This window comes from Eubalaena glacialis, chromosome 4 (assembly GCF_028564815.1).
Source record: "Eubalaena glacialis isolate mEubGla1 chromosome 4, mEubGla1.1.hap2.+ XY, whole genome shotgun sequence".
Lineage (NCBI taxonomy): Eukaryota > Metazoa > Chordata > Mammalia > Artiodactyla > Balaenidae > Eubalaena > Eubalaena glacialis.
This window is the reverse complement of record NC_083719.1, coordinates 41951008-42239365: the sequence shown is the minus strand read 5'-3', so window position 1 is coordinate 42239365 and position 288358 is coordinate 41951008. Positions and strand designations below refer to the sequence as shown.

The 288358-nt window shown below is 41.8% G+C and overlaps 2 protein-coding genes and 2 pseudogenes across 3 annotated transcripts; all 4 read right to left on the bottom strand.

The window, feature by feature from the left end:
• Nucleotides 1-88441: 88441 nt before the first annotated feature.
• Nucleotides 88442-231308, bottom strand: SNX18 (sorting nexin 18). Of its 2 annotated transcripts, none has more exons than XM_061189252.1 (2): nucleotides 229498-231202; nucleotides 88442-88521 (listed from the first exon to the last, which is right to left on the bottom strand). In XM_061189252.1, exons 1-2 carry the CDS (start codon nucleotides 231119-231121, stop codon nucleotides 88457-88459), a joined length of 1689 nt encoding a protein of 562 aa, XP_061045235.1. In that variant the 5' UTR covers nucleotides 231122-231202; the 3' UTR covers nucleotides 88442-88456. The 2 variants fall into 2 exon arrangements, with proteins under 2 accessions (XP_061045235.1, XP_061045236.1); XM_061189253.1 differs by lacking the exon at nucleotides 88442-88521 and adding an exon at nucleotides 204361-206609 and having other exon boundaries at nucleotides 229498-231308.
• Nucleotides 156714-158138, bottom strand: LOC133089687 (elongation factor 1-alpha 1-like; annotated as a pseudogene).
• Nucleotides 231309-275190: 43882 nt separating the features above from the next.
• LOC133090509 (AP-2 complex subunit mu-like) lies at nucleotides 275191-276592 on the bottom strand (annotated as a pseudogene).
• Nucleotides 276593-286854: 10262 nt separating this feature from the next.
• HSPB3 (heat shock protein family B (small) member 3) lies at nucleotides 286855-287304 on the bottom strand. Its single transcript, XM_061187783.1, has one exon. The coding sequence runs from the start codon at nucleotides 287302-287304 to the stop codon at nucleotides 286855-286857; it is 450 nt and encodes a 149-aa protein (XP_061043766.1).
• Between the last annotated feature and the right edge of the window lie 1054 nt (nucleotides 287305-288358).

Here is a 288358-nt window from a genome sequence, read left to right as displayed (position 1 = left end):
TAAAATAGTGGAAATAATTACTGCAGAGCAGAATAAAGAAAAAAGAAAGAAAAGAATTGAGGACAGTCTTAGAGACTTCTGGGACAATATTAAACACCCCAACATTAGAATTATAGGGGTCCCAAAAGAAGAAGAGAAAAATAAAGGGACTGAGAAAATATTTGAAGAGATTATAGTTGAAAACTTCCCTAATATGGGATAGGAAATAGTCAATCAAGTCCAGGAAGTGCAGAGAGTCCCATACAGGATAAATCCAAGGAGAAACATGCCAAGACACATATTAATCAAACTATCAAAAATTAAATACAAAGAAAAAATATTAAAAGCAGCAAGGGAAAAGCAACAAATAACATACAATGGAATCCCCATAATGTTAACAGCTGATCTTTCAGCAGAAACTCTGCAAGCCAGAAGGGAGTGGCAAGACATATTTAAAGTGATGAAAGGGAAAAACCTACAACCAAGATTACTCTACCCAGCAAGGATCTCATTCAGACTTGACGGAGAAATTAAAACCTTTACAGACAAGCAAAAGCTAAGAGAATTCAGCACCACCAAACCAGCTTTACAACAAATGCTAAAAGAACTTCTCTAGGCAGGAAACACAAGAGAAGAAAAGACCTACAATAACAAACCCAAAACAATTAGGGAAAATGGTAATAAGAACATACATATGGATAACCACCTTAAATGTAAATGGATTAAATGCTCCAACCAAAAGACATAGACTGGCTGAATGGATACAAAAACAAGACCCGTATATATGCTGTCTACAAGAGACCCACTTCAGACTTAGGGACACATACAGACTGAAAGTGAGGGATGGAAAAAGATATTCCATGCAAATGGAAATCAAAAGAAAGCTGAGGTAGCAATTCTCACATCAGATAAAATAGACTTTAAAATAAAGACTATTACAAGAGACAAAGAAGGACACTACATAATGATCAAAGGATCGATCCAAGAAGATATAACAATTGTAAATATTTATGTATCCAACAATTGTAAATATTTATGCACCCAACATAGGAGCACCTCAATACACAAGGCAAATGCTAACAGCCATAAAAGGGGAAATCGACAGTAACACAATCATAGTAGGGTACTTTAACAACCCACTTTCACCAATGGACGATCATGCAAAATCAAAATAAATAAGGAAACACAAGCTTTAAATGATACATTAAACAAGATGGACTTAATTGATAGGAGATTCCATCCCAAAACTACAGAATACACTTTCTTCTCAAGTGCTCATGGAACATTCTCCAGGATAGATCATATCTTGGGTCACAACTCAAGCCTTGGTAAATTTAAGAAAATTGAAATCATATCAAGTATCTTTTCCGACCACAGGGCTATGAGACTAGGTATCAATTACAGGAAAAAATCTGTAAAAAATACAAACACATGGAGACTAAACAATACACTACTTAATAACCAAGAGATCACTGAAGAAATCAAAGAGGAAATCAAAAAATACCTAGAAACAAATGACAATGAAAACACGATGACCCAAAACCTATGGGATGCAGCAAAAGCAGTTCTAAGGGGAAGTTTATAGCAATACAATCCTACTTCAAGAAACAAGAAACATCTCAAATAAACAACCTAACCTTAAACCTAAAGCAATTAGAGAAAGGAGAACAAAAAAACCCCAAAGTCAGCTGAAGGAAAGAAATCATAAATTTCAGATCAGAAAAAAATGAAAAAGAAATGAAGGAAACAATAGCAAAGATCAATAAAACTAAAAGCTGGTTCTTTGAGAAGATAAACAAAATTGATAAACCATTAGCCAGACTCATCAAGAAAAAAAGCGAGAAGACTCACATCAATAAAGTTAGAAATGAAAAAGGAGAAGTAACAACTGACACTGCAGAAATACAAAGGATCATGAGAGACTACTACAAGCAACTATATGCCAATAAAATTGACAACCTGGAAGAAACGGACAAATTCTTAGAAAAGCACAACCTTCCAAGACTGAAACAGGAAGAAATAGAAAATATAAACAGACCAATCACAAGTACTGAAATTGAGACTGTGATTAAAAATCTTCCAACAAACAAAAGCCCAGGACCAGATGGCTTCACAGGTGAATTCTATCAAACATTTAGAGAAGAGCTAACACCTATCCTTCTCAAACTCTTCCAAAATATAAAAGAGGGAGGAGCACTCCTAAACTCATTCTACGAGGCCACCATCACCCTGATGCCAACAACAGACAATGATGTTACAAAAAATGAAAACTACAGGCCAATATCACTGATGAACATAGATGCAAAAATCCTCGACAAAATACTAGTAAACGCAATCCAGCAGCACATTAAAAGGATCATACACCATGATCAAGTGGGGTTTATCCCAGGAATGCAAGGATTCTTCAATATATGCAGATCAATCAATATGATACACCATATTAAGAAACTGAAGGATAAAAACCATATGATAATCTCAATAGATGCAGAAAAATCTTCTGACAAAATTCAACACTGATTTATGATAAAAACCCTCCAGAAAGCAGGCATAGAGGGAATTTACCTCAACATAATAAAGGCCATATATGACAAACCCACAGCCAACATCATTCTCAATGGTGAAAAACTGAAACTATTTCCTCCGAGATCAGGAACAAGACAAGGTTGTCCACTCTCACCACTGTTATTCAACATAGCTTTGGAAGTTTTAGCCACAGCAGTCAGAGAAGAAAAAGAAACAAAAGGAATCCAAATCACAAGAGAAGAAGTAAAGCTGTCACTGTTTTCAGATGACATGATACTATACATAGAGAATCCTAAAGATGCTACCAGAAAACTACTAGAGCTAATCAATGAATTTGGTAAAGTAGCAGGATACAAAATTAATGCACAGAAATCTCTTGCATGCCTATACACTAATGATGAAAAATCTGAAAGAGAAATTAAGGAAACCCTCCCATTTACCATTGCAACAAAAAGGATAAAATACCTAGGAATAAACCTACCTACGGAGACAGAAAACCTGTATGCAGGAAACTATAAGACACTGATGAAAGAAATTAAAGATGATACAAACAGATGGAGAGATATACCATGTTCTTGGATTGGAAGAATAAACATTGTGAAAATGACTCTACTACCCAAAGCAATCTACAGATTCAGTGCAATCCCTATCAAATTACCAATGGCATTTTTCACAGAACTAGAACAAACAATTTTACAATTTGTATGGAAACACAAAAGACCCTGAATAGCCAAAGCAATCTTGAGAAAGAAAAGCGGAGCTGGAAGAATCAGGCTACTGGACTTCAGACTATACTACAAAGCTATAGTAATCAAGACAGTATGGAACTGGCACAAAAACAGAAATATAGATCAATGGAACAGTATAGAAAGCCCAGAGATAAGCCCACTCACATATGGTCACCTTATTTTTGATAAAGGAGACAAGAATATTCAATGGAGAAAAGACAGCTTCTTCAATAAGTGGTGCTGGGAAAACTGGACAGCTACATGTAAAAGAATGAAGTTAGAACACTCCCTTACACCATACACAAAAATAAACTCAAAATGGATTAAAGACCTAAATGTAAGGCCAGACACTATAAAACTCTTAGAGGAAAACATAGGAAGAACACTCTATGACATAAATCACAGCAAGATCCTTTTTGACCCACCTCCTAGTGAAATGGAAATAAAAACAAATATAAACAAATGGGACCTAATGAGACTTAAAAGCAGCAAAGGAATCCATAAACAAGATGAAAAGACAACCCTCAGAATGGGAGAAAGTATTTGCAAATGAAGCAACTGACAAAGGATTAATCTCCAAATTTTACAAGCAGCTCATGCAGCTCAGTATTAAAAAAACAAGCAACCCAATCCAAAAATGGGCAGAAGACCTAAATAGACATTTCTCCAAAGAAGATATACAGATTGCCAACAAACACATGAAAGGATGCTCAACATCACTAATCATTAGAGAAATGCAAATCAAAATTACAATGAGGTATCACCTCACACTGATCAGAATGGCCATCATAAAAAATCTACAAACAATAAATGCTGGAGAGGGTGTGGAGAAAAGGGAATCCTCTTGCACTGTTGGTGGGAATGTACATTGGTACAGCCACTATGGAGAACAGTATGGAAGTTCCTTAAAAAACTAAAAATAGAACTACCATACGACCCAGCAATCCCACTACTGGGCATATACCCTGAGAAAACCATAATTCAAAAAGACACATGTACCACAATGTTCATTGCAGCTCTATTTACAATAGCCAGGACATGGAAGCAACCTAATTGTCCATCGACAGATGAATGGATAAAGAAGATGTGGCACATATATACAATAGAATATTACTTGGCCATAAAAAGAAACGAAATTGAGTTATTTGTAGTGAGGTGGATGGACCTAGAGTCTGTCATACAGAGTGAAGTAAGTCAGAAAGAGAAAAACAAATACCGTATGCTAACACATATATATGGAATCTAAAACAAAAAAAAGGTTATGAAGAACCTAGGGGCAGGACAGGAATAAAGACGCAGACATAGAGAATGGACTTGAGGACACGGTGAGGGGGAAGGGTAAGCTGGGACGAAGTGAGAGAGTGGCATGGACTTATATAGACTACCAAATGTAAAATAGATAGCTAGTGGGAAGCAGCCACATAGCACAGGGAGATCAGCTCAGTGCTTTGTGACCACCTAGAGGGGTGGGATAGGGAGGGTGGCAGGGAGACGCAAGAGGGAGGAGTTATGGGGATATATGTATATGTATTGCTGATTCACTTTGTTATAAAGCAGAAACTAACACACCATTGTAAAGCAATTATACCCTAATAAAGATGTTAAAAAAAAAATCTTGTCAGAATAAGGAAACTGCTGTCCATATCTGGTTTCAAAAATGTGTATATTTATGTATACGTGTGTGTGTATTTTATCAGAAATAGATGTTGAATTTCATTGACTGTCCTTTGACATCTACCCAGATAATTATATAGTTTTTTCATTCAATATACTAATATAATAAATTCTATTAATTGATTTTCCAAAATATATTAAATGAATAGATGAATGAATCAAATCATCCTTGAATTCCTGGAACAAACTTGTTGATTATGATGTATTTTAAAAATATATTATTATATTCTATTTTCTTATGTAATATTTAGGATATTTGCCTGTATATTCTTAAGTGAGACATCTATACTTTTCTTTACTGTGTGCCATTTTTGTCAGGTTTTACATAAGTGTTATGCCGGTTTCACAGATAGCTTCCCCAATCATTTTTTCTTTTTAAAATGTTAAATTTAAAATATTACTCTGGGTCACATCCCAGAAACAAAGTGAGAATCCTTTTTACTGAGCATGTAGCCCCTCTGTATTTATTGCTATATAACAAATTACCCCCAAACTTAGTGGCTTAAAACAACAAACATTTATTACTTCACAATTGCTATGAGTCCCGAATTCAGGAGTGGCTTAGCTCGATGGTTCTGGCTCATGATCCCTCGTGACATTATAATTAAGATGCTGACTTGACTGGAGCTGAAGAGTACGGCTGTTGGCTGGAGGCTCAGTTCCTTACCACAAAAGTTTCTGCCTAGAAGCTGCTTGAGTGTCCTCATGACATGGCACTTGGCTTCTCCCAGGGTAAGAGATGCAAGAGACAGTGAAACAATAATGTCTTTTATGACCTAGCTTCAGAAATTACATACTATCATTTCTGACGTATCCTATTGGTCACATAGACAAATCCTGATAAAGTGTGGGAGGTGACTACACAAGGATGTAAATACAAAAAGGCAGGGACCATTGGGGACTATTTTGGAGGCTAGCCACCATACCCCATCTCTCTTCTCTATATTTTGGGCTCCTTTCTCTGAGACACCATTCTTGTCAACCAGTAGAACATTATCAGTGGATACTAATTGTAACTAAAACTTGGTAAGTAAGATAATGCTCAGGCTTCATTTTAAGTAACTGGGGTAATTTTGTGTATGTACATGCATGTGTTCAATCCTGGTGACTAGAGACAACTTTCTACTTGATGAATATGGATTGCTGTTTGTGAATATTACAATTCCAGTACTTTTTAATGACGCTTATCTTCTGTCTAGAAGTTATTTGGAAATATTGTTTAGAAAGGGTGATGTGTCTGGTGAGCAAGAATTTTCCCCCAGATTCTTCTCTACTACCATGTTCCTTCTTTAAAAGGAACATAGAATTAAATATGAAAATGGGAACTTCTTGGGATGGTATTAGCTAAGGTTTGGTATGTATGATGCTTCCCCATTTTGGAAAAACTGCCTGGTGCACATCCTCATTCAGAACACAGATAGAAAGAAGAGAAGCATTAAAAGACATTGTTGTTTCACTCTCTCTTGGATCACTGGAGAAGTCAACTGCTATACCATGAATGAGTGTGTGTGTGTGTGTGTGTGTGTGTGTGTGTGTGAGAGAAAGAGAGAGAGGATCTTTCTTCAGGGTGAAGGGAAAATGTCATGTTATTTTACTTGAACTTGGCATTTAGTCCCATCTTCTTTCCTCTATCCACTGAAAATATCACAGTATTAAAAAACATTTTTTTAATGAGACAATAAAAGTTGAGTGAGTCCCTCCTTCTCCCTATTTTCCTTATATCTATTCTACTTGCAAACAACCTCTCTTAAGTCTGTGTCTACATAGATCCCTATATTAGCTTATTTGCCTGAACTGACTTAAAAGGTAGTTTTAAAACTAAGTTTTTATTCATTTATTTTTAATGGTGCAGAGAAACTTTACCTTCTTCAAATTCTTTGATCAGATACTTTATTCCTCCATCCATCCTATTATACCAATAATTCAGGACCTTTCCCACTTCATCTACATTCTGAAAAGTGTCTCTGGATTATTCTTCCAGTTGTGGAAAGTAGCCTGTTTTATCTTTTTTAAATCTCATCTGGAAATGTCTTTTTCTTGTTTCATTTCCCTACCTTATCAACTTTGTTTTCACATATACCTTTTCAACCTTTTTTAACACTATATTTGAACATTAATCAGGAATGGAAGAAAGGAGAAAATTTGTGAAAGGGAGGCTTCAAAGAAGAGTTATTGGGTGAGAAGAATTGAGATACAGGTGAAATTTTCCTATTTTACTAAAATGTCTCCAGTCATTACAAAGGTCCTTTCCAGCTCAATTACTTTGATTCTATAATCTTTGCTTGTTTGCCTTTGGTGCAAAACAATTTCTTCATGTGAAATCTTGTAAGTAGAGCAGATTAAGAAAAAATATGTCACTTTAATTGACAAACAATATGGAGTTCAGATTCTCACATACTGGGGCTGTTCTGACCCGAACTCCCCACTCCTTTTCACTGTGACCCCTGAGGTTGGAAGAGGGTACTACCCCCTACTACTCCCAACAATCTGCAGAATATAGTTTAAAAAATCACTGGACTAGACAGGCTCTGAGCTCTCTCCTTGCTCTGAAATGCTGTGTGTCCTTACCTGTGCTACCTTTCTTCGCCTCCAATCTAAATCATACTCACCTTTTCAAGCCCCCTTCTCTAGTTCACATCCCTGACCTCACCTGAATATATTTGTATCATCTTCCTTTGTGCTCTTGCCCATTCTGTTCCCTCTATGTCAACTTCCCTTCCCACCTCTTTTGGTCCTGAAGAAGTGTAGAATTTTTAGGTAGTAGACTGTATTCTAGTTTGACTAGAGCATTGGACTATTGAAGGAAAATAGTAAGAAAACTGGGTCCAGATCATAGAAATAGTAACTGTCTGAGGTAGCCACTTAGGTTTGGAGGAAGAGAATTAGCAACAAACACAAATATCAACCCACTTATACATAAAATGATTTCACAATTCCTTTCCCATCTAGCATTCCTGACTTCTGTGATCAGAGTTGTTTCTGGTCTGGCAGCAGGGGATGGAGTGAACTGGAGCAGGCAGGGCCAGAGACACGGACAGAATGTGCTCTTCCTTGGTCTGTTAGCTCCATAAAGTAAAAGCCATAAAAAAGCAAGATCCACCCAAGCATCTTTCCTTTGCTTCCCTGTGACATGTCTAAGTGGCTCTTCCATTTCTCCGCAGGGTTGGGGAATCTGAAATCACCTTGAGTAAACACCTGGCAGATGGCGCTTTTGAACTCTTGGCTTCCCTTGGAATTTTCCTCACAGTCTCCATTTCTCTATTCCTGAATTTGTTTAAACATTCATGCAGCATTTTGAACTTTTAAAAAGCACCTCCACATCCACAATTTCACTTTATATCAACTTAGTAATGGGAGAATTTATCTTCATTTTGCAAACGAGGAAACTGAATGCCTGGCAGTTTAAATGACTTGCTAAGATTACATACAGTAACTAATATTAGTGGCAGAGTCATAACAGAAAAGCAATGAACTGGGAGCTAAGAGACCAGTATGACACGTGTATGCTCATATTGTTAATACCATTCTGTGGAAACAGCCCCTCCCTGCCACCGTGCCCACTGCCATGTTAGACCTACATTGTCCCTGTGATGTCGTGAACATCATCGACAATCTAGTCGACGTGAAAATCTCCACACAAAAGAAAATGTTTTGGACTAATCATCTTTGCTTCTCAACATGTGGATTTGTGGGACACTGGACATTTTGGATGGCTTAGGAGTTGGCACAATTAGGACAAAGTAGGTTTTCAAAGTTGGTTGGAGGCAAATAAGCCAATGGAATATGGCAACCAGATTCTGCACATCTAAAATACATTCCTATTTAGGAAAGAGAAACTTTCTAAATCAGCTCAAAGCAGTACAAGATGGAAATAAAGGTCTTATGCCAAAACTCCAGCCACCACAAAATCTGTTCAGTTCCCTCAAAGTCAGCTCGGCAATGTGACAGAGCGTGCCTCTGATCCCTGCCCAAACGCTGGACCCCACCATTTCATAGGCAGAATTCTGGCACTTTTCAGAAGTTCCATGTTTGGAGGGGAGAAGCCAAGGTGGGATGGAGGGCTCTGTGAGTATTGGGAGAGGGTGTGGGACCTGGTTTCTATACTCAGAGCCACCGCTGACGTCAAACCCTCACCTCCCTCCCACTCAGACTGGAGCAAGCACACAGAAAACTCCCTTTTGCAGCTGTGCAAACTGTTCTTGCCGAGCTGCAACACGCCCACTGCTCCCTACAGCTATTCCAAATCCACAGTCTCATTGGCCATATTCAGAGGGAAATTAAAAAACCTGTCTGTTTCCCAGTTGGCCCTTTTTCAATCAGATTAAATTAAAATGAAGCCTGAAGTTTAAATGAAATGCTCTTCCAGTTTATGCTCTGGAGTTTCCATGCTCCTTTCTCCTCAGCCTGATTAGGGCAGGCTGGCCAGTTGAGGACTTTTCTTCCAGTGTCTCCTAAGGAACATTCTGGAAAGTTGGCTATAGGGCTGCATTTCTGTCTAATATGCATCTGCTTCAGTCTTCAGATGTGCCTGCTTACCCTCCCTGGTGGAAAGTGGGACATTAGGAATCGATTCTAAAAGCTGGCCCTGTAGAGGGAAGGGGAGGGGACAAAGTTAATCAGATTTGTCCCAGGTCTTATGAGAGCCCATTGTCCCCATTGGTCCTGCAATACACAGACTGCCCAGCTCCATCTCTAGGGGACTCCAACTCAGTCTGTGGGGGAGAAGAAGACCATTTTTCTTGGCGGGAATAAATGGTGGAATCTGCCCCTTTCAATGCAAGCTCAGGTGGGAAGGGGTGAAACAACTCTTCCAAGTCCCTCTAAACTGTGCTCCTAAGAGTTTGACATCAAGAGTGCTGTTAGAATTAAGAGGTACAAACTACTATGTATAAAATAAATAAGCTACGAGGATATATTGTACAGCACAGGGAACATAGCTAATATTTTATAATAACTATAAATATAACTATAAATATAATAACTATAAATGGTATATAACCTTTAAAAAATATGAATCACTATGTTATACACCCGAAACTTATATAATGTTGTACATCAATTATACTTCAATAAACAAACAAATAAACTCAAGAAAGAGATCAGATTTGTATTATCAGAGCAGGTGGGGTTGGATAATTGGATGAAGGTGGTCAAAAAGTACAAACTTCCAGATATAAGATAAATAAGTACTAAGGATGTAATGCACAACATGATAAATACAGTTAACACTGCTACATGTTATATATTGAAAGTTATTATGACAGTAAATCCTAAGAATTCTCATCACGAGAAAGAAAATTTTCTTTCTGTTTATTTAATTTTGTATCTGTATGAGATGATGGATGTTCATTAATCTTACTGTGGTCGTCATTTCATGATGCATGTAAGTCAGATCATTACTCTGTACACCTCAGACTTACACAGTGCTGTGAGTCAGTTATATCTTAATAAAACCAGAAGCAAAAAGTGAAAATAAAATAAAATACTACTAAATGAAGGTAAATAAATAAATAAACAGATGTTCGAATTTTTTTTTTTTTTTAAGTGGTGTTAGAGGTTTGGGGGCAGAGGGAACATGGAGCTCTTGTGTAATTTCTAGTCCCAAGTGCCCTGCAAATCCCAGTAGTTCTTGGGTATGTATTGGAGTCATCTACGGAGCTTTCTAGAAATATAATTGCCATGCTCCGAGCCCAGATATTCTAATTCAGTAGAAAGGGCACTGTAGGACCTTAGCATTTGTGTAGTTTGTAAAGTTCTACAGTGATTCTCCTGCAGGTGGTTTTGTGTATTTGCCAGTTTTCTCATCTGGGATGTGTATCAAAACCACCCCCAGGGTGGAATTCTAAAATCACTGGAAAAAAATTCTTTTAAGTGGAAATCTGCAGTACAAAGGTAAGGAGATAGCCTGTCTGAAAAGACTGGAGGATATAAAACCAGGAAGAGTTACAGTAGACAGGAACAAATGCCTCAGGTATAGACAAATGGAGTAGGGCTGTTTATTCTAGGAAAACTACCTTAGCCCACAGAGATAGTCACTGAATAAAATTAATTGTGTTCTAGCTGCAGAGATAGTGCTCAGCTCGGGGTGGAGAGAATAAAAATCTCATCCCTGGAGGTTGGGTAAATGGGTAATATTAGACCCATCCATCCTCAAGGAGAATGGATATATTTAGACAAACACAACATGCCTCAGGGAAGGAACATGGGTCAGTTAGCTCCAATATTTTGAGCTCTCATTTCTAGTGGTATTAGACACCTTCTAATATGTTCTGATTGTTAAGACTTTCATTTTTTTAACAAGTGATGTTAAGTTTTTAATTTTATTTTATTGAAGTATAGTTGATTTACAATGTTGTGTTAGTTTCAGGTGTTCAGCAAAGTGATTTACATCACTTTGAATGAATACATATATTCATTCTTTTTCAGATTCTTTTCCCATATAGGTTATTACAGAATATGGAGCAGAGTTCCCTGTGCTGTACAGTGGGTCCTTGTTGGTTATCTATTTTCTATATAGTAGAGTGTGTATGTTAATCCCAAGATCCTAATTTATCCCTCCCCCCACGTTTCCCCTTTGGTAACCATAAGTTTGTTTTCAAAAATCTGTGAGTCTGTTTCTATTTTGTAAATAAGTTCATTTATATATTTTGAGATTTGATTCCACATATGAGTGATATCATATGATATTTGTCTTTCTCTGACTTACTTCACTTAGTATGATAATCTCTAGGTCCATCCATGTTGCTGCAAATGGCATTATTTCATTCTTTTTTATGGTTGAGTAATATTCCATTGTTAAGACTTTCATTTATTCCTTCACTAAATATTATTGACCACCTGCTATATGCCAGTCACTCAATGCTAGATTCTGGAGGGACAGTGACAGTGCCACCAGAACTCTTCTTCTCTGATCATTTCTCTTCTTGCCTTATTTTTACTTGGCCTTAGTTTTTCATTTAGACTCTTTCCACATGGTAGAGAAGTTGCCTTCTGCTGCCCCTGATTTACACCCTTCAGCTTAGAAACTCCAAGAAAAAAGGAAGCTTCTTTCTTTCAGCATCTATCAACCATTCTGAGGGAAATATTTGGAATGGCTCTGCTTGAGTCATATGCCCTACAATGGCAGATGATATTTTCATTGGTGTGATGATGGTCACGCCAAAATATTCACTCTTCATTCCACATGTTCATCTTACAATGTGACTGACATTCCTTCCACCAAGCAGGGGAGGGGGGCGGGGGTTGGGAGGTCCTATGTTCCCTCCCCTTCTATCTGGGTGGGGGCTGTGATGGCTCCAACCAACAAAGTACTGTAGAAACGGCGACATGGAACTCTTGAAGCCAGGACATCAAAAGGAAATAGTTTATGCCTGGCATATACTCTCTCTCTCAGGATACTCATCTTTAGATCCCAGTCTCCACATTGTGAGGAAGCCCAGGCCACACGGAGAGGCAACACATGGGTGCTCTAGCCAGCTGTCAGCATCAACATGCAGACACGTGAGTGAGTGAGTCTTCACCTGACTTCAGCCCTAGCCTTCAGGTCTTCCAGCTGTGACCCCAGACACTGTGTTACAGAGACAAGCCATCCTGCTCTGCCCTGTCTGCATTCCTGACCCACAGCACCCATGAGCCATTATATAACATTATTTATGTTTTAAGTCACAAAGTTTTGAGTTATTTGTTGTGCAGCAATAGATAAATAATTGTCCATTGGGCCAGTTGCCTGGCAATTGGAGTATTGTGATTAGGGGAGCAAATGTGTTACTGAAAAAGAAGAGATGTGAAAGGTTGCTGGGTAGACAAGATGAATAGATACCACAGCCCACTACAATCATCCTAGGATAAGTTAATTTCCCATGAGTGTATAAATATACATGTATATGAACAATTGAAACCAGAGTCATTATTATAAATAGCAAATGGAAAAGGATCTTAATTTTACTAATTCCATTTGCTACATAATGAGCAGTCTAGTATAATCCGGAAAACATATGTCTGTTTTCTCTGATTAATTGCTTGGGCAATGATTCTCAATTCAGCAAAACCTAAAAACCAAAATTTCAGAAGTGTTACAAAGAGGTTTTGGGCACAAGTAGAAGTTTAGCTATGTAACTTAGGAGGCTGAGCTTGAAAGCTGGTTTAAGAAACAGGTTCTGCAGTGGTGTTTAATAGGAAACCACACACAGGGGTGGCAGGGAGGATCACTTTCAAGAAAGAACACGTCTTTCACAGCGCAACTTCCCTCTACTTGCTCTCCTCTGAGCAATTCAGGAGCGTGTTCATTTGTCTCCTGCAGGTCACGATTCATTTGCATAACTGAACACGGAACACTAATTCCTCATTAGCAAAAGAAATTATACTCTCTGGAAGTTAGAAGAGTGTTTTTTCAGTTTTACTTTTATCCATTTTGAAAGCTTGAAACACAGGAGGGGGAAACCATGAATTAAGCAGTATCTGAAATGTGCTCTTTCTCACAGGAGAAAAGAAGTTTACTCTGCAGTCAATTTAAATGACAGCCTCCAGAGAGGTCAGAGACTGGGCTTCAGGATTAGGCACTGAGATATGAAATTAAAATACCTGCATCAAGGCTCATCTATAAAGAAAAAAACAAAAACAGTAGACATTTCTCTGTTGTGTCTCTGAGAAAGGCAGGCTTTGGGGAAGAGGAAAAAGGTGAAGTTCGCTGACCCGCAGCTCTCTAGTTGGACAGGGGTCACAGAAATGAATGCACCCTCAGGTTCCACTTCCTTTCAGAAGTGATTGCCAGTGAAAGAGAACACATTTTGCCCTGTCCCTCCCTGAAGTTAAATTTCTCATCTAAATCCACATGGAAACAGAAGAGACTCAGTCCATTTCATAATTCAACAGGATTGGATCATGCTTTCTGAACTTATAACGAGAGTGTCGAATTATGTGAATCTTGGAGCGGTTTTTCGTTTAAGTTCTAGATTTTAAAAAATTGTGGTAACATTTACATAACATAAAATCTACCATTTTAAGTCTACATTTCAGTGGCATTAATGCTGAACATTCACACTGTTGCGTAACCATCACTACCATCCATCTCTATAAGTTTCTCTTCTTTTCAAACTGAAATTCTGTACTCATTAAATAAAAACTGCCCATCCCCCTTCCCCCCCAGTCCCTGGCAAGCACCAGTCTACTTTCTGTCTCTATGAATTTGACTACTCTAGGCATCTCATATAAGTGGAATCAGACAATATTTGTCTTTTTGTGACTGGCTTATTTCACTTAGCATATCCAAGTTAAAGCATATGTCAGAATTTCCTTCTTTTTAAAGGCTGAATAATATCCAGAGGATGTATATACCACATTTGGTGAGTTTTTTTAAGGGGAGGAGTATCTTCTCCACTGATAATCTTCAGGATAGCCTTCCTAGTCCGCATCACCTTTTTAACATTAAACATTTGTTTAAAGATGATTTTTTTCTTCTATATTTTATCATCATATCTGGTGTAGGGGAGCAAAATTCGCCGCCCCAAAATATGTCTGATTTTCATGAGAATTAATTTAGGCCGATTATTTTTCTGGCTCAAAAGCCTCAGGAAAAATCCTTGACTTTCCCCCTTCTTGCCTAAAAGAATGTAGATGGAGGCCCTGTTCCAGGAAGGGAACTATCACCATAGGTAACTATAGTATGAACTAGGTGTGTAGACAGGGAGGGACCTAGCAAATTCTGTTTGTTAAAAACTCCTTTCTGTATCCCATTTTCTTTGCCTGGCTCAGCAAACATTCGTTTCCTAAACATTTGCTTTTCCATCTCCATGTAAATTGCTTTCCTCCCCTTTGAAGTCCTGAACACCTACCCCCAACATTCTCTTTTGCCTTTAGCTGAAGACGGTGTTTAAGGCGAGAGCTTCAGCCATTTTGGCAAATGACTCAGTTTTCCTGGGTTTCTGCCATGTCTGTATGTTATTAAATTTCTGTTTGATTTTCTCCTTTTGATCTGTCTCATGTCAATTTAATTCTTTGGCTAGTCAGAAAAACCTAGAAGGATGGAGGAAAATTTCTTCCTCCCCCATACTGGTTTTCTTTTCCTCCCTACCTCCCTTTTTTCCTTTGTCCCTTCCTGTGTCCCTCCCTCCCTCCCTTTCTTTCTTTCTTCCTTCCTTCCTCCCTCCCTCCCTTCCTTCCTTCCCTCTCTCTCTCTCTCTCTCTCTCCTTTGCAATAGCAGGTGATACATATTGCTTGTATCATAACACTTACATAAGGCGTTATGTAAATACTTACCTCTCCTAACAAATTGTCAGTTTCTTGGAGCAGGAACCAAATCCTACCTTATAGGAGGCCTGGAATAAACGCTCAGTAGAGGAAAGTTGAGTTTAACTGAGTGAAATGATACTCAAAGTAGACAGCTACATAATGATCTCATCTACAGATTTCTTAAAATCAGCTAAGCAAAACACTGACCCATATGTCTATCCATGTTTTCATTTTCTATGGCTTCCGTAACAAATTTCCACTGACTTAGTGGCTTAAAACAACAGGAATTTTTTATCACATAGTTCTATACTTCAGAACTTCAGCATGGGTTCTAAAATCAAGTATGGGACTAAAATCAGTATGGGTCTAAAATCAAGGTGTCAGCAGGCTGCATTCCTTTCTGGAGGGTCTAGGAGAGTATGTTTCCTTGCTCATTCAGGTTTTGGGAGAATTCAGTTCCATGTGGTTGTAGGACTGAGGGCTCAGTGTCTCTGCTGGCTCAGCTGGGGGCTGACCTTAGCTCCAAGAGGCTTCTCTCCGGCCTTTGCACATGTATCTCACAGCCCTGTATCTCAGAACCAGCAATGGAGCATGAAATCCTTCTCAGGTTGTCATCTCTCCTAGCCTTCTTCTATTGTTGTGTCTTTCTCACTGCAGTCTGGAAAGATTCTACACTTTTAAGGACTTGTGCCATTAGATTGGGCCCAGCTGGATAACCCTCATCACATCTGCAAAGTCACTTTTGCCATGTAAGGTAACATACTCACATGTTCCAGGGATCATGGCATGGACGTCTTTGGGAGCCATTATTCTGCCTACCACAATCTGCAACTATTTACTCCAGATCTCCTTGTTCCTGATCTTCTAATCTTTCTCTTTCTAAGGTCTTTCCTAGTCGACCAAGTCATTCTTCACTCTCCATGGGTTCATGTATACTCTAATCCCAAATTACTTTTTCTTCTACACAATATGAATAACCAGTTGAATTGCCCAAAGCTCTGTGCATTGGGATGATTTTTCCTTCCCACTCTTTTTCAAGGCTTCCCTCAGATGGGGCTGTAGCGCAGCCATGATTCATTTTCAGTGTGCACACACATACTGGGCTGAACCACTGTCATCCAAGCTCAGTCTTTTTCTTCCTCCACCAGCTGGTCATAAAGGATCCCACATGTGGCCACAGGTGTGAGCTGAAGAAGCAGTGCTGGTATGAGAGTAATGGATGACATGGGAATCTGGCTATCTGCCTACATAGCTTGCTTGTATTCTATGGTCCTACCTGTGGTCAAAACTAGATGTAGCGCTTCTGTTTTATAACAGATTGCTGCTGGCCCTGCCTTACTTTGTGACTTTGTGGGCTGGATGATATGATCCAAGAACTGCAGCTGGACTTACTACAGAGTCCTTTCCTACTCTGGAGCCTACTCAGAGCTGGCAGCCTTTCATGTCACACACTCTGCTGGTTGGAACAGTATTCCTGGGCAGGGAATATTCTGCCTCCAGATTCTGAAGTTGCCTATAAAGTGTTATATTTCCCTCTTCATGGTTGGAAGTGCAGTAAGCAATAGTTTTTCCTTTACTTTGGAGAGTATGTCCCAGCTTGCTTCAGACTACTGGGAACCTAAAGATTTTACTGATGTGGCCCCCCCTAGAATCTTCAAAGAATTTATCTCACATTCTCTGGAGTGTGTGTGTCTCACCAAGGCCTCCAATGAACTAACTAGCCACTGTGCTCCTCTGGTCTGATTAATATAATGCCATCAACAGAGTAGACCAACATGAGTTTCTATGGGACATCCAGGTCTTTTCAGACTATACTTTGTGAGAGAGTGAGAGGGTTCACATAGACCTGGGGAAAGACAGTGAACACATACTATTGTATATTCCAAATAAATGTGAAGCATCTAACCTTCTTTTCTGATCATAAAGAATGTCTGACCCCATACAATGAACCTGAGACCATGCTAATCTGCTCTAGCTGTCACAGCAGCTGCAGTTGGGACTACCTCTTAGTTGACTTTGCACTAGTCCACTGTCATCCTTCAGTATCTGTCTGATTTCTGGGGGAAATCTGGTAAATTAAATGGAGATATGATGACCATCACGTCTGCAAGGGGTAAAATATAAATGTGGATGAGAGAGAGTTTATTGATTGGGGAGCCCTCTTCCAGAATACACCCTAAATAACCTAGAGAAGGCCCCAGGAAATTGTTCAAGGATGCTGATAGGATGACTCCTAGAAGGATGGTAAAAGAGATGGCCCAACCAAATGATGTAAAAAGGTCAGAGATTGCTGTGGCATGCAGAGGAAGGGGAAGAAAAAGGCTCAGAGAAGGGACCTTGTGGATATACTATGGAAAGCCCATTTATGTTATGACTTAATCCTATTTATTGGTCTGGTGGCAGGAAGGGAGTAGAGGTAGATTTGGGGGTAAGGGAGTTACATGTTGTCTTATGAGAGAAAGACCTCTGCGTCTTCTTCAAGTAAGCAAGCATATTATCCCTCATTATGCAGGAATGGAGGCACTTTTGCAGGCTCAGAAGGTTAAGAGAAATCTGGAGAGTCAATATTTTGGGTGGCATCAACCAAGATGTCCCTATTCCTCATTTCTAAATCTCATTCTTTCCCAGCGAGGGTCACGACCTTGGCACCATGTAATATCTTAGTTGGAAGTTTAAATTTCCTTGGAGTCAACTACAATGTCAAATAATTCCTGAGGCTGCTTCTCAGCTTTCTCAGCTCTCCTGCTATAAGAGATGATACCTCTTTATATGCTACCAAGGAGGATCTCTCTGGCATTCACTCTTAGCTTATAATTGTCAGTCAATCACTCTCGGCTTTTGAAAATTTTTCCTAGAACATCAATTGAGTTTACCAATAGCCATCCAGTTCCATTGTTCTTATTGTTTCCCTCCATATTTCTCAAATACCTGATATACAACACCATCTAATGAATTCCTATCCACCAGTATATCATCCCAGTTCATCACTCGTTGAAAGTTTTAACAAGTGCTTTGTTACCTAGTACCAGGGGCTAGCTGTTGCTCACTATCACCAGCAATGGGGTCCTCTTTGCCAAGTAGGTGTGGGTGATTCAATTCCAAAATCTCAACTCAGTGTTTGATACCGAAGGCTTCTGCCTTTAGCACTCCCGGTGGCTGGGAACAGCACTTCATTCCTAAAGACTAGGTGGTGTATCACAGTGTCTATCAACTAATTTTAAATGCTTAATTCAAAACAGAACACCTTGATCTAACTTCAGAAAGAGATTATTTCAGGAAAAAACCTTCCCCTGGAAGGCTCATGTGAAATAAATGTAGATCATTGACCTTCATCTCATTGGAGAAGCAGAACACTTTGGTAGGCAAGTCATCAGCGAATGATGTTTGTTAGATGCTTACCATGTTCTCAGTCATTCCATTCAGCATAAAGAGAGGGAAAAAAATCTTACATGTTTCTAAATATGTCTTCAAAGAAACACAAGTGATTTTTGGTCACAGTTGCCAATATTTAGATTGAGGTTTTTTTTTTTTTACATCTTTATTGGAGTATAATTGCTTTACAATGTTGTGTTAGTTGCTGCTGTATAACAAACTGAATCAGCTATACGTATACATATTTCCTCATATCCCCTCCCTCTTGCGTCTCCCTCCCACCCTCCTTATCCCATCCCTCCAGGTGGTCACAAAGCATGAGCTGATCTCCCTGTGCTATGTGGCTGCTTCCCACTAGCTATCGATTTTACATTTGGTAGTGTATATATGTCAATGCCACTCTCTCACTTCATCTCAGCTTACCCTTCCATCTCCCCATGTCCTCAAGTCCATTCTCTATGTCTGCTTCTTTATTCCTGTCCTACCCCTAGGTTCTTCAGAACCATTTTTTTTTAGATTCCATATATACATGTTAGCATATGGTATTTGTTTTTCTCTTTCTGACATACTTCACTCTGTATGACAGACTCTAGGCCCATCCACCTCACTACAAATAACTCAATTTCATTTCTTTTTATGGCTGAGTAATATTCCGTTGTATATATGTGCCACATCTTCTTTATCCATTCATTTGTCGATGAACACTTAGTTTGCTTCCGTGCCCTGGCTATTGTAAATAGAGCTGCAATGAACATTGTGGTACATGACTCTTTTTGAATTATGGTTTTCTCAGGGTATATGCTCAGTAGTGAGATTGCTGGGTCATATGGTAGTTCTATTTTTAGTTTTTTAAGGAAACTCCATACTGTTCTCCATAGTGGCTGTATCAATTTACATTCCCACCAACAGTGCAAGAGGGTTCCCTTTCCTCCACACTCTCTCCGGCATTTATTGTTTGTAGATTTTTTGATGATGGCCATTCTGATCGGTGTGAGGTGATACCACATTGTAGTTTTGATTTGCATTTCTCTAATGATTAGTGATGTTGAGCATCCTTTCATGTATTTGTTGACAATCTGTATATTTTCTTTGGAGAAATGTCTATTTAGGTCTTCTGCCCATTTTTGGATTGGGTTGTTCGTTTTTTTGTTATTGAGCTGCATGAGCTGCCTGTAAATCTTGGAGATTAACCCTTTGTCAGTTGCTTCATTTGCAAATATTTTCTCCCATTCTGAGGGTTGTCTTTTGGTCTTGTTTATGGTTTCCTTTGCTGTGCAAAAGCTTTTAAGTTTCATTAGGTCCCATTTGTTTATTTGTGTTTTTATTTCCATTTCTCTAGGAGCTGGTCAAAAAGGATCTTGCTGTGATTTATGTCATAGAGTGTTCTGCCTATGTTTTCCTCTAAGAGTTTGATAGTGTCTGGCCTTACACTTAGGTCTTTAATCCATTTTGAGTTTATTTTTGTGTATGGTGTCAGGGAGTGTTCTAATTTCATTCTTTTATATGTAGCTGTCCAGTTTTCCCAGCACCACTTATTGAAGAGGCTGTCTTTTCTCCATTGTATATTCTTACCTCCTTTATCAAAAATAAGGTGACCATATGTGCGTGGGTTTACCTCTGGGCTTTCTATCCTGTTACACTGATTTATATTTCTGTTTTTGTGCCAGTTCCATACTGTCTTCATTACTGTAGCATTGTTGTATAGTCTGAAGTCCAGGAGCCTGATTCCTCCAGCTCCATTTTTCTTTCTCAAGATTGCTTTGGCTATTCGAGGTCTTTTGTGTTTCCATACAAATTGTGAAATTTTTTGTTCTAGTTCTGTGAAAAATGCCTTTGGTAGTTTGATAGGGATTGCATTGAATCCGTAGATTGCTTTGGGTAGTAGAGTCATTTTCACAATGTTGATTCTTCCAATCCAAGAACATGGTATATCTCTCCATCTGTTTGTATCATCTTTAATTTCTTTCATCAGTGTCTTATAGTTTCCTGCATACAGGTTTTCTGTCTCCGTAGGTAGGTTTATTCCTAGGTATTTTATTCTTTTTGTTGCAATGGTAAATGGGAGGGTTTCCTTAATTTCTCTTTCAGATTTTTCATCATTAGTGTATAGGCATGCAAGAGATTTCTGTGCATTAATTTTGTATCCTGCTACTTTACCAAATTCATTGATTAGCTCTAGTAGTTTTCTGGTAGCATCTTTAGGATTCTCTATGTAGAGTATCATGTCATCTGCAAACAGTGACAGGTTTACTTCTTCTTTTCTGATTTGGATTCCTTTTATTTCTTTTTCTTCTCTGATTGCTGTGGCTAAAACTTCCAAAACTATGTTGAATAATAGTGGTGAGAGTGGACAACCTGGTCTTGTTCCTGATCTTAGTGGAAATGGTTTCAGTTTTTCACCATTGAGAATGATGTTGGCTGTGGGTTTGTCATATATGGCCTTTATTATGTTGAGGTAAGTTCCCTCTATGCCTACTTTCTGGAGGGTTTTTATCATAAATAGGTGTTGAATTTTGTCAAAAGGTTTTTCTGCATCTATTGAGATGATCATATGGTTATTATTCTTCAGTTTCTTAATATGGTGTATCATATTGATTGATCTGCATATATTGAAGAATCCTTGCATTCCTGGGATAAACCCCACTTGATCATGGTGTATGATCCTTTTAATGTGCTGCTGGATTGCGTTTACTAGTATTTTGTCGAGGATTTTCGCATCTATGTTCATCAGTGATATTGGCCTGTAGTTTTCTTTTTTTGTAACATCTTTGTCTGGTTTTGGCATCAGGGTGATGGTGGCCTTGTAGAATGAGTTTGGGAGTGTTCCTCCCTGTGCTATATTTTGGAAGAGTTTGAGAATGATAGGTATTAGCTCTTCTCTAAATATCTGGTAGAATTCGCCTGTGGAATCATCTAGTCCTGGGCTTTTGTTTGTTGGAAGATTTTTAATCACAGTCTCAATTTCAGTGCTTGTGATTGGTGTGTTTATGTTTTCTATTTCTTCCTGGTTCTGTCTCGGAAGGTTGTTCTTTTCTAAGAATTTGTCCATTTCTTCCAGGTTGCCCATTTTATTGGCATATAGTTGCTTGTAGTACTCTCTCATGATCCTTTGTATTTCTGCAGTGTCAGTTGTTAATTCTCCTTTTTCATTTCTAATTCTGTTGATTTGAGTCTTCTCCCATTTTTCCCTGATGAGTCTGGCTAATGGTTTATCAATTTTGTTCATCTTCTCAAAGAACCACCTTCTAGTTTTATTAATCTTTGCTATTGTTTCCTTCATTCCTTTTTCATTTATTTCTGATCTGATCTTTATGATTTCTTTCCTTCTGCTAACTTTGGGATTTTTTTGTTCTTCTTTCTCTAATTGCTTTAGGTGTAAGTTTAGGTTGTTTATTTGAAATGTTCCTTGTTTCTTGAGGTAGGATTGTATTGCTATAAACTTCCCTCTTAGCACTGCTTTTGCTGCATCTCACAGGTTTTGGGTTGTCATGTTTTCATTGTCATTTGTTTCTCGGTATTTTTTGATTTCCTCTTTGATTTCTTCACTGATCTCTTGGTTATTTAGTAGCATATTGTTTAGCCTCCATATGTTTGTATTTTTTACAGATTTTTTCCTCTAATTGATACCTAGTCTCATAGCGCTGTGGTCGGAAAAGATACTTGATATGATTTCAATTTTCTTAAATTTACCAAGGCTTGAGTTGTGACCCAAGATATGATCTATCCTGGAGAATGTTCCATGAGCACTTGTGAAGAAAGTGTATTCTGCTATTTTTGGATGGAATGTCCTATAAATATCAATTAAGTCTAGTTTGTTTAATGTATCATTTAAAGCTTGTGTTTCCTTATTTATTTTCATTTTGGTTGATCTGTGCATTGGTGAAAGCATGGTGCTAAAGTCCCCTACTATGATTGTGTTACTGTCGATTTCCCCTTTTATGGCTGTTAGCATTTGCCTTGTGTATTGAGGTGCTCCTATGTTGGGTGCATAAATACTTACAATTGTTATATCTTCTCCTTGGATTGATCCCTTGATCATTATGTAGTGTCATTCTTAGTCTCTTGTTATAGTCTTTATTTCAAAGTGTATTTTGTCTGATATGAGAATTGCTACTCCAGCTTCCTTTTGATTTCCATTTCCATGGAATATCTTTTTCCATCCCCTCACTTTCAGTCTGTATGTGTCCCTAAGTCTGAAGTGGCTCTCTTGTAGACAGCATATATACGTGTCTTGTTTTTGTATGTCTTTTGGTTGGTGCAGTTAATCTTAGATTGAGTTTTGAAGTAGTAATCCCACTGCTATTATTAAGGTTAAAGAATTTGTTTGGTTCATAAAGGGCACTGCTTAGCCATGGCAAAATTTTCAAATAACTTGAGGTTTATACTAGTAGGTACTCTTGGGCAAGCCAGAGATGTCAATAAAATGTACACTGGCCAGCAGTGGGCCTTGGGAGAACATCTGGAACACCAGTCTCAATTCCTCCAGCTTCTTAGAAAACTAGAGGCTGTGTGTATGATTGAACTGCTTCCTAGGGACTTTCAAGGAGCCAGCTGTCAAGGCCAGGAACTCCTTCCTCTCTTTCCACTTATTTTATTGTTCTCTATTGCATCCTGTTGTCACACCACCCCTCACACTGAGGCACAGTGGCTTGCCTGACAACCTGGGATGGGAAAGGAGACAACATCCTCCAGGAATGCCTGCTGGTACCATGGCCACCCCAGGAGACAGTGGCCACCCGAGGAGGCTTGGGATTGCCTCTCTGTCCTAAGTATATTACAGTTTTCTACCAGGTGGATCTGCTCCAACTGGGAAAGGAGTTCTGGAGTCAGGAATATTCATTATCTACAAAATTGTCATTTGACATATTGTTGTGTTAACTTGCCTGCTTTTGACCAAATGAATTTTGACCTATTGCTTTTAACTGAATACATTTCTCCTAAATAAGTTGGACCCATTTCCCCTTGGCTTTCCTATTGTCTAATTATAAGAAAACATAGTAATATAACTATTCAAGTCATCAAAAAATAACTAAAAGTCATCAAAAAATATTGAATAAGCCAAAGATCTCTCTTTCCCACCCCCACTCTCACCCACTTCGTTTCCAGTACTATTACTCAGAACATTCTTGATGCCTAGTAGATCAAGAAAATACAAAAATATCCAAATTCTAGCCTTAAAGTTATCACAGGTGGAGGAATTGAGAAGAGAATGAAGAAAAAAATGACATCTGCTCTTTGATTATTTGTAATAACCTTTGAATAAAATGAGTTAATACATGTAAATGCACTTAAATAGCATTTATTGAATGCCTACTACATACTAGAAAGTGTACTACTTATTATTATTTTACATATTGCAGCTATGGTAACTGGCATGTTATCATTACCACTATAAGCATATTAAAATGTACCAAGTAATGGGCGGTGCTTGTTATTCAGTTAATTATAACATAATTGATTTAACTTACTTGGATGAAAATTTTATACTTCAGGTTGTTGCCGCCTAAATAGAATGACACTAAATTGTGTAAAAAATATGCCTAGAAAATTGCTGATGACTTACATGTGCTTAGAAAGTATGTCAATGCCTAGCTACAACACCCATTTCTTAGGATTTTATAATTTTGTGAAAGGAATGCATTACTCTCTGCCCCAGAGGTATTTGGGACTTGAGGCTAACACCCATCTTCCAGAGGCTCTAAATTATAAGAAAAAGCCACTTTTGTCAGAACAGCTGTGTGGGAGGGTCTGAAGGTGGAACCAAGAAACTGCATAGACCCGTCTGAGATCTATCACCTATAAACCATGGGATCATGGTCATCTTACTTGAACTCTGAGTGAGCCTTAGTTTATTCATTTATGAAAGGGAGATAGAAATACTTACCTCAGTGTTATTATGAAGACAGAGTATGAAAACTGTATGTAAAGCACACAGTAAATGGCAGATATCTTTACTGTTATTGATGTTATTATTAGCTGGGATTCCCTGAAGTGCCTGCAGGAATAAATTCTCTTTTAGTAAACTAGTCCCTCTCTGCATCTCCGATTCCTCATCCATAAACTGTGAATAATAATGGTATCTACTCCAATGGCTCTTGTGAGGATTAAGTGAATTAATACATGTAAACCCTTTAGAATAGTGCTTGGCACATGGTAAGCCCATTATTCAAGTTCATGTGCTTTCAATTTATACTAAATTTCTTTGACCAGATCTAAAGATATAAACTACTTTTCCTCCAAAGGAATATTTGATTTAGTCAAAAGTATTATATCGTTTTTTCCTCCTCGTTGACCACAGACTTCACCCTTTAAAAGGCCCTTTCTTATTAACTGGAAGAGACAAAGTAAGCTGGTTTTGTGAAAAAGTGCCAGGCTTGGCTAGTAAGTAGTTGAGGGTGGATCAAATGTGGCCTTGGAGAAGTCACGCTCTGAGCTTCAGTTTGTTTCTTCTGACAGATGGGAATAACATCCCTGTTCAAACCACCCGAACATCTCCTTGGGTGATTTAAAGATCATATGGGATGAGGGAGACTCTTGCCTCCTATGATATTATTAGGGTTCACGAATAACGCTTGGCTTCTCCCAGTCCACATAATTGACTCTCAGGCTTCTTCCCTGACTACTGATTGGATGTAAATGAGGTGGCTATTTGGGGGTGCTCCTGGGGTCCACTAAGGTGATAACTCTGAAGGACAGTGTTCAAGCCATTGAAACTTAACATACAAAATACTTCAGAAGATACCATTGAAGGATGACTTAACTACTTAATATAGAAACACTGGACATTGAAGCTTAATGATGTGAAAAATTTTAGAAATAGTGTCTGTTATGGGCAGAATTATGTCCCCCTAAATTCATATGTTGATATGTTAACCCCTAATACTTCAGAATGAGGTCATTAGGGTGGGCTCTAATCCAATATGTCCTTGTAAGAAGAGGAAATTTGAGCACAGACATGTGCAGAGGGAAAGCAACGTGAAGACTCAGGGAGAAGATGGCCATTTACAAGCCAAAGAGTGCCAAGGATTGCTGGTAACACCAGAAGCTAGGAAGAGGCAAGGAAGGAGCTTCCCTTTAGGGTCTTCAGAGAGAGCATGACCCTGTTGACACCTTGATTTTGGACTTGTAGTATCCAGAACAGTGAGATTACATTTATGTTGTTTAAGCCACCCAGCTGTGGTGCTTTGCTATGGTAGCCTTAGGTAGACTATCACAGTGTCCCAGTAGCCTTCTAAGAAGCTCTAAGTCTGTGAAGCCTGAAGGTGGGAGTGGTGATTAAGGAGGAGACAGGGTCCACTCTCCTCTTCTTCAGCCATTGCAACTCTGTCTATCAATATTAGATATTGAACTTCCAAGAAGAGTTTTGTTTCTACTAAAGAATTTTAGTAAAAAAGAAGTTTGGAAAGTACTGCTCTAGTGTAACAGACCCTGTCAATACTCCAGCCCAAGGATTATTCACTGTTTTCCTCTCCCAGGTTTTCTGGGCAATTTCACTCCCAACAACCTGAACCTGGATCTTTGGTTGAGGGCAGCCCTCAAACTGATTCCAGAGCTTTCTTTACCTGCACATAGAGTATTGGAACAGGGGAAGTATGCAGTCAGCAACTGACCTATGGGGGGGTATAAATACTCCAGCTCCCTCACCCCTGATCAGGACAGCTCTGAGGTGGGACCTGCACTGTCTTCAGAGCTTCCCTGTGGGACTTGGCTTGACACCTCACCCTTCTTGGCCTTCTATCTTTTCTCTGCTTCTTTTCCTTCTTCCCTACAGGTTTTCCTTGGGAAAACTTCCTAATAAATATAGGGTCTCTCAACCTTGGCACTATTAACATTTTGAACTAGATAATTCTTTTATGGGCAGCTGTCTTGTGTACTGTAGGATGTTTAGCAGCATCCTGGGCTTTATCCACTAGATGCCAGAAGCATATCTCCCCTTCCTCCCTCCTCCCTTCACGGTCATGACAATTTCAAAAATGTCTTAAAGCCAATGCCAAATGTTTCCTGGGAGATGAAATCACCCATTCAAGAACCGCTGTTTAAATATTATAAATGTGGATCCCCAAGTTCTGAGAGTTTGCTAAAGTAGAAGAGCTGGGATTAGAAGCTAAACTCCCTGATTCCCAAGCCACTGGCTATCTCTTTCTACTATACTTATGTTTCTCAAACTTGTCTGATCATAAAAATCACTGGTGTGTGTGTTTGAGGATGGGGGCAAGACAATTGGTTTTAAATTCAGATTCCCAGGTTCCTCTCCTGAAGAATCCGATTCAGAAGACCTAGAGAGGGGCACCTGGGTTTGTGGGCATCAGTGATTCTTTTGATCAAGAATGACTGGGAAACTGAAATACTGATTCTCAGATTGTAATGTGGAAAGGAATCTCCGTGTATATGGTATATGTGGGGGGGGGGGTGCATGTACAAAATATAAATATATACACAAAATATAAATTCCTGGGCTTCATACACTGAGATTTTGATGGTTTTAATAAACTTCCTAAATTTTTCTGATATAGGTGGTCTGAAGCAATTGTTACAATACTTTCTATTAAATTGTTCGATTGTTAACACACACACAGAGTGTCTTTAGATCTATCTCGAATGACCTCCCTCAGTTGACATCAAGATTCCCAGCAAATGCACTTATAATATACTACTTCCCTTTAGTACTTATCAATAATTTGTGTAATATAGCCTTCTTCTCTAAAGTGCAAAGTCCATGAACCCAGGGCCCCCCTTTACTTTCTATTTAGTTATATTCCTCAAGTAGGCAACATACCTCACCCTGAGTGGGTGCCCAGTAAATATCTGTTGAGTGAACGACATTAGATGGTGGGGTAAGCAGAATATTTTTGGAGTCATTATTGTCCAAAAATATCCACATTCTAATCCCCAAGAATTTGAATATGTTCAATATGAATATGAAAGTGTTATGTTACCTGGCAAGGAAGAACTAGGTTTGCAGATGGAATTAAGATTGCTAATAAACTGACCTTAAAATAAGGGAATTATACTGGATTATTCAGGTGGACTTAATGTAATCCCAGAGGTCCTGTAACGTGCAAGAGGGAGGCAGATCCTATGATAAACCATAATGGAAAAGAATATATATATGTATAAAAAGAATGTATATATATATGTATAACTGAATCACTTTGCTGTACAGAATTAATTAAAACTACATTGTAAATCAACTATATTTCAATTAAAAAAAAAAAGAGGGAGGCAGAAGAGGTCAGGGTCAGAGAGAAATTTGAAGATGCTACATTGCTTGCTTTGAAGATGGAGGAAGGGACCACAAGCTGAAGAAAGCAAGCAGCCTCTAGAAGGAAGAAAAGGCAAGAAATGGATTCTCCCCTAGAGCCTCCAGGAAGGATGCAGCCCTACAGATACCTAGATTTTAGCCCAGTGAAACCTATTTTGGACTTCCGACCTCTACAACTCTGAGAATACATTTGTGTTAAGCCACCAAATTTGTGGTAACTTCTTAATAGTAGCAACAGGAAACTAACATAGACGGTAATGGGAATGCTAAGTGCTGGTAGCATTTATTGAGCCTTTACCTTCCAAGTACTTTATTTCTATACTTCCTTGTCATTATGAAAATGTATAATCCCATTTTGCAGATGAGACACCAGAGGATCAGAATGGTCAAGTAATGCCAAAGGGTTTCTATTAGCACACAGTGGGGTGGGGCTGCAGACCTCTCAAATCCACACTCTGATGTACCAGTGCTGTTCAAAGTGGTGCCCAGACATTGTTACTGATCCATATTGAAAGAGTACAGATATTGAGACTGCATGTATAGAACATTTTATAGTAACTTTTTTGTATAATATTGAAATGTAATTTTGTGTTTGTTGAATCTAGTAATAAAAATGGGGACTCATTTTAATTGTCTTTTTAATTTCATTTTTCAGCAATTTATTCTTACCGTATTTTTTTTTTTAATTGACTCACTCTGGATTGGAGGAAAAAAAAAAAAAAACTGGTTCCAAATCCTAGATGCTTTGATAAGCACTTCACTGCCCACAATGCTAAGATTTGCTGTTGTTATGGGTCCTTGCCTCTAGCTTTACTAGTCTCCCCCAAAGCGGTGAGAGTGGGGAGTCTGGCCCACAGCTGCTCAGGGCCTTCCTGGGGAGGGGTTGGGGTGTAGGGACAGCGTGGTCCTCAGAAGCATCATCTTCCCTGAGGGCAAATCTTTCCCAGTTCTTCTTCCAGCCATGCCGCAAAGCCTTACCATTTCCACCTTCTCTCTTTCCTTTCAGTAAAGGATTTTCAAAGTTTATTTTAACTTTTTCTTCTCTTTCTTTGGTCAATTTTTTATGAGAGTGCATGCTCCCCACATATTTCACATGGCCTGCATTTTTATGAATCCAAGAATAAATGCGTTTTTGGCTAACAACTAAGGAGTATTTTTAGACTCATGGGGCTGTATTTTCATCTTTTGCAGAGCAAAATTTGAAGCAGATGCAGTTGCGTGCAGAGCTCTTTAATTCTCCACCCCGTTTCAGAGGTCCTGCCGACAGTCCACAACCCTTGAGAAATACGTTAACACTTTAATGAAAACTGATCTGATATGAAGTATCTCAGTTTAGAGGGATGAGTCATCCAAAGAACAAGGAGCTGGGGTTTTGCTGTTCCTTCAAACTGCTTTGGGTCAGTTGCCTTTTGACCTTTGCTTTGCTAAGGAGAGGGGCTTCTGCTGTGGAGATGTTTAGCAGGCAAGTAGAAGAGACGATGGAGGGTGGTCAGAGTAGGGCCAAGGTTCAAAGCCCAATGAGACCACTGGGGGCAGATGAGAACTTGCCCAAACTAATCACTGCTGTTTCCCACTCCCCCATCCCTCCACCCCACCACCACCCCAAGTTCCATGATAGAGCAAGACCAAGTCGAGGGGAGTTTGTGTGATAGAAAGAGAAAAAACCAGACTTCCCCGGTGGCGCAGTGGTTAAGAATCCGCCTGCCAATGCAGGGGACACGGGTTTGATTCCTGGTCCGGGAAGATGCCACATGCCGCGGAGCAACTAAGTCCGTGCGCCACAACTACTGAAGCCCACGCGCCTAGAGCCCATGCTCCACAACAAGAGAAGCCACCGCAATGTGAAGCCCACGCACCACAATGAAGAGTAGCCCCTGCTCGCCGCAACTAGAGAAAGCCCACGCGGAGCAACAAAGACCCAACGCAGCCAAAAATAATAAATTAAAAAAAAAAAAGAAAGAGAAAAAACCTACCAACCTATCCCACTCATGGAATCTTCCACTTTCAACAAATCTGGAAGCAACCACTGCCATCGTCTAGTTCAATTTTCTTATTCTACAGCTGTGCTCAAAGGCTACACTTGGTTCTAACTTTGCTTTGTACAGTTATCGCCTAAACAGATGTCAAAAAGTTCCTTGAACAAGTGAATGAATGAGTGGAATTGATACCAGCAAAGATAAACATCTTGTCCATGATGACAGATTTCAGAATTAGACTTATTTCCATACAGTCCAGCAGGCTTGCTGTCAATACCAATACAGAGCTAGAATGCTCCTGGTGTGAATTCAGAGTTGGCACTGGTTTTCTCCCAGCTAGCTGAGGGTTAAAAATATATCGCAGCTGGGTTTAACTGGCTCTAGAAGCAGGAATTCTATACATTTTAAATCAAGAGGTCCTGGATCCCAACAGATGAAAAGTTTCTATGGTTGGAAGGGCTAAGCCTGGGTGAACATTGTGTATTACCTTATTTCACCTTAGAAAGTAGAAGCTAGGTTGTGGAGGGTTGGCCATGGTTAGAATGCTCCAAGGCAGAGGGTTCTTTCAACTCTGCTCTGATTGGAGCTAAGCAGGCATATTTACCATTTTCCCAATAAAATAAAGAGTAAAGTTCAGCCCCACCCCCAAATCTTCCAAATGTTGCAGATATAAGTCACTATTAGGATCAAAATTAAGGAAATGTCAACAGCTTTCAATAGCCAAAAACCCATCTTCCTTTTTCTGAAAAATCATTCAGAGTTTAGGAATAACTCCAGAGAGAATAAATGAAATGTAACTGGGATGTTGGCTTGTCAATATCTGACTGGGAAAAAGACTAGCCTGGAAAAGTGACCATGAGCTTTGCCTCACAGATGGGCAGCATGAACAATGAACAAAAGCTGTGATGCAGCACAACAGGCCCTGCTGCTGTCAGAAGACTTGATGGGGCAGGTGACGTGCCTTCTCAGAGCTTTGTTTTCTTCATATGAAAATGATCATGACAATACTTCCCTCACAGAACTGTTGTGACAAGGTTTATTAGGAGAATAGATGTATATTAATAATAAAGGCTAAAATTTTTCTAGCACTTACTATGTGCTAAGGCACTTTCTTGTTTGTTTTTTTTTAGTCTAGCTTATCTCAGAATCATCTTTAGGAAAATTATTTATCCTTTATCCTCTTAGCTTTTATTCTTTATTGAGAATGACCTCTGGAAATTAGTAATTTTACCTACCTCATAGAGTTGTTGCATAGATTAAATAAGTCAATCTGTGAACATGCTTACTAAAGTATATGACCCATGGTAAGTCCTCAATGAGTGTTAGGTATTCAGATCCATTATATTATTCTGCCTAGTGGTAATTAACAATATAATATTGAGTTCCTATGAATATTACCTGAGTGAGGAAGGAGAAGAAGAGGACGATGGGACTTGTGGTGACTGAGCAAAGAGGGAGGGAGGAAGGAAAGGAGGGAGGGAAGGGAAGAAGAGTGAGGTCAAGACATTCATTCCCATCTTCTTCCCTGTGGGGTTCCTGTGAGCCACCTGGCTGCAATCCTTGCTATGACCCTCTTCAGACAGCTTTCTCTCTAGGGCTCTGGTTAGGGCTTCCTCCCCTGGCCCATTCAGGCTTAAGGATGGTAAAAACTTCCCTCTGTAGCTAGCTGAGGGCACTGCACTATCACTTACAGTTTCCCTATATTCTGTCCACACTTTGGAAAATAGTCCCTTTATTACATTCTCCTTGAATTACCCAAACAAGGCCTATACAGCCTTCCTGGGTACTGTCTCTCGTGTTCACTCCATTCCTGTGCCAACACTCAATAGAGGTAGCAAATACTACTTCAGAGGAATAAATTCTATAATTCCCAAATTGGTCAACTTGATATGTTTCTTTTACACATCTGTATTCCTTCTACTCTGTTCCCATCTCATCTCACATGGGAGGATTGTGACTTTGTTCAGATTTTTCTACACAGGGACAGTGGAAGGACAAGGGTTAGAGGGCTTTGGAGCATGGGTAAGAGGGTCTTGGATGAATTTAGGTTAGATAGTTTAAGAATGAGGCCAGGACGGTGCTAATAGAGTGGAAGAAAATCAAATAGAACAAAGGATTTGTGATCTATATGAGGCTGAACATCAAGCACTGGGGGAATGAAGAGAAAAGACAGCTGAAAATATAAGAAGTTCCGTTTAAGGAAGAGATTGTAGGTTAAGATTTCAGAGCTAGAGCAGTTCCAAGATATGACAAGAGCCACAGTGTGGTGGGACCAGGTGGGTTAAGTGGAACAAAGGTGACAGCCACTGTATTTGAGGAGGTCCAGGAAATGGAGGGCAAGGTGAAGGATGAGTTGCCCATGTGGTCACTGATATCACCGTGGATGAAGGCATAAGTTTGACCACGTACCTAAATTTCAGCCCTTTTTATGTATTTGATGCTGTTGATGAACAAAGTTTACTGTTCAGGTTGCTATCGGTTCCACAGAATTCCCCTTGATGGATAGGAGCACAGAGATTAGCATCTTTCTCTGCACACATCAGTTGTATCACATGGGAGCATTGCCTAACCTCTTGCTACCATCTGTAAAATGAGAATAATATATCCACCTCATGGGGTGATTCTGAGGACTGAAAAAAAAAATAATGATAATAAAAGACAGTATTTAATCGAGCACTTTCCATGTGCCAGGATCTGGGTACACATATTAGGTACCAGACATTTAATAAATGCTAACACAAGTCTCCCAGCATCCTACCCACACTGTGAAAACTGTGATGCCCTGGACTGCCCAGTGCCACCCACATGAGTCAACAGGCATCTTAGCCCTAGGGCTCTTCTCCATAGGACACGGGTCTGAGTTTGCAGGACTTTAGTCTCGTGAGACAACCTGAGTGAAAACAACTCTTCTGTGTTCAAAATACTTCCTTTCCTACCCTTGACCCTCATATATTGTAGTAAAGCCAAATAATGTGAGTCACCCCCAAGTGTCCTTGTCTCTCATGCAAAGGAAAGAGGGAAGAAAATATACCAGATATTCTCTGCAGTTTTGTCCAAGTCCTCTGAACACGTCTGGGCATGTCTGAATCCCAGGATGAACAGTGTCCAGTTGAAACCTACTCACCCTCTCCCCCCCAACCCTTGCAGCAACAACTGTGCACATCACTTTCCAAAATTGGAGGGTTGGGCTCCTAATATCTCTTCACATTTTACTGTGGTACAGTTGTCACCTTCTGGGGACAAAAGGGTCTCTGAACCCAGGAGCTCCTTTCTCCCCATGTGGGCAGGAATCAAAGAAAAATATTAGAGAACCACATCAAAAGACTAAGAGCTGCTGCCTTCTGCAATGTGGGCCCAGGTCATTTAACTCTGTGGGTCAGACCCGATTTCATTATTGAGGAGCTGATAAAACGAGGTGGATGTGTCAGTAATCATTACACGAGGGTTCATACTGCCGAAGAGCAGGTGACTTACATTCTGATCTCTTGGCATTGACCGGAGGCAATTCAGATCTTGGGGATAAGTTTGTCTCCACAAGACACCCCAAGCCTGGGGACCCTAATACCAAGCCCTGGCCCAGTGGCCCACAAAACCCAAAGCAGGGGGAGGGGTGCAGCTCCGCTGCTGGCCTTTTCCTGCATCGCTACCACGGAGGGCGGCCGGCGGGACTGTGTGAATTGGAGCCGGCCCTGGCCTCTAGTCTGTCGGGGAACACCAGCCAAGGCGAGGTTTACTAAAGGAAGCCTGGGGTGCATGGCAGCCCACGTGGTCACTTGCGGTGGTCAGGAGAAAGGGCTAAAGAGAGACTTAATAATTTTGTGAGGAAGGAAATGAAGCTGCTATTAGAGGACATTCCTTGGTCAATCTTTTTAGCTCTTTGCCAGTTTAAAAAACGTGTGTGTATGGTGTATGGTGTGAGTGTATATATGTGCACGTGTATGTGTGTGTGCCGTAGAGTGTGTGTGTATGTATGTGTGTGAATATATGTGTGTGTGAGCATGTATACAGAACAGTACATATCCACCCCCCACCCCTGGGGCAGTGGAGTGACAACTTCTATAAAACTAACACTGCAGGGACCTTTTGCCATGGATTTCCTGAGACAATCTCTATTTCAAATATTTTGGGTCAAAACATATTTTCTGAATTGGTTAACAGGATATGCGGTCTCAGTGTTTAATGTTATGTGTCATTAAGATGTTTCATTATCTACCCAGTTTTTTTGTTTTTTGTTTTTTGAATTTATTTATTTGGCTGCGCCGGGTCTTAGTTGCGGCACGCGGGATCTAGTTCCCAGACCAGGGATCGAACCCGGGCCCCCTGCATTGGGACCCTGGAGTCTTAGCCACTGGACCACCAGGAAAGTCCCCATCTACAGAGTTTTCTCTAAAATATTCATCAGTGCTCCACCCCCATCCTCCATAATCACTCATTTAAAGTTAATCAAAAAACATATTTTTACCCTCCTCAAAACCTTTTTATTAAAGTTTTCTCATGCATTCAGCTTTGGTTCTGAAAACACTGTCATTTTTTTTCTTTTTGCCACAGATATCATGACATGATTTTTTTTTTTTAAAGGTGTAATTAGGGTTGGGGAGGATGAGACACCAAGGAAGAATGGAGAGGAGGACTGGTCTTCAAATATATATAAGCATTTCTACTTTGAGACTCTTAGATATGGAGTTCAACTAAAAAACCATCTCTAGTTTTGCAGGGCTGGTCAGCATAAGGCAATTAGGTGGTTGTCCTCACCAGATAATTTGTAACCATAAGATAACAGCCTTAGAATTGTCCCCATTCCTTTGTTACTCAAAGTGTAGTTCATGGCCTGGCAGCCTTAGCAACAATTGGGAGCTTGTTAGGAATGCAGAATCCCAGACTCTGACCCTTCCCCACTAAAAAGGATCTACATTTCAACAGGATTCCCAGGTGGTCTAATGCACGACAACATTTGAGAAGCACTGGTCTAGAGATCATCCCACCTCATAGGCGTGGAAACTTAGGGCCCAGAAACAGTGAGGAATGTGACCTAGATGTCTTCCTCTGCGGTAAATCTGCAAAGATGACTTTATTCCCCTGTAACTGAACCCGGATTTTGAGCCCAGCCTTCTGTTCTATAGAAGAAATCTTATTCTTGCCCAGTCACGGTAGTTCTGGACTTTTTTCAGTCTTGTTTGGGTAAACAGTTAACTAAGGATTGTCCTTCACTCTTTTCTCCTGCCCTTCTGTGCAGGGGTGATCTTCAGTTCTGGAATTAGAGGGGCAGAGCTGCCAGGGACAATTGTGCCATTTGCCCATCACGAACTACCTGGAACCAGAGGCAAGTGAGGCTGAAATTCCTTCCTCTGCTTGCTCTCCATGTTAGAGCCCTTCGTGGGGCAGTTTCTGCGTGGAAGAAGAGGCATCTTTTACTAATTCACACGAAGCCTCCTGATCAGGACAGCTCAGCAGAGGCCCTGGGTCGGGGCTGCTTGGTCCAGGGTGGTCCCCAGTAGAGATCAGCATGTACAGAGAGAAACCTTATCTCACTGTGTCAGCTGAACGGCCCTGCAAGGACTGACTGACTAATCGGAGAAGCCGTGAGGGCTGTGCATTTTTATAATCTCAGGGCCTGGAGAACTTATAGATATGAAAGAATGCAAGTTCCTCTTTGGATTTGACATTTCTTTACTCCTTAAGATACATAAATGTCTTTTTCAAGGGACCTTAACCAGTGTGTCTCAATCTCTTTGAGCAGACTGAAGAATTAGGAAATTTATAACTTGACCTTAGAGGGTAGAGATCATCTTCTTAAAGTTATGATGTCTACTACGTAGCAACTACCAGTAGGATAAGATACATCCCACCAGGGTCTCATGCCCCTGGACAGGTCATCTGAGCCCTGGTTTGGTCTAATTCAATCACAAGCAAGGTGAGAAAGCCCTAAATATTGTGTGTGGTGGTATAGTAGTTTCCTTAGTGAAACTGGGAAGATTTGGAATTACATATAAAAATGTTTAAGGAACTCAAGCAATAATATTGATATTTTATATTAAGGTATACGAAAATATTTTATATTCCATGTGCTTATAATGTTTAGGAGAACTGGGCCTATTAGAATAAAAGGTCAGCCTTATAACTCCAATTTGAAATTTATAATTGAGTAATTGATTTTAACATTTTTTAAGTTGAAATCTTACTGTTCTGTTTTCTCTTGGGAAGTTAGAAAATTGAATTGGAAATAAAGTGGAAAGCCCCCTAAGTAGAAATAAACATATTAAAATATAAACGTCACTTGAAATATTCGAATGTGTTTACCTTCATAAATAGAAGCAAATATTAAGCAAAGATCTCCCAGAAAGCAATTGCTTGAATAATATTTGCAAGACAAGCAAACTTTATTCACAAACTGCACTTAAAAGCTAAAGATAGAACCAGGTTTTTAAATTTGAAACCTTAATAAATCAGTTGTTAATTTAAAAACAACAAAGCAAACCTCAGAATAGTGTTGCCTCTGCAAAACCACAGTTAGGGGCATGAAAAACAGAATTATCAATGAGCTGTCTTTCATTGCTAAGGTCCTTGGTTCTACTGGGGGTTGGGTCATGCACCCTGACCCCAGGAGACAATTCCCAAGAGAGTTCTCAGTGCTCTCCATGGTCAGGGTGGGGCAAGGAGGTGGAGTGAGATTTCCTACAGCTGCGCATTGCCCACATCCCCAGACACTTCATTCAGCCTTTCTTATTCTACCACTCAGGCATCATGGTGGTCAGGAGCTTCTCTATGGAGCCGCATCTTCTTTGTGGACCAGCATCTCCTAAACTACATCTGGACAGCAAGGCCCAGGTCCCCTCTGCCCTGGTACCCTCCTGTCTTGGGTTTCTTTCCCTCACCTTCACTGCCAGGGTTTTAACTCAGGAGAGGGGAAGGTTCTCACCACCTTTCTCATGGAGCCACACACAGAGCTCACTCATTACCTCTCCTCCCCTCATTGGGAAACTTCTCCCCCAAAAAGGCAGAAATCTAGCTCTTCATCTAGTCTCTTTCAGTCTATTGTTTTGTGCTTTATACCCTCTTCTTCAGGTTCTGGGTAGTGACGGATCCAGAATGGCCACAACAACATGTTCATTTCACATGCTCGTCCCCATGTGATCTTCCCAGTCTCTCATCAAGAGGTGGAGTCTAGGTGAGTTAGTGATGTGCTCTGATAATAGAGTCCAATGACAGTGACACTGGATAACTTTCAAACTAAGTCATAAAAGGTGATGCAAATTCTGCCTTGTTCATTGGAATATACATGTGCTTGGAATCCCAAGCTACTCTGAGGCCAGAAGCCAAGCCACGTGGAAAGTCCACATGTAGGTGCTCTGATCTTCAGTTCTTCCCAACTGTATTAGTTTTCCAGGGCTACTGTAACAAAGTACCACAGACTGGGTGGCTTAAGCAACAAAAATTTATTTTCTCACAGTTCTTTAGGCTAGAATTCCAAGATCAAGGTGTCAGCAGGGTTGGTTTCTTCTGAGGGCTATGAGGGAATGATGTATCCTAGGCCTCTCTCCTTGGCTTGTAGATGGCTGTCTTCTCCCTCAGTCTTCACTCTGTACATGTCTGTGTTAAAATTTCCTATTCTCTCAAGGATAACAGCCCTATTGGATTAGGGCCCACCCTAGTGACCTTATTTTAACTTAATTACTTCTGTAAAGACTCTATCTCTAAATATAGCCATATCCTGAGGTACTGAGGGTTAGAACTTCAACATATGAATTTTGTGTGTGTGTGTGTGTGTGTGTGTGTCTCTATTTCTGGGCAGGCAGATTCTTAACCACTGTGCCACCAGGGAAGCCCACTGCTTCTTTTTCTTTTTCTTTTTTTTTCCAGATTTTATTTTATTTTATTTTGATTACCAAAGCAAAGACATTGATAAAGCAAATACAACCTAACAATAATAAATACATCTGCGATAGATGCTAAATATCATTAAATTATTATATAATTTAGACAGTAAATATGGTCTATTTTTGCTTCTTTCCAATAGAATACATTTGATCACATTTTTTTTTATACAGCAGGTTCTTATTAGTCATCCATTTCATACACATCAGTGTATACATGTCAATCCTAATCTCCCAATTCATCACACCACCCCCACCCCCACCCACCCCCGCTTTCCCCCCTTGGTGTCCATACGTTTGTTCTCTACATCTGTGTCTCAATTTCTGCCCTGCAAACAGGTTCGTCTGTACCATTTTTCTAGGTTCCACATATATACGTTAATATACGATATTTGTTTTTCTCTTTCTGACTTACTTCACTCTGTATGACAGTCTCTAGATCCATCCACGTCTCAACAAATGACCCAATTTCGTTCCTTTTTATGGCTGAGTAATACAACATATGAATTTTGAGGACATAATTCAGTTCCTATTATAATTCATAGCAGGATCCATGAGCATAATAAAATAGTTATTTTATGCCATTAAGTTTAGGATGATTTATTATTCAGCAATAACAACCAGAACATGGGCCTTGGCATTCAAGGTAAGTTTTGAGGTTTTAAATTAAAAAAAGTTTGTCTTTTCAAGTACCCTTTCAACACTTGTTTGTTATAAGTTTAAAACATTAACTGAGAAACCCTGCTAACTCTTTTGTTCTAAGCTGCATCCATTCTCATTGAGTCAATGGAGCAATAGGGAAAAAAACATTAAAGAAAAATTTAGTTATTATCCCAAGAGAACATCTGGCAACACATTCACACATCAATTTCATGGAGCTACTACTGTCAGCCAGATACTGCTAAGTGGTCATCAAAACATAAGTGGTCCCTGCTCCAGGAAGCTTACTGTCCAGTGGAAAAGACAGACATTATTTAATTGCTAAATAAGTATCAAAGTACTGAGGAGTGGCATATGGTGTTATGAGAGTAAATAATAGGGATCTGACCTAGTCCAGAGGTCAGGAAAGACTGACACTGTGGTGGGAGAGAGCATGGCCCAAATGCAGCAGGAAAACAAGGAACTTGATAACCATCCAAAGCAGTCATCCACTGAAGGTTATTTAGAGTGCAGGAGAGAAGCGAGAGGGTGAGGGTGACATGATAAAGGTGCATTCCATGTATTTGAAGTTACTTTCGTAGAATATGGAGAATAGTTTGGAGAAGGGGAAAGTGGAATGGGCAAATCAGTTAAGTGGCTTTACTCACGATGAGAGATAAAATCGTCAAGTTGAGAGAATGATGTATTTTCCTCTGGGGTGGTGGTAGTGATGGGGAAAAAATGGACAGATTAAAAAATATATTTCTAGGGGGCAAAATCCATAGGACTTGGTGATGGATTGGGTATTGCTGGTACAGCAAAGAGAGCTAGTCAAAAATGACTCCTGCCTTTCTGCTTTCTTATCTGGGTGAATTGTGGTGCCATTCCTGAAGGTGGAGGCCTCTGGACCAGGTTTGCGGAGGAGAATCATCAGTTCAGTCTAGGACTACACTGCCCCACATGGTAGCCACTAGCCACAAATTTAATTTAATTTAAACAGAATTAAAATGTTAGCTCCTCCATTGTGCTTGCCACATCTCAAGGGATCAACAGTCACATGTGGCTAGTGGCTATCATATTGTACAATGCAAATATAGAATACTTCCATCATCATAGAAAGTTCTAGTGGACAGTACTGGTTTAGAGACATTGAGTTTGAGATGTCTTTGAGACATCTAGAAGGAGCTGTAAAGTCAGCAGTTGATTATATTGTTCTGGAGCTCAGAGGAGGGTTCTAGCTGTAAACCTAAATTCCAACCACACATTTTACCAAATATTCATTGAGACCTTAATATGTTTTTTTCACTGCTGTGCCTCTGATACCTAGACTAGTATCTGCCAAAAAGTCTCACAGAGCTTACTCTCTCATAGGGATGAATAGATAATAAACAAATATAGACTTTTTTTCAGATGGTAACGTGCTAAGAAAAATATTAAAGTAAGCAGGATAGGAGGTGAGAAGGGGTATGGGGCTATTTTAGTTCTGGTGGTCAGGGGTCTTATAAGGAAACATTTTAACTAGACCTGGAAGAAGTGAGATACACTCAGGGCAGAAGGAGGGAGTGTGCCCGTTGTGGGTATTTGAAGCCTTGGGCATGAGTGAGGTGTCCTAGGAGAGAGCATGGAGGGAGAGGTGAGCCCCTGCACTTACCTGTTGGGGTAAGAAAGGCCAACCCTGCAGAGGAGACAGAGAAGAAGCAGGAGGAAAATCAGGAGAAGGTTGGGTCATGGAAGCTGAGGAAGGAGAATGTGCTGAGAGGTGAGGTGTGGCAGCACCTCTGATGCTCTGAGGCCTTTGGTACTGCTGCTTTGTTGGAGGTATGAGTGAGTGAGTGAGTGTGTGTGTGTGTGTGTGTGTGTGTGTATGAGCAGATTGGAGTAGGTTGAGGAGCCTGTAGTGGGTGAGGAAAGCAAGGCCCAATCCAGACAATTCTGGAAGAAACAGAGATATGAAAGTAGGGAAGGGATCTGCTGGGGATCTGGACAGAGTCCCGATCAGATACCAGCTCTGCCCTTCACCTTCTGTCACTCCAACACAGCATCTATTCAAGTTGGAACACCAGCCAATAGGACTCAGGGGAGAGAAGGTTCTGGGTCCCTCTAGGTCACTCCTCTGAGTTAGAAAACAAAAGCAGTAAAGGCAAATGTGGAAATGTTGCCCAGAGGGGAGAGGAAGCAAGGACTAGGGGTCAGCTGAGATGCTGGATGTTTATCGATTCATTCAGTTATTTATTCAACAAACCACTGGTAGACAGTATTGAACTGCATCCTTGGAACACACAATAGTAATATTAGTACTTACTGGGCACTGCCATGTGCTAGGCTCTGTTCTGAACACTGTACACATATACTCATTAAAACTTCATAACAACCCTGTGAAGTGGATGTCGTCATTAACCCATTTTACAGATGAAAAGACTTAGGTGCAGAGCAATTAAGCAAGGTCCCACACCAAGTGATGAAGCTGGGATTCAAACCCCACCAAGAACAGGGTCCTGTAAGGAGGCATCAAAGGACAAGTACTATCCACTCACTTGCTCAGCAAGCACTTACGGAGCACCTACTGCTGGTAAGTGCTGGGGGGACAAGGGTGAACTGAACCCAGTCCCTGCCCTCCTGAGGCTTACAGTATGGTGGGGGAAACTGATGCTTAAATAGGCACTAAAATACAGTGCGATAAATTGTGGGAATTCCAAACCCAGCTCTTGGAGATCAGGCAAGGCTTTTCCAGAGAAGAGGTGGAGAATAAATGGAATTCTGAAGGAGGCATGCAGTTGGCTTACCAGGTAGGCATAAAGGGAGAGGAATAAAAGCCACATCCACAGGCTGACAGAGCAGCACAGCTGCGGCTGGAGAGGGAAGGAAGGTGGGGAAAGTCCAGAACCCAGATGTTCTTTAAGGAGATTAGACACTTGAAGTTCCAACCCTGCCAGTAGCTAGAAGACCACTGAGGGTGACAGGAGGCCTGATTTATAGGTGGGGAAGTAGTGGCACCAGAGGAGGTAGTGAAGCACTAAAGACAGAACTTGGCGGGCTTCACAGTGACCAAGATTCTCTCCTTGACCAGCTCTAGGCAGGCTCCTCCAAGCCCTCTTCTCAACTAGGTCTCTGCCTTGGCCTAAAAGACTTGAACACACACTAATGTAACTTCTAACAGCTCAAGGCCACACCTGCAGGATGACCCTCGCTGCCCTTAACGTGCCTGCCTGAGAAAACTCAAGAATTTACTCTTTGTTCCAGCCAGCACCTGAGACTGGCCCCTGACCACCCTTTCTTAGAGCATTTACTGGAAAGGGACTGCAATTGTGAACCCTTCCTCTGTCCCTTTGAGGTATACACGTATCTTCTACAACTCAGGAGTGTCTTTCTCAAGGACCTGAAAGCCATTCCTTGCGATGTTATCATCAGGAAGGATAGGGCCTCTGTCTCCCAGTCTTTGTGGGAGGACAGAATTCTAACTTTGATAACTGTCCGCTAACAGACACTGCTGGTCTAATCACATTTACATCAAGCAAGCATCTGTGATCTTCCACTTCCCTGATTCTATTGAGCCCCCGCTTATCTCCCCTCCCCACCCCCTCATTCTCCCTTTAAAATGCCCAGTCACTTCTGTACAAATTGAAGTTAAGTTCAGTTCACTCCGGACTCTTTTCCCTATTATGATAGTATATTACTGATTAAAATCTGTCCTTTTCACTTTAATTAGTGTCTGGCTTTGGTTATCTTTAACAACAGTTCAGCTCAAAACCAGATGAGAAAACACCAAACTCACTGGGCAGAATTATTTCAGCTTGTGTCCGGCCACGTACAGTGTAAGTACCTGTTCACACAATCCCTGAGGCCTGATGCACAGAGGGCCGAGCACACTGGGCCATTCAATCTCGTCTGACCTCCTGGGCCTGACATGGCCAGTTATACTTCCACGCAGAGCAAGACACCGCTGACTCACTGAAAACAGAGCGCATTTATAAACAGGAAGCTGAGTGTGTGACCACAGACATTCAGCATCTGATAGCAATTGCTGAATGTGGCAAAAAAAAAAAAAAAAGTTTGAATTAAAAAAAAAAATCTGTGCCACTAAATTAGAACTCTCTAGTTCATGGAAATACAATCCTACTATTGATCATTTATTAAATACTTAAATACAGGGAGTTCTTATTTGGTCAGACCAAGCCGGTGAGTCAGGCAGCCTGCAAATATTGATTGAATCCCTTGGAGCGTGTGGTTTTCCCTTTTCTCATTCTCCTCTCTCCCCAAGCACAGCAAAAAGGCTCCTTGATGAGGCTCTCGTGGTCCATACAGAAGGGATTTGTTTTCCCTTTGACTCTGACAGGCTGCACTCCAGGCTGGGGCTCTGTGATATTGTAAGCACAGTCTCCACCAGGAGGGCCCCCAGAAGGGATGCACAAATACTGGCGCTTAAAACCTGCTGGGCAGTGACACCTACAAAGCATTGAGTGGCAGGTGCTGAAGCTGAAATGGAGACGTGCTGGAAGCCACCATAGGAGAGTGTGTCAGAGGACTTGTGCTTTCCCTACTTTCAGCAGCAGGGGTTCCCTCTCGTTCATGGTAGGGGTTGGTTTCGAGCAAACTGACCCAAGAAGGTTGAATTCAGTGGCCAGGGAAAGAACCAGGTGATTATCCCAAAAAGGTCTTCCGGGAATTGGCACCATTGCCACATTTGTCCTCAGGGCAAAGGTACCTGAGTGATGTTTGGAATCTCCCCACTTCCTGTCTGTGATATCATGCTCTGGATAATAACAGCACAGTACCTGGTACATGTGAAGTTATAGGGGGTAGCTAAGTGCTTTATGTGCACAGTTTTATTTAAGCCTACAATAACCTTGTGCCTGGTTTCAGAGTACAGCCATGTGTCTAACTTTACTGCTAAAGTTATTGTGAAATTAATATGTCCTTGGAAACGAAAACATGAGGGCTCTTTGGAGAAATGACTGAAACCAAATCTAGGACAGAAAATCTACAAGATGAGTCTGCAACAACTTTTCATACCAGAAAGCAAGCAAAGGCCTCTGGGGCCACGACAAAGGAATCCAGGAGCACCTTGAAGGTTTCCCACTAACAAGAGAGGGAATAATTTGAGCATCGATAAGAATATCTGAAACATATTAAAACACATCAAATATGTCTAAATTAATGGGTTCGTAATGAAAACCCCACATTTGTCACCTTTGTAGGTGCTAATAATAATAAGGGAAGCAACTCATTATTCTGAAAAGTGTAAAGCAAAAAAAATCAAGCATTTACTTTGCCTTTCCTTTATTAATTGTTCCTCAGGTGACCAAATAATTGATAAAGGAAGATTTCTCTTTATAGAATTATTTCAGCTAACAAACAAGAGTGATAGAATATCACCATCTTGCAAACCTCTAATTAAATGATGAATCTGGGTTGTGCTCCTCAACAGCCTCTAACACCATAAAGAGACAGGGAACCACATGTTATGTGTCTCCTGGTGGAAGCACACCACGTTTGAACCTAAATCTGGTTAAGACTCTGGACTTAGCCACCAGCCTCAGGGAGAGACAATATCATGACAAAATAAGAGACTTTAGATGGAACCCTGAGGAACTTTTCCATCAAACGCATGGGTAAAAGAAGGGAAAATCCAAAAGGCACTAACAGAAAAAACCCAAAAAACAAACAAAAAAGACAAAAACAGAGAAGTAGGAGAAAAATTCAGGAGAGCAATGCCATGAAAACCAGGAGAAGATAGCGTTTTAGGAAGAAAGAAGAGATAAACAATGTAAAAGATTGCAGAGAGATTGGGAAAGAGCTGAAGAATGTCTAGTTGGAATTAGCAACAAGAAGGTCATTGGTGGTTTTGATGAGAAAGCTGTAGCAGAATAGAGGGCATAGAAGTCAGTTAAATCACCAGTGAGCTGTTGAGTGCAATGGAGGTGAGGCAATGGAGAGAGACAGGTGAATGAATATATATATATATATATATATATATATTTTTTTTTTTTTTGGCTGCATTGGGTCTTCTTTGCTGCACGCATGCTTTCTCTAGTTGCGGTGAGCGGGAGCTGCTCTTCATTGCAGTGCACGGGCTTCTCATTGCGGTGGCTTCTTTTGTTGTGGAGCATGGGCTCTAGGTGCGCGGGCTTCAGCAGTTGTGGTACATGATCTCGGTAGTTGAGGTGCACAGGCTGTAGGGCGTGCAGGCTTCAGTAGTTGTGGTACGCGGGCTCAGTAGTTGTGGCTTGCAGGCTCTAGAGCGCAGGCTCAGTAGTTGTGGCGCATGGGCTTAGTTGCTCTGTGGCATGTGGGATCTTCCCGGACCAGGGATCAAACCCATGTCACCTGCACTGGCAGGCAGATTCTTAACCACTGCGCCACCAAGGAAGTCCCAAACTTCCTCTTTTTATGAAGGTAATAGTCATACTGGATTAGGGCCTACCCTATCGAATTCATTTCAACTTGATTACCTCCGTAAAGACCCTATCTCCCAATAAGATCATGTTCTGAGGTACTAGGGGTTAGGATTCAAACATATCTTTTTTGGGGGGCGGGGAGGCGGGTGGACACAATTCAACCCATAACAGAGACTATAATTTTTTGGTTATAAATGTAATATACATTCACTGTAAATTTTTAAATAATACTATGTCTAGAATAACAATAATAAGATTTTAATACTAGGTTAAAAGAAAGAAGTGGGCTGTGAAGGATGAGAAAAAGAGTAGTAGCTATAGAGGAGGTGGGTCTATGAAGGTCTTGGTTTAGTTCAGGATGGAAGAGCTTTGAGCATGTGGGAATACAGAGGGAAGGAGCAAGTAGAAAGGAAGAAGTTGAAGACTGGAGATACAGTGTGGTGCGGTGTGGGGTGTGTGTGTGTGGGGGGGTGTGTGTGTGTGTGTATGTTTTGTACAGAGGGCAGGGATCTTGGCTGAACCTAAAGAGAAATCTAGATCTGTCAGGTTGTGTGGGGTTGGCTGTACCAGAAGCGTATTTGCACGAGTTTATTTGCATGGAGAATGGGGCTGCCAGGAGGAAGTCGCATGCAGGTATGCTGAGAGTGGCCTGGGAGTGGAAGAGAGAACAGTGGACAATGAATAGGACAGTGTGAGAGCTGCTGGCTGCTCCCTAGCCTGGCCCTATTGAGAGAGGGGCTGGAAAGATAAGCTAAACAGGCCAGTTTTAAGAGGCTTTGTCTTTTTAAGGAAACTCCATACCGTGCTCCATAGTGGCTGTATCAATTTACATTCCCACCAACAGTGCAAGAGGGTTCCCTTTTCTCCACACCCTCTCCAGCATTTATTGTTTGTAGATTTTCTGATGATGTCCATTCTAACCAGTGTGAGGTGATACCTCACTGTAGTTTTGATTTGCATTTCTCTAATAATTAGTGATGTTGAGCATCTTTTCATGTGCCTCTTGGCCATCTGTATGTCTTCTTTGGAGAAATGTCTATTTAGGTCTTCTGCCCATTTTTTGATTGGGTTGTTTGTTTTTTTGATATTGAGCTGCATGAGCTGTTCGTATATTTTGGAGATAATCCTTTGTCCATTGATTCATTGGCAAATATTTTCTCCCATTCTGAGGGTTGCCTTTCTGTCTTGTTTATGGTTTCCTTTGCTGTGCAAAAGATTTTAAGTTTCATTAGGTCCCGTTTGTTTATTTTTGTTTTTATTTCCATTACTGTAGTAGATATGGAGGGTCCTTAAAAAACTAAAAATAGAACTACCATATGACCCAGCAATCCCACTACTGGGCATATACCCGGAGAAAACTATAATTCAAAAAGACACATGCACCCCAATGTTCATTGCAGCACTCTTTACAATAGCCAGGTCATGGAAGCAACCTGAATGTCCACTGACAGACAAATGGATAAAGAAGATGTGGTACATATATATAATGGAATATTACTCAGCCATAAAAAGGAACAAAGTTGGGTCATTTGTAGAGACGTGGATGGACCTAGAGACTGTCATACAGAGTGAAGTAAGTCAGAAAGAAAAACAAATGTCGTATATTAACGCATATTTGTGGAATCTAGAAAAATGGTACAGATGAACTGGTTTGCAAAGCAGAAATAGATACAGATGTAGAGAACAAATGTATGTATGGACAGCAAGGGGAAAGGGGGCAGTGGGATGAATTGGGAGATTGGGATGAACATATATACACTAATATGTATAAAATAGATAACTAATGAGAACCTGCTGTATAGCACAAGAAACTGTACTTCACTTTGCTGTACAGTAGAATCTAATATAACATTGTGAAACAACTATACTCCAATTAAAAAAAAAAGAGGCTTTGTCATACTTTCTGAGGTTTAGGCATGACTAGTGCAGTACCCAAGCCTAGGTGATGCAGAGTTGAGAAGGGGAACATTTCCCCATTTCTCCATGGAACCCAGCACAGCTTGGTCACAGTGAGGACTGAGGGGTTGGTCCCTCTCCAGTGTCAAAGTTTAGAGAACAGTAGATCTAAGAAACAAGACTCTAGACAGAAACATTACTTCCATGGGGGTCAGGGTCCCCTGAGACAAGGGTGAGACAATAGCTCACGTGCTTTGAGGGGAGCAGAAACGAGGAGCAGGACAGGCAATACACCCCAGGAACTCATGGTGGAGATAACTGTACGAGACTCAGTGGGGGAGTGCAGACCCCCGCCCGCCTCCACACATACACATATACAAACCAGTCACAAGTCCAGGTTGTCACCTGTGCTCATGACCAACCAGTTATAGACTGGAGGTTCCCATAACCCCTTCCTGGGGTTTGATTAATTTGCTAGAGTGGCCCACAGAACCCAGAGGAAAATTTTACTTACTAGGTAACTAGTTTATTATTACAGGATATAACTCAGGAACAGCCAGATGGAAGAGATGCATAGGGCAAGTATGGGGAAAGGGCTCTGAGCACAGAAAAAAGATTTTCAATTAATTACATTGTTTTAAATTCAGAGTGTGTAAATACCACAGATGTTACAATACTAATTTTACTATCATTTAGCTTATCATGTATCTCTTTCTATGTAGAGCTCTAATTATAACAATTCTCAGTACAGTCTGCTAAGATTCTTTTCCATAAATAGCTGCAAATGCCTTATTTAACTGTAGACTTTGTATTTTCCTTAAGCGGGATCACTGGGCTTCTATTTTTCTAAGTTACAGCTATAGCAGCTGACAAGGCCAATTGACTCCGTTTCCTTGTTTCAGTAAATGGAGCAGGGCCAGGCCCTGGTTTGCTTGCGGGGAATCACAGTCACATGTCTGAACAGTCACAAGCAACCATCCTGGAGACAGTGCAACCACAGGCTGCAGGCCATCAAGGAGGCCCCTGGTCTTTCTACAGTTTTCTAAACAAGGGAGCAAGGCTGGGAACAGCCCCAAAAATGCTGCCTGCATTCCTAATTTTATCTCCAGTTTTGAAAGAACTTTATTGTTTGACTTAAGAGCAGGGGTAAGAGGTGATGGATTATGAGACTGGCCTGCAAGTTACAGGAGATGAAGCTCTTTGTCCACCTTGCTACGTGTGCTTGTATAATCTCAATTGTGGTGTAAGGCCTAAAATTAATATTATGTGCCGCCTTGCCACCTAAAACTGAGAGGGCCTCGACTGGCCTAACTGCATCCCTCCATCCACTCTGCTCCCTCAGATAGGGTCTCCTAGCCAAACAACCCTCCTTATCCCGGGGACGAGGCACAGTACCTGCTTACCCCTGAGTAGCAGGCTTCAGTTCCCTGCCAGTCTGCAGAGTTATTCAAACAATGCACTCACATACTCATGTAGAAACCAGGAGTCGCTTCACCCTCTTGTTACTTCAAAGCCTCCTCCCTGCCCCAACCCAGCCTCTGCTTGTTCACTCTGTTCCCAGGTACAACTCCTGTCGAGCTCTGGTGGTGTGGTATCTTCCTTCCCTGGACAATAAACTGCCATCAGTCTCATCTGACCAGTGTTGGGCGTCATGTGTTCTGCCATCCTCATAACTCTAGGGTAGAATCCCTCCCTCACCAACAGGTGAAGAGGAAGCGATTGAAATATTGATGGCTTTCACTTTTTTCCTCTTTAGACCAAACAGATTTTTTGCATTTATTTCCAACCAATTTACTCTGGTCAGGAGGACGGGAGAGGAAAAAGGTGTATGCAAAATGTGTTTCATGATCTATTTGTAGTTGAAAATTAAGACGTTTCTGCTTTGAACTCTCTAGTCACAGGGAAAGTGAGGGCAGAGGGTGGCCTGACAAAGGATAAAAAGTCTCAGACAGAAGACAGGATTTCCTGAAGACCCCAGAATGTTCAGAAGCTGAATAATGATTACACAAAAAAGGTTTTATCACATGATATAGAGTTAGACAGTAGCAACTCAATACTGTATAGTCAGCCCAACATATAAATGATGAAGAATTATTATGTCATGAACAATATCACATCATAACATCACTGCCATGGTGTCACTGATTGTCTGCCCTTTGGTACATATTTGGTCACAGGGACGTCACTGAACATCATACCACAGGCCACACAATATGGCACATCATCCCTCAAGTTATTATCCTTGTACGATTTTTTTACAATCATAAAACAACGAGTTAGAATGTTAATGTTGTTCGGATGTTTTGGAGTTAGAATCCTTGATATATATTTCTTTTGAGTTCCTTTAGTGATTTCTTTTGTGGCCTTGGGCAATTGTACTTTATGCTTCAAAAGTGCTTTCATGTTTATTTAATTTATTCTCACATCATAGATAAGTCTGGACTGAGATTTATTCACCAAAAAAAAAAAAAAAAAATAGAGGTAGTAATGAAACCTGGAGAGGTTAAGTGATTTTTTTCCCTTGAGGTTACACAGATATATAGATTCTTGACTTAAAAAGATTTTCTGATTCTTAAATCCAGTGTTCTTTCTACTACCAAGATTCTCTTAAGCTTTACCTCTTCACATTTCAGTTCCTCATAAGTTGATTAGACTAACAAATGTCTGAGAAAAATAGAATGTTGGAGCTTAAAGAGGCTTTAGAGATTAGTTCAAGAATCAACATACACAAAAGAAGAAAGATATCAGTTTCCTTGGATGGGGACTGTAATTTTACTGAGGACTATTTGTAAAAGCACATTGTCGATTTCTTAATGTTCTACCTCGTCCACTCCTGTATGATTAATAACATTCTGAAATTGCACTTTGTTCCCCCTAATTTGCTTAAAATAGCTTATACACTGAAGCTCTAATTTGCAAAGTGTTTATTAAATAAGAACTAGAGAATGAAAAGAAGCCTTTGTGGTTAAGAAAAGTTGGTAGACATTGTCCCTGCATTTAAGATAGGAAAACTAAAATAGGATGGAGTTTTAGAAGCTGTTTAGTCTGATTCAACTGGCCAATGGGGCGTCATCCTTCTCCATGAAGTGCTGGAGACAGTATCTCTGGAACATATTCCCATCTAAGACTTTTCCCCATATGTACTTCTTGGGGCACAAAGGGATACAAGATGTCCCTGGGTATCCTTCCAAGATTAGAATGATAATACTTAGCAACACTATACAACGCTAATTCAGAGCTTTTAGGAAATTATAATATCAGCCTTTCATTCGGACTTGTTGATGGCCCTCAGCTGCTCAGGAGGACAAGCTTAGAGGATGAGAAGGAGGATTAACTTCCTTTGCCTCTGTTCTATCTTCTAATTCCGTCACAAGATTTGGCACCATGACTATTTGTATTAAAGTGATTATAATCTGTTCTACAAGGACTTATATTTCTGATCAATACAGAATAATAGCAACTGGATTTACCCTCCCACTGAGATAGTTGAAAAAATCTGAACAAAATATATAAAGCAATAGTGCTCAAGACATTGGAGGGGGCTTCCCTGGTGGCGCAATGGTTGAGAATCTGCCTGCCAATGCAGGGGACACGGGTTCGAGCCCTGGTCTGGGAAGATCCCACGTGCCGCGGAGCAACTAGGCCCGTGAGCCACAACTACTGAGCCTGCGCGTCTGGAGCCTGTGCTCCGCAACGGGAGAGGCCGCGATAGTGAGAGGCCTGCGCACCGCAATGAAGAGTGGCCCTCGCTTGCCGCAACTAGAGAAAGCCCTCACACAGAAACGAAAACCCAACACAGCCAAAAATAAATACAAAAAATAAATTAAAAAAAAAAAAAAAGACATTGGACATCGGGCAGTGAAGGACAATGATCACTGGGAGATGGGAAATAAACAATATGAACTTAATGATTGCCCACAAACTTTTTCTACTGCATGGAAAATTTCCAGGCTGCAGCACAGGGAGAGAAAACATAGGCAGAACCCAACTGTTTTGCTGAATTGAGGAGACAGAGCTCAGGATCCAGGGAAACCAAGAAAAAAAGAGAGTTGCACAGAGACTTAACTCCAAATTGCTGAAAAGGGCCTCCTTTGAGTATTCAGTTGAGTATCAGTCAGTGCATGTATGTGAAGAAACTACCCAAGACCAGGAAAAGAGCCACCTGAAAGGATTAGAAGGAATAGTCCTCAGACTTCACACAGGCCTGAGAAAAGTAGCTTCTTCCAACAGCCCTAGTGGAAAACCTCGTAATTCAGGTAGAACTTAGAGAATTATGAAGAATTTTGCCTAGTAGCAGGGAAAAATTGATCCTAGTCGAAAGGCAGCTCTAGTTGAGCCCAGCAAAACTTAAAAGTAAGACCTGAAGGATCAAATTATTTCCAAGTAACTTAATTGCATCCAGAACAAAGTTCAATAACATTTACAGGAATAAAAAATATCCAGGAGTCAATGTGGTAAAATTCACAACATCTGATATTCAATCAAAAATTATTAGACATGCAAAGAAACAGGAAAATACAACCCATAATAAGGAGAAAAATCAATCATTCAAAACTGACCCAGAAATGACACATGATAAATCCAATCAATGAGGACATTAAAACAATTATGATTATGATTTGTATGTTCAAGAAGCTGGAAAAAATATTAAACATGTTAAGTAGAGACTGAAGATATTTAAAAAGACCTAAATTATAGAAAATCTAGTGATGAAAATTATAACACCTTATACAAAAAAATATACTAGATGGGATTACTAGCAGAATTGACATCGCAGAAGATTAACAGACTTGAAGACATAGGAAAAAAAAAAGAAACAAACAAGCAAACAGATAGGAAATACGACTGAGCAAAATAAACAGAGAATTGTTGAACTGTAGGACAAATTCAAGCAACCATACATGTGTCATTAAAGTCCCCACATGAGTGCTGGTAAGACTGAAAAACTATTTGAAGAAATAATGGTTAATACTTTTCCAAATGTGATGAAAACTATAAACTATATATTTAGAAATCTCAAGCAGATGAAAAATGAAGAAGTCTATACCTAGGCACAACATAATCAAATTGTTTAAATCCACTGATAGAGAGAAAACCATAAAGGCAGCTAGAGAAAAAGACAAGCTACACAGGAACAAAGATAAGGATAACATCAGTTTTCTCTTTGGAAATGATGTGAACTAGAAGACAATGGAAAAACATCTCTTTTTTTCATTTTTAAAAATTGAGATAAAGTTGATTTACAATATTATATAAGTTTCAGGTGTATCACATAATGATTCATGATTTTTAAAGATCATAGTCCATTTATAGTTATTATAAAATATTGGCTATATTCCCTGTGCTGAACCATATATCCTTGTAGCTTATTTATTTTATACACAGTAGTTTGTACCTCTTAATCCCCTACCACTATCTTGCTCATCCCCCTTTCCCTCTCCCCACTGGTAACCACTAGTGAGTTTTCGATATCTATGACTCTGTTTCTTTTTTGTTATATTCACTAGTTTGTTTTATTTTTTAGATTCCACATGTGACAACATACAGTATTTACCTTTCTCTGTCTGACTTATTTCACTAAGCATAATACCCTCCAAGTCCATCCATGCTGTTGCACATGGAAAAATTTCATTCTTTTTTATGGCTGAGTAGTATTACATTGTATAGATATACCACATCTTCTTTATCCATTCATCTTTTGATGGACACTTAGGTTGCTTCCATATCTTGGCTATTATAAATAATGCTACTGTGAACATTGTGGTGCATGTATCTTTTTGAGTTAGTGTTTTCATTTTCGTTGGATATATACCCAGGAGTGGAATTGCTGGGTCATACGGTAGTTCTATTTTTAGTTTTTTGAGGAGCCTCCATACTGTTTGGAACAACATCTTTAAAGCACTGGGTGGGTGGGTGGGGGAAATGCTATCAGCCTATGATTTATTTTTAGCCAGTGAAGATATCTCTCACAAATGAAGGCAAAAAAAAGACTTTACAGATATACAAAAGCTGAAAGAATTCATCACCAGCAGACCAATACTACAAGAAATTTGAAACAGTCTTCATGATACCAGATAGAAACCAAGATCTACATAAAGGAATGAAGAGCATCAGAAGTGATTGCTACATGTATAAATATAAAAACTATTTTATTATTTAGATTTCTTTATAAGATAACCTGCTTTTTAAAGCAAAGATAATACTGTGCTCTGGAGACTTATTTTTGCTTTAAATAATAACAATGTATTGTGAGGTTTATAACATGTATGGAAATAAAATGCATAACAATCGTAGCACAAGGGCTAGAAGGAGAGAAACAAAAGTATAGTTTTGTTAGGTTCTTATTAAATGTGAATGAGTATGATATCACTTGAAGTGATCATTTTAAACTATAATCAGTAAAATAAAAGCCTTAGAGTAACTATAGCAAAGAATTATATCTAATAAGCCAACAAATGAGATAGGATTAAATTATTAAAAATATTCAATTCAAAAAAGGTAGAAAAAGAGGAAAAAAGGAACAAGGAATAGATGGGACAAAGAGAAAACAAATAGCATGATGGTAGATTTAAACACAACTATATCGATAATTACATTAATTGTAAATGGTCTAAACACTCCATTTAGAAGGTAGAGATTGCCAGGTTGGATTAACAAGCAAGATCCATTGTATGCTGCCCACAAAAATCCAACTTAAAATATAAAGATATAAATTGGTTAAAAGTGAAAGTATTGAAAAAGATATACCATGCTAACACAGATCCACAGAAAGTTGTAAAGACTGACTATATCAAAGTAGTAAAGAACATTACCAGGGATAAAGAGAGCCAGTGATAAAGGGGTCAATTTATCCAGAGGACATAACAACCCTAAACATTAATTGCCTCAAATAGTAGAGCTTCAAAATTCATGCAGCCAATCTAGTCTACTCAAGGAGAATCTAGGCAAGAAATTTGAGAGCCAGCTGAAAGTCCTGAGCAAATCGTTGGCCAGATGTTCATGCCAAATAACTAGTTTCTGAATCCCATATTAAGCTTCCAGTGTGATATTTCCATAGTATCTAATACTTTACTATAACATTTATTATATTGTACCCTAATTAGTTGTTTAGCATTGTTTATGGATTTGTCTTTGCCACCAGATGGTGATCTTCTTATTGGTAGGGTCCCTTGTCTTACTTAACTTTGCAATTCTTGAATATAGCAGGATGCAAGACATACGGAACCAAATAAATGTTTGCGACATTAGTACGACAATAACATTCACTTATTCAGGCAAACTTTTCCAATAACACCTCATTTAAGGCTCATACCAGTTCTCCACAATAGAAAAGGTATGTGTTATCCCCATTTTACAGATGTGGAAGCTGAGACAGAATAAATAACTGCCCAAATTTTATTTAAATTTTGGGCTGCTGAGTTATTCATTCCTTTTTCTGCACTCTATTTTAATCATAATTTGGAGATGATTCAGTTTCCAAACATTAAGTTACTTGATGCAGCAGATGGTGCTTCTTATGTATAACTCCTTTCTTCCATATTTAGGTGTGTGAAGTCTGAATATGTCTCTAGGTAATGGAACTGTTGATTTTAGAATCACAAAATAAGGAGGCACACCATTAGTATAAATTCTTGGTTCTAAAGACTATAGATATTTAAAATTTTTTCTCACTATTCCATGTGACCAAGCTTGAATCTCATGTTCTCTATGTTATAGGCTTAGTGCTTGTATCCCCCTAAAATTCATATGTTGGAACCCTAATCCCTAATGGGATGGTATTTGGGGATGGGACCTTTGGGAAGTAGTTAGGTTTAGATGAGGTCATGAGGGTAGGGTTCTGGTCTGGTGGAACTAGTGCTCTTCAGGGAACTTGCTCTCTCTGCCATGTGAGGACACAGTGAGAAGGTGACCATCTGCAAGACAAGAAGAGAGCTCTCACCAGCACTTGATTATGCTGGCACCTTGATCTCAGAATTTCAGCCTCCATAACTGTGAGAAAATAAATTTCTTTTTTTTAAGCACCCAGTTTATGCTATTTTGTTATAGAGCCCAAGCTGACCAATACCCTTTAAATAATAGATTTTTTTGAATCCCTAAACTAGGAATGATTCTATGTCCCTACTATCAAATATAATGATTAGAGAATTATAATAGCATCTATAAAAGTTTAATCTACCTTATTGGGCCTAAACACTGTAAACAAAATATAAATTCTTTCCTCCCAAATGACCATGTATATTGTCCTACTCAAAGATTCCATTCTGAGAGACAATAACTCCATTCTCTACACCTGATTCCTAATGTGGAGTTTAATCACTGAGGTTCTCTTATGGCCAGGAGTTAGGAAAACCATGTTCTTAATCTTTGATCCCATAATCTGCTTTGAAAGCAAGAATAATACCAGTGTGACTTCTGAATTCCAACTTGTGACTGTTTTCTCGATTTACTTAGATTCTCAAATTGCTGTGATGGTGATGAAAGACATGCCCCGGGAAGTGCTGCTCTGGCATCAGTGGCAGTAGGGATATCTGTTGTGCTCTGAGTTTTAACTCCTGAAGCCTCCTCAAGTAAAAAGATGCTGAGTTGCTGCAAAGGAAAGATTTTTCATCTTCACCCAGTAAGAGGCAGGTCTTGTGGCTTTTTTATCAAACACTTTTCAGAAGAAAAGTAGAGTTTCTTCATCATTACGGTAATATTCTCATAAGTCATACAGATGTGTCAAGTACAGGGGTTGTGGACATTTTGCTTTTTGGCTCTCAATAGAGAAAACTAATAATGAGAACAAAGACTGGAGACAGGAACTAGGCTAAAAGTAGAAAGAACTGCAAAGCAGCTCCCCCTCCCTCTGTAGTACCCCTTCCTGTTCCCCAAGCAAGCCCTCCTGCTCAACCCCCAGTACCCCCAGACCCATATGGTAACTGACAACTAACGATCCATGGTCCTGACCACCCTGCCTCTACAATACCAATTAGTTTTGGGTCCCACCCCTGTAGAAAGCTGATCTCTATCTTCATAATTATCTGATTGTCCTCATAGTAAACACATAAACCAGGGATTGCAAAAGGGAAGACAGAGAGATGTTTGAGACCAACTGACATGTTTGGTTTGACAATTGTATTATGACTAAGCCTATTTATATTTTCTTTTAAAACATCTTTGCCCCTATTGTCCTATGCTCAGCCTGCTTTGGGCATTAACTGCCAGGCTTCTGTAGCAAATGGGAATTGTGATTGCTGAAGCTAATCACTGCTAATGTGTAAAGTGATACATAAGCTTCACTGAAATGTTTAAACCTTTTGCTAAAGGCTTCTAAAGAGCCATGCTAATTGGAAATTGTCTGTGGAGTAATGCTAAGACATTTCAGTGAGAGAGAGACTCTCAGACCTGATGCAGGAGCGTGGAAGAAATAGCTCTGGTCGGATAATGTTCAAGTTTATTCATGCACTTTCACATATGGCCAGTTGAATTTAGGTGGCTTTATTTGATCAATTCGAGAGTTAAATTGTTTCACATAATGAAGACATGAGCTAGCAGTTATGTTTTAATTTAATAAAGAAGTGAATTATTGCTTAGATTACACACACCAGAGGGACTAACGGAGAAAGTACAATAAGAAGAAACTGAGAGGGTGGGAGTAGGGCAGTCTGCCCTGGCTCAGCAAAAAAGTGAGCAGGAGAGGCCAGGCTCAGAGTGTGAAGAGTCTTTCATTCTACAAAGGTTTTCAGAGTACTTAAAGACAGAAATACATCTCTTCCTCTTCCTTCCTCTTTCTCTTCTTCTTTTTTAAAATTGGTCTGTGGTTTTGGACAGATTACATTGTAAACACTGTTACAAACTATTATGTAGAAAAAGAAACAGAACCCAGACAGATTGGTTCATGTAAAAATGAGTTTTCTGCTATATTTTGTTGCTTCTGTATTGTTCCTGGCTTGGCAGAGCCGTGGAACTCCGAGGGAAGAAAGCTCTCATGTTCCCGTTCTGTTGTGCTCTTGCAAAAATCTCGGAAAGACAAGACTTGTCTGCTCTGCACACAAATAAGACAGGTGACCCATTTGAAGTTTGTGGCGAATGCCTCCCAACTATGCCCCTGGTATTAAGTTATTATCAAAAACGGAACAAAACAAGAAGACTCTAATTCAACTTTTTCTTTCATTAGGCTGAAACTCTGATCATCACAAAGCAGATGGCTTAAAGTAATAGAGTAGGAGTAGGATTATTTTATAGCCTAATTTAAATTACTAATAAGCCAATTCCTACATCATGGAAGTCTCCATAGCATCACCATCCATTTTTGAGGGCTCTGGCCAATTAACCTGCCACAATGGTCTTAAAGAGAAAAAAAGAGATGCCAGATGTTGGAAATCAGAAGGAATAATGTTCAGACATGAGGACTGATGGTGTGTATAGTGAGTGAAATTAAATAGACCCAAGAGGCAGAGGACTTGGGCTCAAGTCCTGGCTTCATTTACTACTTGCTTCCTCTGTGTGGACCTTGATTAATCCATTTAACTTCTCCAAGCCTCAGTTTCTTCACCTGCGAAAGCTAAATAATAAGTGTGACTACCTCATTAGGTTATTGTGAAGATTCCACATTATATACTTCAGTTTTTAAAAAAAATTAAGCTCTTTTGTTGTTGTGATGTCAGGATGAATAATACACACTAGTATCTTTATTAGACTTTAGTCTCTCTATCGTTCTTTAAGATGTCTACTTTAGATTGTCAGACATGAATAATTATGTTTAACATAATCTCCTTTTTGAAAAGAGAAAAGTAAACAAGTCACGTGATTATTCAAGTTGTCTTTAGTTTAATGAGCTCCTAGATGATTTGGGAGAAATAACTATCTGCTTCTTGTCTGTGCTCTGCATTCATTATTTCCAGGGCATCCCTTGTCCAAACTTGGGAAGAAGTCAGAGCCAATGGGGATTCTTCGTAAAGATAATTGCATTCTCTATAGTTTAAGAGAGACAGCGTGTTATTAAGCAAGACACCTATGTCAACACCACAGCTGATAAAGATGCTGGTGGTAGATGAAATCTTGGTTCTCTCACCCTCTATGTATTTGATTTTTACAGGTCAACATGTCAGGTTGTTCTAAGCCCCAAATGGAGTCGGAATAAGATATAATTTTAACAGAAGTTTATTTTTTATATTTCTAGTGTGTGATTCTCTTGTCAGCCCAAGTTATTTGTGTCCTAGAGAATGATTTGATTATTTCTGGGGTGGGGGGGACTTATTATAAAAATAATGTGGGAAGCATGAACATGACATACATTACATCTTTTAAGAGACTTACTTCCTTGAGTTTCATCAACATTTGCAAATGTGTTAGCATCTGACACTGAAAATGAGAATTTTCTAAAAAGACTTGAGGGTCAGATTTATGACAGAGAAAAGATTTCTCAAATCCTTTATCTCCCATTTCACATAGCAAGAACCACACCTGGAGCACACAGCTCTACACTAAGGAATAAATAAGCTCTGGGAACAGACAAGTTTTCTGACGTGATGGCCAGCTCATGACGCTTGTTCACTGGGTAGAAGGAGGATTTGGTGTGCAGGAAGGAGAAAAAGTCTAGCCCAGGTGACTATAGAAAGAAGGGAGGAAAGGAAAGGCAGGAGAGGAAAACCGGCAGACATGCTCATCCTGAATTCCTTTTTCTGGGCTTTTGTATCATTTTCCAATATGAACCTGCAAGAGGTTTCTGTGAAATGGACCCCATGCAACAAGGGACAGTGCAGCTGGGTTAACATGTCAGCATTTGGATGGAGGATCTACATTGCACTCCTGGATCCCCCCTGATTCCTGTATGGCATGAACATCAAAGAGAAGGCCAGGGGGTGGAGATCTCAGAGTATAGGAGGGAGAATGACAATCTGGGTCAGGTTTCCAGGACATGAAGAGACTCAGAGAAATATACCCTGCAAAAAATGAAGGGAGTCGAGTCAAGAAGAAGTGGACACAGGACTCTGACTAAACTGAGAAAGGATTCAGCAGCAGCAGCATACCACGTATCAGATCCTCCACAGCTGAGGCCACCTAGGATAGGGAGGACATCAGGTAGGTCTGAGACCCTTTTACTCAAGTGTTTTTCCTCTTATACAATAGATGCCATCTTGGAGAAGGTCAAGTGAGAATAAATAAGAGCAATTATCTCCAAAGTCTAAACATTACCCAATGAGGCTATTTAAGCATGGCAGTAGACAAAGGTTTCATGGGATTGGACATTTAGTTATCTTTTTCCGTATACCCTAACCACCAAGCAGGGCAACCATCATGAGAAAGAGCACATCTAGAAATACATCTCTCTGTACATCTAAGTTGCCATGTGAGCAAATTTGTAAGCCCCTTGTATAATGATTCCTAAGGAATACCACTTATTTGAAATATATCTATTGAAAGCTTCCTATATGTCAAGCACTGTGTGAGGGACAATAGATTCAATGAGGAATCAGGTGTAGTGTAATCCTTGCCTTTAAGAAGCTCATGGTTTAGTGGATGAGTTGCCTCAGGGTATTATAATGTTCTGTTTACTTGTTACACTTCAAAAGTTTAGTAGCTTAAAGAAAAGAATCTTATTTCTTTCTCATATAATAGTCATGGTATATGTTCTGATCAGGAGAGCCTGATATCCTCCATAATCATTCAGGGCCCAGGGCCCAGGCTGCTGGCTTCTCTGCCATCTTCAACACGTGGATTCCAAAGTCACCTTGAGTGTCAAATGGGCCCAGAAGTGGAGCAAATCATGGTGACTCATGTTTGTTGGAGAGAACTTAGTCCTAGGGCCACACATGACCACAAAGGGGGCTGGGAATTTAGTCAAGTCACACATCTAGGTAGAGGGGGAGACTGGATTTTGGAGGATAACTAGATACCTTCTTCACAGTGCAAGCTTCATTGACAATGTAACAGATGCAGCAGAATGCCTTGATGAAGATTAAACTTACAGTTTTTGTTTTGAACTGTAGAAAGTGAGGTTCGGAGGATCTTCAAGCAGCATTGAGAGAATGACTCAAGGTATTTCTTCTTGCATCTCTAGCCACAAAGATCAGGTTGTAAACAGATCTATTGTATTTGCAGGTGAGAACCCCCTTGAAGGTAATCACATGCTATTGTCCAAAAAGAATGAAAGAATGACCTTTTAGAGTTCAGAAATAGAAATGTCCAGGTTTGTATTGGGGTCATCGCACCCCCAGCAACAACCTGATTTTTTGTATTTTGCCCCAGCAGTGAGGCAATCAAATCAAACTCTTGTCCTTCAAAGCATTTAGGATGAGGGATTTGTGTTTTAGATCATAACAGAGGTGGGATCAGGGCTCTGAGGAAGGAGAAGGAACAGGAATTTTGCTGTTTACTGTGAGACGTGGTCTTGTGATCCTTCAGTGGCTCTAGGGGGGCCAGATCCTGTGGACTGAGGAAAGGGCTCAGTGAGCAGGCATCACATGGTTTCTGTGAAGTGACTGGACCAGACTGTGTTTCAGGAGGTCTCGCCCAACAGGCTGCTGATCTATATTTGAATGGAGCCTTTCTCATTTCTGAAGTTCAGAGATCCTGTCCATTAGTGTCTTTGGAGATAGCATCCATGAATTTCTCAGCCATTGTGAAACAGAGCTCCTCAGCAAGACCCCTATACACCCATAATCCTAGGCTGTGTTTTGAGGTGTGGGGAAGAGATACTCTTTCAGAATGGCTGTATTTCCTACTCCATGGGTGAAGAGCTGAGTGAATGATTCCATGTGCATCTAGTTGCCCAAGTGGAAAAGCTAATAGCAAATCTTGACTACACATTCTTCTTCATCCCCTACATCCATTCTCTCACCAAATTCTGACAATTTTACATCCTAAGTATTTCTCGACTCCCCTCACTTCTTTCCAACTTTGCTGCCACCACCTAAGCTTAAATCACCATCATCCCTCTCACCTACACTACCTTCCCTGGGCTCCCTGAACTGACTATTCCCTGCTCTTCCCTAACAACCTGTTCTCCACTGTATGCGGAGAGTAAGGTTTTGAATGGAACTTTTTTCTGCTTAAATGCTTTACTGTCATCCCATAACTCTCTGAATTGAGCTAAAAACCCTTAGTGTTCCTCATGAAACTTGGCCTAACCATTTTTTCCTTCAGCCTCATCACAGACCACATCCCTCCTTGTTCCCAGCCTCCTCCCCTTCTCCCACCCAATCACACTGACCTTCTTCCAGTTCTTGGAACAACTAACCCTACTGCTTCCACCTCGAGGAGTGTTGTGCCTGGGGTGCTCCTCACCATCTGCTTTGGCACAGTTAACTCCCACTTATCCTCCAGTTCTCAGAGGTATCAGGTGACTCCAACTCCTCCCAAGGCTGGATCAGGTGCTGCCCCCCTACAATGTGGCAAGATAAACCTTTTCTTCACAGCACCGAGCCCAGTGGTAATTTTATACCTAGTCACATACCTATTCAAATGACACCCATATTCTGCTCTAGACTATAAGACCTATGAGGCTAGGAACTATGTAATTTTCCTTTTTTTTTTTTTTTTGGTTCTCACCATTTGCATTCTGTAACATTATATTTTGTTCACATTTTGTCTCCCATGCCTGACACATAGTAGGTGCTCAATAAATTCTTGTTCAATGAAGGCACGAGCAAACACACTGTAATAACAGCAATGACAGCCACCACAGCACATGCTTCAAAGTTTTCAAAGCCTTTTCACACACATTATCTCCCTTGACAAGCAAGCGGGACAGGAAGAGAGGGAGTTAGGTTCCATTCTCAGGACGCTGCTCCAATGGCCTTAAATAGAATCTGCTATCAGAAGGACAATACTTAAACAAGAATTTGGGGCTAGGTTACAGTGTGGAATTTGATGAATGGGGCCTGTGAGATGTTTCCTGTGACGCTTGCCCTTGGGAATGGGTTTTATAAATATGTAATACATATACATTCTTATGAACTCTGCACAAAATAGGAGTTAAGATGGAAAATGGCTGGAAAAGTGCCAAAGGGGACATACGTGGGAAGTTTGTAAAGAGGCAATAGTCAGAAAAGAATAAAATAAAGCTGAAGTAAGCTAATGGGTGGATAGGGAGGAAATAGTATTCATCAGTAAAAGAGATAACATAATGGCTAGAGAGAAAACAGGAAAGATACTATTGAAGAAAAATTGCCAAGAAAAAGTGTAAACTGCAGAAGGTCAGAGAGTCATTTTAAAGAAGGGGGCTAAGAGATCAAGGACAATGACCATACCTTCTACATCACCATTCCTCTGAGTAGAGGTTGATTCGTGGATGTACTTAGGTATCTAGTTGAAAAGCAAAAACACAGTATTCGGATACATTCCCTTGTCTTATTTCATCTTGGTATCTATCATTATCATTAAGGAAGCATGAACATGGAAAATCACTTAGGGAAAGTAAAGGGAGAGATTCTAAGGTGGAAAGGAATTAGGTTATAGGATCCCTCAACCTTCCTTTCTCAGGTCTCTGAGTAAAAGCTGGTCACTGGCAATGTTAACCTTCTCTTCACTCTCTACTCAACTTTGTGCCCTGGATTCTACAACCTCTGTATCTCTGGAGCCCATTGAGAGAGATAGAGATAGAGGAGAGATAAAGACAGAAACAGAGAGCTTGACTGACTATTTGAACGGTACACCTGAGTTCCATACTCCCCATTTGGAAAAAAATAATTCTTTCTTTGTCCCTGCTATTCATTTCATTTCCTCACTTTCTTAACTCTATATTCCTACATTCACTATCTGCTCCATCTCACTTCTCATTCACTCTTGAACCTTTTCATTCCACCAAAATTGTTCTTCATCACTCCAAATACTTTGCTTGGAGTCTTCTAATGCATCTTGAGCTTTTGGCATGCATTATCATTATTTGTGCATAGACTTTATCTATTGTGTATATAATAGATTAAGGTATCCCAAGGCACAGAGTCTTATATATGGGGATTTATTATGTTCATTTCTAACTCTCCAAGGCACTGCTCAATGCTATGTATATAGTAGGGTGTCAAATATTTATTGACCTGAATTGCTAAAATTACATTACCTTTAACTATTTAGAGGCATTTGCCTGCCTGTTTTTTCTTCCTCCTCAAATATGTCACAAGAAGGAAAAACTTCCTTTATTTGATATAATCTCCCAAGGATTTTATAAAAATTCAAAACACATTCAGTGTCCAATCCATGAACTCATCAACTTAGCATGAGTCCAAGTACTTGGAGAAGACTGGAAAAAGGAAACAAGCCAAAATAGAATATACTTGTTTTTCTGTTTGATTTTTTAAAATTTGATTTTCATGGAATATTTCTAAGTAATATATATATACACACACACACGTATTTAAGATTTTTAATTAATTTTTAGTGAATGAGGTATACTTCATTGAAAAACCTTAGGCAAGGACAGCTTTTGAAAGTGACAATGTGACTCTCTAATACCAAGACCTAATCCCTATTGTCTGTAATGGAGATGGAGAAGATAAACTCCTTCAGTTTTGAAATCATGATGCCATAGCTTTGGGTCTCGCTGTCGGCCCTTGATAGATTCCACCAGATGCTGTTAGCTGACTAGAGAGGTACACATTGGCAAGGTGCATACATCTGTACAATCCAGAACCCGACTTGGGCTCCTATCCCCTCATTACTGGAACCCAGAAAGGTACATTTGAGATCTAGCCTTGTCTTGGATCAGTTAGGCCCTTAGCTCTTGGCAGTTCATCTCATCTGCAAGGAGAAAATAGAGGAGGCTGTGGAGGCCACCAGGGCTCAGCTTGTAGGTGCTATCACTCATCAGTCAGTCAATCAGCAAGCCAACAAATCTCTATTAAGCATCTACTGTGTGTGCTGCATGTATGGTGCTACTGTAGGCAGTGGAGATACAGGGGTGAGCCCAACAGCCCAGGTCTCCTCAGACACCCCTAGGCTCAACCCTGGCTTCTGAGCAGGGGTCTCCCTCCTCCCTCCCTCCCACCTCATCCCAGGTCACAGAGAGTGCCTGGCACTTTCCCTCCCCCTTCCCTCCCACTCACCCCAGGCCAGGTGTGTTGTATCAGCCTGGAGTACAGCTTCGTTTTAAAGCTGAAGTAATGATGACCCTAGGATTATCAAATGTACAAAAATATGCACTGTTGGGACCTAGGAGCTTGCCAAAATGTGGGTGTTTTTTAGATTTTGGAATGAAGAAAGGAGGAAGAGAGATGGGAGGATGATTTACCATTTGTTTTGACAAAGAGAAAATTAAAATGAAGAAGTTCACCCAGGTCCACTGTTTTTTCCATTTCTTGGGTGAAAGCGTATAAAAGTTTGATGGATAGAAAGAACCCAGATTGGTTTGTGCTCACTCATTCCTTCAGCACATTTTTATGTGTCCAGCCCCCTGCCAGGCCATAGAGATACAACTGCCAACAAGACAGTCTGTTAAGACACCAAAATTCTGACCTACTTCTTGGCAAATGAATCTCGTGGTCCTGAGAAGACATTTCACCTTTCTTGGTCTCTTGTCCACATCTCTAAAATGAGACTGAGACCAGAGGGTGGCCACCATTCTCTACCTTTCTTCTAGTTCTGTCATCCAGGACTTCTAAGAGCAGGGACAAACTCTCATCATGGGAACTGAGGTCCTGGTGCCCACTACCACTCAAGGAAGTGCTGGGAGGCTGCCCCTGGGGCCATTTTCCTCCAGATAAGACTCTTGAGGATCAAGGGGAGAGGCAATGGTCTTTGAACAGGAGCTCCACATTCAGCTCACTCCTCTGGCTGCCTCTGCTGAGTCTGGCCTCCTGCCCCTCAGCACGTGGGTGCTTTGTGCTGACTCTCACATGGCTGTCAACACGGAGATTGCATTCTGCTGCGCTGTGCATGCTTCAGGCTTGGCAGCCAGTTAAAACCCAGTTCTGAAACTAGAGGGAAAGGGGAGGGCAGTGTTTGATGCAAACCATGGGCAGGAGGAGCTCCTGGTGCTAGAGGAGTCCAGGCTTGTTGCAGAAGCTTCTCCTCCCTCAGCCGATTATGGCTCCATCAGGCCAGCCTGGCCGACCATGTACATCCCGTGTCCTTCTGGTAGACAGCTGGCCGGGCACCTGGAAGATCCTGCCATTTGGCCATGCCGAACTTACTTGTGCCTGTAAGAAGTGTTTTTAGTTCCCCTGCACATCAGTAGGGAGAAACCAAACTCCCAAATCCAGGATCTTTAAACATTTTTGTGCTCTTGGCTGTCTGGTGAAGCCTACTGACCCCTTCTCAGAAGAATATTTTTAAATGCAAAAAATTAAAATACACACATAAAAGACACCAATTATACTGAAATTCAATTATCAAAATATTAACTTGTGATAAAGTAATAAACGTGCTTCTTTATTAATATATAAAAAAGTTCTGCTATAACTTCGAAGTAATGATGATATATTGACTCTCTCTGCAATAACTATGATATGATATAAAAGTAACTGTGATCTCTATTGATGACAAAATTCCAGGCACTGCTAACACTACTGTTTGCTGACTACTGTTTTAGTTATCTGTTGCTGCATAATACAACTCAGCAATTTACGAATACCAAATATCATTGCACTCCGTTTCTGAGGGTCAGGAATCCAAGAGGAGATTCTGGATGTTTCTACTCAGAGTCTCCCATGAGGTTGCAGTCAAGCTGTGGGCTTGGGCTGTATCATCTGAAGGCTGGAAAATCCACCTCCAAGCTCACTTGTATGGCCGATGGCCAGTGTCAGTTCCTCAATGGCTCTTGGCTGGGTGCCTTATTTCCTTGTCACCTGTTCTCAAGTCATGGCAGCCGGTTTCCCTCAGAGTGAGTGATGGAGAAAGAGCAAGAGCCCGAGATAAAGATGCTCTTATAACCTAATCTCAGAAGTAGCATGCTATCACTTCTGCATCCTATTGGTCACACAGACCAACCCTGACACATGTGGGAGGGAACTGCACAAGCGTGTGGACACTGGGAGTGAGGTCCTGGGGGCCATCTGAAAGGCTGGTTACCACAGTGATGCTCATAATGGAAGGACAAGCTAGATCTAAGTCAAAGCTTAGTAAAAATAGAGATGTAAATTTTTCTCATCCAAGTTCCTACACCCTGAATTCCATGCACAGACTTCAGGTTAACAACTCCTGAGAAATTGAGAGCATCTTTGTTTCCAGACAATTTCTGAGTTTAAAGGAAAGTGCTGTGGGAGAATCAAAATCGCAGACCACTCTCTTAAAAACAAAGCTCTAAGGTCTACACGCAGGCCTGATAAGCTTTCCTTTGATTTGTGGTTTGTTGAGCTCAGGGTGGCTGGCACGCATGGCCTTGCACAGAGCCCAACATATGGGAGACGGTATATGTTCACTGGATAGAGAGATCTTATTGATTAGTGCATTTGGGATCAAAATACGTTAAATTCAGGAAGAACCTTGGAGACCATCCAGTTGATGATTTTTACATAAAGAAATACACCAGCCTTGCTCCTGCCTGAAGAACTTTGCATGTTTTGTTCTCTCTGCCTGGAATGCTCTTCCTCCAGGTAGGTTATTCCTCCTCTTCCTCTCTCACTTGCTATGTGTCTATATTCAAATGTCCCCTCAGTGAGGCTTCCACTGGCCACCCTATCTGTGGTGGGCAGCTTCTCAGATGGCCCCCAGTGAGGCTCATCCCCTGATCTTCATGCTCTTGTATAATCCCCTGCCCTTGAGTGTGGGCTTGGCCTAGTGACTCACTTCTGAGAAACAGAATACAGGATGGATAGTGCCACTACTGAGATTAGGTCACAAATTGTCTGGGCTTCCTTGCTCGGCCTCTCTTGCTGTCTCACTTTTCACTCTGCTGGAAGCCAGCTGCCATGTTGTGAGCTGCTCTATGGAGAGGATGAAGTGGCAAGGATCTGAGGGAGGCCTCTAGCCATGAGGCAATAAGGAGCTAAGGCCTTTAGTCCAACAGCTTGCAAGAAACCAAAACTTTGCCAAAACAACCACATGAGTGATCTTGGAACTGGTTCCTCCCTGACGCAAGCCTTGAATGACTGTAGCCCCTAGCAACGCCTCCATGACAGCCTTGAGAGCCTGAGCCAGAGGACACAGCTAAGCTATGCCTGGATTCCTGAGCTTTGGAAACTGTGAGATAATAAGTGTTTTAAGCCACTAATGTTTGGAGTAATTTGTTATTCAGCAAAAGATAACTAACACACTATCAGAAATTGTAACATTGTCACTCCCACCTTGACACTTCCTATCTTTCACACCCACCACACATTTTTTTCTCTTTACCACTTTTCACTATAAAATGTGTGTATGTGCATTATACATATATATGTGTGTTTGTGTATACATATATTTACTTATATATATTGTTGTCTGTCTCTCCCCTCTTAGAATGTGGGTTTTATGAGGGCAGGTATTTTTGGCTAGAATAGTGCCTAGAACAGTGCTTAGTACAAACTTGGTGCTTAATAGATACTTGTTGAATGAATGAACAGGAGAGAGAGAGGGGCACTGGGATGGGGTATACCTGTTAGGGTGGTATCTGAGAAAACAACCCCTGGCTATACTAACTATACCCATACTACTTATGCTTCTCCACTATATACTGATATTTCTCTCAATATCCCATCCACACCTCCAGTACAGCCCTTGACTTGGGCAAGCAAGGCCCCTGTCCCAGCCCTCACACTTCAGGGGGCATCTTGTCCTGGAGTATCTTTCTTCTCAAATCTGTTAAGTCCCCTTCTGATACCTGGGACTGGCCTAGGCCAATAGTGCTTCTGGCAGGTTGTCCCAAGCCCAGCCTGCGTCCTAGGTAGCCCCAGTCTCAGTTCTCCCCTACTCCTGAAGAGAGCACCCTGCATAATCTAAGGGTGGTCCTATCCTTCCCCATTTAGAATCATTATTAGAGTGAAGCACTGTCAGTGATGAGAATGTGTATGTCAGGCAAATAATAATACTTATAAAGCATGGTATAGATTAAAGGAGACCTACTGGACTTCCCTGGTGGTCCAGTGGGTAAGACTCTGAGCTCCCAGTGCAGGAGGCCTGGGTTCGATCCCTGGTTGGGGAACTAGATCTCACATGCATGCCACAACTAAGAGTCTGCATGTCGCAACTAAGAAGTCCACATGCCTCAACTAAAGATCCCAAAGCCACAACTAAAAGACTCTCCATGCTGCAACAAAGATCCCGCATGCCACAACTAAGACCGGGTGCAGCCAAAATAAATAAATAAATAAATTTTTAAAAATAAAATAAAATAAATAATAAAGGAGACCTACTAACATGAACTTTGGTTGAATACTGGTTTTAAATAAATAGCTATAAGGACATTTCAGGGACAATGGGGAAAATTTGAATATGGATTGGATATTAGATAATCTTAAGGGAATTATTAATTTCCATAGGTATGATGATGATACTATGGTTATGTTGGGTTATGTCCTTGTCTTAGGAGATGAATGCTAAAGTATTTAGGGGTGAAATGTCATGGTATTTGTAACTCACTTTTTAAAAAAAAAAAATTTTTTTTTGGCTGCACCAAACGGCATGTGGGATCTTAGTTTCCCCGCGACCAGGGATCAAACCCGTGCCCCCTGCAGTGGAAGTTCGGAGTCCTAACCACTAGACAACCAGGGAATTCCCAGCAAAAACAATTTTTAAAATTAAATATATGTATATACACATACACACAAACACACACATGTGTATATACATATATAAACAAGTACAGAAAAAATGTTAACAACTATTAAATATAGTTTGTGAGTGTATGAATGCTTATCGTACTATCCTTTCTATTGCTACGTCTTTAAAGACTTTCATAATAACAATTTTAAAAATGTTTAAACATATATTCATTTCAAATAGAAAACTGGGCTTCAGAGAAGTGAAAGGGAGCTGCTTGCTCATAGCCCAGCTAGTCAGTGGCAGGTTGAGAACCTAGAGGACCGGACTCCCAGGCCAGTTTTCTTTCCATCACACCCAGAACATCCTTCCTTAGTTTTTTCCCAGCTCTGAAACAAAGGCTTCACCAAATTGATGAGTCAGGAAAGCTACAAAGGACATATCCCTCTGTCTACAATTCAATGGGGTCAGGAATTTTTATCAATTTCAAACAGACCCACAGTTGATCAGTTTTCCTGGAGCCCATATGCTTGTCATCATGAAAGGGCTCTATGTGATTTAAGCAACTTACTAGCAACGAAAGGATGTTTTTTCTGTTCTTGTTATCTAAGTCTTTAAAAATAATAGAGATAAGCCTTCAACAGGAATGCAGTTCACATACTTAAGGCCTCTGCCAAAAGGTGACTTTTCCCTCTGCTGCTTGTTAACCTCTTTTTTTTTTCCCCCTGATTTGTTCTTAACTTCCGGTCATCCAAGTCTTGATGTAGCATAGGCTCTGGTTCTAAACAGCCTGGGTTCAAAACTCAGCTCTAACACATATTAGTTGTGCAAACTTAACATAGAGTTTAATGGCTCTGTGCCTCAGTTTTCATCATTTGTAAAATGGACACAGTGATAGTGTGGCAGACAGAATAATGGCCCCCAAAGTCATCCACACCCTAATCCCCAGAACATGTGAATATGCTACATTACCTGGAAAATGGACTTTGTGTGATTAAGGTTATAGACCTCTTGGTGAATGAGTACCCTAGATTATCTGTGCAGCCCCTATCAAATTACCTGAGTCTCTAAAATCAGAGAACATATCCTAGGTGTGGTCAAAGAGAAAGATGCTACTATAGATGAAGAACTTGCTGGGTAATTGTGGAAAAGGACCTAAATATCCCTGAAAATTGGCTTCCCTGATTAGAAGAGATATGTGTCACCAAAAGTGCTAGATACCACCAAAAAGTGCTGAAGAAGAATGTCATGACCCTGAGAATTTTCTGGTAGCCACTTTCTTTTAAAGTAAAAAGAAGAATATAAACATAATTTTAAAAATGTATTTTATTTATCCAATGTATTCAAAATATTATTATTTTAGCATATTATCAGTATAAAAGTTCTTAATGAGATATTTTACATTGTTTGGTACTAGGTCTTTGAAATTGATAAGTATTTTACACTCACCTCAATTTGGACTACCCACATTTCACGGGCTCAATAGCCATATGTGACTAGTGGCTACTGTATGGAACAGTGCAGCTTACAGAGCATAAAACAAAGGGCCTCTGGGCTGAGGGACACTAAGCATAATTGAAAGCAAAGAAACTATACTGAAAAATGGGGGTTAAGTAGAAGCTTAAATCCTAAATGTTGAAACATTCTTTCCTATTGCACTATCCCCCACACCCTTCTTTCTTCCACTTGGCTTTCAAAACTCCGGGAGCTAATCTTACACCATTAAGGCAGTTCTTAAATACAAGCATGTAGCCAGGGATCACCAGACATTTGAAGCAAGTGTTTAATATGAAAGATAGAGAACAAACAATGTTGGGAGATAATTCTCTATGAGTCGCTCACATTTTTGCATGTTTTTCAAGCAGAGGCACTGTGCTTTTGCTCCAGGCTATCTTTTAAGAAACGTTTATATAGCAAGTAGCCTTGAAAGATAAAGATGTTGTCTCCCTGTGAGGCAAAGGGCAGACTTGTTTGCTGCCCAGTACATTATCTTTTGCTGGAGCAAAAGTCAGAAAGACTTACTGTGCATTATAAAAGATTAGGGTTCCCCAAGCTTGAGATTCCTCTCCTATAACACAACCTACTGTGTGCAGGTTTCACCCAGGCTTCTTTATGTTGCCCTGTGGGAAATTATGCTCAGGAAACTGGTGCAAATGCTCACATTGTTGTTGCAGTATTTCTACGAGTAAGAAAGTCCATTGTCTCTGACCCAGGAGTCTCATGAATTCTGCTAGCAACCATGCAACTGTGCCAGGCTGACTTGTTGGCCTGCAAGTGGGGTATAAAGTCTTAGACTCTTCACAGTTCTTGACAAAAAACAAATAGGAAAAGACAAAGGCAACTTGGAAAAAATGGAAACTATGAAAAGATATGAAGATTTTTTTAAAATTAATATCTTCTGAGAGATTAAAAAAAATGTTACATCCATAAAACAAGAAGGGGATACTATAGAAATGGGATAATTATAGAATAAGAAAGAGTTTCTGGAAGTTAAAACTGTGATGGTAGAAATGTAAAATTCATTAGAGAAGTTGAAAATAAAGTTGAGGAAAACGGGAAAGAAAGATAAGAAAATTAGAGAATCCATCCAGGAGCTCTAATGTCACAATAATACAGAGTTATGAAAGAGAATGGAAGAAAAATTGAGGGAAAGAAATAAAGAGAATAAGTAAATTTGGACATGAGTTTATAAATTGAAAGCCCTCCCCTTCACCCCCGAATACAAAGTTCAATGTATGAAAGTAGATCCACATACCAAGGCACATCATCATTAAATTTCAGAACACTGGGGAAAAAGCAAAAAAAAAAAAAAGCTCACCAATTTCCAGAGGAATAAAACAGTTCTCATGTAAAGCATCAACTATTATAATTGCTTTCATTCTCTAAAGATCCTCAGTGGAAATTAAAAGACAATAGAAAATTCCCTTGAAAATGGTGAGAGATCTCTTATTCAACCAAACTATCAATTTAGTGTGAGGGTAGAATAAAAATATTTTCAAACACGTAAGGTCTCAAAAACGAGAAGCAAAACAAAAGAGAGAAACAAAAGGAATTCATGGGATTATGGTGAAGAGATATCCTCAAGGTGACAATTAGGTACTAGGGATAGAGAGAAACCAGGCCAGCATAGAACATGTTAGAATGTTCTATCTGGGGAAGGAACACTCCCAAACTCATTCTACGAGGCCACAATTACCCTGATACCAAAACCAGACAAAGATACTACAAAAAAAAAAAAATTACAGACCAATATCACTGATGAATATAGATGCAAAAATCCTCAACAAAATACTAGCAAACAGAATCCAACAACACATTAAAGGATTGTACACCATGATCAAGTGGGATTTACCCCAGAGATACAAGGATTCTTCAATATATGCAAATCAATCAATATGATACACCATATTAACAAATTAAAGAATAAAAACCATATGATCATCTCAATAGATACAGAAAAAGCTTTTGACAAAATTCAACACCAATTTATGAAAAAAATTCTCCAGAAAGTGGGCATAGAGGGAACTTACCTCAACATAATAAAGGCCATATATGACAAACCCACAGCAAACATCATTCTCAATGGTGAAAAACTGAAAGCATTTCCTCTAAGATCAGGAACAAGACAAGGATGTCCACTCTCGCCACTATCATTCAACATAGTTCTGGAAGTCCTAACCACGGCAATCAGAGAAGAAAAAGAAATAAAAGGAATACAAATTGGAAAAGAAGAAGTAAAACTGTCACTGTTTACAGATGACATGATACTATACATAGATAATCCTAAAGATGTCCCAGAAAACTGCTAGAGCTAATCAATAAATCTGGTAAAGTTGCAGGATACAAAATTAACGCACAGAAATCTCTTGCATTCCTATACACCAACAATAAAAGATCAGAAAAAGAAATTAAGGAAACAATCCCATTCACCATTGCAACAAAAAGAATAAAACACCTAGGAATAAACCTACCTAAGGAGGTAAAAGACCTGTACTCAGAAAACTATAAGACACTGATGAAAGAAATCAAAGATGACACAAACAGAGATATACCATGTTCTTGGATTGGAAGAATCAACATTGTGAAAATGACTATACTACCCAAAGCAATCTACAGATTCAATGCAATCCCTATCAAATTACTAATGGCATTTTATACAGAACTAGAACAAAAAATATTAAAATTTGTATGGAGACACAAAAGACCCCGTATAGCCAAAGCAGTCTTGAGGGGGAAAAACGGAGCTGGAGGAATCTGACTCCCTGACTTCAGACTATACTACAAAGCTACAGTAATCAAGACAATATCGTACTGGCACAAAACCAGAAATATAGATCAATGGAACAGGATAGAAAGCCCAGAGATAAACCCACACTCATATGGTCAACTAATCTATGACAAAGGAGGCAAGGATATACAATGGAGAACAGACAGCCTCTTCAATAAGTGGTGCTGGGAAACTGGACAGCTACATGTAAAAGAATGAAATTAGAACACTCCCTAACACCATACACAAAAATAAACTCAAAATGAATTAAAGACGTAAATGTAAGACCAGACACTATAAAACTCTTAGAGGAAAACACAGGAAGAACACTCTTTGACATAAATCACAGCAAGATCTTTTTTGACCCACCTCCTAGAGTAATGGAAATAAAAACAAATAAACAAATGGGACCTAATGAAACTTAAAAGCATTTGCACAGCAAAGGAAACCATAAACAAGATGAAAAGACAACCCTCAGAATGGGAGAAAATATTTGCAAACGAATCAACGGACAAAGGATTAATCTCCAAAATATATAAACAGCTCATGCAGCTTAATATTATAAAAACAAACAACCCAATCAAAAAATGGGCAGAAGACCTAAATAGACATTTCTCCAAAGAAGACATACAGATGGCCAAGAGGCACTTGAAAAGCTGCTCAACATCACTAATTATTAGAGAAATGCAAATCAAAACTACAATGAGGTATCACCTCACACCAGTTAGAATGGGCATGATCAGAAAATCTACAAACAATAAATGCTGGAGAGGGTGTGGAGAAAAGGGAACCCTCTTGCACTGTTGGTGGGAATGTAAATTGATACAGCCACTATGGAGAACAGTATGGAGGTTCCTTAAAAAACTAAAAATAAAATTACCATATGACCCAGCAATCCCACTATTGGGCATATACCCAGAAAAAAACATAATTCAAAAAGACACATGCACCCCAATGTTCAGTGCAGCACTATTTACAATAGCCAGGTCATGGAAGCAACCTAAATGCCCATCGACAGACGAATAGATAAAGAAGATGTGGTACATATATACAATGGAATATTACTCAGCCATGAAAAGGAACAAAATTGGGTCATTTGTAGAGGCGTGGATGGACCTAGAGACTGTCATACAGGGTGAAGTAAGTCAGAAAGGGAAAAACAAATGTCGTATATTAATGCATATATGTGGAACCTAGAAAAATGGTACAGATGAACCAGTTTGCTGGGCAGAAATAGAGACACAGATGTAGAGAACAAACGTATGGACACCAAGGGGGGAAAGCAGGGTAGTGGTGGTGGTGGGATAAATTGGGAGATTGGGATTGATATATATACACTAATATGTATAAAATAGATACCTAATTAAGAACCTGCTGGATAAAAAAAAATGAAATAAAATTTTAAAAAAGAATGTTCTATCTGAGAAATACGTCTTCAAAGAAGTTGAAATTGATAGAATATCTGACATATTTGAAAATATTGAGAACATTTAAAGTATTGGTGGAATATTTGGAGCTGAATTAATGATAACTACATAGAAAACTAAGCAAATGATAAAACAAGACAATCACTAACTTCTAGGAAAACAAAAAATAAATGTGCAAGACAGGAAAATTAAGTGTCTACATCCTGGTTCAGTGATGAACAACTGTGTTTACATAGCTGTAATCATGTAAACACTGATTATTGATATGCTCAACATTAGATATAACTATTTTAAGAGAATATGAGATAGGAAGTGGGCTTGTGAAGGGGGTTGATACTGTGAAAAATAGTTAAATCTTGATTTAAAAATTTTTTTTAGTTTAGTCATTATGGAGAATGGAGAAGTAACAATATAAGCATGTTACTCATTGATATGAAGGCAAATACCAAAAGAAAGAGTTAAAATTGTTGCATGTGGTTGTTACAGGGGAGCTATAATGGGCTGGGCATGGAGAATGTCTCTTGGTTTTGGTAATTGGTCTTGTGGACTATTTAACTAATATTATATGCATGTACAACTTCCATAAAATAAATACTAAACAACAACAAAAACAAAAAGAAGATGCAATGTGACCTTGCATTGTGTTTTGGCCTCTCTCTGCTGCCATGGCTGGTAGGCTGGTGGCATTGTGTTTTGGCCTCTCTCTGCTGCCGTGGCTGGTAGGCTGGTGGCATCAAAGGGGTGGTCACCTACAGGGGGGCTAAGGGATCCTACTGAAGCTTCTCCAGCAACCTCAGGGCAGCAGCCACCTGCTGTGCTCCTTGTTCCTCTGAGAAGCCTCCTCAAAGAGGCATCGTGGCCATGAATAAAGCATTCAGGACATTCACCTTCCAGGGGGTCCCACAAGGAAGGGGGCAGGAGGAAGAACACAAAGAAGAACTTTGTCTGAGTAGAGGGAACAGGTCACTGGCAGAAATTGCCCTGAGATTGACTCCCTATTACCCTACATCCCAAGATCCTGGGAAATAAAAGGTCAATCTATTTTTTTTTCCTTAACTGTTAAAAGCCAGGGTGCTACACTCTGAATGTTTGTGTCCCCCTAAATTCACATGTTGAAACTTAAACCCCAAGGTGATGGTATTAGGGGGTGGAGCCACTGGGAGGGATTAGGTCCTGAGGGCAGAACCCTCATAAATGGAATTAGTGCCCTATGAAAGAAGCCCAATAGCTCCTTTGCCTCTTCTGCCATGTAGGAGGTTACAGAAAAAAAAAACAAAAACAAAACCCCAGCTATCTAGGAAGCCAGCTCTCACCAGACACGAGATCCACCAGCACACTGATCTTGGATTTCTTAGCTTCTAGAATTGTGAGTAATAAATGTTTGTTTAAAAGCCACCTAGTTTATGGTACTTTTTGTTATAGCCGTCTGAATGGACTAAGACACAGGGTGCTTATAATCAGGAATGAAAGCAAAGTTATATTGGTTTCACAATCTGTGTCATGGGATCTTGGCTTTCTCCCGGAATGTAAGCTGCTCATCGTGGTTCCACCAACCAGAGGGCTAGGGGAAGTTCTACTAGATGCTCAGCAAACAGGATGCCTTGTCCTAGATCCAGATGTGGCTCCTGCCCGCTGTCAGTTTACAATGAGTAGGGCAGGTAGGATGGGGACAAAGAATTATAAAGCAGATTAGCTAAATGGTCCTAGTAACATGTACTAAAGGAACTGAGGAGCAAAAGATCTCATTCTCCCCTACATATTCAGAGAAGACCTCATGGCTGATGTGGACTCAGAGGCAAATGCAAGATTTCCATAGGCAAAAATGGTGAGAAAAGAACATTCCATCCAGAAAGAATAGCTTGAATAAAGATGGCGGAATTTAGAAAGACAAAATTCAACTTGAGTGCCAACTATGTGCCATTGTCAATATCATCCTCATTATGTCCAGTTTCCCCCTTCTATAAATATACCCAGGGTCACAGGTCAGTCTATGGCAGGGCCACAATTCAAACCCAGGTCTGTCTGATGCCAAAATCTCTGCTTTCCCCACCATTCTGTGCTACGTCTTATGCAGACATAAGAAAGGGCAAGGCTATTCAGGAAATAACTTCGGGTTCGCTCCAAGCCAGACTAGATAAAACTCAAGTGCAGGTAGTTTATTTTGAAGTTAATCCCAGGAAATTTTGGTAAGGAGTTGGGGAAATAAGACAGGGTAGAAAAGAGAACTAATAAAGGGTTTATTATTAAACAAGTTGCCCCTGTAGGTAACTAGAATTGAATCCTGCCAGGGAATTCTGGGATTCAGTGTAAAACCTGCACCTCAGAGTTATCTCCCCACAAGGGGTAAGGGAGAAGAGTAATTAGGTTTTCCATCCATTGACTGAAAAATGCTGGAAGATGGGGGGCATTAATTCCTCAACACTTGCAACCTGCCATATAGATGACAAAGTAAGCTCTGTAGGCCACAGAAAACTCCCAGGCAAAGAAATGCAGGTGCTGGAAATTGGACAGATGCATGCTTAAGTGGTCATGGTGAGGGAACATGGGGAGGGAACCAATGGTGGCGGCTACAGAAGCACAGATTACAAGAAAGCTCCATGGAGGCAGGGATGATGTCTCTTCTATTTACTACTGTTTGTACACTGCCTGGCGCATAAGAGATGCTCAGTAAATGTCTGTGGAAGAAAGGAAGAGAGGGAGAAAGGAAGAACAGAGGAGAAACAGAAGCAGGATATGACATTGCACATCTTCAGGAGCCTAGAGAAGAGGCCAAAAGGAAGAGCATAAAAGTCTTGAAGGACTTTATTCAGTATGCAGTGGAAAGCTTTAGAAAGTTTTAGAGCAGGAAAATGACATGATCAAAGCAGAATTTAAGGAAGATGAATCTGGCACTCTTCAGTTCAGAAAATGCTTATTAATCTCTCTGAGTCAAGAAGTGCTTCATTTCTAGTAAGGATGGGGCAAAGGGGCTTCCCTGGTGGTGCAGTGGTTAGAATCCGCCTGCCAATGCAGGGGACACGGGTTCGAGCCCTGGCCCGGGAAGATCCCACATGCCGCAGAGCAACTAAGCCCATGCACCACAACTACTGAGCCTGCGCTCTAGAGCCCGCGAGCCACAACTACTGAGCCCACATGCCACAACTACTGAAGCCCGCGTGCCTAGAGCCCGTGCTCCGCAACAAGAGAAGCCACCGCAGTGAGAAGCCCGCACACCACAACGAGGAGTAGCCCCCACTCGCCGCAACCAGAGAAAGCCTGTGCACAGCAACGAAGACCCAACGCAGCCAAATATAAAAATAAATAAAATAAACTTATTTAAAAAAAAAAAAAAGATGGGCAAAAAGTAAAAGATTTACATCTCTGCAGAACATTTTTAAGTTACCTCATCGCTCATGAAGAGAAACAGTTGCTGAATATCACCAGCTTTCTAGGAGTATTTCTTATTCCTGGTCTCAGGGTGCAAAGAGGAGCATTTATCAAGAGACAGCGATTGGCAGGGACCCTCTGGTGAAAGCCAGCCTCCCCTAACTGCCAAGACCGTGGAGGAAGCTACAAAGGGCAGGCCCTACATCACATAAGGGTTTTCTCTGCTGCATCTCACAATCACACATTTCCCCTGAGTTGCAAAACTGGAAGAGGAGAACACTGGAGATGACACTTTTGCAAATATTGGGGATAGAATAATGAGTGGACTCCAAGGGGGACGTGGAGAGTACTGACCTTATTATATCATCTCCTAACAGACAATAAGCTCAGGGCTCCTGATGAACTATATTCCCAAATCCGTTTTCCACAATTCAGAAATCCCAAAACTCTAAAAACTGATTTACTCTGATAAATTTGTGACAAAATCATTTGGCATCAAAACGTGACCTTGCTGTCAATTCATTCATAGTCTTTTTTTTAAATCCCACTTTGGGTGAATATTTATTCATTTTCCTCTAGAAAAATTTGCTACTCTGAATTCCAAAATACATTTGACTCCCAAGGATATCAAATAAGGGATTGTGGACCTGTAATTAAAAAGTGATTCCTTGTCTCTTAAGTTGAACTCTCACCCATACCTCCCTCAAAGAGAGCAGTTCCGCCTGTGGGCATGCGTGTAGGGGTCAGAGATGATCGGACACAAAATACTCAACAGGAGCTGGAAAGCGGTACACTTTCTGAGTCCCATGATTAAGGATGTTTATGCCTGTAGTGGCTCAGGTTATCTCCGAAGGGGAGAGTAGGCTGCTGTCAGCCAGGTAACCCTCACCACCTGGTCTGGGCACAAACTCCAATTTTCTGAACATTAGAGACTGACTGATGGACTTACCATTAGAAAGCACTTCTGTTTGTTAGAAATGCACTTTCCTTCCCAGAATAACACAAGATGGATCCAGAAACTCCTCTATTAAATTAATTCTTAACCAATATTTTTTCCATCCCAAACCAACCCAAGCAAATTAAAAGGTAATAAACTGGGGGTAATGTTGGCAACAGGATTAATCTGGTGAACTAATGATACTCGGGAATTGGATGACCTGAGATTAGATCCCAGATCTGCCACTTTCTAGCTGTGTGACCATAGACAAGTAATTTTACCTCTCTAAGCCTTTGTTTTCACATTCACAAAACACATAATAATAATATTTACCTCATAGGTTTGCTGTGAGGATTCAAAGCAAAAACATTGTAAAGCTCCTAAAAGAGTATATTAGCACATAAATGCTTACATAACATTAGCCTTTATTATTATTAAAAGAATTATTATAAATCATAAGAAAAATATGAATACTCTAATAGAAGAAAACAAGCAAAGGATAGTGTACGCAATTTAGGAAAGAAGAATAGACAATGGCCAAAATATCTGTGAAAAGAAGCTCAGCCTCACTAGTATTCAAAGATATGCAAAATGAAACAACTTGCCCATTTTTCCCTTATCAGATTGGCCCAGATTAAAAGTAAAACCCCCTTGTAATACCATAAGTGGGCCCCCCAAAACTAATTGTGTAAAAGGCAAAGGTCACATGATTATGAGGGTAATGAAATGACTTCCGGGAGCCTGCTGTAGAGAACCACCCCCAAATTGTCATGACTACAGGATCCCAATGACCCTGCTATCGGGGAAGAGGCAGCTTCATGCCTGCTGATGACATGAACAGACATATGTTTCCTGAGGGTAAATTGGCATTGTGTGTCAACGGCCTTCTTAACTCAGGACCAGTGATTCTACATCTAGCAGTTTATTATAAAGGAGATCAAAGATCACAACAAGATTCATGATTAAGGATTTTAACCCCAGCATTATTTAATAGCTGAAAATTCAAGTTAACCTAAATGTCTGAAAGTAGGACCTCACTTAGATGAATAACAACATATTTATTAAATTGAATTCTATGAGATTGTTTAAAATGTATGTTTTTAATGAGTATTTAGTGGCACAAGTAAATGTCATTAACAAAATTAGGATACCATATATACATATATATGTGTATATTAATATAAAAATATAGTCCCAATTTGTGTTTATGTGTGTGTTTGTGGGTGGAAGTGGTTAGCTTTAAGAGTGGGATTATTGAGATTTTTGTATTCTCCCTTACACTCTTTTCTTATTTTCCAAGTTTTCTCTAATAAATTATATTACTTTGATAATCTGAAATAATTAAAATTGCTATGGAAAAATCTTGAGAATAACAACTAAACAGAAATATTTGTTCAGTGGCAGATGCAACTCAGTGAAGATGCTATCCCTTCACTAGGAAGAAACCAGAAGCCCCGTCAAGAGGAGCTCATTTCTTTCTTCCAATAAATAACAGTAGTGTTCTAGCAAGGTTTCTCTTTTCCACTCCAGAGGGGCAGACTACTATATAGGGGAGACTTCTATATCCCCTATGCCTAGCTCCATCACTTCCTACCTAGGGGACTTTGGGGGAGTTACTGAACTTCTGAGCCACATTTCCTATCTGTGAACTGGTAGTTATGAGGCTCACCCAGGAAAATAGAGAACACACTTGGCAGACTGTCTGGCCCACAGTAGATGTTTAATAAGTACCCGTTTCTTCTCTAATTGTACACTTCATAGTAGTCTCTTGGGAGATTAAACATGTATAATAACGATCTGTGGTTGCACAGGACATTTTGAAACTTCTTTCTTGAACTTCCTGCAGTTTGTTTACTGGCGGTGGTGACTTGGAGGATTAGCACCTGACAGCCGTTCCACCTCCTTCTGGAGAAGAATTTTTCAAACCTTGTTGACCACGCGGCATGACAAGAAATATGTTTGGTCTTGTGATCCAGTTTATATCTATATCTACCTAACTAAAACAAAAGTTTTATGAAATAGCACTTTACCCTTACTAATGCAATACATTCAGATACCGTCTATTTTATTATACTTTATTTCTTTTTTAAAAAATGCTAATCACTGCCCACTAAACTGATTTCGCCATCCATTAGCAGCTGATAAACTACACTTTGAAACTCTTGGTGACAAATGTAAAAACCACCTGAGAAGTGTGCCTAGAATGCAGAGGGCCTTAACCTCAGAGGGCTGGCATGGGCACAGGGAATCTGCATTTTAACAAATTCTCCAAGAGATTCTGATGCAGGATGTTGGAGGACCACACCCTGAGGAGCTCTGTTCTAGAAGCTTGGTGTACTGCAGGCTCTATAATCTAGAAAGGACGTTTCTGTTCTCCCATTCCAGATGTGGTTTAGGCTCAGCCTTAGGTGCACACACACAAGATGTGATGGCAGGAGTCTGGTGGAGGCCTCACTCCTTCCCTTCCTGTCGGCAAGCTGGGTCATGAAGGTATTTGGCTTTTCTACCTCTGCAAAAGGCAGAGATGGTATTTTGGTGTCAAAGGCATAGTCATGTTGCCGGTATTGATGACAGCAGGTGTGGCAGAATCCCAGCACCTGCAGCTGTAGGGGAAGCTTCCTGATCAGGGAACACAAGGGCATTAAGGGCAGCAGTGGTGGTGTGGTTTTGGAGCCAGCATCTTCCCAATCTTAACAAAGGTAGATAGACGCTCCCTTGGAAGCTTTGTTCTAGGGCATGACTTAGAGAGTCACTCTTGAAAAAACAACCTGAAGTTTGTTTTCCAACTTCCATTTTACACCCTGTACTGAATTACTGCTTGCTTGAATTAGCTAGAGTGGATTCTGTCCTCTGCAGCTGAGCCTGAAATGATATCCCAGCCACATAGCAAAACCAATACAATTATGTTATAAATCAGCTCTTTTTTTATTATTATTATTTCAACACTGTAGTGCTGTCTTATTTTTTTTATATTTATTTGTTTATTTGGTTGCACCGAGTCTTATTTGCAGCAGGCGTGCTCCTTAGTTGTGGCTCCAGGGCTCCTTAGTTGTGGCTCGCCGGCTCCTTAGTTGTGGCATGCAGGTTCCTTAGTTGTGGCATGAGAACACTTAGTTGCAGCATGTGGGATCTAGTTTCCTGAGCAGGGATCAAACCCAGGCCCCCAGCATTGGGAGTGTGGAGTCTTATCCACTGCCCCACTAGGGAAGTCCCTGCAACTCTTTTTTGACTCAAAATGGTCTCAGCTGCATGACTTCTTCCAAGGCTTGGTAGCCATCAAGGAAAATAATAAACCTAAAAACCTATCCTCAAAAGACAAATATTTCCTACTATCAAGACTGCCCAATAAAGGTTGCCACAGACAAAGATTTTTCAGCAATGACAATATTGTTGGAACCATTACATTGCCTCCAAAGGTAATCCTGTTTAAAAGAAAACACTCATTGGGATATAGGATTTTGGACCAGTTTGTTAGGAAGTCAGCATATGTTCATTTGGTAACTGTAGGAGACAATAGAAGTAAAACAGAGATAATACAGAGTATCTGTTTTCGAGTAGCTCCCAGTCAGACACGCCGACCAAGCAACACGCCAACTGTGATAAGTGCTCTAGTGGGTTATACACACTATACACAAATATAGTGTACACACTATACACAATATACACAAAGTATATCATACACAAAGTAAGAGTTACTTAGCCTTGCTCTCCACAGAGCATCCAGGTGTTTCATTGCTCGACGGCCTGAAACCACAGCCTCACTCCTACAAACTGACATTTAATGGGAACACAATTTCCATGGGGTGTCCTCAACCGAATAATGTCATCATAATCCCAAGGGCAAAGGGCTTTTAGGGAGCTGGCAAGTCAAGATCAGTAGGTTTATACCAGGGACATGTGTTTAATGGGGAGTCTGAGTATATGAAAACAATATTAAATCAACTTTATCTCTAAAAATAAGAGAGAAATCAAATAAGTGAGGCCTTTCAGTTAAAATCGTCCTGATTAACATAATTTTTAGTGTGTGGATTTATGAGGTTGATGGTGGCAAACATGCCCACTCTCTTTTTATCTTGAGAATTAAATTCTGGAAAAAGCGGGAATCTCAGTCCAAAGGCAAGTTGGTACTCTGGTACTGACAGCACTGAAAAGAAGAAAAATGCCTTGATTGGCAAAAGTTTTGATAAGATAGGCCAACAGAAACCAAGAGCCTTGGCTATTATATATTATAACTATTTGTTTTCTGAGCTCAGTAGTAAGTGACACTGTTCTGGATCGCCTTCATTTTCCCCTCCAGAGTCACTTCCCAGCCTTCTCCATGCTGACCGGTGTAGGCGTGCACAGCTCATAAGCTGAGAGCCAGGGAGGAGCACATGAAGCGAGACGTGCCCAGATCCACTGTCCACCCTGCTCTGTTGATGGACATTTATGGACCATATCAATAAGTTCCTTTTATGATCTGGCTTCTGCTTAGAGAGCCAATGAGATGCCCTGGCAGAGATTAGAGGACGAGAAGAAAGGGAAGTTGGGGCATGTATTCGTCTGGCTCGCTCTCTGTAGAGAGACTGTGCTCCTCCATCTGGGTCCAAACTCCTGTGGGGCAGACAGCCCTCCTGCCTAGCTATAGTTCTCTCTTCCAGGTCCTGTAACTGTCCCCTCCTCTGACCTAGCATGGTAAGTGCTTTCTGCTATTGCTAACTGTGGGGCACTTCACCATTCCTTGCTGTTTTCTTTTAACCCAAAACATCTTTGTAAATCACCCCTTCAGTAAACTCTCCTCAATTTTCCCCATTTGACTGCTTCCCTTGCTTCCTGTGGAGATCCTACCTGGAAGGTTGTTCGGAGAAAGTTTTCTCAGTGTTTGAACAGAGCCAATGAGAAGTTAATTCACCTGCTCTTCAAACATCTTGGTTAGCTCAGCTTCTGTCTGGAAAGGATCCTAGCAGAGATGGACACCTCCCCAGTGTGATTATTAAGGGTTGGAGCCAGTTAGTGTGACATTAACTTTAGATAAGAAAATGGAGTAGACATTGTCCAGCCTGACAATTTACCTGAGGATCAAAGGGTAACGTGGTCTCTTACTAACCTCTGAGAGCCTGGGGCTTCATGAATTAGGCAGCTACCAGACTTCACATCTGCTACCAAGCACAAGATATGAAAAGGGCTTTTCTTCTTTAGATTCTGCCTTTTCACTAAAGCCTCATCCCTATCCAGTTAATTGGAGCAATGTTACTCAAAAAGTAGTACAGGACCACTGCTGGTATGCAAGCTGATGAGGAGCTTGCAGCAAAATAAATCAGCTATGCTCAGCTGACTGACTTTTTTTTTTCCCGTAGCAAGACTTTCCTGATGAAGGAAGCATGTGTTGATTTATGTTCTCTCATAAACTCTTTTTCTCATCACAGATAGGGAACAAACATTTCTCAGACTGGTATTTGGGTACTCGGAGTAGCACCGACTTAGAGTACTGTGAGATTGGTCTGGGCAATAAACTAGCTCAGTGCTCCCCAAGTTGTACTCCATGGAATCCTAATCCTGTAAGATACCCTGTCCATTTACATTGGGAGATGCTCAGAGATTCACAAAGCACATGACCATGTTAACAGCTCTGGTAAGTCCTACAATAAAAGAATTTGCTTACTTTTGTTTAGCATAGAATTTCCCATTCTTGTTTGAAATGATTTTGTCATGTCATGGCTATTACCATTTGTGAAAAAAAATCCTGTTCTCTGAAACACCCTTCAGGAAATGCTCAGCCCGCTGGTCTCGAGTCTCTTGGGAAGATATTTATCTTCTTTAACTATCATTAATGTCTAATACCTGAATAGTTTAATACTTAATGTATTTTCATATGCATTTCCCCAATGAGTCTCATGGTTATGCTATGAGAAACAGGGCAGGAATTATAAATCCCATTCTACACAGGAATAACTGGGCAGGGGTCGGGGTGTCAGCAGATTACATGATTTGCTCAAAGTCAACTTTGTGAAAAGTGAAGCTAGAATTTGACACTCAGATCATCAAACTCCAAACTCTATACTCCCTACAAAAACACTGATCTTTGAGCTAAAAGGAATCTTAGAGAATAATACATCTAATAAAGAAAATAATACTCTAGCAAAGGAACAATTCAGTGCTAACCCAGTGGTGATACACTTAACTTTTAGATGAGAGGAGTGATATTTAAAGCTGTTCCTTTATACCATTTTGACACTTGTCTCTTGTTATGGTCAAATAGGGTTTTCCAATGTCCTGTTTTCTCCAAATTCCAGGGAATGGGTCACATTCTCCTTCTATTTTCAATTTTTATTTTTTTTTCGGCCACGCCCTGTGACATGCAGGATCTTAGTTCCCCGACTAGGGATCGAACTCATGCCCCCTGCATTGGGAGCACGGAGTCTTTACCACTGGACCACCAGGGAAGTCCCACATTCTCCTTCTAAAGTAGAGCAGAAGATCAGGGACGGAATGTCACAGACACTGGACTTCTCAGTTTGTTCACAAAACAACATATATGGCATTGGGGGGAGAGTCAGGACACTTGACATTTATACCCTATATGCCTGAGGCAAGTAAAAGGGGTGTGGGATTTAATGGTACTTGGTTAAACTGATCATGTCATACATAGTTTGTCTATCCTTTCATGGTAAACTAAAAGAAGAAAAGAAGAAAGAAAAAAAAAAAACAGAAAGCCTGAAAAATAATCTGATCATGATGAGCTCCATTCTCTGTGTGTATATTTCTAACCAGATTTTCATCTAACAACTCATCCCTTCATTCATTTGTTCATTCATTCAGTAAACTTTTCTTGAGTTTCTATTCTGGGCCAGGCAATGTGCTAGGAGCTGAGGCAACATAATTAATAAGATACATTTCTCGCCCAAGTCAAAATATGAATTATCATTACCATCAACAAACATGTATTGAGCATCTTGTGTAGAAGGTGCTGGGACTGGGCACTTCAGGGACTTATAACAAGGCCTGGTGTGGCAGGGCCCTTGCCCTTCAAGGGTTCGGTCTCCTTGAGGAGATAGCCATGCACATAAAAGGCTAAGTAACATTTAGCAAAGCTAAGTGCCATTTGAGTGGTATGAAGAGGAAGTGCAACCAGCATTCCAGAGACAGGGACATCACTCTTGGTCCGGGCAGGTGGGGAGGCTGTCCCAGTGACGTAACTGTGGTCAAAGCTAATAATAACTCTATTATAAGCCACAGCATTGCAGGGGAGATGGAATAATTCCTTTGAGAGAATGAATCTTTTTGGTTTATATCGACCTCATGGAAATAAATCTAGCACTTAAAGAGTTTCAGGTTTCATTTATGTCATAAGGGTTCATTTGTGGGTAACTAGTTCCTGAAATAAGGAACTTGTGTCTCTAGGTTGGAGTCATCTTGAATGGGGGAGATGAAAGTTCATTATTCTTTTGAAAGTTATTCAACATTAATTGTGTTTGGCACTTTTTAAATAAGGAAAATTAGCCTAAACTGGACGGCTTAGATTGCATCGTTATCTATGAGAGGCTTTTCTCATGTAATTACTATGTGCTAGCTCTATAATTATAAGGAAGACCTGAATTTTCTTCCTATCACTGAAAATAACTGCCTCTCCTGCACTGAAAAAAATACTTGACTTCTCCTTTTTAATTTTCTCATCCTCAAATAACCTACCAAAAGTTAATCCCACCTCCAGTAAATTCTAAATAACTTAAAAATGAAAATGTCATTGATGATGCATGTATTTCTATAGCTTTATTTTTTAAAGTTTGGGTATCACATTCTGTTAGTTTTAGAGAAATTATGATAATTTAATATAACATCTTATATTTATGTGGTTACATTTGAGATGGAAAATCAGATCCATGTTTAATGAGAATTTTCAATTTTTATTTATTTTAAGTCCTTAGAACTATGCAGTGCTAATATATGACTCTATCTGACTCAACTTCAACCAACAAAATAAGCTTGAAAGTTTGAGATACTGAATAAGATGCCTCCTGATCTCCCCTGAATTCTCATAGAGAATGCCACAGGTTTTGGCCATAGACAAGAAGCACCAGCGGTTTCCTCCCTTCCAATAGGAACAACTAAAAAAAATCCCAAAAAAAACAAATAAATGAAAAATTGGGTGAAATTAATTTTTTTTTTAACTTATAAAATCTAAAAGCTAACAAGATAGTGAGGACTTAATATGCAAAAATCTAGAAGGCAAATCCAGGGAGGTAAACTGAGCACACGAAGCTACTTTGACCCAACAGCAACCATCAAACATGAAGACACATGCAAAGCTGAGGTGCTGTTTTGGTGGCCTCAAAAAGCAAAAGGAAGAAGTAAAAGCCTGGGGCCCACCAAAACTGGGGAGTCTCACTTCTTCCCCAAATATATTAAACTGGGATCCAAAGGCCTGTACCCTCAGGCAAATGAAAAGCCAAAAGTACACCAGCCCTTGTGTGAATTTGCCACCCAGATTTGGGTCATCCAGATAGTCCAAGGAACCACAGCCTTGAACAAACATTCCTAAATTATTTTTCAAGTACAATGACCAGCACATGGTCAAATATGATCAGTCACATAAACCAGACAACAGGAGTGAGAATAAGCAGAAATAACAGACAATAGAACCAGACCACAGAGACTTCAAAATTAGAATTATAAAATACATACTATAAAATATCTGTGGTTTCTTATGTTTAGAAAAAATAAACATAGATCTCCAAGGAATAAAAAGCTACAAAGTGGCCAAGAGCACTACCAAATTTTTGTAAAAACAAATGGACAGGGGCTTCCCTGGTGGCACAGTGGTTAAGAATCCGCCTGCCAATGCAAGGGACACGGGTTCAAGCCCTGGTCCGGGAGGATCCCACATGCCGTGGAGCAATTAAGCCCGTGTGCCACAACTACTGAGCCTGCGCTCTAGAGCCCGTGTGCCACAACTACTGAAGCCCGCGCACCTAGAGACTGTGCTCCGAAACAAGAGAAGCCACCGCAGTTAGAAGCCCGCGCACCATAACAAAGACCCAACACAGCCAAAAATAAAATAAATTAATAAATAAATTTAAAGAAAAAACAAATGGACAAACAAAATGCATTCAAACACCTCCAACATATTCATGTACATACACACAGATTGAGAAATTTGCACAAATTGCTCCACTTATGAGCCTGGATTAGCTCAAGTAAAAGTGGCCAGACACTATCTGAAAGATGAATGTCTCCCTGCCTCGCTTTGGGTCCTAAGGCTGTCCTCTAGGAATAGGTTATCTATCCCCCACCCCCTGCCTTTTTGTTTTAGGTATCTAGATTTGGATAAGAATATTTATACCCTTTTGATCACAGTTCAGATAAGCCAAGAATATCCACTAGCAGTGCTAAATAAGCAACAGAGTGTTCTTTGTGAAGGAATACCTTACCTGACTCTGAGTGCATTCTTCCTTTTGTATTTCCCTCAAAGGCAAGAAACAATCCTACCAGCTTTCATAGCACAATCCTTTTACCATAACTCCTTCACTTCCACATCATTCAGCGTGGTAGACACTGTGGTGCTCCACTTAGCTCTCCCTTCAAGACGGAAAGAATTATTCCTACAGGGAGTGCTGCAGACAAACTGCTTTTGGCTGGCCATCCCCACAGGGGATGCACACACACACACACACACACACACACAGCCTTACCTTTTTCCTGGGCAGCCCATATCCAGTGACTAATCAAAAAGAGGTATAAAGTATTTTCTCTCTTCTCCCCAACGTGGGGCCCCTCTGAATATGACTCCATCTTCAGAACTCCCTGCAGGGTTGACTGTGTCTTCCATTGAGATATCCAGCATTGAAGTTCAACTTCTCCTGGTGCTCAATCCTGATTTCTTCTCTTTTCTTCTGCAGGTGTCAAGCACACTTTCAGAAGCATCCTGCACACTGCTCTCTGTGTTCAAGTTTGCTACCCAGGGGACCCAGCCTGTGACACTCACGTCTTCACTGATTTGAACCTCTGGGCCTTATTGGGGTACAGACATTTCTTCTTCAGAGGTGCTCTAATTGTAAGAACTTGATCTAAGTAACAAGCAATCTCCTTTGTTCTTTCTGCTAATCTGGACAACCTTTCAGGAAATTTCTTGGAAATCACTCTGCAAGGCGCATCAAGATTTAGTACTTGTCCTACCAAACTTTTCTTCCAGGTCTTCTCATATCTGACAACGACTTCAGGGAAAGAGCAAAGTCCTGATTCTTAGAGGTGGAAACAAGTGCCCATCCCTAATCACAGCTGAGAACACTCAACGGATCCAAAGTATTTGCATTTTTAATTTTCTTAAGAATCCAGGTTTTCCCTCTTCATGAGAGTGGGCCACTCAAATGCCGGTAGTGTCTATAACTGGACGGGAATTGTAGAAATAGTTCTAAAATAAGGACACGGGAGATAAGCTATCAGTCATCTTGTAGAGAGGCTTGGCTCTGGTGCCCCCCGGGAGAAAACCACTGTCTGATCAGGTTGCTTTAATTAAAATCACAAGTGAGTAAGTGACTTTTTTTGTTTGACTTTTCAAAATTAACGGTCTCATTTATAATAAAGGATACATATTACCATTTTTATCAGTCCAGTTTGAATAACACACTCTGAAAAGATCAATAAGTTTGACAATAAACTTTGTCGAGAGGGTATGAGGAAACAGAAGGGGGTGGTAGAGGGAAAGTGTCACTGGCAAAGCCCACTAGGGACCCCAGGGAAAGTAAGATGGAATATAGATTAAGATAAGGTCTAACCTCTTCTTTTGTGCTTAGTCTAGTTTCACTTGCCTATAGGGGGCCGTGTGCAGAGGCCTTGCACCTAACATGTCAGATTAGTTTCCAGCACCTAACCGCCAGCCTGACACCTCAGCTCCATGGCTGCGTGGAGAAGAGCTGCCCATGTCACCTCAATTCAAGATGGCGATGGCACGCGGTGCACAGAGATGCCGCTGTGAGCAACGCGCCTGCGCAGGAGCGCTCTGCCCCTCCCCCACACTGAGAAGAGCCCTATGAAACAGCCCAACAATAGCTGGCTTGTGGGAAGAGTTGTACTCTAGAACTCGAGCTGGCACCTCTCCACTCTTTGATCAAAGAATAAAACTTTCCTTTGCTTCTGAACTAAACTCAGTCTCGTTCTATTGGCTCGAAGGACACCCTGCAGAAGGACCTTTGTTGGGTACCAACTGGAAAAGGTCAGTAACAAGTTTCATTCCTTCCTCCACCCACTCTACACCCCAAATCATTGAGAAGAGAATCTGATTAAATTATTCTATATTTGAAGACAAGTACACATTCATACCCTTCTTTTCCAGCTTTATTGAGGTATAATTGACAAATATGATATTTAAGTGAACATTGTGATGATTTCGCACACATTTACATTGGGAAAGGATTCCCTCCCTTTGAGTTATAATGGACACCTCCATCACCTCACACATTTAACTTTTTTTTTTTTTTTTTTGTAAGAACATTTAAGTTCTACTCTCTTAGCAAATTTCAATTATACAATACAGTTTTGTCAACTCTGGTCACCATGTTATACATTACATCCTTAGACTTTATTCATCTTGTACCCTTTTATCACAACCATAGCATTTTGAGGTTAATATCATCAAGCTGTGGCAGCTCAATGCTGAATCTGTTTGCACTCGTCCCATTCAGATCGATGGAAATGCAATTTCTTAAGTCCTTTGTTGGTTTTGCAAATGAGTTTTATTTTTGTAGTACATACTAGATCCAGGAACATCTATTTTTAACAAGTAAAAGAGATACATTAAAAACAAACAGAGCTGGGATATTTTTCGGTTTTGGGGGTGGCAGTCAAAGAGCGTTGGGAAAGTTTAACTGGCTTGTTTTACTGGCTTCAATAAAATGGAGGTGTTTAGGGTTATGAGCTCCCTTGATGGGTTTATTTACCTTCAGATGCTTGTATTGGTCTGGGGAGGGATGGGGTTAAAGGAGAACGGGGTACTAGGAAATTAAGGGTTTGTGGTGAAGACAATCAGCAGGCAAATGCAGGCAGCCCCACATTAACATTCCATAGGATTCTGCAAGTTCCGCTGCAAATTGTTGACTGGGAACCCAGAGTTCTGGGGAGAGACTTGCCTCAGGCTGCCAATCAAAGAAAGAAGTAATCCCATCCCAGAAAGGGTATCACTTCCCTGCAATTGATGTGAAGGAAAAAGTCAATTAAGATTTTAAATTATCAAAGTGCTTAAGGCACTCGCTTGACATACTCCAAAATAGTGACACCATATCCTCAAATTCAGGCGCAGAGGCGGTGTGGTTGGTAGTCCTGCAGTGTGAGATCATGGCCGTCTTGTCCCCACGCTGCCCGCTCTCTGGGGCCCTGTCCTCACGGCCACCTCCTGCGCGGAGAGACCACCCTTCGCTCTCCGCCTGCTCACATCAGCGGGTCTGCTCCACTGCCAGCAGGGGCAGGAGACCGAGGGTGGGCTGAGGGTGAGAGGCAGCCGCAGAGCTGGAGAGATGCGCCCCTGGCTCCGTGGCCTAGGTCACCTTGTGGTTGGGTTTGTCCTTCTGGAGAGGGAAGGAAAATGAGAGAAGAAGCGATGGGAGATGAAAAGGAACTTCTCCTGCCCTGGGAGCATGTGTCTGAGGGAACATTCTGATCTGGATGTTTGTAAGTTGAGGAGGGTTTTCCCCAATATTCACACTGTGTGTTAGAGAACCAGGCCGAGGAGCTGAAAATTCGTTTCTATTTTGACTTTGCCTCCGAGTAGCAAAACATTCACTTTCTCTTGATGTAGGACAGGGTTGAGAAGACTTTCTATTAGGCAGTATTTATAAATTGCTTGAAAGCCTTATGTTATGAGATGAAAGAAAATTTTATTATCTTGATAGCTGTTGTTTGGAAATGTTTTGGGGACCCTGAGGGCCTGGGTATTTTTTGGCCATAGAACTTCAAAGAATAAAGTAAAACTGGCCTGCACTGGACATGGAGAGAAATTTGCTTTTGCTTTGGAGATGAAGGGGGAAGACAAGGGAAGGAATGGAAGGAGGAAGGAGAAAGCACAAAGTGCAGGGAGGTGAGGACCAGGTCAAACAGCCCAGTCGTGAGGCCTCACAGGCTGTTGAAGAGGTGCTGGGGGCTGCCCTTCAGATGAAGTTCCTTGCCTTGCTGTGTCATGAGACTCCATTTCTGCTCCAAAATCATCAGTAAAGACTTCTCTGTTCATATTTCTTTTTGGTGGAACTCAGAAACGGACTGTCCTCTTATACTGGCTATGTCGCCTGCATCTCTACTTGCAGAAATCTCTGAGTGGTGTCATCTCAGGCCCTTGGGTGAAAAGATTTGCTGCAGAACCTGTGAGCTTCCTCCAGTGTTTGGCAAGTTTTATGTGATGAATGGTGTCATTGGTCTTTCTGGGTTTGGTGCTGGAGCCCCTGGTATTTATGAGACAAGAGATGACAGGCTTCCTGGCTCTTCCCCAGCTGGCAGGCAGCAGTAACCTCTTCTCACACCTAATTGGAGCCTGTAACTGCATAGAGTGGCTCTCCAAGACCAGGCACTGCCACCCGCTGCCAAGTGATGAAAAACCCTCTGACCTGCCTCCTGATTGTTTTCAAATTAAAAGGTACTTTGGGGACAACGGAAATTCCCCCAAGGGCTTGTCTGAATGATTTTGGCAGCTTCTCCCAAAGTGTTCTGGCCCCGAGCACACCACCCAGCCTCAGACTTTCCACCCAGCGCAGGCCACGCCCTGCCCGTTTCCTGAGCACGTGCTCTAGGCACTGAGCCAGCTCCTTGCCTCCTAAGGGCTCTCTCCTTGCCTGCTGAGCAGGCACCTTTGCTCCAGGTCGACCTGTGGAAAGAGAAGCTGGTGAAGGGCCCTAGAATCTGCTCTGAGTTTTGAGGAGAACACCTCCCAAAGACCCCCGTCAGGTAGCACGCCTGTGAGCACCGAGAATGAAACGCTTCAGGGGTCTTTGCTAGACCTGTTCACCAGGGGGCACCCTTGCTGATCAAGGGATGCTGCTTTCACAGAACCCTTAGGGGTTTCCCTCTCTGCCCTTCAGGATCAGAGCCACAGACAGTCAGATATGAAAGCAGCACTAGGGAGCACCCAATCCAACCCCAAAGGAGGCCTATGGACATGGGCAAGTGGCCCTGTGTTTAGCAATGTGGTCATGGCAGAACTGGGACTTCGGTCTGGGCCTCCTGTGGCCCCAGCTGTGCTCTGTCACCACCCTTGTCTTCCGTGCCTCACTCTGCCACTGGACGGCTGTTCTCCTCTCCTTCTTCCCCCTAGAAAGACAGTTTGATGGGCTATAATTCGAAGATGGAGAAAGTTATGGGAGGCTCCAGAATCTAATGGGTCCACGTAAAGATCTAATTGAAAGAGGATAATATAAGAATCTATTTCTGTTTTTAAATGACTGTAATTATCAGACATAATCCAGATCTTATTCCCTACAAAGCTGTTTTGGGGTCAGGATGTACTGAGTTGACCTTTTCTGTTCTTTCCTGACTATCCGTGTTATTATCATTTCATCATCGTCCCACGGCTCTCTTCTTTCTTTCCTTTCAGTGGGCCCTTTCAGAAAATTCAGTCATCTCCAAAGCTATAACTTTGTTTTTTCCTCCTTGTCTTCCCCTTTCCCACTTACACGCTTCCATTTGGCGTTATTGGTTCGGCATGTTACACTCTTGACCATCTTCTTGAAACTCTCTGCTCCCTCGGCTTTAGTAAGACCACACTCTCGTGTCCCTCCTACCAATCTGGCTGCTTATTCTCAGTCACTTTGTGAGCATTTCTTCTTCTGGAAGTTCTTCCCTAAATGTCAGTACTTTAGTTGGGTATATCTTTGGCTTTGTCCATCTCCTCTCCTCACTACATCCTCTTCTAAAGTAAGCACTCCTGTGGTTTTCCTACTACATCTGCATGCATGACTGTAGTAGACTACTCATTTGGACTTTGTAGTAGATTTTCAAGGCCTAGCAAGTTTCCTAATTTCCTGCCTCTGGTAACAAACCCTCTTCCCCCGGCCTGTGACCCATAGTCTAGGCTGAGCTAGTCATAGCACAGCATCCTCCCGCTGACAGGGATTAAGTTATGTTCTCACTCTTGGGCCAAACATGGCTATCCTGGCTATTCTCCATTGGTATCCCATCACATCCACCAAGGATCGATTCTCCATCCTTCTCTGTCTTGCTCTGAGCCCTAGAAGGCTGATTCTTACAGGCTGCATCAACCAAGTTCCCTTGCCCTCTGGCTTCTGGTGGGTTTGGCAGTGGGAGCTATCAGCAAGAAATCAGAGGTTGGAAAGAAAAAGAGCAGTCAGAGTATATGACATCAGAATGGAGAGTCAAACCAGTAATCCTCCAAAGAAGATGGAGTTGATATGACAATTAAACCATCAGAGAAGGAAGAGTGTCAGCTTGAAGAAATTCCTGAGTCATGTGTATGGGTAGATACATAAGTGCCTGGGCACATGTAAGATACAGGGCTGAAACCTAATTGACACCCTTTCCAGGGCTAGGCCTACATTTCTACTGGACGGCTGTGCTTGAGTGACATATGGATCTCTCAAACCCAACCTGTCAATTCTGCCAACCCCAGCCTATCTTCCTCCTGTATTCCCAACTGTATCAGCCAACTTGCCTTTCAACTTGTGAATCTCTTAGCTCGTCTTTGATTCTTTCTTTTTTCTAATTTCCCACATATAATGAATCTCCAAGCTCTGTTGATTCTACCTTTGAAATGTCTTCCCCTCCATACCCACTCCTTTGCCGTAATCTGGGCCCTTCACAATTACTCACCTTATTGCCACTGCTTCTTAACCAGGTTAATTGGTCTCCTTATCCCCAGACTTACTCCTCCAAAATAATCTACACATTGTCACTGGAGATATTTCTTTCTCTTTTATTACTATGAAATACTTCAAACTATAGAGAAATACAGAGAATAACATTACTCCTATGTATCCACCATATAGATTGCTTCAGAACATTTTTTTAAAGATTTAATAAAATATGGCAAAACATTAAGAAAAAAAAAGCATTTCGGATATAGTTGAAGCCTCCTGTGTATCTCTTCCAATCCCATTTCCCTCCTTTGCTCCTCATAGAAGCCAACACTATCTTCAATTTTGTATTTATTTTTCCCAAGAAATGTCTTTACCACATGTATATGTATCTATTAACAGTATTTACTATGGTTTTGCATGTTTAAAATCTTTATAGAAATGATATCAACAGTATGCTATCCATCTGCAACTTGCTTTTCTCATCAATAATGTCTTTGAGATTTATACCTGTAGATATATACATGTAGCTTTATTTCGTTAATTTTAGCTGCTATAGAAGCTTCCAATGTGTGAATATACCACAATTTACTGATACACTCTTCTGTTGATGGATATTTATGTTATTTCCAGTTTTTCACAATGATGAACATGCCACAAATGAAACTTTCTCACCTGTGTATCCTTGTATATGTGTGAAAATCTCTGAGAAGTAGACACATAGAATAAAATTGATGAGTCTAATTGTAGACACATCTTTATATGTTATCAAATTATTCTCCACATTGGTTGTACCAATTCACATCCCTGCCAGCATTACATAAGAGTTACCATTTCATACTCATCAGACTGACAAAAAAGGAAAAGTCTGACACCCCCAAGTATTAGAGATATTCTGGAGAATTGAGATCTCACAGTTGTTTAATTGAATTTTCTTGATTTCTAGTTAGACGGAGCATTGCTCATATTTATCTCTTATTCTGGTTCCTCTTATGTGTGTTGCTGGGTTATGTCCTTAGCCTATTTTTCTATTGGATATTTTAGCGCTTTTTTCCTATTGATGTAGGAATTCTTCTTATGGGCTGGATATTTTTCCTTTGGTGATTATGAGGGTCAGTTATCTTCTCCCAGTCAGTAGCTGGTGTTTACTCTTTGATAAATTTGACTACATTAAAAATTTTAAATTTATATCCAAAAAATCCCACCATAAATAATATTTTCTTTTGCAGTTGATTCCTCCGTGTCTTACTGAAGAAATCCTTTTCTACCTTGAGATTGTAAAAATATTCTCGTGCTTTTTCTTATGCAATTGTAGTCTGATCAAGGCTGGAAAACTATAACTGTTCAAATAACAGGAGGTAGTCAACAGGTCATTAAAAAACAAACAAACAAATTAAGAAATGTGCATCAGGAAGCCCCACCATTTTCTTTTGAGCTGTGCGATCCTGAGAAGGTCACTGAACCTCTCCTGTGTTTGTCCCTGGCTGGTTGGGAAGCCCTGAACAAACGTTAAGGAGGGCTGCTGTTCACATGACCCGCCCTCGGTTACTCCCTTTGTCCTTTCCTCTGGCATTTTCTGGATTTGTGAAATCTCCAGCTGCAGTTAAAATGCCATCTTCCACATCCTGGACTAGGAAAACCTTGTGCTGACCTGGATGACTCAGCTGGAACATGGCGAAAAACACTCAGAACTTTTAATCTGAGCTGCCTTCATCTGTTCAAGTAAGTGGGGTTACAGAGCCCCTGCCAGGAAGACAGTACAAGAGTGAGGAGTTAAAAAGGGTCCAAATGAAGCCCTGGATTTCTTGGAGGGAGAGGTGGGGAGAATTGGGATATTGGTTCTCACTCCCTCCCTCATCCACATTCCTGGTGTTTAGAGGTTCTGGATAATCAGTCAGGAGTTAGTCTAGGAAAATTGGAACTGCAAAAGAAATGAAGTTTGTTTTGAACTGAACTTCAGCTTTGGCCATTCTGCAACTCTTAACTCCTTTTTTGGTGCCCTTTCTTTTTCTCTCATGTCATGTCCTTAGCACCCCTCACTCTCCCATCACACCATCTCTCCTTATTCTACCTACCAAAACCTGCACTCTGAACAGCACCTGGCACCTGGTAGGCCTCAATATATGTGGCCAGTATTAGCAAGGAATAAAGGAATAGCATCTTTTGCTACGTACTTTACATTTCAGTCCTATTATCATCATGCCCATTTTACAGTTGAGGAAACTGAAGCAAAAGAAGTTAAATAACCAGCCTAAGTTCATGGAAGTATTGACTAAAGGAGCCTAGACACACAAAAATGGAGCCCATTCTCTGAACAACTCTGGCTTCCCAGGCCATGTTCCAGACTGAAAGGCAGCAGAGGGGAGGTTGAGTGCCTAAAGGGAAAGACAGACACATGGACGCCTACACCTCACTCAGTCATGGCTGAGTAATCCTTACCGTAGAGCTCCCTCAGTGTATATGTGTGTGCTGCACCATAGCAGTGGGGATGAAGGGAAATCAGTGGGCAGTTGAGACACAGAGTTCTAGAATGTGGGCTCTGAAAAGCAAAGAGAAAAAAGACTGAAAAAAAAAAGAACAGGATATCCAAGAACCATGGAACAACTACAAAAGGTGTAACATAGGCATAATGTGAATACCAGAAGGACAAGAAAGAAAAAAAGAGAAGAAATATTTGAAGCAATAATAACTGAGAAATTACCTCCAAATTAATATTAGACACCATCCCACATACCCAGGATGTTCAGAGAACACAACTCAGGATAAATACTAAATACTAAATAAATACTAAAATATACTAAATACTAAAGAATAAATACAAAAAAAAAAAAAAAAAACCAACAAAAAAACCCTATGCCCAGGCACATCATATTCAAACATCAAAAAATCAAAGACAGGGACTTCCCTGGTGCTTCAGTGGGTAAGACTCTGCACTCCCAATGCAGGGGCCCAGGTTTGATTCCTGGTCAGGGAACAAGATCCCACATGCATGCCACAACTAAGAGTCTGAATGCCGCAACTAAGACCCAGCACAGCCAAAATAAATAAATACAATTAAATTTTAAAAAATCAAAGACAAAAAAAAAAATATGGGAAAAAACCAGAGGAAACTAACAGCTTATCTATAGGAAAGCAAAAATAAGAATTACGTCTGACTTATCAGAAGCCATATGTGCAAGAGAGTGGAGTGAAATATTTAAAGTGTTGCAAGAAAAACACCACCAACATAGAATTCTGTTCCCTACAAAATTCTCCTTCAAAAGTGAAGGAGAAATAAAGATTTTCTCAAATAAAAATTGAAGGAATGTTTTGCCAGTAGAGCCGACTTGCAAGAAATGTTAGAAGAAGTTCTTTATAGAGAGAAAAGGGATAATAAGTCAGAAACTCAGATCTGCATAACGAAAGGAAGATCATATTCCTTCAGTAAGGGAGTAACCAAATGTACCACTGTGGTGCAGGATATGGATGGTGAGGATGTTGTGCATGTGTGGAGATGGGGTACATGGGAACTCTGTACTTTCTGCTCAATTTTGCTGTGCACCTAAAACTGCTCTAAAAAATACAGTGTATTAATTATTTAATGAGACTTTAATTTGCTTTATAAAACACAAACTATGGGTGATTGGCATGTGGGCTTTTATTTATACTCACTCTGACTGGGTGAAAGGAATGCTAACTTTTTAAATAATTTGTCCTTAGGAAGAGGGAAGGAGGAGCTCTAGGAGAATAGGACTTGGCTAGTGCCTTCTTTTCCCTCTTTCTCCTCCAGAAATCACTAAGAGCCAGCAAGCCAGCAATTCCATAGCCCATTGGTGGATGGAACCTTCCATAAAGATTTGGCTTACACTCTGTCCTGAAGCCAAGTTGAGCTTTCATCCTGTCTGTCCTCAAAGCAAACTAGGGCTTAAATTGATTCCAAGCTCTGATGCTTCCTGATTATAGAACAGTTTAAAGGAATTCCTTGATTGTTCAAAATTTAGAAGACGCTCTTCCACATGGAGATTGCTTTTTTTAAATTAAAACAAACAAGCAAGCAAGCAAACAAACAAAAAACCCTTCAGTTGTACCCCACCTGGTTTCAGAAAAAATTTAAACAAATAAAAATCAGAGTGACAGGGAAATCAGTGTGTGTTTGAGTTCAATTCGGGACAATGTGATCAATGCCAAATTCTTACATTCTTCAAAAATCCTAAGAATCAACATTGTGAGCCAGTTAGGGGGAAAAAAATTTAAAAACAGAGGGGTAAAAGTCAGTTGATCCAAAATAAAAAGTAATGAATTGGAAAAGAAGAAACTAGAATAGTTCAGTTAATGTCCTCCCAAACTATTCTCAACTAAATACAGATGATACCAAAAAATGAGGAGTTAAAAAGAAAATTAAAACCATTCGGCAGGAAGTAGTTCCCTAAGCAACAAATATATGCAGCATTTCCAAAGTAAAAATGCTAGAGTTGTTCAAGAATGAGCAACTTTGGGAGGGGAGAGATCAGAAGGCGGATCACTCTTCCAAAAGGAATGTATCTCACTCTGACATGTCCAGTGGCCACAAACCCATTGCTCACTAGGGTTACGTTCCTACCATCTCTGCAACTTTCCATATCAGGCAGATTTCAGGCAGGCCAATCTGTGTCAAGATAACCAAATTCATGTTGATTCTAGCAATGTTTTTATCCTTGAAATCCAGAACTGAATGCAAAATTCAGTTCTCTCCAATTGCACTTGATCTGGCAACTCATTGTTGAAACTAAAAACAAAATTCTAACAAAGGTTGGTATGGTAGACACTGGTGCTTTTCACCAATATTTCCAACTCTCCTTCTCTGGGCATGAGTAGAATTACTCTTCCCTACTCTCCTGATGTTAGATGTAGCCATATTGTTTGCTTTGGCCAATGACATATAAATGGAAGTGATATGTATGTTTTTCAAGTGGAAGTCTTTAAGAAGTTTACCATTGATTATTCCCCATGTCATTGTCATCAGCAATGTGCCAGTTAATGGAGAGCCCACCAGCCTAGCTCCCTGAGTACACATGTGGAGCAGAGGCCCCTGCTGAAAGTTGATGAACATAACAGCTGAATGAGAAATGAACACTGTTTTAAACTACTGAGAGTTTAAGGTTATTTCCTGTTACAGCATAACCCAGCCTATGCTGTTTAGAATAGCAGATAATTAGGGCAGCAGTAACTGAGGCCCCAAAATACCTCATACTTCTTTATTGTCAGAGAAACTTCTTTTAGAAGAAATGGACAGTTTCCAATCTACTGAGGACCCTGAAAAGTCAACCATCCTTGAAATGTGACTCACTTACTGAAAATGTTGTCAGAGTAGATGTTCATAACACCAGTTAGATTTGTGAGATATCACATGCATGATTAAATATCACATGCCTACTTTATCCTGAATCTTATATGCAATTTTAAGTCATTTTATTTTTGAAGTGTTTTTCTGATCTTTTGTCATTGGTATTAAAGCTGCCTTAATATAAGAGTAATTACTTCAATGCGTGAGTATGAAGATATAAAAATGGTTATATATTTCTATTTAAAATGGTTCAAACTAAAATAAACCAAATCCCTTTAGAAAGATAATTATTGTAGATAGTTTACTGTAAAGATATTAAAAAGATGAATGGAATTGTGGGACTACACATAGATTAAGGCCACCCACATTAAATTCCAGGTTTGTTTACTTAGGTTCAATTTAGAGTTATATTTCATACTTGTTAAAAGTTGTTTTCAACATTCAGTCAAGAATAAGCTCAAATATTGGGTTTGTTATGATATCAAAGTGACCTTAATTTTAGACAAATATTTGGCAAGCAAGAGTCAGAGCAAAAACATTCATTGCTTATGTTTTTAAGCAATGAATTAGAGACAATCTGTGTTTTAAAACATGCTTTTGAGACTAACGCTAACTTTTACAAGCTCTGATTCAGTTCCATCCTTCTGGGAGATACTCCAACAGGCACTTTTAAGTACAATTTAAGTTTCAGGTAGCAAATGTTGCCTTGAACTCATTTATAGCTTATGTCTTCTGGAAACCAATGCAATGTAGCATGAAATAAATAATTCTTAAAGATATGGAATTCATATAAAATATCTTTTGCTACCCAGAGATTTTTTTAAGAGAAAGATGATTTAAATAGGCATCTATGATTTCACTTTGGACCAGGCCTTACTATCTTGTCATTTGTGAGAACTTTCCAGAAAGCAGCAGAGCCAGACGACAAAATCAGTTCCTGTGGGGCTGGGCTGACTCAGGACATCTCCATATGGATGTCCCACAGCAATTTATACTCAACATGTCCCCAAATGAACTCATCATCTTCCCTTTAAAACTATAGTTTTAGAGTCCCCTTCAACTCTTTTCTTGCTTATCATATCCAACAATTCACTGATTCTAGTATTTAGCCCTTGCCTCTTGTCCTACCATTGCCCTGTCCTGGCCCTCACCTCCCTAAGAGTCTTCCTGTCTCCAATATCTCCCCACTCCTATCTTTGTTTCCACTGCACCAAATTAATCTCTGTAAAGCACAAGTTGGATTTTGCTACTCTCACCTCAAAAATGGTTAGTGATTCTTGTGCTACTGTCTTCTGTTTGCCTCTGCATACCCACTCTTACCCTTCTCCCCCATTTTGTGTCCTGAAGACCAACCTGTGGGGAAAACATCAGTGAATTCCCCTGCCCTTTGGCTAATTGTTCTGTTTGGACAAGTGGATCCCTGCAGGAGGAGAGTGAGGCCAAGTGTCAGGATATACATTTCCCGGCTCCCTCCTTGTGCCATTGGCATAAGTCGGCCTCATCCCTCAACTGAAGGCATGGTTCCTGTCTAGAAGCCTTCCCCATACCCTAGTTTGAGTGTGCCATATACTCTGTATTTCTTTGCATCCCTGCTTTTTTTGTTATTTTTTTTTTCTTCCCCTGTCAGTTTGAAATTCTCCTTGTTATTTCTACTGAATTCTTTTTCATCTAATCCTGCATTATCCTTTGTATCAGGCACATCAGTTAGGAAAATAGTGGAATTATGAGAGAGAAGGAACCAAGAGCTTTGAATTACTGTTTGGAAATAGGACCACTCACTAATCAGGAATGCCCCTTACAGACTTCACATGAGTGCGAAATATATGCTACTGGGTTAAACCACTGAGATGTGGGGATTTATCTGCTTCAATTACTAGCATTACCTTAGTTAATTGAGTAGGATTCTTTTAGAATATAAAAATTTCTGTTTCTCAATGAGGTTCCCAAGCAGGTGATTAAGGTGAGTTATAAACACATAGGTGAAAGAGTTGTGATCACTAGGAACCTGCAGGAGTCCACAGAGAACACATTTTCTACTGTGATATTTTCCTGGATAGATAGAGAAAGAAAACACAGCAGCCTTGGTGTTTCTGGACTTGTCCAAGTCATTTGACAAAATTTTCATGATATTATTTTGTTCAAGAGGGAAAATTATTCACAAGATAAAAATGAAATTAAGTGGATTATTTACAGGTTGGATGAATTTACTCAAAGGATGCTGGTTAATAATAGACTGGAATCAACCTAAAGGAAGTTTCCTAGTGGTAGCAGGGCTTGGTTCTCTACCATAAACATGCAAACATTTTTATTAGTTATTTAGATAAAGCTGTAGAGGGTTAGGCAATGCAGAAGTATTTCTGTTCTAGGCAGCATATTTTTAAGAGCAGGAAAGTGAAGACTCTTAGTGGGAGAAGGTCCAGGATAATTTTGGATCTGAAAACCCTATCCTATGGAAAGGTTTGAAAGACTAGGAGACAGGGAACATGGAGAAAAGAAGAATCAGAGAACTTGGACTCTGCCTTCCAATATTCAAAGGATTGCCGATGGGGAGAGGAGTTAGAATAATTCTGTGCTGCCTCCCAGTGCCCCACCCCTGCTGGATTTCTTGGAGCAATAGAGAGAAGCTGTGGGCTGATTAATTTCAGCTCAATATCAAGAAGAGTTTTCTAGCAGAGTTGTCCGAAGACAGAGAGGCTGGACATGTCCAAACACACTCGCAGCACTTGGGAGGGATCTTCCTGGGCAACTGACTTCGGGTCATTTTTAAAGGCCCGGTCCAGGTCTGAGAGCCTTTGATTCTCGCTCACTGTGCAGAACTCAGGTAACTCAGGAAATCAAGCCAGCGGATAGGCGCTAGACATCATTTGTACAGTGACTTTGTTAGTATTGCCAAGAGACAGCTCAGGAGGCAAATAAATACTCCTCCTAGAGATCAGAGTTCATGTTTGTAGAATGAGTGAAAAAAACTATGAACCCAACATTTATTGAACAACTTCTTTGAGCCAGGCATCGTGCCTGAGCATCCTCTACCTCCCTCCTATCTGCCCCCTTCCTCCCACAAAGTGCAGGATTTCTGTTATTTCCTTTGACAAATGATCATTCTAGTCAAGGAAAAATATTGTTTTTGTTTTCTGTTTCTCTTCAAGAGGTTTGGCTGAACTAAAAACTCATCAGTCAGTTTTCATGCTTTATTATGATTGCTGTTGATAACAATAATAGATTTTTTCCACTCTCCAGAGGAGAGCTTAAAGAGAATTAAAATGGGGAGGGATGCTAGGAAAAGGTTTTCTTTGGGTCTGGAATTAGGTAGTGGGTGAAGAACAGCAGAAAACAGAACATCAGAAGAAGAGTGATCACATCTTTAGTGGGAGCTTGGATGGAATATTGCTAAGAAACTTCCAAGAGAGAATGGTGGTCTGGACACAAACATATATCAAAAATGAATAAGTACCAAGAACGATGGCTTTGGATAGAACATGTACATTGTGAAAAAGTAGACTAGTGGTTTTCTATTTGTCCAAAATAGATCAACGTAGAATCAACCTGGCTTAATGGAGTCTCGAAAGCACCTCTGGGGAAACCCTAGGGATCTTTGGACACAGTTTGAAAACCAGGAAGATAAATAAGTCCAGGTGAATATACAGCAGATTCCACCCAATGGATGGCAATTCCGGGGCTCATTTATTACCTTGCAGAGTTCTCTTCCAGCTCTCCTGGTGCAGCATAGGCTCATCTGAGAGACAGTCTGGCTTCCAGTTCTTTACTCTCTGTTTTCATGGACGGCACTCTGGTCCTTGTCTTCATTATTGCCAGTACCCCCTGCTTCCTCTCCCTGCCTCTGGTTTCTGTCACCTCTGATGCATGCTGAATATACGAAACAGACTAATTGTTTTCCTAAAGCATTTTTATCATGCCACTCTCTTGCTGAAGAATCTACAGACGTGCCTTATTACTACCACAGGATTCAAGCTTCCCAGCAATCTACACCCCCATCCTCATGCAATCTCTGTTGTAATCCACTGTGTCTGGTCTCACCTTCAGGCCTTCATACAGGCCGTTCCTGCCTGGAACACTCCCTGTAGACCCTCCCCCATCCCTTCTTCCTCTGCTAACTCCTGCTGATCGTCCTTATATATCATTTTCTTCGGAAAGTCTAGGGACATAGTTGCCCCTCATGTGCACTGACATAGCACTCCATGGCTTCTCTGTCAAAAGCAATTTCATTATAATGTTTTTAGGGCTACTTATCAACAAGTATCTCCCACTAAACTAAACAACAAGAACGGAATGTCCACACCTTTTTTACTCTTGAACCCCCAAATTTGGCAGTGTAATACATGTTGAGTGAGTGAATGAATTCAACATAAATATTTGTTGAACGAGTGAATGAATGAATGGTTGTTGATAGAATGGTGGATGGATAATACTCCTTTTCAGGTGTATGGTTCTTTGTGACACCCCTTCAGGTGGTCTTTCAGTTGTGAGTCTCACAATTTGGACATCTGCTTTAGTCCATTTGGGCAGCTATAATAAAATACCACTGACTGGGTAGTTTATAAACAACAGAAATGAATTTCTGACAGTCCTTGAGGATGGCAGTCCTGGGATCAGGGCACCAGCCTGAGGGCCCTCTTCTGGGTCGCAGACATATCTTCACATGGTGGAAGGGTTTAGGGCTTTCTCTGGAGCCTCTTTTATGAGGCACCAATCCCACTCATGAAAGCTCCACCCTCATGACCTAAGCACTTCCCAAAGGCCCCCACCTCCTAGTACCTTCATCTTTGGAGGTTAGGATTTCAACATATGAACTTGGGGGGAATACAAACATTCAGACCATAGCACATACCAAGTGATTATTCCTTTTATCTATTCCTAGATGAGACAGCATGGCAGGAAGCATGAGCCTTTTGGAAATGAGACTCTGAGTAAGGACGAGGAGGCTGTTGGACATCTGTGGGGATGAGACAAGGGATTCAGGAGACAAGCTCCCTGGCAGCTACTGGTGTTGGTGGGACAAACCCTGGAGGAACTGGAAAAAATAGCTTTCGTCCTTTTTCTTGTAGCCAGCAGGATGTATTGAGATGGTAGCAGCCATTTTGCCTTATTTTGTTATCCAGAACCTCCCTGTGTTGCTATTGAAGAAATCAAGGTCCAGAGAAGCATGAGGACTTGCCAAGAGTTTCAAAAATGGTGGCAGAGCCCGGTCTAGAATCTGATTCTTGAGCAACACTTTCTGTCACCCATTATTTCCTCGTCACTGCTGTCTGAAAGCCCTTAATTCCGATTTGCTAGCTCAAAGTTATGCATGCAATGTTTCCTCCCCAGTGCTTACTGCCCCTGACCTTTGATGCTGTGAAAGCAAAGGCCAAAACCAGGGCATTTCCTCCTGACCAACATTTCCCACAGAGCAAAGCTGTTCCTCTGTGTGTGTTGCAGGGAGGGGAGTGTGAAAGGTGAAAGGGAGGTGTGAAGGGGAGGGGGCTTTGAGGTGTGAAAGGGGGAGTGGGCAAAAGCCAGGGCAAGCAAAACCAGGGGAAACATCAAGAAATCTATCCCTGCACATGTTCTTTTTCTCCTGGGGCTTCAGTGACAACCTCACTTTTTTATTTTGAGACTCTTGACCGACACTGCTGCCTTGAATGGGTGTATGGGGTGGGGTGCACATAAATGCACATAAAAGCATCAGCGATTCATTAGAGCCACAAAGTAAAGAACAAAGGACCCACATCTACTGAAACTACCGTCACCACTTTCATCCCTGTGATTTTATTTGTGGAGCAGGAGGCTGTTGAAGCCACCAAATACCAATCCCTCTGAGTTTGGAGTCAATTGGCAACATCCCTGCAGAGAGGCTCTCACAGGCATCCATGTCCCAAGTGCTTTGTTGCCAAGACCCTGATACAAAAATAGGTGAGTCAAAGCTTCTTCTGTTTATTGTGTGATAAGAGATGCAAGTTTATCCTGAGGATTCTCTTTGAGTTATTCCTTGCTTTGCAAAGATTTAATGATATCTGGTGGAGCTGGGCTCCTTACCACCAAGACAAACATGTTTCTAACCATGGATATCAGTACTGAAGATTCTTGAGGAATTGGTAAATGTCCATGAATCGGGAAGAGAAACAAACAGCTAGTGAAACGGAAATGGCCTTAAGCCCTCAACACACATGAGCAAATGGCCTCTCTTTCCTCATTTCTTTTGCCCATTCATCCATTCAACCAATTTTCTCTCAGGGGTCAAGAAGCCCACAGTCTAGTGAGAGAACATTAAAAACTTGACTCATCATTGCACAATGTATATTTAAGATGCTTGTATTGCAAACAACAGAAAATCTGGCTCAATCAGGCCCAAACAAGGAAGGAAATCTATTGGTTCACATGATTGGAAACCCCAGGGGAGCACTTGCTTCAGACAAGCTCCTTCTCAGCAGCTCAGTCACTGTGCTTCTTTTCCATTTCTCCACCGTCTTCTGGGGTATTGACTGTATTCTAAGACTGGGTCCCCTCACAGTCCCAAGAGAGCCATAAGCAACTCTTATTGCTACACGATTCCTTGTTCAGATCTAGCCAAAAAAAAAGAGATAGTATTTTTGCCCCAGCAGTCTTGTAAAGAGTCCTGGGACTCAATCTAGTTCAAGGGTGGCACTCCTGGCCTAAGCTGAGTTAATCAGTCACATGATCAGAAGATGGTTATATACTCCTCCCCAGAGGCAAGTGTGAGCTGCACAGGAATTCCTAAATGGAACTGGGAGTGGGGAAAGGGAAGAGAGAGATACCAAGAAATGTGGATTTCAAGGAAAGGACTTTGGCAGGGGTGCTAACATGACATGTGGGAGAGGGGTCCTTCTCAGCCTGAATAGGCCCAGGGTTTTCTATAAGAATGAACCATGCGAAAGGAAGGAATTTGAATTGATCAATCCTAGAATATACTCCTAGTATACTAGATCTGGAAGCTGTCTTCAATTAGAAAATGATGATGGCATGAAATTGATGTCCAAAGGCAAGAGGGCCAGGAACAGACTTTATACCAAGACTCAAGAGGCTGTGTGTTTGGGAGTGCATATCTGTCTCTTAAATTCTCAGAGAAGGAGATGAAATTATTTGAATGTGTCTAAAGAGAGCCGTTCATGGAAGATTCTGGTTCCAAGGACTGTATGATACTGAACTGTTTTCATCAAGACAAGGCTAGGCTTGTTTCCCACGAATCTGGGATTGAGTTATAGCTCTACCACTCACTCACCGTTGCCGTGGGCAAGTCACTTAACCTCACTACTTAACCTCTTCATCTTTATTTATTTATTTTGATGTGAAAAATCTTTTATTATTTATTTTTCTTCCAGTTTATTGAGATGTCATTGACATACAGCACTGTATAAGTTTAAGGTGTACAGCATAATGATTTGACTTATGTACATCACGAAAGGATTACCACAGTAAGTTTAGTGAACATCCATCCTCTCATACAGATACAAAATTAAGGAAATAGAAAAAAAATTTCCTTATGATAAGAACTCAGGATTTACTCCCGTAACAACTTTCATATATAACACACAGCAGTATTAATTCTTTTTATCATGTTGTATGTTACATCCCTGGTACTTATTTATCTTATAACTGGAAGTTTGTACTTTTTGAACACCTTCATCCAATTCCCCCTCACCCAAGCCCCCACCACTTGTAACCAAAAATCTGATCTTTTTCTATGAGTTTGTTTGTTTGGTTGGTTGGTTGGTTGATTTTAAAGTGTAATTGATGTACAACATTATGGTAGTTCCTGTTACACAACACAGAGATTTGGTATTTCTACACATTTGAAAATGATCATCACCATAAGTCTAGTTACCATCTGTCACCATACAAAGATATTATATAATTATTGACTATATTCCCTACACTGTACATTTCATGCCTATAACTCATTTATTTTGTAACTGGAAGTTTGTACCTCTTAATCTCCCTCACATATTTCTCTCCTCCCCCTACTCCCCTCCCCTCTGGAAACCACCTGTTTGTTCTCTATCTATGACTCTATTTCTGTTTTGTTTGTTCATTTGTTTTATTTTTCAGATTCTACATTATAAGTGAAATCATACAGTATTTATCTTTCTCTTTCTGACTTATTTCACTTAGCATAATACCCTCTAGTTTCATCCATGTTGTCACAAATGGCAAGGTTTCATTCTTTTTCATGGCTGAGTAATATTCCATTCTGCATGTGCGTGTGTGTGTGTGTGTGTGTATCACATCTTCTTTATCCATTCATTTATTGATGGGCACTTAAGTTCCTTCCATATCTTGACTATTGTAAATAACACTGCAATGAACATAGGGGTGCACATACCTTTTCTATTTAGTGTTTTGGTTTTCTTCAGATAAATACCAAGGAGTGCAATTGCAAAGAACTCATACAACTCCACATCAAAGAAAAATCACTCAATTAAAAAATGGGCAGAGGATCTGAATAGATATTTTTCCAAAGAAGACACACAGATGGCAAAGAGACACATTAAAATATGCTTAACATCACTAGTCATCAGAAAAATGCAAATCAAAACCACGAGCTATCACCTCACACTTGTCAGAATGATTATTATTAAAAGACAACAAATAACAAGTGTTGGCCAGTATGTGGAGAAGAGGGAACCCTTGTGCACTGTTGGTGAGAATGTAAATTGGTGTAGCCACTGTGGAAAACAGTATGGAGATTCCTCAAAAAATTAAAAATAGAGCTACCATATGATTCAGCAATAACCTCTTCATTGTTCAGATTTGGATAACAGCACTTCCCTTGCCGAGTGATTGTGAAAAGCAGAAATAGGGCCTCAAAGTGCCCAGTGTGAAGCAGGCATTAAGCAACTGTGACTACAGTTATTTAAATGGAGGTGCCACTCTGGGATGATGCAAGGTCAGAAGAAGAATGTGCACTTTCTGGAAGAGCCTGGCTTTCGACAAGATCTAAGCAGCAGACAAACATTTGGGAGGAATGGTATTAGGGACATGCTGTTACTGCTGGAGTCTCCGCTCAAGTTCAAACTATGTTCCCCCTGGATTCACATGTACCTGGCATTCCTGGCAGATGATCCCCCCTCCTGGGAAAGGCTTTTTCTAGGGAAAGCGTATCTGGTACACAACTTGGTTCAGAGAGGAAAATGATAAGCCCCACACTTTGCTCTGAATCAGAACATTTCTGGTCTTGCCCCCAGGGACTAGATCCCGAAGGAGAGGAGACAGTAAATATGTAAGAAGGTGACCATATTGGGAGCCCCAGTGGCAGCTGTTCAATGGCCCAGAGGAGAGCACGAGAGGGAGTTATGGTGCCTCTGACTGGGGTTGGGATTGAAATGGGTTGGAACCCAGAATGGATAGAGTTTGTGCTCAGACCACCTCAGCCCAATCTGGGAAGACAAATGGGAGGGAAACAACTCATTCAGTAGGCACAAGAGAGAGAGATCAGTAATCCATAATAAGTGCTTTGAAGCACGGCTATCACAGCTCAGTAACACTGGTATCTTCAGTGGAAATGCATACATCACGCCCAAACACAAACACCACCACAGGGAGCCATAGAGGAGGAAAGCTGGGTGCAGGAGTCACGTGGTAGGTGAGAGGGCCATACAGGAGAGCACACACGGCCATTCCAGGGGATGCCCATGGACACCTGGGGGGATTCTGCAGTGTCAGCTGGGAGGATTCAGACAAACCATGCTGCGCTGCTCTACTTTTGCCCCAGAGTGGTATGGCCAAGGCACCTGGGTTACACAAACCCATCGCTTCCCCTGGACACTACAGAATCACTTCAATGCCAAGTTAAATCATCAAGAACACATATATTACACTGTGCCTTCAAGAAACCATGATTTAACGTTGTTATGGCTTTGCCTTTTGCCAGAGATAATTTATACACTATAAAACTGGCTATAATGACAGTTTTTATTATAATGTTTAAAAACCTTATATAAACAATCCCCCTGATTAATTTCTTTTAATATGCTGGGTATGTTTGTCCCTCGTGTTGGACCAGCACACTTCCTCCCTTCATTTTCTTTCTTTCTTTTTTCTTAAAGGAGAGCTAAATAATTTATTAAATTTCTCTTTCACCTTGACCACTAGGGCAGTAAGAGTGAAATGTGGTGCACAGCTGGAGTAAATTTGGTGTAGATAGACTTTATGGTAAACCCACCTCTCACTCCTCATCTTCAACATGGCTCTTGTTTTGGGTGTTTTGGTTATGGTTGTTATTTTTATCATTAGTCTATGTTGACGTGTCTTTCTGGTAAGTCACCTAAATTACTTGTTAGAAATAGTTGGAACTTAATAAATGAGCTTGCTGAGAGAGTAGGTAAAAATTTAATCTTTCTCAGGACAGAGAACTCTTTATTTTAAACCTCATATTCTTTTTCTCTGAGGCACTCAGAGTTGAGAATAATGCTGCCCTTTTTTTCTGACATGTTTTCATTTGAGACAATTTTTTGTTCTGTCAAATAGATTTATTTTCTTTAGCAGACAGAAATGTGGGCGAAAAAAAAAAAATCTCATTGCCTATGATTCCTGACACAGTACCGGGGCTCTAGACTGCAGTGAAAGTTGATTTCACAAATGACTTAGGAAACCTTCCTGGTTTTGAACACCTGTTCAAAGAAAGCCTGTTTGAGATCATTCACTGCTTTTAGCTCCTCAGTGGCAATACAGACATGCTCTAATCCTGATCTTTACGTTAGTGTTGAAAAGCAAAGGGCTGGTGTTTGGGTTCCTGCCCCAGCTTTTATTTTTAAAAAGGAAAAAGCTGTATTAAATGATAACACTTACTTATTGATGTCAGTAAGTCTTTATTTACAGAAACAAACATAAACTAGTGTCCAGCTCAAAGAGCTTTCATATGTGAACACACCCACAGAACGATGACCAAGATCAAGAAACAAAAATTTACCAGCCTCAATTAGTTGCCCTCATGCCCCACCCAGACCATATATCCCTCCAAAAGGAAAACATAACTCTGCTTTTTGACACCATTGATTACTGCTTTGCCTATTTTTAAAGTCTGTATAAATGTAGTAATTCTGTGTATACTTTTCTGCGTATTTTTTATGAGATTCAAGCTTGTTGCTGCATGTAGCGATTATTCATTTTTATTGCTCTGTACTAGTATTTCATTATATAAATATACCACAAGTCATATATCCATTCTACTATTGATTTCCACTTGGGCTGTTTTAAATTGTTGGCTCTTAAAGAGAATGCTGCTATGAATATTCTTGAGCGAAATATATATGTCTTTAAGCGAACATATGCATGCATTTCTTTTGTGGATATTCCTAGCTGTTCTGGGTCATGGGTTCTGTGTGTGATCAACTTTATTAGACACTAGAAAGCAGTTTTCCAAAGTGATTGTACCAATCTCCACACTCCCTAGCAGTATATAAGAGTTCCAGTTGCTCTACATCCTTACCAACCCTTGTAATTGTCAGTATGTAATGACAACTATGAAATTATCATTGCATAACTTTGTCATGTTAGTCATTCTGACAATAACTGATGAGGCTGAACCCTTCTCTTACATTTATGGACCATTTGGGAAGTGCTGTTCAAATCTTTTTTCCGTACTTTTGCTCTACACCAACATCATGAAGATACTCTCTGATGTTTTCTTTAGAAGTTTTATTTTTTGTTTTGTTTTACATGTAGCTCAACTGTCCATATGGAATTGTGTATAGGGTACAGGTTAGTATTTATTTTTTCCATAAAGTTATACAACTGATCCAGCATGATTTATTACAAAGACTATCCTTTTTCCATTGCTCTGCAGTGTTACTTTTGTCATAAAATGAATGGTTCATATGTGTGTGGATCTGTTTCTGGACTTTTAAATTTAACATATTATTTACCAACTAATATGATTTTGAGTTGGAACATTGGTCTGTAATATCTGATACTCTGGAGTGCTTGACTGCTGTTGCCCTGTAGCCTAGCATAAAGGTCTGAGAAAGTGAAACCAGTTAATGCAGAAAATCCACTCAGAATATAACAACCAGAAAGAAAAGTAGAGATTTTTTTCATCTTATTTCCTTGTTTTTAAAATGAGAAAACAAGGACTTCCCTTTTGGTGCAGTGGTTAAGAATCCGCCTGCCAGTGCAGGAGACACAGGTTTGAGCCCTGGTCCGGGAAGATCCCACATGCCGCAGAGCAACAAAGCCCGTGCGCCACAACTACTGGACCTGTGCTCTAGGGCCCGCGAGCCACAATTACTGAGCCCTTGTGCCACAACTACTGAAGCCCACGCGCCTAGAGCCCGTGCTCCGCAACAAGAGAAGCCACCGCAATGAGAAGCCCGTGCACCGCAATGAAGAGTAGCCCCCGCTCACCGCAACTAGAGAAAAACTGTGCGCAGCAAAGAAGACCCAATGCAGCCAAAAATAAATAAATAAATTCCAAATATTATTTTTAAAATAAATAAATAAATAAATAAATAAAATGAGAAAACAAGTCTACCCAAGTGTGCTGAATATCTTCTGTTTACCCAGACAAATCCTCTCTCCATCCTTCTCCTCCTGCTGTGCCCTTGGAGTCCCCACATCAATGGGCTCCCTTGCCCTAAAATTTCCAGTTGGTTCAGTTTATGGGGAACATTGACTTGAGGATGGAGGAAAGTGAGGTCAGATATTTAATCCCTTAGCTATCTCCCTGCAGACTGACTGATGCTCTCTCTGATATGGCTCTTGATGAATGGCCCTCTCCACACAACCCTCTTCTTCAAGATGCCAATGACCATTCATTTCTTTTGTCCCAGGCTTGGGGTGTCAATAGTGTCCTACCATTACTAGCCCCAGGATACCGCATTGGGATTTTGACACTGCACGACTAGAGACATCCGTGTTCCAGACAGGAGAATGGGAGACAGGATGCAAAGAAGAGTCAAAGGGCAAATGTCATCCTTCTCTTGATGAAAGTTCCTAGAAGCTGCCGCATGACACTTCTGCTCACATTTTATCAGCCAGAACTTGGTCATTTGGCCACAACTAGCTGTAAAGCTGAGAAATGTTTTAGATAGCTAAGTGCCAAACTAAAAATCTTACAAGCTAAGAATAATAGTTTCCCATACCATTTAGCTCAAGTCTAGTCATTAAACATGTATTCAGTGCACTCTGGGCCACTCATTTTTCCGAAACACAGAGATGAACGGTGAATGGCCCTGGTCCAGTCTAATACGGGACAGAGATTCCTTCCTCCAGCAAATGACCGTGTCAGTCCCTGTGCTAGGCATTAGGGATTCCAGAGTGCACTAGACAGTGTTCCTGCACAAGACAGCAACAATGCCTACGTACCTCTGTTACAGCTGTTAGTCAATGCAGGTTACCCAGGATAGATGTGCCAGGGAACAGAAGAGGAGATCTGTCTCTGAAGGGAGACCCCGAGTTTGCTGTGTGGACAAGGAGACAGACCTTCCAGGCTCAGACACAGCATGAGGAAGACATGTGGCATGAAAGGACAGTATTTCCAGGGAGCAGCAAGGATTCTAGGGAGCCTAAGAACATAACCTACGTGGAGAAGACTGGGTAAAGATGAGGCTGGACAAGTCCACAGTGGCCAAGGAAGGCAAGACCCTCTGGGCCAAGTGCAGGCATTTGTCAAATGCCTCACTCACCCCACCCGCCAACTTCTTCTGCCATACATGCCCACGGAGGGCTTCCAATAAGTCACAAATGAATGATAGTATCATATCAGGAAGTACATCAAGCTCAGGCCCAAGTTATATCCTTCAGGAAATTTACCAGAGATCTGACTCTTGGAATTTCAGCCTCTTCTTGGCTTGAACAATCTGATGGAATTCTGGAATAACTTGCTTGGCCTGACTCATTCCCAAGCTTGGGAAGAAAGGCAAGCAGGAGAGAGGAGGGGATCGGGAGGGCTCTCACTCCCACACAGAATTTAGAAATGACTCAAAATGGTTTGTTTGGCAATAAACACAAACATTTAAAATGAAAAACTATTTTTTTCTTTTCCCACAGGTATATTCTAGAAAAGAAGAGGACGAGGAAGAAAGACTGTACAGGGAGGAGCATTACGCATTTTCATAAGCACCTATAACGTGCTAGATGTTATTCGAGGTGATGGGGCTACAGTGGCAAGCAAGTGCTGTCCCTAAGGCGTTCATACGCTAATAGAAGGAAAAAGTGTTTTTAATGCACTTATTGTCTAAAATATTTTCAGGTACTGATAAATACTATGGAGAGGCTAAACAAGGATAATGTGGTAGAGAGTGACTAGTTAGTTAGGGTATGAAGAAGTTCCCTCTAAGAGGTGACATTTGAGTTAAGACCTTGTATTAGTTTCCCATTGTTGCTGTAATAAATTACCAGAAACTTAATGACTTAAAACAACAACGTAAATTTATTATCTCATGATTCTGGAGGTCAGAAATCCAACACAGGTCTCACTGGGCTAAAACCAAGTTGTCAGCAGGGCAGCATTCCTTCTGAAGACTCCAGTTTCCTTGCCTTTCTCAGCTTTTAGAAGGTGCCTGCATTCCTTAACTTTGGCTTCATCCTGCAGCTGCAAAGCCAGCAGACAGCAGAGTAGCATCTTCAAATCTCTGATTTTGACACTCACTCTCCTGTCTCCTTCTTACACTTAAAGAACCCTTGTGATTACCTTGGATCCACCGAAACAATCCAGGATAATCTTCTTATCTCAAGATCCTTAATCACATCTGCAAAGTCCCTTATGCCATGTAAGGTCCTGAGGATTAGGATGTGGGTATCACTAGGGATGATTATTCTACCTATCACAGACCTACATGGTGAAACAAAGGCAGCTACCTGCAGATCTTAGGAAAAAGCATTCCAAGCAGAAGGAAGAGTAAGTGTAAAGGCCCTGGGGTAGGAATAAACATAGCATTCTTAAGGGATAGAAATATAGAAATGAGGCCACATCTCCAGAGTCCAGTTTTCTCTATTGTAGTTTGGAAAGGAAGCTTGTCCTCTGGACCTGTCACATCTGAGAAATCAGAGCAGAGCAAAGCATCCCAACTAGGAGATACACAGTTAAGAGATATTTGCTTGAAGATATATCTACTTTGCAGCCTGTCCCTGACTCTTTGCCAATTTTTTCAAAATCTTATACTTTACTTTTTAAAACATAAAATCAAGTGTTATTTTTAGTACGTTTGAAATCTTTCACTGGAAATACCCATCTTTTGATTTGATGTTGGAACCCATCAACATTGATTTTTTAAAATATACCACCATTTATTATTCTCAACCAGTATATAAAATCTACAGCTGGAGGGAGGTGGAATATCAAGGATGAAGTGGCATTTATAAGAAAGTTTAGAGTGTCTTGAAAACAGATGTTTCTTTTCCCACATGAATATGCAGTTTTTTTAAAAAATAAAAGCATACAGTTCAAACAGTGAAGTAAAATAAATCAAACAGCATTCTACAAGTCTCCTAGAATACATGTTTTCACTATTCCAGATCAGCAGGATGGTGGGTTCAGGAGAAGGTCAAAACTTAACTTTTCCAAAATCTGCTTTTTGTTTGTTGGTTATCACAACACTGCAATATTCTTTCTTTTGAATCAAAAATTGTTCTTATCTGTGATTTTTTTCAGTTTTAGTGAACTTAAATATCTACTGAAATGTTATGATGCACATTCTAACAATAGCCACCAGCATCATCCTTAGTCTTTTATATGTGCTGTTATTACTATGTCAGAAACGTAGACAGATATGGAAGGGGTGCAGTGTGCTGTCATCTCCTGGTGGCTCAGTGGATGATACAAAGGGTCAATAGGGATCAACCAGCACACGACGACGTTCAGACAGAGAGCAGTCAACTAATTGCTGGTGCGTCAGCAAGTGATGTGCTCTGGGGTCCACTTCCAAGGGACAAACCCAGCACCCCTGCCCAGCCTGCTATTCTTTCTGAAGTGGAAACTCTCTATTTTTGTTTTATTTTTATTTTACTTGTTAATTTTAATATTCCTAATATCTTTACCACAAAATCTTTTTAACTATAATATGTAAAAGATACCATCATTCCCAATTTATTCTTTCCAAAGACAACAACTATTAAATGCTTCTTTGGGGTCTTTTCAGAATTGCCTTTCTATGTTTATAATGAAGTATTGTATCAAATCATAATATACCATATCATATCTGTTTTCCCATTGTGAATGGTCTACACTGTACACATTGTTGGACAATTTACATTTTTCACTTTGCTCTGTACCCTGGGCGACCTTCCGTGGCAGCAAGTCAGCATTTTGAAAGTGCCCCTTGCAGAATCGCAGACCTCATGGTTTCTCTGTGGTTCACTGCTTGTGTCTAAAGAAGAAAGTTACTGAAACGTGTCCAGACCACCGTTTTCAAGAGAAAAGAATCCATTGTATATGTAACAACTGACTTCATCCCAAAGTATGATTTTGCTTTGGCAGTTAGCATATTATTTTCCTTATCACATCATCTGAGATAATTAAAGGACTTTGAAATATCGCCTTCGTTCCTCTTAAGGCTTGTGAACAAAACTCTCACAAGGCTTTCAAATTTGTCATTTCGACAAGTATCCATTTTGAAGGCCCACATCAAGTAATTTCTCTAAGAGAATATGTAATAAAATGAGATACAACTTGAATCCATTACCATAAATTATGAAACAAAGGGGTCACCATGCTTGTCAATTTACAAAAGACTTAGAAAAAAATCGGTATGAATATTTTTTCATAAGTCTTATAAGGTGATAATTTATCTGCTTTTAGTGGCATATGAAAACAGAGTGAGTTCTCCTAGTATATTCTATGATTCCCTCTTCAAAGAAGTACCAGTGACTTCAACTAAGGGATTAAATTAAGATTTCATCAAAATTGCATAAAGCATGGTTTCAAAAAGTGATGGATCTAAATAACGTCCAACAAGATAGTGAATTTTCCCATTTCCCCTTTAAGCAAAGCAGGCTCTGGTCTGACCTTTGTGCTCTGAGGAGATAATATGACCCTCCATGGAAGACACATCACCCAGAATACAGGAAGGCAGAACTGACATCACTTTGTTTCAGACCCTGGCCTTGGAACTTTTTATAACTAAATTGATAATATACGTACACCCTCCTAAACAAGAAAAATGTAAACGAGCACAATCCACTTTCTTGCTACCAGCAACAGCCCCAGCTAAGCAAGATATTTCCTATGATACATGGTATGTAGGCTTTATTATCAAGCAGACTTCTTTCATTTTATTTTATTTCGTAACAGCTTTATTGAGATAAAATTCACATACCATACAATTCCCCCACACTTAGTTTTTAGTTCAAGTTTCTCAACTTCACTAGGACTTCGTCTTTTTATCTGTAATATGGGAATAATAATAGTAAGACCCACTGATTTGCGGTACAAATTAATGTGTTCAGGCTATTCCATGGCACATAGTAAGTGCTAAATAGTGAAATCATAATAGAATAAGAAGATTCATTTTTGCACACTCAACTTTGTCATTGAATTTTATAATCAATCATGTCTCTGATTCTGATTTCCTACTTTGACAGGGAAACCTTAATCCTGTGCATTTATAGTAACTTCAGGTACTGAATTTAGCTCAATTCAGTACCTTAATTGCCTCTTCTGACTAGAAATGCAGTCAATGAAAGACTCTTCTCCCATGTTTTGGGATAGAGCGAGGTTCACCAGGGGCCCTTGTGACATCGTGGCTGGTCTGCACCCACTGGTACTGCTGCCGTGGAGACGCGCCTCTCTTCTCTTGGGATGGCAATGCAAGGAGATGGATGGCTGCAAGGGACCTTGATGGTCTCCTCTGCCATCCTGGGCCCAGAAGCCACTTGCTGCTACTTCTGATGCCCTCCAAGTGTCTGGTGGAGCTGGGGCATCTGCAGGGCTTCAGATCTCAGGAGACCAAGAGAGGAAGTGGGGCAAAGACTCACTGCCACCATTCAACTCCAAACTGCGAGCCCCTTACTGCACCCCGTGGAGGTAGGAGGGGAAATCGGGGCGCTGCGCCTGACTTTCTTCCTCTTTCCAAACTCTCTCTACTGTCCAATCCTGTTCAGGTTCACTGGACAGAGAAGAAACTGGGCTCTTCATTCTGCTTGTTTCCACTGCCATCCTATATCAAGCCCCGCTCCAACCCTGGGCAACTGGAGGTCTGAAGGGATGGTGAGCCTGAGAAAGAAAATAGGACCATCCATGCAGGTCGGTGTGTCCAATGAGTCATGAGGTATTCCGTATTATAGGCATGAGGTATTCCGTATTAATCTATATCCCTCCCAGTCTAACCTTACCTCATCACCACCAAAACATCCTCCACTTCCTTCTCTGGGTGCAGGTTTGTTACTTACTTTTCTCTCTTGAAAGATGAAATCTGAAGGGTTTCATAATTCTAGGTTTACTTCTCTATGTCCTTGCTTCTTGCTTCCATTCTTTGGTCTCTGATACCTTGTACATGAAATGCTGCCCTAAGTGAAATGTTATAGGTTAAATAATTTTCCCTCCTCCCCAAAGTTTACATGTGGAAGTCCTAGCCCCCAGTACCTCAGAATGAGACCTTACTTGAGAAAAGGGGCATTGCAGATGGAATTAGTTAAGATGAAATCATTCCATTAGGGTGGCCCTTAATCCAGTATGACTGATGTCCTTATTAAAAGGGGAAATTTGGACACAGAACACACAGAGAAATAAAGGCAAGATTAAGGTGATACTGGTACAAGCCAAGGAATGCCAAAGACTGTCAGCAAACTACCTGAAATTGGAGAGAGGCCTGGAACAGATTCTCTCTCATAGCCCTTAGAAAAAACCAACTCTGGGGAATTCCCTGGCGGTCCAGTGTTTAGGACTCAGCGCTTTCACTGCCAGGGCCCAGGTTCAATCCCTGGTCAGAGAACTAAGATCCCACAAGCCCCTTGGCTTGGCCAAAATTAAAAAAAAAAACAACTCTGTTGACACCATGATCTCGGACTTTTAGCCTCCAGAACTGCAAGACAATAAACTTTTCATGTTTAAGCCTCCAAGTCTGTGGTGCTTTGTTGCAGCAGCTCTAGGAACCTGATACATGGGACATGTTGTATTGCGTTGTCTTTCCAGCCTGCCGTTGTTCTGGGAAATCTCCCTCCCTCCCCACCTACCACAGAGCAGCCATGTTGAACAATATGATCCCAATCCTGCCTGGAATTCACTGGGAACTTGCATTTGAGACCAGGGAACAAGTATCCAGTGACTGAAGCTGAAAAATATAAAACTTGGCAATGGCCAAAAACTGTGTTTTCCACAACAAAGAGAAAGCCAGTCTGCCACAGGACAAAGCTGGCACCCAGAGAAGCAGAGATGGGGCTGGGAGAACTGGAGGCTCCAGCTCTCTCGGGACCTGGCTGTGACTTGAATTCCAGGAGAATGCAGTGACTGTCTGGTAAACTCCTCTTTTTGCTCAAGCTGATTTATATAAGGTTTGTGGCACTTGTTACTCAGACTTCTAGTTAATATATCCTCCAAAACTCATGCACTCTTATTTTTAATAATAAGTGGAAGATTACTGCTCTAAGTAAGAAACTATGTTCTTACCAGACATGGGCACACAATTCAGAAAAGAGCCTTAATTAAAAATAAACTCAGTGAAAAAAGTATAGAGTAAGTTTTGTTGGAACATTCTTTGTTCAATGAAACTTTAAGCCATTATAAACAGCAAGAAATTAGATTAATTTATTTACCTTTTAGATTAAAACAAAAATTATTTCAGTAACAGGCAACTCTTATCTTTCATTATCATATTGGAGTGTTTGTTAACCGATAGACACAGCATAGGTCCTTCGTTAATTAAAAGTCATTTTGCAGAGCTGACTGGGATGGCTGTGAAAGAGTCATTTTAACTATTTATTATGTTTTCATTAGCTTTATTTTCCAAAGAATATATTAGCCCTGTGATAAGTTTCAAGTGCCTGGCATTTTGCCTGAGAAAATATTTGCTACTTAGTGTATTAACAATAAGCTCTTTTCCTGTCTACCCATTACTACATTTTATAAAATCTCAGAAAAAAATTACTTAGTTTTAATCCTGATTTACACACTTAATGGCTTCTGTGTTCTAGAGATATAATCTCAAAGGCTACCAGCTTTATGTGAGAAAAGGATAAGAAAATGAAATTTGATGTTGGAAATTAAGAAATAAATTCAGTAATTCTTATGCTATTTTGCATACTGATTGGGGAATATATTAGTTTTCTGTTGCTGCATAACAGTTTACTCCAGAACTTAGTGACTTAAAATGGCATTAAATATTTATTATCTCACACAGTTTCTGTGGGTTAGGCATTTGAGAGTGGCTTAAATGGGTAGTTCTGGCTCAAAGTTTTGCATGAGGTTTCAGTCAAGATGTCAGCCAGGGTTACAGTCATCTGAAGGCTTGACTGGGGCTGGGACATTCACTTTCCCAGGGGGGACTACTCATATGGCTGGCAAATTGATGCTGGCTGTAGTCAAGAGGCCTCAGTCCTCAACACCTGATCTCCTCACAGTTCTGGTTACATGTCCTCATGACATAACAGCTGGCTTCCCCCAGAGTGCGTCATCCAAGAGAGAGCAAGGTAGAAGCTGCAATTTTTTTATGCTCTAACCCTGGGTTACACACTGTTATTTCCACAATATCCTGTTACATGGGCCAACCCTATTCAATGTGGGAGGGTAAAAGTACTGGGAGGTAAAAATCACTTGGGCCCTCCAATCATCTTAGAGAACTTCCTATTTTACTACAAGTATTAATGAGGAAAATAAAATCTTTGTAAAAAAAAAGTACAGAAAATTCTTTTCAAAATGAGCCTATTTAAGAAAATATTTTAAATATTTATAATATATAATAATTTATAATAGAGCCACAGAATTTTAGAATCAGAAAGAAACTTGGATATCAACCACTCTAACTTGGTCATGGAGACTGAGACCCAGAAAGGCAATGATGCTTTTCTAACTTCACATAGCAAATAAGTGACTGAATCAGGGTTAGATCCAGGTCTCTTTACTGTTAGGGCTTATGATGAATAACCTGGCCTGGAAATCAACATCCATTCCAACCTCCTTGCAATATGTCTTCCTACTGCAGAAACTGGAAAACCTAAACACTAACCCAAACTCCCTTGCAGCTAGAGTTCTGGATATGGTTTGATTCAGGCAATCAGATTGCTGACTTGAGATCTGGAAATTGGAAGTGATAGAGAGAATGGGCTGTTTGCAACTTGTGCTGCTTCTGTTGGCAAAGGTGGCTGCAGAAGATTTGCATTGTCCCATGGCCGAGGTAGCAGAGGTACCCATGCTCTGGTCACCAGCATGGTAAGAGCCAAGAGGCAGGGCTCAAATGAGTTAGAATGCACCGAGCAGATGTGACATGGTTTCAAAGCTGAGAGTTGCAGCAATGGCTTCCTGATCTCTGAAGAGTACATAAGCTAACATATTCTTGGAGTGAACAACATCAGTGGCGATTGCTACAAACAGGAAGGTGGGGAATTAAGTGGTTAGCAGCTCCCCTGGAGAACCAGTTCAGTGAGGTGATTCTTGAAGTTGTTCCTGGATTCTAAGCCCAGAACCATTACTTCAGTTCATCCAGCAATTTTGTAAGCACCCGGTTCCCTGTATTAATTCTCATTCTCTTAAAATGGATCGGTGCCTGTCATCTGCACCTACATTCTATTATAGAGCATGTTAATACCTAAGAATGAAACAAGCAGCCTGACATATGGAAACTGGGCTGACGCTTACAGCTACATTTCACGGTTGTTAGGAACTGACCTGGCATTTACAGGTAAGCCATGTGTTCTCCTATTGAATGTAAACAATTTCTCAGAACATCAGCTTCAGACAAGGTCCCTCTGTTGACTTTGATGGATCAACACAAAGACCACTCGGTGTCATGTCTGAACGTGGACAAATTATGAACGTTGTCCGTATCGCAAAGATGACCAAACACGCCCCTATTCTTGCTCATCCGAGTGACTGCTGCTCTTTACCAATTATAACCTTAGCACTTCCTCTTCCTGGATAGGATTTATTAAGATACCCAATCATAGATTTGCTCCTCTTCCTGACAGCTTTCAATCTAAACACAAGCCCTGTTTCTTTTGCCTTCCCCGTGTCAGCTAACACAAGCCCAAGTCCTCCAACTCCTTTCGAACCCCCTCTTACTGCTGCATGGTCTGCTTCCTGCAACAAGTAATAAACCCAACAGATGTGTTCCTGCTGATCTTGAGCTGAAAGGCATTGACATGCATAATTTGGTTTGAACACCTCATGCTGTTCTAGTGGTATGGACTATTTATACTGGTTACTTGCTGTGAATAAGTACTTTCTATGAATAAATGAATGATTTGATGTAGAATTAGTATTTCTTTTCTGCTTTTTCCTCACCTGTGCCTCCTTATGAAAGCCCAAAATGCCATGGTAACAGTTTTATGTCACCAAAAGCCCAGAAATTATATGTATCAAATGATAAAAAGAAAATCATGAAAGAAAGAATAGACAGTAAGCGTACAAGGCAATTGAACATTAGAGATAAGCAATTATACAGTGAATTGGATGATAATACAATTTCTTGAATGCCCATAACATGCCAGACACTTGTGACAGTAATTTACTATCATTGACATCACAACTATACTGCAAAGTAGGAATTTTAATTCCCATTCTATAAGGGAGGAAAACTAAGGCCCTGGAGCCTAATGACCTACTTGGCACAGTGCTCCCACCTACCAAGTAGTGCTGGTATCCAAACTTGGGCTGCTAAAGATCGTGTGTTTCCACAACAGAAACAGAGATAATATGGACGTTCCTGAATGAAAACAAAAGACCATTCTTTTCTAAGTATTAGGTCTTTGGCTTTGGTGTTATTTGTCAGAATAGAAAACACCTATTAAACTATTTGAATATGTTTTAAGAATCCCTGATTGAGTGCCCATTTCCTATCTATGGCTGAAAGCCTCACCATAGAGTTAATGATTTTTCACCTTCATCTTGGGAAAAATACAAAATCTATAAAATGAGAAAATAAACAAGTTACACAAAAAATTGCGTGCATCTTTCCTAAAAGATAAATTCCACATGAAGTGGAAGATAATGTACCCACTAAAGAAAAGAGAGTGATTTACTAGATGGAGGAAATTCCATTAATACATATAATGTTGAGTCCATGATTGAATGTTGTTACTACCAATCATTTCTGCCTTAGGAGAGGTTATAAAAAGAGGTTAGGTACTTCTGACTCTTTGACATAGTCACCCGGTTGTGAGTAAAAGCCTCTGTAACCAACCCGTCAAATCTGAAAGAAGAGGAGAATATCCAGGTCAGCTCAGATATTTGGGAAAAAAAGATAGATTTTTACAGGCAGAACAAGGAAACCAGCACAGTTAATATTTGAACTTTGCTTATTTTTATGTTGAGAAAGAAGCATGATTATCTTTTGACTGACTCTTGTTATCCTGAGGCAACAGGACTTGTTCAAGGAGCTACCGGCAATTCAGTGTGACTGGAGGGAAAAGAGAATGTAGGGAATTGTGATGTATTACTTTGGTTGTAAGTGACAGAAATCCACTTGCTCTGGCTTAGGCCAAAAAGGGGGTTTCATTGGTGATAAAATCAATAAAAGGGTAGCAACAACTAAGTTACCAAGAAAGCAGGGATGCTAATGTACTTCAGGAACAACTGAACTAGCACCTGGAACATAGTAACATTCAGTAAATATTTACTGAATGAAAGAATAAACTAGAAATTGGAATAATGCTAAGACTCTGCCTGACATCTCCTAGCCTGGGAGAAAATATGGCCATGGACAGATAACGAGGCTTCCATCTTATGGTTTCTGCTATCAGAGAGGACTAATATCAAGCTCTCTTGGTTTCATGTGGAAAAATTCCAGAAAAGCGTTCTGATTGGGCTGATTGGGTCAGATGCCTGCTTCCAGACTGATTAGCTGTGGTCAGCATGGCAAGGTCACATAAGAATATCAAAGTTCCCACAATAGTCATGTGAATTCAGGTGGAAGGTAGGAAAGGAGGAGTTGTGTACCTTAGGGTGATGTAATCTGCCTGCAAAGAGGAATGCCATTAGAGAGATCTCTTAGGAAACTCATAACTGTGTCTCTGTATTGTTTTGGTAAGGTTGCCATGACAAAGTGCTGCAGACTGGGTGGCTTACACATGAGAAATTTATTTCCTCGCATTTCCGGAGGCCAGAAGTCCAACGCCAGGGTGTCGGCAGGGTTGGTTTCTTCTGAGGCCTCTCTCCTTGGCTGCTTCTTGTCTTCACGTGTTTTTGCCTCTGAGCATATGTCCCAATCTCCTCTTCCTATAAGGACACCAGTTATACTGAATTAGGCTCCACCCTAATGGTCTCATTTTAACTTAGTTACTTTTTAAAAGACCCTGTCTCCAAATACAGTCACATTTTGAGACACTTGGAGGTTAGGACTTCAACATATAAATTTAAGGGGCACACAACTCAGCCCATAATAATTTCTAATAAGAATATTTTTGAGGATGTTCATTACATAGTATTTTCCTTCTGATCTGGGTATCAGAAAAATTGTGTGGCTTATGTTTAGATTATTACCATTTGGTTTACCAAATGGTCATGTTTTCTCTTTCTTCATGGCTTTTCTGATGCTTGTTGACTGATAAGTGACCCATTTGGAGGACTTCACGGTATCAATTTCTTTTTAATCCTAATTTCCACAAAGCATATGTTTTATGTTAACTTGTGTTTCCTTTTCTCTTTCTCATCTATTTATAATTTGTGTTATCTTGTTATATGATGTGAGTCTCTGTATACTCTAAATGTATCCATAATGGTATTCCATACGTTTGATAGATAAATAAGCTCTTACTTCATCAGCTGTATTTATATAAGTAGAACATCATCAAGGAAAAGCAGAGGAAGCTTACATGCTAATAATAAATGTCCTTTGTAATAAATCATCTCAAATCCTCAAATCTTTTTTTGGAAAGAAGCAGAGCCTATAAAAGAATATATAAATTGGGTAAAAACAAGATGTGTCACAAAACATTTCTTTTAATCCAACAGTAATTAGGCAAATCAATGCTTAAATTAGCACAAACTCGTGAAAATAAGCATCCTGAAACTGATTTTTCCATTTATTTGCCCGGAGGCAGACACAATATAGGAGGAGTTGGGTTGTTGCCAGACCTAAAGCATTTTTCTGAGCTCTGTCAACTTCTATTAATGGGCAGTGACGCCATTCTGGCCCTGAGCCAGCCAGCTCACGCACTTAGATTTGTTCAACAGGCTGGCTGGAGGCAAGCATTGCATCAGAAACGTGGACCACACACACCACTGATTCAAAACAAACACCTCCAAAGAGAACTGACTTCCTGTGACGCCAGCAGAGAGCAAATGGCCTGTGCCCAGGTACCCTAGTGCTGAGGAGGGGTGAAGAGCCAGCAGCCCCTCCCCAGGTCCCCACAGGGCCTCTGAGTCACAGAACTCCCTATGCTGTGAACAGCCAACATGGACATTGACCCAAACAGCCTGGGTGACTTTAGTTCCATTTCATTTAGTTAACGTGATGAACTCACAAATGTATTTTTAAAGGTACATTGCCCTTTTCTGAATTGTCTGCTTCCCCATTGTCCGAAAGTCCATTCAGTGGTTTTTCCCAGCATTAATTCCATAGTGGCATGTGCCCAAAGTGCTCCTAGGGTAGCAAAGGTATCAGTGCCCCTAAGCTGCCGTGGGCCTGTGTGCTAGACATCCACTTCCCGTTAGAGCGTGAGAGAGAGGGAGAGAGGAGGGAGAAAGGGATGAAGTGAACACGATGTGACGCAGGCTTCCTAGACCTGAAAAACTTATACGTAAGGGATGAGATAGAGCATTACATCCCTAAGTCCACAAAGATTTTTAAATGCAGAGTAAAATATACCTCCAATAGGCTCATGGAACAGAAAAGGGACATTAGGGAAAAACCGAGGAAATCTGAATAAAATATGGACTGTATAGTTAATAATGTATCAATGTTGGTTTGTTAATTATCACAAATGTAATTACTAGTGTAAAATGTTAATGATAGGGGAAACTGGGTATTTAGATTTTAAAGAAATCTAAATTCTTTAGATTTAAAACTTTCAAAATAAAAAGTTTATGTAAAAAATATATTTTAGGGAATTCCCTGCCGGCCCAGTGGTCAGGACTCTGTGCTCTCAGTGCCAAGGGCCCAAGTTCAATCCCTGGTCGGGGAACTAAGATCCCACAAGCCATGCAGTGCAGCCAAAAAATAAAATAAAAATAAAAAATATATTTTATATATATAATTACATAATATTTTATACACTACATATGTAGTATATTTAATCTTCAATAGATTTGTTTCAAAATAATCTATAATCTGAGGGATGGGGGATATTGGCGGCAGTATAGAGGAAATAAGATTGACTATAACTTAATAATTGTTGGAATTGGGTGATGGATACAAGGATGGGTATATTATATTATCCCTTCTACTCTACTTTCATATATGCTTAAAATCCTCCATAATAAAAAGTTCAAAAATATATACACTCATGACCTGTTTGCAGGGCAGAAATAGAGACACAGATGTAGAGAACAAACGTATGAACACCAAGGGAGGAAAGCCGTGGGGGGGAGGGGGTGGGACGAATTGGGAGATTGGGACTGACATGTATACACTAATATGTATAAAATGGATAACTAATAAGAACCTGCTGTATAAAAAATAAATAAAATTCTAAAACTCGAAAAAATATATACACTCACTAAATTGAGAACTTAGAAGAAGAATTATAAAGTATATAAACTGTAGTCCTGGCCTCTTTTTTACTCTGTGAGTGTCTGCATAACTTGCAGTTGAAGACTAGCATATTTTATTAGTGCTAAAGATTGTGGTCTTCCCATTATGTAGGGTAAGTCAATGGTATTGACATGTGTCACAGCATGTGCTTCAGAGGCTTTCCTTTCAGGGGGATGCATTATGTTAGGCTGACCCACCACCCCACTGCCCCCCTATGAACAATGGCAGACACTGCCTTCTCCAGACTGGGTCAGAGCCAACGGAGCCATAGTTTTGGAAGGATATTTTTCTCTGTGTGATGATAGAGTAGGCAGCTCAAGTTCTAGGTCTGATCTGGGTAAAAATTCTTTAGTCTTCTGTGACATGAAGTGGGGACTGATAAGCTCCTCTGCACTTTGCCTGTCACACCTCTCACTGCCGCCAAAACAGTACCATAAACAGACAGTAGCCATTGGTAAGACAGTGCCCAGCGTTCTTCCTCTGAGAGTACCCCCATTAAGCTCCTCCTCCTCCTGCATCCCTCTTAAGTGAAAAGTACCGGCAACCATCCAGGATCCCAAACAAGACGCCCTGGAGCCATTCATCCTTAACACCCAAATCTCTTCATCTTCTAGAATCCAACCAATCCCCAGATTCTACCACCTTCTGCAGATTCTACCACCTTCTCTTCTCTCAGATCTATTCTCACCTCTCCAGTCCTGTTGCCCGTTGAAAGTTCAAACACACTCTCCATCACCTGGACTATTTCATGGTCTCCTACTGCTGTTTTCAACACCTGCAACCCATTCTGATGCTGCCATGAAGATGAGTAATGTGATCGTCTCACTCGTTTTCTGGGAACCCCCTCAATGTTGCCCTACAACCTTCAGAATGAAGGATTTGCTTCTTAGTTTGGAACACAGGGTCGATTACAACCAGGCCTCTGCCTACCTCTCCTTCCTTTTATGCCCCGTCCCACCAAGTTCAACTGCTTGTAGTACCAGGACTGTGCCAGGTGGTGTCATATCTATCTACCTTTGCTCCACGGTCCCCTCCTCCTGGCATGCTCTGTTTATACCTGTCCTCTCAGCGGACACCTCCATATCTTTCAAGACTGAGTTCAAGCACCACCCCTGAAGAAAACTGTCCTGATCAGCACCTGCCGCAGAGGTGAGTGTGGCGTCAACCCAGCCCATACTCCACTCACCAAGTCCCATGCTCTGGGGTAGAAAATACCTGAGCCCAGAGGATGTGGCTCTGATTTACAAAAAAGTACTGTATGTGCTAGCTGCAACCCTCCTGCATAAGTGGAATCTACTACTCCCTTTTTTGCATTCCCACTATACTCCCGACATACCAGCTGCCACTTACTGAACTTGTAGTTTAGTGGAGGGAGATGAGACAGAGGTTTGAATCCTTAGCCCACTTAGGGCAATGCCATCTCTTTTCTGACTTGTAACTGCTGCACCTAGCACAGAGCCTGGCCCATATTAGGCCCTTAATAAACGATTATTGAGTAAATGAAGCCATAAATAATGCACTAGTTCAGAGCACTGTATTGTTTTATATTTTATGAGCATATTTATTTAAGGCACAATTTGCAAACAAGCAATGTGTTAGAACATTAGGATTTTACATCTGACAAAGCATGACCTGGTTCAGTGAGCCATGTTGGTAAATCTCCAGCTCATGACTAATGATCTCAAGATCCTCGTTAGAGGCATCCTCAGGAAGAGGCAGAGGCCACGGCTTCGAGCCACCAGTCCCCAGCTCACTTTCAGAAAGGCAGCACAGCCGGGAGGACTCATAACAGGAGGCCTGTTGAAAACAAGCTGTGGTTTCACCCTGTGTTTGGATTTCTGTGCAGGGAAGGGCACTTCCTCTTGCATTTGTTAGAGCCAAATAACACATTCTGGGTAGAAAGGACTGCGGGTGTAAACCTAGTGCTGGACCTAGGAAAAGGTGGCACCATCCTAGAACTGGCTGAATACGTAGCTTGGAACAAGAACTTGTGTGGCAGGCAACCAGGGATTGGGGATTGCTTTTGCTACACCATTTTCTGCTGGGATTGCAATATGAGGGAGGCCTTGTTGATTTGTGTATAGTCTGTTATGCTTGGCAATACCCTCTAGTTAGCACTGGTTGAATACTTGCTAACTTGTGAATTCTTCAGAAGAGAGGAGAATATAAAAATATCCCAAGGCTCTTCTTGTCTTCCCCTTGTTGCAGTTAACTTAGGGCAGTGGGAAGCAGTGAGCTGTGGACCCAGGCACTGTCTAGAGAAGTAGACAGACCATGAGTATGAGGCAAGCTGAGTCCTTGTCTGTTTCACTTCCATGATGGTATTCACCAACAAAGCTATTTTAGTCTATTTTAAGGAAGAAGAAAATCAGACCCTAGAAAACCATTTCAGAAAAGCAGCCGGAAAAAAGAAAAAAAAAAAAAAAAAAGGATTAAAGTCACATCTCTTGGAGAGAGAAATAAAAATTTGGGTTTTGTTAGAAACAATGTTCTCTTTCCCAATACTGTCAAATCCATAAAAATTGGGAGAAAAAAAAATCTTTCTGGGTTTTTGCATGCACAGGGCATTTATTCTCCCTCCCATTTCTTAATTTGGCATTTTGTTTCTTCAAGTACCAAATCCAGTAAATGTTCTTTAAATGGAAAGAAAAAAAGCATTAATGAATGCCAGAAAACAGTTTCCCAGCTAGCCAGCCAAACCACAAATATCCAAAAATGTGATTTCATTTTAAATAATATAATGAACTGAAGAATATCAAATAGAAATACAAAGAGAAGGAGAAAATGTATTTTAAATATCTGTCAAAAGGATTTCCAACTTCAGATTATACAGAAATACAGATGAAGAGAAATAGCTCAGTGTTGACAAAATTGAGACAATATCAGTGGTCAATGAACGCTAAAACCTCATATAGGCTTAATCCATCACCTAGTCTGAGTTTCTTGAAATACACTCACTATTCAGTGTCTGCATTTTCCTCAACTGTGGAATGGAGTCAAGGAGTCCATATTATGAACCAACCGAGAAACTAAAGGTGGCATAAGTTGAAGACATTAGTGTTGGAATCTGTGTTTTCTAAGCATCAACTCTTCCTCTGGGGAGGCTGGTAGGCTGCCTTAAGTCCACAAAGGAGGGCCTCTGCATCCCTGAAGCTGGGAGAAGAAGCAAGATCATCTATAACTATTTGGGTGACTTCTCTTCCAAGAAGTTTTCTCTAGTATGCTCCATAGCCCAGGAGGGAAGGCTTAGACTCCTCATCTGTTTTCCCCAAACACCTGGGCATATCTCTCTTGTTGCATGTAAACAGTTATTGTAATGCAATGCTTACATGTATCCCTTGTTAGATATCTCTGGTGCCAAGAATAGTGGCTGGAACATGAATTAACTAATTTACACAAAATTTCGTTTCTTTGTATACAAAGAACTCAAGTCTCTTTAGTTGTTCTACCCTATGATTATGTAATTCTTACTATGTTTTAGTACTAGCAAATAGGATGCATTATTCTTATATCTTTTATAAACAGAGAAACTGGGGTACATATACCAACTACATCTGGATCGGTGTTTCTCCAACTTCAGTGTGTATGCAAAGCACGTGGGGATTTTGTTAAATGCAGATTCTGATTGAGTTCTGCTGGGGAGGGGCCTGAGATCCTGCCTTTCTAACAAGCTCCCAGGTGATGCCAAAGCTCTTGGTCCGCGAGGTAACAGTGAGTGAGTTGAACCAGATGGAATTTACTGTTCTCTCCTGAAAGTTAAGTCCAGAGATGAGCAGCTTACACTGCTTTGGAGGTTCTGCTATGTTATCAGGGACGCAAGTTCCTTCTGTATCCCCGGTATGCTTTACAACCCCAAGGTCTCCTCTTGTCCCAAGATGGCAGCTGCCACTCTGGCCATCACATTAATACTATAACCAGGAGAGAAGAGGAAGCACCAAGGACAAACAGGTGTTTGGCTGGGTCAGTCCCACTATTGGAGTTTTCAGGAAGAGCTCCGATCAATAACCTTCACTGTGTAGGAAAAACTCACTTCTCCCTTGTTTCTCCTTCACTCCTACACTACTACCACAATCACAACACTTCTGACACCAGACATGTGATGTTTTCTGCCCCACACCAAGCAAGTCTGTGATACCAGCTGGGCGTCCTACAATTTAACTTGGTTCCGACACTATCTACCTGGAGATAGCATCAGATTTCAGAGGCCGAGGGCTCACTCCTACAAGACTGCTCACCCCCTGACTCCCCCAATTCAGACCCCAATCACAAGTCCAGGTTGTCACCTGTGCTTCTGACCAACTGACTATAAATTGCACGTTCCCATGACCCCCTCCTCAGGTTCAGTTAATTTTCTAGAATGGCTCACACAATTTACTTAGTAGATTATGAGTTTATTACAAAGGATATTACTCAGAAACGGCCAGACGGAAGAGATACATAGGGCAAGGTGTGGGGAAAGGGATTCGGAGCTTGCATGCCTTCTCTGATTGCACCACTCTCCTAGCACCTCCTAGGGCTCACCACACCGGAAGCTTTCCAAACCCCTACCTTCTGGGTTTTCATGGAGGCTTCATTACATAGGCATGATTGATTAAATCATTGGTTATCGGTGATGGACTCAACCTCCCAGCCCCTGTCCCCTCCCCTGAGGTCAGGGGTGGGACTGAAAGTTCCAACCCTCTAATCACAGGGTTGGTTCCCCTGCAACCAGCCCCCATCCTTAGGTGTGGTCCAAAAGTCACCTCATTCACATAAACTCAGGTGTGGTTGAAGGGGGTTTCTTATGAATATCAAGACACCTTTATCACTCTTATCACTTAGGAAATTTCAAGGGTTTTAGGAGGTCTGTGCCAGAAATGGGGATGAAAACCAAATATATATTTCTTAATATAAATCACAACATCACATTCACCTACATCTCATTGGCCAAAACAGCGTAGCCACCTGTGTAGAGGAAAGATCGAAAATGTGGTTTTTCAGCTGCATGCACTGCTGGTAACACTGAATTGAGGTTCTCTTAGTAAGGAAGAAGGGGAAATGGATGCCAGGCAGACAGCAGCAGCCTCTACTAAAGTCAAATGAGATTATCATGGATCCCCTGTTAGTCACCCATAGCTTTAACCTTTGCTGTTACCCTGTTCAGGTACACATGAAAAGTCAGCTATCTTTGTGGCAAGTTCTATCTGATATGCTCCCTGACTTCACTTCTTGACGGAAGTCATCATCATGCTTGGCTCTAAAACTTGAAGAAAGTTGGGGGGAATCAGTTCTTCATACTTCTGCTGCTTCACTTTTGGAATAACATTAATATTCAATGTTTCATTTGGTTAGGGTTTTTTTTACATTGGTTCTCAGATGCTAGGAAAGCACTGTTACTGTGACATCAGCCGAGATGCTGGCTCAAGGATACTGTCAGGCCCTCCAGCTATTGTCCCTGAGGTTATGGCTTATAAATCAAGGAGTGAAGCCAAAGGGGATGTGCTGTCTTCCCTACTCAGTGCCAATTCAGTTCATTCCTTGAGTAGAGTAGAGTCACCCAAGGAGAAGAAATGCCAGGCCATTGATTTTCGCCTGAGCTATCACATTCTTTTCCTGGCTCTTTGCCCAGGACCTCCAGGGAGAAGGCAGGGACCAAGAAGCAATATACATTCCTGAAAGGGAGGCTTCTTGTGTGTATAAAATGATGGCACCTATTGATGGCTCAAGGCAATAATAGAGGACATAGGTGGGATGCTCTCTGAGATGCCTATCTCAAGGAGTTAACGCCTCCAAAATTTCAGTCTTGAGATAGTGAATAGCTATAGTGTGTTCATCTATTACTACTAGTGTTACTAGGACTTCATTCCTTAAAAATAATTTATGCAAATTAACCAAAAGTAGCTTTTATTTATAAATGTAATATGATCTATCTGTATTAGTTCCACCATCAGATTTGGGTGGGGGATGGGAGAGGGGAAGAGAGTAGTCCATGAATCTATATATGTGTCGAGCATTGTTATAAATCAAATGTTTTTCATATATACTTATTACTATTTTTCAAGTGCTATAGATGTAGTTTTGATTAATAAAATGCAAATTTATTTTTAAATGTGATTGAACTTTTAATTGAGAAAATATATTATGGCAAAAAGCAATGACTGGATACTAAACATACAACAACCATTATGTGACAATATGCCAAACTCTGAATATTAAACAGACATCCTTATACTTGGACATGTTGGGACCCTCTATTCTATACTATCAGGGAATTAACATTTCTACACATTTTATTGGGTTTTTTTTTTTTTTTTTTTTTTTTGTATTGAGTTGGATCTAAAAGTTGGTCTTTCTGTCCCATTCATCTCAAAGAATGTGGAGTAGATTGGTGGACCCTAGCAAAGGTATCTACAGTTGAGAAAAAAAATGTTTAAAGTTTGGAAAGTCTAAGAAGTTGATACCTGATTCCTTTTGGCCCATGGGCCTGAATTTCACAAAGGATTTGCAGAGAAGCATACTTCATACATTCATAAACCAGTTATTGAGCATGTACCACTTACAAGGCATTGTTCTAGATGCCTAGAATACAACAGGGAATAAAAGAGACAAAAATGCCTACATTCCTGGAGGATAAAGTCCTTTTTATGACTTGGTAGGTGAGAAAAAATGCTAACCAAGCACTCTTCATATGATGTTTCCCAGCTAAATCCAGCTTTGGCAGTAAGGTGAAGACTTTAGGACCAGAAAATGTTTACACATGACTGAAACATTCTGCAAACCCATTGCTAAATCTTGGCGTGCGATAGCCTGCTGTCATCTTATTCATTTATCCCTCAAAAAATAATAAAACTAACTCTGAACACCTAGAATCACTGCAAATCTCATCACCCCCTCCAGAATGACGTTAGACACCATAAGATGAAATATTCATTTCTGAAGACAACACTAATTTTTAAAAAAAGTTCACCTTTATTCTCAGAAACTTGCTACAGACATTTTACTTTCAAAAATATCTCATAGGGTCTTGTGAGGAAGTCCATCAGAGCCTTTCAGAGTGAGCAGTGACTTGGGGCAACTACCCTACATTCCACCCCATGGGGACTCCTGGCAGGAGTTCCAAGAGGTATTTTGGGATGATAGAGGATCCAGAGAGCTGGTTCTTGAATGGAAGAAAGGAAAGAAGAAAGAGAGAGAGAAAGAAAGAAAGAAAGAAAGAAAGAAGGAAAGAAAGAAAGAAAGAAAGAAAGAAAGAAAGAAAGAAAGAAAGAAAGAAAGAAAGGAAGGAAGGAAGGAAGGAAGGAAGGAAGGAAGGAAGAAAGGAAGAAAGAAAGAGAGAGAGAGAAAGAAAAAGAAAGAGAGAAAGAAAGAAAGAAAGAGAGGAAGAAAGAAAGAGAGGAAGAAAGAAAGAAAGACTTGAGGCTCAGGGACAAATACATGACCAGCCCATTGATTAACATCAGTATCAGTCATCAACAACAGAAGGAAGACTGACGAACAGTTCATAGAAAATAGGTTTGTTGCCTGCCCACTAGCTTCTCCCATACTTAAAGACATTCATTTTTTATTTTTATTTAAAAAAATTTTTTTTAACATCTTTATTGGAGTATAATTGCTTTACAGTGGTGTGTTAGTTTCTGCTTTATAACAAAGTGAATCAGCTATACTTATACATATATCCTCATATCTCCTCCCTCTTGCGTCTCCCTCCCACCCTCCCTATCCCACCCCTCTAAGTGGTCACAAAGCACGGAGCTGATCTCCCTGTGCTATGTGGCTGCTTCCCGCTAGCTATTTTACACTTGGTAGTGTATATGTTTTAAAGACATTCTTCACCCCCACCCTGAAGTCCCTGACCTATTGCCAAAGAATGCAGATTTAGCTGCCCCGTTCCTTTCTTCTTCCCCACTTCATTCAACAAGTGCTGAACAGGCCAGGCCCTGGGCTAGGCCTGGAGATACAGGGCAGGAGCCCAAAACAAAGGATGCATCTTCCCTCAGAGAATTTTCATTCCCTGCTGTCTCTTCAGGGATGACCCTCCAGGGATGTCCCCAGTTCCAGCCCTGCCTATCACTCCCCTTCCCCCCACCTCCCCTGCCCTCCACTCCGCCCTTGCATCTAGAGAGCTCCCCTTTACATTCTGTGCTGAGGTTTCAGACATGATTTCATTCAGGGGAAAAAAAAGTTCTGCTTTTTAAATAATGTTATTGAGGGACTTCCCTGGTGGCGCAGTGATTAAGAATCCATCTGCCAATGCAGGGGGCACGGGTTCAAGCCCTGGTCCGGGAAGATCTCACATGCCATGGAGCAACTAAGCCCGTGGGCCACAACAATTGAGGCTGAGCTCTAGAGCCCGCATGCCACAACTACTGAAGCCCGCGCGCCTAGAGCCCGCACTCCGCAACAAGAGGAGCCACCGCAATGGGAAGCCTGCGCACCGCAATGAAGAGTAGCCCCTGCTCGGCGCAACTGGAGAAAGCCCCGGCACAGCAACAAAGACCCAACACAGCCAAAAATAAAAATAAATAAATAAAAAATTTAAAAACTGTAAAAAAAAAAAAAAAAGATCACGTGAAATGTCTTTTAAAAAAATATGTTATTGAAAGGCTCTGGTCTTTTTTATAATCCTTGGATTTGAGGGATATATATACACACATAATGTTTTCATAGATAATATAATATATAAATAATAGTATTAATAATATATATTATATATAATATATAAATAATAGTATTATTAATATATTATATATAATATTATATATAATATATAAATAATATTGTATGTAATATATAACAATAGTGTTATTTATAAGAATATATCAGGACATAACAGTAATTCTGAGCCAACGTGGACACTGTGCAGGCCACACCTGTGGAAGGGCCCACCTGCACGGCCCGGGCCTGACGCTGGTGAGGAGCAAGGTGGTGTTGAACCCCTGGATGAAGTCTCATGACAAGAAGCAGAGTGGTGGATGCACACTGGGCTCTGGAACTGCTTTTTATTTTTGCCTGATTTTTTTTTTAATCAACCTGATTTGAATGGACAGATTTCCAGGTTTTAATTACACATCCCCACCCCACCCCTGGAGGGCTTTGGGAGAACCCTCTCTTGGGTTGCCACCACAAGTTCCTTTCTGTCATTATGACAGTCAAGGAGAAGCTGGGAGACTTTATGAATCTTTTTTAAAGTCCGTCCAGATGGTTTCCTGCTGGGAGGTACTTCTGCCGTGTCTGGATTGTTCTGGGCAATCCAGGACCTCCTAGAGGGCCAGTACCTAAGATAGGACACGCTATTTCTACTGACGGCGGTGAGCCTTCTTCTCCCGACGCTGGGCCTTATAACTCAAGGAGGTGTTTGAGGTTGGGCTTCTCTTACCTTCTCATTCTGCTGGGGTACATGTTGGACACCATACTGAATTTAGATACTGACAACTGAGGCCCATGATCACCATATTCCCAGTTTCATCACTTTTTTTTTCCCCTCCCCTCATCCACTTTTAAAAGCATATTTCCAATTGGATTCCCTACAGAACTCTGCCAAAGGAGCACCACCTCCATCCGCCACAGGAAGTGACAACTCCCTTAGTCCCCAGCCTGGCCACAGCCCATCCTCACTCATGGCCCAACGTCATTTTGCCCTTGCATAACCTCATTGGTCAGCCTCATCACTAGACTCCAAGAGGCCCCTCCAGAATGCCTGCAGACCACTTCTTTTCTGGGAGTGACTAAGCAGAGCTTAATCAGGCCCAGATGAGCTTTGTTTCTTAGAGGGGGCTTGTCCCGGTGGATCCCAGGATAAGCCCCAGGCTATAGGGCCCAAGTTTAAATCGTGGGTGTACAACTTACTCTGAGTAAGTGTGAAATATCTCTGGTCCCTGTATTCTTATCTACAAAATAAAGATTAAAAATAGTCCTTACTTCCAAGGGTTGCTTGAGGGTTTGAATGAGTGAGGGTGTGCTATATGTTTAAGCTCTACCTGGCACATAGCAAGTCATCAATAAATATTAGATATTGCTGTCTTGGCCAGTGCTGGTATTGACATTGGCTTTGCAAAACTCATTCAGCCATCTGCTTATTTAAAATGTATTTAAGGAATTCCCTGGCGGTCCAGTGGTTAGGACTCGGCACTTCCACTGCAGGGGGCCCCGGGTTCAATTCCTGGTTGGGCAACTAAAATCCCACAAGCCGCGTCGCACGGCCAAAAAACAAAACCAAAAAACTGTATTTATTGAGCACCTACGATAAGCCAGCTGTTATGATCCGCCAAAAATTAAGGACAGCCGTTTTACATAAATTATAAATACATATACAGATTCTAACGTGTTAGTTTTTCTGAAGGTTTTTTTGTTTTTTTAACATGATACAGTCTGCAAAAAACCTGGAGTTTTAAAATGCTCACCTCTCAGTTTCCTGGTTTTAAAGTTTTATTTCCTTGGTTAGGAAAGCCTCTGGCAGCCAACCCACCATGACTTCTGAGAGCAAATTTTCACTGTCAGCCTCAAGAGGACCGAGTTAGGAAACTCATGGCAGGACTTTTAAAATTTTGTTTCCAAATTAGATTTTCCAAAATGTAGACATGATTTTTGTCCACATTTATATTCCCCTCTGTTGAGATGAGTACTTTCTAAAATGAGATGTATAAAAATAAAAGGTAAAAAGATATTTAAAAGACAGACATTATGTCTGGATAGATTTACTGCTCTGGCAGCTGGTTCTGGGGGGAGGAGGGAGTCCCCACTCTTGGCCTTCAAGGGACTCTCACGATTATGAAGTCAGGCCCTAGAGGGATGTGACTGGGGTTCAAATCCCAGCTTCTGCCATTCTTCCCAGATGACCTTAGGCAAGTTGCTGACTCTATGCTCCTGTTTTCCTGATCTATACAGGTGGGCAATAAAAATACCTACCTTGCAAGATTGTTATGAGGCTGAAATGAAGTAATACATCTATCTAAAACATCAGTAAATGGGTAATAAATATTAGCTGTCAATGCCAGCCACTGATCAATAATTCTTCCCCATGAGCCAGTCTTGTAGATACAGATTTCCTCCTAAAAGGAAATCTTTACTTTTTCAAAAAGATTACCAGGTAATGTCAACTGTCCTATCCTGACCCTCACTCTACCCCTGCATATGTCCTCATTTGTCATTTTTGTTGAAACCTGGGGCCTAGTATGTGCTGTTTGTACGATAGTTTTCATCTCCCCTTCCTCCATTCCCTATCCCTGAACCTAGCCCACCTCCCCCTACCGCACTCATTCCTCATTGCTGGTGTCAAACAGAAAAATCTAAATGTATTAGGAAACTTCTTTCAGTAAATTATCTGAAAACCCACTCTTCTGAACCACAGGGGCATTTGATTAAAGTGGGTTTCTTACCAAACCAAACTTGGGTCTGCTTGCCCACGTGCCGTAAAGCCAATCTACTGACCTCAGGTTGTGGTGAAGGAAAGGGCAGCATTTATTGCAGAGCGCCAGGCAAGGAGTCCAGGCAGCTAGTGCTTAAAAGACCCAAACTCCCGGAAGGCTTTCAGGGAAAGATTTTTAAAGACAGGGTGAGGGAGGGAGGTTGTGGGGTGTGTGGTCAGCCCGTGGACACTCTTCTGATTGGTTGGTGGTGAGGTAATCGGCAGTCAGCATCATCAACCTTCTGGTTCCAACCAGTCTGGGGTCTACATGCTTGTGGGCAGCATACAGTTAACTTCTTCCACCTGGTGGGGGCAGAGGGTGAGGTTCAGTATCTATCGGACAGCTCAAAGGACATGACTCATAATATTCTCTATAGCCCTCGAGGAGGAATGAAAGGTCCTTGACTTCGTTTAATGGCTAAACTATTATTATTTTGTATTCTGACTGTTTTCCTTTCTTTCTGCATTTTCTCACTTCTCTGTTTAAATATATTCTTTGACTAAAGTTTTTCTACAGACAAAAGGCAGGCGGAGGAGGGCCTGGGGGGAGGTCAGTTGTGGGAGGGTACCATAGGGTCCTGCTTGGTTACAAATTCTGATATCAAACATTTTATTCATGATGAATCCATAAGCAAATTATGAAGAGATTCCTCTCTGATAGTTCTGCCTTTGCATTCCATTTCCAGGCTCAAAAGTCTTGGATTTCTTCTCTCAGTCCTCGTACATTTAAGCACCCTCTATGGTGTTTCTTCTCCACAGATGTTCTGCTCATATTCTTGGTGTTTTCCAGATTGGACAAATAAAGTTCATTTATTAATTGCCCCATGTCAGCTGCTCCACAGTGAATTCCACTTGCATCTATCAGTGAGTAGATTTAATCAAGTTGTATATTGGGACATTGCCTTTCATTAATCCATCTTAAACTCTATATTTAAGGTAAAAAATAATGCATTTGGTGACGTCCTCACCACCTGATTTGAGGACACATGTGCAGTTGACACAGTGGTTAGGAACACAGTCTGGCTGGGTCTGAAGCATAGCCCCAACCCACTTGCATTGCAAAGTAATATTGGGCAAACTGTTTAACCTCTTTGTGCCTCAGTATGTTGTGAGGATTAAGTGAGTTAATATACGTAAATATATTACACATTATATATAACAAATACAAATACATTACACATGTTTATTACATGTGTCAGGTATTCTCTCAAGTGATATACATACATATGCCATCATTTTTGTCAATTTAAAATTGTCTGTTTAGTGCATTGTTTAGATGGACAATTCACTTTGTAATAATAAACTGTTGTTTTATCTTTTCTGTCTTTATTTTTTCTGTAACCCTAAGAACAGGGATTGTGGTTGGGAACAGAGGCAGGTTTGGGATGAGCAGAAGAGTAGAGATGGGGAAAGGTGTGGGGTTTGAGGTATGAACGATGCACATGTTTATTTGGTAGTTTTGTCAAAGTGCTACTAGGAGGGAAAATGAGACATGAGTTGATCTTTCTGTCGTGCACATTACTCAGAATTTTTTCCCTGAAAGTTTAATTATTTGATTTTTTCCCCAGGCCAAAATGTCCCAGAGTCAAAACGGCTGCACCAAGAAGACTCATCAAAATGTCACGTGCCCCATTCTTTAACAGGCGAGGTACTGTTATAGTGTGAAAGTGTGAAGTTGAAATGGGTAGACTCAGAAACCCACATCCTAGTGCAGGCCCACGTGTGAGGGTACCTGCTGGTGAAAAAGGCTGGGAGCAGAGCATGCCCCAGACTGGGCCATAAGCAAAAGCTCCAAGACCTAGAAAGTCTAAAAACAGGCTTCCCTTAGACCAGAGAAGATATCTAAGTGAGAGGTCCAAGAAGGATTGAAACACCCAGCTAAGGCGCTCTCTTAAGCCAGCATTTGCTCCTGAATCAGGGATAGAAAGCAGTTAGCGCCGGCACAACCCCTGCCTCTCCCGACCTCCAGGGTGACACAGTGCATCCACAACAGCGTCCCCTCCCCATGGAGCCCAGGGACACTGCAGATTCCCTCTCAGCATGATGCTCCAGGTAGATTTTCCCTTGAGCGCTGTCATTGGGACAGGCTGCATAATTTGCCGGGCCCAGTGCAAAATGAAAATGCGGCGCCCAGCGTTCCAAACTTACTAAGATGACGACAGCAGAGCATTAAACCCAGGGCGAGGCCCTTCCGAGCCCAAGGCTGTGATCTTACACCCATGAAGTCAGCCCTGTCTGCCATAGATGGGTTGGTCGGCCCGCTGGCGGCTTTCTGCGGAGAGCTCTTCGAAACCCCTCTACACGGGGTAAGGAAAGAGGACCAGGGCAAGGGGAGAACCGGAACAATGGTGCTCTGCGGGCAGAGGCCTCGGGGGGTCCCTGAGGAGCCCTGGAGCTGAGGTTGCCCCCAAAGAGGCAAGGGGCCTGAACCTCACACCCAGGGAAGGGGCGCGGCCTCGGGCACGGCGGCTGGCACTGGCACAGGGGAGCTCCCTGAGGGACTCGCCCGCCCAGGGCCTCAGCCTCCAGCGCTCTCAGCAGCGCCTCCTCCTGGGGGGAGGTCCGGGCTGAGCCCCACAGCATCCCACCGCCTATGCCAGCCGCGTCGATCGATAGCGGATATTCTCCATTCCTGAAATAGGCGCTGCAGTTGATGACCTTCTGAGACCGGTGTGACGAGGTCATTTCAATAACATAAAACAAGGCAAGCAGCAAGAAAAGAGAATACCAGGAAAAGCCCTCCACGCCGGGGGCAGAAGACCAGAGCATTGATTTTACAGGGAGGCTTGGGAACCGAAGCAGGTGCTTTAGAAACTTGGCAGCTTTTCTGTTGTTTTTATCATCTGTATTTATTTTCTTAAATTTTCCCTTTTCACATTGAACAGATGCCAGCATTTTCAAAATGAAGTCTCTTAAAGAACAAGAGGGAAACCAAAGGGCCAGTTTTTGTCCTTGCTGGGCTGGCTCGATGGGGGACAGCATGTCTTCCAGGCCCGCAGGGAAGTGGCAGATAGAATGGAAATGTTAGAACCCCCAGGGCCAGGTGGACGTTCAGAAGGGAGCGGGGACCCTCGTGCTCAGGCCTGGAGATCTCATCTCCACTATTACGTTAATAATAATAATTGAGCCTTCTGAATATGATAAGCCCCTCTTTGGGATGACTCTCCACCAAGTGGCCCAAATCAAAACAAATGTTTTTTGAGACTCTCAAAAACACAAAATGTTTTTATGACTACCAATAAGGAAGAAAAAGATGATCTGGACACAAAGTTCAGAAATTCATCACCATGAAATTATTTTCTGGCTACTTTAAAACTGCAAAATTTAAAGTTGAATAGCTTGTGATTCTATTTGTAGCAAAAATTTAAAATTTTAAAGTAAATTCAATTAGTAAATTTCCAGTGCACTGAAACAAATATGCTGGTAAGCATTAATTATTCTAGAAATGCTTATTTTATGAATGAGTCAATATTTTTTTTAATATTCCTAAACGGTGTGTATTTATAAAATGGGTTAAAATGTATTGTGTGTCTTTCAGAATTGCAGTGCATTTTATTCCAGTCTGAAGTTTGATTCCCTTTTTTCATCCCAGTGTTTGCAGGTTTTACGTGTATAATTCTGAGTGAAGTTTCTGAGTGAAGTAGGTGCTCAGAAATGGTTTTACCCTCTGGGACTGTGGCCTAAATTGTTTACAGGCTCCAATCTACTAAAAACAAACAAACAAAGGGAAACAAATACCTCTGTGAGAAAGAGCCCCGAGGCTCTGCCTCTCCTTCTTGAGCCTCAGTTCTATGCCAAGGCCATCCTCTCAGAAGTCCTAATTTGCAGGAAAGAGCCAGATCTTGGATTTCTTCCTCCACACCACCCTCTACACCCAGCAGAACCTGATTTAATGACAGCCTCCTGAGGAAGTTCAAATAGTTAGAATAGACATATTCTGATTGGAGGAAGTGTGTTCATGTGTACTTGGAGGGGGGACAGGGAGACCCTTATGTTCATTTCACTTCCCCCCTTGGCTTCTAAGGGCCTCCAAAGAACCCCGCAAGTCACTGAGTATTGAAAACCACTCTCCTAAATACTGCCTGCTTTTTGCACAGGACTGTTGTCAGAATCAAAATGAGATTCTGCCATGAAAGCAAAGAAAAAAGGATTCGAAAGACTAACAGATTCTTCCTTTGTTCGTAGTTCTTTGTACAATTACAGGCAAGTAAACCAATAATAAAATGCCCATCTCCCGACAAGACTAATAGCTACGTGAAGGCAAAGTATATGCCTTTTCTCTGCACCTTTGTACCAGGTAAAGCCTTTGTTGACTCTAAAAGAACATAGCGTACTATCCCAGCACATGTAGTAAAATGTACTTTCAAGCCCCAGGGAAGCTCTCAGTGATTAAGCTGGAAGGTCTTACAAAGGATCATCTATAAAACACAAAATGCATACTAAAGTCAACATTTGTTGAGTGTTTCTACCAGGCAGGTGAGATTCTAAGTGCTTTACATGCTTTAACACCTGGGAGGAATATCTTATTATTATATTCCCTTTTAGATGAGAAAATTGAGGCATAGAGATGTTAAGTAACTTGCCCAAAGTCATACAGCTAATGGGTGTCAGAGTTTGGTTTCAAACAGGAAGGTCTTGCATCAAAGCCTAGTTTCTCAACCACTAAACCTCAGCAGAATAAAAGCAGATGCTGGTCACTGGCTCCTGGAGCCCATTTCCCTTGATGGGGGTCCTGTGTTCAACCCAGACAAAACCGGAAGAACTCTTGGTTCCAATTGCATTCAACCAGTCAACTCTACCCTTTTGAAAATGCAAAAACAGAAGCTCAGATGTATAAATTGTCTTGCAACAATTTGTCAGGCAAGTAGCTGAGGTAGGTTGGTACCACTGCAGTCACTGAACTATTTAGTATCTAAAGTATCACAGGGTCTCAGCTTCAGGATCTAAATATGTTTGGGGAAGTGAATGAATGTCTTGAATTTCATTTAGGTCTTCTGGAAGCCACCATCCCTGCTTGGTATACAAAACGCAAGCTTCACAGTCCTTCTATTTGTAACTAGAGGCAGGATTTTACTAATCTAGGGCAAAGGACTCACACGGGGCACGCGTTAAACTTTGCAAATTTCCCAAATTATCTCAGATTCAAGTTCACCAGGCCTGAAGTTTTTAGCTTTTTTAGCTAGCAAACCAAGTGATTACAGTATCAGAAAGACACTGCCCTGAATTTGGAAGGGATACTTCTTATCTGCCTAAGGCTTGGCTAAATAGAAAGAACTTGTGTGTTTTCTTTTTAAAGAAACCAGGACAAATCTCCTTATTCCTCCCTGGCCTGAAGCAGCCGCTCTGGTGGTCAGAGCACACAGCTCAGCTCCCCCTGTGACTCAGTCCCCTTCTCCATCTTTTGGCTGGGCTCCTGGGAAAGGCCACACCACTGAGAGGGAGCCCCACAGCATCCTGCATCCAGCCCTCATTCATCCTACACACGTGCCAGGTTTGACTGCATCCCAGACAAGCTGGGATTCAGTTTGCAAGGCCCGGTTTCCATCCCCCGCTGGTGCCAACAGCTCACTGCAGTCATAACCCTCTGGATTCCTTCAGAGGAAGCCACTTATCTGCTACACTTCCTTTGTTCTTCAAGGCTCTATCTTGGCATCTCCGCCAAGGACATGTTTTGGCTGGATCCACTACCCTGGCCTCTGCATGTCTCTGGGAAGCTGAGCTAAGAGAAACATGACCCAGGAGGTAGAAGGAGAGAGGGGGGTTTTTGTTTGCTTGAATGCAGGACCCTGCAAGGGAAATGTGCTCCAGGGACCAGGTGCTCATTGGACCAGTGACCAGCATCTTCCCAAGATTACCATGAGCCTCCCTCAACCTTTTCAGAGACCGGACTGCTGGCCAGAGCAAGGACATGCCAGCCTTCTCGGGATCTCTGGTTAACTTCTCCCTGTGCAACAGGACAGAGGTAGGAGTGAGGGGTCTTCTTGTCTCTGTTAAAGAGGGTCAATGTACAGTGCAGTCTGCGCTGACTCTGTTTGGGTTCTGCAGTGGGAGCTGAAACTTACAGGCCACAGCCTTCATTGACAAGGAACAGCTACGGTGAATATGGCTGCACCCCCAAGTGCTTGTACAGCATAATCAATCACGTGCGACTCTGCTGATGTCACATCTACTCAGGCAAGTCCCGCACATCATTTTAAGTACGGTTCAAATCTCTCTCCTCTCAGATACCTCCTCTGACCCCTAGAGGTTCCTTCAGCTAGCGGTGATTATTACATGGCTTGTTCAGATATTTTATATGTGGTGGTACCTTCCCAATATCTTCTAGAGAAGACAAGGAGTGTCTTTTTCACCTTTCCATTCACCATGGCATCCAAAATTGAGCCTTACATGCAGTAGGTACTCAATAAAAGTTACATTAATAACAGCCTTGTGTAGAGGAGAAGAGACTCAGTCATGTGGACTATAATATTCAGCGTTTATTTACTGGCAGAGAGACAAGTGAAGAAGGAATTGGTCGGATTGTTTAATTTGGAGGCCTTCTAAACATATACTAAGTGAATCATCCACTGAAACAATCACCTGGTTTAATGATAATGAACTTTGACTCTGTGATAACTGGTTACCCTTAAAACCATCCTGGATTTGTATCCCTACAGAAGAGCTGGACACTGAGCACAGTTCTCTGAAACATTCCTTAGAGAGATTTCTCAGCACTAAATAAAAGAGTGGCTTCTCAAAGTTGCAAAAGACGTCCAGCTGTTAGTTTTGGCCGGGGACAAACACTGAGCTGGCTCCAATCGGAGATGGCAGGAAAAGATAAACATGGCTGTATGATGTCACTGAAATGGCCTTATTTTCATCAGAAGCTAAATTCAAATACCCTCAGGGAGATGGGTTGCTTTGTTTTGTTTTGAATTACTACAGCTTTCTAAAATTCATTTTTACCTCTGTAGGTGGTGGAATTGTCCAATGGACTCCAAGTTCCATGAAGAGAGGTTTGGAAACCTGTACTCCTCTGGGTGCCTGGAAAGAGTACTCACCAGTGACTGTGAAGCAATAGATTTGCAGTCTGAGCCCTGCTTCCTGTACCAGATCTTGACCGGTATGTCTTTCAAAAGGCAATGAGGTTCTGGATTCAAGTGTGGTAAATCAGAGGTGGCACTTGGTTCTCAGCAGAGTCAATGGATCCAGACCAGAGAACTCAGTATTTCTACTGACTAAAGAAATGGTAGGTCAGCTTTCAAAATGAGAAGGAACTCTAAGAAGAGTAGTGAGGGTGCAGGGTCCCCCCCAAAGTGTCTCCTTTCCCACCCATCATCCCCCAACACATACACATAGGTCTACTCCACCTCTCTCCAAAACCCAAATCCATCTTGTGTAAGCAGTCTGGGGATTCTAACTTTAGAAGGGGAGCTAATCCAGATTATCATGTCAATTCTCCCACCCATGTTCACAGAACAGGGACTGGGGGTCTCAAAGCACAGCAGAGCTGGGGCAGATTTGGCAAATCATTCATCTGCCAAGGTAAGACCTGATGATGCTATCATCAGACACTGCCTGGTTTACAGAATGGGTTAACTGAGTGGAATAGGAAACCAACTCTCTGAATTCAAACCCTGCTGCTGCCACTCCTCTGGTTCTGCTTTTTTGTGCTTCAGTTTCTTCCTTCATAAAATGTGATTACAAATCGTAACCTCATGGGACTCTCTAAAGGATTAAATGAAGTATTCCTTGTAAAGTGTTTAACATGGAAAGAGCTTAATAAATGTTGAATTATGTTATTTCTTACTTGGTCTTAAAGGAAAGTCTAATTTTCCTCCATAATGCAAGGATGGATTGATCTCTCAACTGAGAGTGATCTTGTCTTTCTATGCTCCTAGTTTCTAGTTGTCTCTTTTAGTAATTCAGACTAGTATTTCAGTCCTACTATAATAGGGGTGCTAGATGTTCACAAACTCTTCCAGGGAGAGCCAAGCCTTATACAACTTGGATAACACAAACCACTGTGTTAGTTGCTGTGGAAAACACACAATAAGCATTTAATCAATGTTTTAATTAAATTATCTCCTAGTTTCAACAAGAAGGAGACTCACCAAAGGTAAATGTAGTACCCTGGGCACAGTGGTTATAATAATCACATCATAGATGGCTTTATCTATGTGAAAGATTCTAACACAGTGACAAGAATCCAGTTGTCCTTTGGCTTTGTTAAACTGTATAAGTGTGATATATTCAAATTCATTTCAAACAGTACAGTGATGTACATTCTACACAGACAACATCTGAATCTGAGTGAATGGAAAAGTGGAAACTGAAATTTTAATTTGGTTAATGGTGATATAAAGTTTTCAGTTTTGTCACATAGCACTTGCACTTGTTGCTTATGTAAATGGTCATTTTTCTCTCTCTCTGTTAGAGAAGCAGCTTCAAGACAGGAAGAAGAACATGGACTTTAATTCACAAATAAGTATGATTATACCCTGATATATCGGGACACTAGGTTCAAAGATATGGAGAGACTTTCTCAAGAGCCAGGATGCAAGTCTCAGAAAAAAAGTGTTTTAAGTGAGGCAATGTTTTTGAAAGTACTTTGTGAGCAGCAAAGTACAAAACAGCATCTTGTAAACCACAGGCATTTAATAAGAAACTACTCTGCCCTAGTGGCCATTTGGATACTGTAGGTTGAAGACATCCTGGCCTTGAAAAAGTTTCCAGTGTAGAGGACACTGGTGGACTGAAGAAGTGTGTTCAGGACACCGCAGGGTGCAGAGGTGGGAGTGGCCACTTCTAGAAGGTGAAAGTAGAGGGTTTTCTCAAGAAAAACCCTCACATGAGCTGACTCATAAAAATGAATAGCTAGATGTTCATCAGAAGGACAAGTGGGAGGAAAAGAGCATCAGAGCAAAGGAGTGGCATGGGCTGGGGAACAGTATAATCAGACTTATGGTTTCATATTCTTTGGGGCAGCTGCCTAGAGAAGGGATTGAAAGCAGGGCTACACTTCACTGTAATATACCAGCCAACAGATGGTGACCACTGGACTGAGGCGGTGAGGTCTTGAGGGTGAGGAGGCAAAGATGGTAAAAGAGGGTGTTAAAGAGGTAGAGTTGACAGAATTTGGTCACTCTTCAAGCTTGGAGGGGAGAGAGAAATGGGGGTCAAGGATGACATCCAGGTTTCCAGCTTGAAGACGGGTGAAGAGCGGTGTCATTCACTAAGAAGGAAATCCCAGGAGGGGAAAATCATAATATAGTTGGCTCAATAATGTCCTCAGGTACCTTTCCTAGAACTGAGACATTAAGGATGACTTCTCAGAACTCACCTTTTGATTCAGGGTAGTTTCCTTTCACTCACCTTGCCGGGATCTTAAGTAATAATTAACTGCAAGAGGGGAAACACAACATCTCAACTCTATTTTCCAAATGATTAACCTGGAGTAAAACCAAAGGCAACATGAACTTCAAATGGAAGACATAGGTGCATGCTCTTAGCAAAGTGTCCACGTAATTTGTATTTCAGTACATGTCAAGGCCTAATAAGCACCTGCTATATTTTTATGGTTGGGTAGTAGGATTTAATAGGACCCTGCTGAGATGAAAATTATACTGCCTGTGAACCCAGACTGTAGGTATAGATAATGGAAACCTGCAATAAGGCCTGGGCTCCAGGAGCTCAGCGACATCTGCATGCAGGTTGAAAACTTTCTATCAGACAGCCTTAAGACAGCTTAGGTAGGAGACATCATGATGTCTGCTAACCTCTGTTGAAGTCAGCGGCTTTCCTGCTATAGGAATGTAGCTCCACAGGGAGCATGGCTTGGCTAATTGTCAGTGTCTTTGGTGAACATAGCTCTGGGTCAAGCACACAGCTTGGGACGGAGTGCTTGGGCTGGATTCTAGCCCCATTGGTCCCCTCATGTGTACCCTGATGCTTGATACAACTGGCCACCACCGTGCAAGGCAGCCCTGGAAACTTGGATAACTGTCTTTAACCCTCCTACAGTCTCCAGCCTGCAAGAGGGAGCAGGAGAACATATTATTGGCAATTGCAGAATCTCTTATAACAAAGCACGGTGTAAGGGGTATTGAATACTCACTGTGTGCTAGGCACTTTGGGAAATATGCAAGCATTTACTGAATTAATGAATAAACAAATGAAAGAACATGTCTCTATTTATGGCAGTCCTATATGGGGCTTAAAACACATCCCTGGGAAGGGATGGAAGCAGAGAAGCTAAATACCATCTGATCATACAAAAACTAAATTTCTTACTAGTACAAAGAGTAGGATTATGTTTTTATTCCCGGTTTTTCCCTTCAAATCCTAATGTCATAGATTAAAATGCTAATTGCCCCATTTTCCAGCTAGAAGAAAAAGCCCTTAATCTTTAAATTCAGGATCTCGTTGTAGATTTGTGTCTGTAAGCATGATGTGGAACCAAATCCCACCAGAAATCCTAAATAATTTTCTTTCCTTACTCAGCATCTCAGACCATCCTGAAATGGAAATCTTTCTGTTAGAACAGAACAGAGCATGCAAATATATGCCTAAGGACTCCATTTTTAAACAGTTTTGAAAAAAACATTAAGAACCCATTCTCTGTTGTATTACTTTCCAAGCTTTAGGGTCCACCATGGGAGGCAGGATGAACACAGACTCTCCTCCAAGTCAATACATTCTGACATCTTCAAGCTTGAACCCTCTTGTATTATTATTTAACCAGGAACAAACTAACACCATCTTTCAGTGTAATTTGCTAAGTCACCCACAGATGGTTTAGAGCAGGATTTCTCAACCTAAGCACTACAGAGATTTTAGGTTAGATAATTCTTTGTTGGGGTTGGGGGGAGGTAGCAGTCCTGTACATTGTAGAAAGTTTAGCAGCATCCCTGACCTCTACCCATTAGATGACAGTAGCACATCTGCCCCTTTAGTTGTGACAACCAAAAATGTCTCTAGAATTGCCAAATCACCCCTGGTTGAGAAACACATTCAGAGTAGCACTACCTCTCAAACCCAAGTTCAGTCAGACACAAGGAGCCAGATGAGCATCTGAAGAGCAACAGAGAACTACTCTACTTGCTGTTGTGATGACAAGGACTTAGGACAAGTGAGTTAAAACTCTCTTATTGGTCCAGGTCCCATAAATTTAATGTACTGAGCAAATAGTTTACTACAAATATAAGAAATGATTTGATCTATCAACACTGCCCAACTCTAAGATCTTGCTGATTCTTTTTTACCAGGTAGAAATTTCTAAAGACAATTATAGTGTCTTTTCATAATATATCTGTCTATCAGTAGTCTTAGTAGCAAGTGACAAAAACCGAATTCAAAGTGGCTTAAGCAAAAAAGAGAAGCTTTTCATTGGGTCATGTAACAGAAAATCCAGGGATAGAATTGTCTTTAAATACATCTGGATCAAGGTATTCAAACAACGACATCAAGAATATTTCACTTTCATCTTTTAGTTTTATTTTTCTCCATGTTGGCTTTATTTTCAAGATGCTTTCCCAAGATGGTGACAGAGACAGCCACTGAAGGTCCAGGCTGACCTCTTAGAAACAACGCCAGTGAAGAGAGAAGGTCTCTTTCCCAAGTGTTCTGGCCAAAATTCCAGGGTTAAGTCTCATTGGCCTGACTTAGATCAGGTATCCATCGATGAGCCTATCATTGTGGCCAGAGAAATAGAACACTCCACATGATTTCCCAGGCTTGTAAGCACACACTGTGGTACACAGCCTCTAATACGGCCTCCATTGGTTCCTGTCTCCTGGTTTTCCTGACGTCATGTATTCTCCCCTTCTTGAGTGTACGCTGGACTCACTTCTAATGAATAGAATTCAGCAAAAGTGATAAGATGTCACTTCCAAGATTGTTACAAAAAGACTGACTTCTGTCTCACTCACCCTGGCATATCGTGAACTGCACTATGAAGAGGCTGAAGTGGCAAGAAATTGATGGCTGTAAGAGTCGTCAAGGACTCAACACCTGCCAGCAACCGTGTGGGTGAGCTTAGAAGCAGATCTCCCCCAGTTGAGCCTTAAGCTGCTTTTAACACTGACTAACATCTTACAGTCTTGAGAGAGATCTTGAGGCAAAGAGAGACAGAAAAAGCTACACTCAAATTCCTGACCCTTAGAAGCTATGAGATAGTGTTTTTTGTTCTAAGCCATTAAGTTGGGTTATTTGTTACATAGCAATAGATAACTAATACACACATACACACCCCTAGGAATACACGATGGGGACATTTTCACCAAACACCGTGGCCTGAGATTGGGTGAGACATAGCTCCAAAGAGATTCTGGTGCTCAAAAATACATATTCATTATAACATCCAACGTAGACTGTGTTGATTGAACATATAAGCTTCAAAATAGAAAAAGAAAGCACTCTTCTAACACCCTAGCCTTAGAGGGAAAACTGGTAGGCTTTCACATGACTATCAGGAATCAATTTGTCCTGACCTGGCTTACAAGAGACTTTGCAAAGCCACACGTCCTGGGGGCAGTAAGGGGAGCCCAGTGTTGACAGCTATTTTTTCCTCTATTAACCCTGGAGATGGAAACTGCTGGAGAAAAAGTTTAAGTGGAGTTTTTCTATTGTTTTAGACCTGCCTGCTCTGGATTTTTAGTTTCCATTATTACATAAGCCCTGAAGTCCCCCTGTTGACAAAGACAGTTTTTGTTCCCATTAAACAGGAAATTGAACAGCCTAAGAAGAAGCTGACATATCGATGAATCGTTTGCCACAGTATCATACATTTGTAGTTCAATTTTGAAATAGTGGCATTGAGGTCTTGATTGAAATTTTTCTTCCAAAATGTCCTGGAAGCACTAAAATAAGTTACTTGTAAGGCTCTGAATTGCTTCAGGTTCTCCAGCAAACACGATATGTAGAACAGAATTCTTCTTTTCTCACTTCTATGTCCTAGTTTACCATGCCTGGCTCATGGTAAATACATTGGAAAAAATAAACCCCCTGTCCAGCATTTGATCACAGTAAGAGTGAAAGTTAAGTAAAGTACTAAGGAGACAATGACTGGCTAATGATAACCCACTGGAGCCCAAGACTCTCTAAATTGCCCACGATGAAAAGTCACATAGTGGAGAGAGCTTAGGAAGTGACTTGAATACTGGGAGAACTCAATGTCGAGTACTATTAGGACCATTCGAAGTATATTATTTTATGTAGCTTCTACAGAGTGTGGTATTTGATTGACACTATATTGCATGATTAATTTATTTTTAGATAGTTTGATCTAGTAAAATGCTGAGCATAACACTGATGGATTTAGTCAATGTGTGTTTTCAGATTAATAGCTGCTCAATGGGCTACTAGATGTCTGTAATCCTTCCATTAACATTGAGATTTTTACTAACCACATTTCTTTATAATGAACTGAGCACACTATTTTTTTTTTTTTTTTTTTGGTTGTGTTGGGTCTTCATTACTGCATGCGGGCTTTCTCTAGTTGCTGCAAACGGGGGCTACTCTTCTTTGCAGTGCACGGGCTTCTCATTGCAGTGGCTTCTCTTGTTGTGGAGCACGGGCTCTAGGCATGAGAGCTCAGTAGTTGTGGCTCGTGGGCTCTAGAGCGCAGTCTCAGTAGTTGTGGCGCATGGGCTTAGTTGCTCTGCGGCATGTGGGATCTTCCCGGACCAGGGATCAAACCCGTGTCTCCTGCATTGGCAGGCGGATTGTTAACCACTGCACCACCAGGGAAGTCCCATGAACTGAGCATACTTTTAAAGATCTGCTTACTCATAGATGAGGTTAAAAAAAAAATTTCTGTTCTGTTCCTATGACATAACTTTAGTGAAAGTTCCAGACGCTAAAAATCGTGGAGAAGAAAGGTGTATCAGATGAGACCTTTGAAGTGCCAAGCTTTCCATCCAAGGCCCAGGTAAGAAAGAGTCTTATTTGTCTTTCTCAAAAAAAAAAAACTCAAAAACTTTTTTTTAAAGTGTATTTTCTTAATTTGCACTGATCTACATTTCCCAAGACCATCATAATCTCAGTATTGGCAGCAGGACAGTATTTCTCTAGCTCCAACCTACTCACACATTTTTGGGGAGTCTAGCTCCCTCTGAATTCTCCCAAGTAACTGAGGAAGTTCCTGGGTGTATTAAGTGAATGTAAGACTGGAGATGATTTGGTTATGAATAGAAAGCACCATTGCCTCCTGCAAGTTCTTTTTTTTTCTTTTTAAAATTATTTATTTATTTATTTTTATTGATGTATAGTTGATTTAAAATATGTTAGTTTCAGGTGTACAGCACAGTGATTCAGGTAGATAGATAAATAGAGAGATAATAGATAGGTAGGTGGATAGATAGATAGATGATAGATAGATAGAGATAAATATATTCCTTTTCAGAGTCGTTTCCCTTATAGGTTATTACAAAATATTGAGTATAGTTCCCTGAGCTATAGGTCCTTGTTGGTTATCCCTGCAAGTTCTTGTAGTTGCAGCATGTAACCTGCTGGTTCCTTCTCTCCTGCTTTGAAGACTGCTGCCTCAGTGTCAGATAGGACAGATCCCACCTGCTCCATTCCAGAGACATGCTGGCCTCTGTGTCATATGCGCCAGCGGTCCCCTCACTGAAGTACAGCAGTGCCTTCTGCTTTCAAGCTCCTACAGAGACGAGCAAAAAGGCCCCTGACTCTTTTAGTTTTACTACTTCATCTCCCTAGGACTCTGGCACATGTTCTGGGGGATCTGGAAAATGAGCAAATCCCAAAAGTTGTAATTGAGCTTTCTCCTGAAGCTGGCTTCTCATCCTTGAGCCAAGTTTGTGTAGAGGACTCTCTCTGCCCTAAAGGGTGAGTCTTGCCACCCCACTGGCCATCCAGACTTGTCTGCAAACCTAAGATACAAGCTTAGACACCCCAAGTTCTCACACCAGGTGGTAAGCACTGTAGATATGAGTTAAGTAAGACTGAGCCCACGTGTGAAATATAACACAGTGTGTTTGGGGGGATCCAAAACCATTTTCTTATATTTCTTGTATTGATCTTAATGACAGAAAACTCAAGAAACAATTAGCATTGACTATGGAGTATAAGCAAACTAATTAAAGAATTTAACACTTATTTTTCTCTGCTACAAACATGGCCTAACTTTAAAGTATTTTAGCTTGTCATGAAGAACCAGGCTCTGAAATCAAACCACCACTTGGAAGCTATGTAAATTCACCTTGTCACGTAATCTCCCAGAGCCTCAGTTTCCTAATTTGCAGAATGGGGATAACACAGCCATTATCCCATTGTATTATTATCAGGATTATATGAGCTAATAAACATAAACAGAGCACAGTACATGGCATAGAGTAAGCACCCAGCCAAGCTTTCAGCCGTTATGTGTATGGCTTGTGTGTGGACATCGAAATTTCTTTATATTATAATACAGATGTTTAAAAGCATTCTCATAGTCCCACAAGGTCAAAGCATTTATGAAAAGGCTTGCTGCTATTTTAGAAAACTGACCTCAATTCTTGATGAAGAGTGACATTTCTAATTTTTCCTGCTGGTATGTAAACAGCACAAAATTCTCACAAATAAATAGCCTCATTTTGTATAAACATTCCTAGCTTTCTCTGCAGTGGAGGGCAGCTCCTCACGAATTCTTTTGAGAATGTTCTGGCTTGTCCCAGAATCAATACCTGCCGAGTTTACTATTCAGACCAGATTATTACCAGGCAGTTGGAGTGGTCAAATTCCCACAGCCAGTTTTCTATAAAAATCCCCAGTAATTGAAATGGGAGGAAGGTACCCAATAAAAGTCAGTGTGAATAATTTAGCACAGTAGCTGTCTGCAGCCTCTGAGGTAACACATTCAAGGCATTTTATTAGAAGAAGCCACTGTTGTCTCCAGAGCCTCCTGGCTGCAACCCACCCATCCCATGAAGAACAAAGAGAGTGGGGAAACAAGCAAGCCTGGGGGATCTAGGATTAATCCTTCTCTGATACCTGAGAGATCCTGTGAATGCCGAATGTGAACAGTGATGTTGTACTGTTCAACAGTGATGTTGTATTTTTCTAAAGGTCAGTGTTGAGAAGCATCATGACTGGCTGCAGTGGTCACTAAACAAGGGCCCTGTGTCCCTCCCTGGCTCTGTTGATCCCTTCAAGGGGTGGACACATCTGCTGGGGATAGAGATAGGCTGGTGGCTGTTTCATAAAACTAGCCTCAGATCTTGATGAAGAGTGACATTTCTGGGACTTCCCTGACAGTCCAGTGGTTAGGACTCGGCGCTTTCACTGCTGGGGACCAGGTTCAATCCCTGGTCGGGGAACTAAGATCCTGCAAGCTGCATGGCGTGACCAAAAAAAAAAAAGGGAGATTTCTAATTTTCTCCTGCTCCTAAGTAACTAGAACAAAATTCTCACAAATAAATGCCCTATAACCCTAGTCAGGACCAGTCAGAAGTTGGGGACACAAATGGCAGAAACCCAACTCAAATTAAATTTAATAAAAAGAGAACTTGTTGACATGTACTACTTATAAGAATAGAAAGTAACTCACAGGACTGAATGAATCTCTAGATTAGAATGAAGTTCACTGGTATGGAATGAGTTTACTTTAAAAAAAAAAGAAGTTCACTGGATCTGATACCTGGAAATCAATGACCCAGGTCAGAGCCTCCAGGTCTCAAGGTCTGTGGTCAGAGGGGCAGAGATGGACATCCAATGCCAGAAAAAGGGGTTTGGAAGAATAATGTAATGAGGAATCAAATCAAAATGAGAGGTTCTGGATATTCTGTGAGCTATTCCAATTACCTCCATGCTCATAGAAGCCGTTTCAAGTTGGTATAGGGGACTTCCCTGGTGGTCCAGTGGTTAAGACTCCAAGCTCCCAATGCAGGGGGCCCAGGTTCAATCCCTGGTCCGATCCCTTGTCAGGGAACTAGATCCCGCATGCCACAACTACGATCTCGCCTGCCCCAACTAAAAAGATCCCCCACGTGGCGACGAAGATCCGGCTTGCCACGACTAAGACCCAGAGCAGCCAAATAAATAAATAAATAACTATATATTTTTTTAAAGTTGGTCTAAAGCATCTTGCCAACTGTTATGGATTGAATTATGCCCCCCACCCCACCACAAAGTTCATATGTTGAAGCTTTAACTTTCTCTATCCTTCTGAGTTCTTGGCTGAGACCCCTGTAATAAAAGATTAACAACAGAAGAAACAAACAGAAGTTTATTGACTTGTATACATCATGTACATGTGGGAGATACCCAGTGAAAAAGGAGTAACTCTCCAAGGTGGCTTAGAACTCCAGCTTAGATTCCATCTTCATCTAAAGACAAAAGAAAGAAAGATGTGGGAGGAGGCCAGTTCTGGGAAGTTATCTGGAAAAGCAAGGTCAACAGGAAACAGTTTGTTATACAGATTTAAGCAGATACCTTCTCCATCCATAAGGTTCTCTTGTGATTCAGTCACCCTTCTCTTCCCAATACAGAGAGGGAGATGCCCTTACAATGGAGAGTTCCTTTACAAATGCAAATGTTCCTTACAAAAGGGTAACTTCTACTTCTGTGCCTGCTGTTTCTCAAAATAATCAGCTCAAAATAATCCTTATGCCAAGGAAGCATATTCTGCTACCCTTATCAATATTTAGTCCCCTAACTCTTTTCCTGCAAGGTCACCTTAGGCTGACTGTGCCCCTCAACCAAAGATTACATCTTCTCTCAAGGCAGTTTGCTCTTACATGACTCTCTCCTCCCCTCAAAGCCACAGGCTTAGGATGGAAACAGCTCTGCTGGTAGCAGCCCTGGGACACTGTACTATCTCTTCTGCTTCTTCTATGACCACACTTCTGCACACAAACCCTTTCCAAATCATCCTAATTTGAGTGTGACATCTGCTTCTCAGACTGATAGAGCTCTCTATAAAACAGAGGTGGAAAAACTGAAGGACAAAACCTTCTTTTCCCCTCCACCCACAAAAGGATCACAGATAGTGTCCACAGTACACTGGGCTGGGCCCTAACACATAAAGTTCATGTCAGATGAGAAAATTTTTTAAATGTGCCATCTGTCATCAGAAATCACTTGCTTAAAATAATAATGTAGGCATTTTAATTGCTTTGGGGGGTCTTTTTCACCTTCGTTTTCTAATTATACTTATATCTTAGAATCTGTGGCCACAGTATTGAGGTCAGCTCATTAATTGGAACCCATCTTTGTCCATAATTTTTTTTTTTTTTTTTAGCTTCCAGCATCTTTTATTTTTCCTAGAATCTGGATACAATAACTCTAGCAGGGCAGTGCTCAATACTATTTAGGCTTCACATTTTAGGTTAATTACTTGAATATTGTAAATGTGAATGCACTTTCCCATAACTGGGAAACTAAAATTTGACGTAACTCATTTACTCACTACTTATGTAACCATACAAAATTTTATATGCAACGTGAGCTTTCATATTATAGAATCTGACCTTCTTACAAACTAGCTTACATAACAGTTACTTTGCTTATCTGTCCTAACCTGTGAAGTGTTGTACCAACGCTTTTCTATGATGTACTTAAACAGGTGAATTCTCCTTACATAAGGGTAAGAAACCTGAAGCTCCAACCCAAAAATATAAAATTCTTTTGTTTCAGCAGACTTAATACCAGAAACAGATTATGGGCAACTCTTACCTAAGTAGTAAGTACTATAGGAAGTTACAGTGTTGATCAAAAGAAAACACAGGCTTCTCATTAAACTTTTTTAATGGGTCTCAAATTCTGTGACAGATTTTTGGTCAAGTTGTTCCCATTAAAAAGTACTGATTTTAAAAACTAATAACTTAAAACTGCCACACACAAAACAAATGATCCACAACACATTCTCCTTTCCTTCTGAAGGTTTTACGATGCATTGTTATCATTAACCAGTCTTTTGCTATTAAACTTAAATGGCCAGGCTTCCCTGGTGGCGCAGTGGTTGAGAATCCGCCTGCCAATGCAGGGGACACGGGTTCGAGCCCTGGTCTGGGAAGATCCCACATGCCGCGGAGCGGCTGGGCCCGTGAGCCATAATTACCGAGCCTACGCGTCTGGAGCCTGTGCTCCGCAACAAGAGGCCGCGATAGTGAGAGGCCCGCGCACCGCGATGAAGAGTGGCCCCCGCACCGCGATGAAGAGTGGCCCTCGCTTGCCACAACTAGAGAAAGCCCTCGCACAGAAACGAAGACCCAACACAGCCATAAATAAATAAATAAATAAATAAATAATTTAAAGAAAAAAAAACAAACTTAAACGGCCAATTGAGACAAACAGTTCTGAGACCATTCTTCCACCACGGATTAAGACTGGGGTGGCAGGTATTGGGGATAATATTCATTTAGCCTTCTGAGCTTTCTGGGGAGACTTGGTGACCTTGCCAGCTCCAGCTGCCATCTTGTCCACTGCTTTGATGACACCCACAGCAACCGTCTGTCTCATGTCACGAACAGCAAAGCGACCCAGAGGAGGATAGTCAGAGAAGCTCTCAACACACATGGGTTTGCCAGGAACCATATCAACGATGGCAACATCACCAGATTTCAAGAATTTGGGGCCATCTTCCAGCTTTTTCCCAGAACGACGATCAATCTCCTTCAGCTCAGCGAACTTGGAGGCAATGTGAGCTGTGTGACAATCCAGCACAGGTGCATAGCCGGCACTGATTTGGCCTGGATGGTTCCAGATAATCACCTGAGCTGTGAAGCCAGTTGCTTCCATCGGTGGGTCATTTTTGCTGTCACCAGCCACATTGCCACGACGAACATCTTTGACAGACACGTTCTTGACATTGAAGCCCACATTGTCCCCAGGAAGGGCTTCACTCAAAGCTTCATGGTGCATTTCAACAGACTTCACTTCAGTTGTCACGTTGACTGGAGCAAAGGTGAGCACCATGCCAGGTTTGAGAACACCAGTCTCCACTCGACCCACAGGGACAGTGCCAATACCACCAATTTTGTAGACGTCCTGGAGGGCCAAACGCAAGGGCTTGTCAGGTGGGCGAGTTGGTGGCAGGATGCAATCCAGAGCTTCAAGCAGTGTGGTTCCACTGGCACTGCCATCTTTACGGGTGACTTTCCATCCCTTGAACCACGGCATGTTAGCACTTGGCTCCAGCATGTTGTCACCATTCCAGCCAGAAATTGGCACAAATGCTACTGTCTCAGGGTTGTAGCCAATTTTCTTAATGTAGGTGCTGACTTCCTTAACAGTTTCCTTGTATCTCTTCTAGCTGTAGGGTGGCTCGGTGGAATCCATTTTGTTAACTCCAACAATTAGTTGTTTCACACCCAGAGTGTGGCCAGAGTGTAGGCCAGAAGGGCATGCTCACGGGTCTGCCCATTCTTGGAAATACCTGCTTCAGATTCACCAACACCAGCAGCAACAATCAGGACAGCACAGTCAGCCTGGGATATGCCTGTAATCATGTTTTTGATGAAGTCTCTGTGTCCTGGGGCATCAATGATGGTCACATAGTACTTGCTGGTCTCGAATTTCCATAGGGAGATATCAATGGTGATACCACGCTCGCGTTCAGCTTTCAGTTTGTCCAAGACCCAGGCATACTTGAAGGAGCCTTTCCCCATCTCGGCAGCCTCCTTCTCGAACTTTTCAATGGTTCTCTTGTCGATCACACCACATTTGTAGATCAGATGGCCAGTAGTGGTGGACTTCCCCGAATCTACGTGTCCAATGACAACGATGTTGATGTGGGTCTTCTCCTTTCCCATTTTTGCTTAGGTTTAGCAGTGGTTTTCATGACACCTGTGTCCTGGCGGCAAGCCCATTGCGAAAAAGCTGTCCATAATTTTGACTGCTCAGGATTTCCATCTGTGACATGGTCAGCAATGTGTCATGCTTTTATTTTTGTTTTTTCAGAGTTTAATATCTGAAAAGTAAAAAAGGCTTCTCTACAGTGGTGAGGATTTAATCTCCTGGGGAAACACTACAAAGTTCAAAAATTTGGGATTCCTGGGGTTCCCTTTCCTTTTGCCAGTGACCTCAACTCCTTCTCTCATTTCACCAGCTCCACATTTAATCATTCTGTACTTCAACGGCAAATTGCCCATTTGTTTAATGTCTACTATCTACGAGGCATTGCACATTATTTTCCTTCTCAAAGCAACCAACCCTATGAGGCACATCTAATCATCCCATTTTTATGACCAAGGAGACAAGCTTAGGAAGGTGATCCCTTCAATATGACCCAACTTGTGAGTGGCAAAGGATGGGAAGGCACCAGGTCTAAGTGATCGCTGAGAGCGTGATCCACGCCACCTGGGATTCTGCTGCTGCCTGCTGCCCTTTGACCCGCTCACTCCTCCCACTGTGTACCTTCACCTGAATCTATAATACTTCACCTGGAATGCTGTTCCCACCGTGATCCTCCCCTCCCCCTGATTTAGACCTCACCTCCAGCATTTCCTCCATGGCTGACTTTACCCAACTGTGGGGCATGGCTATTGGCAGATTAATACACAGAGATACGAACAAATGCTTTCCAGAATTCACTCACAGATATAATCATCTTGTTTGTGGGGTATTTTTGTCTCCTAAGCTAGAACTTCTGTTTCTTGAGGCTGAAATGCTATTTTCTATTTCTTGGGCACCTCCACCTCACCCTCCCCACAATCTATTTTGGTCCTCTGCACACAGGACATCCTCAACAGACACCACTGACTGACCAGAGAATTAAAATACTGGAAATTTCGAAAAGTCTTGCTTGTGAAGGGGAAGTACACCATTCCTCCCCTGCTTTTTAAAGAAATATTTTCTGAAGAATACTGTATTTTCCCTTGTGATATTTTCCCTTGTGATTTCCCTGAGGAACTAAACAGGAGCTGTCAGAACTGCTGGTGGAGAGATTTATTTGCACTCAGTGCTCTGTTCTGTCTGTCTGTTGTGCTTTATGAATTTTAAAGGAAAGGAAAGGGAACCTTTAGGTCAGGAATTCACCTGTTGAAAGGCTTCATGCTAGAGCCTACAGGAAGGAGAGGCCTTGTGGCTTCATCAAGAGTCAGAACGCTGCTCGTGTGTTTTGCCTGACCACTGACTTTCTTAGAAGGGGGCTTTGGCAGGGTTGTTTACTCTCATTCTATGCCTCAATATTTAAATCTCGAAATGAAGAGAGCCCCTTCTTGTCTAAGGACATGCGGTGCAGGGCAAAGGGAGTCTGCTACTCAAAGATACAGCCAGCTTAATGTGATTGGAAGGGCCCTGGAGAGACTTCCCAGCCCCCAAATATCTCCCGTTGGCTTGCTCCAGGACAGATAAAGAAGCCTCACGTTTACCTCATCTTCATTTAGGCACTGAGGGCCTGGTTAAAATACAAATGTGTTATCTAGGAAAATGTGATACTGTTTTGCTTTTATTCTATGATGCACATTTCACCCACATTTTAATGTTTCTGAATCGAGATGCGTTTCCACAATCACTGTGACTCTGTAATGTAGTAGTGCTTCTTTATTCCCCCTGAATTAAGTTCATTGCTATTAAATATATAAGAACCTCTAGAAAACTTGAGACACCTGGGACCCACAGGAACAGGTGCCAATTCAGGAGGTCTGGAAAGTGATGAGGAATTTGCATTTGCAACAAGCGCCCCAGGTGATTCTGAGCAGGGAGCCCTGCTTCAAGAGTCCCCAGTCATTTCCTTAGTTCAAAGAATCTGATCTTTATGGATCTTTGTAGTCGGTTTGTAAGGTGTGTCCTATGGAGGCTGCTTGGGTCCTCAGTCGCTGGGTGTGCAATTCAGAACCAGGCACTGGGGAGAGAGCTGCCCTTTAAGCACGGCAATCATGGGTCCTGCATTTTCTCAGTTCCGCTATGCTCTGCCATTTTTCCCTGAAATGCTCATATTTTGACATCTAAACTCCATCTCCCAGATGCCTTTCGTTTTCAAACATTTCACAGATACTTCCATAAATTAGGTAAGTTTCTGCCCTTGAGAAACTCACACTCCAGTGAGTGGGTCTTGCAAACTGACCTGAGCAGGATTACTGGTGCTAAAATGGGAGCCATCCAGGAATTGTTAAATCAAGGGTCAGCTACTCTCCTCTACAACTGTTACCTGATTATGATCAAAGCAAGCCACCAGCAAAATTCTGCTGCACCTACAGACACTTATTAATAAGAAGTTTATACAACCTCGCATGCAAGGTTCTCTCGAAACAATTGCCAGTATTCCAGAGGCAGGATCCTGTCACCAGTATAGCCAGCATGGGGCAACTAGAATCCTCCAAAGTTCATGGCTGGACCCAAAACCAAGTAAAGTCTTACCTCAGGCATCATTCTAAGGGTATAGGTTATAATTCTAGCTGAATGTGTATATCCTATTCATGCAAGAGTGGAAGGTTTCTAAACTATTTTAACTTATGCACTTATCTTGAATATCTTTATATTCATCAAGGAGATCCCATTTCTAACTTTCATCATGTTAATCAAATGCCACAAATTTCACCAATAAAAAAAAAATTCTGACACAAACTATGCTAATTGGCAAAGTACCCATATTGATGGAGATGTGAATAACAGAAGTTCTTTGCCTCTGGATTATACATTCTTGATTAGAGTCCAGAAACATTTGGTTAGAACCTAAACTAGGTGGCACACACATAAGACAGCACTGTATATTCAGAAGTATTTAATAACAGATCTCTTAAGACTGCATCAGACTCACACACACATTGTGGTACAAAGCAACAATGCCTCTGAGAGAAGTATGTAACAGAGCTCTGAGGACACAAACAAGAGAGTGACTAATTCTGTCTGGCAGATGGGAAGTGAGGGGTTAAGGACAGAATATCCTCTCAGCAGAGATGGCTGAAGCTGAGTTTGTTTAAATGGGTAGGAATGTATCAATCAGGCAGATTCAGGGTACACCCAGCAAAGGGAAACAGCGCAGGCCTAGCACAGAGTCTTGAGAACTTACACACCTCACACTGGGCACCTGATGGGGAAGATGGGCTAGAACTGTAGCCAGGAACTAGACAACAAAGAACCTTCTAGATCCTGCTCCAGGGTTTGCTCTTTACCTAGTGGGCAGCCAGAAGTGAGACAGCAATCTCTTATCTACTCCAACTTTGTTTTGTTTTTTTGTTGTTTTTGTTGTTTTTTTAAATTTTTGGCTGCACCGCACGGCATGTGGGATCTTAGTTCCCCGACCAGGGATAGAACCCACACCCCCTGCATTGGAAGGTGGAGTCTTAACCACTGGACTGCAGGGGAAGTCCCCTTACCTACTCCACCTTTGGTTCAGAACATAGAATCAACCTGGTTGGTTGAGACCAGCATAGATCCAACATGGGTCAGGCTTCTTCCCAAGCCTTTCTAACTGAAGTCCCAGAGCCCTGAATATCTACTCCATCCATACTGTTTTTTTCCATAAAAATCCAAGTAGAAAGACCAGGGTCCCTAGAGTCATTTACTGGTTGGTTGAAAGGGTGACTTGAACAAGTTTCTTTATCTCTCTGACCCTCAGCGTCCTCATTTGTAAAATGGGGGTAATTATACCTACTTCTAAGGATTGTTATGAAGATCAAGACAGAGCCTGATAGAGGGGAGATGCTCAACTAATTTTATTTTTAGTGTCTATGTCTTTTAAATCTTTATCATTATTTTTCCTTGTTTATGAATTCTTAGAAGGAATAAGATCTATGTTATACAAGTAGTATTTTATCTCACTATAACTGGAGATTAACATTCACTGACCTTGTGCCATAAATCTTACTCTAAACCCTTTAAAACCTAGAAGTTTAGTCCTAAGGCTCCCGACCCTACTAAATTCCATAAACCTCTCTTATCTGTCTATTGGTCTTATCAGGGTGAGGCTCTCTTGTTGTTTCCAGAGAAAACAACAAGAACTATTTTCTATTTCTAGTCCCAGATGCAACAAGAATATCACAGATACCAGCTCTCAAGCTCTTTTTCCTTCCTGTTTTTGTGTCTATTCATATATATAACAGCTCTAAGCTTTGAGAATCATGATGGCCAGTGGGCTGGCAGGGCTGCCTTCCCCTATCTTAACAAAGTTTAACCTCAATGCCCTTGGCAATTTTTCCTGCAAGAGGAGCATCTCTTTTTCTAAGGACACCTCATTAGCCCTAACAGGACTTTCAAAAGAAGGCCAGAAATCTCCCCCACCCACAGTCTCATCATTGCTTACAGCCTCTCCCCTCAAAAAGACAAACTTGGATTACTGAAACAGGGCTATGTCCTTTTCTCTTACTGATCTGATTCTGAGCAAGCTTTTAAAGAGCCACTTTTCTGCTTTCCTTAAAGAGATTAACACTTTAATCCAGGGCAGCAAGCTGCAACCACCAGCATTTTGAATCAAATTTAAATTCTTGGGGCTTTTGCTGCTCCTCAATTTGCCATTGGTTCTCCTCAGCCCTCCCAATTCTGGTACAGCCCTGCATCACACAGTTACCCACCTGCCCTTGAAGGCATCTGGTCAACCCCCATCCCAAGCTCTAGTCATTATAACCGTTGCCACATTACAGGCACCTTACCCCATTAACTAGTTAGTTGTCAAGGCCAAGAATGTTCATCCCATAATGGAAGTTTTGTTGTGGGGTGAGATGATGAGGGGAAGAGCAAGATTCTCTGACTCTAGGCCTGGATTAGGAGCCCTCGGGTAGGGAAACCAGTGGCTGGGGCCCGAGTAACGCTGGTGTGTGGAATGTCACTGACTGAGCAAAATGATGACAGATTGCTTCCATCACCTTCCGCAGAGGCAGTGCTTGCCCTGGTGAAAACTGTAACAAAGACAGCCTTTGTCACAGCCAGTGTTCAGGGACAGGAGAAGCAAGAGAGACCATGGCACAGGGCTCCGGGAAAAACAGAAACGTGCTTCACCACTCCTTGCACCCTTGAAATTAAGAGGACATTGTTCTGTTTTCTGATATTTATGACAAACATAAACCCCAGGGCATTTGCCAATAAGGCCCAAGTTTAAAATCCCGGCTTCCAAGAGGAGAAATTAGAAAAGAATCCTCCCATCAATTGCTCTGCCACCAAGACAGTAACCTGGACTGTCCTTATTAGAAATGTCTCATTACTGACAATAATAGTAATAATCACAATATTAAGTAATGACTAAAGAATAAGTACAAGCAGACTGCTTGTTCATAGTGGCTCCTGGTGATAACTGACTCTGATAATCAAAGCTTAGAATCCACATTTCATGATGGGCTGCTCCAGAGATGCTGCTTCACCCCCAGCGTTGTATCAATCCACAGTCAAGTGTCTTGAGCTTGATTCTTTTGCAGCTTGGGGCAGACAGAACAGATTTGTGGCTCTTTCTGGCTTTTTTGAAAATTAATACCATCATAGAGGTTGTGTGATATCACCACACACCTATCAGAATGACTAAAATGAAAAATAGTGACTACGGACTTCCCTGGTGGCGGAGTGGTAAAGAATCCGCCTGCCAATGCAGGGGACATGGGTTTGAGCCCTGGTCTGGGAAGATCCCACATGCCGCAGAGCAACTAAGCCCGTGCGCCACAACTGCTGAGCCTGCACTCTAGAGCCCGCGAGCCACAACTACTGAGCCAGTGTGCCACGACTACTGAAGCCCGCGCGTCTAGAGCCTGTGCTCTGCAACAAGAGAAGCCACCGCAATGAGAAGCCCGTGCACCACACGAAGGGCAGCCCCCACTTGCCGCAACTAAAGAAAGCTCACGCGCAGCAACAAAGACCCAATGCAGCCAAAAATAAATAAATAAATTTATAAAAAAATAAAATAAACACCAAGGTGTCTAGTGGTTACGGCTCAGCACTCTCACTGCTGAGGGCCTGGGAACTAAGATCTCGCAAGCCTTGTGACAAGCCAAACACACACACACACACACACACACACAAAATTGACTTCTTGGATGATGATTGCTATATGACTCATACATACATACATCGTTGGTTCGCTGTGAAAAGCTCAGCTACATTTTTCTAAGCCCTTCAAATGAAATCTTTTTAAAAAATTGTCTAAACTGCAACTTTGAGTCTTTGCTCATACTTCTCCTCCCATCCAGAACACTTTCCTCAGCCTTTCTCCCCATGAATCTCTATCTATGGCTTAAGTCCCAAGTAAAACGCTACCTCCATAAATCCATCTCAAAATTTCTGAGTCAGAATGTATTTCCTCCTTCTCTATATTCTTAAACCTACCTCTATGTTCGTTGTTGTCCTCCCACTTCGGTGCACAAGTAACTCTCAGAAGGAATGTGTGCACGTGCCTCATAGTTTAGACACACGATGGTTGTTTCCATCTTCCATGTATGCTTTTCCTTCTGATTGCCCATTGTTTGCTTCTTATTCTTGATGTTCAAATCTTAGCTTAGATGGCACCTCCTCAGAAAGGCCATCTCTGGCCACCCAATCTAAAGTCAATATCCAGTCACCCTCTTGCCCTCTTTAAGTTATCAGTATGGCATTTTTTTGTTTCTTTGTTTGTTAGTTTATTTATTGTGGTAAAACATACATAATATAAAATTTACCATTTCAACCATTTAAAAATTTTTTTATTTATTTTATTTTTGGCTGCGTAGGGACTTCATTGCTGCACTCAGGCTTTCTCTAGTTGTGGCGAGCGGGGGCTACTCTTTGTTGCGGTGCACGGGCTTCTCATGGCAGTGGCTTCTCTTGCTGCAGAGCACAGGCTCTAGGCGTGAGGGCTTCAGTAGTTGTGGCACAAGGGCTCAGTAGTTGTGGCTCTTGGGCTCTAGAGCTCAGGCTCAGTAGTTGTGGCGCATGGGCTTAGTTGCTCCACAGCATGTGGGATCTTCCCAGACCAGGGCTCAAACCCGTGTTCCCTGCATTAGCAGGCAGATTCTTAACCACTGCGCCCCCAGGGAAGCCCTCAACTATTTTTAAGTATACAATTCAGTGGCATTAGGCACATTCATAGTGTTGCACAAGGATCACCACTATCCATTTCCAAGATTTTTTCATCTTCCCAAACAGAATCGCTGTACTTATTAAACAGTAACTCCCCATTACCCCTCTCCCGCGCCCCTGGTAACCTCTATTACGCACTCTGTCTCTACAAATTTGCCTACTCTAGGTCACCTCATATAAAGTGGGATCATACAATATTTGTTCTTTTGTGTTTGGCTTATTTCACTTAGCATAATGTTTTTAAGGTTCATCCATGTTGTAGCATGTGTCAGAACTTCATTTCTTTTTAAGACTGAATAATATTCCATTGTATGTATATACCACATTTATCCATTCATGCATCAAAAGACACTGTGTTGTTTCCACCTTTTGCCTATTGTGAATAATGCTGCTATGAAGATGGGTGCATATATATCTGTTTAAATCTCTGCTTTTAATTCTTTGGGGGTTTATACCTAGAAGTGAAATTGCTGGATCACATGGTAATTTTATGTTTAACTTTTTGAGAAACCACCATACTGTCAGCCTGGCATATTTAAAATGCATTTGTTTGTCTGCTCTACTGGAATGAAAGCTTCATGAGAGCAGGGACCACATCTGTCTTTTCCCTCCCTGCATCCCCAGCACCTAAAACAATTCTGGCACACAACGGACACTCAGAAGTTTTTGTTAAGTGAATGAATGAAGTAGGTCCTCAGCAATTGTTAGTGTTCTTTCTCCTTTATACTCTATTCCTCTTAAATCAATCGCAAACTACCTGAGGGCAGGGCTAGGTCTCATCATCTGTGTAACCTCAGCACTTAACACATTGAAGACACCCAATAAATACTTGTAGAGCTGAAGTATCAATAAATCCCCATTATTTGCTTACAGTTTGGTTTTCTCAGTTGAGTTCTCTAGATTCAGGCTGATGATTATGGATTAGGAAGAATGGAAGGCTTTTCCCTGGCTTTTTAGGGAGCAAAAGAAAAGGCCCACTGAGGCCCACATGCTAGTGCCTCCTAGGCATCTCTGCCTCACTTTTTCTCTCATCCTTTTCCCTTTGATTTCTGGATTCTAGCACTTGCCAGAGCCAGGGCTAAAGGAAGCAGGATCGACTGAAAAATCCATTAAATTACATCATCTGCCTCTGAGAATTGAGGCGTGCCGGCTGAGTCTTTGGTTCAGATAAAATACAAGTTCTGATATCCCAAGACTTCCTAAAATTTTAAGTAACGTTCTTTGGAATAAAAATTTTCATGACTTTCAAGTAGTTCTGAGCCTGGTAATTCTGATTATATATGCCATATACAGGTAAATAATATATTTTACCACTCTGTATTATATATAATAAATTACACACACATTGCATATTGCACTTTATGTATAATAATGGGTCACTAAATGGGGATGGCAAAACCCAAGTAAAAATGCCCCTGGTACCTGGAACCATTTCCATGGATTTTCTCCCCAAATCCTGTCAGCCTCCTTTACTATTAGGAACACTCTTTGTTTCAGCCAGCAGTTTTCGAAACAAAGGAGGATAAGAGAAACCTCCTAGAATCCCAACAGCAGTAGGCTCCAAAAGCCTGCCAGACTACAGCTATTTTCCCAGTGGCTCCACCAACCCTCCCAGCTCTCTCCTGCCCTCCTGTATCGGAGCCACTGGCCTTCACCCAGGTCCTGCCTCCACAGTCTGCTGCCTGCGCGATTCCCAGACAGGCAGCCTCAGGTCAACCTTCAATTATAGATCCTCAATCGCCCCTCCATTTCTGCATCTCCCCACATTAAACAATTTCTTAAGGCTTTATCACTGCCTGGGCTCTGCCTCAGGTGAAGGCCATTGTAGTGGGGCCGTGATTCTTGGGGGACTTTGCTCACTTGAGGAGCACTAAGTCGTGGGTGTGAAGAGGGTGAGTAAGATTACTGTCTATCCAAAGGAAATGCTGGATTCAGAAACTTGGCTAACAGTTAGAGAATAGGGAGTTTTATAAAACTCCAGCCATGCGTTAAAACCACACCCCAAATCTGTCTCCAAATCCCTAGTTTCCAATGTGCTCTTTTTCCTTTAAAAAAATTGTTTGAGGATAAAGAAGATGTGGCACATATATACAATGGAATATTACTCAGCCATAAAAAGAAACGAAATTGAGTTATTTGTAGTGATGTGGATGGACTTAGAGTCTGTCATACAGAGTGAAGTAAGTCAGAAAGAGAAAAACAAATACCGTATGCCAACACATATATATGGAATCTAAAAAGAAAAAAAAAAAGGTTTTGAAGAACCTAAGAGCAGGACAGCAATAAAGACACAGGCATAGAGAATGGACTTGAGGACACGGGGAGGGGGAAGGGTAAGCTGGGACAAAGTAAGAGAGTGATATGGACATATATACACTACCAAATGTCAAATAGATAGCTAGTGGGAAGCAGCCACATAGCACAGGCAGATCAGCTCGGTGCTTTGTGACCACCTAGAGGGGTGGGATGGGGAGGGTGGGAGGGAGACGCAAGAGGGAGGAGATATGGGGATATATGTATACATAGAGCTGATTCACTTTGTTATACAGCAGAAACTAACACACCATTGTAAAGCAATTATACTCCAATAAAGATGTTTTAAAAAAAAATAGTTTGCAGGGAATTCCCTGGTGGCCCAGTGGTTAGGGCTTGGGGGCTTTCACTGCCAGGGCCCAGGTTCGATCCCTGGTCGGGGAACTGAGATCCTGCAAGCCAGTGGTGCAGCGAAAAAAATAAAAAATAGTGTGCAATTTTTTCCCAATCATGTGTCATCTTTATTACCTCCTGCTGGAGCAGGCAGATGAGGGAAGAGGGAAGTGGACCACGTCTCAGCTGACAGATGAGTGGGAAGGAAGTGAGCAGAGTGAGAAGGTCAAGGTCAAGAGGAGCAGAAGGCGGAGGTGGAAACCAGGTGGGAGGATGGTCCCAGGTGAACTTCATATGCCATCTCTCCTCCCCTGTCAGTCCTAAATACCCCCTCCCCTTTCTGGTACTGCTGCCAGTTACTGGTTACTAAGTGTCCTGGAGCAAAGGCTATCTAATAGGAACAGGACAGAAGGGTGGTCAGACCTCTCCTGTCAGGCCAGGCTGCTCCCTGCCCCCAGGCCACATGTAGGTTCTGGTCAAATTATAAGGACAGAAATGCCTGCCAGGATGTCCCAAAGGAAGGGCTAAAACAAAGACTGTCCTCAGGCTCTCTCACTGGCTAGAGCCTAGCAAGTACTCAGGCCCAGAGGAGAGATACAAAGGGCCTCAGAGTGCCTGGGGTATCCTGGGTACCCGGTTCATATGTGTCAAATGAATGCATTGAGAGAGACATCCATATTGGGTTGGCCAAAAAGTTCGTTCCGGCTTTTCCATAGCATTGTAAGAGCGGAAAAACCCAAACGAAATTTTTGGCCAACCCAATACATACATACAGGTGTACATACATACATATACACACAGATAGATACAGAGATGATGGATGGATAATAGGATGTTTCCGTAGTTCATCCCTTTTTGACCTACTCACCTGAGTCTGATCTAAGGCTGTTTGCAGTCACCGGTTCCAGCTATTCACTCACACCCAAGTACACACTGCTCAGGTCAGCACTGCAGGAATGCGAGGGGAAGGGGCACAGCCATTCCTATTAGAAGCTCCTCACTGTGATGGCGGCAGTCCCATAAAAATCTGTACAGAGGATAGAGTAGGTGTTATCTGCCCCAATTGCAGATAAAAGTGAGACATAGAAAGTAGACTGTGACCATAGAACAGGCAGTTGGTGGCTGCAGAAGGTCTTAGAACCCAGGACATCTGGCCCCTAAGCTGGAACGCTGTCCTAGAGCCGGCCTGCACTGCCATGGGACAGAGTGAGCGGTGAATGTGAACTTGACTTCATGTATTAATCATCCAGCCTCCACTGTCTCTCACTGTTGGGGGAAGAGCTCTTTGCTGCTTGTTGTCCTAAGGAGGGCAAACAACAACCAAATTAGCCAAACAGGCCAGCCCTGAACAAAGTTCCAAAGTGAAGGCCTTTGTTTGTTTGTTTGCTTGCTTGCTTGCTTTCAGCCTGTCCCAGGACCCTTTATCTCCATCAGGAATGCTCTCTTAATTCCTGAAGAGTCTTTTTGGTAGAGATAGTGGAGGAAAGAGAGAGCACTGGCCCTCAAGCAGAGATGCCTCTAATAAACTCATTCATGTTGCTACACAGTTTCTTTTGAAAGTAGGGCTACATCCTAAGAGAAGTCTTAAACTGGGTAAATGATTGTATCCTCTTTTTCACAGGCGTTTGCATTTTAAAAGGGGAAGACCAAGATTCTGGAATGGCCTTCTCCAATAGCAGTGCTATTGGCATAACCCAGGAAAGAGAAGGGACAGAGGTCAGAGGTGGAGGTCAGAGATCTTTCCAGCTAGTGGTTGCCACTTACTCCAACCACAAGGCCAGTCTAGCAGCCAAAAGCTTTGGGAAGGAGGAGGGGAAGAGGGCGCCCACTGATAGAAGCATCGCACTGGGGAGTGTCACCGTCTCAACTTAATCGCTCTGACATGCATCCTGGTTGGGGTGGGAGGTAGATGCAGAGGAGCAAAAACACTTTGAAAGAAGTCCAAGGATCTATCTTGCTTTCTGAAATCAAAACTGAAGCTGACAACATTCAGTTAAGAGGAAAAAAAACAAAAAAAGGAACATGGCCGTTAACTGCTTTCTTCTGAATCGCTGACGAGTCACAGGTTCTCTCTCACCCCTCCTCGCCTTCAGTTTTCTGGAGGCTGTCTGCTTGTGTCTTATCTCTTCTCCCTGCGTCCAGAGACAGTGCTTGCTTTGCACAATTCTTGACTCCTGACCAAAGCTGGGTGGAATGCATACTGCTGAGAAAAGCCCCTCTTTGGACCTAGGACAAAGCCCTGCACCGGGGATGGGCTCCTCTCCCGGCCCCTGCTACCTGCCCCCGCAAGCCTGAGATGACAGTGCCAGCCCCTCATGCAAGTGAGGCCAGCCTGGCGGTCCCTTGCTGCCTGCTCCACGGGCCAGTTCTCTTTGCTCTTTCTTCAAACTGCCTCACGAGGTTTGCTGTTAAACTCTCCATGATTTTAGTACCACCTGCTGCCAACAAATATGAGACAGGAATAAAGTTGACCAACGGTTCCAGTCTTTGTCACTGAATTTCAACCAGGACTTGGTCACAAGTCCAATGAGAGGTGTCCTTCTAAAAGACACACAGAGGAGAGACAGGCACAGAGAAGAGGAGGAGGAAATGTGACCATGGAGGCAGAGATCGGAGTGATACAACCGCAGATCCAGGAAACCACCAGACACTGGAAGAGACAAGGAATGGAATCTCCCCTAGAAGCCTCTGGAGGGAGCGTAACCCTACTTTTTCCTTATTTCCAACTTCTGGCCTCCAGGACTATGAGAGACTAAATCTCTGTTGTTTTAAGCCACCCAGATTGTGGTAATCGGTTGTTCTGATAAAATACAAGTAAAAGATGGTACCGCTGCCCAATCTGAATCCAAGGTTTGAGAAGTTGTGTGGTGCCCCACAGATGCGCACATCTCACTAGTAAGTGATGGTAGTTATTTAAGAATGAAATAAGAGTATCTTTATTTGTATTGGTTTTTCAGGTGGTGTCTATGTTGTTAGGACCTAAGTACATATTAAAGTATTTGGATACAGCTACTTAATAAATAGAATTTTTAAGCCTTTCTTTCTGGCCTAGGGATACTGTGAAGAAATCCCTGAGACAGTGTGCTGTGAAACAAGGGGAAGTGTAGGACACTGGGTGCTGGTGTCAGAAACCCAGGTTCCCTGGATTTTGCTGCTTTGCATCCCTAGCAGATTGCCTTCTTACACATAGTCCAAGGGGCCCTCTACCATGAAAGGGGAAGGGGCAAAAGAGGGCATCCTCCTTCCCTTTAAGGGCACATCGTGGCAGATGGACTCATCACATTTGTTCCCAATGCATTGGCCAGAACGAAGTCACATGGCCATGCCTAACTGCAAGGGAAGCAGGGACATGCAAACTGTCCCCTAGGTGGCCATGTGCCAGATAACAATGGGGGGGTTATTAGTGTGCACAAGAACCACAGAATGAGTATAGGGGATAAACTTGCAGCTTCTGGCTCTGACATGAATGGAAAGTACGGAGCTGTATTCCTTCTCTCTCAATAAGCGGTGATGTTATCCACTAATACTCATCGCTAACTGGACTGAAAGAGAGCGGGAGACTCTGGGAGCAAGGAAGGGCACAATAAAACAGGTTGGAACACTGGCAGCACCAACAAAGAAGGCACACGGCGTGAAGGTGCATGTAGTAGGCGCCGTGTAGAGACAGCACAGTAAGAGTTTTATTGTTTTAGTTTTGTTTTTTGTCTTTTAGAAGTTATCAACAGTCTTCCGTCTACAGAGGTAAAAACATTTTGGAGAACAGCCCTTTGTTCTCATAAGAGCTACTCTCTTTTTTAGGGCAAGACAGTAATAGATTGTATCTTTGGTTTGACCAGGCTTGTTATTACTATTAACTGCTTCCCCTAACCACTTATTTACATGCCAATTTTAACATAAGAACCAACAATTCCCTTCTTTTTTTTTTGAGACTTAAAATTATTAAAAATATTGGATGGACTACGATAGCCTAGACCAAAACTTGATGACAGGGTAAGGCAGTGGGTTCTCAGATTTTAAAAATTCACTATGAGAGTAGAGGTTGACTGGATGAGTAGGTTGGCTGTTCCACTAGCATGTGGATACCCAAGGGGACCATTTGTCTGGATGGGGGAGGCTTCAACCCTACCACCTGGAACAGGCTTCCCCACTAGAAGAGGCGCTGTGCAGTCAAAATAGTTGGCCATTACCTTACAAAGTCCCCTCCTTTTTCCCCAGCAAGGGTCCCTTCCTCCGCTCTATTTGCGCCACATGCATATATGTCTGTTCACGCGCCACAGCACTATGCTTCTATATCATAGGCTCCTTCCAGCCTTGGCTTTCCCTGGATTTGCTGCTGGCCTCACAGAGGGGTGACATGGGCAATCTACGCCCCGTGACCAGCTCTGTCCCTTATTTCCCCACAGCCAGACTGTAGATGTAGATAGTTACTAGTGAAGGGTTTGGGAGTGGCTGAAGGACATTACAGTGTAAAAGAACTTACAGCCTGACACAAAACTTGGCCATTTCCAGAGTCCTAGGTCATGAGACCTTTGTTTATGCTCCTGCTACAGTCACATCCTTACTAAATAATTTGTCCCCCACTCTAGGGACACTCTCCTACCAATCCCTCACAAGCTGGGCTCAGCAAATCACTCACAGTGGTCATTTAAATCAGGGGAAGTCCCATGTCCCTTTTTTAAAAAAATTATTTATTTATTTATTTATTTTTGGCTGCGTTGGGTCTTCGTTGCTGCGCACGGGCTTTCTCTAGTTGTGGCGAGCGGGGGCTACTCTTTGTTGCAGTGCACGGGCTTCTTATTACGGTGGCTTCTCTTGTTGCAGAGCACAGGCTCTAGGCACACGGGCTTAGTTGCCCCACGGCATGTGGGATCTTCCTGGACCAGGGCTCGAACCCATGTCCCCTGCATTTGCAGGTGGATTCTTAACCACTGCGCCACCAGGGAAGCCCCCATGTTCCTTTTATTTAAGATCACATAGGCCAGTGTGACAGAAGGCCAAGAGGGTGGGACCAGGCCTCTGGCTCCCACCCCACCTCACCCACCCAGCACAAAAGGATGCACAACCTTTGAGCCTTTCTGCTGCCTGATCCTGGGTGGCCAATTTCCCAGGCAGTCCTGCCAAGTAGAAAGCAGGAAGTTCGTCAGGAAATGTAGATCATCATATTACTGTTTTACCTTCTTACAAAGGCTTCAGGTACATAGTCGAAGAAATGTGCCAGCCTCCCAGCCTGGCCTGTCTGGCCCAGGAAATGTGGTCTCGAGTAACACTGAGGCATTTCCACAGCACAGCCTGGGATGGGTCTTAGTACTTGGGGTTTGGTCACCTTCCAAAACAACTCACTCGTGTGAGGAAAAGCTGGGCACCCTCATTCTTCTGGTGGTTAGCTACTGGAACACACACACAAACCTCCCAGTTCTAAAGAAGAGAAACATTTTTCCTAAGTGCCATATAATCTGTAACGATTCCCCTACCTGTGAAAAAGCTAGGGACAGCTTTTTATCGTTGTTCTTGCTGTTTCTGTTGATATTTCTGTATCCCAAACCAACCCCCATAGGCCTTCAGTGCTCAAAAAGCTGGCCCATTATTATTTTTTTTTTAATTTTGTTTTATTTATTTTTTATACAGCAGGTTCTTATTAGTTATCTGTTTTATACACATTGGTGTATATATGTCAATCCCAATCTCCCAATTCATCACACCACCACCCCGGCCCCAGCCACTTTCCCCCCTTGGTGTCCATACGTTTGTTCTCTACATCTGTGTCTCTATTTCTGCCCTGCAGACCGGTTCATCTGTACCATTTTTCTAGGTTCCACATATATGCATTAATATACGATATTTGTTTTTCTCTTTCTGACTTACTTCACTCTGTATGACAGTCTCTAGATCCATCCACGTCTCTACAAATAACCCAATTTCCTTTTTATGGCTGAGTAATATTCCACTGTATATATGTACCACATCTTCTTTATCCATTCATCTGTCAATGGGCATTTAGGTTGCTTCCATGACCTGGCTATTGTAAATGGTGCTGCAATGAACATTGAGGTGCATGTGTCTTTTTGAATTATGGTTTTCTCTGGGTATATGCCCAGTAGTGGGATTGCTGGGTCATATGGTAATTCTATGTTTAGATTTTTAAGGAACCTCCATACTGTTCTCCATAGTGGCTGTATCAATTTACATTCCCACCAACATTGCAAGAGGGTTCCCTTTTCTCCACACCCTCTCCAGCATTTGTTGTCTGTAGATTTTCTGATGATGCCCATTCTAACTGGTGTGAGGTGATACCTTATTGTAGTTTTGATTTGCATTTCTCTAATAATTAGTGATGTTGAGCAGCTTTTCATGTGCTTCTTGGCCATCTGTATGTCTTCTTTGGAGAAATGTCTATTTAGGTCTTCTGCCCATTTTTTGATTGGGTTGTTTGCTTTTTTAATATTGAGCTGCATGAGATGTTTTTATATTTTGGAGATTGATCCTTTGTCCATTGATTCATTTACAAATATTTTCTCCCATTCTGAGGGTTGCTTTTTGTCTTGTTTGTAGTTTCCTTTGTTTTGCAAAAGCTTTGAAGTTTCATTAGGTCTCATTTGTTTATTTTTGTTTTTATTTCCATTACTCTAGGAGGTGGATCAAAAAAAATCTTGCTGTGATTTATATCAGAGAGTGTTCTTCCTAAGTTTTCCTCTAAGAGTTTTATAGTGTCCAGTCTTACATTTAGGTCTCTAATCCATTTTGAGTTTATTTTTGTGTATGGGGTCAGGGAGTGTTCTAATTTCATTCTTTTACATGTAGCTGTCCAGTTTTCCTAGCACCACTTATTGAAGAGACTGTCTTTTCTCCATTGTATGTCCTTGCCTCCTTTGTCAATGATTAGTTGACCATAGGTGCATGGATTTATCTCTGGGCTTTCTATCCTGTTCCATTGATCTATATTTCTGTGTTTGTGCCAGTACCGTATTGTCTTGATTACTGTAGCTTTGTAGTACAGTCTGAAGTCAGGGAGTCTGATTCCTACAGCTCTGGTTTTTTTCCCTCAAGACTGCTTTGGCTATTCGAGGTCTTTTGTGTCTCCATACAAATTTTAAGATTTTTTGTTCTAGTTCTGTAAAAAATGCCACCAGTAATTTGATAGGGATTGCATTGAATCTGTAGATTGCTTTGGGTAGTATAGTCATTTTCACAATATTGATTCTTCCAATCCAAGAACATGGTGGCTGGCCTATTATTAATCCTTTCAAATAACAAGGCCACAAACCCCTATGGCCAGGCTCCAGCTACACAAAGACTTGATTGAAACTGAAATCATGGCTTTTTTTACCTTAGACCAGATGAAACTCTTAGGTGAGGTATCCTCCTCTCTTAGCTCCATAAGCCATTGGGGGTTATATATGGATTGATTATTCCCCTTGATCCAGAGTAAACTCCAGCAATTAGGGGAAGTTCTATTAAAAAATTGTAACATCAGGAAACCAGAAACAGCCTCCCTCCTAGTTGAGAAGGGAGGACAGCTGCTCTGGATCACCCAGGCTGCAATGGGTTGCCATCATCATGCTTTGGCAGCAGCATGGCTACAGCTGAAGTCATCTGAAGCCTAGAACCCCAGCAAGGTGAGAAGATCCAGGGCTAGCCCTATGAGACAAAGTAGGCACTTCTGTATCTCCAGACTGGTCATTGGAAGTGGGTCCACAGGGAAGGAATAGGAGTATGAACCTTCCTAATCTGGACATGTGGGCCCTCAAGTGGCATATTCAGAGGCTGTGGGTGGAACTGCATTCCCTACATACCAACTGGTGAAGTGGGACATATGGTTCTACATAATTTATTTTATTCCTGAAAAAAATGTTATGAAGTGGTACTATTTTTATTCCCATTTTATACACAAGGAAAGTACAATTTAGTAAAGTAGCTTGTCCAATGCCACATAGCTAATAAGTGAGCAAAATTAGATCTGAGCCTAGGTTGCTGACTGTTCTTAACCAGTATGTCCCCCTGCCGGTTGTGGCTGTCAACAAGGAGTGATTGACATCATCATGACCTACCTCCGCATGTCCAGCTGGACCACACTGAGCCCGAGCTTCCCCCTGCAGTAAAGGGAAGACCCAGAGCCAGACCTGGCTCCTGAAATGAGCCCCACTTAGTTGCTCAATAATATTTTCTTTCAATAAGTGCTTATCAAATACACTGAGTGCTGATGCACTCAGGAACATGCTCAGCTTTTAGGAAATAACAAGAAGCCTAACAGGATCCATGCTTTCTAAAATACCTTGCCATCTGGTTGGAGGAAACAGGAGCAGCACGTATAATGGTAAATGATACAGTTTACAAGGAAGGACTAAATTGAATGGTACTGACTATAATTTTTATAGCTGTTCAGAAAAGAAAGAGGTGAATTTGGGCTGTTTTAGGAAAGGCTTTATAAAGAAGAGACTTGAACCAAACTCTCAAGGACAGATGAGATTTGGAAGGATTGGAAACATAAACACCGTTACTAACCCTCTCCCCTACAACCAGATATCATGGCTAGTTTTTTTCTTTTAAAGCCAGTGATAGTAAGTTATGTATTTTGCTTTTCTTTTTTTCAACTTCTAAATAGATTCTACATTTAGAACAAAATGATATAAACGCAAAATTTTTAAAAAACATGTTACCATTGAAACCATATAACTTTGTGTCCTGAACTTTTCTAGTTAATGCTCGTGGGATGTCTTGTGATTTCTGACCCAGTCACAAATAATTTCAATTTAAGACACAGGCAACTGCTGCCTTCTAAGAGATTTTTAAATGTTACTTTTTTTTTTTTTTAATTATTTATTTATTTATGGCTGTGTTGGGTCTTCGTTTCTGTGCGAGGGCTTTCTCTAGTTGCGGCAAGTGGGGGCCACTCTTCATCGCGGTGCGTGGGCCTCTCACTATCGCGGTCTCTCTTTTTGCGGAGCACAGGCTCCAGACGCACAGGCTCAGTAATTGTGGCTCACGGGCCTAGTCGCTCCTAGGCATGTGGGATCTTCCCAGACCAGGGCTCGAACCCGTGTCCCCTGCATTGGCAGGCAGACTCTCAACCACTGCGCCACCAGGGAAGCCCTAAGAGATTTTTAAAAACATAATAAATGATACAGGATTAAGGTGTCTAGTTCCAGGGGCCTGTTCACTTTCCTAATTTTTAACAAGAAGACCAGAAGTTTTTAAAGCTTTGAAAGCAGAGTTTTAGCCATGACCTGAGTTTTACTCCACAAAGCTCTCTACTTCCCATTTCTACGGAGGCCCTGTGCCCAGGCCTCGGCAAACTCTCACAGGCAACCTGAACAATGTGTTGGCTTTCTTGGCTCTCAGATCTCTGAATAATGCCCTACAAAGAGCCGGAAATGCCACTGCCTTGGCAATGGCCCTGAGCTCAGTCTGGTGAGTAAGTGCTGGCTGGAGGTGATTGTGGTGGTGTCTCTGGGTTTGTCTCTTAACACAGCATGCTCTGCATCTTTAGATCCAAACAGGCATCGACAGTTGGATGTTTTGCTATGTTGGCGACAGTAACTGAACAGAGATTGGGTTAAATAAAACCACCACCACCCGGGCCTTCCCTGGTGGTGCAATGGGTAACACTCCACGCTCCCAATGCAGGGGGCCCGGGTTCGATCCCTGGTCGGGGAACTAGATCCCACATGCATGCTGCAACTAAGAGTTTGCATGCCACAACTAAGAAGCCCACATGCCGCAACTAAGACCTGGCAGAGCATAAATAAATAAATGAATATTTTTAAAATAAATAAATAAAACCACCACCACCCGCATGGAGGACTTTGATAGGGAAGATGGTTTGGGGGTGGCTCCGTCTGGACAAGAGATCCCCAAATGGCCAGCTGTCTTGCTAGCCTTTACCAGACTGGGGATCTTTTTTGTTGATTGTTGATTGGTGTAAGCAGGAAGCTGCCCATGCACCCCAGTCCCCTGTACAAGGGAGGGAGAAGGGAGCCCTGGGAGCAGGGGGTAAGCCCACAGAGCAGAGGAGAGCCTGGGAAGAAGCAGACGAGACATTCGTCCTCATTACACCCAAGTGAACCCAGGCCAGGCCATATTCTTTAAATCTCCCTTTCAGCATGATGTTGTTTTGGAATCTATAACCTCAGAGTGAGAAAGCAATCCCAGGCAAATTCCTAAAACACTCATTCCTTTCCTAGACAATTGCTCCTAACTGGTCCCCACTGCCCACCTCTAGTGTCTTTCTCATTCTGATCTTCCCTACACAGTGGAACCAGATTCGTCTTCCCAAATATAACTCTATTTATTCAGGGTTTATTCACATTACACCTTGGCACAGAGAGGATATAGAAGAGAAGTGAAGTGGACTCTAGGCCATGGAATACAAAGATACACCACAACCTTCACTGGCCGAACAGGCCACTCTAATCTGGTCTCCCACAACACTCTTTAAACAACCCTCTGTTCCCTTGGGACTAGGGGTCAGCTTTTTTGATAGGCCTTTACCCTTTCTCTCTGCTTTTCTAGCTCCAATGCTTCCTCAGCATCCTTTCTGAGTCCCACCTCCTCCATTAAGCCCCCTGCATGGCCCTTTCCTGGGGAACCGCTGGTCCCAGCTTCACACCGCTTAGGACAGTCAGTACTCACTTTTGAGCAAAGTTTCCCCCAAAGCAAAAGTCAAAAGTTCTAAGCTATCTTCTACTGTGTCATGGGAAATTGGTTTTTGAATGTCCCCAAGAAACATGTCATACTTCTACCTTGTCAGAATGCCCTGCTCATGAGTTCCCTGAAGTCAGAAGTGCTTGGCTCTTAGGAGCTTTAAAATCATGAACATGAATCATAAATTGTAAAAGTAAGCTCCTAACAAAAATGAGAGAGCAAGAGAGCAAGTGCAGTCCTGCTGAAAAGCCAATTAGCCCATCACTTTCTTAATCTATAAATTCAGACTTTTTTTTATAAGTACCATCAAAAAAAACCCTTTTGAGACCTTCTGCTAAATGTGGCAATCCTTCAAAAATGAATATAAAATTCAAATGTAAATCCAAGCTTAAGAAGGGGAAATGACAGAGGCTAGTATTTGTTAAAGCTGTACTTTGCAGAGCTGTTCTGTAAATGCTTTTTATTTTATTGACCAGTTTTATAATCCCCATCAGGCAAATGCCTACCTTGGAACTCTGTGTGTGTGTGTGTTGTGTGTGTGTGTGTTGTGTGTGTGTGTGTTTTGTGTGTATGTGTGTATGCGTGTTCTAGCCAGTGTAACCTGAGCCAGACTGTATGAACTCGTTAAATAATTAAGTGTGTCTACATGTGAACAAACAAATGCATTATTGACAGATAACTATTGAGCCCATCTGGCAAATGCAAAATCATACCTTGTTCAGAAGGACAACATATTTCTTTTGTTCAACTCCTATAGTTAGAAACTACTGTTTCTTTGTTTTTCAACAAAAATAATTTTTTGAAAGGGAGGAAAATGCACTTTGCAATACTCCTAAGGCCAGCCACACACACCCCCTAGCCACACCCAGGACCTTGCCAGTGAGTCCTCTTGGGAACAATCTAAGATTGTTCCCCATCTTTGATTAATTTCCCTTTCCAATCCACAGTCCTTCTAGTTTCTCAGTATCATTGATTTCACTCCTAAAGTCCTCACATGGGTACCTTCCTCTGCATCCTACTAACTAGATCCTTATATCACCTTCCATTTGGGGAGTTGCAGGAAGCTTGAATCGTTTTAGCTTCTCCCAAGCTCTCCAACTCCAAGCCACTCAAACCAGATGGATTAAGTGAACCAGTGACTGATAAATGGATGGATGAAGGAGGGAATAAGTGAAATTTGCATTTATTAAATAACTGGATTGGCTCTTGATTCTGTAATCACTTTCTTTGCTATTTAAGCAAAAAAAAAAAATTAAAAATTATTATAATTATTGGCTAAAATATGTCTGATACTGTCCCAGTCACCATTAGGGGGTGCAAAAATTATATATGACATGGTTTTTGACATCAGGCCACAAACTTTGAATAATTAGTAAATAATAAACTGGTTAAACAACATGGTAAGTGAAACAGGACGGTAGATAAGTGTGGGTATACTTATGAAGGAACAAAAGACATGGAGGTTATTTCAAAGGGATCAATTAGCTACCTTATGTTGATCATACTTGACTCTCTCCAGAGACCCTGGAACTGCACACAGTAGGTATCTTAATAAATAAAAGCATTTGGTTGCAGGAGATAGAAACCTCTCAAGCTCATAGAAATGAGGAAATTATTCTAAGGGTTCAGGGACATCTTGCCAGACCAGAGCAGGAAGTACAGCAAGCCTCACGCAGACAGCAGGGAAGCATCTGCAACCGGGTAACTTCTCTCCATCACCGTCTCTCTCCCTGGGGCAGTAGGACCTCTCGCTGCTGCTGTACAACTGATTCATTCTGGTCTCTCCGGAGATCAGTCAAAAATGCAGCTTCAGCTCCTTGGTCTATATGGCTTTCAGCTCACTGCCTATCGCTTCCTGTTCCCAAGTACACACACAGCTGGAGAATCGGCTGGGCTCCCCAAGGGCTGACCAGCTGCTGCTTTGGAGGCAGGGTGGTCAGGGCCCTGGGGCCTCTGCTGTGGGGCCTGGGAGCAAAGAAGAAACGATTGGCATCTCCAGCATAGAAGCCAGTCAACGCTCTCAGATCCTATCTTCCGTCTCTGGTTTTACAAGGGAGAATGTTTCTGTTTAGAGAAAGGCTTAATTCTCCTTTCTTCTCTGGGCTAACTCCCCTGGCACTTGGGAAGTGGAAATGTTTGTGATGTATCACTTTGCAATGGATGTGTTTGTTTCAAAAGTAAATTAAGTCATCAGACTTGATTAATGGGCTTAGGTTGAAGAGTTGAGAGGCATGGAGCTCACCTGACATCCAGAAATACCACATTGATTTTCCACAGCCATAGACCCAGCCCCTCCTGAAGAGCTTTAATCACAGATGGGAAGGAGGTGGGACCCAGCAAGCCTGGGAGCAAACAAGGCATTTTGTGTAACAACTTGCAAATCTGTGGCATTCTTTCTGCTTTGTGTCAGGCTTGGATCTGACCTAGTTTACTTCACACCATGGGCTCTCAAAATTCATGGGAGTTTCAACAACAACACATGGTGTTGTAGCCGCTTGCTCAGTTCCTGCACACAAAACCCAGAAGGAGACAGAAGGAAACAACTATGTGTAATTCCTCCCCCTTCCTCCTGGCCTTTCCAGAACTTCAGCCACCCTGTCTCAGTTTTTCACTTGCCTTCAGGAAGGCCAAGCCCTCAGCTCTTACTGGATCCCACTTCATCCCTACATCTGCTTTAACCTCTTGCATTCCTTCTCCTGAGTTACTTTGTTTAGCTTAATGTGGCTGAAAGAACAACAAGGACTTAAATACAAATCCTAGCCCTCCCATAAATTAGCTGTGTGACTATGGGCAAGTTGCTTAATCTCTCTGGGCTCCAATTTTCTTCTCCATAAAAATGAGGCCCTACCAAAAGCAAAGTCCTAGACCTAGGATTCTGCTCTGTCTCCCCTGAGCTAGCTTCAATTTGTGCTTTCCAGAATACATTGCCTCTTAAGTTTTCTCCTGCCATTGCTAGAGCAGTAGGGGGTGGGAGAGGGGCAGAGTGCTATTTTAATATGGATTCACGAAACATCTAAGTGTTCCTCATCCTCATAATAATTCTGTGCATGGGTTTTCTCATCTCCCTTCTTACAGATGGGAAACACTTTCTGAGAAGATGAATGACTTGCCAAGGTGTCCTGGCTTAGCCTTGATGGAGTTAGAGGACTGAGGTTTAAAATCAAGCCCAGAATCGAATCCTCACTTAGAACAACACAGCTATTTGCTCCACACCAAATAAACACCAGGCTCCAGGGCTGCTGTGGCCCCATTAGGAGGAAGGGGAATGATCCTTGCATCGTTCAGCCATGGTTTGAAGTTCATGCTGCTACTCTGATGAATTAGATGCTACTCTGAGGATCAGAGAGGGAGGATGGTGCTGAAGCAGCCAAAAGTCATCAACAAACTGTTCTGTCCTTGGTCCTCACCAGTACCATCAGGGCAAAGGCTAATGATCCCAGCGGGCTGAGGTCTATTCTGATCGAACCCAGCCACCTAGTTCAGATGGGGAATCAGAGGCTGTGAAACTCTCCAGGGACTTCATTCCCACTGGCCACTCTGCTGAGAGGAGTCCAAACCACTACATCCCAAGGACCCCAAGCCTCAAGGATACCTGCAACCCATAGTTGCCTTGTGTTCCAGTCACTATGGTTACATAACACAACCCCACAAAACTTAGTGGCATGGACCAACCACTCATGATGCCCATGGATTCCATGGGTCAGGATTATACACGTGGGGAGGTGGCTTGTCTCTGATGCACCTTGTCTACAGCCTCGACTGGCAGACTCGAAGCAGGGGGGCGGGTGGCTGGAATCATCCTAGGACTCGTCCACTCAGATATTCAGCACAGTGGCTGCAGGGTAGCTGGACTGCTCACAGGACACCTCAGGACTCCAAAGGCATGTGTCCCAGGAGAGCCATAGCCAGGTGGCAGCCAGAGCACCTTTCATGACCCTGCTCCAGGAGTCACACAGGATCACGTTCACCACATTCAGTTCATCGAGCAGTGACAAAGTTGGAGGGGCGGGGGTGGTGAGGAGCTGGAGAAACAGATAGGGCTGAAAGTATTGCTGTGACCAGTTTTATAAACTACAATCTGCTATCCTTAAGATCAAGATTCATCTGAACAGTTACATGGTCACCTCTACAGGAGGCTGGCGACATGAATAAGTCAATCACCTAGGGCTGAACAGGTTGTCATCTCCTCCATCCGCCCACACACACAAAAATTAGGGCTCTATTAGCAAAGAAAGGAAACTAGATCTTGGGGAGGCACTTAATGACTTCCCTCCAGCCGGGTTGGTTATCCGGTTGATCCTAGAGTGTGATGCAGAGTAGGGGCCCAACAAACACTCAGCTATCGTTTGCAGGGGAGTAGAAAGGGCAAGTGTGCAGCGCCCAGTCTCCCTCCTCACCCTCCCACCCCACCCAAACGCAGCCTCACAAGGAGGGACTTCCAGCCTGCTGGGAGCCAGCACAGTGGTGAGCCACAGGGGAGGCCCTGCCCATCCAGACACAGAACTCAGCCTCCGGGAGTAGCGAAAAGAACTCTCCATCCAGGTAGCAGATACATTTCCATTTGCCCCAAGGGAAATGGGGGGGGGTCTCTCTGGGGGCATTTCCCGAGGACACCACCTCCCAGATATTCAGAAAATGTGAAAATTTCAACCCATTCCAATCAGGTAGCCCTCAATGAGCACCTACGTGTGCAGCACGATTTTCTTTGGATTTCCATACTGAACTAAGGATTCAGAGCAGTTTTTGTTGTGCTCCAAACAGTTGTCCAGACCATTGTGTTCAGAGAAGCTAAAGACTTTTTGAAAATAGCAAAAGCACTGCCAAGCATCTTAGAGTTAAAACAGGTTTTATTTTTTTTCCTATTTTTTTTCCTACAGGCACTTTTGGAGAAGACTCGTGGTCTATGGAAGAAAAGAAAAGAGGAGCTTGGAAGGGCATGCAGCCTCATAATTTACAGAACTAAGCACTTCACCTGCTGCTCTGACTTGACACCATGAGGGACAAGGGAGGGGCAACCATGGTTCCTTTCCAGGTTTGCCCCATGCCCGCCCTTCTGCGTAGAGGAAGTCACAAATGGAGCCAAGAAACAAACAGAGAGCTGAACTTGAGAAGGAAAACACAGGAGGCCTCATCCAACCCAGAAGTCATAAAGAAGCAGCAGAAAAGGTCTAGAATGCACAGGGTACGTTTCTTTAGTCGTCTGCCAGGATTACATTTGAGTCATTTCTTAACACTTGGCACAGAGGCTTAGATGTTTAAAACTCCTTTTGTGGCTGGGGAACTGGAAGTATCCCATCAGTGAGGAGCCATGGGATTTAACCTTTTTGTACTACAATCACTTTCACTTTAAAATATTTGATGTTTTAGAGGAGTGCTCTGTTAGGTTGAAGTTTTAACCTGTTCCTGCAGTCACCTAACCAAGCAGTTTTCCAGAAGTGACAGGACTTTCCTGAAACCCTTAATATCCTTAATATTTGGAATCCTTTAATATAATACTTGTAGGTGATCAAACTTTGTATTTTCCGGTACTCTCTTGTTGGTGATTACAAATTAATTGATATGTATTGAATGCTAGGCCCCTGTGGAGGAAACAAAGTAAGTCTGTGAGAGAGATTATGAGTCACCCACTTAATTGCATAGACTATAATCCCATGCTAATTTTTTTTTAAATTAATTAATTAATTAATTTAATTTTGGCTGTGTTGGTTCCTCGTTTCTGTGCGAGGGCTTTCTCCAGTTGTGGCGAGCGGGGGCCACTCTTCATCGCGGTGCGCGGGCCTCTCCCTGTCGCGGCCTCTCGTTGCGGAGCACAGGCTCCAGACGCGCAGGCTCAGTAGTTGTGGCGCACGGGCTTAGTTGCTCCGCGGCGTGTGGGATCTTCCCGGACCAGGGCTCGAACCCGTGTCCCCTGCATCGGCAGGCAGACTGTCAACCACTGCGCCACCAGGGAAGCCCTCCCATGCTAATTATTGAACGAAATTTCTTAGACCTATCTAAGATTGATTAAGTAAATGATGATTAAGCGGTCTATGGTTACTGTGCAACTATGACATTATGATGCGGATTTATGTCGATATGGGTGGGTAACTGCGTTTTCTTCCTAGGGCTGTTGTAACAAAGTACTTGTCATAAACTTTGGTGGTTTAAAACAACAGATATTTATTCTCTTACAGCTCTAGAGGACAGAAATCCAAAATCAAGGTGTCAGCAGGAACTTGTTCTCTCTGAAGGTTCTAGGGGCTGGTCCTTCCTTGGCTCTTCCCAGCTTTTGGTGGTTGCTGGCAATCCTTGATATTCCTTGGCTTGTAGATATATCACCCCCATCTTTGCCTCCATCTTAACATGGCATACTCCCCCTGTGGCTGTGTGCCTGGGTCCAAATTTCTCTCTTCTTATAAGGATATCAATCATTAGATTAGTCATTAGCTTCAACTACCCTGCATCTACCATGTTGTGAGGAAGCTCAAGCCACATGGAAAAGTCACATGCAGGTACTTTTGTCAACAATTGCAGCTGAGTTCAAAATCTCACTGAGCCCAAACCAGGTGCTAGCTCTGTGAGTGAAGAAAGAAGCCTTTAGGTATTTCCAGACCCCAGATGTTCCAGTTACCCCCAGCCATTTGAGTTTTCCAAGCTGATGCCCTGGACTTCATGGAGAAGAGGCAAGATATCCCAGCTATGTCCTCTCCAAACTCCTCACCTAGAGAATTCATGAGCTATAATAAAATGGTTGCTCTTTTATACCTCTAAGTTTTAGGTTGGTTTTGTGTGGCAATAGATCAGATGGTTTACAAAACATCATGAATGGTACAGTCACATTTTTTTTTAAGTATGAATGTATGTGCATGCATAGGAAAAGCCTAGAAAATTTGACCCCAAACTGTTAACCAAGATTATTTGAGGGCAGGGGTGGGGATGGATACCCTCTTCTTTACATCCTTCTGTATTTTCTCAATTCTTTTTACAATGAGTTCATATTACTTAGACAATCAGGAAAAAAGAAGGTACTTTTTGTTTAGAAAAAATGTACCACTTAAATATGGGGGTTGTGTTTCCAGCCACAAGTAATGAAGGTTGAGGCCTCTCTGTACCATAACCATAATCAACACCCAAATTATTTTGCAACCAAAGCTCGTTTTAGCTAAGTCACCTGGCACTCCCGCGGCTAAGTCTAGTCTCTTCAGGGCTGGGTTATATGGAAGTAGCAGGAACTAAAAAAGAGGTTTGGGCACTTTCTTGGGCACTGTCCTCCTTCAGACCCAGAGCTCCCCCTCCTTTGGGAATGGGGAGGGCAGTGGTTGTGCAGAAGTTTGGGGTGGAGAGAAGGTGGAAAGGACAACAAGAGAAGTGGGAGTGTCCACTGGGGGCCTGACGATGGAGACCAGGTGATGTGGCAAGGGCACAGCTTATGCATCTCCATGGCTCGGCATGGGGTTGCCCACACATGCCACGGAACTGGGCCTGTGTACTGCTGATGTTATTTCTACCACTGCCAACGAAGTCTCTAACATAAAGTGTGTCACTAGAGCACATCCATTTCCTTCAGAGATGTAGTATTTAAAGGTTAACAACAAGTCCTGCCAAGAGCACAGACACAAATCTTGGCTTGACAAATGAGACGTTGGCCCTCTTGAATGGTCACACTTTGGAGACCGAGGGAATGCGGGGAGAAGCAAAAGGCCACAATTAAAAAGAACAGTTCTTGTGACTTCCACAAAAAATGTGTCAGGATGGAGCCAAGGGTGAGTTAAGTGTTACATGCATGGTTTCTAAGGAAACTGTAAAAGCAAATAGTACATTAGGGAGGAAGGCACTCATTACACACAGGAGAAGTTCCCAAACCCAAGGACCAACATTCCCTTCCAGCAGCAACTCCCCACTTCCACAGAATATTCCACACAGAGATCCCAGGCATAACTGGCACCCAGTGGCCTCCCCAGAGGTGGAGGGAGCCCCAGGACACCAGGCAAGAAGTGGGTGCCAAGGTGCTCTGAGAGGCTGGGCCAGCATGGGATACTTCCTGAGTATCCTCCAGGGCCCCATCACTCTGTTTACAGCCAATAGCCACTTCTGCTAAATCTGTGATCTTGTCTGTACTCACTTGCCTATTAGCAGATACTCTGGTGGTTTAGAGTGAACTACTTAAGTGGCTCTGGTTTCTATAAAGAGAGTAGGACATGCAGTGCAAAGCAAAACACATCCTTCCAGCGCCTTCCTTTTGTTCTTCCTGACTTTCCTTTTGTTCATCACATTGCCCTGATGCTTTCATAAGAACAAAATGAAACATCCTCAACTCCCAGCCAAGGCAGTTTCGGGCTGGGGAAAGCCCTAAACCTGCCTACTTCAAAATTTATATGATACTCTCTGCCTGTTTCAGGTCTCCCTCTGATTGGCCTTCACTGTACATACAGCTCCGACAGGACCCTTCACACTCTACTCTTCCCCAACCATTTCCTGGGCCAGAAAAACCTCACTCTAGTTCATTTCCCAGTGACCTTTGTCCTCACACACAATTCCCAAGGACCAAAGCACACCATCCACTCTCCCTGCCATACACACACACACACACTAAAATCCATGCTTCTGCTTAAATAAGGCTAAGTCACCTTTGTTCCCAAGTCAGCAAAATTTGATTGTACTTGCACAAGTTTGACAAATCTAAAGAAAGAGTGTGGGGTGGAATGGAATGTTTTGTCAAATCCTAGAGAAGAAAACTAGAGAAACAAAATTATTTCTTTTCCCAAGAGTACAACATTCCAGTAAATGTTCATCTTAAATGTTTATGGTTTATGTTTTGTAAATAAATCTGATCGTAAGGATTTATAATTTTGTAAGGATTATAATTTGTTTTCTTTTCAAACAGGAAGTAAATTGGTCCCAATTTATTTATGAATAATGATATCTTTTCTGCAATGATTTGAGGACCTTCTTTTGCATCTACATGTTTCCTTTAAAATTAAAGTCCATTTCTAGACTTCATATTCTGTTCCATTGATCTGTTTAGTTCTGTCTCCGTATCATACTATTATAATTATTGTAACTTTATAATAAGGCTCAATATCTAGAAGACGAAGAAATTTCTTTTGTACTCTTCTTCTCTAGGATAGCACACTTTAATTACCAGATAAAGTTTAGCATCATTTTAATAATTTTCTTCAAAAATTTACTGGAGTTTTGATTGTGTTTATATTAAATGTGGAGACCAGAGGAAAGTTGTATTATTTTTAAGAGTCTATTCTTTAAAAAAAATTATACCTCTCCATTTATTCACCCTCTTTAATAGTCTCATAAAACTTCATAGCTTATTTTTATGTGTTTAATGTTTTTTCCTATGTGTTCAATTTTTGCTACTATTGTGAATGCTATATTTTTTCTCTATGTTTTATAACTGATTATTATTTGAATATAAGGAAGCTGGGTTGAATTTCTTTGATAATAGATTTTTTTTCCATCACAACTGTTATCTTCCAAACCACAGTTGGGGAATGCTACAGAGAGTTTCAGAAAGAGATTATTAGATGTGGTGACAGTATAATTCTTTATAAAAATATGAATTCATAGTAGAAAAATCTGCTTTATTTCACATTTTGATATATTACACTGTAAGTTTCTCTGAGCTTGAAACAGCTACTGTTTTCTTATTACAGAACACACCACCCATTTTCATAGTGTAAATACAACATTAAGATCTAATAATGGAGTTGCATATCTCTTTAGAGATTGAACTTCTTTCCGTATGCCTTTGCACCTACAAAAAATGGAATCCTAATGCACTCATGCTTGTAAGTAAAAAACGAGAGGGTCTCTATATGGTCCATCATTCACTAAAATAAAACAAATCTTAATTGTGGCTATTTTAGAACATATAGAACTTCTAGATCAGAGATAGTATATTTATTTACCCACACCAATCCTATTTCAAAAACCTATGAGGAGATCAGAAGAACGTGCATAGTATACTACCATTTATGTAAAAAGGAGGGACACATCTACACATGTGCTTATAAATGTATAGACTATCTCTACAATGATATATAAAAAACTGGCATCAGTTGTTGCCTCTGGAGGATACAGGTAAGCAGGAGACTTACTTTGCACTGTGTACTCTTTTGTACCGTTTGAATTTTCTATCACATGCGGGTGTTGTATTTATTAATCTCCGATGTTGTAAAGACATTGAGGAACAGTAATACTCCGTGCTAGCAATACTGTGGTGAGAATGAGATGGGAATGTTTTTAATTTGTAAATGGGATATAAGTTGGTACAATTATATTCGACATGTCAGAAGCTTTAAAATTTTCCTTTATCTGCATCTCTGCTTCTTTCTGCTGGATGGACTCCTCAAAGCAGAATTACTGCATGTGGTAGGCAGAATCATGGTTCTCCCAAATGGTCCCCGCACATCCTAATTCCTAGAACCTGTGAATATGTTATGTTACATGGCAGGGAGGAGTCAGGCTGCAGGTGGAACTGAGGTTGCTGATCAGATGACTTTGAGACAGAGAGATTATCATAGATTACCTAGGTAGACCCAGTGTAATCACTAGGGTCTTATAAGTGGAAGAAGGGGACAGGAGAGTCAGTGTCAGAGTGATGCAGTGTGAGAAGGATTCAACCAGCCATTGTTGTCTTTGAAGATGGAAGGGTCCAGGAGCCAAGGAATGTGGGCAGCCTCAAGAAGCTGGAAAAGGCAAGGAAAGAGATCCTCCCCTAGAACCTCCAGCATGAATGCAGTCCTGCCAACACCTAGAATTCAGCCCAGTGAGGGTCATTTTGGACTTCTGGCTTCCCAAACTTCAAGGTAAGTTTGTGTTGTGTTAAGCCATTAGGTCTATAGCAATCTGTTACACCAGCAATAGAAACCTAATGCACTATGTCAAAAAAAGTACTCATTTATAAGAGTAAAAATCTGAAAAGAATCTAAATGTCCATTAGTAAAGGAATAGAAGATAAATGATGCTACATTTATATGAAGGAATATCATACAACTAGTAAACACTTAATTGTAAAATTTGTTAAAAGTTATGAGAAAACATTAAGTTGGAAAAAGCAATTTGTAAACCTGTATCTGGTTTCAATTATAAAAATTATATATGCATATAATAGATATGTCACATAAGTCCAGGGTTCAGCTCCAGAAAAAAGAAATTATTCAAGCTATTTCAAATAGAAAGGGAAATATAAAGAATCAGACCCATACAAAATCATGGGGGAAACTGTAGGAGTGGGCTCTCAAGGGGTCTCCTAAAAGGTCAAACCAGCCCTGCCAGGGTTAGAGCTACTTTGACATGGATTACAAAGGGGGAGCGTCAGGTGGAGTCCTAGCCTGAGATCGTGCATCCAAAAGGCAGGGGAGGGACTTCCCTGGTGGTCCAGGGGTTAAGAATCTGCCTTCCAATGCAGGAGACATGAGTTCAATCGCTGGTCGGGGAACTGAGATCCCACATGCCGCGGGGCAACTAGGCCCACGTGCCACAACTAGAGAGGAGCCCACGCGCCGCAACAAAATATCCCACGTGCCACAACTAAGACCCGACACAGCCTAAAATAAATAAATAAATAAATAATTTTTTTTAAAAAAAGGCAGGGGAGAGGAGATGGTCCCTTTTCTTATCGCTCCCTTTCTCATGACCACTACATTCTACTCAAATGGTATAAAGAATATTTAAATCTAACGCAAAATTTTTCTGCCTTTATAATATTTTTAGAAGACAAGCCAGAAAGAAACACCAGAGACTCTATTATCATTAAGAACACAGGTTCTGAAAAAAAAAAAAAAAAAAAAAAAAAAGAACACAGGTTCTGGAGTTAGATGACCTGGATTTAAATCCCTCTGGCCAGTTACCTCACTCATGGTGCCTGAGCACCTTTGTCAGTAAATGGAGTAATATTAGTGCCTACCCCACGGGCCGTCAGGATGGAATGAGCTCATTGTTGCCAAGCACTTAGCAGGGAGCTTCATCCCTAAAGGAAAACTGCTCAATAAATGGGAGCGACTGTTTTTATAATACTTATCAGGTATTACTTATCAGGTATTAATTTTATCATCAGAAAAACAAAAACCTCATTTCAGAAAAATCCAAGCTGGATGTTAAGCTTCCCCAAATAATCATGGTCTGATGGAAAAAAATATAAATTTTAAAACTTGTTGCCTTGTATCAGGTTCTGTCCTTTGTATATCTGCTTCCTGTTGATAAGGGGAATAATAAAGACACACAAGTTCTATTTAAAAGCTAAGAGTCAGAAGACCCTGAGTATTTTCATTCTCAAGGCCATTAATTCTATCCAACAAATGTCACTCTCTATTTGTTGCATTAAAAGCACCCTATTTCAGCATTTGACAATGAATGAATAAGTTTTGGGGGACAAAGAGAAAATTTCTGATAATCAAAGGGGGTAAAGGAGATGATCGGTTTTCAGTGAAGGTTGATTTACTAGTTTGACGCTTGATCATAGAGCCATCTAAATATGGACATTTATAACTGATTAAGTGTAAACTTCTTAGAGGCCACCCTCTTGGTAGTGGCTACTCAATAACCAGCCTGGTCTCCTAATGAAGAGCACAAATTCGGGCACCACTATCCCTCCTTATGGGACAGGGACCCTGAAGGAATATACTTGATGGTTTACACTTTCGCATAGAGATTTTTGTTTTTAATTAATTAATTAATTTATTTATTTATTTATTTTTGGCTGTGTTGGGTCTTCGTTTCTGTGCGAGGGCTTTCTCCAGTTGCGGCGAGCGGGGGCCACTCTTCATCGCGGTGCGCGGGCCTCTCACTGTCGCGGTCTCTCCCGTTGCGGAGCACAGGCTCCAGACGCGCAGGCTCAGTAGTTGTGGCTCACGGGCCTAGTTGCTCCGCGGCATGTGGGATCTTCCCAGACCAGGGCTCGAACCCGTGTCCCCTGCATTGGCAGGCAGATTCTTAACCACTGCGCCACCAGGGAAACCCTCACATAGAGATTTGTCACTCGGTGCCACGGCCTCCCTTTGGATAGGCAGCTCCAGGTTCTCTTGCCAAAATGAGAATATAAGTCCAGAGCTCTTTTCATTGCCCCACGCTGCACAGGACACCATCAAAGAGCTGATACCGACCAGGGTTCTTGGCCTTCCGCAATCAATAGAAATTAACTAGAGGCCAGACAAGAAATTCAGGCAAGGCTTTACTGGGGCCCCTGCTACCGCACGGGGGGAACAAGAACAAACAACAGTTTCCCTTGCTTGCTTGCTCGCTCCCTGAGAGGCGGTGAGCTTGTTCCTTACATGGGGTGAGGGTAGAGGTGTGTCCAGGGGTCAGGCCGGAGGGGTGACTTAGGTGTTTTGCCCACCCCTCTGGTGGTGTTGAGTGCCGGGGGCATGCGCAGTACCCTGCTTTTGCTCCCAGCACCCTGTTTTTGCTCCAGGCTCTTCAAAAGTGGCAGTTGGGTTTTTTGGTCTTTTGTATCTTTTGTCCAGAATTTGCCCTAACTGCACATGCATGCAGTTATTTTTAGTCCCATACAGTTTCTTTGTATTTTGTTGCCCGAGGAGAGGTGTGTCCATGTGCAAGTATTGCAGCCCTGCAGCAAAGGGGCCCAGGTCCCAGCCTGTCTCAGAGCCACATGGGGTGCTTTAGTTTATAACGACAGCCATCCTTTTTAATTAATTTTAAAACCTCCATGGCTGTATGAGTCAGGTTTTACTCCTTCCCAATCTTCAGCAAGTTTGTGGGTCCGAAAGACATTCACTAGAACATGAGTAAGTAATCCATGATTCTCACTGAATTTCAGCATGACATGTTTAATGGCTTGTTCTTTTTCTACATCAAACAATCTCATGGTCCCCAGAGACAAAAAAAGCATCCAAGTACATGAACTTTAAGGGGCCTAAGTATAAACTCCAATAGGAAGTGATTTTACTTTTATTCCTAAATTCCATTACACACAAGTAAAGGAAGTAAGGCTAATAATTTAGTCAGCATTAGAGATAAGGACCAAGCAGGAAATGACTTTTTATGTGATGTCATCCAGGGCCCACATTAGAGGAGGAATGGGCAGGGCAAGCCCTTTGTCCCCTACAGATCTTTCCCAGCCCTCTCTGAATGAAAGAATGGTACGGGCAGGGGCAGCTTTAATGATAAGTTACCTCAACATAGGTTGTACTGCTCTGTGTGACCGTGATGTAGACATTACTCTAATATTGAAAGAAAAAAAGAATGAAAAGAGGGAAGGAGGGAAGAAAGGAAGGGAATTAAAATCCTAATTGTTTAGTAAGATAAACCTCAGCTGGGGAAGCCAGTGAATGTTTCTAGGAATTTTATATTCCAGTTAAGTAATTGTGTCCTTGTGTCACTTTTAATATGGGCATGTCTACCTTAGAGAATATTTGGGATGGTGTTCACAGTGTAAAACACTTTCATCTCACTCACGCATCTTTAATTATTGGGCATGAGGGCGCAGGAGAAAGATAAATCTGGCTCAAATCCCAGTTTGTGTGACTTTGGGCAAGTTACTTAGTCTTTTCACCTACAAAATAGATCAATTAATACCTACCACAGAGGGTTGTTGGGAGGATTAAACAAGGTGATGCATGGAAGTGCCCAACAGAGTTGGCACTCAATAAATGTTTGCAGTAACTTTCTCCTATGACTGCTTAGTAGATAACCATTTTTTAGATTTTTTTAAATTGTGGTAAAACACACATAACATAAAATTTACTGTCTCAGTAATTTTTGAGTGTACAGTTTAGTAGTATTCAGTACCTTCCCCTTGTTCTACAGCTGTTCTCCAGAACTCTATTCATCTAGCAAAACTGAAACTCTATAACCATTAAACAACAAATCCCATTTCCCCCTCTCCCCAGCCCAGCAACCACCATTCTACTTTCTGTCTCTATGAATCTGACTACTCTAGGTACCTCCTATAAGTGGAATTTGTCTTTTTGTGACTGGCTTATATCAGAAAATCAATTTTTTAGATTATTTTTTGAGATAACAAATTTTTAAGAAACAAAAGTTTTGGCAACTGCATGTTATATTGATATATTGCCTGAATATCTAACTATTTAGGTAAAATCATAAAGTTTTCCAAAATAAAGGTGATCTATTATAATGTTAAATCATATAAATTGCAATGGATGAATTTTACACAAGTACAGTCAATTCTCAAATCGCCTACCATATAGTGGCACTTGTATCTTATCCTTTATATGGTTTTGGAAATTCTTGGAAGTCAGGTAGTACCTGGCATGCATTAAGAGTATATTAAATACTAATGGACTAATTAATAAATTAATAAACCAATGGCTTCAGATCCTATTTTATGAATTACTAGCAAGAAAATGTCCATCATAGGGTATTTCCCTTCCCATTGATTCTGTGCCACATCTTTACTCATTGACTGATGGTACTTAGAGAATGCAAAATTATTTAAATATTAACCTAAGCAAAACACAGTTTCAAAGATGAAGTAGATGAAAAACACTTGCATTAGTCCTTTGAAATGCAAACTCAATCAACTTTTGGATCACAAACACTTTTGTGTCCCATCAGCTTCTTTTCATTTAAAAAAATTTTTTTAATTTTTTGGCTGTGTTGGGTCTTAGTTGCTGCGCACGGGCTTTCTCTAGTTGCAGCGAGCGGGGGCTACTGTTCGTTGCAGTGCACAGGCTGCTCACTGCAGTGGCTTCTCTTGTTGCAGAGCACGGGCTCTAAGTGCACGGGCTTCAGTAGTTGTGGCATACGGGCTCAGTAGTTGTGGCTCGCGGGCTCTAGAGCACAGGCTCAGTAGTTGTGGCGCACGGGCTTAGTTGCTCCGTGGCATGTGGGATCTTCCCAGACCAGGGCTCGAACCCGTGTCTCCTGCATTGGCAGGCAGATTCTTAACCACTGCACCACCAGGGAACTCCCCATCAGTGTCTTAATGTTAATGCACATGCCAGATTTGCTCAGTTTTCAAATTCTGGAGTACTAATTGATTTTTAACAGTAGGATTGGCAAATATTTAAAACATTAAAATATTCAGGCTTTGGGAATTCCCTGGCAGTCCAGTGGTTAGGACTCCAGGCTTTCACTACCAAGAGCCCAGGTTCAATCCCTGGTTGGGGAACTAAGATCCCACAAGCCACATGGCATAGCCAAAAAAAAAAAAAAAAAAAAATTCAGTACTGGTTAGGGTGAGGGAAATAGGGGCGTGCTAGGGGAAATCTAAACCTTTAAGAGGGCAATTAAAAATTTTTGTGCATTCTCCCCCCACCCTGCTCCCCCCAGCCCTGTAAGTTCATTTCTAGTTAATTTATTCCACAGAGACAGTCATACAAATGTTCAAAGATATGTAGCTGTAGTAAGGTAAACAATGGTCACCCAAAGATGCCTACAATTTAATCCCCAGAACCTGAGTACCTGTGAATATCTCATGTTCATGGCAGGAGGTGATAAAGGTTGCACATGGAATGAAGGTTGCTAATCAGCTGACCTGAATATAAGATGCTCCTGGATGATACCAGACGGGCCCAATGAAATCCCAAAGGTCATTTAAATGCAGATGAGCGGCAGCAGCAGAGTCAGTGTAGGAGTGATTCGATGCTGGTGTGGGAAAGACTCAATCAACATTTGCTGGTTTTGGAGATGGAAGGGAGCCAGGAGCCAAGGAAGGAAGCAACTTTTAGAAGCTGGAAAAGGCAAGAAAAAGGATTCTCCCCTAGAGTCTCCATAGAAAAATGCAGCCCTGCTGATACCTTAATTTTAGCTCAATGAAATCTGTTTTGGGTTTCTGATCTCCAGAACTGTAAGGTAATATATTTATGTTTCAAGCCACCAAGTTTGTGATAATTTGTTACAGCAACAATAGGAAACTAATGCAATGACTAAAGAAGCTCACTGCAGCATCATTTGTGACTACCCCCCCCCAAATTGTAAACAACCTAAACACCCATTAATAAAAGCCTGACAAAATATTGCATCATTACCATGGATGTTGAAGATTTTAGGCTTTCATCAAAGAGAGAGCTGTGGGAGATAACCTCTCTTTCTGCTTTCGTGAGGGCTTGCCAATCAGTTTAAAATAGAAGGGAGGGAAAATATAGCAAAGAGATTCCAGTCAATAAATTATAAATGCATAGCAAATAGAACACAACACTGAGATTATAGTACTTTGGGGTCACCCAGTCTTATTTCCTTCTCACCATCAACCTATAAATATGCCAAGCACTGTGCTAAACAATGGAAAATATAGAGAAAAGAAGCTCACTGACTAGAGAAGGAAGAAGCAAGAGAAGTATACCAAGTGCAAGACATGGCAAAGCAGAGGAGAGCATGGGTACCTCGCACAGGGAGCTTCTCATGCGGGAAGTCAGGGTGGGAAGGCGGGACAGGACAGCTGTCAGGAGAAAATGCCTGACCCCAGTCTCAGAGGAGGAGCGGGATTCAGCCAGACAAAGAAGACTTGGAAGGCCGTCCCAGGGGAGGAAACAGCTTACACAAGGCTAGTTGGTATGATGTCCAATGTGGGTGTGTGGGTGGGGTAGCATCTGAAAAAAACAGAAAACTTTAAAACCCTACACAAGGACTTTTACATAATTAGCTTTTTTACATTCCCTGAACCTCGGTTTCCCCACCTTCATAATAGAACCATAACATCTTCCTTTCAGGAGAGAATGAAGGGATCAGAGTCTCAGGGCCAGAAAAGGAAGACCTGGTTCCTGGAAGTCCCTGCCCTGTACTCTTCCCTCCAGGCCGAAGCCCCTCGGCCCCAGGTAGGCTGGAGCCACTTCTGGTTCTTTAAAGCCCTGATGCATTAAAGAAGGAGTTTCCCTGGTGGCGCAGTGGTTGAGAATCTGCCTGCCAACGCAGGGGACACGGGTTTGAGCCCTGGTCTGGGAAGATCCCACATGCCGCGGAGAGGCTGGGCCCGTGGGCCACAGCTACTGAGCCTGCGCGTCTGGAGCCTGTGCTCCGCAACAAGAGAGGCCACAATAGTGAGAGGCCCGCGCACCGCGATGAAGAGTGGCCCCCGCTTGCCGCAACTAGAGAAAGCCCTCGCACAGAAACGAAGACCCAACACAGCGAAAACTAAATAATAAATAAAAATTTTTTAAAAAAAGAAGGAAAACCATTTTGTGGTATATTTTAATCATTTATATTTAACAGATCGTTCCTTTTAACACATACAAAATACAATGAAATAAAATTACATATTCATTCAAAGTTCAGGACAGAGCATGTGTTCTGGGACTGGAACAGAGATTTGAATTTATATAATGAACGTTTTCTTCTTTCAATCCCTTCCCTGGTTATGGCTCTGTAAGACCTCATGTAGAGGGAAACTTTGCGTGCCTTGGTGAATGGGAAGCTGCAGCAGCCTGCCAGTGCCAGGCCCTGCTTATGTTGACTGGAAGAAAGCAAGCCAAGTTGTGCACCAAAATCATCTGGGGAGCTTTTAAAACAGGCTGAAGCCTGTGCCCCACTCTCTAGATTCTGCTTCATTTGGTCTAGAGTGGGGTCCAGGCATCTTAACACTTTTTAAAGTTCCTCAAGTGATGATAATGTAAAACCAGGGTCAAAAAATACCGTAAATGAAAGTAGGAGAGACTGAGACAGGAATCCCTTAAAGTTTTATCAACTCATTTACAGATATTTATTAAAAGACAAACAATAGTAAAAAAACGAAAACAAAAGACAAAGGAACAAAAGGGAGCCAAAGGAAGCTTCAGTAAAAAGGCTCACCAAGGACAGACAGTGGTACTGCAGGGGCACCCTGGGCACCCAGAGGGCAGAGCACAGAGCATGGTGCAGGCCCAACCATGAAGAGCAATGCTTCTAGTGTTTGCACATAAGTTGCATAGTGGGAAGGAATCCAAAAGAATTGTGAACAGTCTGTTAAAGTCTGTCAATTCAGTTTGCAAATATCACGTGACAGCATCCTGACCAGGCAGTTAGGAGGTCCCCAGGGTGGATGGAGAGGCAAACGCTGGGTCCTCAACCCCTACGTTGGAGACACCAGCACTGATCAGAGGTAGCCACCATGGTGACCAGGCAGACATCACTGTACCAAGAGAGAGACAAGATTCTCAGGCCGTGACCAGGATAGCCAATCTACTGCTGTAATACAGATGCATGCACCCAGAACCATGGAAGTCAATTTTCTGTGTCAGACCTCTAGTCAGGCACTTATACCTGGGGACCGTGATGGAGGGGCCCCTAGGGACTTAAATAAGAGTGTTCTCTGAGAGCTGAGTTACAAAATCAATGCTTAATAAAAGAGCCATGCTAAGGAGAATGAATGGTCCTGAAATCAGAGCAAGACAGACGGTGACATTATAGAGTAAGCAGTTATCTAATCAGAAGGGGTGGTCATCAGCCATATGGGGGCACAGGAAACAAGGAAGGCACTGTTCCTGGGCTTGCTAAGCTCCGTACTGGGGACATGGCGCCCTGGTCACAGGACTCAACCCAACTGTCCTCAGCCTCCGCTGCCTCCATTTTAGTGTGGCCCCCACTGTGTCTGGATTATCACAAAGCCTCCTAAATGGCCTCTCTGCTTCTGCCTTTGCTGGCCTCAGCGAGCACCTAAGTTACCCTGTCGAAACATGAGGCGGATCGTGCTCTTTTCCCCTCAAACCCTTCATTGGCTCCCATCTCACTCAGATTAAAAGCCAAAGTCCTCCCAACAGCCTGTAGCCTTCTATGACCTGGAGTCCCACCTCTGGGCTTCTTCTCCTCCTACTCAGCCCTGCACCACCTCTACCCCTACCCCTGACTCCCCACTCCCATCCCACACTGCCTTCCTGCTGTGCTTCAAACACGCTGGTTGTGCCCTGGCCTCGGGGCCTTTGCATTTGCTGTTGATGCTCTGGAATGTTCTTCCCCTGCGTATCCACAGGGCTCTCAAGTCCTTCAGGTCTTTACTTCAGGTTGGGAGCCCTGTCCTGACCAACCATATTTAAAATAACAAATTCTCCCACCTCTCACTACTCATTCCCCACCCCACTTTATTTTTCTCCATGCCACTTATAATCATCTAAATATCCTATATTTCACTAATACATTTGATTATTATGTCTCCCCCACTAGAATGTAAATTCATGAGGGCAGGGATTTTGGTTGGTTTTTGTTAACTGCTGTATTCCCAGTGCCTAGAACAATGCCTGGAAAATAGGCATTCAGTAAATATTTGTTCAAACAAATGACGAAGCATCCAGGATATCTCTATTGTACCAATGGCTTCATCAAGTTTTCGAAGGTAAGCGACTCAAAGGTGTGTTGATGTTGGGGTAACTACCTTTTTCACAGCAACCTTTTGATGATGATTTGGTTTCCCACAGAGTAAAGGAGAGAGGATGTGCTGGTCAGAAGGCATGTGGTCCGGTTCCATTCAAAGTTTTCGTATTGAAGGAGTCAAAGAACCAGCATGGCAACTGGTGACTTTTTCATCTTATTTAGGGCTTCAGACTCCCAACAGCTTCCATGATGGTGAGTTCCTGGTCTTGACCTGTGAGACCCCCTTGGCCACCCACTCGGAGGTCAGCTTTCCTCTTGATTCCTGGAGCTCAGCTTGTGCCTTTCAAACTCTGCCAGTTGTGTTTAGGGAGAACACACAGCCACAACCTGGCATATGTGGATCTGACAGTCAAAACGATGGCTGATCACAAAGGGCTGGGTAGGGAGTGACGTGCGACCGTGGGTCCTGCTGCCCAGGTGCTGATCCGAATTGGGCGGGCTGCGCGGAAGCAGGCTCGTGGCTGAGCAGAGCCGGTCCTCCTGCAGCCGACACCTCTGTTCTACTGGAACCAGAACACAGGGCTGTCTGTGGAAAACAGCCCTCACAGGAAGGCCCACCGCTTGTGCTGGTGGTGCGAACGCAGAGTTTTGGCATTTCCTTTCTTTCATAAGATGCAGTTTAGTGTGATTCATAAACCTGGCGAGTCCCAGAGGTCCTCTGTTCTCCAAGCACAGTCTTAATGCACTTACTGCCGGGTCCCGGGGCGGTGAGGACAGGGGACAGGGCTGGTCCTCGGGGGGAATATCACCGCCACCTCCTCCTCAGCTCAAGCTCTTGCGCCTCTGTTCTCAACTAGGAGTAACCCGAGCTGTGGGGTCAGTTGACCTGGGTTCAAATGCCAACTCTGCCTCTTTCTGGCTGTTGCGACCATCACGGAATGTCTGGAAGCCTCAGTTTCCTTGTTTGTAAAATGGTTTTGTAAGTGAGTTCTGTAGATAAAATAATGTACATAATGGCCAGTTATAGTACCATAGCTAGAGCAGAATACACACTTGAAATCTAAGTGGTAGGAAAAAGAAATCCATCTCAGCCCAGGATCCATGCGTGCTTAGTTGCTAAATGTCATCACAGAAGTGACAGGGGTGCAGAGAAGGGACCAGACACAGGGATTAGAGCACTGTGGAAGGTTTCACAGGGCAGGGAGGAAGACAAAAGAGTAACCTGCACCACGGAAAACAAGACTATGGTTTGGTCATACGTTTCTCGACAGTCTACTTTACCCATTCTGGTAACAGTACACTTCCTAATAATGCTGTTGGATTTCAACAAGGAATAACACAGTGAAGATTGATTTGCTCACTACTGTGAGGCCACTGTTCACACGAGATTGTTCCTTCTACGTTGGGACAACCTGCTTCCGGGTCTCAGAGGCGTTGGCACAGAGCTATGGCTCTATCCTCCTTTGTATATCTTTTTTTTTTTTTTTTTGGCTAGTCCCTCTGTCAGTTTAAAAATTTATCCTTAGTTATTTTTATTTTTAAAACAAAAAATACATTCAATCATTCAAATTCAAACATATGCAAAGGCATGTAAATAAAAGTCTCCCTCCCACCCCTATCCCCCTGCTGCCCAGTTCCCAGAACCCAAAGCAAACAATGTTACCTTGTTACCAATTATTTGTCTCTACTATTAGAAATAATCCAGGCATATATAAGCAAACATAATTGTTTTCTCTTTTGTTCAAAGGGCAGCATATAAAATATTGTTCTGCCCTTTTCTTTCTGTCATGTAATTTTTCTTGGGAAAATTCTATATTGGTATCTGAAGATCTTTGGTTTTTTTTTAGATGATTGACACCTACAGTTTTTAATCCTTCAGATAACTGTGCAATTTATCATGGGATCACCTGTCAGCATGGATACCTAAAAAGTCAAATTTTCTTCCCATGGATTCTAGAATAGGAGCTATTAAAAAGCACCACATGTTAAGAAAACTGCCTTTTTTCCCAGGATTACAGGTTTCGCTTTCCCCATAGGTATTTTTGTTCAAATACAGGACAGCAGATGTCAATAAAATCATTATTAATTTGGTAAGCAAAAACAGAATTCCAAGCTGTCTTCAGATATTCTGGTAGAGAACAACTTCCTGAACATACTGGTATTTAAACCCTTTAAGAGCAAGTGGGGAGCCTTATGGAAAAGGGCTGATCTCTGGAGAGCTGAGCCCCTGCCCACCCCAGCAGGAGAAACTTGGTGAGTCTGAGCAGTAGTGAATTAGGCTTCTAGTCAGAATATGCAAGGATGCTGTGCTAGGGTTCTGGAACCAGGAGGGGGGTTTGGACCTGAGGCCGGGCTGGATGGGGAGAGCTGGCCAAGACAGGTGCCAAGGTGAGAGCGCCGTGGCTGACAGTGGGAACTCCCGCCTGACGGGGACCGGAGTGTGGATTCCTTACGGCTGATGTGAAGTTCTTATTATTTAAACCCTTCATCTCATCCCTTCTCACGTAATCACAGGGTATCTTTATTGTTCTTACTCTTGCCATGCATTGGGCTCAGGGCGTTTCATACGTCATTCAATTCTTGCAGTATTTCTGAGAAGCGGATGCTCTATCCCACTACGGATAGAAAACTGGCTCAGAGAGATTAAGTGACTAGCTCAAGATCACACAACATTTGGGAACATTGCTATCATTTATTAAGTACCTACTTCTGGAATTTTTATCACTTCCTATGGTTATTTAGAGAGGGAGTACTGCCAAATAGTTAAGGACTGTACATACTAGTTCATCTAATACTCTCTAATAAAAATCTAAGTAGGCCTATCATACAAATGAGGAAACTGAGGCTCAGAGATGGGTTGGTGAGTTGCCTGAGGTCATTCAGAGAGTAGACAAGCTAGAATATGACCCCTGGTTCCAATGTGTTGCCTTTCTCACTGATATGCTGGGTCAGCTTCCCCACTATGCTCACAGAGAAGTCCAGCAACTCAGCAGTTAGTTAAGTCCTGAAAGCCATTTCCTCGAGTGACTGAAAATTTAAACCACTAGAAAAATAAGATCTGATGCATCTGACCATTTCAAACTTAGAAATCATTTCCAGATAGGCTGATGGGACCCACAGCAAAGGAATACCATACACACACCTTGTGTGTTTCTAAGCCCCTTTTCACCCAAGGAAGTTGAACTGCCTTTAATAAAACAGGCCACTTTTGGAAGCTCCATTTCTGCCACAGGAATGATGGGATTGGGACATCCTAGGGTCAGGACCAAGTAGGACGAACTCATGATCCCTAGAAAGGCTTTAGCTATGATCCAATCCTAGATTAACTGCCCACCAACTCAGAGGCCTGGGATAGAAGTGAATCCTCAGCTGGGCTTTTCCATGTTCCTGCCCCCAGACCCCTAGCATAGCGCCCTTCTGTACTCTGCCTAGAAGTCTACTCCACCCACCTCAGACTCACCAGAGCCTACCACGTGGAGAATTGTTGGTTGCTTCTACCTGTGACCAAGGGGAACTTGTCATGGCTAATTCTGACCCTGACCAAATGGAATTAAACCTTTGACTTGACATTAGCTCCTGTGGTTTCCTTTCTTCCCTCAAACACCCTCTAAGAGAACCTCTCCTTCTCATGCCCCACCCCCTAATCCCAGGCCACAGCTGATTTGTCCAGCTTGGGTCAGGTGTCCACCACTGGCCCAAAGAAACTTATGAACTGCAAAGATGGCTTGGCCATTTTAGATGTATTAGAAGGTGCTGAGAAAGCCTAGCCACAGGAAAAAAATAAAATAGACCCATAAAGAAAAGAAATTGACAAATTTAAAAGCCCCATATAGAGGGCAAGCTTAGTTCTTGGTCTTAGTTCTTAGTTCTTAGTCCCAAAAGGTTGGACTTTTGGCCCCGTGTGGGGTTCGCCAGGTTCCGGTACCCACCCGTGACCCTTTACATTTTGGATCAGGCTGGTTTGAGCTGGCAGCCAACAGCGTCAGTTTCCAACAGAGACAGCGTGTGAAGTGCTTTCCTTAAGTACCTACTATGCGTCAGGTGCTGGACTCACGACAGCTATTATTTCAAAACATCTCACTCACAATTTATTGCTATAAGCTTAACAGTTACTGAAGTTACTAACATAAGCAGATACTCAGTGGGACCACCCAAATGGCTTATGGATTTAAATTAATCAAATTTACTACAGAATTTCATGAACAATTTACATGGCAACTGCAGATGGAAGCTTAAGACAGTGAACTCACTCTTCTATCTTTCTGTTTAAGTCTTGCACATTAAATAAATGCCTCCTTGACTACTGGAGAAAAAATAATTATAATATTCCATTGAAGCTGAGAAATAAAGCAACCTTTGTTTATTTTTAAAAGATAAACAAGGCTGATCTGCACTAATCATAACATTTTGAAGGAAAAAAACAATATTCAACATTTTTAGCCTGTAAATAAATAGTATCCTGTTTTACTTATTCTGTTAGCCAAAGATAAGGTTGGAAATGAGAAAACTGGATAATGCTTATGGATTTAAAAGTATCAGACATGGTATTCGATTCTGAGGAAATAAAGGCATAAATGGAAAAAATGGCTTAGTAGATGAATAGAAAAAATGAACTTAGGAAAGAATGACATTTAAAAGTTTATACAATAAACTTTGCATGCTTGACTTGAGAGACTAAAACATTTTTTCAAGTCCTTAATGATGAGAACAGCAGCAAAATTCAAGACAATTAAAAATCGGCATTTAAGAATCTGCTGTATTGTTATGAATAAATCTAAGACAACTGTATCAGTGAAGCCTAAGAAAATCCCAATTATGACTCTATTCAAGCCAAGGAGCACTGACTTTCCGTTTCATTTTCAAATGTGTTCCCTTATTCCAGATTTAAACTGTACCTTCAGATACAAAAGCCTAGAAGAGAAACAGGGTTCCAATGCACGGCTGTAGAACCAGTCTCGCTGCATTATACTTACAGCATATAAACGACTCTGTCTCTAATTAAAATAGCAAAGCCAAGCTCAAGTGCATGCCCTCCTGTTCTAAGTACATCATATATCTGAAGTATAAATTATAGAAATAAAGACAAATAATGGCATGAAGGGCATGATAGTTTATTTTAAAAAATTGTACCACACTGATCATAATGACCAGCATACACATTATGATGGCTTTTCTCTTGGGTATTAACATTGCAGTATTTTTGTATACTGAAATGTTTCAATAGGACCAAGAACGTTAGAGATATAAAGATCTTAGATGAAAATGAACACTAATAATTCCGGTGTCCTACCCCACAGAATTAATTTAAACCCCTTATGAATCAGTGGCATTATAATGTTACATAGTTATGAAGAATGAAAGTTCTCTTCTAAATAGGCAGCATGAACTTATACTTCCTTTTTCTTTAATCTTTAGTTTTTATAATTTAAGCTATGTCCACCCTGGCCAAACCACAATTCATACAAGACACCTCAGATAATTTCAATGCTACCATTGCAAAGTTTAGTGATTTTTACTTAAACAAACAAAAAAAATCAAACCACTGCCAAAAAAGGAGGCAAGTAAAACTGATTTTCCAATCATTTGAAAAGCATAGTGCTTATTTGTCCAATACAGACTCAAACTTAAATTAAATGCTATCATTATAATCTCCAAACTTCTGCAATAAAATTAACATTTATATATATATATGTATATATATATACACACACATATATATATATATATATACATACGCACACACATATATATATACACACACATATATATATATGGGTTTTGTTTATAGAACTGTATTTTGCAATCAACAAGAGAAAGTTATTTTTTAAAGAACAAAATATTTGGTTACAGTTCCACATGTTGGTAGTAGAGACAAAGCCACATGATGTTAAATCTGGCTCTAAGTTACCTAAGGTATAAAATTTTGAACAAAATTATGATACTCTGATCTTAAAAATTCAACCCATGTGAGATTACTTTTTAGAGTAAATGTGCTGTTGAGTAATCATTTCAATAACCTTCTCTTTGTATGACTATCTGCAAATTGACCCTTTTCTTTAATCAATGTGACTCACCAGCATTTCAAACTGACCTCTTTACTTCTATGTTACCATTTTAATACCCAGGGATTTCTGAGGCAGCATAAGTTTGACTTCATTAAAAACAGTAGATACTTGAACCTTTCAGTGACAGGTTTTAAATCTGTAAACTCAAGAATCACATTATTGAGCTCAGCAACTATAAAAACATTGAGATTTTGGCATTTCTAACCAGAATCTCTTTGTGCTTTTTAAATTAAGCTGCTTTTGAATCTTTTTGGTATTTATCAGCCATTGTATTTCCCTTATAATAATAAAAGAATATACTTAAAGTAATTTTTAAGGTTAAATGTTCTGGGGGCTTATCAATACTCAAAAACAGAAACAAAAACAATTACTTTTTTCAGTCAGCATTTGGAATAGTAGAAATTATTTCTGGTCCCTCCTTAGATCAACCAACACTACTTTTCATCACGTATAACACTGAATTTTACAGACATCCCTGAAAAGTTTTTGATTAAGTAAACGAGTGAATCACAGTGGAGTCTTCATCAGTTAACAGTGTAGATCCAGTAACAAAACAAAACAAAACAAAACAAAAATCACACTGAATGTTAAAAGAAAATCTTCACGCTAAAAAAAAAAAAAGAAAAGAAAACCCTCCTAAGAATTAAAACCGAGTGTGTGTTGTCACTGATTCTGTGCTCGTGTCTCCAATTGATTAGACTCCTTCTCTGGGTTATAAGACATGTTCGATGAAATCTCCACACCAAGTTTCCAGGACACTTGAGTGAAGAGGCTATGCTACTGTAGCATCTAAGGGAACAGAGTGGCACCGTTTTCTTCCCTAACAGACACCACATCCAAAGATGAGCATGCGTGTCCCTCCACTGTGCTCACCAGCATGCATCAGGAGACAGAACTTGCTGGGCAAACTGATGACAGCTGATCCTCCCACCCCGCCCCCAGCATCAACAGGAGGTTCCCAGCAGTTTGTCAGTATGTGCACTGGCCTTTCACTCTTTCAGTCAGAAAAGTTGTGGTTACTTTAAAAAGGGGGCGGGGGGGTGGAGAAATGAAAAAACCAAGAGTCTAAAGGCACAAAGTCGCATAGCTGCTCTAGTTGGAGTTTGTAAACAGAGAATAAGTTGAATTTAGGTAATCCCAATCTGTGAGAGTAAAAAGGCATCCACAGCAGGCTTTTATCCAGCCAGCTTCTTTGAGACCCTTCATGGGTTTTGAGGTCTACAAAGTATGCACTAAAATACCCATACTTCAAAAAGCAATAAGGCAAATAGTATAATCATTATTCCAAAAGTTACAATGGTAGTGTAGGCATACATAGTATAATTTAGTTACAATGTGTGGTACTGTTTCTATTATATAACCATATTAACTGCTTCTTTCCTACATAATTATATATTCAGCCGAGTTTCAGTTGAACACAAAACCATCCTTGTACCACTGCTGATAGTTGGCAATAGCTCTTTGATAGCAGTTTTTATTCTGCTGTAGAAATTATCACTGAACTGAAAAAAAGTCCATAATCCAACCTCCAGTCATTAAACACTATCATATTTGTGAAGAGCCTCTTCCAACTTCTGCGTCACTTTTTGGAAAAATATTATTTGTTGTTGTAAGAAATGCTGCATCTGTGATTTAAAGTCTCTTACTCGAATTTGATGGAAGTGGTGAATTTCTGCCAAAGTGGCAAAAGAAATAGTGTTACAGCGATCCTGAATGCCATCAGCCTTTTGGACCTCCATCTTCCCTTCTTCCACGTGTCGCCTACTCTCCTTTACTTTGGTAAGAGCTCCTGTAGTTAAAAAAAAAATTAATTAAAAAATATATATGTATCCCAGTGGTACAGCTACATAGTAAACAGAATGCTGGGCATTATAAATACTTGCCTGAACTATTTTCAAGTTCTTTGGCATTTAAAGGGTTGACTATAATCACTAAAAAAGAAGAAATCTGGTAAAGTTTCTGAAAACACCTCCATTGCTGCAACTTCACTTATCAAAACCAGCTTTTGCCATTGACCAAGTATCTATAGCATGTTTCATCTCTTGCAGGCAGAGATACTATAAACGACAGATAACAAACTGCAAGGAATTGTCCCTAAAAAGACAAACTAAGAAACTCTGCAGTTTTTACATTCTTAAGAGAAAAGGTGTGACACCATTATATATGCATATATTAAGAGAGACATTTATAAAGGGGAGAATACTGCATGCTTGCCTGCTTCTGACTCCACATTCTATCAGGAGACCCATACCTGCAGCATAATGGCCCTGTGAAGTAAAAATTTGCCTCCTTTTCTTTCTTTTTTTTTTTTTCTTGGCCATGTGGCATGCGGGATCTTAGTTCTCCAACCAGGGATCCAACCCGTGCTCCCTGCAGTGGAAGCTCAGAGTCCTAACCACTGGACCGCCAGGGAAGTCCCTCGCCTCCTTTTCTTTAGGAGCTGTAAAGATCAGTGAGTTCTGAGTCTGCCCTAGTGATGATCTGGGAAAGAAGCCAGAGGGTGTCATAGCCTCCAGTCAAGAAATGTCCCCAGAGGGTGTGTGCGAGGAGGAGGGAAGAGGACGATATCTGTGGCAGGCGCCATATGAGGGCAGACCCTCCCCTAGAAGCATAGTCATATGAAAACACAAAAGGCTGAGGATGCTTAGGGGGTAGGAAAAATAAAGACTATTCATGGGTTCGTAAAAATGATAAAGTTCAGATCACTTGAGCACAGTCAGCTCAAGAATGCAGAATACCTGACTCCACATGGCACCCATTCTACTAAACCATGATGAAAGACAAGAGAGAAACGTCTAGGACACCTGGCTTGGTGGTCTGCGGACATGGTGATGCTACAGGGGGGAAAGGTAGCCTGTTTAGAAGGCAGTGGGGAAGCTGAGCAACTTTGTTGTGGAAATGTTCAGTTTTAGCTAATGGTGAAATATACAGGGGAAAAGCCCTATATCTAAATTTCTTCAGATCTACAAAATAACATAGAGTAAACCTAGTATTAAATACAACGCTTAGAGGTTAAACAGCGTCCTTTTTTTTTTTTGGGCACAACTCAAAGACCTGAGAAATTAAAACCCACTGACAACAAATGTTATAGCTACGTATGTATGTATGTATGTATGTATGTATATTTTCATTTATTTATTCTAAAGAAGATCTTTACCTGAAAAGCAGGAGAGCCCTGGAGCAGAGAGAATACCCTGCTTCCCCTGTGACCACACAGCGGAGATGCCGTTCGTGTTGGCACAGCTACAGGAAGACCCCTGACCCATTCCCCTAAGAAGCCATCGCCCTGAAAATACAGCCCTGTTAACATTTTCCCCATGGCGGACGGGACTCGGGAAGCAGTGAAACCTGCCTGCTTGTGGTCTCATACTAAACAGAGAAAGAGCGCTCCCCCTCAGAGAGAGGAAATAATTTTTTGTAGCAAACTTATGTTCATTATATTTGTACAAGTGTCCTGTCCCAGTTTATATGTAAAAATTGAAGTTGAAGAGACCAGGAAAGCATGAGACAGAAAACTAAAAAAGAAAAGAAAAATATTTCAAAAAGATGGCTGAGAATATGAAATGTATGTTTCAAATGGTTGAGAGTGAGAACAAGAAGTCAAGAGAGCCAAGTCTCAGGAGATCTGACTGTTCATGTGATTCGGGGCCGAGGTGCCAGGCCCCCGCAGACCCCGGAGAAGCTGTGCAGCAGCTGTGGCCTGTCCTGCGAATATGCTGCAGGTATTACTTGTTCTACTTACTAGAGTCCAGCACAGAGGAGCTCGGAAACCTGGCCCTGAGCTGTGCCAATGTCAACGAACCTGCAGCTTGTTAGACTCCAGATGAGATCACCATATTCTCAGAAATGACATTCTATTACACAGAACTGCAGACTGCAGATGTGCATCCATAAAACCAACTTACAAATGAACAAGACTGAAGTTTTCACAACTTGAATCACATCGGCATACATTTTCAAAACTCCTGGACACAGTACAAGTATTAAATCTCTCCAAGGGGGATTCCCTGGTAGCGCAGTGGTTGAGAATCTGCCTGCCAATGCAGGGGACACGGGTTCGAGCCCTGGTCTGGGAAGATCCCACATGCCGCGGAGCAACTAGGCCCGTGAGCCACAACTACTGAGCCTGCGCGTCTGGAGCCTGTGCTCCGCAACAAGAGAGGCCGCGATAATGAGGCCCGCGCACCGCGATGAAGTGTGGCCCCCACTTGCCCCAACTAGAGAAAGCCCTCGCACAGAAACGAAGACCCAACACAGCCATAAATAAATAAATAAATAAATAAATAAATAAACCCAAAATTAAGGGGGAAAAAAAAAACTCTCCAAGGCCTGAAGGCCTTTTAGCATTTGACACCTTTAAGCTTTCTGAGTGTACATACTAAAGGAGCCGAGAATTTAAGACTCACTTTTCTCCCAACTATAAGTTTATTTACTAAATAACACAGAGCCCAAAACAGTTGGGTTCTGGGGCTAGAATCTCAGCTTGTTTACCAACATTTATGGAGGGTCTAACGTGTAGAGCACAGAGCTGGCACACGGGGGACTCACAAGAAACGTTCAAGTCCCCACCCTCCGGAAGCTCTCGAGGAAACCACGTCGCAAAGCACACTGAGGACAGGCACACAACCATGACATGAAGTGAAACAGGACCACAAAGCACAGAATTCTGCACAGGACCTGAATATGGCTTTCTCCAAGATAACGTGATTGTGTCACAAGGGAAAATGCTCGGAGGGCCTGCTATGTGCCAGGCAGTGCTGAGGACAAAGGGGGGAGGAAGGGGCAGAGGCAGGGAACAGGCGGAGATAACAGTAAATGGTAGCGGCCAAAAATAGTCACAATATAGGCGAGGCACTTTCCGTGTACCAACTCTAACCCCGCTGCTACTTTGCAACAGACATTACTGCTATTTTATGACAAGGGAACTGAGAAAGCCACCCAACCTCTTTGAGCCTCAAAGTCAACGGTAACCCAGTAAGAGGCGGAGATGGGCTCTGAGTGCACAATGACTTCGAAGCAAACACTACAAATATTCAGAAAAGAAACTGGAGCCTGAATAGGCAAAAAAGCAAGGTGGGTGCGGGTGAGCAGGGTGCAGGGGATAAGGGCTGCGCCACTGAGGATCAGCTATCCCCTCTCCTTCCCTTGACCCCAGGCCTCCCCACCCCCTGCCCCAGAGCTGGGGCTCCCGCACTGCCCTTCTCCCTTCCCACCTTCCTTGCAGGTCCCGGACTTTTATTCTGACATGCAAGTCAGAAGACCTTGTGAGTATGTAAAATAAACCATATAGGTTTTGAAAATTTCCCTCTGGAATCTTACGAACCTCATTCAATTCACTAATTAATTGTACCTGCAAAGCCTTTTAATATTTATAAGATGTCTGATTTTAATATTTATAAGATGTCTGATTTTCTTATCTTTGTAGCATATGATTAGGATGCCACAAAACAAAACATCGAAAAAGCAGCACATATTTCATTATTTTGAAAATGTAAGCTCAGACTTACATGGGGGAGGGGGGCCTCTCTTCCCCTGCCCGCCCCCCCCCCCGACTTAGATCCTACTGGAAAATTATATAAATTAAGAACTACCACCAAAAATAGTAACATACAATCCCTGGATGGGCTTTGCCTTTGTTTGCTCTAGTGCAGTTTGACATCCCAGCAAAAAATTACTTTATTTTGCAAACTAGGAAGAACAGGAAAAAACACTGAGGAGAGTAAGCACCCAAAGGCCAATTTCACTTGGAATTTTGGTTTAACGCACTTAATGCAATTCAAATCCATTAGCATGATGCACCAGGATTGCAAGTAGCAAGGAAATAGGAGGAGATATAAGATATGTTTTTTAAAAAGAGACATACTTCCTATTTTAGGGACTATTTTTTGATGTGACAAGATTTACATGCCTGAAACCATTAAAAATCTATACAAGGCAGCATATGCATTAAACAGCATTCTATAAATGTACAAACTCTGGTAGAAGAGTGAGTGCTAGGTGTAATCAAGGAAGATCATCTCTCCACAAAACGGGACCCCCGAATTTAGAGCAAATTTTAAAACAACAACAGCAACAACCTCTTTTAACTAAAATGTAGCTAAACTGATTTTCCCCCAGATCCACCTTCAGAAGAAAAATGATTAACAATAAAACAGGCTGATAGCAGTATACTTTTTTTTTTTTTTTTTTGGCTGCACTGGGTCTTTGTTGCTGCACGCGGGCTTTCTCTAGTTGTGGCGAGCAGGGGCTACTCTTCTTTGCGGTGCGCGGGCTTCTCATTGCGGTGGCTTCTCTTGTAGAGGAGCACGGGCTCTAGGCGCGCGGGCTTCAGTAGTTGTGGCTCGCGGGCTCTAGAGCGCAGGCTCAGTAGTTGTGGCGCACGGGCTTAGTTGCTCCATGGCATGTGGGATCTTCCTGGACCAGGGCTCGAGCCCGTGTCCCCTGCATTGGCAGGCGGATTCTTAACCACTGCGCCACCAGGGAAGTCCCAGCAATATACTTTTTTAAAAATCATAAGAGTTCCTGAGTTGAGACAGCAGTCCAGTTCTTCTCTAAGCAGCTGGCTGTTAAAGTTCAGGATGACAACCCCAAAGACCTTCAACACCAAACACCCCAAAAAGAAAGTTATCTTTTGTAAAATATTATTCAAAGTTTAAAAAATTATTTCCTTTAAGAAGAAAACCATTTTGCTTTTAAATATTCATCTTACAATCCTCTGGTTAGTTTTCCTATACATTTTAACAAACACTAAGGGTTTAGTGTGTTTGCTTTCTTATGAGAAAGATAAAGTCAAGTCATTCAGTAAGCTAATTACGGAAGTTAATTAACTGGTTTACCGTCTGAGAGTAAACAGGAAAAAAAAAAGTGGCATCCTTTAAACAGCTCAAGCTATCCATCTGAACAAATAGCATGGGTGTTTAAACACTTGGGGATTGACGAACAGAACTATTGGGTTGGTCAAAAAGTTCATTCGGATTTTCCATAACATCTTAAGGAAAAACCCAAACAAACTTTTTGGCCAATCCAGTACTTTCTGGAGTTTCCCTGAAGCTTCTCTCTTACCCCACTTCTACCCACTGAATTTCTAAATTCTGGGTTCTCTCAAGATCAAAGTGGGTACATATTTTTCCAATAGAAATTATATTACAAACATTGGTTAGATGTAAGAAAAATAGTTTAAGTAATAGAACTAGCACTTGGGTTTTGTCACAAATGGCGTATTCTCGCAGTTTGCCGATTCTCAAACTGGGAATTATCTGTACACACTTCTACGCTTCACATATTTTCATACTTAAAATATTAAGTATCACAAGGAAGGCAGAGATGGCCACATTTCCAATCAGGTTTAGCTTCTAAGGAGTGAGAGTTGGAGAAAGAAAACTACTGGAGCAGAGTTAGATCACTACAGACTTGCTACTTCTAGGATAGCTTGAAAAATTAATTTGTAGCTTAAGAAACAACTGCAGAGGTACAATGTAACCAGCTGTAGAGTTGTAACAAAGCATTACAGCATATTTTTAAGTATTCTCTCAGCCATACTGCATTTTTTACCAAACCCAAGAGGAGTGTAAATAAAAGCTAAAACCATGGCCCAGAATCTCAAGAGCAAAGGGAACACACATTTTTATCATGCAATCAATAAAAAAACAGGCAAGGGTTTTCAAAACCTGTACTTTTTAGGTGGTTAATTTAGAAGGTATCTATCCCCTGCCAGGCCTCTCCTCTCATAAACATCACATTGCTATCTTGCTTTCATAACAGAAAAGGAAAATCAGAGAATTAAGGGAGAGAAATGATAAAATAAAGCCTAAGGTGAAAAGTAGTTGCTGTTGTACTAAACAGAAGACCCCATAACACTTATGGTTAGGGCAGTGGTTTTAAAATGAAAGAAAATTAATGTCAAACAGATAGCTAGTGAGAAGCAGCCACACAGCACAGGGAGATCAGCTCGGTGCTCTGTGACCACCTAGAGGGGTGGGATAGGAAGGGTGGGAGGGAGACGCAAGAGGGAGGGGATATGGGGATATATGTATATGTATAGCTGATTCACTTTGTTATACAGCAGAAACTAACACACCCTTGTAAAGCAATTATACTCCAATAAAGATGTTAAAAAAAAATGAAAGAAAATTAAAAATAGGAGGGATCAGAGGGAAACACATTTTAGAATGGGAACCTAAGTACATAACTGTAAAACTGTCTCTCGGGCTAAAAGACAGACATTATGTGGAATAATATTTGAGCAAAATAAGATTTTACTATGAAAAGAAAATGGTGGAGGCAAGTATTAAATTCTGACATTAAATAAGAAGGGGCTGACAACACAGAGCAGTATTATATCCTTCATTTAAAAAAAAACAATAACAAGACAAAATAACAAGAAGGTAACAAATGAAAAATGGTGCAGCCTCCCCAAGTTACACAACTGAAAATAAACTCTTAAAGTGTATTTGAAGTACGGGAAAAAGTATTAATGAAAGTAGGGCAATATGTTTCCACCACACCCATGACTGTGCTCCCAAACAGGCAAAAGCAACCCAGCTCCCGTTCAGGACACCGGGTTGAGCTGGACACATTTCAGGGGTTTCTTCCTCAGAGGACGGCAGAAAGGAACACAAAGACAGCCCCTCCTAAAAAGGCTTACAGGCTGAGAGGGAACCTTCCGCTGAGCACGCAATCTAATTATTAAATCAGCTGGACAAATTATTAAAATTTCTCCACAGGATAGAAGGTTCACCCAGGAGCTGATCACCCTAAGCCTTTATTCCAAAGGGTGGGGCAGGATCCCTGAGGACTTCCTTCTCATCCATCACTCTGTCCTGGCAAGGTACCCACTGGGGAAGCCGGGAGAGCTGATTCGTCGGTGAGAAGAGCAGAGTTGGGTCCCAGATTTTTTTTTTAAATGCACTATAAGGGCTTTAGATGAGTTTTTGGTACAGTTTTCTCAGTCTCTCTAACAAGAGGCTAAGTGACTTGTCCAAAGTCCCACAGCTAATTCCTGGCAAAGAACCCACCCTTCCTCCCTGGCCTGCCAGCCCTGCCACTTCCCACTTAACATTCCAGGCAGGGCCTCTGCTCCACTCTGTTGAAAAGGGTCCTTCCCTTTCCACGTTTGGAGAGGTAAAAGGAAAACTAAACCAGTATTTCAACTTTGCTTTAGGACCTGCTATTAACAAAATCTCCCAGACTCCTTTGGCATTCTTAGCTGACTCTGTACATGCAAAATTCCTAACAGGTTCATCTTTATACTTACCGCAATTGCCCAGTCTCAGAGAAAGGCACTTTGCCTGCTTCACCATCACCAAACCCAGCAGAACTCATGTCCTAAATTCACTCCCAGCCCTCTCCTACCATGTGCTTGGTATCTTACAATGTGAGCACAGTTTCAAAGCATGCTCAGGCTGGAGCGAGCATCCTGCGTCATAATCCGCATGCACTCAATTTCAGAGGAATATTACACGTGTGTGTGGTGAACATAAAAACATAAAGAAATCAATCATATGACAAAGTTCATTAATATTATAACCTTAAAGGGCTCAAACTCAAACAAACTCATTTTATAGATTAATTACAATCCAGGAAGTCAGCACCATTTTTTCTTTCTTTTTTTTTTGTTTTAATTAATTAATTAATTAATTAATTGGCTGCGTTGGGTCTTTGTTGCTGTGCACAGGCTTTCTCTAGTTGCAGCGAGCGGGGGCTACTCTTCGTTGTGGCGCACGGGCTTCTCATTGCAGTGGCCTCTCTTGTTGTGGAGCACGGGCTCTAGGCGCACAGGCTTCAGTAGTTGTGGCTCGCGGGTTCTAGAGCGCAGGCTCAGTAGTTGTGGCGCACGGGCTTAGTTGCTCCATGGCATGTGGGATCTTCCCGGACCAGGGCACGAACCCGCGTCCCCTGCATTGGCAGGCGGATTCTTAACCACTGTGCCACCAGCGAAGTCCCAGCACCATTTTCAAAAGCATCACGTTATTTACACAGCATTCCATTAAATTATGTACATCAGTAAAACTGTTTAGGAAGCATTTTATTGCCATTTTGGTTTTTCTAAAATGAGAGCAGTGAAGCTCTGGTGTCATCTAGTCAATTAGCACATTTTAAGAACCCACTACCAGCTGAACTAAAAGCACATTAGCAAATAACGTCACACTACATTAAACTCTGCTGTATCGTTTCCTTCTGATTTGCAGAGAGAAAGCACTTTCCTGGCAACTTCTGACCCAGCAAAACTAGACGGGGGCAAAAAACCACTGCAGTGCCTCAGGCATTTTAACCAGGGAGGCCCTAAATTCAGCTGAAGAAGTTGTCCAGCTTCCTTTCAGTTTCCCTGGTTAAGGCCCTCTCCTCCACCTCCCTCAGGCCCCCCCCCCCAGGGCTTGCTGGCTGCTCCAAAGGCTCCCAACCCACCAGTTTCTGCACCTGAACTTTGCCTTCCTTTCTTCAACCAAATCTCTTATTCTCAGTATGCTTTGTCACTCCTCAGACCAATTATACAAAAGGCCCAGTCACTAAGCAACAGGGATCCAAAGGCTACATTTTCTCCCTTAAAAAAAAAAGCAAGCATTTTATTTAATTTTGAAATCGTGAATGTGCCAGAAACATTAACTAGATTTTCTGTCTTCCCAGGGCCCTGCCCCAGAAAACCCAGGCCTTGGTGTGAGGGACAGAACAGGAGACAGGCTGAAGGGCACAGGGACAGCCGCACAGAAGTTGCCCAAGACTGGACTAGACCTGTTTTTCTTCATTCCCTCGTATGCGTAAAATGTTGAAAGAGAATGCTAATTTGGTCAACGTGGCCTACTTTGCTCTTATCCTCTCATCACTGGTACCCACCCCTCTGGGTCCCTGCTAACTCCCCATTAACTCTTTCCCCTCCCCTTTCCTTCCTCCTTTTGGTCTCCACCCACCCACTTGTTGATTCCTCCTTGATTCCCCTCTCTGCTCCAATATTTACTTTTTGATTTTTTTTTTCTTTTTTTTTTTTTTAGTAAAATGGCTCAAAAGACAAAGGCTGACATGCACGTAACAGAGACAGGACGGCCGTCCATCCAGGCAAAACAGTCCCACGTGAGCACCTGCTCTATGCAAAAGCTGTGGTCTGCACCTCGCGGGTCTCGTTTTCTTCTCTCAGAGGTGGCCAGGAAACTTAGACAAGGTAAGCAACTTTATGAGGTGTCTGCTGCACATGAACCTGGGCTGCCCAACTTCCCAGCCCAAGCAGTTCCCTGTACCTGCCCGATGGGGGCTGCCTCCTCCCTGAGGTCTCAAAGCCCCATGGACCAGCCCCGGTACACAGCACGCCACGCCAAGCCCTCCAGAAGCCTCATCTCAGGGATAGACAATCCCTGATCTGCCTCCAGGCCCTCAAAATTCTATTCCTGAATCACATCCTACTAAGTGGGCTCCAGATTTGGACCACATTAATAAACTCTGGAGGGCACGAATAGTACTACTGAACTCAAGTCAGTGACAGCAATTTTTTGAAGGGATTAAGTGTCCTTAGAGCCAAGAACTATCAAAATGCAAAGATATAATTAATTTAAAATTCACTTTCAATTCACAAAGAGAACTTTTGAGTCATTTTAAAAGGAGGGAAGAGGGCCTCGGGACAAGGATAATAAATTGCAAAAAGCAATAACAACAAAAACCTGGTTGCTTGATAATGAAAAAATTAATCATTTAAAGAACTCACGCCTCTAAGCCTGGTTTGGTCCTGAAGGTACAAGAAGAAGTCGTTTGTTCTAGGTAAAAGCCTTATTATATCCTAATTAAGCAGTCCTTATAGCTTCATTCAGCAATCACCAAAAGTGTAAGGGCAGAATGACATTTAGTATGAATGAAAGCATTCACTTGAGTGTACCACATCTTAAAACATTTGATTACTTTTACTCACTATGTACATACATTCACACAGCTCACCTTGTTCCAAAAATGAAGAGGGAAATCACGTGATTATATCTCTTGTGGCTCATTTGGTAAAATAGGCTGTTCATCGCTAGGAAATTTTACATATAATAAATGCTCTTATGTTTCAGCTGATATTGAATATTAAATCTGTGATAAAGATACTAGGGTGATAGATTCAAGAGAATTCTGTAAAACAGTGTCTTTATTTCAGCAGCGTCTGGATACAATGGTGAAAATGTTGATTTGCCTATGGCCAAGCAAATATAGATAAAGACTTTAAAATCTGAGAATAGGAAAAGCATGTATCATTTTTTTTCTTAAAGATTTTATACCCACAAAATCATAATAAAATTAAGGTAGAAAGAATATCCTTGATAATCATAACATACAATAAAACTTGAAAAAACAACTGATGTTGTAAAACAGAATCCATATAATGGTTTAAATTCAGAGAACACAGTTGATGACTGAGGTCCAGTGTTCATAGTTCCTAATTTCCTAATTCTTTTGTTTCCTGATATACATGCATGAATATTGGTCTGTACAAATAAAGCGGCATTAGGTATGTTCACAAGCTGCCAGCACTTTGAATTTAAATGACCTTTGACATACAACAAAACATACCTGTACCTAAGAGAAAAGTGAACTTTGGAAACTACCTTTAACCAAAGGTAAACCTTAGTTTCTTTTTTTTCTAGGAAGATAAAGGGAGGCCCAAGCTAAAATAAATCTAATAGAAGCTGCTAAACAGATAGGCCCCTCTATATGGGGCAGGAAGAGAGTAAGGTGGCACCGGCCCTTTAGAATGGAAACCAGGGAGATGTGAGCTACACGCCCAAAGCCAGGATCCTCGATTGCCACGACTGCTTCTGAGAGGGCTGCAGTTCGTACTACAGTTAGAGTAATATTTTCAAAGAATCTTTCTTTCCAGTATTCTTCTCAAATAATGTCTAGTTTTTAACTTTAGAATTGTAATTGTAAACCCTGGTGTTAACCAACTGCTATTTAAGCTATGGTGGTACTAGTGGTGAGCAGCCAGCCCAGCATTAATCGCTTTCCTTAGTGCCGTCTGCTGTGGCCCTTATGACTGGAACTTCACATGGCTTTATAATCACTAAGCTTTGGAGACAATTTCTAAATCAGCTGTTGTAAACTTAGGAACACTCTTGACCCTGGGGTTTTCCTGCTTCCTGACACTGGCAGGGACCAGGTTTCCACTGGCTCTGAGTCTTTACTCTGGCCGCATCTGGACTTCCTGAACTAGTCGTAAATAACCAGCTGAAGCCAAAACAAAGCAGCTAGAAATATATCATTTTAAGATAGACATGAAATACAACTCAAAAAGCATGAAAACTTATAGATTACCCATGTTGCCATTTACTAGTTTTTAAAGATGTCTCACTGCGGGCAGTAGGTGGGCTTTTGTGAAAATCACAGATGTCAATATAACTAAGTAGAATTAAAAAAAACCCAGAAAATAGGATTTCTAAGACTCCCTTCAGCCCCATTCCTTCTCTTTCCCTCTAATCCTTCTCCTTTTCTTAACCTGCCTATTTCTATTCCTGGCATCACTACTTTCTGTCACCCAAACGTAAAACTTCAAAGGTAACTCTAGACTCCTCAAGAGAGCCACCCCTCACCCAGCCCTACCACTCTCCCTGGCAGGTGTCTCCAGTTCACCTGCTCTTCCAAAGCCCGCCTCGAGCCTGGTCTACTAATAAGCCTCTGCCGGCCTGTACTCAGCCCACAGGAGCAGCTTCTTGGGGACCAGGCCGCACTGGGTGAGGGATGCCTCCAAGAGTTCACAGTTAGGTTTCTGTGGCTCACTTCCAGTCTGCAAAGTGGGGACAAAGAGAGAATATACCTCAAAATCTCCCATGAGGTGTAAATGGATATAATGCATATAAAATGTGAAGCATCATGCCTGGCACACAGAAAGCCCCCAAAGTATGTTCCCTACTTTTATCACAATTCCGATGTCACTCTTCAGTTTCAAACCTTTAGTGGCTGTTGACTGCCTACAGGATAAAACTCAATTTTCTAGCAGACGTACTACTTACTGTAGCATAAAGAGTACTGACCCAGGTCAAGGCAAAAAGTGAACTCAAATGCTGTCTCCTTATTAGCTGTGTAATCCTGGAAATCACTTTACGTCCCCAAGCCTCAGCTCCCACAGGCACCCAGCGGGGGAGTTAACAGCTGTGCTGGGTTCAATAGTATCTCTCCCCCAACAAAATTCACATCCACCTGGAAACTGTGACTGTGACCTTATTTGGAAACAGGGTCTTTGCACATGTAATTAGTTTAGGGGAGGTTGTACTGCATTAGGATGGGCCCTAAATCCAACGTGATTAGTTAGCATCCTTAAAAGAAAAGGAGACAAAGGGACACACAGGGAGAACGCCAGGTGAAGACAGAGGCAGACTGGAGCCAAGAACAGCAAGGAGTGCCGGCAACCACCAGAAGCTGGAAGGAGCCTCCCCTAGAGCCTTTGGAGGGAGTGTGGCCCTGCGGACACCTTCCTTTTGGACTTCTAGACTCCAGAACTGTGTGTGAGAGAATAAATTTCTACTTTTTTTAAGCCACCCGGTTTGTGGTAACTTGTTTCAGCAGTCCTGGCAAACGAATACAACAGCTAATGGTTAATGCTTAAAGACATTTGCCATAGAAAGTGGTTATTCCATGGTCCACACAAAGAAACTGAGGCTGAGAGAAGCTGCTGGTGGGAACTCAGCCCCACGTAGTTGTGGGTCCAGGCTCACAGCCACCCTGCTGCCATACCCACTCCTGAACAGAATTAGACACAATGGATGTGACTGCCCGCAACACTGCTGCTCACATAGCAAACAGTCAAAACTGGTGGCAATAGCTACACATACACCAGCTCCCTAACCTGCTGGACCTCCAAGTCAAGGGTCAGCAAACATTTTCTTTAAGGTTCAGATAGTAAATATTTGATGCTTTGCAAGACGAGGCAAAATCGAGGCCTATATAACCATTAAAAATGGAACCTTTAAAAAATGTAAAAAGCATCCTTCGCTCAAGTGCTATAAACAAACAGGCAACTGGGTGGGTTGGACCCGCAGGCTGTAGTCTGTAGACCCCCTGCTCCAGCTCCAAGCATCTCCACTGATAGCTCCACAGGCCCTAGTGTGCAGGTCATTTTACACTCCTTCCTGTTCCTTGCCCCACTCCTGTTGGTAAACAGCCCTTTCTGTCTCCTCCTCCCCACTCCCACAGACACTGCCTCAGTTTGGGATTGCACCATGTCTTGCCTGAATCATTGCAAGAACTCCCCATCTTGCCCCACCCTGAGCCACCCTTCACACCTGTCTCCAGGACCTGCGCATCTGAAGTGCAGGCCCGACCACATCAATACCCTTGTCTGATCTTCCATGATGCTCCCCTCATCACCTCCAGCAGCACATCAAAATCACGTGAGGACCTTTCTTAAGAACATCAATGTCTAGGCCACACATTCCTGACATTCAGATTCAACAGATCCAGGGTGGGGCCCATGTACAGCTGCAACCACTCCAAGGCTGACTGTGCGAGGCACCCAGAATTTAATCCCTGATTTTTGTACATATGGTTCCCTCTGCCCAGAATGCCCTTCCCTGCTCTGCCTACCAGGCAAACTTCCAACCGCTTTTCAAAACTCTTCTTAGACTGAGACTGGGAGAAGCCACCCTTGGACTCTCCCGTTCACTCCGCATAGTTAATCATGTCTCCTCTGTCCTACTTTACACCATGGCACGTGCCCACAACTGCATGAGTCATGCTGTACAGTGACAGCTAACTCACCCTGTCAGCCTCCCTCACTGACCTGAGTCCTGGGCTTGCAGCGTTTCAGCTTTCATATGCTTATCAAAGCTATCCTAAAGCATTCCCAAGATCAACCATGCACCTTCCATCAATGTTCCTCCAAAAGTCAAAATACAATTATCTTTCAAAGGGAAAACCAGTGCTACCACCCAAACCTCTAACACAAATGACAGCAACTCTCCATCCTCTGGAATCCCACGCACTCTTATTATACAGGCACTAAGTGAGATCCACCTCCTATTTCAACTTTCTGCACACACATCCTCCCTCCCTCATGGAACTGCATCTTCCCTGAGGGCAAGTACCTCCTGCTCAACACCGATGCTCAGTGCTTTGTGTATCCAAGTCACTCAACAAGGTGAATGCACTCACTCTAGATCATATGCTTCGAATGAAGCAAAAGGGACCCCAGTAAAAGTATTATCATGAAGGCTTACCGAAGAGGAAAGAAGTGTATGGTATACAAGTTTAAACACCAAGAATCAATATAAAGTGAAACCTGAGGTACATAATATTAATTTTTCTCGCACATAAAGCATTTTCAAACTTCCTCCCCGCCGCCCCAATGAATTTTGGAAAGTCATTTCGTAGATACTTAAGTCTAAGACTTTTAAATCGCTCACATGTTAATGACTTCACCCATAAACCATATTCAGATCCTATCTTTATTTCCTGTACACTTTTAAACCCTGTTATCCATCATCATATAAATTGAAAAACAAAAACATTCTATGAATCACAGAAGAAATCTATTTCAAAATCAACCAAAAAATACTTACAGGAGTGCCTACTTCATTAATTCAACAAGCATTCATTAAGTACTTACTATGCACGCACAAAACGGTGGAACTTCATACCAGAGGAACATAAAAACTCTGACCCCCAAACACTAACCAAGCAATGTATCGTCTCTGGCACACCAGTCAGCGTTCCATCAGCGATGGTGACTTGGAAAAGGGCTGGGATACTCCAAGGAAGAGAACTCGACCTGAGGCTTGACTGTGCATGTGTTGGGTGGGGTAGATGTGGAACAGAACGCAGGAGGCTGTCAGTCTCAAAGCATTACACTCAGGTCCTGACGGCCCATCCCCACCTCTGTGCCGCTCACGGCCTTCCTCATCTCAGCTGACGGAAACTCCATTCTTAGTGTTGGTGAAGCCAAAAACCAGAGTCACCCTTGATGACTCCTCTTCCTCTCAGGTGCCACATCTGATCCCTTAGGAAAACCTGCAGATTCTATCTCCAAAACATACCTAGAGTGGGACCCCTCCTCACTGTCTCATCATCTCTCACCTGGATTATTAGATTATTGGCTCCCTGCTCCTACCTTTGACCCCCTCCCCATTCTATTCTCAACACACCAACTGGACTAGGTCTCTTCCAAGGTCTACTGGTACATCATTCCTTCGCTCAAAACCTGCAATGGCTCCCTTCTCACTTGAGCTTTTACTCCAAATCCTGACAATGACCTCTAAAGCCCTATAAGCCGAACCTTCTGGGACCTCATCTCCTACTCAGACTCTCTTAGCTCCAAGTACCTGGCCTCCTCCTGCCTGGCCAGCACACACCCATGCCAACGCCTTTGCTCTAGCTGTACCTTCTGCCTGAGAAGCTCTGCCCCATACCTGCTTGGCTAACTCCCTCACCTCCTCCAGGCCTCGGCTGAAATCTCACCTTCTCAGGGAGGCCTCAACGATCACCCTTTTCATTCTGCCTCCTGCCTCCCCATCCCCACTTGAACCGTTCCACTTTAATTTTTTCCCCTAACACATATCATCCTTTGACGTACATTACAATTACTTACTGTGTGTTTTCCCTTGTGGCTCCACTCTGCTAGAATGTAAACGCCACAAGGGCAGTGATCTTTGTTTTGACTACTGATGCAACCCTAGCATCTTTATAGGGCCTGACCTATGATGGGCACTTAAATATTTGTTGAATAAAATCAGGTTTATCTTTCAGAGGATCCCATGAATAAATCGAATGATGTTAAGCTCCCCTCCGTAACCACTGTCTCCCTACCTGCCAAATAACACATAAAATTTCTTTATCAGAAGAGAAAAGTCACGTCATAGTAAGAGATGTAAAGTTATAAGAAAAGGAGCAGAAATGACGCGGACTAAAACGCGTCCACACTGAAGTTTAACCAAGCTACAAATCCAAGAGCAACAATGCAAGGCTGGTTCTACTTCCGGAGAGGAGATAGTACTAGAACTCAAAGCGAAGTACAGTTTGTAGGAGGGAAAAAGCCCGTCACACCTTCCCTCTTTGGTGGCCCTATTAATTACAACCTCATTGGGGTCGGAGGGAAGCTGCTCCAGCACCCAGCTCGCCTCAGCTTCGAAACACCTAGGAGCTCTCTCCCGCAGGCAAGAGGCCAGGTAGTCATCACTTTCACATCCGCAGCACCTGGCAGGGCAAGCCCTGCATGCATGTTTGCTGATCCAAACTAAACGTGCATGACTCTTCTTTCACGTCAACTGATAAAGGATTTTCACACTCCTAGATTACACAGTCACGTAAGCAAATAGAATGCTACTGAAACTAGCCTGAAACAACGTCGAAATGTTCATCATATACTTAGGAGTATTTTATTTTCAATGCAGGAACGGTGCTATTAAAGTCAAACAACAAAACGATACCTAGGAAATCATGAACCTCACATTTACAGATGAGGGAACTGAAGCTCAGAAAGGCCAGTGCTTTGTGCAAGGCCACAAGTAATTTGGAGGAGGAGGAGAGGGACTGGCGACAGCAAACTGGTGACCCCACTAACACTGACGTTCATTCCTCTGTTACCATTTCTTCTGGTGTGCAATACAGGACAGCTGAGTTAAAATACAACGCTCAACTGCTATACCGATGCCCCCTTGGCGTTTCATACATTTGCCTGCAGTTCTGGTGGTACAAGGCCACCAGGAGGGATGATAAGATCCCTGGAATTGCCTTTTAAGGGAGAGTACCTCCCATTTTAAAGGTCCCATTTTACTTTGCAAAAATCAAGCATTTAAGTGAGCAGCTACTAAGAACCATAACATTTGATCCTCATGATGACCTTATGAGGAAGTGTTCCCACTTTGTCAATGCGAAAACAAGGCTTACAGAGGTTAAAACAGTTTGCCCAAAGCTTCCCTCACATCACACACTGGTCGCCCAGATGCCAGGCTGGCCCACAGTGGTGAGACTCTGCCTGTCGGACTCTAGAGCCGACTCAGCTCCCTGTCAGACCTGGGCCAGCCCCGTCTCCTCTGTGTAGGCCCGGGGGCTCTCAGCAACCTGGCACACAGCTTCTCTGCCACTAGTCAAAAAACTCCATGAGGGGACTTCCTGGTGGTCCAGGGGTTAAGACTCCACGCTTCCACTGCAGGGGACACGGGTTCGATCCCTGGTCGGGGAACTAAGCTCCCGCATGCCGCTTGGTGCGGCCAAGAAACAGAATTTAAAACAAACAAACAAACAAACAAAATTCATGAGGATCAGAGTCCTGTCTGTCCCTCCTGCAGACACGAATCGAGTCTGTGCTCTGTAAACGTGGGATGACAGACAGTACAGGTCTTCCGGGCCCAGTCTCTCTAAACAGAGCTAAGCATTACTGTGCTATTTGTGTGTGTGTGTGTGTGTGTGTGATCATCATAAATTGATGGCAAATCAAATCTAACTTGATATTACACTTTGGTTTTAAAACACTTTGAGAGACAATACAGCAGATTTTTATTCAGCCTGAAAAGAGGGAATGTAGTTTAAGAAAAGTGTCATGTTTGTATCGGTTGTTTGGGTTCCACACAGTCTTTGGAAATCCAAAGATGACCAGACAGGAGCTTGTGAGGAGGATACTTCTGAATAAAGAGGAAAGTCCAACTGAGTCCGAGAGTCCTCAGAAGACCGTGAGTGGGAGTGTGGGTCCCCGCCTCCTTTGGGCTCTGTGGTGACCAGCCTAACAGACAGGGTTTCCCGGTGTGATTCTCACGAGGGCTTCGTGGCTCCACAAAGAAGTCAGAGAAACCAATGACAGGGTGATGTGAGCAGTATCCCCACCTAGATCGTGACCAAGACTGTTGGTGGCCAGTCATGGTGACGTTTCAACCGAGGAATTCAGTCATCTGTAACAAAAGCCCCAAAGGTAACCTCGTCTTCACTAAGAAAATACAGTTGGGCCAAAGATTAAGGCCTGGAACTGAAGTTTCCTTAAAAAATAGCTGGGGATGGAGGGGAGAGGAGAAATGGGTGCAGTTAAGACGGGGCTGAAGCAAAAAAGATGAATGACCTCGGTTTCTAGCCGAGGTTTCAAAATAAGAATGAGCTTGTAAACAGCCCGGGTATTAGACCTTTTCTCTGTATTACTGGCACCACCCTCTCAGGGCTATTTTTAGCTATAGGAGAAAGGGGAGCAGAGAGGGAAGGGCTCACGGTGGCCCAGCCTCACCTCGTGTGCCCTGCCGGGACTCCGGCTATCTTTAATTAACGTCTGAGGGACATAAGACCGACCCTCCCTGTGCTGAAAGGAAGCACAATGATGAAATTCTACCCCACAAGACTGATAGGCTCTCTACTGGTGTACCATTCCTGAGGTCCCGGGGCTGTTTTCTGTTCAAAAGAAGGCTCCATCTGGAACATTTACAGAGGGCAGTGAAGTAGACCCTGCCTGCATGTTTAATTTACAAGTACAGAAAACAGGACTGCCTTGTTTATTTATCTAGTTCTGCATCCTCGCTTCACACACTAAGACTACATTTTACCAACCAATCACTTTTACATGATTTTATACCTTTTCTCTGGAATACAATTTCCCTTTAAGTGACTCCCTCTGGCTATCTAGTCCAGATTCATAAACAAAGATGAAACCAACATTTCTCATCATCTAACGTTACAGCCTTTCCCTTTCGCAATATTCCCCAAGAGATAATCCTAAAGCTTTTAAACCACCACAACTCGCTGCCATTCAGATTAAGCTTCATTAAATATTAGAGGTTAATCGTATCTTTGGAAACAGAACTGAATATGCTAGGAAACTGACAGTGAAATATATTCTATGTACCACGCCAAACTCAGCAAGGTCGGCATTATAAAGGCATACTGCAGGCAGGGGCGATAAAGAGGGAAAGGATAAAAGGCTGCCATTTCAAGAAAAGACAATCAAGACCACAGGGTTACAAAGCTCACTGATGGACCTGTGCAGACTGGTTAGTCAGCGATCAATGAACTGCCCATGAACAAAGATTTAAGGGACTCCTGTGAAGACAAAGCAAAATATGAAGAAAATTCAAACAGGTTCTGAATTCCACCTACTGTACTTCAAACTACAGCAAACTGCCTTCTTCCCATACTCAACTCCATTAACCGAAATAGGTCTGTTTATCTAAGACTTCATCAGTTGATGAAAAAATCAGAATTCTAACCATTCCCTTTTGGCTGAAGGAAACACAAGGTTCTCTTCACTTTTGCAGAAAGTACTTATACTAAAACCATTATTAAGTTTAAGCGATGGTTTCGGTACTAAGTAGAGTCAGAAAACCCCAGTCCACCACATCTGAGAGTATTTGAGTTTTCCACCCTCTTTCTGGAGCTGGTTCCTCACCAGCCTCAGATGTCCATCCTGAGACCAGTTGCATTTTCTTAATGGGACATGAAGGCAGGCTGCAAAGCAGGTGGACGTCCTCCCACTGCAGAAATATTACTCACTGGTTGAGTGCCTGGAAAGTTCTGTAGAGAGGGATCTAGCAGGACCTGTTTCCCCTCCCACTTTTTATCGCCTAAGCCTATATGGAGAGGGGGTGCCAGGCGATGACCAAGGAAAAAGCAAGCTATCTGGAAAGTATGTGAAAAGATCATCAATTTGCCGGGGAAACTTATGACAGGACTGACAGTTAAACTATGGCCAACGGTCCAGCTCGGCACTCTCCAATTAGAACCTGCAGTGGGGATGGAAATATTCCTCACCTCTGTTGTCCAATGTGGTAGCCGCTAGCTATAAAACACTTGAAATATAGCTAGTGGGACTAAGGAACTGAACTGTATTTTAACTAACTTAAATAGTCCCACGTGGCTTGCAGACCCAGCATGGAACAGCACAGGTTCAGAACGCTAGGAAAGCTGGCTGATGGCAGCAGTCTCCTGGGCAAGAAAAAGGCTCAGAGGAGCCTAATGTTCCTGTCCTTTCCCCCAGAATTAAGGGGGGGGAAAACTAATTAACGCCCCTTTTTAACTGCTTTAGTAATTAAAAAGCACTTTCTAATCATTTTCTGACTCAACTGAATGTGGGTCTCTTAATATATGATTAGAACATGTAAAATGTAAAAGTGGTGAAACTGCTTTTCTCTTACTGTAAACAATGAAGACTTAAGACTTGAAATAACTATTCTGAATTTTTAAATTTCTCCCAAGTTGAAATATAAACTTTGGACCAAATACTTACAACAAAAGATTGTATACGCTGCTTAAAGATTTTCACTTTTTTTTTTTTTTTGGCTCTCCTCTCAAAAGTCACAGTAAGGCCTCTGATATGATTACACTTTGAGGCCTTGGAGGAAAAAACAACTTGCAAACAAAATCCCCAAGCGCTCAGACTAAGAAAGATTCATTCCAACAGCAACTGTGTAGAGGGGGTGGGGGGGGGGGAGGTGTTTGAGCTGCTCTTTACAACCACGTGAACATCCAGAACATGTTCAAAAAGCTTTAGCCTGGCTAAAGCTCATCTGCGTTCCTAAAAATGGCCAGCACCAGCATCCTTGATAAACGCTGGCTGTAAACAAATGCTTTTAGCCTAATGTACTGCACACTATAGCTTTAAATGGCAGTACATTCTAAAGACACGTCATCTAGGGACACAGGTTCCCTGTACGTTACACACCAAGGCTACAGCAGAAACAAACTACGTTGAATATCAACTGGTGTTCTTTCCGAACTTCCCGAAGATTATGTTTAGTGCCCTTGAATTGTTTAAACAACGTAAAAATGGTACTGGTTTTAATGAAGGAAGTTTCTCAAATCCCAGCAGGAAACAATTTTAGTTCTAGGGTTAAAAAAATAAACTATGTACACGGTTTAACAGGCTACATATAAACTCAAAATGGACCTTAGAGCAAACATCACACCTTTTCTAATAAATAATTTCAACGGCAGAGCACCTGACAAGACTGAGTGTGTGGTCTGATGACAGTAAAACCAGTGAATGGATGGATGAAACCCTGTAGTAGCCAATCACCCGTGTGTGGCTGCAGGAGTCTGTCCTGGCTCCACCCCTTCAACTATTTATCAAGAATTTGCATAAACTTACAGAAACAGTTAAAAAGGTGGCCAGCATTGATGTAACACAATGGAATTTAAATGTAAGGTCCTGCATTAAAGGCTCAAAGAGCCAGTGGCACCAGCACCATCCAAAACGTCAAGGAGTCACAGCAATTTAGGCAAAAAAGCATAAGGAATGTAGATGCAGGTTCAATGCAGGTCAAAAGCGATATGGCTGCTCAAATAGCTAATTCAACCTTACACTGCACTTACAAAATGTAAATTGCCAAGAAAGTTACTGTTCTCTACTAAAACTAGTACTGCAGATGTTTGGGGTGCATTTTATCAGGGACAACGCCAAGATCAACGTGTCTGAAGGAGCCCCCCCCACCCCCCGCTTTGGTAAGTTAGAAGACTGTCACATACTTGGAAGGGGAAGGACTGCAGCAGAGGGGAAGGAAGCTGCTGTCCGCAAAGGTCTGAAGGGCTGACATGTTGGTGAGGAATAGACTTATTTTGTGTGGTTCCAGGGAACAGAAAGAGAATCAAGAGAGGCAAATTTTAGTTCAATACCAGGAAGAATAGGTCAAAGATCAGGGCTGTTCATAAGGGGACTGACCCACATGGCAGGGCAGTGAGCATCTCATTACTGAAGGCCAGACCTGGTGGCCCAAGGTTTCCACCACCTCAGGAAGGTAGTTAGGGGACTCCCTCTTCCCTCTCCACACTGAACAGAAGACATTCACAGGCAAGGCTGCCTCCCTAACTCCACCCCCTCCCCATTCTCCCTCACTCGAGGCATGCTATCAGAAGTTGGTGACTAACGTTGACAGGAATTACTAATTTATTTATTGCAGATTGTAAAAAAACAATCTGCAAACTTCAGTGCTTTAACAATAGTTACGAACTCTAACAACTACTAACGAAACGAGCTCTGACAGGCAGCTAGGCAGCTAACTCACTGGGATACCAGAAACACTGCTCTCCGACACAGTCCTCAGAGATGCTATACATTCTACATAGCTTCCCTGCATCATTCTCCTAAATAATACTCTTAATTTCAGTCTGCTAATAGACTCCAAACTCAAAATGACCGAACCTAAAGAGATTAATTTTCTTAAAACTTCCTGAAATTAGAGTGAGTCTTTTACCTCATTTTACAAAGGTTGCAAGCAAGAAGCCTGTGCAGGAAATTCCTAAGCTTCCCCAGCTAGTACCTCAGAGAACTGACCCTAATGTCTACCAGCGCAGTGACTGAGTGGTGTGCAGGGCGAAAGCAGGACTTACCTTTATTTGCAGATATCCATTCTCCCCCCCTTATTTCCACACTTCCGGAAACCCACGACTAAGTGACACTGCCAGTGTCCAAATGGATGCCTAACATGGTTTGGGTCCCCTTCTAATTCTACCCTAGACACAAGATTACAGATCCCAGAAGCTCATTACCCAACTATTCAAACTCTAATATGACAGCACTGTCATCAAAAGTACTCTCAGAAACTCCTCTTTAGAGTACCGGCGCCCTGTCTGCAAATATTTTAAGGAGGAAGCTACCGGCCCACAATCCGCCCTGCGCTCAGGGCACTGCTTGGCTGTCCACATCCCTGCTGTATTCCCGACCTGTGGGATATTAATCTGAAATAGACGATGGTAGTTCTGTCAAAGGCACCCTTTCAGCCTGAACAACACATTCCACACCACCTGCTCTAAAGGCCAGGCTTTACCTTTCTGAACGTGGATGATGTCGGGGAAGTTGGCCAGGTGCCCCTGATACAGCGCTAACAGGTCCATGACGGGGTCCAGGTCCTGCCTGGGCTGCTCGGCGAAGAGCTCGCCGATGGCGTCGTAGGCATCTCCGGTGAAGGCGATGGCCTGGTTCAGGCCGGCCGAGAAGGCCTGCTGGTCCAGCTCAAAGGCCTGGCTGAGGCCGCGGAAGGACTGGCCCACCTTCTGATACTCCTTCTTGAAGCCCGTCACCTGCTTGCGCGCGAATTCATTGGCTGTGTGGTTGAGCTGCAGCGCGCTGTCGTCCATCTTCTTGGTGAAGCACTTGAAGCCGTCGATCTTGCTCTCCACCTCCTGCAGGTCGAGGGCGGCGGCGGGGGGTGTGCTCAGGGTCAGGAAGAAGTTGGCGCCCACCATCTCATCCTTCTCGGCCTTCCTCTTGCCCTGTTTCCAGGCCTTCTCGTCAGTGCTGCTGGGGCAGGTTAGGAAGTGCTGGAAGACGTCGCACTGCGCCAGCACCGGGTGGCTGGCCATGTGGTTCATCCACCAGATCAGGCCCTTCCTGCGCTTGGAGATGAAGTCCTCCTCGAAGCGGCCAGTGGCCTGCTTCTCGGGCAGGTGGGGCACCGAGATGACGGGGAACTTCTCGGCCAGGCGCGCATACAGCCAGTCGAAGTGCTTGTAGCGCCGGTGCACTGGCACCTGCGTGTGCGTGGGCACCAGCTTGTAGGAGATGTAGCTCTTCATGCCCTTGAACTTGGTCTGCTTAGTGGGGTCGTCGATGGTGCACTGGAAGGGGTAGGGGTTCTCCTGCCACTCGGGGCCGTAGGGCCCCAGCACCACGCACAGCTTGTCCCCGTCCTTCACGAAACCCGACGCCTCGCCCAGCACGAAGGCCTCCCCGCCCGACTTGACGAAGGTGGAGAAGCGGTTGAGGTTGCGGCTCACGGTGGCCGAGCTCTTGGCCCCCGACGGGTGGTGCTGCGGGGGCGCCGAGCCGCCGCGGGAGCCCAGCGACAAGTCGGAGCGCGTGGACAGGCGGTAGCGGCCTGCAACGCCGACGCCCCCCGACGACGAGCCGTCGAGGTCCGGGTACGCGCCGCTGCCCAGCACGCCCGGCTCGTCAGCCACCGTGGAGCTGTCGTCCCACTCGTCGTCCCAGTCATCGTCGCTGCCCTGGCTGGCCTGGTAGCCGCCGCCGTAGAGCTGCTGCGGCGACGGCTGCAGGGCACCCCCGCCATACGAGAAGCCAGCGCCCGGCGGCTGGAAGGTGCTCGGCGGCGGCGCCTGCTGCGGTTGCAGCAGCGGCTGGAAGGCGTCGGGCGGCGGCTTGAAGGAGGCGGGCGGCGCGGCGGGCAGGGGCTCGAAACCGCCGGGTGGCACGTTGGCGTAGCGGGCCGGGGCGCCCGGGCCGCCGTCGCCCGCCGGGCCGGGCTCGGGGGCTCGGATCACCTGCACGTACGAGGCCGGGAAGAGGCCGCGATCCCCGCGGCTGTTGATCCCCTCAAGCCAGCCCTCGATGTCCTGCTCGCTGCACAGGCTCAGCACCTCGTGCTCCCGCAGCGAGATCTCGCCCGGGTTCTCCGACCTGAAGTCGTACAGCGCCCGGGCGCGCAGCGCCATGGTCCCGGCGCCCCGGAGGGCTGCCCCCGACTCCTGGCGCCCCGAGCCTGGTGCCCGCCCGAGGGGACGGCGGTGGTGCCCGCGCCCTGGCGCGCGGAGAGGAGCCCCGAAGGCGGCGCACACTCCCGTGCCCCTGCCCGCCGGTCGCACCCTCCGCACCCTCCGCGCCCTCCGCGCCGCTCGGCTTGTAGCGCCGACTGCCGCGCTGGGCGGCCGCCGCGGCCGGTTGGGGGCGGGGCCCGCGGCCTCCCACGTCCCCAGCTACGCTAATCCACGGCCGAGAGCCGCGCGCCAGGCGAGAGCAAGCGATGGCCGAGCCGCCGCGCCCGTCCCCGGGTCCGACTCCGTGGCTGCCACTGCCGCCTTGTGGCCAGTGACGCGCAGTGAGGCTCAGAGGTGAGAGCTGAGGGTGAAGGTTTCTATTCAGGAGTGAACTGTCTGAGACTTTTTTAGGCTTTTAAGTTAAAAAACGTATGTTTTTTAAGTAAGTAAATGTTTGCATTGCTGATAAGCGTTCCCACTCTGAGCGCTCATTGAATACTCCTACAATGACTTAACCCATGCGTCTGTTAAAGGATTTTCAATGAATATTAGCGATTGCGCTAAGAAGAGAGACAGGATGCCTGTGGAGAAGCTCCCTTTCATCTTCTCCCCACTGGAGGCTTTTGGTCAAAAAGGGAGAATGACAAGAGCAAAGTAAGGAAAGGCGCTGTGTTTGACCAATTAAGAGGCTAAGGGTGGTGTGGGGAAGAAGGCACTGGAGAGTTTACACTAAAAGAAGTGTGCAGAGAGAGCTAGCATTTTGCATGCGTCCCTTCCCCTCCCTAAGACACATGAATGAGACCTTAAGCTTCCGCGCCAGGCTGCTGGGTTCAATCCGCCTCCTGATAATACCTATCTGTAAGACCTTGAGCAAGTTACTTATTGGACTCCTAGGTTTGTTGTGGGGATTTGATAATCATGTAATCCCTATTTATAGATGAGGAAAATGAAACAGAGCTTAATATATGACTGGAATTATTCGTGGTAAGCACAGTTTAAGTGTTTGCTGCTGCTGTTGCTGCTGTTACTGTTATTTTGGAAAGCAAAACCTCTGTCCTCCTTCATAAAGATAATGGGCGTCCTAAATTACAATTTTGGGGTATATGCCCCAGGAAGGGTACCAGTGTTCACACCCCTGCTCCTAGTCTGAGATCAGTGACCATCCCTCTCCATTCATCTCTGTCTCACTATATTTATATTATTTTTAAGATAAGTAGATAAAGAATCACTTCCTGAAATATTAATCAACTCCAGTCTCCTAGAGTTGCTTTGTTTCACATCTTCTTTTCCTTCAGTGTATAAGTTGCCTAAAGCTTTTTCTTCTCAGAATCCCCTCTTACTGTCTAGCCTAATTATTCTTTTGAAGACACCTCTGATTGAGTGTTAGCATTCATATGTCATTAATTTCATCCTGTCCTCTGACCCTTTTCAAGCAAATCTGGGAAACAAGCCAGAAGAGTATACAATTATTGTAAGAGCTGTGGTATTCTAAGCATTCAGCACCACCAACCCAGTATACCAGAATCACTCCCATAGTGTTTAACCCTAATGCAAAACCTTAATTCAATGCAGTAAGCAAATTCGGAATTACACCATTTGTAACTGAAAATTCTGGGTTAGGACAATTCTCGCAGTAAGTAACAGAGGTCATTGAATTTTGGCATCAACAATTTATGTGGTCAGAAACATGAAGTCAACATTTATGAAACATCTAGAATACAATTTATTTTACTTTGTAACTTCTGAGAAGCTAATCTAGAATATTTAAGATAAATACATTTAGTTTTATCCTTACTATTCATCTGGTAGTTACTCCTTAGGTTAAAGAGTTAAAGTAGCAGGAAACTTGCAACGCTTCAGGCTTTCAAATAGAGAGGGAGACTGAAAATCCATTTCGGGTGTGAAAATTCCAGGAGTTTGAGAGTATGGCATTTACAGACAGGTTGGGCTGCTCTGTAGAGCAGTGGTTGAGGAACCGTTGGGATTCGGAGGTTGTTTGCAGCACCAGTGCACGGGCAAATGCTTGGGGTTTATGAAGAACAGGGACATGGTACCTGACCCTGTGGCACCCTAATGGCAGGAAAGACCCTACCACTTAAGGGTCTTGGATATCTAGAAAATATACTCCAGTATTAGAAACTTAAAACAGTTCACTCAGGGAAGTAGATACAGTAATACATTTTTAAAAGATTTCTCTAGAAAATGAAGCATATTATTCGTAATTCAATTTACAGAATCATCATTATAGCCATCAACTATTTCTATTTCATTACGCTTTTATAAAGACAAGTCATTAGGGGACACTAAATGGCTCCAAACAACTGCATTTTCACACTTCTTCCCTTGGCCTGAGAGGTGGCCAGTCCCCTGCCTCTCTTTCCATCCCTCTCTTCCACTTGAGAGAAACCACAGTGGTTTCTTTGCTATTTCTGGAACAAGCCAAGCGTGCCTTTCATTTTTTTTTTTTTTTTAGTGGACTTTGTGTTTTTTTTAGAGCAGTATTAGGTTCATAGCAAACTGAGGAGGAAGTACAGAGATTTTCCATATGCTCCCTCCCCGCCACACACACAGCCTCCCCATGGACACATGATTATCACCCGAAGTCCATAGCTTATGTTAGGATTCACTCAGTGTTGTACATTCTATGGGTTTGGACAAATGTATAATGACATGTATCTACCATTATATTATCATACAGAATAGTTTCACTGCCCTAAAACTCCTCTGTCTATTAATCCCTCCCTCCCTCCCTCCTAACCCCTGGCAAACACTGATATCTTTTCTATCTCCAAAGTTTTGCCTTTTCCAGAATGTCATGTAGTTGGAAGCATACTATGTAGCCTTTTCATATTGGCTTCTTTCATTCAGTAATATGCATTTAAGATTCCTCCATGTCTTTTCATGGCCTGATAGCTCACTTCTTTCTAGCGCTGAATAATATTTCATTGCCTGGGTATGCCACAGTTTATCCACTTACCTACTGAAGGACATCTTGGTTGCTTCCAAGTTTTGCCGATTATGAATAAAGCTGCTCTAAACATCCCTGTGTGGGTTTTTGTGTGGCTATAAGTTAGCCACTCCTTTGGGTGAGTATCAAGTAGCACGATTACTGGATTGTATAGTAAGAGTATGTTTACTTTTGTAAGAAAATGCCAGTGGTCTTCTGCGGTGACTGCACAACTTTGCACTCCCACCAGCAATGAATGTGAGTCCCTCTTGTTCCACATCCTCACCATCATTTGGTGTTGTCAGTGTTCTGGATTTTGGCTATTTTAATAAGTGTGTAGTGGTATGTCACTGTTGTTTTAATTTGCATTTCCCTGATGACATATGATGTAGAGCATCTTTTCATGTGCTTATTTGCCATCTGTATATCTTCTTCAGTGAGGTGTCTATTAAGGTCTTTGGCCCATTTTTAAATTGGGTTGTTTGTTTTCTTATTTTTGATTTTTAAGAATTTTTTTGTATATTTTGGATAAGAGTCCTTTATCAAATGTGTCTTTTGCAAATATTGCTCCCAGTCTGTGGCTTGTCTTCTCATTCTCTTGACATCATCTTTCACAGAGCAGAAGTTTTTGATTTTAATGAAGTCCAGCTTACCAATTATTTCTTTCATGGATAGTGCCTTTGAAGTTATATCTAAAAAGTCATTGCGTACCCAAGGTCATCTAGGTTTTCTCCTATGTTATCTCCTAGGATTTTTATAGTTTTGCATTTTTACATTTAGGTCTCTGATCCATTTTGAGTTAACTTTTGTGAAGGGTGTAGGGTCTGTGTCTAGATTCATTTTTTTGCATGTGGATGTCCAGTTGTTCCAGCACCATTTGTTGAAAAACCTATCTTTGCTCTTTTGTCAAAGATCAGGTGACTCTATTTATGAGTCTGTTACTGGGCTCTCTATTCTGTTCCACTGATTTATCTGTCTCTTCTTTCACCAATACCACACTGTCTTGATTACTGCAGCTTTAGAGTAAGGCTTGAAGTTGAGTACTGTCAGTCCTCTAACTTTGTTCTTCTTCGTCAATATTGTGTTGACTATTCTTGTTTTTTACCTCTCTGTATAAACTTGAGAATCAGTTTGTCGATATCTATAAAACAACTTGCTGGGATTTTGATTGGAAGTGCATTGAATCTATAGATCAAGTTGGGAAGAATTGACATCTTAGCAATATTGAGTATTCCTATTCACGAACATGGAATATCTCTCTATTTGTGTAGTTGTTCTTTAATTTCTTTCCTCAGTTTTGTTGTTTCCTCATGTAGATCTTATACATATTTTGTTAGATTTATGCCTAAGTATTTCATTTTGGGGAGTGCTAATGTAAGTGGTGTTGTGTTTTTAATTTCAGTTCCATTTGTTCATTGCTGCTGGAAAACAGTTGGCTTTTGTATATTAACCTTGCATCCTGCAACCTTGCTATAATGTATTATGAATTTCGGGAGGGAGTTGTTGTTGACTCTTCTAGATTTTCTGCATAAACAATTATATCATCTGCAAACAAAGACAGTTTTATTTCTTCTTTCCCAATCTGTATAACTTTTATATCCTGTTCTTCATTGCCTTAGCTAGGACTTCCAGTATGATGCTGAAAAGCAGTCATAAGAGGGGGAAGGACAGGGACAAGCTGTGTGGTACTAGGGCTCTACAGCCACAAGTGGAAGGAGAACCCCTTTTTCCAGTGTACCATAGATGACCCCACCAAGCAGACCAAGTTCAAGGGCATGAAGAGCTACATCTCCTATAAGCTGGTGCCCACACACCCTTTCCTCAGTCATGTGCAATCTACTATAAATTCATCAAAGGCATTCTTCATTTCTCTTACAGTGTTTTTGATCTCTAGCATTTCGTTTGGTTCTTTCTTAGAATTTCCTCCTCTCTGCTTACACTGCCCATCAGTACTTGCATGTTGTCTCCTTTATCCATTACAGCCCTTAGCATATTAATCATAGTTGTTTTAAATTCCTGATCTGATCATTCCAGCATCCTGGCCATATATGAATCTGGTTCTGTTGCTTGCTCTTTCTCTCTTCCAACTATGTTTTTTGCCTTTCAGTATGCCTTGTAATATTTTCTTGATAGCCAGGCATGATGTACTGGGTAAAAGGAACTGCTGTAATTAGGCCTTTAGCAATAGATGGTAAGGTGTAGGAGGCTGGGAAGCTTTAATATAGGCTATGATTAGGTCTATGATTAGGTTTAATGAGCTTGTGCCTCTGGATTGTGAACTTCACATGTTCTTTTCTTAGGTGGGACTGGATGGCTAGAGGGGGCTGGAGTTGAGCAGTTCCCTTCCCCTAGGTCAGCTGGGCTCTGTTAAAGCCTAAGCAGGTTAGGCTCTGATTAAATAGTTTCTCCTGAGGGCAGGCCTTGTTAAGAAGAACAGAATACTCTGGCATATTTCAAAATGGTTCCTTTTTCTCTGCCAGAATATTTCTCCAGTATTCACTGTGAGAACCTGGTAGAGATCCAAGAGGTAAAACGCACACAAGTGTGGGACCCCCTGATGACTGGGTCTCCCTGGACTTTGTAACTCTCGGAGTTGTCCACACTAAGCCTCCAGCAATTCCTGAATTACAGTTCAGGTTTTCCTACCCTGGCACTGGTTCCTGTGGAGGTTTCTCCTCTTGTAAGTTGTGATTCTCTATATTCTCCTGTGGGTCTCTCCAGTTTTGGGGGGTTTGTCCTGTGACCTCACTTCTTTTATGGATCTAAGAAGAGTTGTTGATTTTCCACGTTGCCCAGCTTTGCTGTCTTTGCTGGTTTCTCTTTCTGGATTCCTCTTCCCCCAGAGATCCACCACGCTGCACCTTCACTTCATTCAGAGTCACTGTGGCTCCTCCATCCCTCCTTTCTTCTCCTGCCTTGGAGAACCCGGAAGTAAGATGGAGAGAGCCTGGGCCCCTGAGTCACCAACCCCAATTGGATTTTGTGAGAGAAAAAGCCTTTGTTGGGTAAGCCAGTGAGATTACATGGTTTGTTTACTGAGGCAGCGGGCTTTAATTACTCTGATAAATACCATCTCCCTTTTCCCCATCTCCTTCCATCATCCAGTGCCACTTTCCTTCACAGCACTTACTACCTAATATAAACACATCGATATATTCACTGTCTCTCCCTGTTAGAATGTAAACCTTTTTCAGGGCAGCAAGTCTGGGGGAGTGAGAATACAACAATGAACAAAACAGACATGGTAGGAAACCCACAAATATTTGTTCCGTGCATGAATGAGGGAATGCCCACTTATTATCTCCCTGGAGGTCAGCTCTTCTCAGTAGCTCTTGCTGTGTCTGGCTCTATTTGCCTCAGCCCCTCGGCTGCCAGCTATAACTAAATATTTCTAAGGACAGCTAAATGACACTCCTCTTTAAAGCAACAACCTTAAAGCTAACTCAACCACCCGGAACACCACTCCATATTTTCTGAGATCGCTGGAAATTTCACAGTTGGCTAATTTATATTTGGCTATTTGTATAATATCATAAATAGCACTATATTTACAATTTACTTGAAAGCTCTTTGTTTACTGTATCAAGAATTACACAAATATATACATAGGATTTTACAAGCACTTCCATCTTTTAAAATCTTATTTGCTGCTGTATTTTCACAGCAGCTCTTCCACGGACAGAGCAGTGTCACAGACAGCGGAGAGGGTTCTCTGCTGAGGTCACGAGGCTGGGGAGAGGGCCAGCGGCTACTCAGTTGTCCTAACTTCCACTGTCTGGAGCACAGGTCTGCCCCCTGCTGGCTCCTCAAAACTGCTGTTATGAAAGAATATTGACCACTTGCTAGGAGTTTTGTAGCTGAGATTAAATAGGAGGCCTGGGTTCAAGGGCAGCTTTGTGTCTGAAAGGAAGGCTATTTACTATGTCTCTGTGTCTACCTGGTTTCACCAGGACTAGTAGCTCCATGAGGGCAGGGGTTTTTATCTGCTTTGTTCACCACTGTATGCCCAGCATACTAAATCAAATAAATATTTGTCAAATGAATGAAGGAATGAATGAAGCTTTCTGAACACTAGTTTCTTAGTCTGCAAAATGGGAATAAAAATAACTCACTTCATGGGTTTACAATAGTATTTAATGAAGTACTGAGTTTGTGTAGTATTTTATAATGCTCAAAGTGTAAAAGTAATTTTAATATAATTTAAAACATAGTCCAATTCTTAAAAAAAATTTTAAATTTAATTTTATTTATTTTTTTATACAGCAGGTTCTTATTAGTCATCCATTTTATACAGATCAGTGTATACATGTCAATCCCAATCTCCCAATTCGTCACACCACCACCACCACCCCCCGCTGCTTTCCTCCCTTGGTGTCCATACGTTTGTTCTCTACATCTGTGTCTCTATTTCTGCCCTGCAAACTGGTTCATCTGTACCACTTTTCTAAATACCACATATATGTGTTAATATACGATATTTGTTTTTCTCTTTCTGACTTACTTCACTCTGTATGACAGTCTCTAGATCCATCCACGTCTCAACAAATGATTCAATTTCATCCCTTTTTATGGCTGAGTAATATTCCATTGTATATATGTACCACATCTTCTTTTCCATTCGTCTGTCAATGGGCATTTAGGTTGCTTCCATGACCTGGCTATTGTAAATAGTGCTGCAATGAACATTGGGGTGCATGTGTCTTTTTGAATTATGGTTTTCTCTGGGTATATGCCCAGTAGTGGGATTGCTGGGTCATATGGGAATTCTATTTTTAGTTTTTTAAGGAACTCCCATACTGTTCTCCATAGTGGCTGTATCAATTTACATTCCCACCAACAGTGCAAGACGGTTCCCTTTTCTCCACACCCTCTCCAGCATTTGTTGTTTGTAGATTTTCTGATGATGCCCATTCTAACTGGTGTGAGGTGATACCTCATTGTAGTTTTGATTTGCATTTCTCTAATAATTAGTGATGTTGAGCATCTTTTCATGTACTTCTTGACCATCTGTATGCCTTCTTTGGAGAAATGTCTATTTAGATCTTCTGCCCATTTTTGGATTGGGTTGTTTGTTTTTTTAATATTGAGCTGCATGAGCTGTTTATATATTTTGGAGATTAATCCTTGTTCCGTTGATTCGTTTGCAAATATTTTCTCCCATTCTGAGGGTTGTCTTTTCGTCTTGTTTATGGTTTCCTTTGCTGTGCAAAAGCTTTGAAGTTTTATTAGGTCCCATTTGTTTATTTTTGTTTTTATTTCCATTACTCTAAGAGGTGTATCAAAAAAATCTTGCTGTGATTTATGTCAAAGAGTGTTCTTCCTAAGTTTTCCTCTGAGAGTTTTATAGTGTCCAGTCTTACATTTAGGTCTCTAATCCATTTTGAGTTTATTTTTGTGTATAGTGTTAGGGAGTGTTCTAATTTCATTCTTCTACATGTAGCTGTCCAGTTTTCCCAGCACCACTTATTGAAGAGACTGTCTTTTCTCCATTGTATATCTTTGCCTCCTTTGTCATAGATTAGTTGACCATAGGTGCATGGGTTTATCTCTGGGCTTTCTATCTTGTTCCATCGATCTATATTTCTGTTTTTGTACCAGTACCATATTGTCTTTTTTTTCTTTTTTCACACACACACACACTGTATTTTATTTTTACAAGAGATAAATAAACTGACACCAAGCATTGTAAATGGATGACCACAACAAAAACAACAATGATTGCAATTACCAAACACGAAACACACTCATACTATGTCACAATATTGACATTCAGTCCAGTAATCCTCCACTGTAACAGCTCCTTTACTTTGCAGTGAAAATTGATTTGTATAGTTTTTGCCTCTGAGTCCTTGTGGGATTTTTTTTTTTTATTCAAACAGAAAGTCACAACAATTATAATCATCCTCATCAGTTCACTCAGTCCCATGGAATTAATTTTTTTTTTCATCTTGATCTTTTGTTAGCACTTTTATGAATTCATCAGTTTTCCGTTAGAGTTCTGAAAATGCTTATTCATTCAGTTCAGCAGTATAGTTACCAGAAACCTGTACTTGTCAGAGTCTTTTCCATGGATTCCTTGAAGATGAAACCCTTTTATAGGAACATTTTTGCAAAAGCATCAGAGTACACCCAGAACTGTCTGTAAATGACAAAAGACTTAAAAATGACCACGGTTAAAGATTTGATGAAAGTTCATAATAATGCAATTGACAAGGAAATTTAGTTATTTCTGAGATATACATTTTAAAGTAATAACTAGAATTATGACTTATAACGTTATACCAGAACATATAAGATTTTTAGAAATTTCATGTAATGTCTGAAACATTTATATTAACATATTTCCATACAAATAACCCAAAGAAAGTTTAGTATTAGTTGTTTTTTGTGTCTTTGTTTGTTTTTTTATACTGCAGGTTCTTATTAGTCATCAATTTTGTACACATCAGTGTATACATGTCAATCCCAATCGCCCAATTCAACACACCACCATCCCCACCCCACCGCAATTTCCCCCCCTTGGTGTCCATACGTCTGTTCTCTACATCTGTGTCTCAACTTCTGCCCTGCAAACTGGTTCATCTGTACCACATTTCTAGGTTCCACATACATGCGTTAATATACGATATTTGTTTTTCTCTTTCTGACTTACTTCACTCTGTATGGCAGTCTCTAGATCCATCCACATCTCAACAAATGATTCAATTTCGTCCCTTTTTATGGCTGAGTAATATTCCATTCTATATATGTACCACATCTTCTTTACCCATTCGTCTGTCGATGGGCATTTAGGTTGCTTCCATGACCTGGCTATTGTAAATAGTGCTGCAATGAACATTGGGGTGCATGTGTCTTTTTGAATTATGGTTTTCTCTGGGTATATGCCCAGTAGTGGAATTGCTGGATCATATGGGAATTCTATTTTTAGTTTTTTAAGGAACTCCCATACTGTTCTCCATAGTGGCTGTATCAATTTACATTCCCACCAACAGTGCAAGAGGGTTCCCTTTTCTCCACACCCTCGCCAGCATTTGTTGTTTGTAGATTTTCTGATGATGCCCATTCTAACTGGTGTGAGGTGATACCTCATTGTAGTTTTGATTTGCATTTCTCTAATAATTAGTGATGTTGAGCAGCTTTTCATGTGCTTCTTGGCCATCTGTATGTCTTATTTGGAGAAATGTCTATTTAGGTCTTCTGCCCATTTTTGGATTGGGTTGTTTGTTTCTTTAATATTGAGCTGCATGAGCTGTTTATATATTTTGGAGATTAATCCTTGTCTGTTGATTCATTTACAAATATTTTCTCCCATTCTAAGAGTTGTTTTTTCGTTTTGTTTATGGTTTCCTTTGCTGTGCAAAAGCTTTTAAGTTTCATTAGGTCCCATTTGTTTATTTTTGTTTTTATTTCCATTACTCTAGGAGGTGGATCAAAAGAGATCTTGCTGTGATTTATGTCAAAGAGTGTTCTTCCTATGTTTTCCTCTAAGGGTTTTATACTGTCTGGTCTTACATTTAGGTCTCGAATCCATTTTGAGTTTATTTTTGTGTATGGTGTTAGGGAGTGTTCTAATTTCATTCTTTTACATGTAGCTGTCCAGTTTTCCCAGCACCACTTGTTGAAGAGATTGTCTTCTCTCCATTGTATATCTTTGCCTCCTTTGTCATAGATTAGTTGACCATAGGTGCGTGGGTTTATCTCTGGGCTTTCTATCTTGTTCCATTGATCTATGTGTCTGTTTTTGTGCCAGTACCATATTGTCTTGATTACTGTAGCTTTGTAGTATAGTCTGAAGTCAGGGAGTCTGATTCATCCAGCTCCGTTTTTTTCCCCTCAGCACTGCTTTGGCTATTCGAGGTCTTTTGTGTCTCCATACAAATTTTAAGATTTTTTGTTCTAGTTCCATAAAAAATGCCATTGGTAATTTGATAGGGATTGCATTGAATCTGTAGATTCCTTTGGTAGTATAGTCATTTTCACAATATTGATTCTTCCAATCCAAGAACATGGTATATCTCTCCATCTGTTGGTATCATCTTTAATGTTTTTCATCAGTGTCTTATAGTTTTCTGCATACAGGTCTTTTGTCTCCCTTGGTAGGTTTATTCCTAGGTATTTTATTCTTTTTGTTGCAATGGTAAATGGGAGTGTTTCCTTAATTTCTCTTTCAGATTTTTCATCATTAGTGTATATGAATGCAAGAAATTTCTGTGCATTAATTTTGTATCCTGCAACTTTACCATATTCATTGATTAGCTCTAGTACTTTTCTGGTGGCATCTTTAGGATCCTCTATGTATAGTATCATGTCATCTGCAAACAGTGACAGGTTTACTTCTTCTTTTCCAATTTGGATTCCTTTTATTTCTTTTTCTTCTCTGATTGCCGTGGCTAAAACATCCAAAACTATGTTGAATAATAGTCGTGAGAGTGGACATCCTTGTCTCGTTGGTTTCAGAAAACCATTTCAGGAAATGGTTTCAGTTTTTCACCATTGAGAATGATGTTTGCTGTGGGTTTGTCATATATGGCCTTTATTATGTTGAGGTAGGTTCCCTCTATGCCCACTTTCTGGAGAGTTTTTATCATAAATGGGTGTTGAATTTTGTCAAAAGCTTTTGCTGCATCTATTGAGATGATCATATGGTTTTTATTCTTCAATTTGTTGATCTGGTGTATCACATTGATTGATTTGCATATATTGAAGAATCCTTGCATCCCTGGGATAAATCTCACCTGATCATGGTGTATGATCCTTTTAATGTGTTGTTGGATTCTGTTTGCTAGTATTTTGTTGGGGATTTTTGCATCTATATTCATCAGTGATATTGGTCTGTAATTTTCTTTTTTTGTAGTATCTTTGTCTGGTTTTGGTATCAGTGTGATGGTGGCCTCATAGAATGAGTTTGGGAGTGTTCCTTCCTCTGCAATTTTTTGGAAGAGTTTGAGAAGGATGGATGTTAGCTCTTCTCTAAATGTTTGCTAGAATTCACCTGTGAAGCCATCTGGCCCTGGACTTTTGTTTGTTGGAAGATTTTTAATCACAGTTTCAATTTCATTACTTGTGATTGGTCTGTTCATATTTTCTATTTCTTCCTGGTTCAGTCTTGGAAGGTTATACCTTTCTAAGAATTTGTCCATTTCTTCCAGGTTGTCCATTTTATTGGCATAGAGTTGCTTGTAGTAGTCTCTTGGGATGCTTTGTATTTCTGCGGTGTCTGTTGTAACTTCTCCTTGTTCATTTCTAATTTTATTGATTTGAGTGCTCTCCTTCTTTTTCTTGATGAGTCTGGCTAATGGTTTATCAATCTTGTTTATCTTCTCAAAGAACCAGCTTTTAGTTTTATTGATCTTTGCTATTGTTTTCTTTGTTTCTATTTCATTTATTTCTGCTCTGATCTTTATGATTTCTCTCCTTCTGCTAACTTTGGGTTTTATTTGTTCTTCTTTCTCTAGTTCCTTTAGGTGTAAGGTTAGATTGTTTATTTGAGATTTTTCTTGTTTCTTGAGGTAGGCTTGTATAGCTATAAACTTCCCTCTTAGAACTGCTTTTGCCGCATCCCATAGGTTTTGGATCGTCGTGTTTTCATTGTCATTTGTCTCTAGGTATTTTTTGATTTCCTCTTTGATTTCTTCAGTGATCTCTTGGTTATTTAGTAATGTATTGTTTAGCCTCCATGTGGTTGTGCTTTTTATGTTTTTTTCCCTGTAGTTGATTTCTAATCTCAAAGCGTTGTGGTCAGAAAAGATGCTTGATATGATTTCAATTTTCTTAAATTTACTGAGGCTTGATTTGTGAACCAAGATGTGATCTATCCTGGAGAATGTTCCATGCGCACTTGAGAAGAAAGTGTAATCTGCTGTTTTTGGATGGAATATCCTATAAATATCAATTAAATCTATCTGGTCTATTGTGTCATTTAAAGCTTGTGTTTCCTTATTAATTTTCTGTTTGGATGATCTGTCCATTGGTGTAAGTGAGGTGTTATAGTCCCCCACTATTTTTGTGTTACTGTCAATTTCCTCTTTTATAGCTGTTAACATTTGCCTTATGTATTGAGGTGCTCCTATGTCCTGTGCATGTATATTTGTAATTGTTATATCTTCTTCTTGGATTGATCCCTTGATCATTATGTAGTGTCCTTCCTTGTCTCTTGTAACATTCTTTATTTTAAAGTCTATTTTATCTGATATGAGTATTGCTACTCCAGCTTTCTTTTGGTTTCCATTTGCATGGAATATCTTCTTCAATCCCATCACTTTCAGTCTGTATGTGTCCCTAGGTCTGAAGTGGGTCTCTTGTAGACAGCATATATATGGGTCTTGTTTTTGTATCCATTCAGCAAGCCTGTGTCTTTTGGTTGGAGCATTTGATCCATTCATGTTTAAGGTAATTATCGATATGTATGTTCCTATTACCATTTTCTTAATTGTTTTGGGTTTGTTTTTGTAGGTCCTTTTCTTCTCTTGTGTTTCCCACTTAGAGAAGTTCCTTTAGCATTTGTTGTTGAGCTGGTTTGGTGGTGCTGATTTCTCTTAGCTTTTGCTTGTGTGTAAAGCTTTTGATTTCTCCATCAAATCTGAATGAAATCCTTGCCAGGTAGAGTAATCTTGGTTGTAGGTTCTTCCCTTTCATCACTTTAAGGGTATCATGCCACTCCCTTCTGGCTTGTAGAGTTTCTGCTGAGAAATCAGCTGTTAACCTCCTGGGAGTTCCCTTGTATATTATTTGTCATTTTTCCCTTGCTGCTTTCAATAATTTTTCTTTGTCTTTAATTTTTGCCAATTTGATTACTATTTGTCTCGGCGTGTTTCTCCTTGGGTTTATCCTGTATGGGACTCTCTGCGCTTCCTGGACTTGGGTGGCTATTTCCCTTCCCATGTTGGGGAAGTTTTCGACTATACTCTCTTCAAATATTTTCTCAGGTCCTTTCTCTCTCTCTTCTCCTTCTGGGACCCCTATAATGCGAATGTTGTTGCGTTTAATGTTGTCCCAGAGGTCTCTTAGGCTGTCTTCATTTCTTTTCATTCTTTTCTCTTTATTCTGTTCCACAGCAGTGAATTCCACCATTCTGTCTTCCAGGTCACTTATCCGTTCTTCTGCCTCAGTTATTCTGCTTTTGATTCCTTCTAGTGTAGTTTTCATTTCAGTTATTGTATTGTTGATCTCTGTTTGTTTGTTCTTTAATTCTTCTAGATCTTTGTTAAACATTTCTTGCATCTTCTCAATCTTTGCCTCCATTCTTTTTCCGAGGTCCTGGGTCATCTTCACTATAATTATTCTGAATTCTTTTTTCTGGAAGGTTGCCTATCTCCACTTCATTTAGTTGTTTTTCTGGGATTTTATCTTGTTTCTTCATCTGATACATAGTCCTCTACCTTTTCATCTTGTCTATCTTTCTGTGAATGTGGTTTTTCTTCCACAGGCTGCAGGATTGTAGTTCTTTTTGCTTCTGCTGTCTGCCCTCTGGTGGATGAGGCTATCTAAGAGGCTTATGGAAGTTTCCTGATGGGAGGGACTGGTGGGGGGTAGAGCTGGCTGTTGCTCTGGTGGGCAGAGCTCAGTAAAACTTTAATCCGCTTGTCTGCTGATGGGTAGAACTGGGTCCCCTCCCTGTTGGTTGTTTGGCCTGAGGCGACCCAACACTGGAGCCTACCCGGGCTCTTTGGTGGGGCTAATGGTGGACTGGGGGGGGGGGGTGCTCACGCCAAGGAGTACTTCCCAGAACTTCTGCTGCCAGTGTCCTTGTCCTCACAGTGAGACAGAGCCACCCCCTGCCTCTGCAGGAGACCCTCCAACACTAGCAGGTAGGTCTGGTTCAGTCTCCTATGTGGTCACTGCTCCTTCCCCTGGGTCCTGATGCGCACACTACTTTGTGTGTGCCCTCCAAGAGTGGAGTCTCTCTTTCCCCCAGTCCTGTCAAAGTCCTGCAATCAAATCCCACTAGCCTTCAAAGTCTGATTCTCTAGGAATTCCTCCTCCTGTTGCCAGACCCCCAGGTTTGGAAGCCTGACGTGGGGCTCAGAACGTTCACTCCAGTGGGTGGACTTCTGTGGTATAAGTGTTCTCCAGTTTGTGAGTCACCCACCCAGCAGTTACGGGATTTGATTTTATTGTGATTGCGCCCCTCCTACTGTCTCATTGTGGCTTCTCCTTTGTCTTTAGATGTGGGGTATCTTTTTTGGTGAGTTCCAGTGTCTTCCTGTCGATGATTGTTCAGAAGTTAGTTGTGATTCCAGTGTTCTCGCAAGAGGAAGTGAGAGCACCTCCTTCTACTCTGCCATCTTGAACAAAATCCCGTCCAATTCTTAATTAAAATCCATTTCCCAAATTGTGCAATTCATCCCTGAAGTGAGCAGAGAGCTCATCGACTTAGACACATTTTCATATTTGGCTTCTATGATGTTTGCTTCTTCTGCAGTGGTATTTATAGCTGAGAATATACCACAAGGACCTAAAAAACTGTCTGCCACTATTGGACAAATCCCTTGTTTTTTAGTAGTGGACCCCTTTCACACACAGCTTATTCCTACTCCAAAATCAAATCAAGAACCTGATTCAATATTCTTTACCTGATGGCTCCCTTTATAAAATTTCCACTTTCTTCAAACATGTGTTTCCTAAGTTAACTCAGCTATTGGTTGATGAGGGTGTTCGTATAGATACATTTCCTCATTTGCTTTTTTACTGTTCCCTTTCGAATTGTGGCCTCTGTCTCATTGTCAATATATACACAATTTGATAGTTTAGAAGTCAACATTCCTGGGCTTCCCTGGTGGCACAGTGGTTGAGAATCTGCCTGCTAATACAGGGGACACGGGTTCGAGCCCTGGTCTGGGAAGATCCCACGTGCCGCGGAGCAACTAGGCCCGTGAGCCACAACTACTGAGCCTGCGCGTCTGGAGCCTGTGCTCCGTAACAAGGGAGGCTGCGATAGTGAGAGGCCCGCGCACCGCAATGAAGAGTGGCCCCCGCTTGCCGCAACTAGAGAAAGCCCTCTCATAGAAACGAAGACCCAACACAGCCAAAAATAAATAAATAAATAAATAAATTAAAGTTATCTTTAAAAAAAAAAAAAAAAAGAAGTCAACATTCCTCAATGTTTTGTACCAGAGGTCACAATTTGTCAAGCCAAGGCCTGAATCTGGCCTAATGTTTAGTTTGACCAACATTTAAAATGTAGGAGATTTTTCATTCATCCAAAAATATAGATTTCTGACTTCTTTTGGAAAAAAATCAGAAAATCTGACTACACTGGGCCAGCACCTCCGCATAGCAATTATTAGCTTTTCCCCTTTAGATAAGGACGTTCTTGTGAGTCCTTGTTACTCTTCGGTACCTTATACCAGAGACCACCTTCAATCTCAGCTCCTATAGACATAGGAGAGTTCGTCCCTCACACATCTTCCAGGGCAAAAGCAATCACCCCAGTGGCATCACCATAGATAATTCACATCTCTGACTGTCACAGACTTCTTCCAAGCCCCACACTCATTTTAAAATACGTTTTGGATGTCTCTCACAGAATTCCTGTCAGTTTGTCTTTCCTTCTTTGCTTCCTTCCATCAAGCAAGTAGGCACTAGGATATAAAGAAGATACCTGCTTCATCCTTCAGGGAGCTGGTGGATGAACTTGGCATGGAAGCCATATGCTATGAGCTATGGTTAGGATGTATGCAGGAAATTATGGAACTTAGCAGATCTTGGAGGGATGTGGGGTGGTAGTTAGGGAAGTCTTTCTGAAGCAAATGGTGCTTGCTTTGATTAATTCAGACCAAAGTGGGTTGGGAAGAGGGTAGAGAATGACTTTTATTCCAGGAGGATTGACAGAACTCAGAAACCTAAGGAGCCAATCTGCCTCCTTCATTTGTTATACCAATACATGTCTGCTCTGTGTGGGCCACTCACTGTGTTAGTGGTAACCAAGATGGACATGGTCCAGTGAAACTTAGAATTGAGAAGAGCCTGGGTAACCAAGTGGATAGAGGGGTCATTTGCTGAGATGAGACATACATGAGAGCAGGTTTGGCTTGGGAAGATGAGAGTGTAGCTTCAGACACTGAGTTTGAGGTGCCTATAGGACACCCAGGTGGAAATGTTCAGTAGGCAGTTGCACAAAAAAGTCTGGAACCCAGAGAGAGATGAAGGATGCAGACTTGGAGTTAGGAGTCACCAGTTCATAGGTAGTAATTGAGGAGCTGTGAAATGGGAAATTACCATAGTGAGAGAGTGTAGACAAGAGATAGGAACTGTAGCCAACCACAGATAACCTCCTTCAAACACCCCTTTTCTTCTGCATGCCTGAGAAGGAGGGATCAGATAGGTAAGAGGAAATTCAGGAGAGTGATGTCTTAGGAAATAGAAAAAAATTCACAGAAGAGAGGGAAAAATTCACATTGGCAAACGAAAATGAAGAACATCCATTTGGATTTAGCCACAGAGGTCATTCAATCGGGTCACGGTATCCAAACCCTGCTGGCTGACCCCAGACCTGCCCCCTCCTGGGTTTTCCTCCTCTGGTGATGGCGTTAGAGTACAGAGATACTCTCAAGAGGGAAACTTCAGTTACCCTTAACTCCTGTTGCTCCTTCCTGTCTCACCTGTATCCTGAGGTTAGCCCCTCTCCTCCATCCATTCCACCACCACCTGAGTTTAGGCTCATTTCTTACTATAATGGACTGTTGCAAATGCCCTGGTATTCTTTACTTTCCACTTTAGCCATACTAGATTTCCCACTGTTTCCTCAACAGGCTATGTGCCTGTCAAGACATGGGACTTTTACACGGGCTCTTTCCTCTGCCTGGAGTACCCACCTCTCTTAATCTGTTTGGCAAAACTGTTGGTCATACTTTGAAATCCTGTTAACCTTCCCCCAAGAAGCTTCTCTTGGCAAACCTGGCAGAATAATTTATTCCTTCCCTTGTGTTCTGACAGCATTCTGTTCATATCTGTTTCATGACATCTATCCCATTGTGTTGTGGATTTGTTACCAATCTGCCCCCTTTGCATGGATTTCGGAGTGAAAATTCCAAGAGTTTGAGGTGATGGTTCTTACAGATTGACATTATCCTTGGTTCACACCTATATTCTCTGCGGCTATCCTAATGGCAGGAATACAGGAGGTACTGAAGTAGTTCATGTTGGAAGTCAACAAATATGTAGCAGCTATAGGAAATATAAGCATGTTACAAAGTGGACATTAGCCAACTTTGGGAGAAGAATCAAAGGAGATGTTTGGGATAAATATGGTGAGTTTCAGTTCCTGGATGTGGAAGTAGGAAGAGTCTTCCATTTTCTTCCTTTCATCCTCAGAAAAGAAAAAAGTCATTTCTAAAGTTAGACTATATGAGATCAAGAAGAGAAGAGGAACAGAAAAAAGAAAAAAAGCATCCTGTTGAGAGAAGCCCTTGATTTCCTTAGACGAGGGTGGCTTTCCCTGGAGCAGCCGTGTCCTTCTCTCGCCTGTTAATTCTGATGAAGCCTTTATCTCATTACCGTTTCGGAACTGCATTCATCCACCTTTGCCTGGAGGTCAGAAATTGCAGGAGAATCTAAAATTCAGAGAAGTAAACCAACAAGCAAACCTAAAAGAAGAAACTGCCAAACAAAACCTAAGTGAAAATTTATTCAGGATCGGTTTTCACAATATCTTAATAACTCCCCCAAGACACCTATCAAAACACACTAACAAATGTCTCTAAGACGAGGAAATGAGTTGGAAGGGAAATGAATATGCATGCAACAGACAGAACATTCATCACCCTGAGAACTTAATATAGCATTCTAGGAGAGCATTGCCATTTACAATACAATCTAAGGGTAAAACTATGTGCTAATCCAGTAATCTGACTTACGTGAGGTGGGTTCAGAGCAGACCTATTATTTAAATGTGAAAGATAGATGCTTAAACATGAGAGAAAAATAACATTTTAAGTAAGAAGTCATCAATTCAAATGGCCATGTGGGAAAGAGAAGTAACATAAATGGGACGGGGGGTGGTGAGTGGTAGGAAGTTGGGGGCCTGTGGTGAAATGTGAAGAGTTTGCCCCGTCTAAAGGGGACATTGACACTCAGCACTGTCCCCTGGGGACAAGCTGGAATATGGGCCCTGTATTGCCATATGCCTTAATTTTTCTCAGAAGCCAGAAACCCTGATTTGTATGTAAAATGTCCTGATTCTGAGAACATTATGTGAGTCTGATAACATGTTTCCACGGGCAACATTTGCTCTATTGGCTTCAATTTGCAGCACCTGTTTCGAAAGTCCAAGTTACTTCTTACCTGCCTGAATCCTGGAGGGAGAAAGAATATCTGAGCCCTGTGAAGCAAAGCTGTAGCATGAACTATACTTCTCCTGGAACATATAGGTATGTATTTATATCTGTATCCGTGTGTGTGTGTGTGTGTGTGTGTGTGTGTGTGTATACAGTTGACTCTTAAACAGCACAGGTTTTAACTGCAAGGGTCCATTTGTGCATGGATTTTTTTCCAATAAATATAGTACCTGTATTTTCATTTTAAAGATCTTTATTTTTTTAATTTTTTATTGAAGTATAGTTAATTTACAATGTTGTGTTAGTTTCTAATGTACAGCAAAGTGATTTAGTTATATACATATATGTTTTTTTCATATTCTTTTCCATTACGGTTTATTACAGGACATTGAATATAGATAGTTCCCTGTATTATACAATAGGACCTTGTTGTTTATCTATTTTAGACCTAGTAGTTTGTATCCACTAATCCCAAACTCCTAATTTACCCCTCCACCACCCCCTTCCCGCTTTGGTCACGATAAGTTTGTTTTTTATGGCCATTTTACAGATCTCTAAATGAAGTATGGGGACAAGTTTGTTTTCAGTTGGAGATCACAGCATCTGGAATCAACCGAACTAGGGTTTGAGTCCTGATTCTATCCAAACTGTTTCAACTTTCTGCCCCTGGGTGAGACATTTATCAATTCCTTTGTTTTTGAGGCAGAGATAGCAGTACTTGGATTTATGACTGCATGGGGTTTCAGCGCCCCTAACCCCCATGTTATTCAAGGGTCAACTATGTGTGTGTGTGTGTGTGTGTATACATGTATATACACAAACACACATATGTAGGTATATGTAAATATGTACGTATAAAATGTCAAGTGCTGATTTTATATAAAGCATTGTGTTAATTACATTACAAACATTATCACACTTAATATTCATCTAAAAGGGTTGTTTTGAGCGTTGTTATTCCCAAATTATAAAGGAGGAAATTGAGACTCAGAGAATACATGACTTTCCTAAGGTCAAAAAGCTGGTAAGTGGAGGCATGGGATTAAATCCAGGTTTGCGGGATGCCACGCCTCTGCTCCCAGCCACCACACTGGACTTCCTCTCATATGAAGGAGACATAAAGGAACAGAGGTGCTGCTTGAGGTTTTGGTTTTTATTTTGTTTTTGTTTTAAGTCTTTTGAATAACTCATCTAATTCAAAACTCAACAACATAAAATATACAGTGGAAAGTCTTGCCCATATACTGTCCTCTCTACTTCCAACCCTCTCCACTATCCCTGTCCAAAAGCAAAAACTTTTATAATTTCTCGTTATCATTCAAGAGTTTCCTTACACAAATATATTTATCCCTCCTCCTCCTTTACACAAAGGTGGCATATTATATACATTGTAAAGCAACTTTTTTAAACAACATATCTTAGACATATTTCCATGTCAGGATACGGAGAGTGTCCTCATTCTCTTTTAATATACCATAACATCACACTATATGGATGTACCATAATGTATTGAAACATTCCGTTCCCTATTGGATGGATGTTTCTGGGTACTATTTTGATCAGACTACCTTACTGAATTCTCTTATTGCTTATAGTAATTTTTCTATTGATTGTTTTGGGTTTTCCTGGTGTATAATATCATTTCCAATTTTATACTCCTAATTTCCTTTTCTTGTATTGCGTCACTGGCTATTACCAGACCTGAGTTTTTAAAGGAGTAGGGCTTAGTCATAGAGAGGATTGGCATTCCAGGTAGGAAGAACATCAAAGACCCAAAGATGTAAAACACCATGGTGGGAGCTGAGAAACACAAGAAGTAAGTAATAATAACACAAGGTGAGGTGTAGAAGGACTTAAGGAAAAAACATGCTGCAAGGAGATTGGACTGGACGAGGATGAGAGGTATTTGAAATGAGGGAAATGAAAAGACCAGGCAGTAAGATGGTTCCATTGAAGGGTGGTGAGCCTGATGCTAGAAGCTCCCGAGGGAACTATTGAATGATTCCAGATGGAACATGATAAACATGAACAATGTCAGGGAGGAGAGTGAGTAGAGGATGATAAGAACAGTACTACTTAGAAGGTAAAGCTGGCAAGCCTGAGGCAGAGGCATGGAGGACAAGAATCTGGACGGGTAGATGGTGTCCCTACATGAGATAAAGAATGCAGGAGGCAGAGGAACACATTTTGGGAGGAGGAGAAGTGTGACTTGCAAAATGATGATCTTGAAGTGTACTTCACTAAACAAAGGGAAGGTACTATGTTAGCCCAACTTTGAATTGCCTGATGGGCTTATTGGTCTCGTGTTTGGTAAATGGTAGAGCTTGGACCTAAACCCAGCTTTCTTAATGCCAGGATCAGCAACCATGCCACTGTGCACGCTGCTTTCAAAATCAGCAGAGCATGCAAAAGAACAGAATTGAAAACAAGCACAGCTGATTGAAAGGAGGCAGCAAACTTCAGGAGAGAACAGTGGTGGAAGCCATGCTAGCTAGCCGGACTGGGTCCCCCAAAATAACAGAACCCTAACAAGTGGGGCTTTGACCCCCATTGTTGGAGACTACAAATGGAAAATAATAATCTTTTTAAGATTATACACATTTTAAGTTATCCCCCAACACCACCTCTGTGGGGAAAGTTATTCTACCATGAGCCCTGAAAGGCCCTGTGCATTCTTGCTGGGTATGGCAAGAAGGCAGGGCCACGCTTCTCCCGGGTCTTTTCTCAGGGTTGTGTCTGCGAAGGGCAACCTTGAGGAATGAGATAATGTGTCGCCCTGGGACAAAGGGAGGGCTGTTTACTGCTGGCTCTAAAACACTGGACTCCCCAAGCTCAGCATCCTCTCCTGTAACGCAACTCACTGCACGCGCGGGTGGCCATCCCAGGCCCCCTGTGTTACCCCCAGGGGACTTGCCAGTGGCAAGAGGAGTCCATGCCAATGTGGTAGTGGTCATGCTGTGCCATGAGTGTGGTCATGCTGTGCCATGAGTGTTAAAGTCCCTTCTCTCTGAAGCACAAGTCGATGTCTTCTGCCAGCATTCGTGAAATAGTAACAGGCTAATTTATTAGCTTAAAAATAGGATAAAATCAAATCCCAGGTCCTGAACAACCCCACCCCTGCCAATTTTTATTTTATACTGTAGTATAGTTGATTTACAATGTTGTGTTAGTTTCAGGTGTACAACAAAGTGATTCAGTTCTACATATATTTATACTTATTCTTCTTCAGATTCTTTTCCCGTTTAGGTTATTACAGAATATTGAGTAGAGTTCTCTGTGCTATACAGTAGGTCCTTGTTGATTATCTATTTTCTATATAGTAGTGTGTGTATGTCCATCCCAAACTCCTAATTTATCCCTCCCCCCCACCCTTTCCCCTTTGGTAACCATAAGTTTGTTTTCTATGTCTGTGAACCTGTTTCTGTTTTATAAATAAGTTCATTTGTATCTTCCTTTTTTTGGATCTTAGCTCCCTGACCAGGGATCAGACCCGTGCCCCCTGCGTTGGGAGCGTGGAGTCTTTTTGGGGGCGGCGGGGCACACAGCATGGCCTGCGGAACTTCCCCAACTAGGGATCGAACCCACCCACCCTGCAGTGGAAGTGCAGAGTCTTAACCACTGGACCACCAGGGAAGTCCCTGTATCATTTTTTTTAGATCCCACATATAAGTGATATCATATGATATTTGTCTTTCTCTTTCTGACTTACTTCACTTAGTATGATAATCTCTAGGTCCGTCCATGTTGCTGTAGATGGCATTATTTCATTCTTTTTTATGGCTGAATAATATTACATTGTGTATATGTACCACATCTTCTTTATCCAAATTACCTTCTTTAAGCTAATTGATTATTAAAATAGGATAAAATCAAATCCCAGACCCTGACCATCCCCTCCCCTGCCAATTTTGAGTCATGGCACTCAGTTTGCCCTCTGCAGCTCCTGGGAGCCCCCTTAGCAGCCAAGAGATGGTCTGGCGGGAAAAACAAGGTCAGGGAGCCCACTGGCCTGGGCCCTTTTGTGCTTGAGCAGGGACCCTCCTCCCACCCTCATTGTCTCTTCATGATGTGACAGGATGTTACAGCTTGTGGTACCCTCATTACTAATGTTCACTCTCTGAAGCAGAGAGTGAGGTTAGATTGTTGAGGGTCTTTCTAAAAGCTCAGCGTTGAATTTCCACTCATCTATTTCTGTACTTCTCTGTCCAGTTTACTGGTTGTGTCCTCACCCTGACCTTTCACCTTGCCACCTGCCTCGGTCCATAGCCCAGAATCACAGGAGTTGATAGGAGCAGAGAAAGCAGCCATCTGAGAGGAAATGCAGAACCAACTCGTGATGAAAATAGCAATCCATTCGTTGCTTTCTCATTATTTTTATAATATTTTTCCATGGTAAGTAATCCTTTGCTTTGGCCTAAGACCCAAAAGACCTCTCCCACAACCAGAGGAGAAAGAGTAAATCAGAAATAACCCAGATCATACCAGGCTTGGTTTATCATCACCTGGTAGTTAGAAAACCTCAGGCCTTGAACTTGAATTAAGCTGATCCCAGATTGCCAGCACTCCCCAGAAACAAACAAAAGCCTTTTTTTGAGGAAGATTAACACAAGTCTAGGCTTCAAAATATTTCCATAACTTATTTTTCATATACAACCCCACCTCTCAATGATTGCCAGAAACATGAGGAGACAAGGCCCAGAGTAAGAACCAACAGAAACAACAGACAACAGATCCACAGGGAATCTCGCTATTGGAATCATCAGACACAGACTGTACAACACAGTGTTCCCCGCAGAAATGCTCAAGCTTGGCTGATGTCATGTTAACGTAGCAGAGACTTTCTCACAGAGCCAGTCACTTGTCCTCTCCTCTCCAGCCCTTCCCATCTCCTTCTAAGAGCTCCCTCCCTCATTTTATCTTTTCCAGAATCTTCTCTCTTTCCCCAAAGACATCGTCTCTTCTTTTTTTTCAAGGTTCTTAGATTTGCCCATAGTGGTTAAACAAGCAGGCTCTGGAAACAGCCCGCCTGGAATTCACTCCTGGCTCCACAATTTACCCAGGGCAAGTTACTTAACCTTTAAGCCTCAATTTCCACATCTATAATCTGCACCTACCTCATAGGGTTGTTATGCGGGTTAAAGTAATTGACACAGGCAGTGTATATGAGAGGGCATGGAGTTAGACAGTGTTCAATAACTGTTAGCTATTAAAACTCCAAATCACTAAGCTTACTGCTAGGGTTATATAGTCAGGGCACACGAACAACTGCTTCCCTACCTGAAGCTTCTATTATGGGTTTCACTTCCCCTTGGGCTTCAGTCCTGTCAATCCCCCCATGACCACCAGCCCCAGGGATCCACTTCCTCTCTAAAGCTATGGCATAAGCTTGGACAGAAATCCACTCACCCCACCCAACATCGTAACACCGGTGTCACATGTAGGGGTTTCAGATGCCTTTCTTAATTTATCAAAATACTGAAAGAAAACAAAAGAGAAAGTATATGAAACATGTAAACCCTCTGGCTTACATGGTAGAGGTCTCTATTCCTACCATAACTCAGCCTCCAGCCTGCCTGGCCTTGTTCCACTCTGCTCCCCACCTCAGTATTTTTCTTGCAGCTTCTAAAGGGTGTTGGGAGGTGCTCATGGGCTCCTCTCCCTGACCCTTCACTCTCTACCTCTCAGCCCGCCTCCCTCCATCTAGGAGAAACCGTGTAGCCTACCACACGAGAGCCACCATTAGGCGTCTCGATTCTTCTGGAACTGAGGCTGAAGAATGAGTCTAATTGGTTTCTGGTAGAAATAACTTCACCCTCAGGGGGGTCTTGGCTCCTCTGTACAAGGAAGAGACCATCCCCATGATGGGTCAAATGTTATAAGAGCACCGAGCAGGTCTGGGACATGTTTGCCCTCAGGTGCCCCCCTGGCCAGTCCCCTGCTTTGCTCTGTGTCCTGGGGCCTGACCGCTCCTGGGTGCATTTCCCAGGCTCCCCTGTCAGCGAATGTCCAGCTGGACTTGGCCATGGGAGGTGCTGGAGGGAGACTGGAGTGGGCGGGAGGGAAAAGCTAGAGTCTATCCGCCCCGCTATTCCCGGGATGGTCGGGCAGCAGCTGCACCTCTTCTTCAGCCAGTTTTCCCGACAGGCCCACCATTCCCAGTTTCTACAGGTGAAATTGGCCTCTGAGTTCCAGTGATCTGGCCTCTTCTCTTTGATCCTCTAGACTTGGCAAGGAAGTGGCTTCCTGCTGTTGCTAATTTCTAGGTTGCCTCTCTGTCCTCAGTTTGGCTTTTTGACTTTTTCTGTCACCTACATAACAAATTACATGCATTAAATCCCCCTGTTTCAAGTAGTCATAGTGGTTTCTGCTTTGCTGGTGGGAACCGTACTGATACAAAGATCTTAATAACATAATCACGGCATTTATATAGGAAGGATCAAACACATATGATACCATGGGCTGTGTGTTCTGTTAACTTCTATCTTAAAAGACCTCTGAAAAATCTGCTTCCCTTTCCTGATTTCTTTTTATTGCCCAGCCTCTCAAAAGTGTACCCCCTCACCACCACCACATCATCTTGGCCAACTTAAAAGATGCCCTGTGCCCTGGGAGGGTGGAGAACAGTCAGGAGCGTGACAGGAACCAGGTGTTCCTTTCCTTACCCAATGTACTAGTGATGTAAGGGAAGAAACCAAGCCTCATTTCCTCTCTTCAGTACTTTTCAGCTCACTGTTAAATCTCCCGGCTTCGTACCTGTGCTCATCTTCTACCACCCCTTCAGAGTAGCCAACCGGGAACTTCTTACATTGTGCAGATCAGCTGACTTCCACAGCACTGGGTTGCCCAAATTCCCTCTTCCATCAGTATTTCTCTTCATCCTCCTTCAGCAACTTTTTTTCAGGGAGCTTCACATGTCGTGGTTTCAGCTCTTAAATATATATGAAATCTCAAACTCATACTTCCAGCCTTGCTTGTCTTCTAGGCAGACAGCTGGAAGGCAAGAATGAATGAGGACGTGTTTCACGGGCCCTGCCCATCGGTGGCCCAGCCGATGCACAGAGGATCAGGTGCTGGTTTTGTTCTGCCATATCCTCATATTTACGTAATGTCCATTCAACCAAACTGAAACCCTTGAAGCCTTCTTTGGAACTAATATGATGAGCAATATAGAATTGTTCTTGAGTGGGCAGAGCATGTTAGGGTTAATCCTGCCTTTTCTTTTTATCTCTGCATCCAAACCCCTGGCTTTTCAACCCCTCCATCAACCAGCCCCACCTACCTCTCAGCCTCCTGTTGCAGCCTCCAAAGTCCAAACCTTCACTCTGGTCAGGCTGGTCTCTTTACTGACCACCTTCACAAGGAAGGATCACCCCAAACCCCTCCCTTGGACTGAGAAATCACAAAGCAGAGTGAGGTGAGAAAATGGAGTCTGGGGTCAGACTGCCTGGGTTCAGACCCCTGTTCTATCTCTTACTGATATTGAACAAATTACCACTCTCTGTGCTCTGGTAGCCTCAGCTGTAAAATGGGGGACATAATAATATCTAGATCATAAGGTTGTTGTAAGGAACAAGTGACTAATATGTGTGAAGTACTTAGAACTTTACCGGCACTTGGGTCACACGTGATTGGAAAATCAGGCAGCGAGGAACTACGTCACCTATTTCTCTGCCACAGCTTGGCTATGGCACCATGTAGTCATCAAACAGAAAATGACTTTCTAATTTTAACCAATATTTTATATTTTATTCCAATTGCATAGAAGTGCAAATTACTGCAAGTTTTAGGAAAAAATTGCTCTCCTTGCAGAAGGATTCTTTTTTCCTCCCTCCTCCCACCCAAATTCTATCCCATTCTTTAAGAGCCAGCATAAGTCCCGGTTCCATGAAACTCTTTTCTGTTGCTTCAACCTACACCAGATTCTCATTTCTGGACAGGTTTATATGGTAGGTCCACACCATACAGGTTAGTATTGAATTGCTTTTATGGATCAGTATGTTCTGTTGGGGTCTCCAAGGGGGTCCCCTCAATAAATAGCTGTCCAGTTCTCAGACTGAGTTCTGAACAAATGGAGAACTAGACCAAATGGTTGGCTGGCAGAATCCAGTCGTCACCTGTATTGTTGACTGAGCTAAGTTGGAGGACGTGCTATAGAGTGAGGGTCAAATGAGCCTGTACCTGCATTAAAAAGATGCACCTCTTCCTCATGGGGTTGCCCCCAAGGTCACCCCACTCCAACTGAGTCACTCCACTTCTCGTGGGGAGGACAAGAATATGAGTGGCCCTGGATATGTTTCAGGAAAAGTCCTCCCCTTGCAAACCAAGAAGTGGGGAAAGACCCACCCCTCTAACAAGGTCTTCCCATGTAAATCATAAACTCTTTGTGGGCAGGGCCTGGATCTTAAGCTTCTGATGCATTCTCTGTAATACTGAGAAGGATGGGCACATAAGAGCTGTGCAATGATAGTAATTCCAGGATCTGTTCTAATCACTTCCCACATATGAACTTAATCAATCCTTAGAACAACCCTACGAAGCAGCTGGTATTAACACTGCTGTTTTCTTTTTATTTATTTATTTGTTTGTTTGTTTATTTTTGGCTGTGTTGGGTCTTCGTTTCTGTGCGAGGGCTTTCTCTAGTTGCGGCGAGCGGGAGCCACTCTTCATCGCGGTGCGCAGGCCTCGCACTATCGCGGCCTCTCCTGTTGCGGAGCACAGGCTCCAGACGCGCAGGCTCAGTAGTGGTGGCTCCGCGGCATGTGGGATCTTCCCAGACCAGGGCTCAAACCCGTGTCCCCTGCATTGGCAGGCAGATTCTCAACCACTGTGCCACCAGGGAAGCCCAACACTGCTGTTTTCTTGATGAGAAAACTGAGTCATAGAGCTGAACCCAGTCTGGCTTCAGAGTTCTTGCTTTTAACCACTAGCTGACACTGCCCTGATTGAATTTCAAGGGCAATAGTGCTGGTAGAAGTGGAGATTCTGAGAGTTCAGGAGCTAGATGGGAGCAGCTTCGTTAATGTCCAGTCAAGGGAAGTTCTGTATCAACTAATGCTTAGAGAGAATCATTGGAGAAGATTATATAGCCCAATTCCTGTTTTCTAAACTGTCAGAGACTACCAGAAATCCTGTGAAACAATCAGTTATGTACTACTACATGAACTTGGAAAGAAGTCTGTTAATTCATCCTACTGAACTAATTTCTTTATGTAATACTTAGTCATGAGTGCAAAAATGAATCAAAGTGGTCACCTTTGATTGAAAAAGAAAATAGTTTCTGGCTCTGATTCTTTTGTTGCTCATATGATTAAACTGCAATTTGTTTTATAATAGATAAGGAGGTTTTCCTTCATTTCATCGATTTATAGGATGGTGTGAAAGTTAAAACCCTATCCGAATATTAATTATATTTGACCCCATGGTTTTACATTCTAGGTATTGCTGTGATTTCAGTCTGAATCCAAGTAAAAAAAAATAAATGTCCTTCAGGCGTTTTACCCGTTTACCACTAGAGGGCACTATCTAGTCTTTTATCTCTGAAACAAGCCCTAAGTGTTCTGCTTTGTTTCCCACATGTTTCTCACATATAGGAGGAGGCATAAAAGGCTGTTATCAATCTGTCTCAGATTTATTATCGGGAAATCATTTAAAGTAGGAATAAATTTCAAGTCAAGCCCGCTGATATGCTTTATTTGGTGGAGACAACTATTGATTTGGGGCCTATTATGGCCTAGCACAGAAGTGCTAGGTGCTTTAGATACATTACTTCTGAATCTCTCATTACCCTCCTTTTACAGATGAGGAAATCGAAGCTCAGGAAAAGTCATATAACTTCCCCAAGGTCACACAATTGCACAACAATGACTCGATTTAGGCTCTGAACCTAAATCAGGATTGAATACAAAAGGAAAATTTCTATGATGCCACTGACTGATTTCCTGAACCGAGAAGAGGCCCAGAGAGTTTCGTCCACCTGGCGATTCACTCTGATGATAGGAAGTTATAAGGAGTTGAAGATAAATGATAGTAACAACTCTAAATGTAATTTATAGCTAACAGATTCTAACAAAACCGCCATGGAGATGCGCTAGACCCTTTGTTTTAAATTCCACATAATCTAATCTGTCCCCACCCTGCTTGCTTGAATGTAATTAGTGGGATCATTTAAGGGGCCAGATAAAACAAGGCAGTTTATTTCATAAAGGAATCGTATTTCTGCCTTAGACCTGACCTTCTGCTGACCTTCATCAGCTACTCTTTCTTGGGTGGTCAAGATACAAGTGTAAATGCCTAGGAAAGGGACCATTTTTAGTGGTGACATCTATGGGTCTTGATAGTACAATTTCTGTTATGAAGCAGTACTGTAATGACTTCCTATTTTTCCACAAACATGGGTGCATTTGACAGTGATGTGCATTAAATTTATCTCACACTAAATAATGACTCCAATGAAATTGATCAGGCATGCACTTTATAATCATTTCCGGTATTGTCCTGAATCTAAACCTGTTCACTAAGATCATAATGAGCTTAGAATTATTATAACGCCCTTGCATTTCCTGGTCTAGGTGCTGTTTAATAAGGTGCTTATATTATTTTCTATGAGGAGAGGGAAAATAAAATTTCAGTCCTGACTGTACCAATTATATATAGAAAAAGGCATCCGGAGTGATCCTGTATGAAGCACATCCTACCCAGAGATAAAACTACTTAAACCTTAATCTTCAAGGAAAAGAATAAAGAGCACACACTATCAGTGAGAGTTGTTTTGTATACAGGGCCAAGAATTAACATTTTTGTTCTGTAACCTTAGGCTACCAAGCCATTCCATATTTAGCCTGTGAAATGTAACGTCATAGAGCTAAAAAATCTGAAGAAAAAAAGTACAAGGAAACACTATACATTCCACACACATTCCAAACACATTTCAATTGAGTTAGACATCAGGCACTTTCAGTCTAGAAATGTTTTCAGCTGGGATCAGGTTTTTAATTCCCCCTTCTCTGGAATCTTGGAGCAGCTGTCGTTTCCCAAATGAGCTTGTTAGTGTAGATTTGTTTTTTAAATTACTACTTTATTCTAATGATAAATAAGCTAGTTAATTCCATTAACTGAGAGCCTCTGAAAGGAAGCAGTAGCATCTAAGGATTTTTTATCATTGAAATATAGTTGATGTACAATATTGTTAGTTTCAGGTGTACTACACAGCGATTTGACATTTGCGTATATTACAAAACGATCACCATGATAAGTCTAGTAACCCTCTGTCCCCATACAAAATTATTACAATATTATTGATCATATTCCTTATGCTGTATATGATATCCCTGTGGCTTATTTATTTTATAACTGCAGGTGTGTTCTTCTTAATCCCCTTCACCCTCTGACAATCTAAAAAACAAACAAAAACAGACTCATAAATACAGCATCTAAGGATTTTAAGATCTGTCTGTAGAAGCATGGCCTGCCTTGCAGAGCTGTCCTATCACAATATCAGTGCAAGAAGTAGACCCAAGTGTGCATGTGAAACAGACCCAATTATGGTCTATTTTGGTCACTGGCATTCCGGGGCCTCAGGCCCCTCTCCTGGGCCTGAGATTCATTCTTCCTTATTCAAGGCAGCAACAGCTGCGTTCAACAGAAGCAAGATCCAAATCACAGCAGATCAGGTGACTCAAAGTTTTCATTCTGATGAGATGAGAATGCAAACTAGCTCAGTGATTCCTGGGGAACTCTGCATCACTTTTAAAGCTTCAAGTTCAATGATTATAAGTGGAATGAGTGGAATATGAATAAGGGAATGTGATTTTAATTGCATGTTTTATTTTGAAATGATTGAAGATTCACATGCAGTTGTAAAAAGTAGTTCTCCTGTACCCTTTTCCTGTTTACCTCTGGACATCTTGCTGGACTCTAGTACAATGCCACAGTCAAGATACAGAGCTGAATATAATTTCCTAGGAAAGTAATACTCCGGGAATCAGACCTGTGGCCTCTTTATCTACGATCTGTCAGTGGCATCAGGGACGCTATGGGAGAAGAGAGGAGTAGTTTCTCTCAGATATCATCCTTAAAACCTAAGTATACCGCAACCTTTGCAGTTATTTTAAATCGCTTCTAAGAGGGAGCTGGTCATGAGCACATCTAATTCTTGTCTGCTGAACACCTTTCACTTTTGCCCTTGCAGAGCCACTTTCCAACCTCCTCCGCCCTGCCTTGTGCCGCCGGGGGCAGCCAGCAGGGAGCTGACTTGTGTGGGCTGCACCAACGGACTCCTGGACCATCTGGCTCCCAGGTGGGTTTGGCGGAAACCCAGAGGGCAGGAGGAGAGTGAAGGCAGCATGTATGCCCTTGGCCCTGCCAAGCGTCCTTGGAGCTCTGGGTCCCTCTCGGAAGGCCACGGCTCCTGATGGACAGCTTTCTCCACAAAGATCCTCCCCTGCGTGCCCTCCCTGCCCTCACCCCTGCAGGCCTGGTGGCAGGTGGTGCCTCAAGGTCCCTACTGGTGCTCCCCCCATCCCTGACCACAATTCTGTCAAGAGTCCCTTCATCCAGTGTTTTCTGTCTCTCCCCTTGAGTCTGTCATCTGTTTTCTCCCGAGACCCCAACCGTTACAGTCAGCGACCACCACCTTCTTCCTATTTCTCTCCTCCTCCTTGCTTTATGGACACCAATCTCCCTGGTTTTTCTACTCAGAGATGTAGAGGAAGTGAAGAGTGACACCCCAGGAAACCCCAACATTTAAAAGGAGAGCAGTGGTAACGAAGAGAATAGGATGCATGGCGGATACTCCCAGACTCTCAAACTCTGAGTCCTAGCTTACCAGCACCTTTTTTGTGCTCCAGAAGCTTCTTTCTGGAGGCCCACAGAAGCCCCAAACTAAACACTTCACAGCATTCACCATGATGAGCTGCCCGGATCCCTCCTGAGGAAGAAAGGACTGAATCACCCAGCGGGTGAGAATATTGTTGGTAAACAGCCTCCAGCGGACTGCCCTCTTCGGGGGCTGCCTTAGCTGAAGAAAGAGGCCTCGTCCAAGTCATCCTCCTTCGAGGAGCGGCCTGCACCCCAGGACTAGTCAGCGAGTCAGATATAAAGGCCTGGCCTCCTTGGCCCAACTCAGGACAACTCTTATTCCTTTATCTATGGCCACATGATCTCAAAACTAGCAACTTAAAACAACACTTATTATCTCACATTTCTGGAGGCTGGGAATGCAGGAGGGTCTTAGGTTCTGACTCAGGATTTCCCATGAGGCCGCAGTCATCTGAAAGGCCCACTTCACTGTTGGCAGAAGGCTTTGGTTTCTCACTACCTGGGTCCCTCCTCGGGGCTGCTCACGACATGGCAGTGACTGCTGCGTCAAAATCGCCTTTCCCATGGAAAGTGGGCTTCCTTAGTGATTTCAGCCCAATGCTCTAACTCTCTGGCCCCCTCAGTTCTTAGAACAGTTACTTCCAGCTGTTAAAACAATGACTTCCTACCCCCAAGATTCAGTGATCTTGTCTCAAAGCTCTAGTTTCATCCCCAATCACTGTCTCTCTTCTCTCCCATCTCCTCTCCTGACCCCACAGCAGAACAAGGCTGAGGATGCGGTCTGGCCCTCACACCCCTGCCCATGTTTTTCCATCACATACCCCTCTGGTAGAGCTCAGGAGGGAGGGTTAAGGAAGGGAGAGGTGCCTTGCGGGACCCAGCTTACTGTCCTTGTGTTCAGTGTGGGCACATGGAGGCTGACAACTTCATCTGACGAGGAATTTGCTCCCACGCAGCAGCTCTGGGTGTTAGGGGTCCCTCACGAGAGAGCTTCATTCTCAGCTTCAGGCCCAGCCCCTGAGCTGGCAGCCATATATCCCATTCCTCTTTGCTGTGGCTTTCCCAGGTAAGAACAACGCTCCAAATGTGATCTACTCACCACAGCCAACTCCTGCATCTTCAGGCACGTGTGGGATCCATCTTCCAAACCACTTGGGGTTTGAGTGGGGACAGACTTGGCCCTGCTTCACCCGGCAGTCCCGCACCAAAGCATCTCTCCCCATGTGCATTTCCTCCGCCCTGGTAGCACGGGGGCTGGACAGTAAGCCTGTGCCCTCTAACTGTCCAGACAGGGGCCGGCACGAGCAGAGACCCACACACCTGTGAGCGGTTCTCTTGTCAGCTCCTTCCCTCAGCTCTGAGGATAAGAGGCAGCCCAGAGCCACTCTGCCCTGTTCTGGAAAATAAGTAGCTCTACATGAGTAATGGACTTCTACAAAAGGCAACAGCCTTCTCCCTTTCCACCTCATCTTATATTAGGGTGTGTGGTGGTGGTGCTTGTTCTGCCTCCTGGTTTCCCTTAGCAAGCCCTGCTGAGGATGTATGGCCCTAACAGCTGTGATTCTAGGAATTTAGAATGCGGGGTATTTAGCTCATTTGATCCTCAGCTGTGAGCTTTAGGACAGCCTTAGTCACCAATACTTAGCAGCTGTCACCCATGTTTAAAATTAATCATCTTTCTCCCAACCACACTCTGATGCCTATTACTTATTTTGGTAAAAGTTATCACTATCCTTCCTGTAGGGTGATCAGCTGCCCTGGGATGAGGGAGCATCCATACTGAAAGCATGATACTCCAGGGAAATTAGAAAGGTCAGTCGCCTTACTTCCCATGTCAATGACTCCAACCAGAACCTGTGAGTAATTCAATTCCTCCCTGTCTTCACGGCCCCTGCTCTGTTATTAAGTGGTGTTGTTCCTCTGCCTTAAATAGCCCGAGTATCTATGCCCCCTTTTTCCATTCTGCAACCGTCTCGTGCTACTGATTCTCAACTTCATGTCTCACCGGAATCACCTGGGACAATTTATAACTACTGATATCTGGATTCCATCTCCAGAGATTCTGATACAAATGGTCTGGGGTGGGCCCTGGACAGTTACCGGGCAATGCTTGTGTGCATTCTCCCAACTGAATGACTGCTAATCTGAATGATCTTCCCTACTCCAGAGTTTCCCCCTCTAATCCATCCTTCACACTGCAGCCAGAATTATCTTTCTAAAACACAAAGCTGACCATGTCAGAGCCCGACATAAAACTACGCTCTGGGTCCCCCCTCCCCATTGCTTTCAGGATAAAGCCTTACCTGCTCAGCATGACGGAAGGGGAGCAGAGCATGGGAGATGGCAGCTGGAGAGGGAGGCAGGGCCCGATCGTGCAGTACCTGGACCCTTTGGCTGAACTACTTGCATCGTTTCTGTGCACATCCACCATGCTTTATGGCAACACCATCTTTTGCTCATTGAAAAACTATTTACTGAGCACCTACTAAGTGTGAGGCAGTAGAGATCAATGACGAATAAATCAATCACAGTCACAGACCTTCTTCTCCAGAGCTGGTAGGCTAGATCTCTACAGGGACCACAGCCCAGGGAGAACGGACTACACCCTTACCTTGTAACCTGAATATGCTTTGACTCTAGCACCTGTCACCTTTATTATTCATATGTATGTAACTTTCTAAAAACCATAGCGTCTGTGCCTTGAGGTCAAGAATTATACTGTTTTCATTGTTTTATCTACAACACCAAGCGGAGTGCTCAGTATGTACTAAATGCTCAATAAGCAGTTTGCTGAATGAAGACAAGGAGCAATGGTTGCGTCTGACTTCCCCCAGAAGTACTTGAGAGTCTTGGATTTCACTCCCTTCGTCTGCGAAGAATCTCACAGTTCTGTGCTTTCCTCTAGAATGAATTAATTACGGAAGAATAAGTCATGTATTCAAAATTGTCTAATTTGTCAAATAGGCGTCGTGTGCGCCTGGAAGCAGGAATCCTCTCTCACAGGGGAAGTGAAGAGGTGACAGAGCTGCTCTTCCTATGGCTCCTAAAAATAAAACAAACCCTGGGTCATCAGTTAGCATCGCAGTGGGGATGAGTTATATTATAGTAGGGCCTTTGACGAAGGATACTGGCACGTTCAAAGACAATCTGAAGGTAAAAGAGGCATGGTCCTTTTCATGGTAGAACGACAGGGGTGGTGAAGCTTGTTTTCGGTCAGACATTTTCGCCCCTAACTACTCTAATTAGCTCTGAGCCAGAGCACTGGAGAAAGCCACAGAAGGCTGTTCGGGGCTCCACTGAGCCCCCGAGAGAACTCCCGCTCAGCTCGCCGGTGAGAAGTCTCTGATCCTGCAACTCAGACTGGTAAGACTCAGCCTCCACAATGCTTCCCAGGAGCAGGAAGAGCCATTTCTGCCTCTTCAATGCGTCCTCCTGATTTGTCGGTTACCCTGGAATAGACTACGTCATCAGTGGGTTTTACTCAGCTCAAACATCTCAGTGCCAAAGCTATCCTCTTTTCTCCACAGGCAGGGCTACACACGAGCTTCACAGCCTTCAGCTCTAAAGACCAACTCAGTCTCTCACACTGATCTTCCAAGTCTCTTTTAGTCACATACTTGGTTTCTCTGGTCCTTCACAGAAAGGACCAGAGAAACTCTTGCTAATAATTGGTTCTGACCCTTATTTGGTTTATTTGCATTTGCATGCTCTTCCAACAATCACTAATTAAAAAACTACAGCAACCCAGCAAGGTACTACCAATAACAGAGTTACTCCTCCCTCCACCTGGTGTCAGTGTATTATTTCCCCAGGTTACTGGTTAAGTGGAGTGATCAGCCATCCTGGTTGGCCTGGGACAGAGGGGTCTTAGTACAGGGCAAACTGGGACAGCTGGTCATCCCACATCAGGCAGCTGGCCTGTGACATCCAAGGAATAATACAGGCACTAAAGGTTCTAGATCAAAAGGCAGGAGGGAGTAAATGCTAGAGAGAAAATGAAAGAAAGAGAAGTAGATGGACAGAAAGTAAGCACAGGGGAAATGAAGGCACTTGGGGAAGAAGAAAATACAAGAAGAAAACTTAAAATAGGAGAAGACAGAACCCTAGGAAAATTAAACCTTCCAGGTATAGAGAACTATACTTGAGAACCACTGCAGAAAGAATAAAAAGGTAAATAGAAGGACAAGCATTATGCATGCCATGTTGATGAGCGGTAAGTAGGAAGGGAATGAAGAATAAGACTTGTTAAAGAATATCTTTTTACACATGGTGGTTTCTTTTCTTTCAGAATGTCCCTTCTGAAAGGAATAGTACTCTCTCGCCCGGTGTTACATATAAAACATGGCATTATATAATCTTTGAAGAAAATAAGAACAGGAATAAATCAGTTTTAAAATAATTGCTTGTATGAAAGTAATTTTCCCTTATCCCTCAAGAGGGAGATATTATCATCTGCTGGAAAATTACCAGGTCAGCCTATATTTAGTCTAGCTCCTTGGGATATTGATAATTTTGTTAAGTTAACAAACGTTAGTGGAGTGTCTAAATGAAGCGTAGAGTTCCATTTAAAATTCTATACAGTGGTTGTCCTGTTTCCAGGGTTTGTTTTGTGTACTGTGTTGGCTCAAGCACTGTGGGATGTTTATCATTCTTGGTTCCAGGGCATTAAGTGCTTGGAGACCCCCAGGCATAATGACAATCCCTGGTTGAGAACCATTTCCAAACTTGCCCCATCATAAACGTCTCAGGGGACACCAATCAATTACAGGTTCAAGGGCTCTCCACCCCCTCTCTGAATCAATATCTCTATTGGAGGAACCCGGAAATCTGTATGTTTAATAAGAGCCCCAGGTGACTCTTAAAACCAGACAAACTTAGAAAACAATGGCTCTGCATCCCTTTCCCCTGATTTGTCAATGTGATCCCAAGAGCTTTTGGTCAGCCAGGAGTTTGCCACGATCTGAGGTCACCTGATAAGCTCCCTCCTAGTCTCTGCAATGCCAGAGAATAAGGACAAAAGAGAAATTTATGTCATTAAATAGGATTGACAGGTAGGAGAGGACTGATAAAGAAGTATGCTCAGTAGGCCGTCTTAACTAGAAATATTTCACATGGAAATATTGTATCCAAAAGCTTGATGTCCCCTAAATGACTTTTTATTCGTTGTACTAAAAAGATTATTCTACAAGTCATTTCTTATTGTGACAAACCTTCTTATCTTGCCACAGTGCACTTTTGAAGAAATATGTACTTACATACTACTTCACAGAGCAATGTGAGGTTTTTCAAGACTTGGCGTCAGTAAGCAAAAAAATAGACTTGTAGAATTTTAGAAATAACCGAGTAGACCTTAAAAATGGACAGTGATGCTGACCTACTAATGAAGCATTTTTTTGGTTATGTGTTTTAGTCTTTTTATAAAGCGTAAAGTCGAGATGTGTCTAATTAACCTATGTAGAAAACTTGTCCATGGGAATATGCTTAAAGATATTTGTAATACATAAAATAATGGCTATCATTTATGGATACCAGGCATTATATAAGTACCTGACCTCTTATAGGGTGACCAGCCATCCTAGTCTGCCCAGAATATCTCAGCTTTAGCACTGAAAGTCTTGTGTCCCAAGAAACCCCTCAGGCCTGGGCAAAAACCAGGCCTGTTGGTCACCCTATATCTTCATCTCATTTAATCTTCAAAACACATGTGATTAGTACTATAATTATCCCCATTTTACAGGTGAGGAAACCGAAGCATAGAGGGGTTAAGCAAACTGACCAAAATGACCAGATTAGAAAGTTGCAAAGTTGGTACTCAAACCCCCGTCTGTCTATATTTGTTTGCTTTCAGAGTCTACTTTCCTAATTACTCTGTTTTTTTGCCACGAAGTTACAATCCTTAGAGGTTTAGTTATTTCTTCCTTGTCCCAAGAATAAAGTTTATTCATAGACTTAGCACCAAAAGAGCCTATTTAGAATTTCCTGGCAAATTTAAAAAAATCAGTTCCACAAGAAATTAATTGTATCCCATTTGATAGCAACTGAAAATTAAAGCCACACTGAGTTCTCCAAGACTTTGAGCGTTGCTTGGAGAATTTGAGAATACTGGGCTTGGGGAGATGAAACAAGAGCACAGGGAAATTCCACCCTTTCAAAGAGTAGTGTTTCAGGAGAATAGTATGTGCTTGGCAGCTGCTTTGAAGAGCCCGGCACCCCCAGTGTAGCATTTCACAGAGGGACATGATGGTGGCTGTCCCATCCAGTCAAATCCACCAGGGGAAGTGAGGAAAGGAGACATGCTTTCCTGGCCTGCCGTTCAGCCAAGACAGCTCATTTGATCTCCCCCACTAATAAACTCTGAGCTTAAATGAAGTTCTGGGCTGCGTCTACAGTTCAAATTGGAAAATAATTTGCAATGCACTGAAAACTAGGCTTTTAGAAATAAAAATGATCTGTGCTTATTGCATTTTATAGCTCATAACCTCTTAGGATTTTTGGTCCTAAAAATGCTGATTTCTTCAGAATAATCCGATAGAATAGAGATGGGACATGTTCATTGAAAGAGTAAAACACTTTTGCCTATGCTGAACCATCCTTGTGACTCTGGAATAAATCCACCTTGATCATGGTGTATGATCCTTTTTATGTATTGTTGGATTTGGTTTGCTAATATTTTGCTGAGGATTTTTGCATCTATATTCATTAAAGATATTGGCCTGTAATTTTCTTTTTTTGTAGTGTCCTTGTCTGGTTTTGGTTTCAGGGTAATGGCCTTGTGAAATGAATTTGGGAGTGTTCCTTCCTCTTCAATTTTTTTGAACAGTTTGAGAAGGATTGTATAAGTTCTTCTTTTATGTTTGGTAGAATTCTCCTGTGAAGCCGTCTGGTCCTGAACTTTTGTTTGCTGGGAGTTTTTCTTATTACAGTTTCGATTTAGCTTCTAATGATCAGTCTGTTCAAATTGTCTGTTTCTTCTTGACTCCTTCTTGGTAAGCTGTATTTTTTCTAGAAATTTGTCCATTTCTTCCTGGTTGTTCATTTTATTGGCAAATACTTGTTCATAGTAATCTCTTGTGATCCTTTGTATTCCTGTGATGTTGGTTCTAGCTTCTCCTTTTTCATTTCTGATTTTACTGATTTGGGCTCTCTTTTTTTCTTGATGAGTCTGACTAAAAGTTTATCAATTTTGTTTATCTTTTCAAAAAGAAGCTCTTGGTTTCATTGATATTTTCTATTTTTTTATCTCTATTTTATTTATTTCCTCACTTTATTATTTCTTTCATTCTGTTGACTTTGGGCTTTGTTCTTCTTTTTCTAATTCTTTTAGGTGACAGGTTAGGTTGTTTATTTGAGATTTTTCTTTTTTCTTGAGGAAGGCCTGTATCACTATGAACTTCCCTCTTAGAACTGCTTTTGCTGCATCCCATAGATTTTGTAAGGTTGTGTTTTCATTGTTGTTTGTCTTGAGGTATTGTCTGATTTCCTCTTTGATTTCATCGTTGACCCACTGGTTTTTTAGCAGCATGTTATTTAGTCTCCTTGTGATCATTTTTTCCCCCTGTTTTTCTTTCTGTGGTTGATTTCTAGTTTCACACCATTGTGGTCAGAAAAGATGCTTGAAATAATGTCTATCCTCTTAAATTTGTTGAGGCTTGTTTGGTATACTAGTATGTGGTCAATCCTAGGAAATGTTCCATGCATGCTTGAAAAGAATGTGTATTCTGTTTTTTTTGTTTTTTAGATGTACTGTCCTATAGGTATCAATTCAGTCCAAGTATTCTATTGTGTCATTTAGGATCTCTGTTGCCTTATTGATTTTCTGTCTGGAAAAGCTGTCCATTGATATCAGAGGAGTACTAAAGTCTCCTATTATAATTGTATTCCTGTCAATTTCTCCCTTTATGTCTGTTAGTATTTGTTTTGCTCCTATACTGGGTGCATGTATGTCAATGAGTGTAATATCATCTTCTTGTATTGATCACTTTTATTATGTAATGCCCTTCTTTGTCTTTTGTTATAGCTTTCCTTTTAAAGTCTATTTTGTCTGATACAAGTATTGCTACTCCTGCTTTCTTTTTGTTTCCATTTGCATGAAATATCTTTTTCCATCCCCTCACTTTCAGTCTATGTGTGTCTTTTACCCTGAAATGAGTCTCTCATAGGCAGCATATTGGAGGATCTTGGTTTTTTATCCAGTCAGCCATCCTATGTCTATAGATTGGAACATTTAGTCCATTGACATTTAAAGTAATTATCGATAGGTATGCACTTATTTACTCAGCTGGAACTGGGGATCGCAGAATATGTGGGGGAATCTTTCTTGCAGCCTTGGTTGTGTAGGAGTTCTGCCAGTTTCCAGTTAGTTTTCCGTGAGAATTGTTCCACATGCAGATATATCTTTGATATGTTTATGGTGGGAGGTGAGCTCCATGTCTTCTTACTCCACCATCTTGATCCCTCTCCTCTTCTGGCATTTTTAAACTTAACCTTTGATTCTTCTCGGCATACAATAAGTTTTGGCATATCCATATTATGAAGTACAATACTGCCATTAGAATCAGGTCCTAAACAAAAACTTATTGACATGGAGATATGCCCACTGAAAATAAAGGTGGGAATTTTATATACCTTTTGTAACTTGCTTTCCCTCCTTAAATTTAGTGAGCATTTTTCCACTTCACTCAATATTTTTCTGGAAGATGATTTTTATTGACAATATAGTGTTTTATAATATGGATAGACTTTAGTTTGCTTAACAAATTTCTTACATTTTCAATACTTCAAAGTAAAGAATGCCTCACAAATTTTTGTGCAAGTTTTTATTGTATCATTAGAGTAAACTCTTTAATTCTTGCTCTTCTACTTCTAAAATTATATTGAGCCTTAACATACTATCTGGCAGAAAGATTGTGCTAATTTATGGTACAAATCAGCAACAAAGAGGTATTGTTTACCATACTCAGCAACACTGAATATCATCATACTTTTTAGTCTCAAACATAGACTAGACAGAATCCAAAAAATTGCAAATATTCCTTAATTTATAAAAATTTCCTTCTATGTTCTCCTATTTTTTTGTTGTCTTTCTGTTTGTTTGTTTAAAGATGCCCTTTTTGTGCCAAAGGAAGAATATATAGGTGGATACATCATTCAGAGTTCCGAGGGGAAACAAAAAGCATACTTAGCTTGGATTTTTAAAAAATATATAATAAAGTGATTATTTACAGAGATGTGGGCAGGGCTGAGGGACCAACAAAAATGTTGAGGCACTGTGATATTGGGATTTCAAGTAAGAAATATATAGTTGGTCTTAGTCTCCATTTCTGTTACAGAGCTCCTAAAATCCTTGGACTTTCCTAAGTGGGGAGAGTGACAGAATTGTCTTTTGTTAGGTTAATGATGACTTTTGGAAAGCCCTTTGGTAACCTAGGATGGGGGCTGGTTGCCAGGGGAGCCAATCATGTGGTTAGAGGTTTGGAAAATTTTCAGTCCTCATCCCTGGAAGAGGAAAGGGGCTAGAAATTGAATTCAATCACCAATGGCCAAGGATTTAATTAATCATACCTATGTAATGAAACCTCCATAAAAACCCAAAAGGAAGGGGTTCAGAGAGTTTCCAGGTTGGTGAACGTGTGAAGATTCAAGGAGAGAAGCACTCAGAGAAAGTATGGAGTCTCCTCACCCTTTCCCCATACATTGTCCTATGCATCTCTTCCATCTGCCTCTTCCTGAGTTATATACCCTTTTATAATAAACTAGTAATCTAATAAGTAAAACGTTTCTCTGAGTTCTCTGAGCTGCTCCAGCAAATTAATCCAACCCAAGGAAGGGGTCATTGGAATCGCCAGTCTATAGCCAGTTGATCAGAAGCACAAGTAATAACCTGGGCTTGCAACTGATGTCTGAAGTTGGGGTTAGGGGAACAATCTTGTTGGACTGACCCCTTAACTTGTAGGATCTATGGGTAGATAGTGTCAGAACTGAGTTGAATTTTAGGATACCCAGCTGGTATGGCAGAATTGCTTGGTGATATGGGGAAAACTCCCACACATCAGAATTGATGCAGACTTATAGGCATCCAGAGACCAGTAACAATGGGAAGTCATTACCCCCTTGAGCCTGAGGAACAGGGAAAAGGAAACAGAACTATTGGTCCATTGTGGGCTGGAGCCAGAGGAGAGAGGGAAGCCTCATCAGAGCTGCTGACAGACGGAGGCAACCTCTGCCAGAACCTGGAATAGAAACAGCAAGAGTCAAAGAACAAAAATACTCCAATCTGTCTGTCATTCCACAGGCTGCTGTCTTGCTGGTGCCGTCAGTTGGGTAAATCCAACTTGAAACCAGAGAGCCGTCTCCTGGGGGCACAGAAAAGGGCAGTGAAAGGTGAGAGAATAAAGAATAACCAGCACAATGGATATTTATGGCATTTTTTTGTTTTTTACATTTAGTACTTTTAAAATTCATTTGTAATTTTTCTTTTTGATTGTAGTGTGTAATAGGGATAAGCTTTTAATTTAATTTTTCTAGATAACTACACAGTTATCTTAGGTGCATATATTGAATCATACTCCTATTTATTTTATCAGCTACCATTATCAAACTAAATTTTTATAATGGGATTCTGTTCAGTGTTTCCTACTCTGTTCCAGTGATTAATTTATTCTTGTGCAATAACACAGTGTTTTAATTATTGTAGCATGACAATATGTTTTAACATTTGGTAGCGCAGCTCCCAAGTGTTCTTAAGTTCTGATGAAAATTATTGGGAAAGAATAGCTTTGAAAACTGAGGGGAAATATCAAATATAAAAAGCTTTGTTATTCAGATATGTTTTGAAATAGATACTGCTAAGTGGTATGTGCAAATTCTAATTCTCTAATATGGGATCTTAGTATATATTACTAGATAATACAAGGAGGTTTTTTTTTTTCTGTTTCGTTATATTCATTAGTTTGTTTTATTTTTTAGATTCCACATATAAGTGATAACATACAGTATTTGTCTTTCTCTATCTGACTTATTTCACTAAGAATAGTACCTTCCAGGTCTATCCATGTTATAAATTGCAAAATTTCATTCTTTTTTATGGCTGAGTAGTATTCCATTGTGTATATATACCACATCTTCTCTATCCTCTCATCTGTTGATTGACACTTAGATTGCTACCATATCTTGGCTGTTGTAAATAATGCTGCTATGAACATTAGGGTGCATGTATCTTTTCAAACTAGTGTTTTTGTTTTTGTTGAATATATATGCAGAAGTAGAATCACTGTATATATGGTAATTCTATTTTTAGTTTTTTGAGGAACATCTGTACTGTTTTCCACAGTAGCTGCACCAATTTGCATTCCCACCAACAGTGTACACATCCTTGCCAACATTTGTTATTTGTGATCTTTTTGATGATAGACATTCTGACAGGTGTGAGGTGATATCCCATTGTGGTTTTGATTTGCATTTCCCTGATGATTAGCAATGTTAAGCATCTTTTCATGTGCCTGTTGGCCATCTGTATGTCTTCTTTGGAAAAGTGTCTATTCAGGTGTTGTTTTTTTCCCGTTCTACAGAGTTTATTAGGTTCATAACTGGACGAAGTCACACATGTACAAAATGAAGCTCACACTATCCCAAAGCAGAGTAGGAATTGAGGGCTGGGGATCCATTACTGGCCTTTGGGGGAGCTCTAAGGTGAGGGGCAGCCAATCCTCCCACTCCAGAGAGATGTGGCCATAGGGGAGGGGAACAGATGGGACCCACCTGGCTTTGGTCTCAGAACTCAGAGCCTGGCATTGGGCTGGGGCAGGCAGATGCAGGGAGGAGCAGGAGCCTCAGAAACCACCCTGCCCAGGGAGCCCCGCTTGCAATGTGGTTGGTCCAGACCTAGACTCGGGCTGGTGCAAATGGAAGGCAGCAAAGCAGGAGGGAGGAGACACTGATGTGTGGTGGTGGAGGGCACCCAGACCTGTGGAAGAGGGGGGTGGGGAGACGGGCTAGCTGCCACTAGGCAGCTGGCAGCGGGTCTCATAAATGCCGCTGCAGCCAATGTAGCGCACGCATTTGATGACATCGTGGTCGCTGTAGTCCAGCTTCGGTTCAAACACCTTCAAGTAGCGCACCTTGAGGCCAGAAGGCGCGAATGGCACCTCAAAGTTCATTGAAATGGGGGGTCGAGCCCATCTCTCTTGTTGTTGGTGGGCAGAAGCTCAATCTTAGCGCTGATCTGCTATTTCTTCATGACTGCCATGCGCTTGATCTTCCACATGATGGCGTTCTCGCTGGCCTTGTACTTGGCCTTCCCCTTCATACAGATCACCTGCACCCCACTGGTGTTCAGTGGGGTTGCGATCCTCACCTCAATCTTCTGAGCCAGTAGTGAGGGCTTGAAGTTGGACTTAATGACCACCTTGACCTCCAGCTTGGTGCGTCCCACTTCCCGAACTAGCGGGATCACTTGGAAAGGAAGGGTGATGTCCTTGGTGGTGCCATACCTCATGACCTCAAATTCTCTGTCTGGTGGGATGAAGCTGATGCTGCGCTCCGAGTCAAACTTGCTGAGTCGCACACACTGGTGGAAGGTGCTGTCGTCAATGGCAGTTGATTGCTTCCCGCTCTTGCTTGTTTCATCAGCTGTGCCTTTGCCCTGCTTCTCAATGACAGTCTTGTCATTCATCCCAAACTTGCACTCGGGCATGCCACTTGGGTAGCTCTTCATCACCACCCGGCCTGACACATGGGCACTCAGCTCCTGCCCCTGTGGGAACATGAGGAGGTTCACACTCTCCAGCACATCCAGGAAGAGCTCGTTGTGGCGATACTTGATGCCCTCCCGCCGCCAGACAATCTGCCCAGTCACCTGGCTGGTGATCTGAGACTGCTCTTTTTTGTCTGATGCTGGCTCCTGATGCCCTGCTGGGTGATGAAGGTTTTCAGCGCGCCTGTCTCTGAGTTCTCTGGGTAGCCAAAGTCTAGGATCTCATCCAGCAGCTGATATATGAGCACAAGATTGTTCTTGATGTTCTCTTCGCTGATCTTGCCACAGTAGGCAGCCATTATGTCACACATCTTACAGAGGAATTCGAAGACCATGGCAGCATTGACATTCTGCTTGGTGACAGTTGCCAGCCAGATGTTGGACCACTTAACATGAAAGAAACTGGTGCGAGCAATGTTGGTGACGGGGCTGAGTACCTGCTGCCGGGCATGGATAACATTGACCCGAAAGGCAACCGCTGCATTCCTCCCAATGTCATCTCGGTAGACTTGGGAGATGAGCACCTCCCCCTTGTGATTATAGATGAATAAGCCTCCAGTCATGGCGGCAGCTCAGTCTCCGCGGCCCATCGCTCTGAGAACAGACCTGGTGTCCGCGGCCCCCTGCTCAGCCGGCCTGGCCACTCTTCAGATCCCAAGATGTCCACCCGCCCCCTGCTCGCCTGCCCGCTGTCTCGGCTTTCACTGCAGTCTCTATTCAGGTCTTCTGCCCATTTTTAATCGGGTTGTTCAGGGGATTTTTTTGATATTGAGTTGTATGAGCTGTTTATACATTTTGGATATTAACCCCTTAGTGGTCATATCATTTGCAAATATTTTCTCCAATTCAGTAGGTTGTCTATTCATTTTGTCAATGATTTCCTTTGCTGTGCAAAAGCTTTTAATTAGCTCCCATTTGTTTATTTTTGCTTTTGTTTCCTTCCTTAGGAGATTGTTCATAAATATTCTCAAATAGAATATATACACATGGATTATTTTCATATATACATAGTGCATTTAAGAAAAGTTACTACATACTGGGTCATGAAGATCTCAACAAATTACAAAGAATGGTATCATAGAGACCATTTTATCTTACCACAATATGTTTTTTTGTATTTGTCCTTGAAGTTAGAAAACATTAATAAACAGGATTTTATAAATATATACATGCAAACATACATGCTCTTATATATTAAACGATGCTAAGGAAATATAGAAGAAAATAGTTACTTAGAATCATTTACTTTTCAAATTTAAAATACTGTCTCTGTTATTTTGTGGAGAACATCTAGCCAACTCAATTGCTAACACAGAGTTTTTTTCAAAATATAATGTCTAAGCTATAAGTCAGCATACTGAACCAACATTTTAATTCTTCTTTCCAACTAATTATTTGAGAGCCTCTAAAGAGAACAGTGGTCATTATTGAAAGACTGATTTTTCTTAAGCTTGAGTAAATGATTATTAGGTATTTTGGATTTTTTTTTTTACCTGAAGTTGTTATTTGTATTTTTTGAAATCACTCTTTGGGTGTGCTAAGACCCATTAACAGCAATTTTCAGATCATCACAAGTAGGTGAGAAATAAGATAAGGGCAGTTTGGACTTGGGGAGATCAGTGGAATCAAAATCTTCTGGACTTCCAGGATTGGTCCACTATCTTCAGAAAAAGAAAAATCCGGAGAAGTTTAAGAGGACTGACTTTGCACCTAAGCAGATTAAAAATTAGATCAAAATATAAGGTGATATTACAGTCCATAGTTTGAAGGCAGTGTAGATGCTGTAAGACTGTGTGATTTGCCTGGCACCCTCTTCCTGCAGTTCTGGATCTGAGGTTGTTGTGGCTACAGACCCTGTGTACCTTCTCACCTGCCTTCTTTTTTTTGAAAGTATCCCCTGCCTCCCAGACCGTGGTGCTGCCACCTTTGCCAGAGCCTTTGCCTAGCCTCCTTAGGTAGCTAGAGTCCAAGTGGAATCCCCGAGGCTGCACTCCTCACCCTGACTGAGCCCTAATCATGCCGAGTCATCCTCCTGCTCCCAGCCTGGATGAAATGTCACACCGTGGGGCATGGGGTCTGATTTTCTGAGCAGCCACTAAGGGGTTGGATGATATAACTCAGAGTGTAGCAAAGTCTACTCCCTGTGAGTTGAACCTTGACTGATGAGATACAGGATATAGTACGGAATGGGGCAGACAAATTCCCTTTCCTTTCTTCCCTGTGGATTGCTCTAAGATTTGATTTCTTCCTGAAAATTTTCTGGAGAAGTTCCAGGTGCTGAGCCAACATCCCTGCCCAGAGGCAGCAGTCTCTTTGTAGTTCACTGTGAAACAGTGGCCAGCATGGCAACACATCGCATCACTTTGTTTCCCATTTTTCCTTGCTTCCTTCCCCTTATTTCCTCACCTTTACCATCCTGGGCTTGCACACCCCAAATAAACTGTCAGCTCTTCAATCCTTGTCTCAGGCTGTATTTTGTAGAAAAGCTTTCCTAAGAGAGAGCTATGGCAACAGTCCTCACTTTACTGAAGTGCTGGAGTTTGCCCCTGGACCCCAGGAATCACTCTCCACTTTTCTCTGCCCTGGGAGGTTGTTGAACTGTATCTACAGGAAGCCCACACCCTCTGGCTACCAGATAAGTCCAGCCAATGGGGTGCCCTGGTAGGAGACTGGAGGGAGAAAGTATTTATTCTCCCGGTGCCTATGAGGTCACCTTGGGCTGGCTGTGTCCCTCAAATGAAAGTTACAGCTGATGGTCTCCTCTATCTGACTTTCTTTTTAATTTCTGAGACCTGCTTCCTCCTCTCATCCCTCTGGACTGGAGGACCTAAGAGCTCCACAATGCTACCCTCAGATTATGACACTGCTTTGTAGCTCCTCTCCACCCTGCTCACTCCTTTGTAATTAATCTCTTTATAAATAAATTATTCTAATTTGAATTATTCAAATTTAACAGTGCCATCTGCTTCCTGTTGGGGCCAATAGTGAAAAGGAATGGTTAAATTATAATACTGTTTATCTGTGTTGCAATAGTGCATAGCCATTACAAATCAGTTCACGTTTGCTAGCAAAAGAAAGTAATGTACTATTTTTTTTTAATCACTCAAGAAGTAAAGCAGGGGGAAGGGATAAACCGGGAGATTGGGATTGACATATACACACTACTGTATATAAAATAGATAACTAATAAGGACCTACTGTATAGCACAGGGAACTCTACTCAATAGTCTGTAATGGCCTATATGGGAAAAAAGTCTAAAAAAGAGTGGATATATGTATATGTATAACTGATTCACTTTGCTGTACAGCAGAAACTAACACAACATTGTAAATCAACTATACTCCAATAAAAATTTTTAAAAAAATAAGAGAAGAAGAAGAAGTCAATCAATCAGGGTTCTGGCAAAAACAAACAAAACCAGCCAGAATTCCATCTCCTGTGTTGATGAAAACAATCAATAAAAAAAATCTATAATAGGAATAGAAAAGAGTTTTATTTGAGCCAAACTGAGGACTATAGCCTGGAAGACAGCTTCTCAGATAACCACTCCAGAGAACTGCTCCAGAGAAGCACGGATTTCAACACAGTTTTATATCTTGTCAGAACCAAGAACATCAAATAAGTCAGGAATCCATTCCTTCAAGGTTTCAGAAAAACAGATACATAGCGAGTCAGTATGGCCTTGGCACCTGGGAAGGGAGTCTTATCATCAAAGGAGTTCCAGCACTGGCAGGCCAGGAAGGGAGGCATTTGATCTTTATTTTTAACATGGACATTCTTTACTTCTAGTCAATGTGCCTTTTTCTTTAATAATTAAAGTGGATGTACAATGTACACTTGATAGGCTACACACAGGCTGTTTTAGTTAGCAGTTAAAATTCAGGTAAACTCATGTATTAGTCAGAATGACTTCACCATACCTCAATATGTGAAAATTTCTTTTATCTCCTGAAAAGGACTTTAATGAAGGAATCACTTATGGGAGAGCAGGCAAAGTAAAGGGAATCAATAGTGTTTCGTGAAGCACCAGGAACAAGAAAAGGCAGAGAACATCACCATCCCAAGTGCTGAAGGGGCAAAAGGATTAGAATGCCGGCGTCCAAGTCCTGGAGGAGAGGCTGTCTCTCCAGAGCTCCTGTCCTGGGGGGATGCAGGTCCTGCCAGAGCCTCCGTCTGCAGCAGGCTGGCAATGGAGAAAGAAATGCCCTGACTTTTCTCCCCTCCTGCCCACCGACCACCTCTCTCCAGCCCCTCTCTGCAGTCAGTGCCTCCCATTGGCTGAACCCAGTTGGAAACTAGAGTGACGTGGCCCATAGGGGTCAGCCTGCTTGGGCTCAGACTGGGGCTAAGAAGGGCAGAGGATGGGTCTGGGTTAGTGGGAGGTGGGGAGGGCAACAGACAAGAACCAGTATGATCAGGATATCAAACTCCTTGCAAAGACCCATATATATGCTGTCTACAAGAGACCCACTTCAGACCTAGGGCCACATACAGACTGAGAGTGAGGGGATGGAAAAAGATATTCCATGCAAATGGAAATCAAAAGAAAGCTGGAGTAGCAATTCTCATATCAGACAAAATAGACTTTAAAATAAAGACTATTACAAGAGACAAAGAAGGACATTACATAATGATCAAGGGATCAATCCAAGAAGAAGATATAACAGTGTAAATATTTATGCACCCAACATAGGAGTACCACAATACATAAGGCAAATGCTAACAGCCATAAAAGGGGAAATCAACAGTAACACAATCATAGTAGAGGACTTTAACACCCCACTTTCACCAATGGACAGATCATCCAAAATGAAAATAAATAAGGAAACACAAGCTTTAAATGATACATTAAACAAGATGGGCTTAATTGACATTTATAGGACATTCCATCCGAAAACAACAGAACACACTTTCTTCTCAAGTGCTCATGGAACATTCTCCAGGACAGATCTTATCTTGAGTCACAAATCAAGCCTTAGTAAATTTAAGAAAATTGAAATCGTATCAAGTATCTTTTCCGACCACAACGCTATAAGACTAGATATCAATTCCAAGAAAAAATCTGTGAAAAGTACAGACACATGGAGGCTAAACAGTGCACTACTAAATAACCAAAAGATCACTGAAGAAATCAAAGAGAAAATCAAAAACTACCTAGAAACAAATGACAATGAAAACATGACGATCCAAAACCTATGGGATGCAGCAAAAGCAGTTCTGAGAGGGAAGTTTATAGCAATACAATCCTACCTCAAAAAACAAGAAACATCTCAAATAAACAACCTAAAGCAATTAGAGAAAGAAGAACCAAAAAACCCCAGAGTTAGCAGAAGGAAAGAAATAATAAAGATCAGATCAGAAATAAGTGAAAAAGAAATGAAGGAGACAATAGCAAAGATCAATAAAACTAAAAGCTGGTTCTTTGAGAAGATAAATAAAATTGATAGACCATTAGCCAGACTCATCAAGATAAAAAGGGAGAAGACTCAAATCAATAGAATTAGAAATGAAAAAGGAGAAGTAACAACTGACACTGCAGAAATACAAAGGATCATGAGAGATTACTACAAGCGACTATATGCCAATAAAATGGACAACCTGGAAGAAAAGGACAAATTCTTAGAAAAGCACAACTTTCCGAGACAGAACCAGGAAGAAACAGAAAATATAAACAGACCAATCACAGGCACTGAAATTGAAACTGTGATTAAAAATCTTCCAAAAAACAAAAGCCCAGGACAGATGGCTCCACAGGTGAATTCTATCAAACATTTAGAGAAGAGCTAACACCTATCCTTCTCAAACTCTTCCAAAATATAGCAGAGGGAGGACCACTCCCCAACTCCTTCTACGAGGCCACCATCACCCTGATACCAAAACCAGACAAAGATGTCACAAAAAAAGAAAACTACAGTCCAATATCACTGATGACCATAAATGCAAAAAACCTCAACAAAATACCAGCAAACAGAATCCAACAGCACATTAAAAGGATCATACACCATGATCAAGTGGGGTTTATTCCAGGAATGCAAGGATTCTTCAATATATGCAAATCAATCAATGTGATAAACCGTACTAACAAACTGAAGGAGAAAAACCATATGATAATCTCAATAGATGCAGAAAAAGCTTTCGACAAAATTCAACACCCATTTATGATAAAAACCCTCCAGAAAGTGGGCATAGAAGGAACTTACCTCAAAAAAAAGGCCAGGGCTTCCCTGGTGGCACAGTGGTTAGGAATCCGCCTGCCAATGCAGGGGACATGGGTTCGTGCCCCAGTCCGGGAAGATCCCACATGCCGCGGAGCGGCTAGGCCCGTGAGCCACAACTACTGAGCCTGCGTGTCTGGAGCCTGTGCTCCGCAACGGGAGAGGCTGCGACAGTGAGAGGCCCGCGCGCCGTGATGAAGAGTGGCCCCCGCTCGCCGCAACTGGAGAAAGCCCTTGCACAGAAACGAAGACCCAACACAGCCAAAAATAAATAAATAAATTAATTAATTATTAAAAAAAAAAAAAAAGGCCATATATGACAAACCCACAGCCAACATCGTTCTCAATGGTGAAAAACTGAAACCATTTCCTCTATGATCAGGAACAAGACAAGGTTGCCCACTCTCACCACTATTATTCAACATAGTTTTGGAAGATTTAGCCACAGCAATCAGAGAAGAAAAAGAAATAAAAGGAATACAAATCAGAAAAGAAGAAGTAAAACTGTCACTGTTTGCAGATGACATGATACCATACACAGAGAATCCTAAAGATGCTACCAGGACACTACTAGAGCTAATCAATGAATTTGGTAAAGTAGCAGGATACAAAATTAATGCACAGAAATCTCTTGCAATCCTATACACTAATGATGAAAAATCTGAAAGAGAAATTAAGGAAACACTCCTATGTACCATTGCAACAGAAAGAATAAAATACCTAGGAATAAACCTACCTAAGGAGACAAAAGACCTGTATGCAGAAAACTATAAGACACTGATGAAAGAAATCAAAGATGATACAAATAGATGGAGATATATACCATGTTCTTGGATTGGAAGAATCAACATTGTGAAAAGGACTATGCTACACAAAGCAATCTGCAGATTCAATGTAATCCCTATCAAACTACCAATGGCATTTTTCACAGAACCAGAACAAAAAATTTCACAATTTGTATGGAAACACAAAAGACCCCAAATAGCCAAAGCAATCTTGAGAAAGAAAAACGGAGCTGGAGGAATCAGGCTCCTGGACTTCAGACTATACCTCAAAGCTACAGTAATCAAGACAGTATGGTACTGGCACAAAAACTGAAATATAGATCAATGGAACAGAATAGAAAGCCCAGAGATAAACCCATGCACATATGGTCACCTTATCTTTGATCAAGGAGGCAAGAATATACAATGGAGAAAAGATAGCCTCTTCAATAAGTGGTGCTGGGAAAACTGGACAGCTACATGTAAAAGAATGAAATTAGAACACTCCCTAACACCATACACAAAAATAAAGTCAAAATGGATTAAAGACCTAAATGTAAGGCCAGACACTATAAAACTCTTAGAGGAAAACATAGGAAGAACACTCTATGACATAAATCACAGCAAGATCCTTTTTTACCAACCTCCTATAGAAATGGAAATAAAAACAAAAATAAACAAATAGGACCTAATGGAACTTCAAAGCTTTTGCACAGCAAAGGAAACCATAAGCAAAACGAAAAGACAACCCTCAGAATGGGAGAAAATATTTGCAAATGAAGTAACTGACAAAGGATTAATCTCCAAAATATACAAGCAGCTCATGCAGCTCAATATCAAAATAACAAACAACCCAATCCAAAAATGGGCAGAAGACCTAAACAGACATTTCTTCAAAGAAGATATACAGATTGCCAACAAACATATGAAAGAATGCTCAACATCACTAATCATTAGAGAAATGCAAATCAAAACTACAGTGAGGTATCACCTCACACCGGTCAGAATGGCCATCATCAAAAAATCTACAAACAATAAATGCTGGAGAGGGTGTGGAGAAAAGGGAACCCTCTTGCACTGTTGGTGGGAATGTAAATTGATACAGCCACTATGGAGAACAGTATGGGAGTTCCTTAAAAAACTAAAAATAGAACTACCATATGACCCAGCATCCCATTACTGGGCATATACCCTGAGAAAACCATAATTCAAAAAGAGTCATGTACCACAATGTTCATTGCAGCTCTATTTACAATAGCCAGGACATGGAAGCAACCTAAGTGTCCATTGACAGATGAATGGATAAAGAAGATGTGGCACAGATATACAACAGAATATTACTCAGCCATAAAAAGAAACGAAATTGAGTTATTTGTAGTGAGGTGGATGGACCTAGAGAGTGTCATACAGAGTGAAGTAAGTCAGAAAGAGAAAAACAAATACCATATGCTAACACATATATATGGAATCTAAAAATTAAAAAAATGGTTCTGAAGAATGTAGGGGCATGACAGGAATAAAGACACAGGCGTAGAGAATGGATTTGAGGACACGGGGAGGGGGAAGGGTAAGCTGGGACGAAGCGAGAGAGTGGCATGGACATATATACACTACCAAATGTCAAGTAGATAGCTACTGGGAAGCAGCTGCATAGCACAGGGAGATCAGCTCGGTGCTTCGTGTCCAACTAGAGGGGTGGGATAGGGAGGGTGGGAGGGAAATGCAAGAGGGAAGAGATATGGGGATATATGTATACATATAGCTGATTCACTTTGTTATACAGCAGAAACTAATACACAATTGTAAAGCAATTTTACTCCAATAAAGATGTTAAAAAACAAAACAAAACAAAAAAAACTCCTTGCAAATATAGTCCTAATTTTGTGAAGAGTGATGCATGTATTTATGTGTAAGAGAAGATTGAATTAGGAATTAAAAGTAGCTCTCTCATGGTCGTAGAAGAATATTAATGGTTTTTTTTTTTTCTTTTTTTTTCACCACTTCTATCCCCAACCTACAACCACAAGCATTTATACTTTAGAGTAGTATTTAAAGTAAGGAATGGTGAAGATTAGTTGAAAATGTTATCAACCAATAAATGGTTTTTATTTTTGATAATGTTTGATCTATTTTCAAAATCAAAAAACTGTCTGTGTATTACTTTAAAATTTGTCTTAGAAAAAAGAAATGCTAATTGAATGATGTGTTTATTTTAATTTTAATTTTTAAACATTTCCTCAGTGGCTCCTGGTGGTAAGAATTTCACTTTCTGAACTTTCTCAGAAGTAAGATCTCATCTAGAGTAAGATCAAGGCCACATGAGAGGGGTTTTTGTGTTTGTTTCTCAAAGCACTAGTTCGTGTTCACTCTATTCTGTCCAGCAATGGAAAAGAATAATGTGGGGCAAATGGTATCTCGGTTCTAATCATATTAGTAGATGCAATCCCATTAATTACCATTAACTTTGTTATGTAGCAGAGGTGGTCTGTAATATTCACTTTGTCAAACAAAATTTGTGATTCTAGGGTTGCATGCACAAACATCACTGCATGGGCCATAACCTCATATGAACATGAAGCTTCAAAATCCTTTCAGTTTAATTAACCGTAAACAAACATCTCTGTTTTCAAAACCACTTGCATAACTGTCCGATTTATTTTTCGGTTGTTTCATGTCTCTCGTGCTTGCATGTGAACTACGAATAAAGCGCCATAGAGGAGTTCAGCAGTATTGTCAGCAGTCGGTAGCTACCCTGGTGTCTTCCACACCCGAATTCCTCTTCTATTCATAGTGCTGTCCTCAGCCTCACATGGGGTATGGGGTAAAAGCAGCTACTTCCTCAAAGAAATATTTCATATGTACAGAATGAGATAGCAAATCTTTGGAATGTCACAGACCAGCTGTTGAACACAATATTCCTAACCACCAGTGTGTCAGGTGCTCCCTTGGGCCAAAGCAGCAGTAGGGGGAAATAGAAGCAGCCCCTGTGCTGTAAAAACTCAGACTCCCATGTAAGCTCGGGCCTCCGAACTTCCACTGCCTGCCAGGCTATTTAAAGCTAAGGATTATGCAGTGAGAACAGATGCAGTACATTTTGCCATCTTCCGAAATCTAAAATTTTAAGTAACATTTAAAAAGCATAGTTTAAATTTTTTTGAATTCAATAATTGTACTTTTTAAAGTGGTTTCCTAAACTCAATTTATGAGTATGAGTTAATGCATCTTAATGTTTCATAAATATCCACAGAACATACGCTGTGCTTTAGAAAACACTGCAGATAAGATCCAGTTTAGCTTAAAAAAGAAAAAAAGAGGTACGTATTTGGAACTTTTAAAAATCAGATTTATATCTGAAAATTCCAACATAAGTTTAAGGCAGTAACAAATGTAGTGAATCATAAATATATTTCAGACCCAGTTTTCAAATACTGTATTTTAACCTTCAGACTCTATGTTTACAAAGCTCCACACCACTGTAATAAAATACACTGAAAATAAAAGCTTATCAGGCGAAGGGGATCACAGCTCTTTTCAGCTATATAAAAAGTTTTCATAAAATGGATAAGAATTTCTTAAATTAGTGTGGCTCTTTTGCCATCAATTGTTAAAAATTCAGCTTCTCTGGCATTGTTGGAGTAATGAAGAAATAATTCTGAGTCGTCTCTGCTATCAGACTATGGTCTCCTAAACTGTCAATGTTTCTCAGGTGTAAGAATAGCAACAACTTGAGCTGTAGGAACATATTTAACAATTTTCCTTTCTGAGTAAAAGTGACAAAGACAACCTCAATATACCAGGAACTATGTCTATATTTTTAATCTTCATAAAAATCATTTCAAAGGTAGGTAATACACACATTCTCATGATACCATGGGCTGAACTAGAATCTTCCTCGTGCTGCATGAACAGGCACCGATAAGATATCATTTGGTCCCAACTGAATCCTTTACTTCCACCACCAGAATTCCATCGTGACACAGGATGGCAGACAAATCTTTGGTTTCAATGCCGTCGGGCAGTTTATACTGTCGGGTGAAGCTTCTTGAGATAAAACCGTGCTCGTCCATTCTGGTTCCATGTTGAGCCTTAATCAGCAGCCAGCCTTCGAAGGTCTGAATGATGATATCTTCGGGTTGGAACTGGACCACGTCCAGCAGGACCTGGAAGCGGGATTTGTCTCTCTGGGGCGGCATCTCTGCGGTGTCCACCGGGGCAGCCTGGGCCACCCTGGCTTTCCCCAGGTCCACGGTGGTTGGCCCGGGCAGTTCATATAAAGCGTGATCCAGCCTGCAGTCTTCCAAACCTCGAGCTTCAAACTCCTCCTCGTATCGCACTGGAGTCTCTATGAGATGCCTCAAGATGATTTTTGCCATAGTGGAGGCAAAGGCAGCATCGAACGCCTTCCGCCCCGGCTACGTTGTCCGCGTTGAGCCCTCGCAGTTGCCTACTGACTAGAGGATCTGTTGGAGCCGCTCTTCGCTTATAACCCTGCGCAGACGCAACCCTTTAATTAGGCCTGAATCACAGCGCCGCACACTCCCTCTTGTCTTTTCACTCCTGCCGACAATGAACGGCTATTTATAGAGCATGTTTCGAAGTTGCTTTTAGCACACAGCCTGCTCGAGCTGCCGAGTGAAGGATTACCCTTACATTCTCAATTATCCTTAGCAAGTGTGTCTGCCTTGCTTACCCCCAGAGAAAAAGAGAATCAGAAACAGTGTTTGAGAAATATCTGAGGGAGTGCTCTGACCTTGTGAACTACAGTGATCTAGCGGATCAGAACAGCCCAGAGACGTGCACTCGTCTTATGATAAGAGCCAGAACTGCATTAATCCTAGCCTCCAAGTGCAAAGCTGGGGGGAGGTGAATTTAGCTGTAACTGATTAGGAATTAAGATACACACGCACACACATTCAAATATCAAACATTCAACAAACCCTCAGCCCTCTGTCCTATATATTTACTTTCACTTCATCCTTTAATCTTTTATACTTAAGGGACACCTGAGCCACGCCATCTGGGTTTATTACATTTCACTCATCAAAAATGAGATCCTAGGACTAAACCAGGCAATGATGTCGAACCTCAGATGCGAGTTGGACAGGCATAGAATGGGGCATCTTAGCAAGGAAAATAGAGCCCCGGGGGAGAGAAAAATGTTAAAGCTTTGAACTATTTGATACTAAATCCCAGAAAACTAAGGATTAATCTAGTTGCAGCTCTGCTGTTTCATTGGCAAAAATAAATAACATATAATTTCTTAACTGTAATACCTTAACATTAAACTTACATTGAAAAAGCATGCGGCAACTCTTTATCCACTGCTATAGAAGGATCTCCAAGACATGTTAGGTACGAAAGAAAAGTCCAGAACAGCATATGATACACTACAATTTATCTTTTTTATAAGTAGGTATTTGCTTGTAC

Excerpts from the sequence above, each read along its gene's own strand:
- SNX18 (XM_061189253.1), bottom strand. The coding sequence starts at position 231,121 with ATGGCGCTGCGCGCCCGGGCGCTGTACGACTTCAGGTCGGAGAACCCG. Across the intron at positions 206,610-229,497 it reads CATCATCCACGTTCAGAAAG|GAGCTCTTACCAAAGTAAAG; the intron begins GTAAAGCCTGGC and ends TTTTAACTACAG.
- HSPB3 (XM_061187783.1), bottom strand. The coding sequence starts at position 287,304 with ATGGCAAAAATCATCTTGAGGCATCTCATAGAGACTCCAGTGCGATAC.